Raw genomic sequence first — 288,358 nt, forward strand, 5'->3', positions numbered from 1 at the left:
TTACTATTGTATTGCAAAATGGTCAAGAAGGGCAAACTCCAAGTAGAAAATCTGTCAGGACATTTGAGAAACAGAACAGCTATGATAGTGATTATCATTGTCTTCTTTCTAAATTTCATTTGAATACTCACATTGCTTAGGCTATACTAGGCTCTGAGAATGGGAAGAAGTGAAAGAATTATTGTGTCTTGCCAGTTATGAAAAATGCTACAATGTACATAGTTATTGGAGATAGTGATTTCATTTCCATTGCATGTATATACTCAGGAGTAGAATTGCTAAAATACATAGCAGTTAATTTTTAATTTTTTGAGGAATCTCTATACTGTTTTCCATAATGACTGTACTAATTTACATCCCCACCAAAAGTGTGAAAATACTATTATTTGTGACAACGTGAATGAAATTGAAGGGCATTACACTAAATCAAATGTCACACAAACACACATACTACATGAATTCACTTATGAGCTGAATCAGAAGAAGTAAAATTAATAGGGGCTATAGTTGATGGGGAGATATTGACCAAAATATGTAAACCCTTAAGTATTAGATGAATAATAACATGGCGATAGTACTGTATTGTATTATAAATTCAATTTGCTAAGACAGTATATCTTAAGTGTTCACACATACATACACAAAGGTGAATAGGTGATGTGATGGATATGTCAACTAACCTGAATATGGTGATCATTATAAAATGCATACATATTTTGAATCATCATGCTTTATATCTTCAATATATATTATTTGTTGATTATGCCTTAATAAAGTAAATATTCTAGTGCTCTCCACTCACATGTTATGTTCTTGACTCTTCATTTTATCATTATCTCTAAGGAGGACATTTTTGAGACTTTCAGCCCTCTTTAGTAGAATTAGTACAATTTATTCATAAAATCTGCCAAGATACTTCTTTTTCTTTATTCATAATAGTTTTCTTTTAAATTCCAGGACTCTGTCCTTATTACTAACTTATGAGGTCATGGTTACTTTCTCTAGAGCCTATATCGCTTCGTTTCATTAAATGGTTCCTTCCTATTAGTGATAATCAAGATCAGATACAGTCAGTCCACTTTCTGCTTCTTCTAGAGTTTGAGACCTAAATGTTCATCAGGTCAAATTAGTATTTTCCAGATTATTTGCTATTTGTGTGACATTTTCCTATGTTTATAATAAACAACTTCTTTTATTAGCTGTTATTATCACTCACACATTTTTCTCATTCTTTCATTTAAACTATATTTAAATTAGTTGACATTTAGTCAACTAAAGTCAACTAATTTCCAGGCATTGAATTGAAGTTTCCTGCTCTCTCCCTTGGTATGAGAAGACACATTTTCCTCTCTTTTTGACAGTTTTAGTTAAGATGATTTATTTTTAGTCAAATATGTAAACAAACCTCAAATTTGGCACATTTTTCTTGACTAAAAATAACACATTTATTTTTCTTTGTTTGCTATTTTGTGGATGTGCCTAGAGGCATTGTGTACATTTTTATAAATGTTGAAAAGAGAATACACTATTGCCAACTATACCACACACATCTGGTAGGAGGGGTAGTTTTTGTTTTAATGTTGGCTCCATCTTGTTTAATTACAGATGAAAATACATTCACATTTCTTTATGATTATTTGCCTATTCTAATATTTTACTGAATGCCATGATGTTAAATTTGCTTAACCAATGCAGTTGCCTTTTTAATATCAATTCCTACATCTCTTTAATAGAATCAGTAGAATAAAATACTGCTACTCAAAGAACAATGTGCAAAAATACTCTTTATTACTGTTGTTTTATTTTATTTTTTGGTACCACGGACTGAGCCCAGGAGGGCTTAACCATGGAACAACATCCCCAGGCGTTTTTAGTTTTTTCAGTTTGAAGAAAGTTCTTGCTGAATTGGTGAGGCCAGCTTTCAACTTGCATTCTTCCTGCCTCAGCCTCCCCAGTTGCTGGGATTACAGGCATGTCCCACCCCGCCGGGTGTACAAACATATATAAAATATTGATTATATACATTTTTGGAATCCCTTCTATTACCATCTAGGATGCTGGGTTCGTTGTCTCCATTCAGCAAGAACGGAAGAACAGGACACAGAGATGGCAAGCATGAGGGAGATAAGTTTATTGTAAAAGCAATAGAGATACAGAGATAGATTCTCTGAAGAGAAGGAGCCCCAGAGTTAAGAATCCTGTAGGGGAGTTTTGGCCGATCTTTTTATGGTCTGTGGAATTTCCTCCTTTCCTTGACTGCTCCCCTATCCAAGCACTCCTCACTATTATTGATTGGCGACCCCTCTGTCCACGTGTCTGTTCTTGTTTTTCTACTGGATCCCCTGCTTAGAAGCACTGAGAACAGAAGCGTCTGTCTGATTGGTTTCCCCGCTTGTGTCCATAAGCACTTTCCTCAAGCAGGAAGTTACCCTCATCAGAAGACCCTGGTTTTTTGATCCCGATGAAATTACATAGACAAATTACCCAAAAATGAACTTTGAAGTAAGGAAAATATTTTTCTCAAGGTTGTTCCATGGGATTTACTTCTTCTGGGAAATAGCTCTCAAAATTGTCACTGAAAACATATATGATATACTGGGTTCAGAGAAAATATTTAAGAATGTTTGACAGAAAGAAAACTCTAAATATGATCAAAGTATAGTGGTAAAAGAACTTCTTATTCAAAATATCTTTTGGACACAGACTAGACTAACAGCGACATCGATTATCTTTTATTGCTCGACTTGTTCCATACACTGCTTCAATAGATCCCATTAAATGTTTTCCTGTTTGTGCTAAAATTATTTTGCAAGTCCTCTTTTAAATTCCTCATTTAAAATGTCTTATAGGATGTTAGTTATTCAAGCCTGGTGTAATGGAAAGTGATCCTACTATCCTCAGAAAAGCTTGCTTGCAGATACACAATTTGTAACTTTGGCATGAGCAGACATTAACTCTATTCTCTTCTCTTTTACTTGGAAATTTTCAATATTTCTGTCACATTACTAGAAAATAGCAAAATCTTAAGCTAAATGTTTCTTTGAAAACATTCACCAAAAACTGCAAGTAGATTAATTATTTTATTTTAGATCTCAAAAAGTGTTATTTAATAAACACTCTCTATAGAGAGATAGAAAAATAAATATATATATATATACAATTCAAACATATAAATTGTTTTTATAGAGAAGAAAACCAAGAATTTCAGTTTGGATAGTATTTTATCTTAAGAAATAAAAGAATATTCTCCTTGCTTTCATTTTTCCAAGGTCCCATTTTGTTTTGAAAATCTGTTATTTTATATTATTTTCATAAACTTTGAAGACAAAATAATAAACAAGTTCTATAATACAAGAAGGTCTGGAAGACTATGCTTGATAATCCATTACTTGGTTACTACCTTCATATATCACTACAAAGTCTATGAAGCTAACATCCAATAATTTTCAAAGTTTGTATTTGTAAATATTACCTCATAAGACTTAGTCACGTGTATTCTTTTTTTTTTTTATTGTAAACAAATGGGATACATGTTGTTTCTCTGTTTGTACATGGCGTAAAGGCATACCATTTGTGTAATCATAAATTTACATAGGGTAATGTTGTTTGATTCATTCTTTATTATATCAATAATATTCTCAGGGAAATGATTCAATAAATCTCAGAATTTTAGCATACTCTCTAAAAATATTATTTAAGAAAAATCTTAATAATGACTATTATTTCCACATAATGAAAAATTCTGTTCCATTTTTTTTTTCCTAGTTGTAAATGTCCATTTGGGACATATAGAAATATGAATCAAAATATAAGACCTATATAAATTTATCATGCACATATATTTTATTCATTTCAAAAGAACATCATCACAGGGTGAAATTAATAGTAAGTCAATTGCAACTGTTAGTTTCATAGACTTGCTTAAATTGCCAATAAACTCTATCATTTTATAAGCTCAAAAACATTCTGACTTTAATCCAACATTGAACTGTAAAATTTATATTACTTTTGATTTGTAAAGTCATTTTTTATGTTCATTCAATGTTGATATTAGGGTTGTTTTTGTCAGATTATTTTAGCCTACTCCTGGTGTTGATTCAAACATATACAGAAGACAAGCAGGTAAGAAGGGAAGGAAGTGGCTCATTGTAACAATGGCAACTACAAAAATTGTGTGTATTTCTGAAAATAGCAATTGATCCTTGGTTGTTGAATATGGAAAATGTTGGGGATATAAGACAAAATGAAGAAATATGTTCTTTATGTAGGAAATATGTTAGTCAGATTTCTGCTACTGTAACAAAATACCTGAAAGAATCAATTTACAAGGAGAAAGGATTTATTTTGGCTCATGGTTTCAGAGATTTGAGTTTTGCTCTGGGTCTCAGGTGGCACAGTACTGCACGGTGAGGAGAGCATGATTCTACAAACTTCTCACCTTATAAAGGCTGAGAAATAAAAAAGAAAGATAGGGAGTAGTTTCCATATCCCCTTTAGGGGCACAATTCCGATCACCTAATTACCTTCCACTAGGCCCTGCCACCAAAGGTTCCAACACCTCCCAGGAGTGTCACAAGTTTGCAACCAAGTCTTTGGCACATGAAACTTTGGGGGATATTTTATATCCAAACCGTAACAAAATAGCATTGGTTAATTATATAATGAGGCTATGTTCATTCAGTATTGTCTCAATTAAGTCAGAAGTCTTGATTTTTATGAGACATTATTAGACAATTTCCAAATTTGACATGTAAACAACTGAATAAATTTGAAAATATGGAAAAAATAACATCATGGGTAAATCAAAATTCATCTTCTTAATCAATACAACCTGAGGGCCAACGATGCTCTATTTCTTATTCAGATTGACTAAAAATTTCTGATTCTTTGTAAAATAATTATTTAATTTTATTGTTTATATTTAAAGTGCATATTATGCTGTGTTGATATATGTATACATACTGAAATGATAATTATAGTCAAGCAAATTAAGGTCTCTTTACACAGTTACTAGATAGAATATCTGTGTATGTGTGTGTGTGTGTGTGTTTGTGTTTGTGTGTATTCAAAGGAATTAAAATCTAAGTAAATTTCCAGAATGTGATATAGTACAATTAGCTATAGTCCTCCTACACATTAAATCTCCAGACTTACTCACATTACAGAACTGGGACTTTGTGCCTTTGACCAATATTTCCCCATTTCTCTCCACTTACCTGTCTACTTCTGTATTCTCTTTCTAGGTATTCAAACTCTTTTTTTCGATCTCATATATGATTGATGTTCTGCAGTATTGCATTTCTGCATCTGGCTTCTTCTATTTAGTGTTATAAATGGTGGAATCTCCTTTTTTGAATCCACCAATTCACTCTTTTTTTCCTTGGGGTGCTGGAGATTGAACCTAGCAACTTGTGCATGTTAAATAAGTGTTCTACCATTTAGCCACATCCCCAGTGCCCAGCATCTCCTTTTTAAAAACCTATAATGTCTTGGCAATTATGAACAATGTTCCAATGAACATGAGAATGCAGAGATCTCCATGAGGTGAGATTTCATTATCTCTGGATATCGCTATTGCTTACAAGGGTGTCTTTCAAAGGTCTCTGTGTTAAAGGCTTGGTTCCTAAGTTGGTGCTACAGGTAAGTGCTGAAACCTTTAGGTGATGGTCATTGGGGACATATCTCAAGGGGGATTTTGGAAATTCCTGCCTCTCTTTCTTTGATTTCTTATTCATGATACAAGAGATTTGCTTATTCACATGTTCCCACTATAATATGCTATCCTAACCAAAGGCTCAAAGTGAGGGGGCTACTTGATCTAGGATTAAAACTTTTAGAACCAAGAGTCAAATAACCTGTTTTTATTTGTAAATTAATTGCCTCAGGCATTTCACTGGATTCTCACAAATTTGACTAAATGAGGTATATACCCAGAAGAGAGATTGGTGAGTGTTATGGTAATTCTATTTTTATTTCTGTTAGAATCCTGTATACTGTTTGTCTTCATGACCCTACCAATTTATATTCCAACCAATAGTGTGCCAGAGTTCTCTTCACATGTTACCAATACTTTGCTTCTTGATAATAGTTATCTCAACAGGGATGAGGTGATGTACCATTTTTTAAAATTTTTATTTCCCTGAAAATTGAGGCTGAGCATATTTTCATACATTTGTAGACCGTTTTATATCTTCTTTAGAAAACTGTCTATTCAGACCCTTGGCTCACTTTGTAATCAGATTTTTTTCTTTTGCATTGAATGTGTGAATTTCTTATATGTTTTATATTAATTCCTCATTAGATATATAGCTTGCAAATATTTTCACCCAATTTATGGTCTATTTTCATTTTGTTGATTGTTTCCTTTGCTAGGCAGAGCTTTTTAATTTGATGTAGTTTTTTCTGTTTATTTTTGCCTGAGGATTTTTGTTTTTATTAGTTTATTATAGTTATACATAATATTGTGTTTCATTTTAACATGACTATACAGGCATGGGATATAACTTGCTCCACTGTGGTTCTCAGTGCTTCCTCTTTCCTTTCCCTCTTCCCTATCTCCACTACTCTTCCTTTATTCTACTTCTCTTCCTTTGATTCATTTATAGTTTTTAAAATTGGTGCTTTAGAGATATACATGAAGATGAAATCTACTATGGTATATGTACCATAGTAAATTTAATATATGTACATAGCATAATTTGGTCAATTTCATTCCACCATTTCTCTCTTTTCCTGTACCTCCTCCCTCTGCTTCTATCCCCTTCCTCTTCTCCACTTACGTTCCTTTTGTTTTCATGAGATTCCCCTTTCCCAATCCCTCCATTTTGTTTTAGCTTCCACATATGAGAGAAAACACTTAACCCTTGACCATGAGTCTGGTTTATTTTACTTAGCATGATGTTCTCCAGTTCCAGCTATCTAGCAAACTCCAGTGTGTATATATACTGCATTTTCTGTTGATGGGCACCTGTCTGGTTCCATAACTTGGCTATTGTAAATCGAACTGCTACAAACATTGGTATGCCTCTCTCATTGTAGTGTTCTGATTTCAATTTCTAAAGATAAATACCAAGGAGTGGAATAGCTGGGTCATATAATGCTTTCATTCCTAATTTTTTTGAGGAAGTGCCATATTGCTCTCCAAATTGGTCGTGCTAATTTGCAGTCTCATCAACAATGTATGAATATATCTTTTCCCCCATCATGATATAAACACTCTGTTTACAGTTTCATTTTTGTGCATGTGTGTTTTCAGTTATCCTGATACCATTTAATAAGAGATCATCTTTACCTACTGTGTCTTGATTACCTTGCCAAAAATTTATCAACTGTGGATGCTTTGATGTATTTCTGGGTTATTTTCTTATTAGTCTATGAATCTGTTTTATACCAACCAGTGCCATATACTCCTTGAGGTGTGATACTGTGACCTGCTCTTTGTACCGAATACTGAATATAAAATTTTAATAGTGTATCATATGTGTATATGCATGATTTATATTTGGCACATGGATTTGACCTCCAAAATTTGAGGATGTTACTTAGGAACAGAGATGAGTGTAGCCAGTAGGCATGAGTAGAGCAATAGAGCAAGCTTCCAAGTGAATCAGGCTAAAGTCAGACTCTAAGCCCACATACTGATGTATAGAAACACTGCTGATGGCCTCACCCAGTTTGTTTCTCTAACATGAGCTCTGGTCTTCCCCCTTATTGTGGAGATATTTGGCCTTTTTTCTGTATTCATCTCAAGTGACCATGATTCTTTTCTCTTAACACAATTTGCCAGTGCCAGTATCTCAAAAGTTAGGCACATGGCATCCAGATAAAGAAAAAGTGGTTTAGGTTTACCACTTTGCATAAATTACTTGAAATTTTCTTAAACAATATATTGCAAAACAGCTAAAACCCTTGGTACCTTTCTCTGAATTTATTTATATTTACCTAGTGGGTATAATCTATCTGTTGTGGATTGAACCATGAGAGTTCATTTACTTTGTTTTAAGAGTATTATCACCCCTGTCTAAAAATATAACTCAAGGAAGTCCTTTTCTTGGACTTTGTACATTCTGAGTTGGTTCATTTGAAGTCTTTTTGAAGAGAAAAGAATATATCATACAAAATATATAATTTTCTGCCACTGTTTAAAATCATGAATGTTTTTTACTCTAGAGGGAAATTCTAATTTCAAATTTAAAATCTGACTTTGTCACAATGACTCTAGCTCAATAACATCTACTGATTTCATTTATATTAAATATTCAGCACATAACATGAATATCTTCTGATGTCAATGGATACTGTAGATGTAAGACTCATTTTGCTGTCCTGTGTGCCAAATACCCTTGAACACACTGCCAGAATCATCATGGCAGATATGCGATAAAATGTGCTTCAATGTCTGAAAATTGCTGATAGAATTTTTCTGAACCTTCTGATGTTTTTGTTTTTTGCTTCACTTAACATAATAATGAGCATATATATCTTTCTGGTGTATTACCACCACTCATGTCCTAATAAATCACCTATTCTCAGTGGAATAAAATCATAGATTACTTCCTTCCTTATGAGCTGCTCTCAGAAAATGAAACCACTTTTCATCTGACTGTAGTGTGGAGGGACTTTATGCTGTTTAGTCTTGTGAGGAGGCTAGCTACTGAGGCTGCTAACCAAGGAATCAACTGGCTAACCATGTTCTTCAGCTATCTCCCTGAACATAGTTCTCTCAGAGGGAACATATTTCCCCCCCCCCCCCCCGAGGTTTAAAATGCTCTGCTAGTTCTGAATAGTTGTACTAAAATCACTATTATCTCCCGTTCTTTTGAGCATGGAAAACATATCCTGGAGGTCAGGCCCCCTGAAGTGTGACTTTCTGTAAGATAACCATGGAATCAAATGCAGTTACCAAAAAAAAAAAAATGCAGTTACAAGCTGTTTTAAACATATCCATTTAGATGATATTTGAACAACCCTTCATCTTATCCTAGACCAAAAGTAGTTGAATCCATAGTGAGGTTAAGCAGTCACTTAAAATTGCACGTAGTAACTGATATAGGAAAATACACATGATTCTCTTTAAATTAGGATCAAGGGTCTGTTTCAGATAACTGTATAATACCATTTTTATGCCACTACATTTAAATCATTTTATTAACATGCTTCTACATGGAACATCATAATATTAGTCCTCCTATCAAGAATTTTATGAATATTTGTGTACATAAATTTGCCTATACTCCAATGAGACACCATATAGTATCACATTATTTTTCTGTTGAATAAAACATTTTAAGGCATAGTTTAATTCATAGTTTTCATGTTAATATGTGAAGATATTACTCATATTTATGTGACAATGGAATATATATGAGAAAGGTGATCAAATCAGACCAGATTATACTTAAATTCTCTCAGGGAAGGGATTATGTGACCCTTCGCTGAGCAGTTGGTCTCCTAGATGCAGAGCTTAAGCACTTATTTCCCTGTTTTCTAGAGACTGGTTGGCTGACCTACCCAAGGTCATGTCCTTTGCTTAGGGGCTGCTGTATCCAGTGACTGGCCAGCACACATAGGATCAGGCTGCTTTGCCTATCTGAAGTCAAAGTCCTTCTCAGAGTCAACTCTCCAGTGAAGTTGATCTGCAGCACCACTCTATAATAAGAACTGAGTACAGGGCAAGTACATGATGGGTGCTCATTAAATATTTGCTTAGTTACATATATTGATGCAAATTTTACACGAAATGGCTTACAGGTCCTAAATTATTTTCATTTTTACTTTCTCTAAAATTCCACATCAATTTTACACAGTTAATACAATTTGATGTGACATAATTATTTTTAATAAACTTATTTCTGCTCTCTTTCCTTTTGACGGTTTAACTCAGGAAAGATTTATCCTCCAGTTATAATGAAGTGGAAAAGTTTGAGCACCACAGACACACTCAGAAATGAAACAATTATACCTGAAAATATGGCTAATTCTCACTTTATTTATCATTAATCTCAAGATCAAATCAGACTTAATTAAAAAGAAAAAAGATTACATGCAAATAATTCAAGGTTTTAAGTCAATATATTAAAATGCTCATTCACTTTCTGATAGTGATGTTTTAAAGTTTTTGAAATAATTATCAACTCAAATAATGACTTTACCTTTGTGAAATTAAAGCATGCTTATGGTATTTTTCACTGTTATTTTATTTTTTAATGAAACAATTTAAATTGGGATTGGAATATTTATTTTGTGGAATTACTGATGTTTCATAAAACTTCTTGTTCTGTGATATGATAAAATTTTCTAGAGTAAAAAAATTTTTAGTAAAAAATTTTACTAAAAGTAAAAGAGGAACCTCCAGGTACAACATCTGTTACCATGAATATAATAACATTCTCATTCAGCAGGAACAGATGCAGAAACTGCGAGGTCTTCTCTCTAGAGGAAACTACCTCAGGAAAAAAAGACCCTGAAGAATTTCTATGGGCTAACACTGAGCAGAAATGTTAACCTGTTCTACAGTTTTGTGCTTGTGTGGCAAAAGTTAGACTCATGTTTATCTTCTTGACATTTATAGTTATCTAAAGTAATATTTGTTTCATTAGACATTAAAATAACATGGAGAATTTTCTATCACTAATGTGCTTATGATTTTCTTGTCGTTTTTGTTATTGTTGCCATTACCCTGTCCAATAACATACTATTATGTGTCTTTTGGATACAGAGAATATCATGTTTACTATTGCAATAATATAAACATATTTACTATGTTTGCAATAATATGATACAAAAAGTTTACTAATTCAAACTTTGCATTTTAGGCTACATGGAACAATCACTGGACTCTCTCTATATTGTGGATTCCACATGGAACTTAAATTTAAAATCTTGTACCTTGGGGCAGAAATTTCTAATATTCTTGAAAATAAAATTATCCTTTCCTTCATGACCTTTTGTGGTTAGGTAAGAACAAGTGGCTTTTTGTAAAAAAAAGTTCTGAAGAGAAATAACATGTATCATTTCCTTAATGAAGCATTTATTTGTTGGTTGAAGACCCAGCAAATCTCATTTTCCTTCTGCACTGCCCAAGAATGTCACATTTTCCAGGCTGTTACCCTAGAGCTCTGAGAAGGAGCATGGAGGACACTTGTTCTGTGAAGACTTTCAGGTCCACAAAAGATTTGACATGTGACTAATTAATACATTTAGGTCACTAATATTCTCTGTTTGTGTGTTAACACTTCATATCTTAATTTCTACATGTAGTTAAAATATATTAGCCATATATGCATTCATATTTAATGAGAATATATTTTAATTGTATTTTTTAAAAATATTCATGACTCAATAGACTACTCAAATACATACTCCATACATGAGAATGTAATTTATTTGTGAAGACACCAAAATCATTGTAGTTGACTCTAAAATATGAAACTATGACTTAATATAACCTCTATTAATTGGTAGTTTTATCATTTGTTAGAAGTCAAACTTACATCATAAAAAATTTTAAAGTTTTCTTTCAACATTTTTCTTTGAATAGTATAGCTATATTCAGTTTCCTGTAAGTTATTTATATTATATTCCTCATTTTTCTGCTAATATCTTTCAAGTAATATTATTAATACTAGCAATTAGTACATTCCAGTACTGTCATTATTCCAATGTTCATTTTCATTATCTTCTGCTCCTGTAAGTTCTTTTGAGAAGTAACTAAACAGAAAATATTATTAGCTCTATACATAATCAAATTAAGCAGCTCTCATGACTTATTTTTCCCTATTTCTTTATTCTGTTTTTAAAATTTTCTTTGTCAGAATCAAGTGCATTTTTCTTTTACTTTTTATCTGTTCCTTTTTGTTTTTCTTTTGATACTGTGGATTGAATTCAGGGACACTTGACCACTGAGCCACATGCCCAGCCATGTTTTGTATTTTATTTGAGACAGGGTCTTGCTGAGTTGCTTAGCACATCACTTTTGCTGAGGTTAACTTTGTACTCCGGATCCTTCTTCTTCAGCCACTGGAGCCATTGGGATTACATACTTGGGCCACCTTACCTGGCTTCAAGTACAATTTATTCTTAGCAATTATGTTCCTCTTTCCTTATCCTTGGGGTTTTTTCCCTAATTCTCAACTTTTTAAAGTATGACATTCATTCTCATTTGTGTGTTGGAAATTCCAGATGCACTTTGCTTTTACAAATAAAGAACAAGTGAAAAACTCACTTGACCTGAAATTAGAATAAACTGTTTCCAGATAGGAAGGGGTACTCCCCTTGACCCCTGAAGTGCATGAGTATGGTTGTTGAAACAGAAATGAACGACATATATTAAAAAGAGAAAAAGCTGGCATAGTCACCATGTCGAGATCACGGATTCGTAAAAACTACAAACAGATGACTGCTTTTATGGTTTGAGAAGTTTTTATATAAAATATATTGGAAATAAATAAAACTAATATATGCTTAATATGAATTTCCTAATTACAAGAAAATAACATATACCTTCTAAAAAATCTATTATTTACTCTGAATATAATATCACAGGCCTATTTCAGGCACATATTATAACTTAACATTAAAAGTAGCTGACACTTATGATATAGAATTAACTCATTTCCTACTTACTTTCTCTATTAGAAATACACTTGATATATGTATGTAATAAACTGTGGTGTTGCTCAGATGAGATGATGGTGTAGGAGAGATAAGGAAATGTTGATCAAAGGATATTGAGTTACAGTTAGGTAAGAGCAAGAAATTCAGATGTGCTATCGCACAGCAGGTCAACTCTAGATAATCATAGTATATGGTACAGTTAAAAAAGCTAGCAAAAAGTATTTTGTAAGGTTTTATCATAACAAATTGTAAATGTTTGAGGAGATAAATTTTTAACCTGATTAAAACTTTATGCAATGTGTACATGTATCAAAATATAGCATTGGACCCCTCAAACACATATGCTTTTTATGTTTTTGTGTATCAGTTAAAAATAAAATAAAGGACTGGGTACAGTGGTGCATGCCTATAATCCCAGCAGCTCAGGAGGCTGAGGCAGGAGGATAGAGAGTTCAAAGTCAGCCTCTGCAAAAGTGAGGCACTAAGCAAATAAATTAATTAAAATAAAATAAAATAAAACAAAATAAAGGATTAAAGATGGCAGTTTAGAGGAAGCTCAGTGGCTCCAAATTCAAGCAGTGGCAGTACTACTTCTAAACAGATTTGACCCTGCTACCATAGTATCTGTATTTCTTTCTCAGTCTCCACTTCTGTCTCCATCTCCAACTCAATCTCCATCTCCAAACCTCCACTTCCCCCTCCACCTCCATCTCCATCTCCATCTTGCGGGCAGAAGGGAATTATTGCTTCAGTCCTGAAACAGGATTTCTTCTCCAAAGAAACCTCACTTTTTAAGCTTATGGCCTTCAATTTACTGGATGAGACCTATTCACACTTCCAGGTATAATCTTAATGTCAAATGATTGTAGCTGTTAACCATATTGATTAACCTCTACAATAACACACAGATTAATGTTAGAACAAAGAACTGGGTACTGTATTCAGGTCCAAGCATAAAACTAACTACCTCATTTTTCTCCTACACAAAATTCAAATCTTGTTCACCATCTGTAGGTCAAGTAACTTAATGTAAGAACCTGAGGCAATCAGTAGTTTAAGAATGCTTATAAAAAGAGAGGTTGGTACGGCTAAACTTCCTGAGGCTGGACCTGCAGCAGGTATGAAGGGGAATCTTAAAGACAACTGCAAACACAAACATAGTTTTTGCAAGCACAATATTCTGCTTGCTCGCTAATGTGACACTTCCTTACACTTTGCAAGTTGAACAAGCAGACACAGAAAGGATGTATGAGTGGACACAGTTGGACAGGAGTGGAAGATTTTCTTTTTTCTCTGCAAGAACTTGAAAAAAATGGTGGCTGTATTAGAGCTTATTGGTACTCCATCCAAAGCCCTTAACACTCACTATTCCTAATCATGCTAGTCAATTTCTAATGAAATGCCAGGTAATTAGCATCACTGAGAACAACCCTCAAATAATGACGGACAGAGGCATGTGTCAGGAACCTCTTGTCCTTGTGAGGCATTTTTTTGGTATATTCATCGAAGTCCCTTAGAGATCACCACTGGAATTAAATTCCAGCTGATCACAACAATAACCACCCATTATAACAATGTGTATTGTTTTCCTTTATTTTGTGTGTTGCTTCTCTAATCTCCTACTAATGTTTTCTGGGATAAACTGTGAACTAACCCACTTGGAGTTGGAATCCTTGACTCAAATTCTGTTTTGTGGATATGGAAAAGGAGGAATTTAAAATGACACACAACACACGCGCACACACACACCCATATTTTAAATATATAAATTTAATAATTTATTTAGTTAATATATATTTAAAATACATATGCTTAAAATGAAGACATTTTAAATTTAAAATGACATGTATATCTCTTCATTTTAAGTTCCTCTCTTTCCATCTCCATAAGATACATACATAATAAATATATATGTATGTATATTTGTATATTTTTATATATGTATATATATTATGTACTTTATAATGTACATATGATATATAATATATAATGGAACATGTTGTATATTTATTTCCATAAAATATATTATTTAAAAGATATTTATATATTTATTTTATTACATAAATTATCATCTTATAAAAACAAAAAAATGTTACATTAAAATTGTATTTCTGCATAACAGCATAATATAAATTTATTTAATCAGAGGATATTTTATGGTATATTTATTTATTCCATGACAAACTAGAGTTCTATGTTTTAAACTTTAAGAAATGCTGTCTTAGAAAAAAATGAATATGTTTAACCATTATCCTTAACTATTGTGATGATTGATTATTTTATCAAAAGATGGATGCATGTTTAGGATGCTTTCTGTTTACTTATATAGTTTTCAAATTTGTGAATAACTTTAGGTATTTTAAAATATATATATTTAGCATTCTTTTCATTTCTCTAAATTTCAAAATTGAACAGAATTTCTAGATTGATAGGTTTATTAATACTAATGCACCTCTAGTGCAAATCTTTCTAGGCAAGACACAACATGCAGAAGTCCTAAAAGTAAAATTAATAATATATTTTATTCACAAGCAAGAAAAACTTTTGCAGGGCAAAAATATTGTAAACAAGACCAAAGACAAATTGAAAACAAATACTAACAAGTCATATTTCAAAGTCATAATTTATTTTTGTAAAACTATCAAATCTGTGGGAGAAAAAGGTCAAAAGCAATCAAATATTAAACATATATATCAAATACAATTAAATAGGCAAAGGATATCACACAGTTTATAAGAAACACTTTTAAAATATGAAAAGATGTTCAACTTTATCACAACCACATACACATCCAAACTCTAAATACATTTAGATGACATTTATTTCTATGTGAAAAATCAAAACTTAACAAATTAATATATCAGAGCATGATCTTACATTCTTTGTGAGAATATAAACTGGAATGATCCCTTTGTAAGTTAATTTGGCAAACTATGTAAAAATCTTCTAGGATTTATCTTACAAGTTAGCTTGCTTGTGTGAAAAGGTATATGTATAGGAATATTCACTGAACCATCAATATAAGGCTTTGAAAGTTATGACAATCATATAATTGAAAACTTGTTGTCATGAAAATAGTGAGATTGGACTTTATGACTGTGAGTATTATATACATGAGACCTGCACCATTCTTTGTCACTGTTTGGGAGAACTAGGAGACTTGATGGGGTAGTAGGAAAAATTTTTATTCTATATTCATTGGATAATTTGAGATTTTTATTTTCATGTGTATACATTAGTTTGCATGAATAAGTCTATGTTTGCAATGTCATTCTCTCTGTTGATTAGCTTTCTGGAAGAAAAAAAAAAAAAAAACCTAGGGAAAAAAAAAAAGAAAGATATCCTTTCTTTGGATTCTTCTGTTTACTTTTTTAGTAGTTATATTTCCTGAACTCTACTTGTATGTAACAAATATACCAGTAATACTCAAGACAGAGTTAGAAAGGTGAAAAAAAATCACATGACTATTTCTTCCAATTAAAATTATGCATAGAATATGCATGTCTTTAACACCAGCTATGACTAGACACCAGGCCCTGTGAGATATGATTCAGAGATAACTGACAAGCAATCTTGCTCTGAAGATGTCAAGGTCAGTGTGAACCTCTGTGCAAGGAGAGGATCCCAGAGATTAAACAATTTCCATACCCTTTAATTCACTCTAAACTTCTTGAGGTTTTTCTAAATGAACAGACTTATCAGGTGATGAAAAAACAGTGATCTATGCAAAGTACAGACTAAAAAAGCATTAGTCTAACAGAAATCTTTATAAACAAATGACCTAGGTTTAGCCAATGTCCACATAGCACTGTACATCTCTTAGTTTGGGAGGTTGCTCCTTGTGCACAGCATCTTTAAGAACTACCTTTGAACTAGCATTAACAAAAAAGATTCCCAGAACTGATTCCTAGAATTTGTTTGCATTCCAACCAGACCAAAGTATTCTATAATAAAAATATAATACATTCTGAAGAGAAATGTAAAACCTTTAAATCCCACATAGACATCTCTTTGACTTCTTTGTTTCTCTGCAACATCCCCATTAAAACCCTGTGATGATTCTTATCTTGGACTCTATGGTACCTTCAATTTTTTTTTTTTTTTTTCAGTTCTGGGGATTGTTTTTAGGACCTTACATGTGCTAGTACTTACTACTGAGTCATATCTTCCCAGCCTGCTCTTTTCTTATCTTCTTTCATCCTCTCCTAGCACCAAAAAGTGCCTAAAGGGAGATTCACAGCACATAATGTTTAGCACACTAATTTCAAATTCTTTTTCTGACCAGGAATTGAATATGACTGATTCTGACTTAAAATCCAATGGCCTCAGATTTAGTTTCTCTGTGTGCACTCCTTTCTCCTCTGCTTGTATGGTTTGAGCATTATCAGTCTTATAATGCCATATTACAGGCAATTCAGATTCTCTGCATGGTTGTTTCTGGACTAGGTGCTTCAGGCTGAAGTTCTTAAACGCTCTTCTAATGTTTATCTCCTGGATGGTGCCTCCTGCCTTAGTGGAGTGCCTCCAACTAGAAATCTTTTCCCCAAAGCCAGAACTGAACACAGGGGGATATTTACTCTTAATTTCTATAATGTGTCTATAGATATTCTAATCTAGTATAGGTATTCAATATTTTATTGGTATTCTGAGAATGTCTAGTATTTATGCATGTTATTTTTCCCATCAAAAATCTTGCTTGTATATCAGCTGTATCTTGGTTATTTTAGGGTTTGTTTGTGCAAAATACATTTTAATTTGATCATCAATAAAGTTATAAAAACTATTTATATGAAACACTCATTGCCATTTATTCTGCAGTAGTGTCATTTTCATTTATAAAACAGAAATGCTAAGATACAATTTTCTCTGTTTCTTCTTGCTGCAGCTTTTTAATGCTTATATAATAGTTTGATGCTGTACAAGGATCTTTAAACTTGAGATTATTGACAGAAAAGTTATTGAATCTTTTCTATTGGTTACTTCCAGATTTTATAATTACAATTGTTTTGATCAGCCCTAAAAGGAATTACTAATTGCTAAGCTATATGTTCTGTTTGTATTAAAGTCAATTGAAGCAATATAAAATTTTAAAACACACTAGGATGCTTAAAATACCATTCAAAGTTATTACGGGTGCCCCTAACAAGGAAAGATGTTCAAAGCATTGAAATTAATGAAACGATTCAATGTGCTACATAAATAGGTAGAAATATCCCCTAGTCTACGGAAAATTGAGAAACTGATTTGGAGGAGTAAGCAAATGCAAGTTCAGATAGAAAATAACAGAGCAAATTCACTGTGTCAAACTGAATGGAATATTTCAGCTAACAACATTGTACTCTTCAAATCTATTCATAGCAGACAGAAGACAAGAGAAAATTGGCTCTCTAAAGTGACAGGGGAGAATTGTATCTTGTGGATAAAGGAAAGATTTGCTAAGCAGTTTATTTTTTGCCACTATCAGAACAGAGAGAGGACCAGATTCTTCAGACATATTTCTTTATATATGTCATTGCCCAGAATCATTAGTACCACATCCAATCAAAGTTGGCTACAATGACTCAGTCTGACCCTGAAATGTCATCTCAGAAAATACAGACAACTCAGGTGATACCCACTTACATCCATTAGGTATCTCCACTGTTTTCTTGATAAGATGTGAAAGTAGAAGCAGTATGTTTCATTCTAGTAAGCAAACTAGAAGGCTTAATAGACTGTTCTGATTCTTACAAATGCTGACCTATTTGAGCATTATCATCATAGAATGCTATAGGGTCAGGTAAAAGGGAGAGGGAGAAAATAAAGTTTACTTGACCATAAATTGGTATGATAAATTATTGATGTAAATGATAAAATATAATTCCTTGGGATCACTCTCAGATATTGTGTGTCTGTAGGCTATGGTGGGTCCTATGAATTTACCCTTTCAAAAGCTCCCTGCTTGTTTCAAAGCTGAACATCACACATACTAGAACCAGAGAGCCTTCCTCAATTTGTGTCTGACCTATGATAATGATGACTATCCCCAGATCCATTTCCTTCCTCCTATTTTTATCTGTAACATGGGGAACGAAATTTCTCAAGTTCAATTGCCTCTGTTTTCTGCGTATGATTCAGCAATCAGAGGTACTTTGGTTATGAAATTACTTCCATCCTTGCTTTCCTGACCCTGGGGAAGAGAGTGACTTTAGGTGTTGCTAATGTCCAAAATGTTTCACCATCCTTTGTTTGACTTTGTAGCTATTTCATCACAAATGTAACCAATGTTCTGTGTTAAAACATTTTGTGGTAGATCTAAAATTGCTTCTCTTTCCTAGATAGACCCTGACTGAAAAAAATGCACTGCTCTTTCTCATGAAACCAGCATATTCATAGATGCTAAATCAGGAAATTGGCAAAGATAAATCTTGGACTTTCGGATAAACAAAATCATGAGTACTTGGTTGTATACCAATTATAAAATTCTTTTCCTATGTTAAATAGACTTAAATCTAAGAATTTTTAATAATTTCAGGTAAGTAAATTTAATGATGTTATAAATTCAAAAAATAAGCTATTTTTTGTTAAATAATAAGGTTACTAGAAAAGGTTTCTGTTTCCTATCTGGGCCAACAGAAGTTTGAAAACATGTTACTTCAACAATTTAGGTATTTATGAACTTTAAGAAACAGTGTTATTAACCTTGGTCTAGCTAATTGAGATCAGATGATAAGATCCTCAAGTTAAGCAAGGTATGCTAGTAGAGAATAGAAACCAGTTTAAGGTCTAAAAATTCTAATATCCCCCCACAATTCTTTCCTATACACATTATTGTTGTTAGCATAGTGTTTATGGTTGGTCATATAGAACAAGTTGATTCTTAATATTTGTTGATAAGGATGATTACTCTTTAAACTTTTTGTTTTTCTAAGGATCAGCATCACCACAACACCAAAATACTTAAAATAACAAAACTCAATGTAGCTAGTTTGCAAAGCATTGATTTAAATCATTACTAAGTGGTTTCTCATGAGGAAGTAATTTCTGTGCCTATAATAATTTTGATGCTTGGTTATGAAGTGGGAGGTGAAGGAAGAATTTATGATGAATTCTTTGCTTATCAGACTCTAAACTATTCCAATTACATATTGGAATAAGGATTTGTTACTGAAAATGTTAAATTTATGCTTCAAAAGGAACAAATGGAATGAGACAAAGGAAGAATTACAATCTACTTTGAAGTGTTACAATTTGGAATCTGTAACTTATATAGAAAAGAATTCTTAATATTTTTTAATACCTATAAGATTTGATACCTAAAAATGATAAATTTATTTCATATGATAAATGTATGTCAGAAATGTTCTAAATGTTTTACATATTTTAGTTTAAGAATCAAAATAACTCTACATGCCAAGTAGAATTATTACTTCTATTTTACACATGAGAAATCTGAGACCTGAGAGATTCAATAATTGCCCAAGTTACACTGCTTATAAGTGGCAGAGAGAGGATCTGGACCCCAGCTGACTGCCTGCAGAACCCATACTCATGCTATTGTAGGTGTTCTCTCTTGTCCTACATACAATACCAGGATACCCATTGTACTTTATATGCAGAGGAAAAAAAAAGGTAGGCTACAAAAAGTTAACATAGTGTTGAGTATGAATAAAGTTTTGAAGAAGGTCTAAGAAGGAAGAACATTACTAGAAAATTAGAGGGAGAATCCTTAGAATCCTGAAGTGCTCAGATTTTTCCTTCTGATTGATCAAAGTGCTGAATACGATTTATGTATTTCTCCTGGCAGTGGATTTAATTCGTGACCAAGAACTTCACCTCATATTTCTGGACCTGTGATTGCTGAGTTGGGGAACAAAATGGTTCTTAAAAATTAAATTCAAATTGAGTTGTAGAAATCTGTTTCCATTCCCTTTAATGGTAAAGATCTGATGTGAGAAGCATAACTTTATGCCTACTGCGTAGGCAGACTGATCCATGACAGGAATATCTGCAGCCGACACTTTGGGAATTGAAGGTTCAGAGGGGCCTGAGGTGTGCTGGAAAAGGAGAGTGTGTTGGAGTGGGACTGCTAGCAAGTTCCATTCCTTAGGTATAACTGCTCCTGAGCCCTTTGCTCTTTCCATAGTCACCTGAACTTTACGATGGATTACCTTTTCTACTAAGCCAGGTTTGAGTTTACTGTTTTTGCTACTTTTGCCCAATCAATATCTATCAATATCTATAAATCGTACAATTATGCCTTAATACTGTACATGAATTTTTATTTTTTTCTATTGAGACTAGGGGAAAATGAAAGTCAAACACCTAAAAATTATTTGAGGAATTTATGACAAAAAGGCACATCATCAATATTTGTTCAAACTTTAGAAATTATTCATAAAAACACTGATGTGCCTGTAGAAATAATGACTAAGAACATGGAGAGATATTTAGATTAAATGGGCCAATAATCATCTTAACATGTGTCAAAAATTATTAATTTAGAATATTAATATTTAAATCTTTGTGAAGATATGGGAAAATGGTTCCTTCATGTAATAATATCAGAAATGTAAGATTATTTACCAAATTAAAACAAAGACATTACAAATGTAAAGTTTTGTAAGTAAATACCAAACAATATGATTTTGTTGGACAAACAATTCTAGGGCAAGAACATGATATTATGAAAGAGATAAAAAATGGCATAATAAAAACTCGTGACATATCACAAAATCAAATACAGCAGGATATGAAACTCTTAAAAAATTTTTGTGAGGTGGGTGGGGTACTGGGGATTTAACTCAGGGACACTCAATCTTTGAACCATATCTCCAGCTCTTTTTTGTATTTTATTTAGAGACAGTTGCTGAGCACCTCACTTTTGCTGAGACTGGCTTTGAATTCACTCCTCCTGCCTCAGTCTCCCAAGGCACTGGGTTTATAGGGGTGAACTATCATGCCCTGCTTGTTAGTATAACATTTTATAAAAAGTGATTAAATATATGTTTTACCAAAGGTAAATAACCAAATTTTAATACTTTTTTCATAATGCAATATGGTATTTGTGGTAGGCTTAAAATGCATGTCTTTTTTCTTCAAAGGGCAGGAATTAATATTTGAGTTATAAAATGCTATGATGGAAATAATAAATGAAAAAATATATAAAGTAAATTGGCATGAGATAGGACACAAAATAATCTTTTTCCTAGAGAGGATAAAAACTTCTTATGATTAGAAGCAATCCCCTTAAATTACTTATTTTTTCATTACCAAATAGAAATGATTTTTATTGGAACATAAGAGAAACGCTTCCCTAACGAGAAGGAATCATGAGTAGGAGTTCAAGTAGTTAGACATTTTATAATAACAAAAAAAAATTTCAGCTTAATGTTTGTTTTACTATCTAAAACGAATATGTGCAAATATTTTAAAAAGAATTGGCAAGGATTACCAATAATTAATTATGATTTCTCATGCTGCCTTAGGATAATTGAATTCATATAGGAGGTTTCAACTTACAAAATTTTCATGAAATTAAAACTTATGTCCATATTGGTCTTATTATGGCTTGCTTACATGGCTGGCTATTGCTGTTGGATGTATGTTAAGGACATTCATTGGGGCTATTGACCAGAGTGTCCACACATGACTTTTTTACAATACTTCGATTTCTCACAAAATGGTTTGGGTTGTAAGAGGGAATGTCCTAAGGATGTGCATTTTAAGTTACCCAGATACCTGTAATCTGGTTATGAAATAGAGCATCTTACTTTTGCCACATGTGATTGGCTAAAATCACAGGGTCAACCCAAATGCAAAGGAAGAGTCCTATTCAAGAGTATAATTATCTGGATAAGAAAGTTCATTGTTGGGGAAGGAGCATCTTTGGAAACTAGCTATCACAATTCACATATATATATTTAGCAATAGGACTTACTCTCTTCTTTCTAAGGATAAGTAACATGTACTTGTTTGAGAGAGGTTTAAATCTATTTAGCCTAATGATAAGTGAGGGCCTTTCATTAATTCCCTTTATTGATTCTTAAATTTAGACCGAGAGCTAGGTTACTAGGATTGAACTATGCCCTGCACCAAAAACTCATTCTTAACTTTGGACATGTCACTTGTTTTCGAAACTTTCCTTCCCCCGCGCACCCATCTTCAGAAAGCAGATTTTTCCCTGAACTTGTCTCCTCTCTGTAGCTACATTCCATTCTTCCTTCACCACAACTAATTTCTTCCCTCACCCATGTTTTGAATGCCAAAATTTTTGAAGTTGATTTTTGACTTTATGATGTCTTCTCTCACCTTAGTCCTTCCCTGCTATTTCCTCCTTCTGAAATATTATTTCTACTTAAGTCTGGTGATTGCCTACTTGACTGTACAATGACTTGTCTAACACAATTTCCTCAAAGAGTCTATGTTATGAGTTTCTTTCATATTACTCAGCAATTATTGCACTAGTAATAACCCATTGAAGAACCCTTTCTCCCCTTACGAGGTCTTTTAATGGGATCTGTGTGTGTGTGTGTGTGTGTGTGTGTGTGTGTGTGTGTGTGTGTGTTGCTGGGAGTTTAATCCAGTGTATTGTAAATGCTAGGCAAGCACTCTGTTACTTAGCTATATCCAGTCATATATTATATTATTTTATGACATATTTTTCTGCTTGTCTAGTCTAAATGTTTATGGATTGGATTTGTCATTAGATTGGCACCAAACATTGACTTAGGACCTAGGACTTACTTATTAAGTGTTCACTGAATAAGTGAACTAAAAGATGAATAAATTAAATGGCTATCAAAGGAAGTTATGCTCCATAATCACAGGAACAATGTTAATAATTCCAATTATAGAAAGATAATAATATTTATTGGATCTTTAAAATACTAATATTTTAGTGCCACTATAAACGATGTGAAAAGATTCTCATAAACATATTTTTTAAATTTGAAAGTAAGAATGCCAATCTTGTATGCCAATTTAACATCACTTACCTATTCATTTCACTCTTTCACACACACTTCCTTGAAAATTACATTTTGATTGTGATCAATTTAAAACATTTTTTTATGTCCAGAAATAAGAAAGGATAACAATAATGTGGAAAGCTTTTAAAACTTCAGAGTGAAGAACGTCATTGTAGTTTTGAGAGTTTCAATAATATTGGCTATTTAAAATTCCTTGATCATTACCCTATGTACATATATGATTACACGAATGATATGAATCTACATGGTGTATAACCATAGAAACGAAATGATGGACCCCATTTGTGTACAATGAATCAAAATGCAGTCTGTAAAAAATTTAAAAAAATAATTTAAAAATTCCTTGAGAAAATAAATGTAAGTTCTCTTGCTGTCCATAAAAAAAGAAATTTCAATGTGTACCTTCACATATTATTTTCTTTTTTTGAGAACTGAGGAAAGGCGAACACTTCTTTTCCTAATTTTGGATTATTGACCTTAGCAAATGTTTAGATACTTGTATTATAGATTAAGCAAATTAATTGAAAGGCAGTTGTAATTTGAATGTTTAGTGAAATGTATTTGTGCCCATAGAATGAGAAACTATTTACTTATGGTGTATTTTCATAATTATTTCAATAGTCAGCAAGTATCTACTAAGCATTTCTAAGTTAAGGACATTATGTGACATAGTGGGGACTAGAAACTTGTAAAAAATATCTCTGATATCGTGAAGCAAAATATATCTGGTGAAGCAGGCACACATATGGGGTTTATTGAAACAAAGAGTAAGTTCACCTCACACTGGAATGCCAAGGCTTTTGAAATTTTAAAGGTTAAAAAGAATTTAAATAATAAAGTACAATCAGGATTGAGAGTTGAAACATTTTAACACATAGAAAAGAATCAATAAAGGCTTCCAAACTCAAAACAATGTGCAGAGTTTAGTAGATTGAAAGGATTTTTATGTATCTAAGGCATAAAGTGTAAGGCATGCAATGGTGAGAGACTGGGCCATAGAAATTGAAGCAAACTAGCATACTCTCCTAAAACTTGGATTTCAACCTGTAGATTGTAGGAGGAGAGAGGACTTCTGGATTCTAAGCAATATCATAACAATATTACATTTTAGGTAGATAATTCTGCATAAAGTAATACCTACTGGAGACCCGGAAACACATTATAGAGAAACTTAAAGCATTGGTACCAAGAAAATCTTAAAAGAAAAAAAACCTAAAGCTGGCAACTTATAACATAGAATTACATACCCAACTAAAATGTCATCAGGAAGTTAGGAGAAATAAAGACAATTTTAGATAGCAGATAAGAAGAGTTTATATTTCATATTCCATCAAAAAATAATTTCTAAGGGGACATAGTTTGTCAATAAGAAATGTAAAGACAGACAATAGATGTTAGTAGCAAAAGTTTTAGTGAGCAAATAATATTGTTATATATAATTATGTAGTTAAACACCATTTCCATATAATTATGTTATTGGTCATCAGAAAAAATTTCTCATATTAAAAAATTCAAAGTAAATTTCCAATTTTTAAAAATATAGAAAAGTGTCTAAAGGGAAGTAAGGTATTCAATGAAGAGTTCAAATGTATTAAAGCTGTTCTCATCTTCAAGAAGAGAATAAATACTCTAAATAGTTGGAGTTAATTGCTTGAAAAATATATATTATATTTGATTATAAGAAGATAAGGACATTTTTATTTGTTTTCTTTAAAACTAACTCCACCCTGTTGCTCAGAATTAAGTTCAAAATGGAAAATCCTTCATTGTTTCCTCTACATTCTGTTGGAAAAAATCATAAACAAAACAAGACCAAAATTTATTGAGCAAAATTATGACATTTAAAGTAGTGCACAAAACTGGTGTTATTAGTAGGATGAGTACTCATGTCAGGTTTTTGTGATTATTATTGCTTTTTAATGTATAAATAACATTTAATGATATTTTTATTTCTAAAAAGTTAAATATTAAACTATTCTATGACCTTTCTGTTTTCCTTTATATGCCAACTTATTTTTTATATTTATTTATTTTTATTTATCTTTTAATTTTTTACAGACTGCATCTTGATTCATTGTACACAAATGGGATACATCATTTCATTTCTATGGTTGTACATGATGTAGATTCATACCATAGGTGTAATCATATATGTACATATGGTAAGGATATCTGTCTCATTCCACCATTTTTAAACTCCCTTCCCTCTCATTTCCTTCTATATAATCTAAAGTTCCCCCATTCTTCTCTGCCTCCCCCACCCCCATTATATATCATTCTCCACTTATCAGGGAAAACATTTGGCCTTTGGTTTTTTGGAATTGACGTATTTCACTTAGTATGTATTCTCCAATTCCATCCATTTATTTGCAAATGACATATTATTATTTTTCTTTATGGCTGACTAATATTCCATGGTGTATATATACCACAGTTTCTTTATCCATTCATCTGTTGAAGGGCATCTAGGTTGGTTCCACATTCTAGCTATTGTGAACTGAGATGCTATAAACATTGATGTGGCTTTTTTTTCCGCAGTGTGCTGATTTTAAGTCCTTTGGGTATAAACTGAGGAGTGGGATAACTGGGTCAAAGGGTGGGTTCATTCCAAGTTTTCTGAAGATTTTCCACACGGCTTTTCAGAGTGGCTGCACCAATTTGCAACTCCACCAGCAATGTAAAAGTGTGCCTTTTCCCCCACATCCACGCCAACATCTATTATTGTTTATGTTCTTGATAATACCATTCTAATTGGAGTAAGATGAAATCTTAGAGTTGTTTTAATTTGCATTTCTCTAATTACTAGAGATGTTGAACGCTTTTTCATATATTTATTAATTGCCTGTATGTCTTCTTCTGTAAAGTGTCTGTCCAGTTCCTTGACTCATTTATTGTTTGGGTTCTTTGTATTTTTAGTGTAAAGTTTTGTAAGTTCTTCACTAACTTTGGAGTTACATGCTCTATCTGAAGTGCATGTGGAAAAGATTTTCTCCTACTCTGTAGGCTCTTTCTTCAAATTCTTGATTGTATCCTTTGCTGAGAAAAAGCCTTTTAGTTTGAGTCCATCCCATTGATTCTTGCTTTGATTTCTTGTGCTTTAGGAGTCTTGTTGAGGAAGTCTGATCCTAAGCCAACGTGATGAAGATTTGGGCCCACTCTGTCTTCTATTAGGTGCAGGGTCTCTGGTGTAATTCCTATATCTTTGATCCATTTTGAGTTGAGTTTTGTGCAGGGTGAGAGATAGAGGTTTAATTTCATTTTACTGTATATGTATGCGTTTCCAGTTTTGCCAACACCATTTGTTGAAGAGGCTATCTTTTCTCCATTGTATATTTTTGATTCCTTTGTCTAGTATGAGGTGACTGTATTTATGTGGGTTTGTCTCTGTGTCCTCTATTCTATACCATTGGTCTACCTGTCTATTTTGGTGCCAATATCATACTGTTTTTGTTACTATTGCTCTGTAGTATAGTTTAATGTCTGGTATTGTGATTCCTCCTGTTTCACTTTTTCTACTCATGATTATTTTTGTTATTTGAGGTCTCTTGTTCTTCCAGATGAAGTTCATGATTTCTTTCTCTATTTCTACAAGGAATGTCATTGGTATTTTAATTGGAATTGCATTGAATCTGTATAGCACCTTTGGTAGGGTGGCCATTTTGACAATGTTAATTCTGCCTATTCAAGAACATGGGATATCTTTCCATCTTTGAAGGTTTTCTTCGATTTCTTTCTTTAATGTTCTGTAGTTTTCATTATAGAGGTCTTTCACCTCTTTTGTTAGATTACTTCCCATATATATATATTTGAGGCTACTGTGAATGGAGTGGTTTTTCTAATTTCTCTTTCAGGGGATTCATCACTTATGAATAGAAATGCATTAGAGTTACATGTATTGATTATATATCCTGCTACTTTGCTGAATTCATTCTTTAGTTCTAGAAGTTTTCTAGTGGAGTTTTTTTGGATCTTCTAAATATAGCCATCATGTCATCAGCAAATATTGACAGCTTGAGTTCCTCTTTTCCTATTTGTATACATTTAATTTCATTGGTCTGTCTAATTGCTCTGGCAAGTGTTGCAAGGATGAAGTTCAATAGAAGTGGTGAAAGAGGGCATCACTGTCTTGTTCCAGTTTTTAGAGAGAATGATTTCAGTTTTCCTCCATTAAGAATGATGTTGGTCCTAAGCCAACATGTTGAAGATCTGGACCTACTTTTCATCTTAGGATCAGGACTCCCATAGCACAAGAAATAAAAGCAAGAATCAATAACTGGGATAGATTCAAACTAAAAAGCTTTCTCTCAGCAAAAGAAACTATCAGCAATGTGAAGAAAGAGCCTACAGAGTGTGAGAAAATCTTTGCCAATCATACTTCAGATAGAGCACTAATCTCCAGAATCTATAAAGAACTCAAAAAACTCTATACCAAGAATACAAATAACCCAATTGATGAATGGGCTAAGGAAATGAATAGACACTTCACAGAAGATGTACAAGCAATCAACAAACATATGAAAAAAATGTTCCACATCTCTAGTAATAAGAGAAATGCAAATCAAAACCACCCTAAGCTTCCATCTCACCCCAATTAGAATGGCGATTATCAAGAATACAAGCAACAACAGGTGTTGAAGAGGATGTGGGGAAAAAGTACACTCATACATTGCTGATGGGGCTGCATATTAGTGCAGCCACTCTGGAAAGCAGTGTGGACATTCCTTCGAAAACTTGAAATGGAAGCACCATTTGACCCAGCTATCCCACTCCTTGGCCTATACCCAAAGGACTTAAAATCAGCATACTACAGAGATGCAGCCACATCAATGTTCATAGCTGTTCAATTCACAATAGCCAGACTGTGGAACCAACCTAGATGTCCTTCATTTGATAAATGGATAAAGAAACTGTGATATATATATATATACAATGTAATATTACTCCGCCATAAAGAATGATAAAATTATGGCATTTACAGGCAATTGGATGCAATTGGAGAATATCATGCTAAGTGAGATAAGCCAATCTCAAAAAAAACAAAGGTCAAATGATCTCTCTGATAAGCGGATGATGACACATAATGGGGGGTGGGAGGGGTTAGGGTTAGGATTAGAGTTAGGGTTATGGAGGGGGGCAAGAATGGAGGAAGGAAGGACTGTATAGAGGGAAAAGAGGGGTGGGAGGGGTGTGAGGGGTGGGGGGGAAGGGAAAAATAACAGAATGAATCAAACAATATTACCCTGTGTAAATTTATGATTACACAAATGGTATGCCTTTACTCCATGTACGAACAGAGAAACAACATGTATCCCATTTGTTTACAATAATAAAAAAAAATGGAAGAAAAAATTAAAAAATTAAAAAAAAAAAAAGAATGATGTTGGCCATGGGCTTAGCTTAGATAGCCTTTACAATGTTGAGGTATGATGCTATTATTCCTATTTTTTCTAGTGTTTTAAGCATAAAGGGGTGCTATATTTTATCAAACACATTCTCTTCTATTGAAATAATCATGTGATTCTTAACTTTAAGCCTATTGATGTGATGAATTACATTTATTGATTTCTGGATGTTGAACCAACCTTGCATCCCTGGGATAAACCCCACTTGATTGTGGTGCACTATCTTTTTAATATATTTTTGTATGCAACTTGCCAGTATTTTGTTAAGGATTTTTGCATCTATGTTCATCAGGGATATTGGTCTAAAGTTTTCTTTCCTTGATGTGTCTTTGTCTGGTTTTGGTATCAGAGTGATACCAGCTTCATGGAATGAATTTGGAAGGGTTCCCTCCTTTTCTATTTCCTGAAATACTTTGAGGAGTATTGGTATCATTATTTCTTTAAAGGTCTTGAAGAATTCAGCTGAGAATCCATCTGGTCCTGGGCTTTTCTTGGTTGGTAGGCTTTTGATGGCTTCTTCTATTTCAGTGCTTGAAATTGATCTGTTTAGATTGTGTATATCTTCCTGATTCAGTTTGGGAGGATCATATGTCTCTAAAAATCTGTCAGTGTCTTCAATATTTTCTATTTTGTTGGAGTATAGATTTTCAATGTAGCTTCTAATTATGTATTTCAATGGTGTCTGTCATGATCTTTCCTTTTTCATCATGAATTCTAGTAATTTGAGTTTTCTCTCTCCTTTTTGTTAGTGTGGCTAGCGGTTTATCAATTTTGTTTACTTTTTTCAAAGAACCAACTCTTTGTTTTGTCAATTTTTTGAATTGTTTCTCGTTTCAGTTTCATTGATTTCAGCTCCAATTTTAATTATTTCCTGTGTTCTACTATTTTTGGTGTTGATCTGTTCTTCTTTTTGAGGTGTAATGTTAGGTCATTTAGTTTTTGACTTTCTATTTTTTTAATGTATGCACTCATTGCAATGAACTTTCCTCTTAGTACTGCTTTCAGAGTGTCCCAGAGATTTTGATATGTTGTGTCATTGTTCTCATTTACCTCTAAGAATTTTTTTTAATTTCTTCCATGATGTCTTTTGTTTTCATTGCAATGTTCAGTAGCATATTATTTAGTCTCCAGGTGTATGAGTAGTTTTTGTTTGTTTTATATTGTTCATTTCTAATTGCATTCCATTATGGTCTGATCGGGTACAGAGTAGTATCTCTATTTTTTTGTATTTACTGATGGCTTCTTCGTGGCATAGCATATGGTCTATTTTGGAGAAGGATCCATGTGCTGCTGAGAAAGAAGTATATTCCCTCAATGATGGATGAAATACTCTGTAAATATCCATTAAGTCTTTATCATTGATTTTATTATTTAGTTCTGTAGTTTATTTGTTCAGATTTTTTTGAAGGATCTATCCATTGGTGAGAGTGGTGTGTTAAAGTCCCCCATTATTAATGTGTTTTGGTGTATTTGATTCTTAAAATTGAGAAGGGTTTGTTTGATATACATAGATGCTCCATTGTTTGGGACATAAATATTTAAAATTGTTATATCTTGCTGTTTTATGTTTCCCTTAAGCAGTATGAAATGTCCTTCTTTATGCCTTCAGACTAATTAGGTTTGAAGTCCACTTTATCTGATATGAGGGTGGAGACTCCTGATTTTTAACTGGGTCCATGTGCATGGTATGTTTTTCCCCATCCTTTCACCTTTAGTCTGTGTATGTCTTTTTCTATGACATTCGTCTCTTGAAGGCAGAATATTCTTGGGTCTTTCTTTTTTAATTCAATCTACCAGTCTATGTCTTTTGATTACTGAGTTTAGGCCATTGACATTCAGGGTTATTATTGTGATATGATTTGTATTCCTGGTCATTTTGGCTTATTTTTGTTTTTTAACTTGTCCTTTGATTGACTGTTCCTTTCCATGCTGACTTGTATTTTTGCTTTTCACTTCCTCCACACGAAATATTTTGTTGAGAATGTTCTGCAGTGCAGACTTTCTATTTGTAAATTCTTTTAACTGTTGTTTATAGTGGAAAGATTTTATTTCATTGTCAAATATGAAGGTTAGTTTAGCTGGGTATAGGATTCCTGGTTGGCATCCATGCTCTTTCAGAGCTTGAAATATATTGTTCTAGGCCCTTCTTGCTTTTAGAGTCTGGGCTGAGAAATCTGATATCCGTAATGGTTTCCCCTATATGTAATCTGACACTTTACTCTTGCAGCCTTTAAAATCCTATTTTTATTTTCTATGTGGGCTATTTTCATTATAATGTGCCTTGGTGTGGATCTGTTGTAATTTTTCAGGTTTGGGAAATTTTCTGATATTATGTCATTGAACAGGTTGTTCATGCCTTTGTATTTCTCTGTGCCTTCCTCAATCCCTTAATTTCGGTCTTTTCATGATATCCCATAATTCTTGGATGTTCCATTTGTGACTTCTTAACATCTTCTCAGTTTGTTCAACTTTATTTTCAAGATTAAATATTTTGTTTTCATTGTCTAAATTCTGTCTTCCATGAGGTCTACTCTGTTTGTGATGCTTTCCATTGAGTTTTTATTTGGTTTATTGCTTCTTTCAAGTATTTCTGTTTGTTTTTATTTTTCAGAATCTCTCTCTCTTTATTGAAACATTCTTTTTCTTCCTGCATTTGCTCTTTTAATTGTTTACTGGAATGGTCATGCATTGCCTGCATTTTCTCTCTTATCTCATCTTTTACTTCACAGATCATTTTAATTATGCAGATTCTAAACTCTTTCTGGCATTTCTCCTGCCATGCTGTCTATCTTAGTAACATCTTGGTTTGATAGGAACACTTTCTTCCCTTTTTTTTTTTTTGTATTGTTTTTATATATTCCCCTTTAGCAGTGAAGATCAGAGATTCTGAATTTCCCCCCACTACAGGCTTATTATGACCTTGCAGTCTTTCACTACCTCTCCTTTGAAGGGAAGATCAATATCAGTAGCACCCAATGCAAAGAAAATGTAGCCCTGAACCAGATAGCCCCTATAAAGTCTTTAACATTATTAAAAGAAACAGGATCAATTTGATTACTATTTACATTATTTCTAGTTGTGAGCAAGAAGATGGGGAAGGGTGTGGGATGTAAGTGAGTAAATAGAGGTACCTGTCAAAGGGCCTCCAGTCTCCTGTAGGTGTCTCAGGAAGGGAGCTGCCCTTCCAATGATGGTGGCCACACCCTTAGGAATAATTCAAAATGCCTGCACCAGCCTCCAAAAAGATGGGGAGCCCCAGTGAGGGTGTGCAGAGTCAGCACAGAGGCAGGTGCAGTGTCCTCAGCAGAAGGGGGGCAGGCAGGCAGGCTCAACTACTGACCTCCAACCTTGGTGAAGGGGCAGGCGGCTCAGTGATGGCATCTGACCTTGGTGTGGATTACTATTTTTTGATACCAGGGATTGAACACAGGGACATTTTGCCATTTAGCTCCATTTCCAGCCTTTTCTATTTTTTTTTTTTTTTTTAATTTTGAGGTTGTTTTCAAACTTGCAGTCCTGTTTCAGTTTCTTGAGTCACTAGAATTACAGGTTTGTGACACTGTGTTTGTTCCTACAAATTTTTTATAAAATTATGAACTTCTTTGTCTTTTCCAAAACTTAGAGAAATAGTTCATAAACCTGTTTTTAATTCACGAATGATTGAACTTGTCTGGTCCTGTCTGTGTCTCTGTCCAAATGCAGAACTGAAGAATAACAATCTACTCCTCCTGCTTAGCAGCATCTCCTGTTTTTTTTTTTTTAATATTTAAAAATTTTGATTCATTGTGCACAAATGGGGTACTACTTTTGTTTCTCTGGTTGTCCATGAGGTAGAGTCACACTGTTTGTGTAATCATACATGTACATAGGGTAATGTTTGTCTCATTCTCTTTCCTTCCCCCTGCCCCCTCCCCACCCCTCATTTTCCTCTACACAATCCTTTCTTCCTCCATTCTTGCTTTCTCCACCCCCATTATGTATCATCATCCACTTATCAGAGAAATCATTCAGCCTTTGTTTTTTTGGGATTGGCTTATTTTACTTAGAAATACAGCTTGTATTCATTTGGAATATAGCAAATTGGCCATTAATGGACTTTAAAGCAGATATTTTATTTATTTATTTTTAAATTTGGGACCTTTAATCTCTCAGCTGTCAAGTTTTAATAATTCTTTTTACGTTAAATGCACTCCAGTGTTTATTTCAGAGAGCCCTGATAGAAAAATCAAATTTGCTTTTATATTGATACACTGTTAGAAAGTTGTTCAAAGAAAAATAAAGCAAGCCATATTATGTAGTTGTGGCTTTACAACCTCACCATAGTAAACCAGAACTCTATTTTGTCACAGAACAGGTATTTTAACTGCACACTTCTACATATTGTCCTGATAACTCTGTGATGATGTATAAATAGGGGTATGTGTGAAGAGAGGATGGGGGCAATTAAAGAAGACTGGAAGCAAGACTTCTTTGGTGGAGGATACTAAAGAAGATGAGGAGACACTGTCCACAGAACCATATCTTCTCTCAGTTGACTCTAAAAATATTATTGTTTATAATACATACCTGAGAGAAAATGACCACCACTTCTGAGAACAAAATTAATTTTTATAAAGCTTCATATTTTGCTAAATAAGAAACTCAGAAACATAAATATATTTGAAAAAGAAATATATACCTACTACAGAGAGTACAAAATCTACAAGAACATATCTTATTTAATAAGCTTATGACTCCAACTGTGATGGAGAATATGTATGCTAATTTGTACCAATAAATACAAAAATGGTTTCTCTGCATTCATGAATTTGTCTATTCACACATTCTCATATAAATTAAGATATTATATTTTTGTCACAAGTGTATTTAAAATGTGCTTCTCCACAAACTCCCCAAGGAAATAGTCTCTGTTCTGTGTAACCATTCACATAGTTATTATAAATGGATTTTCGTTATTCCCATCTTCTTGAGGAACTCTTGCAGTTAATCAAAATTATTAGTCTTTTTTCTGTAATGTAAACACTTAAAAGGTAGTTTTTCATTTACCTGAGCATGCTCACGCAGTTTTTCTTTGTAAATTGTACTTCAGAGATAATGCTTCCTGCTCCACCCAAAGTCTGAGCCACAAAAAGAGACTAGTCTAATTGCATATTGTTATTTGCTTTGACTCGTCGAATGCTATCAAACAATTTTAACTACAGAGAAGAAAGACTAGATATGACTTGCTTGGATTTCAACATTATAAAAATGAAGTATTTCTGGCAGATATTTTCTTAAAGTGCCTCTCTGCAATACTTTTTTCTTCATTTACTTTTAAATTATAATGAGAATGTTTTGAAAGTCTTCAGCCCCTTCACTCTATGTCTTTAGATTAATATGCTCTGTCAGAAGGGAATGAGTCTTGCCTCTGTGCAAGTGACATGAGCACTCAAGTAGATCCTAATGGTGACTGGGTCCAATTTGGGGTTAGTTCAAGTTGCCTCTGGGTCCCTTTCCCTCCTTATAGTAACACTTCTCTCTGATTACCTTTTCTTGGTCAAAGTCAGATGTATTAGTACATATTATTGGTTTTTATGTGTTTAATGTTTTTATTTTTTGGAATGAAATCGTGCATATTTCTTTGCTTAATGCCTTTAAAATGTCAGCATAAAGTTAGGGATTTTGAAACAAGGGAGACAATGTCAATTTGTGTATAGAGAGGACCCCTGCTTTGCAAAGAGATTGGAAGCAGAATCTTTCCTTTATTTATTAGGTGTGTCACCTTTGCCAAGTGCCAGTTTTGAGGTTCACTGTTCTCATATAAAGTGAGGTCCATGAAAATATCTCAGAGACTTGTAATGGTAAAAGATAATACTTAGCACATAACAGGTGCTTAGTAAATCTTAGTTTCTCTGCTTCCACCTTATTTTTACCTCTTGTTAATTTTGTGAAATCAAAATAGTACTAATTTTCTTTAAACATACATCTAATAGATAAGGACCAAGGCCAGTCATGGGAATAGAGAACTCTCTCATATTAGAAACTTGAGTTTTGAGCCTTTTTCTTTGCAATTCCAACTTCCTCATATCCTTATGCTTATGCCTGCTTTCTACCTAAGGAAAAATTCTGCAAGATTCGTTTACTCACAGTTGGGAATGACTCATGAGATTGGATGCTCCCAGGAAAATTTACATTTTAACAAAACTTAAAATTTTATAGTGAATGCAAGTTCCTTAGTAGTAGAATCAGGGAAAGTAGTAATGGATAGAAGATAAGAATTATTTTCTTTTTCATGTGGACTCTCTCTGGGCATCACTAATTTTAAATCTCATAGACCTCTGATCCTTGCACCTTCCTCATGCTGGTTAAGATTGTGAATGTTCTACCCTGAAAGGGAAGGTGACAGTGATAATATGAATGCCCTTAGAAATTGAGAGGGCTTCATAAGAGGACTTTTGACTAGTTTGGGAATTAAGCATTATGAAGACACTGGTCACAGGAAGGCACTTTCAGTCACTGTCTCGCATCATTCATGTATCTTCAATGAAACTAAATGGTTCAAAATTCTCTGTGACTTTAACCTCTGATTCATTTCACTTCAACATATTCTATCCTGTATTCTAATTTGTCTTAAGAGTTCTTCATACATTTTTTCCTATCTTTAACATTTAAGTCTGCCATCTGCTTAATTTGTTTTACTGTGCAGGATTTAGCTGAAAGCACAGTGAAAGTAAAACACTTATGTTGAGTAGCTTTCATTTTGCAAGTCACAAAAAACAAGGTCTATAAAATAAGCACATAGTTGAACATTCTTAAAAACAAATGTTAAAAGAGGTGGAACAGAGGCCATGTGTATCTAAATGTGCTGAAGGCAGTATTTATGTTCATATTTGAGATAGGGAAAGAAAGAACTGATTTGACAGGGAAAAGAAATAATTCTATTCTTTTGAATATGGTCGTAGTATTTTTGTAATATGGTTATATAAACATGGCTAGTGCACAGTCCTTCATATGGAGACAGGGTTCTTCAAGGTGCAAATTAAAAAGCCCCTATATACCATGACTTACAATAAGGCACGAAGCTCTTCTACTAAGAACTGTATTCCTTCGTGTACTTGCATATTATTGCCTTTACTCTGTCTGAAAAAAATTGAGTCAATTCACTCATCCATCTCAATGTTTTTCTCACTTCTACTAAGAACGAATAGTATTTATGAGGAGTTCAGGTGCCTAGACTCCTATCAGGCTATCTGAATATGAATTCCAACTCTGCCTTTTAATTATTCTGTAACATTGAACAAATTATATAAATAATCTATGCTTTGCTGTTGTCATTTATAAAATAATAATGATTATAATTATTCCTGTTACATGATAAAATACATGTAAAACATTTAAAATAATCATGAAACACAGAAAGCACTCAGCATTTATGAGCCACTTGTACTGTTTGAGAAACCGTTACGAAGGCTTTTTTCTGTTTCTTTATATCATTATTCTTAGTTCTGATAAATTTTAATAATTTTTAAAGTACAAATTGTTTTGACCACTGTAGAAATGGAGATAAACAGAGAATTCATTTCTTTAGTTTTTTTTTTTTTTTTTTTTTTTTTTTTTTTTTTGATCTGGCACCAGGGTACCAGAGACAGTGTTACGTAGCTTTGGGAGAAATTATTCTGATGGTCTAGTTCTGAGTCCTAGGCTCAGGCTGAAGAGAAGAGTAGAATGAAGAAGGGATAGGAGTAGAGGATTGATCTCACAAAACACCTAGACCGAATCAGGTTACTATGCAAGGAAGACAGTTTATTCCTAAGGAGAGGTACTTCAACTTGAAAAACAAATGACCTTTGGTTTCACCCCATAATAATCCAGAAATATTATTTTTATTCTTATACATGCATTTTTTTAAGAGATACCAGTTTTATAAAACCAGACATATAGGACAACAGAATAGAACAGAAGACACAGAGGCAAACCCACACAGATACAGTCATCTGATCTGTGACAAAGATGCTATAAACATATGTTGGAGGAAAAAAACAGCCTTTTTAATAATGGTTATGAAAAACTGGATATCCATATGTAGAAGAATGAAGTGAATCCCTATCTGTCATCCTGCACAAAAAATTCAACTCAAAGAAGATGATAAACCTAGGAACTAGAAAAGAAACACTGCAAAAGAAGAAAACACAGGGTCAAACCTCCATCACAGAGGTGTAGTCAAAGACTTCCTCAGAGGAAACCTAAAGTTCAGGAAATAAAACCAAGAATCAATAGGTAGGACAGCATCAAACTAAAATGCTTCTGCACAACAAAGGAAACAATTAAGAGCATGAAGAAAGAAGTTTCAGAATGGAAGGAATTCTTGCCAGTTACTCTTCCAACAGATGATTAAGATCCACAATATATAAAAAACTCGAAAAAGTACACCAAAAATAATCCCAAATAATTTAATCAACAAATGGAAAATGAACTTAGCAGATATTTCTCAAAGAAAATATACAAATGACTAACAAGTATATGAAAAAATTTAATCTCTAGCAATCAGATAAATGCACACCAAAAATGTACTGAGATTTTTGTTTCACTTCAGTTAGAATGTCAACAATCAAGAATACAAGCAATAGTAAATGCTCATGAGTATTGGTGGGATTATAAACTAGCATAATCACTATGGAAATCAGTATAAAGATTCCTCATAAGACTAAGAATGGAATCACCATATGACCCAACTCTACCACTCCTCAGTATTTATACAAAAGAATGAAAGTCAGCATTCTATAGCAATACATAACTATCTACATTTTTATCGATCTAATTCACAATATTCAAGTTATAGAACTAGCTTAGGAATCCTTCAACACATGAATGGATAAAGAAAATGTGGAATATAGGCTCCAGGCGGCTGCTCAGAGGAGAAGGCGAGTGGTGAGTTGTTTGGACTTAAAGTGACAGCTCCTGAATACAGGGGGGCTGCCTGGAGGAGAAGCATGGTGGGTTGCTTGGTCTTGAGTGGCCGACCAGAGCTCTGGGCGGTTGCCCAGAGGACCCGTGCAGCGGGTCATGTGGATTCAGAGCCACTCAGAGCGACCACTCCTGAACACCCGGGGGGTTATCTGGAGAAGGAGGAGGAACGGGGCAGGTCACTTCGACTCGGAGTGATTGATTGCCCAGGGCTACAGGTGGTTGGTGGGAGGTGGAGGCACGCAGTGAGTTTTTTGGACTCCTAGTGACCGCACCGGAATACTGGGCGGCTGTCTGGAGGAAGAGGCATGTGGCGGGTCTCTGGGACTCAGAGCGATTGTACGGGGCCCCAAGTGGCTGCTCAGAGGAGGGGCCGCATAGCCAGGCGATTAGGTGCAGAGCAGGGTCCCAGGATCTAGGAGGCTTCTTGGTGGAAGAGCCGCACAGAGACAGGCTTAGGGCGGAGCGAAGGTTCCAGGCCTGCGGGCAGATTCTCTGAGGAGGGGCAGAATAAGGAGATTCATCTGCGAAGGGTGAGGCTCCCAGGCCCAGGAGGTAGGGCCAGGGCCCTGGGAACTTTGCAGAGGAAGGCAGCCCAGCCCAGGCGGTAGCTGTAAATTGAGGGGAACCTCTAGGAGGGAACTGACCAGCGAGACCTCCCCACCGGGTGAGTCTTCCCTGCCGGGTGAGGTTTCCCCACAAGGACGGTAAAACTAGAGACTCAGGCCCAAACAGGCCTTGCCTCAGCCCGCAGCCTAGGTCCCCTTTGGATGACCATTAGTCAACAAGTGGAGGCACCTCTGCCCACTAGCAGGGATTATACCCCACCTGAAGGCCACCACTCCTAGAGAGGCAGCTTCCTTGTGGAGCACCGCATTATCAACTTCCTCCAAGACTTCAGCCTACTGAAGGCTAAGGGGGGATATATATAGAAATCTTCAGGGACATTGTAAGTCAATAGAGGAAATCTGCAATATCTCAGCAGTCCACTGATACCTGAACAATATGAGAAAACAAGGAAAGAAAATGCTGCAAACAAATCTAGATGTTACATCAATAAAACCCAATGACAGAATGGCAGAAAAAATGACAGAAAAGGAGTTCAGAATGTACATAATTAAAATGATCAGAGAAGCAAATAATGAGATGAAAGACCAAATGCACTCACTGAATGATGAGAAGAAAGAGCAAATGCAAGCATTGAATGATCGCACCAATCGACAATTAAAAGAGCAAATGCAGGAAGCAAAAGATCATTTCAATAAAGAGTTAGAGATATTGAAAAAAAACCAAACAGAAATCCTTGACATGAAGGAAACAATAAACCAAATTAAGAACTCCGTAGAAAGCATATCCAATAGGATAGAACACCTGGAAGACAGAACCTCAGACATTGAAGACAAAATATTTAACCTTGAAAACAAAGTTGAACAAACAGAGAAGATGGTAAGAAATCATGAACAGAATCTACAAGAACTATGGGATATCATGAAAAGGCCAAATTTAAGAATTATTGGGATTCAGGAAGGCCTAGAGAAACAAGCCAAAGGAATGAGCAATTTATTCAATGAAATAATATCAGAAAATTTCCCAAATCTGAAGAATGAAATGGAAAATCAAGTTCAAGAGGCTTATAGGACTCCAAATATACAAAATTACAACAGACCCACACCAAGGCACATTATAATGAAAATACCTAACATACAAAATAAAGACAGAATTTCAAAGGCTGTGAGAGAAAAGAACCAAATTACATTCAGGGGGAAACCAATACGGATATCAGCAGATTTTTCAATCCAGACCCTGAAAGCTAGAAGGGCCTGGAACAACATTTTTCAAGCCCTGAAAGAAAATGGATGCCAACCAAGAATCTTATACCCAGCAAAACTTACCTTCAAATTTGACAATGAAATAAAATCCTTCCATGATAAACAAAAGCTAAAAGAATTTACAAAAAGAAAGCCAGCATTACAGAACATTCTCAGCAAAATATTCCATGAGGAAGAGATGAAAAACAAAGAAGCAAATCAGCAAAGGGAGGAATTATCGTAAAGGAATTGTCAAATAAAGGAGGATACAAGTAGTGTCAAACAAATAAATAAATAAAATTTAAAAAATGAACCAAATGACCGGGAAACCAAATCATATCTCTATAATAACCCTGAATGTTAATGGCCTGAATTCATCACTCAAAAGACATAGACTGGCAGATTGGATTAAAAAGAAAGATCCAACAATATGTTGCCTGCAAGAGACTCACCTCATAGAAAAAGATACCCATAGACTAAAGGTGAAAGGATGGGGAAAAACATACCATGCACATGGACTCAGCAAAAAAGCTGGAGTATCCATCCTCATTTCCGATAATGTGGACTTCAAGCCAAAGTTAGTCAGAAGGGATAAAGAAGGTCATTTCATACTGCTTAAGGGAAGCATAAATCAGCAAGATATAACAATCATAAACATCTATGCCCCAAACAGTGGCTCATCCATGTATGTCAAACAAATCCTGCTCAATTTCAGAAAACAAATAGACCATAACACAATAATACTAGGTGATTTTAACACACCTCTCTCACCACTGGACAGATCTTCCAGACAAAAATTGAGCAAAGAAACCATAGATCTCAATAACACAATCAATAATTTAGACTTAATGGACATTTATAGAATATACCATCCAACCAAGAGTGAATACACTTTCTTCTCAGCAGCACATGGATCCTTCTCTAAAATAGACCATATATTATGCCACAAAGCTAATGTTAGCAAACACAAGAAGATAGAGACACTACCATGTATTCCATCAGATCATAATGGATTGAAGTTAGAAATAAATGAAAGAGTAAAACACAGAAACTATTCCAACATCTGGAGATTAAACAATATGCTAATATATGATGAATGGATAACAGAAGATATTAGGAAGGAAATTAAAAAATTCTTAGAGGTAAATGAGAACAAAGAAACATCATATCAAAATCTCTGGGACACTATGAAAGCAGTACTTAGAGGGAAATTTATTTCAAGGAGCGCATGTAATAAAAGAAGTAAAACTCAACAAATAAACGACCTAACACTACAGCTCAAAGCCCTAGAAAAAGAACAGAACAGCACCAAAAGTAGTAGAAGACAGGAAATAGTTAAACTCAGAGCTGAAATCAATGAAATTGAAACAAAAGAAACAATACAAACAATTGACAAAATAAATAGTTGGTTCTTTGAAAAAATAAACAAAATTGATAAACCTTTAGCCACACTAACAAAGAGAAGACGAGAGAAAACCCAAATCACTAAAATTCGGAATGAATAAGGAAATATCACAACAGACAGGATTGAAATACAAAACATAATCAGAAGCTATTTTGAAAATCTATACTCCGACAAAATAGAAAATTTCAAAGACATCGACAGGTTTCTAGAGACATATGAATTGCCTAAACTGAACAAGGAGGACATAAACAATTTAAATAGACCAATTTCAAGTACTGAAATAGAAGAAGTCATCAAAAGCCTACCAACAAAGAATCCAGGACCAGATGGGTTCTCAGCCGAGTTCTACAAAACCTTTAAAGAAGAGCTCATTCCAATACTTCTCAAAGTATTCCATAAAATAGAAGAGGAGAGAACCCTCCCAAACTCATTTTATGAAGCCAATATCACACTGATACCTAAACCAGACAGAGACTCATCAAGGAAAGAAAATTTCAGACCAATATCCTTAATGAACATCGACGCAAAAATTCTCAACAAAATTTTAGCAAATCGCATACAAAAACATATTAAAAAGATAGTGCACCATGATCAAGTGGGTTTCATCCCAGGGATGCAAGGTTGGTTCAACATCAGGAAATCAATAAACATAATTCACCATATTAATAGACTTAAAGTCAAGAATCACATGATTATTTCAATAGATGCAGAAAAAGCATTTGATAAAATACAGCACCCCTTCATGCTCAAAACACTAGAAAAAATAGGGATAGTGGGAACATTCCTTAACATTGTAAAGGCCATTTATGCTAAGCCCATGGCTAATATCATTCTAAATGGTGAAAAACTGAAAGCATTCTCCCTAAAAACTGGAACAAGGCAGGGATGCCCTCTTTCACCACTTCTATTCAACATCGTTCTTGAGACTCTGGCCAGAGCAATTAGACAAAGCAAAGAAATTAAAGGGATACCAATTGGAAAAGAAGAACTCAAACTATCCCTGTTCGCTGATGACGTGATTATATATTTAGAGAAACCTGGAAATTCCACCAGAAAACTCTTAGAACTCATAAGTGAATTCAGTAAAGTAGCAGGTTACAAGATCAATGCCCATAAATTCAACGCATTTTTATACATAAGTGATGAATCTTCAGAAAGAGAAATTAGGAAAACTACCCCATTCACAATAGCCTCAAAAAAATAAAATACTTGGGAATCAATCTCACAAAAGAGTTGAAAGACCTCTACAATGAGAACTATACAACACTAAAGAAAGAAATTAAAGAACACCTTAGAAGATGGAAAGATCTTCCATGTTCTTGGATAGGAAGAATTAATATTGTCAAAATGGTCATACTACCTAAAGTGCTATACAAATTCAATGCAATTCCAATTAAAATCCCAATGACGTACCTTACAGAAATAGAGCAAGCAATTATGAAATTCATGTGGAAGAATAAGAAACCCAGAGTAGCTAAAGCAATCCTTAGCAGGAAGAGTGAAACAGGGGGTATTGCAATACCAGATCTTCAACTCTACTACAAAGCAATAGTAACAAAAACGGCATGGTATTGGTACCAAAATAGAAAGGTAGATCAATGGTACAGAATAGAGGACACGGACACAAACCCAAATAAATACAATTTTCTCATACTAGACAAAGGGGCCAAAAATATGCAATGGAGAAAAGATAGCCTCTTCAACAAATGGTGCTGGGAGAATTGGAAATCCATATGCAACAGAATGAAACTAAACCCATATCTCTCACCATGCACGAAACTAAACTCAAAATGGATTAAGGACCATGGAATCAGACCAGAGACCCTGCAGATTATAGAAGAAAAAGTAGGTCCAAATCTTCACCTTGTTGGTCTAGGATCAGACTTCCTTAACAGGACTCCCATAGCACAAGAAATAAAAGCTAGAATCAACCACTGGGATAGATTCAAACTAAAAAGCTTTCTCTCAGCAAAGGAAACTATCAGCAATGCGAAGAAAGAGCCTACAGAGTGGGAGAATATCTTTGCCAATCATACTTCAGATAGAGCACTAATCTCCAGAATCTATAAAGAACTCAAAAAACTCTACTCCAAGAATTCAAATAATCCAGTCGACAAATGGGCTAAGGAAATGAATAGACACTTCACAGAAGAAGATCTACAAGCAATCAACAAACATATGGAAAAATGTTCAACATCTCTAGTAATAAGAGAAATGCAAATCAAAACCACCCTAAGATTCCATCTCACCCCAATTAGAATGGCGATTATCAAGAATACGAGCAACAACAGGTGTTGGCGAGGATGTGGGGAGAAAGGTACACTCATACATTGCTGGTGGGGCTGCAAATTAGTGCAGCCACTCTGGAAAGCACTGTGGAGACTCCTTAGAAAACTTGGAATGGACCCTCCATTTGACCCAGCTATCCCACTCCTTGGCCTATACCCAAAGGACTTAAAATCAGCATACTACAGAGATACAGCCACATCAATGTTCATAGCTGCTCAATTCACAATAGCCAGACTGTGGAACCAACCTAGATGCCCTTCAATTGATGAGTGGATAAAGAAACTGTGGTATATATGTACAATGGAATATTACTCAGCCATAAAGAATGATAAAATTATGGCATTTGCAGGCAAATGGATGAAATTGGAGAATATCATGCTAAGTGAGATAAGCCAATCTCAAAAAGCCAAAGGACGAATGATATCGCTAATAAGTGGAGGATGACACATAATGGGGGGGAGGGAAGGGTTATTGTTAGGGTTAGAGTTAGGGTTAGGGAGGGGGGCAAGTATGGAGGAAGGAAGTACTGTATAGAGGGTAAAGAGGGGTGGGAGGGGTGGGGGGAAGGGAAAAAATAACAGAATGAATCAAACAACATTACTCTATGTAAATTTATGATTACACAAATGGTATGCCTTTACGCCATGTACAAACAGAGAAACAACATGTATCCCATTTGTTTACAATAAAAAAAAATGAAAAAAAAAAGAAAATGTGGAATATATACACAATAGAGTTATATTCAGCCATAAAGAAAAGTAAAATTCCTTATGACATTTGTAATGAAAGGGATGGAAGTGGAGAACAACAGATTATGAAAAATAAATCAGACCCAGAAAGTCAAGGATTATATATTTTCTCTCATATGTGAAAGTTAGAATAAAAAATGGGGGAAAAAAAGGAGTGAAGTGGAAATCATGAAAATAGAAAGGATACTAGTAGAGTAGAGGAAGGGGATCAGGCAAAGCAGGAAGGAAGGGTAAGGGGGAGTTCTGGGTAATGAAACTGATCAAATTATACTATGTTCATGTACAAATACGTCAAAATGAACCCATAAATGTGTGTAATTAAAATGCCCTGATGGAATTTTTTTAAAAGAATGAAAGGTATCAGGTTTCACATAACGCAACTACTTCCACATAATACTAAAAATTAATTTCTCCCAAAATTTTGATACTCCAAAGTTTGATTCAATATCCACATCCATTTCTAACATCAAGATCTTCAAATGCTTTAACTTTCCCTTGTTCAATTTGGATGTCGCTCTAAGCACCTGTGTAATCTGCAGCTCCTTCACATCTAAAATTAAATAGGTAGAATAAGATAAACACATAGAATAAATATTTTCATATGAAAAAGAAGAGAAGGGCAAATAGCACACAGTGGCCTTCGGGGTAGAGCATGTGTCACTCCTGCTGGGTAGGGCTAAGGGGCAGTTGAGTGGATTTCTTGGTCAACCTGGCTCCTGTCTACTCTCTGGCAGGTTTTCTCTGTCCCCTATTCTTCATGGCTGCATCAGAGACGATTGGTTGGGTTCTATTTCTGGAGCAGTATTGCTTTGGTGGACGATTTCCTTTTTGTCTGAACTCTGAGATGTGTGAATTGTTTGGTGCATTGAAAAGTTGCCAGTGTTGAAGTTTCTCTGACAAAACAGTGCCCTTAAAACCTCAGAGACTTTTGTTTGGCTGCTCTCTACTTCCTCCTTGCACTGGCAAGCAGTGCCCAAGTTTGATGCGTCTAATCTGAAATGTGAATTTCATTCTGGTAGTCTTTGTCTCTTAGCAACCCATTTTGGTACTTCTGCCTGGGGCAGTGAGGCCAGCAATCTGTCCCTTAAATCCTGGTTGCATTAGATTATGTTGCTCTTAACAATAGTGATACTATTTTCTTTTCGGAACAGGAAGTACACAAGGAGTATTTGGGTTTGGTCCTGTCTTTATTTATGATTTTGATATTTTGTTTAGCATGAGGTTTTGCATCAATTTTAATTTTTAAAAATATTGCATTAAAATATTATTTGTCCTGATTACCTAGGGTTTTAGTGATTGCTTACTTTTTGGACCTGCAATGAGGGCCTCAGTCATCTTATAGTAACCAGAGACCAGCAGAATGAAACTTCCTCTTCATCCCTGAAAAAGTTTGCTGATTTCTCTACCTCCTTGCCTTTACTGGCTTGCTTTATTTATTTATTTATTTATTTATTTATTTATTTATTTATTTATTTATTTATTTTTGACTTGTAATCATACAATTTGGCCTTTTCAGCCTGTAAGTCATGCTTATTTAAATTTCAGTCATCTTGACTTCTTGTCTGTCACCTTAACAAGGAAGTAAAGGTTGCACTCTGCTTTGAGTGGTCTGGACTGAAGCTAAGGTTTTTTTTTTTTTTTTTTTTTTCTATGACCTTAATATAGGTCACAGGAAATAAATTCCACATCCCAGCAGATATTTTCTGATTATTTTTAATCTATCCTAAAACTCCAGATATTTTATTTACACAGTCTGGTTCCCTTGATACTATAGGTGATAATAAATTCTTTTACAGAAGGAGGTTTATAAATTTCCCAATCAGAGATGAGGGATCACTTCTGTCCTACTGTTTATCTTAACCTAACTGAATTCATATTTGTGTTCCGTTCTTATGCAATATTCCACTTTCAGGTACCAAGTTTTATGTTAGTTGGAACTATTTTAGTTAAAGGTGTCAAAAAGTAAATGCAAACTAATTTAAGCAATAAAACTGAGTCATACAGCTCGGGAGGATGAGAGGTATTGCTTCGGGCATAGCCAGATTCTTTTTCAAACAATGCCTTAAAACCTCTTTCTCAGCATCTGATAATCTGATTCCTTCTACTTGACCACATTCCTAGGAAATTATTACTCTATGGCGGTAGTGTTTAACCTTGTAGTTTATATCATCCATTTATATCCTGATCCCTTTGAGCAGAAAGCTTGTCCTCCAGTGGTGACAGAATTATGGAGAGGTGCTGGCTCACCTGGCTTGAATCTGGTACCCTTTTCTCCTCGTTGCTGTGGCCAAGAGAACAGTGTGTGCGGCTTGCTGGGTTTTGACAGCATGCTCACCCACAAGGAGTGAGTGTGAGTTTTTCCTACCAAGAACACAAAGATGGAATAAGGATTACTACAAAGTATGGAAGGGGCTATTTATTTCTTAAAATATGGAATACAGAGAAAATCAAGGATGTTTCATTTTAATGTGACAAACATGTGCTCTGTCTGGGAAAGGCAGTAGGATTAGAGCTTAAAACTCTGGGGGTGGGGGACAGAGGGTGAGTGAGCAAATGAAGTAATAGGTGTGGATATTTACAACTCAGGGTGGACTGCCATGAAGATTCGCTCTGGTCTTCCCAAGAGGAAAAAGACATTAGCTTTCAGAACATCCTTTTTCCCACCTTGGTTGGCTCAGCTCAGAGATATGCTAGCGCTTCCTTTTTTAGGACAGCAATTTTCTCCCTGCCGTTAAGCAGTTCCAATAGAGTGTGTGAAATGTGAGCTATTTGTGTTGAGGAGAGTAGGGAGGATGGTGCATTAAAGCTGCTCATCTCCCATCCTGTGCAGCAATTAGGAGACAGGGTACACAGAGAAATGCGTTGTACAGATATATTTTAATAGACTTAATTGTCTTTTCCAATTTTTTATTGAACAAATACACTTGATCTTTGATATGTTCCTTAAAGCTCTTGATTACCTGAAAACTCGCTAATCGTGCTGTCCAAAACACTCTGCCTACAAATAATACAAATCTGTAATTTTGAATCATGAGGTAAAGAAAATTTTGGGCAAGTACTGAATAAAACTGTCTTAAATGAATATTCTTTAGCAGATTTCAGTTGAGTACTTCGAATTCTTTCAACATGTATGAGTACATTTAGTTCGGAAATGAAGCAAATGTTTAAGAAGTGATTATATAAGCAGGCCTTTTCTCCTCTTGTATGTGGGGGGAACAAGCTGTCTCACGGGCACATCAGGCATCTTACTCCCCTCAAGTTAGAGCTTTTTCTTCCCTAGGTTTCAGGAACACACCGCTGGCATGATTTAACTTGAACTGGCAGAACATTAATGGAAAATTAAATATTCTTAGGGGCCTTTTAACACTTAACAGTTACCTGGGGTCATAGAGTGATTGCAAGCTTAATAAATCATTGAGGCCAAACAACACCTTCTTTTCTCCTTTGTGTGGTTATGTATGATCGATTTGTGGACACATAGCAGGGATAGGTTGTTTCACCAACTTCTGGAAATGGAAGCAATTTTATGAGTTTATGTTTATGTGCATATTGGTCTCATGAGAGGGTTTATGCAATGTTACAGATTATTCTGGAATGAATCCAAGGAAGGATAAAAACGACTCATTTAGAGGAAACCCATTCTGAAAAGATGTTTATGTAACACATTAGGGAAGATGCCTGAGTCCCTATTTTTGAGGCATCAAATGAATACGAGAAACCCATACCTAAATTTCTCCATAAGATAATACTCCTCAGTCAGCTATAACACTTCTATTTTTACTTTCAGAGTGTTGTAAATTCTAAGAAATGGATATATTCTTACCTATAATTCCACTATTCCAAGAAAGAAGCAGAACTTTCAATAAAGAAACATATAATTGTGATAATTCTCCAGGCTCTTAAGTATACTTTGCACCACACTATGGAAGGATGTGACTGTTGAAAAGATTCCATGTCTCATCAGTCACAGAGTACACAGTGGTATTTCCCTTCATTTACAAGAGTAAGAACTGAGTAGGCTCACAGCCACATTCTTCCTACTTTCCAAAGGAGGCTGGCAGCTCAGATTAGCTTCCGCTCAAAAGGTTGCCCAGAGCTGACTACACTGGAATTTTAGAGTGTTATGCAATTTCTTCCCTGGATATCTAGCATATGGTATATGCTACTAGGTGTGAAATGATTGAAATTTTAATGAACAGTTTATACTTGAGTTTCCAAAGACCCCAGGCATTTAGAGATGGTTGGTCTGTGAAATACCCATGAATGAAAATGACCCCAGGTATCTGCACATTACTAACTTTACAGATGTGTGTATTATGCAGTCAAATAATGAAATGAAAGCTTCACAGAATGCTGATTGTATTTGACATGCATTTTCTCATAATTGCTGCTGAAATAAAGAAAGTGACATACAGAATTTGTCCACAGCTTCATTATAGATGTGGTTAGATATGGTATTTGGGAAGAAAATAATATGATATTATTGAAAATGAAAGTGGCTCCTGTAGACATTCCCTGAAATGTCACTGCCTCAAATCTTTTGAATAAAACACAGCTTTGGTCAAGGTTCACAATAGCAACTGATTCATTTCATGGCCAAGAAATCTGTAATCATGGTACCTTAATAAACAAGAAAATCTTAAAAAATTCACACTCTGAGAAATGCAATCAAGTATAATTTGTTCCCCCATTTTATCTTCTCTTTAAATAATTTCTAAATGCTAGATGCTTAACTTACATAGAATCAAGGATGAGTTCCATGAATAAAATGAAAAGAAGTGGTAAGCCCCAAAGTAATAGATTTAGTGCACAGGGTACTTTATATTAACATCTGCTAGTTTTCCCTAGTGATACAACTTCACAGATAACTAAAACATGCAATTAATCAAGCCATCCCAGTTCCTAACTTTGCTGTATAAACAAGCATTTATTATACTTTCTATACAAAGAAATGGTTCTGGGAGTTGGCCTAGTATTGCCACACATATCAATCTCTCATAACTGCTTCCAAAGAAGAAGGAAGCTCCAGGGTCTTAAAGAGTTGGAAAACAAAAATTCACTTTAAAGTTTCTGGCTCCAGAAATATAATTGAATATTAGATGAGTTGATGACTTTAATCAAGACTTAACCTAAGATGTGCGACAGTTTAAGCACAACTTGTTCAGATTATTTTCTGTGAGAAGGCACAGGGGATGGCAAACATATTACATAATTTCAAGACGTATTTGGTAGTACTATAGGCCAGCTTACTTCCCAAATTTACTCTCACTCAGTGTGATTGTGATGCCTTTTGCTTCTAATCATAATCATAATTTTCATCATTATAAATGATTTGGAAATATTCACAGGACAATCTCTAAATTATATAAAGTTGGATATGTATAATCAATAATTATTCACTTATTTCATCTTTTTTCCTTAAAAAACTATTTTCCTTTTCTCTTTCTCCCCTTTCCTTTACCATTTTCTCCCTTTCCTTTCTCTATCTTTTCTTTCTCTTTTTCTTTTATTTTTATTCTTTCTCTCATTAATCCTTGGTATATTATTGTATAACAATGTAGACATTCAGATTTTCCCAAGGAAAATTGACAATCATGACCTCTACTTTTGCTCCTGATACTTATTTGCCTTATTACTTTCCCTGCATTTCAATGTCCTAATCTACACTATGTACATGACAAACTGATAGCATAAACGGATACCACACGGGGCCTATATCAGAGCTCATAGTGGGTGTTCTTCCCAGCATGTCATATAAAGGGTGCCCCTCTTCCTTTCCCCCAGTTGAGGCTTCATAGCAATATTTAATGCTCCCCTTTCATTTAAAGGTCCTCCACTACAGGCTTTTATTTGTAACAGTCATTTTGGGCAATATTCCATGTCTCTACCTTTGTCTTATATCAACTTTTTCGCCTACCCTGTTCCTTTAAGGTTCTGGTCTATCTAAAAGGTGGAACCATTTGGACAAAACTGATATAACTCAACCACTACATGGAACATATCTTTGCATCTAGGAAAAAAATAATTTTTACTCTCACACTCAACTTCAGTGCATAATGTTTTACTTTAAAGACACAATTCTGATTAGAGAGGTTTTAGGTGACATAGCAGGTATATAAAATGTAATTTTCTTTTTGCTAATTAATATAAACTACATATATGCATTTTAAATTCTGGTCCATTGTATGATGCATGTGCAAAAATCGTGAAAAATTTTCTTCCTTAGACTTCTTTAAATAACCCGAATAGATCACACCTATTGATAATGGTGTCATGTGTTTTAAATAACATGTCAAGGCATTTTTCTGTGTGATGTGTAGTAGTCAATGTGATTTGTTTGTCAATTAGGAACTCATTAGATTTTTTCCAATGGTGTTGCAAGCTTTCTTTTCTCTCTCTGATTACAATGTGCTATTCCATATATAAGAACGTGGGTAGGAAAATTGACTCAGAAAGTCAGGTATGTTAGATGGTGTGTGGATATGAAAATACTTAAAGAAATACAAGGACCCATGGTTATTACCCTCATTAGTCTCCCAGTTATATGGGTTTTTGGAATTTGATGGTGGGTAAGAAAGGGTAGTCCAGCTTTAATAGAGAAGGAAAAAAAAAAGTGGAATTTTTCATCTATGCTGGAAGAGAAAGTCAAAGAACTATACAGTTCCTTAGCATTTTCTCTCCTCCACTCCGTATCTACCTGCTCTTTCCCATTACATCTCAAATGTGTGAGAGTGATACACAGATTTTCACTATTGCAAAGATAAGCTGAAAATATTTCAAAGTTTCATAACTTTTATCTTTTTCCTACTCAAACATAGTGTCAGAATGTATATCCTCAACTGATGTTCCAACATAAGCTATCTAGCATGATGTTAATGCTAGTCTCTAGAGTGGTGGTGAATAAGGTGGGTGAAATTGGACATAAATTTGTAAAATATTATAGGACTGTTGAAAACACATGAAAACAAATGTATAAATTTCTCTTAGACTGGTAAATACAAAATCCCTGGTCCCCCACTCTCCCAAAATAGAGGAAGTCAGCACCAGTAAGAAGTGGGTGGAGTGCTTCGAGACACATGGAGTTGGGGGTGTGGTAGAACTGTGCCTGATGCCTCAATCAGACATTTCCTTGTTTATGCAGGTTGGAGTGTTGTGGGATTTTTTTTTTTTTTTTTTGCATTTTTGGTGGAACTTAAAGCACCCTAACTATTAACAGTTTCTCAGCAGATCATTTTTACAGCATTATTGAGATATAATTGACATTAAGCTAACTACATGTATTCAAATGTATGATCTTATGAGTTTTGATATGTGTACATCTATGATTTTGCCTCCACAATCAAAATAATAAACAAACATCATCCTCCAAAAGACTTCTGGTGCCTTTTGGAATCCCTCCCTCCTTCATCACCCTCCCTTCCTATAGTGTTAGTGAATTTCAGCATCTTCCAAAGGTCTATATGTAAAGCTTGTCCTCAAGGTGGCAGCCTTGGGAGATGCTGTGGGCCTTAAAGAGGTGGGGCCTAGTGGGAGGCCCTAAGTCACTGAGGGTATGTCCTCAAAGGGGCTTATGGGACCCCACCCACACCTGTTTGCTTCCTGGATTCAGATACTACCGCAACTCATGCTAACCATGACACATGCTCTCAACCTTGCCATCTTGTGCCATTACCACTGGCCCAAGCCAATAGGGCTGCCTAATCTCAGACTTGAACCTCCAAACTATGAGCTAAATGTCTTTTCTCTTTATAAGTTAGCTGCATCAGATATTTTGTAGAAGTGATGCAAAGCCAATACATCCCCTGTCCAAGACTTTGTGCCATATAGACTAGCTTGCATTCTCCGGAATTTTATTCAAATAGAATAATATAGTATGTTTACTTACATTTAAGGGCACTACCACTGCCATATTTCAGTTATCTGCCTATACTTGAACCATGTTTTCATTAATATTGTTTGTTTTTTGGAGATATCTGAAATGACAGTCTAGCATCATCTATTTTACTCAACCCTCAACATTAAGACCTAGTGAATATGTGAATATGACCTTGCTTAATTTACTTAGGTAAATCTCATATGGATTTTCTCGAATATCAATACTCTTTACTCCCAAGTTGATGAAAGAAGAAAGTATTCAATAATTGATCTTTGAAGTTATCTCAATAGATAAGGTTTTATTGCATTGCTCAGCATTATATGATAATTTTTAAAATACTAACATAGAAAAACAATTTGATCTAGTGTATCTGACATTTAACCGATGTTCACCAGTTCATCAATAGCTGTATTAATTATTTACAGCCATTATCTGTTCTCATTAGTCAGCATCCATGACAATTCAATTATTTTTTTGCTATTATCCTTGTTTGTAGATACTGAAAATATGCAAGTTTCTTTTGTTATTTGTACTTCAAAAAAAATTTATCTTCCAAGTCCCTGAAACTGGTTTATTTCAGATGAGTACTTTTAGATAAATTAAAGTGATGATTTGAATAGAATCAACAAAACTAAATACATTCAACTTTTGTGTCTTAGGATAGCCATGGGATCATAAGTAGCATAAGCTTAAGAAGTACAATGTGGCAAGTTAACTGAAATGATAATATGGAAATAAGATAAGATTTACTTTTCCCAGTTTGTATGGAGTGTTCTAAATGGTTTACAGGTTATCCAACTAATGGATATCTTTTATCTATTAGTCACTTTATCCATTAGTCATTTATTGCTATTTCTTTATCTGTCTTTATATGTCAGTGGTAAGGACATATAATTTCATTTTTTTTCAAGACTGGAAAAATTCTATTTTTTAAATTACCTCTGATAATCGCTATAATTCCATATGTTATGAAATTCAATTTTGACTTCTCATTCTCCCTAGGAATATTTTCAATCTACAGAATAAATGTTTGTGCAGTGAATATTTATTCTATACTCTATGCATAGAGTACTATAATACTCTATGTATACTTCTAGTACATCAGTACTCATAATACTAGTTAGTAGAGTTTGTTTCCACCTCCTTCAATATATTCCTTGAAACGGCTGCTGATATTTTCATCTTCAGTGTTCAGGCAGCTGTCAGTTCCATAGTGACCTGATTTAAATCCTCATTGGATAGACAGTCAAATGGATGAGTGGATGGCTTCCATTCTTGGAGGCTTACTTTGAATTTGCAGAGTTTGATCTATGGTTTTTCTCCAGAGATCTATTCAGAACTTCTAAGATGAACATTATCACTGAATTTGTTGACTCTAATAGGTGTTGATGCTTAACTAGAATTCAATAATTTGAATTACAACATTTTGATGCCAAAAGTGATATACCTAAAAATGTATAATTTTCTACATTCATGAAAAGAAAGAGATACTATGTCCTGATGAGGCTTAGAATAGTTTAAAAGTTAATAACGCTCAAAAACAGCTCTTGGGGTTACAAAAACTTTGCATTCACTGTGCTCAAAGTTATCATTAACAAGGTTGATGAATCAACTGGTTCAGATGCTTTGGAAAAGTTTTTTTATTCCATATGTGGTGCATGGATCTTCTTGATTTTGCCACACAATGGGTTGCAGTTCGATTGAAGAGGATGAAAAAGGAATATTTTAAAATGCATAAAGAGCTAGCAGGAAATTACAAAGTTGTAATACCAATGTTACAGTAAACGCATTGAAAACTGTTACCAGTGATACAACCTTTCTTGCCAGATGGAAGTTGCTTTTACATGCTATATATTTATACATCTCTATGGAATATCATTGATCTGTTGAAACTTAGTACCCATATTTCCTATTCTTATTATGCTAATTATAACTATTTCTCCTTGATCATAACTGCTTCAATAGTTTACTCCTTAGGCCACTGAAACATAGTACGGATGTGTCCTGCAGGGGAACCAGCACATCACAGAGATATAACAGCTATTGTGGAGATACTACACAGTGGATGGGGTTCTAGCCCCCAAGATGCATTGCAGGAAACAGGTCCATACTGTTGGCAAGAGTGCTTGTTTTGTATAAAACACACCTGCATTGAACCCCAATTCTGCCATTTACTAGCAATGGGATTGTGGACAAATAACTTGTAGGACTTTTCTTTCTTTGTCTATGAGAAGAGATCAAATTCTCTACTGTATAGAGATTTTCCAGTAAAAGTTTAAAACAATTTTAAAGGCTAACTGCCTATCCAAGGTTCTGCATTAAATTGTGCTACCTGGGACAGCCTGTACTGACATTAGCCTTGACACGGACCCTCCAGATCCTTTTGGCAAATCTTCATGAGGCTGGCTGCTGAGCTCAGTTAGAATGCTGAAGTCATTCAGGTTCTAAAGAGAAGGTGGAAAATTACTCACAGCGCTACATAGGAACTCAAGTCCTGAAGATGTCTCCACAGTTCCAATTAAATCTCTTTCTGTCATATCAAAATTTAATTTCTAAAGCTAAACTTATCTTTTATTTTAAATTTGGTCTTTTCTCTCTTCGTTGTTTTTGCCAGCATTTCACTTATAAGAATCAACTTGCTTTCATACATAACAGATTTCTGAAAAAATACATTAGAAGGTCAAGCATATTTTTACCCAAAAAATTCTGAAGCAACTAGGGGGCAGTGCTGCCAAGTAATAGCTGGAAACCACCATTAGTCAGCTGAGGTGTGAAAATCAATTCAGATTCAAAAACACAGATGAGAGGCAGTGAAGGGAATGCATTAATCTGAGCATTGTGTGAAAGTCAAATTCATGATAGATGCAGATACCATATACCCATATTTAAAGAACTTTTTGGACCCCATGTCTTTATTATAAAATGTTTTTATTAGTGTATTAAAGTTATATATAATAGTGGTGGTCATTCTGACATAATCATACATGCATGAAATATAATTTTCTCTGCTTCAGTTCCCAGTACTTCCCCTTTCCCTTTCTTTGTCCCTCTCCCAAACCCGCTTCCTCTACTCTGCTCCCTTCAATTTATTTATATTTTTCTTAATTACTGCTTTATAGATTTACATAAAGGTGAAATTTACTGTGGTATATTCATAGTGTGAATAGTATAATTTATTCATTTTCATTCCATAGTTTCTCCCTTTTTCTCACCTGTCCTTTTGCCTTCTTAATCTCTTTCCTCATCTCCACTGATTTTCCTTCTATTTTCATGGGATCCCCAAATTTTTATTATTATTATTATTATTATTATTATTATTATTTTGCTCTACCTTTTGCATATGAGAGAAAATATTTGACTTTTGACTTTCTGAGTCTGGCTTTTTTCACTTAACATGATGTTCTCCAGTTCCATCCATTTACCAATAAATGCCATAATTTTTTTATTCTTATTTATGGTTGAGTAAAACTTCATTGTGTCAATATACTACATTTTCTTTATCCATTTATCTGTTGGCAGGCACCTGGACTTGTTCCATAAGTTGGCTAGTGCCAGCTATTCCTCTGACAGGTTATTAATATGTAAAGACTTCAAAAGGCTTAACAACAAAAAAACAAGCAAGCAAATCAATAAACCAATTAATAAATGGTCAAAAGAACTAAACAGAAACTTCTCAGAAGAAATACAAATAGTCAATATACAAAAAAATGCTCAACATTCCTAGCAATCAGGGAAATGAAAATCAAAACTACATTGAGACTTCCTCTCACTCCCTTTAGAATGATAATCATCAATAGAAATAATAATAAATGTAGGAGAAGATGTAAGGAAAAAGGTACATTGTTATTGGGAATGCAAACTAATGAAACTACTCTGGAAAGCAGTATGGAGATTTCTCAAAAGACTAGGAATGGAAACTTCATATAATCTAATTATCTTACTCCTTGGTATTTATCCAAAAGAACTAAAATCAGCATAATACAGTGATGCAGCCACATCAACGTTTATAGCAGAACAACTCAAAATAGCTAAACTTTGGAACCCAACTCATCTTTGATTACTTTTTATTTCCACATTACTGAAGTCCAGCTTTGTCTTGGTGGCTATTAATGGCTTTTCCATCAGTTTTTCCTACTTTGCTCCACAACTTCAGTTTTAGTTGGGTTCTTATCATCTCTTACCTAAACCAATCTTACTTGATAGTACTGCATCTAAAGGAGATTGTCTTTGCAAAAGTCAGCTTTCTTTCTTAAGAAGCTTTACAGCATGTGATGTACCACTGTGAGTGCCTGGCCATTAGCACTAAAAATACCTGGATTTGTAACTTGGTTTTATTACATACCGTGGAATTTAGGGTTAATTGATTAACCTATCTTAGTCTTAGATCTTTTCTGGATTTACTTCTTACATCTGACACCTTCCTATCCTAAATAATAAGTTAATGGATAATGGATTATCCATTTATTTAAAGATGGATCTTAATACTTTCAACTTTAAGATTATATTTTTTCTTGAAAAACAAAATTCCTTTCTCTTTATCTCACAAATTCCCTCAAATTCCTACATTTCTCTGTTCCTGTGGTTTTTTTGTTTGTTTGTTTGTTAGTTTTTGTTTGTTTCTTTGTTTTACTTCAGTGCTTGGGATTGAAACCAAGGACTTAAACATGCTAGGCAAGTGCTCTAAAACTGAGCTATATCCCTAGCCCTCTGCTCCATTTTTTGGAGACTTCTTGAAAACATTATTTGTACCCACTGTCTCTATTTTGTCACATCCCATCTCTCTACACAAGACTTCAACTAGGTCGACCCCCTACCTGTATATAAAAACAACTTCAATTCTCCTAATTTCTTTAATTTTATGATAGTAATACCATCCTCTCTCCTCCTCACTTCTGTCCTTCCCCAAAACTATCATGTCCATTCCCTGCTCTAGTTACTTTATCTGTCTCAATTTTAAGTATCTGTATACTGACACCTCCAGATTCCAAATTCCATGATAATAAACAAATTGTGTACTCATTACTTTCTATCATTTCAAATTTTGTATAACTAAATGGGAAACTTTATTTCTGCCATCTGAAACCTTAAATCTTTCCCATTGCAATGTGTGCTTCCACCATCCACTTAATTGCCCCAGAAAAATAAAAGTTATTCTCAGGTGATAGTGGTAGAGTGCTTATGCAGCATACATGAGGCCCTGGTTTTGATCCCCAGCACTACAAACTAAATAAAAAAAAATAAATAAATAAAGCTATTTTTACTTTCTTGTTTTCTGGTTTTGTTGTTGTTGTTGTTGTTTTTCATCCTTTGGTGCTTGTTTTTTTGCTAGGTATTGAAACCAGAGTTCACACACTTGAGGCAAATACTCTACCACTGAACTACATACCTAGTTTTTAATTCCTCTGTTTATATTTACTCTACATGTGATCTCTCCGATAGAATTCAAAACACATCCATACTTTTCCACTTGGATGCAGTAGGACAATATTCTCTATACAACTATTGTATCCCAAAGAAGATTGAAACAGTCTTCTAATTGGTTTTCCCTCACCAAGTCTTGCATCTTCTGTAGCACACAGAAATATTTGCCTTGAAGTCATCATCATAACATGTCAATTTCCTGCTGAGAACTATCTAGTGACCTTCTACTGAAATTCATATACAGTTCAAATTTATTGCTATTGATTAATAGACCCTGCTTATCTGTACACTATCTCTAGCTGCAAATTCACTTTGATCCACTCTCTTTGTCAGGCATCTTCCAATGCCATAGCCATTCTTTCAGTTTTTAGACCTATACTGTCCAATATGGCAGTCATTAATCATCAGTAACTATTGATCACTCAAAATATGATACCCATTTTTAAATATTTTGATATACTTTTTTCCTGTAAGTATAAAATACATAATATATTTCAATGACATCGTAAGTATTTATATAAAATAGCTTATCTTGAGTTGATTGCATGTATAAATGCTAATATCTTGACTAAATTAGATAAAATAAAGTGAAACATTAACATAATTTAGTTAGTTTATTTGTACTTTCAAATTGTGACTTCTCAAGATCGGTGCAGTGATATGCACCTGTAGTCCAAACTGTGAGGGAACCTGAGTTCAGAGTATCACTGGAGTCCAGGAGTTTGAGTCCAACTGGGCAAGATAGGGAGACCCCATGTCAAAGAAAAACAAACTAACCAACAACAAACAAGCAAACAAATAAGTGTGACTTCTAGAGGATTTGAAATTACATATGTGACTTGCACTGTGGTTCTAGTGGACAGCATATTTCCAGGACAGACTAGCTTACTGCCATCTCAGAAATGTTGTGATTTTTCTTTCTAGTTTTCTTCTCTTTATTTTTTTTCCCACCATATGGTCCCTTTACTCCTATCACATCTTGCATCTAAATTCAAATTATATCTGCGTAAAGTGCACATGATTGATCAGACAAGAAAAAAAAAATCTCCCAACACTCCAGTTCCACTCAATTTGTTCTTTATAATATTTATTTCATTTCATTCTTGGTCCTTAGAATTCTTTGAAATCAGCATTATTTTTGCTACATATAAGTTAATTGAAGAGTGAAATCTTACCTATTTTTAATTTCTATCATAGTGATTGGTAAATTATAGAAATTCAATTTACATTCATTGACTTATTCAGATAATGAATGATATACTGCTTGAGTGTCTGCAATATTATATAATTCCCATTTCATGTAAGTCTAACAGTTCCCTAAGATTGAAGAAAGCCGTTTCAGTTGTGGATGTGGTGGGCAGAGTATGAATGGATGCATGGGAATGACAAACTAAGGTATCTTGTTTGCCATTCATTTATGGGCTCCTGGAACTAGAGTCTCCAAATACCATACTTTTGCATACTGAATATCTTAAGCTGAAGTAAATTGATAAAACTGCAGAAAGAGGAAGCATTCTTTGACCTTCTGCCTTCCCATTCCCCTGAGGGAATCATGTCACAGGTATCCTGCTCTGTACCAGCAGAGAAAGAACATAATAGGAAGAGGTCAAAGAAGAATCAGAACAAACAAGTCTTGCTAAATTCCCTTTAGTTTGTTACTCTCAGGTAATTCCCTTTTCTTTCTAACCATATTTCTGCATGACTGCTCATAAAAATAGTTATACCTACATCTTTGGTTGATCATTTCTGAAGCCTCCTGTGTCTCACAAAAGTTACCTCAAATAAATTTGGATGTTTTCTCTTACTATTCTATCTTTTGTTACAGGCGCCTGAGCTATGAACCTTGCAATAGGTGAAGAATCTTTTCCTTCCTACATCATATTGATAATCATATGTAGTTTAATTTCCCTCTGCTGTAAGATTTGGGAAGGGGACTCCTTCATTTATGAATTCCCAGAGGTTTTTCATAATTTGGGGTAATTAGTCATTCAATAAAGTCATAGACTTTTTCATAAGCTATAAGGAGAAGATGCAGTAAATACTTAATTGAAGCTGATTCTGTTAGAGCACATATAGATTCATCTGTACTCAGTAGCTCCAGAAAGATTCCCATGGAAACCCGCAACAAGTGAGGCAAAAGGGAAAACAAAGAAAGACATTAACTCATTTCAGCTTCACCAAATGATATCTATTAGAATATTTTAATGTCTTATTCTTTATGAGGAATAGATAGATCTGTTCTAAGTTCAACCGAAGTTATGCTTCTTAGTCTTGAACAATTGTAAATGTATTTGTTATGAAGGCCCCTAATTTGCAAAATAGAGACTTACAAAAATGTAATAACATAGTGATGAATGCATAGACTCATCAGCTGGAGTCTCCATTTCCATTTGAAGAATTCTATTCTTTTCTGATTTGGAAATGTCAAATTAAAAGGGAGAAGTTGATATTTCTTAGGGTGATTTCGATAATAAGAATCCAGTTCCTCCCATCTATAGGAGAAACAAAGATGAGCCTTCCATATTACCCCACAAGAAAGGGTGTAGTTACCAAAGAGTGTAGTTATCTAATAGTCTCCAGCTGTTGGATTTTTCAGGGTCAGCTTCAGATTTCAAACTGAGGCAATATTCTTCCTGGCTGCCAGCCAACGATTGAAGAAGCTGGTTTTCCAATCTGGTTTTAGCCATTTGTGTTTGAGGCAGGGACTCCTCTTATGGGTAATATTTGCTCTGCAGAGTTTATTATTGGGCTAGAGGCTTTGTCAGATCTAGTTGTTACCTACAATTCCCTTCTCCTTTCACTAGTGTTACTTCCCAGGAAGAGGAATTGCAAGTGCAACTCAGACTCTGCTTCCTGGAGTACACAAAGTACAAAACCGTGTGTGATTTGAAGTGGAAATTCTTAGTCTCCATTCTGTAGCATTCATTTCATGTTGTTTCCTCAGTCATCTTGGAAAGGAACAATGAGAACCATCAAAATAGTTAACATTTCTTCCCATCCCTCCATTATTTCCATTGTTTCCTCATTCCTTCCTTTTTTATCCTTCTTTACTTCAATAAGCATATGCTTGGAACTTAGGCCAAGGATATGCAATTGTAAGCATGAGAGATGATAAATAGTCTGCCCTAATAACTGCCTACACCTGGTAAGAATGGATCTTCTATATTTCAGTTCACAGAGCCACAGATGGATCTGAATCTACTTCTGTTATTTTAAATGTTAATAATGATCATGTTCTTATTCACTTCATAATAATTAAATTTTTATAGGAATTAAAAAAGTAAAACAGTATTTAGGAATTTAGGAATTTAAAGTTCATTGCAGTTCAGATGTTTTAAAGTCCTGGGAAACAGGTTGCTCTTTATATGGATTTATCATCAATTCAATTTTTATTTGTTTGATAGCTTAAATTTATTTTCCTAAATACATATATGAGAAGCAAAATCACATTTTCTGTCTTTCTCTGTATATCCATATTCACTTATATGTATATATATATATAGGCATACATATATACACATACATAAACAATCCCTTCCCCACCAAGTCTTGCTATTCCAAGTCATAGGAATCTAAAGATCTGGTAAATTTCGATAATGCTTATAATTTGGGAATCATTATTAAAAGCCATATAGTGAAGATACCTATTACTATTCAGGTATAGCATGTTGTGATTACAAGTTTATTTTTCCTGTGTGGTTAAGAAAGTTCTTTAATATAAAAGCATGAATGCCTAAGCTGGCTGATAAAAATATTTTCCTTCACAGGCATGCATGCAAAAAGTCAAATAACAATATTGCACAAAAATTTCAGAAAGCCAATTATATTTTCTAGAAATACATTTGGTTTTTCAACTCTGAACTATAAGTATAATACAGGTTTACAGAACTAAAGCAGCTGCAGCAAAATGTCTCTTAAAGAAGGAAAATTGGGGAGAAAATAATGGTTGGATGTTTTAAGTGGTTGTTGATGTCCATAAGAGTTAAAATAGGTCAAGGAAACACACAAACATACACCACAAACAAACATAAACACACCGCTCACAAATACGCAAGGGATCAGGCTGCCTCTTTCATAAGAAATTTCAAGTATAGCTACTGGAGTTTTGTACTAAGAAGAAAAACTCAGGCTTTTTTTCTGGCAGCAATGACAGAGCAACTACATAAGCAAGCCTCTTCACAGCAACAGCAAAATATTTATTTGAGGATGATTGGACGTGGCACCTGACAAAGCTAACAACATTAAAATTAGGTGTGCTTTCCACAAAATAAAAAATAACACGTGTGTGTGTGTGTGTGTGTGTGTGTGTGTGTGTGTGTGTGTGTGTATTCTGAGAATACAGAAACATTCAATTTTTGGCACTTTCTCTTTTCATTAATAATTGAGTGCTGAGAGACAGACACTGCCAGCTGAGATGACTGAGGAACTTTGGGAGAACTGAACAAAAGGAGGAAACTCATGATTGCCTCTTTAATGTTTCGGAAATGACTCTGCTTATCTGAAAACCTTCTTAGACAAAGGATTCAAATTTCAATCAGTTAAAGATTTCAAGGTTTTGAAGTATTTTAATTTGCACAAACTACATTTTCTTATTTGTGGCAATACATATATGTCTTAAATATTGAACTATGCATTGAACTTTTGTTTTTTCCCCTAAGGCAGCCTGACTCCTTGTGTATTTGTGAGTGGTGTGTTTATGTTTGTTTGTGGGAAATGAACTTTTTCTAAATTCTCCCTTTGTGCCCCAAATCCTGTAGACTAATGAGGGGTTAAAGACACCACACACGTGAATATCATCAGCAAAATTACCTTCTAAGCAAAGAACAGCCTACTAAGTATTGCTAGCACAAAGATGGAAGGCACAATACATAAAACATGAGACTTATATCCATCTAATTAAACATTGTTTTATTAATACCATAAATTTAAAATACATAAGTTTACGAATATAAACATACAAATTTATACATATTTCACTCTACCTATTGGACTGAAGTTGGGGTTAATGCCCTCCACACCAGTCTCACAAAATCAGTATTCCTAACCTCTTATCTCTATGAAGATCTCTCTATAAATTCTTCTTTTATATTAAAGCAATATTTAGGGAGTAATTATCATGTCTTAGACAATAATCTAGGCAAAGAGGGGAGATATAATAGGGAAAGGATAGAAGTACATTCTAGTATTTTTTTCATATCTAAAGCCATAAATTAAAGCAATAAAGCCAGATGGAGAAATTAGAATGGAGATTGGAGAGGAAGCTCTGAGTTGTGACAAGAGCTTTTCTAGTGAATTTGAAAACTTATGTCCAATTTGGTGATTCCATATGCATTAACTTGGGGGGTGGGAATAAATCATACATTACTGAGGGAGGCCACCGTTTGTGAAGACATTGTGCTCACTCCAAAATAAATAAATAAATAAATAAATAATAACAAAAAGAAATATAAACCTTCTTGAAGAAGTCTAGCACCTGGTATTATTTCCAAGACAGAATATAATTTTAGTGTTAAATAAACTTTAGGGTCAGATTGGCTAAATTTAAATCCCTGATCTAAGGCATGTTAGATTTGTGAGCTTGAACAATTTATTGAATATCTTTGTCCTCTAGTTGGTTACTTCATTTATTCAAGTGGGGATAATAATATTTACTTAATGGAATTATGAATATTAAATAATTGAATACATGTGAAGTGTAATGCCTGAACAGTAAGCATCCAATGAATGTTAATGAAAAAGAAAATTCTGATTTCTTCAGTCTTCCTCTTTCAGTGGAATCTTAATATTAATAAAATATTTGTTTTATACCAGGGAAAGTTGATTTGAGTAGGGATCAGTATTTGGGAAGTGGACACAGACAAATGGTTTCTTATTTTCAAGTCCAAAATTAGTACTAAACAATCCAGCCTAATGCTGCCAAGAAGAACAAGTCAGATGAAGCTCAGAGGGGAAATGGAGTCACTGAATTTAAGTACCCAATTGGAAGCAGAAGAATGTCAATGGCTCAGGAAGCATTAGCCTTTTGCAGAGAAATGAGAAATTCTTAAAGAATTGAAGCATGACAGACTGTGCTGAAGGAACATTGAAAAGTAGACAAATCTTTTTTTTTCTTTTTTAAAGATAGAGTCTTAAAAAGAGCAGTAATATGAATAATAAATTTTATAGGTCATGCTCAGTATTTTTTAACTACTACTGAGAATTATCTCCTTTCTTGCAGATTTGAATGTCTTTATTGGAACTGGTTAGTCTTTCAGAAAACCTTAGGCTAGAAGAAGGAAGAGCTATGTTAATTGGTTATTTTGAGGCGAGCTCAAGAAAAATTATTAAGTCATTAATTAAATTTAATTTTAACCTGAGTTTAATTTCCACATTACGTGGCTCTTTTTTCTGTAAGCTAAACAGTCCCCTCTATTTTTGGAAGAAAGTAGTAAACAGTCCCTCCGTAGTTCAGTAGGAAGATGTTTCCATCAAGTCATCATGTTTTTCCAGGTAGAAAATTAGAAGATTATGGGCAAAGCTTAGCTTCTTGAGGTACAACAATATTAGGGGAAAATGAAGTTTCTTGCACATTTATTGTGTTTAAAATAATGATCAGATATGGCACAGGTTGGTGAGTCTGCATTGTTTACCAGTCTGTTAATTTCGTAGGTGCTATCATCATTCAAGGGCCAGAGCAGGACCCTTTAGCCCCATTATCTGTTGACATGCAAGCCTACTTCCCAAGCTACATAGCTTCATGACTCTACCCTTATCATTAACCAGTATAACCACCTCTCAAGTCATTGTTTGACATTTACAGTACACAGCACAGTAGAAGCAGCATGGGATTTGTAGCTCTAAAGGCCTCAGCTGGAACTCTGACACTTGCATGCTCTCTGAAGTTGAGCAATTAACCTCTTGGAATCTTAGTTTCTTCATCTCTAAAATATGAATAACACTTATCTTGTGGAGTTATTGAGAGGATCAAATAAGATTATGTTTCAAAGTGTCTGGTACATAACAGTTATTCAAAAGTTGATAGCTGCTCTTTGTAGCATATATTTATTCTTTAGTTTCTGTACTACAGGCAGAGATTACACCTAGGAAAAGAAAATCCGGGAAACATGTTCTGTAGGGTGAGAGAAGGATGGATGTAAAAGGGATTGGCAAAGTCAGGCAGACCCCTGACAACAGGATTCCAGAGGGGAATTGGAACTCTGGGAATGTATCCATAAGACTTAGTCATCCAACAAATAATTATTAAACTTGCACCTTGTAGAAGACAAATGAAGTACTTTTAAATAGTGGTAGCATCAATGTATTGTTGTCATGGTGAAATGAAAGGATTTGACTAATGAAGATTCTCTGGGAAGCAAATTGGAAATATTGTGAGTGGGGACCACAATACAACTGGTTTGAAATAGAGACTATGAAAAAAATGTAGTTATTGGAAAAGTCAACAACTTTTCCTTAAAGGAACAAGTATTAAATTATTTAAGTTTTGTGGTTTAAAAACCAAAATTGAAAATGTAATGTGATACTCATATAACCATTTTAAATGTAACCATTTAAAGCAATAAACTCTATCCTTAGTTCATGAGCTGTACAAAACCAAGTTGCATGCTGGATTTGCCCATGGGCTGTGGTTTTCCAACCTCTGATACAAAATGTGATAATTCATGTGTACTTCTGTGAAAGATGGAGAACCAGAAGACTCAAAGAAGAGAAATCAAGAACCTGAGACACCAAGGGTTTTCAGTTAGGGGAAATCATCCTTTCCTAGTACAAACTTAAGGGAGAAGATTGTGACCAATGACATCTGGCTAAGGAGATTTTATTGGCAACAATGCCAGTTTCCTGAACCTGGTGGTAGCCAAAGAAGATGACAAACAGAAGATTAAGTCAAAGAAGAGACCTCGAACGTGTGCTTACACAAGGAAGGTTTTGACTCAAAGACTAAAGGAAAAGAGATCGAACCTGGAATCATGCAACAGATCCTTTTAGGAATGAGTGTGACTTTGTGTGAAGACCCAAGGCTGGTGCTTCCCCCCTGGTGGTGATATCGCTCTTTACCGGTGACGAGTCCTGCTTCCTAGGTGTTGAAGTATAACGCCGGAGAAGCACGCCGAGGCAAATGTAGAGTGGAAAATGCAGCTTTATTAAAGAAAAGTAAAAGCAGACTTCTCCCGGGTGGAAGAAGGGGACCCAAAGGCGGAATCCGTGGGATGAGCAAATCCTGTCCTTTTTATGGGTTTTATTCTCCCATTCTCTCCCCTTATCTCTTTCCTTCCTGCCTACAGGTTAGGCCTGGTTTTGCAGGTGAGAAGCGGATGGGGCAGGGGGAGGGTCAAAGTGACTCAGGCAGGTAAGGGCCCAGGGGGCATTAATCAGCATCTTCTTGCCTGCAGTCTCTGACAAGGGCAGGTAAATTTGGTTATCAATGGGTTCTGCAGGTCCTTGACATTCCATTCTCCCACAGCAGTCTCCAACTTCCAGAGGCAGATGGTTTTATGGCCTCCATTTTCTCGATCTGACCCGATTCCCTATTTCTACACTAACTGCCTGTCCCCAATTCTGGCTTCAGTGGGCTATGATATGTTCCTTGAGATATCATATGAAGGAGTTCAACTGCATTAAAAAGGTAAGGGATTTGATGGACTGAAAAGAGATAAATGCAAATCAGATATATTCCTATCTTCAAAACTTCCTTTGTCAGTTTTTCCTTCATGTAAAAAGGCTGAAGATTAATAGCATAATGTTATTTCGTGCTTTTGCCCATACTTTTCATTTAGTGACAAAAAAAAAAAAAAAAATAATGGGAGATACATACTTTTTCTGGGCTTTTCTCTCCCAGTTTAGCTCAGGATTTTCTTACTTTTGTGTTATGACAGAGACAATCCCTTCCCTGGGATCCCTATAATACACAAATTATTTCTAACATTGCTACCATTCTTTTTATTCATGAAATCCATATTATTCTCCCATAGTTCTTTTCTTGCCACAGCCCCAAGTGGGATCTGATTATTGTGCAGGAACCTGTGGAAGCTGGTTCAGCCTATGATGTCATGAAGAGCAAAGTGCCTCAGACTTAGCATGTATATAACACTTCCTTTCACGTGCCACATGGCCTCTCATCCTCTGAGTATAGCATGCAAGTCCTCCAGTGAGCTCACCTGTCCTTGTAGCATCTTGCGTTCAGTCCTTGCCACATTGTCAAGTCCTTGGGACTTAATTAATATTTTTTTTCTACTACATCAACTGCTAGAAAGGTTATGCTTTCTCTTCTTGCCTGAGAAGTGGCTTTTATCTAGGAATTCCTTTTCTCCCGTGACAACGTATTATCAGGACAACTACTTCCTTCTTTCTTGGAAGAAATGTCATGTTCCTATTAGTCATGCATATCTCAATGTCTGGGAGACCTGAATTGGAAGTCAGAAGTAATGTTGAGATGATAGTAAGTTTTCACTACTTATGGTTTTGGGGAAATATGAACTATTCTTTTTGACTTGAAAATTAACTAAAGGATTAAAGAAACAAGAGGCATAATAGAAAATAACTTCAAACAAAACTTTTATTTTTGTCTCATTGAAGAATACTTGTATTCTTAAGATACATTAACTACTTTATAAAATCAAGAATGTAACTGGAAACTGACTCACCTTCATAACCACAGATACTAATATCTGAACAGTATTTGAAAAGTAACATTACAGAGGAAGAGTTCTAGATTTTAATGAGAAATTAAATATTGGATCATATCATAAAACTAGGCAGATTAAAAGGAATTGGTTAATCATTACTGGAATTTGGAATGACAAAAAAAAAAAATCTGTTTTGAAAAAAAGGTAGGATACAGTAGAACCCAAAGTTAACTTTAAGAAATGCCTACATAGAAAAATACTGACCTTTCTTAAGATGTAGTCTCCCTCACTTTATTCAAAGATGGGGTTTACAATAATGTCATTGTCTGACTTAGTTATTTGTTTTAGGAGAAATGTCTGAGCTTCAATTCTACACATATTTGGTTTGGAGAAATAGGGAATCATTTCATCTCTCCTGTTTTACACTTAATACATGTTGATTTAGAACAAGACGAATGATGAATAAGTGATGGATTCGTGAGTTTAGTTCATTGCCTTTTAAAAATATTGATGGACAAGTTTAGAATAGTGTGTTGGCCTCTCATAGGAGACATTTATTTTAAAAGAATTGCTTAGTAAAAGGGTGATTTTACCCTGTGTTCAATCGATGCTTCATGTACTTTTCTCACGTACAGAGTCCAAGAGGATAAGCAGTATAAATGGTTCCTTATTAGTAACCCATTGTAAAAGTAATAAACTTGTCTAATGTTGAAGAATGAGCTCAACACAGGCATTTAAAAACATGTAAAAGAAAGAGAAGACCTATGATTTAATCAGAGCTAGCTCTTTACTAATCAATTTGACCAGAAAAACCACACCAGATATCCCTATAAATATACAATGTGGTGTAATCAAAATATATCCATCATGCAATGATATATATGTATACATACATATGTATGTATATACAATATCCATAATACATACACATACATATACAGTATTGAAATATCCTTCAGTTAGCTCCAGTTGATCATAGGCACCTAAAACCCATTGTCACTGAAAGTATGCATTTTATTCCAGAGAACATGGTTGTCATTGATATAACCAAAATTCATTTTAACTTTGTTCAAAATGGGTAAAAAAATTGGACTGTAGGATTTTCACTTACTCACACTTAAGGGCAAATGTACTACTATTGAACCTTCAGGGAGAATAATAACTAGGAATTCACTTTTCTTTATAATATTAAAAATCAACATTAGATTTCAAGCTGCAGATTACCTTATTGAAGACCTTGTTAAACCAGGCTCTGTCTGGCATCCAGGTAGCTCAACCATAAGACAGGAAAGTACATTTGCTCACTGAGGTACCAGGAAGAGCGGCAGATTATAATATGATTGCCTATTGATGGCAGTGCTGGAAGCAAAAAAATTTGGCAACTACAGAAGGGTCTCAATTAAAGGATATTGCTCCAGTATCTGCTAATTCATTTGTTCAATTATTAGGAATCCAAGTAAGCACCTTCATATGAGCAATGAACTTTAGCCCATGCAATGCAATTGTAGTACAATTTAGTGAAGGTAGTGAGGTGCTCGGCACGTTTGGGGACTTTTGCTTCTTTCCTGTACACTTGTTGAAGTTTAGATAATGGTGATTATCAGATCCTAACTGATCAAGGGGATCTCAAACCTGAAGGTGTTGTGCATACTCCGAGACAATTGATATGATCCGTAGCTATATAGAGTGTACATAAAGTAATTCATTCTTAATAGGTTTGTATCTGCATCTAGTTAATTAGATTAATGTATCAAACTCATTTGCATAATTCTGGGCACAATGTATAAGTTTATTTGGCTTGAAAAGATCTAATTTGGCTTATTATATAGCCAAGTTCTCAACTGCTTCTATGCTTATACTTAGATTTATAGTTGGAATAAACAGTTTTGCCTATAGTGTTTAGTCATTTAGGTCTTTACAATAAGAGTAGTCACCTAGTAAGTTTGAAGGAAGTACCTTTTACTCCTATCTATCCCAAATTATTCAGTACTACAGAAATCTGAGCTCATTTATTTTTGACTTTTAATTTTCTCATTGAAAAATAAATCAAGTTAATTTTGACACCATGTGAATTTGAGTTTATTCAGTTTTAAGATACAGTCCAGAAATCTTTCTCATTTCTTATTTATAGTACCCATTCTGCAAGCTGTTCTCATTCCCATGTTCTCTACCAGCCATTAAAGACTCTGTTTCTAAGTGTTCTTTCCAAAATCTCTATTTCTACTAAATTATTAAACAATTCCCATAGAAACTTCTCTCCTTAAGTTAGGAGAGCCAACTATTAGGCACGGAGAGCCAGTATTAGGCATGGTAAAGCACAGAATTCTTTGTCCTTCTTTGCCAAATTGCTTATTAATATGTTTCGCTTAGTCTAATATTGAAATTCATCCAAAAGTGTGATATTCAGAAGGAGTTTTCCTGGGCCAAATTTGTAAAATGACCATTTTCTATTGTTTTAAAGCTATATTTATTAACCTAACAAAAGCTTAAAAACTCTGTTATATAAACACTTGTGTGTTTTTCAGCCATTAAAAGGTTATGTCTCTCTTGCTATTAAACATATAATGGAGAGATAAATTGTTAAAATCAATATTAACTTATGTATTTAAGAATTTTCTAAATTAAATGGAGAAAATATGTTTAAATAACGAATTAAATTTTACTTCATTTTCTTTGAAAATTCACTTTTTAAAAATTTAATTTGTTCTATTTAATTATACATGACAGTAGAATGCATTTATGCATTTTGATAAATCATACATAAATGGAGTATAATTTCTCATTTTTTGGATTGTACATATTGTAGGATCACATCAGTCATGCAGTCATGTATGTACATGAGGTAATAATGTCTGCTTCACTAGACTATCCTTCCTACCCCCACAACCCTTCCCCTCCCTTCACTCCCTCAACCTAATATAAAGTACTCTGTTCTTCCCTAGTGCCCCCACCCCTATTGTGAATTAGCATCTGCATATCAGAGAAAACATATGGCCTTTGGTGTTTGGGGTTTGGCTTATTTCACTTAGTATGATATTCTCCAACTCCATCCATTTACCAGCAAATGCCATAATTTCATTCTTCTTTAAAGCCAAGTAATATTCTATCACATTTTCTTTATCCATTCATCTGTTGAAGGGCACATAGTTTAGCTATTGTAAGTTGAGCTGCTATAAACATAGATGTGGCTGTATCACTGTAGTGTGTTGATTTTAACTCAAGTATAAACCAAGGAGGGGGATAGCTGGGTTAAATGGTGGATCCATTCCAAGTTTTCTGAGGAATCTCCATACTGCTTACCACAATGTTTGCACCATTTTGCATTCCCACAAGCAATGTATGAGTGTACCCTTTTCCCCACATCCTCACCAACATTTATTGTTGTTTGTATTCTTGATAATTGCCATTCTGATTGGAGTGAGATGAAATCTTAACAATTCACTTTCTATATTTAATGTGAATATAAATTAGTTTCTAAAAATTCCTGTGGAATTTTTCAACATGACTCAAGCATAATTAAAAACAGATAGTGGAATGATACATTAACAATAGTGAGCAAATAAAATAGAATTAAAAATAAAGTAACTGGAGATACTCTTTATAATTAAATATCCTGTTTCCTTTCAGCTAATATGAAAAGAAACTAATTCCTAAAAATTTTAACACACACACACACACACACACACACACACACACACACACAAATGTCTATATTATACTCTGGAAAATTGCATTTTTTTCCCAAGAAAGAGTTTCTTATTAAGGCACACATACACATATAATTTGGGAAAGGTAAAAGTGTAAAGATTGTTATAATCATTAGTATTCATAAAATTCTAGAAGTGGAATGGGTTTTATTAGTTACCTACTGCTGTGTAACAAATTACCCCCAAATTTACTGGTTTTAAACAAGAATATAAATTTATCATTTCTGTATGTCTACAATCCACCTATGGCTTATGTCAAGCTTTTGGGAGCCTGCAGTGAAGGGGTCAGCTATGACTGTAATCCTCTCACACCCTTACTGAGAAAGATCAGCTTCCAAGATCAGCTTCAGTCACCAGTGAGATTTTTGGCAGGACTCAGCTGTCATTGCCTATTGGATGAAGAGCTTCAATTCCTCAGAGGATTCCCTTGGTTTCTTTCTAGTGGACCTCTGTCTAGAACACCTCATAATATAGCAGCTGATTTTTTCAGAGTGAGCAACTTAAAGATTCTGAGAAAAAAAAAGTCCCATATTTGTGTATCTTAATCATAGATATGGTGTCATTTAACTTCTGTCTTATTCTACCAGTTGTAATAAAGTTACTAGGTCCAGTGTGTGTTCAAGGGCATGGGGTTTCACAAAAACCTCAAAGCCAGGAGGCAGGGATCATTGAGGGCCACTCCAGAAAGTGCTCACCACAGGGGATTTAGAAATAGGCTAACATAAACCCTATATTACAAGTGAAACAGACACAAAAACCAATTTTACCTGACATCTATGTTTATAAAAGACCATCAGTAGTGATGGTAGTTAAGTTCTATTGAGTTCTGTGTATACTTGCACTGATTGTTGAGTGCTTATACATGTTATTTCTTTTAATTTTCTCTGACATCATTTGCACAAATTACATTTTAATCTTAGTTACAAATATTGAAACAGAGAAATTTAATAATTTAATAGTCTTTTAGTGTCAGAATCAGAACTTAATTCCTGGCATCCTGAAGCCAGATTCTATACTTATCGAAACATTCTTACACTGAAACTATCACATAAACGAATTCTTAAGTTCCTGCAGAAAAGCTGTCAAGGACAACGCCATATTTTGCACTCATATTTTCTTTAACAAATCTCAATATGAAAAATCTAGTCCAGTATGCAGCTCAAGAAGTAACTTTCTAGTTCCCAAATGAGTGTGCATGTATTATTTTATAATTGCAAGATAAATATTACGCTTTCCTAACTTGGCATGATTTGCAGAATAAAGAATGTATTGCTTAGTAGAGTGCATAGTTTTATAAGACAATATTGCCATATGCATCAAGAACCTTAAAAATGTTTACACTTTTCAATCCTACAGATCCATTTCTGTAGAATGTACACAAATGCACAGGCTGATACATGCCAAAGACACTCATTACAGTGTTTTTGAAGGTAGTATACTGAAAGTGACATAAAAGTTCCAAATTTTAGTTAAGTATACTGAGATTATGTTATGAAAAAGTATTATTCAGTAATTTTAAAGGACGTTGTGAAAAAGTGATTAGAAAATTCCTGTAGATTAACTAAAAACAAAAGATCAGAAAAACTCAACTCAATATTTGAGGTGAAACAAACTCAATTATGCATGGAAATCTGACAGAAAAATAGAGCAAAGGAAATAAAACTGACTAGTAGAGGTTGTTTGTGAACTTCTTGAGCAAGTTATTTTCTATGTCCTTCACTGGGATTTACTATTTTAAAAAATAAAAATAAATACTTACACAATAATTTAAAACATGATATTTTCAAGAAAATTGACATTTCCCTCTTTGTTTGCTAAACTGCATCATTCTTGTTTAAATTCCATTCTTGGGATTTTGAAGATTTATTATTCTTAATTTGACTTAGATGTCCACCACTGTGACTAGAGAGAAATTATCCTTATAAGTGAATATTCCATCTTATGAGTTCTTATAGTATGGTGCCTAGCACAAAGAAAAATTTCTTGAAACAATGAAAAAATATGAATATAAATGGTAAGCATTTTCAGATATCTTCCTTTACATGATCTTGATATTCTATTTTATTAATATTGTTTATGTCTAATATAACAACTCAAATCCTTTGGGGCAAAATACTGGATCAAATAAGTTTAAATTTTAATGGAAATTTTTAAGGAACAAAGTATTAAGCCTGTAGTTCTCAACTCTGGATAATTATTTCAATACTTCTCTTAAATAGATTTGGGGATGACTGTCTACATAAAGAATTATGTTTTATTCATCATTTGCTTTCATCACAACAGATTCAGTACAATTCCTGGTACAAAATAAGTACTTAAAACGTAGCAAGATTGATTATTGGAATAAGTAAATGCTCCAAGAAAAGCAAAATTTAATTCACATATGTAAAAAATAACATTAAGTACTCATTTTTATATATGTGAGGAAGTATAAAATGGAGAAAATATTAAGTGCCAAGAGGAACTTTATTCTGCTCTCATGTTATAAATACCAAAAATAATTGATGAAACAATTTATATAGCAATTGTTTGAAGAATATATATTTTCATTAAATGTTAAGATTGAATTTTTATTACCTGTGTTCTGTTACAACTTGTGATCTCAACAATCTTATAAAATCATCGTGATTTAAAATCTCAGATGTGTTAATGAACTATAATTATTCACTAAACTTGTGGTCATTTTGGTATAAGAAACATTCTCCAAGTTTTAAAAAAAGCTTTGGTTGATTCTGTAATTTCACCATAAGAAAAGCATCATAAAGTAATGTTTGTACAACTAAAATTCTCTTGTCAGAGTCTTGCTAGGAATATATCAATGCAATTTATAAATGCTAGCAAATATTCATTCTTTTTAGACTTGGTAAAAGGCATAAAATTATTCCCTTTTGAAATGATAGAAAGGGATAAAATGTAAAAGTTAAGAAAATGTACAATTACATTTTTATCTACAAAAATCAGAGGCAAAGAGTGAAGGTAGCAGGTATTTACAGGGTTAGCACAGAAGATATGAATAAATGTTGCCCTCTAACTTTAACTTCTATTAGTATTTAAAATGAATTATAGAGAAAGCATTCCCAAGGTGAAGAGCCTCAAAGAATCCACAAAATTTATCAGTTCCCTTGATAGCGTCTCCCTAGTGTAAGGCCTGACTCTGTTGTAGGCAGGATATCTTGTTTTTAATGGCAGAGAAAGAACAGATTTTTCCAGTATGGAGGTACTGTTCTTAATTAAAATCAAAACATGAACAAGAAGTCCAAGTGAGTATTAAAATGAAGATTATAAGAGATACGTAGAAATTGATATACTGTTAGCACAAACAGTGAATTTTCTCCCCATAGGCAAGGAAAGTAAAAGTGTAATCAAAGCTTTGGAATGAGCATGGATCAAGGATGATTCAAATACTTAATTACATGAAGTAATGGCAGCCAAATGAATTCATTTTCTTAATAGCCATCACCAATCCTCTTGTGCCCTCTTATAAAACTGTCTTCATTGAGCATCATGTCACCCAGAGCTCATCCTTGTTACTAACTGACCTCACTCAAGCTCATTTCTTCATGTACTTTGAGGACTGTGGCCTCTGGCTTCCAAATTTTTCTCCACCATTAATTCCACTATCATCCTGGACAATTTAAAAATGTATGGGGAAAAATACATCCACACTTTAACCTTAGACCACTGTGACTTTCTGAACCTCATTGAATTTCTTACCTTCACCACTCCAGCAACACTAAATTGTTTCATTAACCAGTCATAATATCAAACTTCTGAAATCTAAACTCCTACAAAGCCCAATTTTTTTCAACCATGCACTCTATCCTTCCTGAATTTTAATTTTCTTTTCATGATCTAGATTTGTCCAACCACAAATAGACCTTTTTACTAGATATTCCCTACCCCCAATCCATGTGTCTTATTATAAATTTTTCTTTATCAATTTGAACATAATGGTCATTTATTACATGTTTCTTATTGACTTAACAGTTTATTTCTATTTCACATTCTGAATGGTCTTTTCCTTCTTTCACTCTCAAATATGTTCAGGTTTGGATGAGACAGTACACTGTTACCTAACTGTAAAACAAAATCATTTTCTTCCCAGTATCTTAAACACTATGACCTCATTTTTTACCTATTATAACTATTATAATATAAGTATCATAACAGCCTCATGACTTAGGCAATATTTCACCTGTGTCACTGAGGTTGCCTTGAGAAAATGGTCCCCATTGCTTATGGGAGACAATATAAATGCCTACTTTCAATCATACATGTTACCCCAATATTACTCACAAGTCCTTGAAAAATTCCTTAGCCTGAGTCCTCCCACGTTGCCTAAAACAACATTTAGACTTTGAAAATTCCTTCCAAACTCTCCACCCTATAAGATGCTCTTTTATCCTCAGACCATATTTATTTCCTGCTTCATTAAGGTAGTCAAACCAACAGGTTCCTCTATAGTGTCTTCTCTGATTTTACAAATGAGCAGCCATTGTTCATTTACTTTCTAACTCCCTTCTTTATCAAGGAACGTGTTGTGCCTTCTGTGCAAAGAAAGTTCCTGCCCATCGATCTGGTTCTATCTTTCCCACATTTCAAATGTCTTGCTCCATCAAAGCCACCTCTCTTTCCTGTAATGTCAACCTTTGTCTCCTTCCTGGATTTTTAATCCCAAGAGCATACAAACCACAGAGTCTTTTCAATATTAAAATGAAACAAAACCACTTTTTCCTGATTTATATTCCCTTCTGCTTGGTGATGTCTGCATTTTCTCAAGATAGGCTTTTAAAATGATCAATCAGCCCTGTGGTCACTTCAATGCCCCCATTTAAAGTTGAGTCCTTAGGTTCTTATCTCTGCATTCTGTAGAATGTAGAAATGCTCCTTTCCAGCATGACCTCTCTGATCTCCAAACTCTTTCATTTTTGACTTCCTTAAAACATTTTCTTCTCTTTTCCACCCACACATTTCTGGCTTCCATTTAGTACTTTCCGTGTTTTTTTTTTTTCTCTTCACCTCTTTCATATCCATGCTCATCAGGGCCCAGCCATGATCCTGTCCTTTTCCCCCTGTATTCATCGCCCTGCATACCTCATCAAAAGGTACGTTGATTGCCTGAATGCTCATTTTAATCACCTTCCTACAGGTTATGAACCGACATTAGAAGCAGTGTCTATTACTGAGAGTAATAGGGTGCATCAGCAACTCATATTTGACCTCAGTCCTTTCCAGAACACTTCTCTGCTACTCTGTGCTACTTGGTACTCATTTTGTCAAAGACTTTGGCTATTAATAGTTTAACCAAGACAGTGTAGTATTTATCTCTATTCTGTTCCAAATAAGAACACTTTATCCTCAAATTCTTTTAATTGTGATTTTTATGCCAGATCTAATTCATATGTACTTAAGTAAACTGCATATAGCAATACATAAATGTTCTTTGTGATCATAATCAACATCTGAGTCTTCTGGGGAATTATTTAAGCTTGATTGGAGATTAATATTTTAGTTACAAAACTGATAAAATTAGATGTTGCAGCAATACTTTCTCATAAGTATTCAGAAACAAGTCTTAGCATAAATAGATGTTCTCTATTTTTTGTAATAGTATGGGACATGTGGGAATTGCCCTCTTCACACATCACAGGGACTAAGGTGTCACTCTGGAACACTGAAGTACCAAATCCCCTCATCATTGACCAAAATACAGAAATACACAAATGTATAGAGAATTATTTTGACATAATGATAATAACCATATTAGAATGGGCTGGTATATCAATTTATTACAGAAATCTGACCTTTCTGTATGAAGAAGAAATGTCACAAGACAGTCTACATGTATTAATTGCACTGGTGTAATGGTTGGTGTTTATCTTCAGTACTTAGAGGTCTAGATATCCCACAATTCATATACCCCAGCTTAAGGGCTATAACTTTTGGAATTATTTTCTTCTAAAATATACAACAATCTTACATAATGACTTACTATTGATATTTGACTTTGATGTTCTGTGGATATAGAGCAAAAAATAAAATATTTATCAGAAACCTTCTCTTCACATGTCTTATTGTGTCCTTTATAAAAACAGTTTCACATAGAAAACATTCATTTTAATTTTGAGCACCTAATAAGCTTTGCTTTTTCAAGCCTTGAACTATTTTTCAAATTTTACCATAAAAAATACCTCTATTTATCTTACCCTTTAGGCACTTGAACATTGAAAATACATAAATCATCTGAGAACTAATAAAACAACTGCAGCCCAGCAGAAACTCCAGGAAATAAAAGCATTGTTTTGAAGACCATTGTACAAAATTTCTATTGGATGAAAAGTAGAAAGAAACAGAGACTGCTTTTAGCAAACCTGACTTATGTGTGAAGGAGCCACATTGCAATGATGTAGAAAGTTTGATTTGTCCTGAGGGAGAATAGGAATCAATATATTCCATAAGGATTTGGTGATCATGTCCTGACCAGGAATTAAAACGTAGCTAGTAGAAAGGACAGTGTCCTGAAGAAAGATAACACTAGCCTCTGATAAGAGGCCCTGGAAATCCTTTACTTTAATATCTTTATCAGGTGTATATATTTTTTTCCCTTAGAATTAGTTAAAAGGCCTTATTTGTAATGACTTAAATTTTCTTTTCTGTCTTAAAGTACTAAATGGAAAAGAAACCATCAAGACAGGAAGTTACAAATGCACAGATATAGGCAAAATTTATACCACCAAAATGTGTGTGTACTCTCTTTGTATACATATATACATGCACATATTTATTTATAAAGAAGGTATATATATTCTCAATTACTTGTGTATTATCTCAAATATTAGAGATCTAATGATCTTTATAGACTTTCATATTCCTTCCCTAACATGTCAGAAAATTCCCAATCCAGCTTTTATTCTCATTGCCTTTGTTTTCTAACTTCCTTTGATTGATTGTTCTTTTTCTCTTAATTTTATTTATTTATTTATCTATTTATTTATACTGGGGATGGAAGCTAGGAGCACTTAACCAGTGAGTCACATCCCCAGACCTTTATTTTTAATGTTTATTTTGAGACAGGGTGTCACTAAGTTGCTTAGGGCCTCATTTCTGAGGCTGGCTTTGAACTTGTGATTTTCCTGCCTCAGCCTCAAGAACCCCAGGATTACAGGTGTGCTCTACTACGCCTGTCTCTTCATTTATCTTTGCTTCAGATCTGGTCCAGAGACAACATACTTCTCTCTTCTGTGAGTACCATAGTTGACTCTGCATACCACCAATCTAAGTATTCTTTAATTAGGACTACAATAGGCATTTTAATATTTATTATATCAAAAAATGTAGAATCAAGGTGAAGGATTCATGCTTACTTTTAAAATAGCAAAGTGCCACACACATTACTTATCTATTTCAATTCTTATAAATTTTTAAAATAATTTCTTTAAAATCTGTTGCTTATCATTCACAATGACAGTTTTAACATTTTTGAATCAGTCTGGGCTGCTAGACCTGTTCCGAGGCTCCTTTTCTTGTCCCTGCTCTTTGCCCCATCTAATGGCCTTAGAACTCTAATTTCTTCTTATTTTTGTGGAGCAATTCGACTTGGTCTATACTTGCATACCCTAAATCCTTTGAAACACTCAACTGACCCAGAATTGTCTTTCTTTTCTATTTTAATGAAAGAATCCATGTATGTTAACAAGCAGTCTTTTTTGATTGCCACAAAAAAGGATTATGTTTACAATTTTTTTTAATAGAAAGAGTTATTTTAGTCAGTAACTTGCTGTCACTAAGACCTGACAAGAATAATTAGAAAAGGAAAAGTGTATTTTGGCACCATGGTTTCAGAAATTGCAGTCTATAGATGGCTAACTCTATTGCTATGGACCTGAGGTGAGGCAGACCATCAAGGCAGAAGAGTTTAGAGGAAAGTGCTCAGGACATCACACTAGGAAGCAGAGAGAGAGAGAGAGAGAGAGAGAGAGAGAGAGAGAGAGAGAGAGAGAGAGAGAGATCTCTTACTTCTTTCCAAGAGCAAATACTTACCAAGGCACACTCTAATAACCCACCTTCTCCAGCCATACCTTATCTGTGTACGGTTACCACCTATCAGGGGATTAATGCGCTGATTGGGTTCAGACTCTCATAACCCAATCATTTCACCTCTAAACACTGCTACATTTTCTCACACTTGAGCTTTGAGGGGACAGCTCATATCTAAACCATAACATTCAGCTTATTCCCATCAAACAATGCAAAATGCATTTAGTCCATTTCAGCGTCGCCATTGCCTCAGTAGTTCAAGGATTGCCCAAAAGTCTGCGTTAAAATCTTAGAACTCCTCTGAAACTCAAGGGAAACTTTCAGTATGAGCCCAGGTAAAAATCCAAAGCAAGTTACACATATATAATATGTAAAGGCACAGAGTAAACATTACTATTCCACAGGGAGAAGTAGGGACATGGAAAGAAGGGATAGGACCAAAGCAAGAACAAAATCCAGGTGGGAAAACAAGTTCTGCAGGTCCACAGCCAGCACCTGAGGCACATGGCATCTTGATGTTGTCTCGAAAGGGCTTGTTTTTGCTGGTTGCAGTGCATATGCCCTCAGTGTTGGCTTTTTTCTACTCAATTCCTGCAGCTTTCTTTCCTTGACAAGCATTCCATGGTACTGGCATTTCTTATTCTTGGGGATCTCCACTTCAGTTTCTATTTCCAGTTCACATTTCCATACTTTGTACCTTCAGGAGAAGCCTGCTGGGACTTTGATCCTGTTGCACTTTGCTTGGCCTCCTAGGCTTTCCTTTGAAATCTCAGTGGAAGACTCAAAGGTCCCCTTACTCTAGCACAATTAGCACTAAGTGATGATGCCAACCTCTGACCCAGATCAAGCAGCAGCCAAGCCTCCAGGGTCCATGATTGCAGCAGCTCTAGGTGCTTGGATGACTGAGCATGCTGAAACAATTTCCTAGGCCTCCAGTGTAAGCAGGATGTCTCATTGGTCTCTTTTTAAAGGAATTTTTACTTTTACTCCCTTGAACGTGAGATGGGTGTGGTCTTGGCAATTCCTGAGACGGCCCCAAGTCATCTTTTTTATAGTATCTGGGAAAAATCTCCAGCATTTCTTTAGTGGCTTTAGTGTCTTTAAACCTGCAACTTCCTTAGCTTCCTTAGCTCCAGTTTTGCTCCCACCTTTCAAGCCCAAGCTTTCAAAATTGTCTGCTATGCTTTCTTCTGCTGAATATCACAATAAACTTGGCTAAAAACCACCAGCAATATTCATGTCACCACTTGAATACTATACTGGATAGAAATTTCTTCCACCAGATTAAGAAGTCTATCACCTTTCAAGTCAACCTCACAAAAAGTCTCAGGACATATGTTACCACCTAGTGGTGTTGGATTTATTGTCTTCATTCAGCAAAGAATTGAAGAACAGGACACAGAGATAGAAAGCAAGAAGTAGGTTTATTGCAAAAATGACAGAAATACAGAGACAGATTTCTTTGAAGAGAAGGGACCCCAGAGCTGGGAATCCAGTGGGGGAGTTTTGACCTGTTCTTTTTATGGTCTCTGGAATGTCCTCCTTTCCTTACCTCCTCCTCTGTCCACTTGATCCATACTATTATTGATTGGTGTCCCCCTCTGTCCATGCATATGTTTTAGTTTTTTAAGGTATTATTTTTATTTTTTGCTTTTTTAATTTTTAAATTTTGATTAATTGTACACAAATGTGGTACAACTATAGTTTCTCTCATTGAACACAAAGTGGAGTTGCACCATTCACATACATGTACATAGGTAATGATGTTTGTCTCATTCTATTATTTTTCCTTCCCCTCACCCCCTCCCCACTCCTCATTTTCCCCTATACAATCCGTCCTTCCTCCATTTTTGCCTCTCTCCAACCCCCCCTCCATTATGATTCATCATCCACTTATCAGAGAAATCATTCAGCCTTGATGTTTTGGGATTAGCTTATCTAACTTAGCATGATATTCTCCAACTCCATCCATTTACCTGCAGATGCCATAATTTCATTCTTCTTTAGGGTTTAATAATTTTCCATTGTGCATATATACCACAGTTTCTTTATCCAGTCATCTATTGAAAGGCATCTAGGTTGGTTCCACAATCAAGCTATTGTGAATTGAGCTGCTATAAACATTGATGTAGCTGTGTCATTGTAGTATGCTGATTTTAAGACATTTTGGTATAGGCCAAGGAGTGGGATAGCTGGGTCAAATGGTGTTTCCATTCTAAATTTTCTAAGGAATCTTCATACTGCTTTCCAGAGTGGCTGCAACAGTTTGCAACCCCACCAGCAATGTATAAGTGTACCTTTTTCCTCACATTCTGGCAAACACCTATCATTGCTTGTATTCTTGATAATAGACATCCTAATGGGGTGAGATGAAATCTTAAGGTAGTTTTGATTTGCATTTCTCTTATTACTAGAGATGTTGAACATTCTTTTTCATATATCTGTTGATTGCTTGTAGATCTTCTTCTGTGAAGTGTCTTCTCATTTCCTTAGCCCATTTATTGATTGGGTTATTTGTATTCTTGGTGTAAAGTTTTTTGAGTTCTTTATCTATTCTGGAGATTGGTGCTGTATCTGAAGTGTGTGTGGAAAAGATTTTCTCCCACTCTGTAGACTCTCTCTTCATATTTTGACTGTTTTCTTTGCTGAGAAAAACCTTTTTAGTTTGATTCTCTCCCAATTATTGGTTCCCATTTTATTTCTTGTGCTTTAGGAGTCATGGTAAGGATGTCTGGTCCTACGCTGGCATGATGAAGATTTGGACCTACATTTTCTTCTATTAGGTGCAGGATCTCTGGTCTAATTCCTAGGTTCTTGATCCATTTTAAGTTGGGTTTCATACAGGGTGAGAGATAGGAGTTTAATTTCATTTTACTACATATGGATTTCCAGTTTTTCCAGCACGATTTGTTGAAGAGGCTATCATTTATCCATTGTGTTTTTGTCCCCTTTGTCTAGTTATGAGGTCACTGTATTTATGTGAGTTTGTCTCTGTGTCTTCCATTCCATATCATTGGTCTACCTGTCTATTTTGGTGCCAATACCATGCCATTTTTGTTACTACTGCTCTGTAGTATAGTTTAAGGTCTGGTATTGTGACACTCCCTGCTTTACTCTTCCTACTAAGGATTGCTTTAATTATTGTGGGTCTCTTATTCTTCCAAATGAATTTCATGATTGCTTGCTCTATTTCTGTAAGGTATGTCATTGGGATTTTAATTGGAATTGCATTGAATCTGTATAGAACTTTTGGTAGTATGGCCATTTTGACAATATTAGTTCTGCATATCCAAGAACATGGGAGATCTTTCCATCTTCTAAAGTTTTCCTCAATTTCTTTCTTTATTGTCCTGTAGCTCTCATTTTAGAGGTCTTTTACCTCTTTTGTTAGATTGATTCCCAAGTCTTTTTTTGAGGCTATTGTAAATGGGGTAGTTTTCCTAATTTCTCTTTCAGAGGACTCATTGTTTATGAATAAAAATGCATTAGATTTATGAGCATTGATTTTATATTCTGCCTCTTTACTGAAATCATTTATGAGTTCTAGAAGTTTTCTGGTGGAATTTTTCGGCTCCTCAAAATATAGAATCATGTCATTGGCAAATAGGGATAGTTTGAGTTCTTCTTTTACCATTTGTATCCTTTTAATTTCTTTGGTCTGTCTAATTGCTCTGGCTCGAGTTTCAAGGATGAAGTTGAATAGAAGTGGTGAAAGAGGGTATCCCTGCCTTGTTCCAGCTTTTAGGGGAAATACTTTCCATTTTTCTCCATTTAGAATCATGTTGGTCATGGGCTTAGCATAGAAAGCCTTTACAATGTTGAGGAATGTTCCTACTGTCCCTACTTTTTCTAGTGCTTTGTGCATGAAGAGGTGCTATTTTAAAAGTATTTTATCAAATACTTTTTCTGCATCTATTGAAATAATCGTGTGATTCCTAACTTTAAGTCTGTTAATATGGTGAATTACATTTATTGATTTCCAGATTGAAACAACCTAGCGTCCTTGGAATGAAACCCACTTGATCATGGTGCACTATCTTTTTAATATATTTTTGTATGTAATTTGCTAAAATTTTGTTAAGAATTTTTGCATCTATGTTCATTAGGGATTCGGTCTGAACTTTTCTTTCCTTGATCTTTGTCTGGTTTTGGTATCAAGGTGATATTCACTTCAAAGTATGAGTTTGGAAGGGTTCCCTCTTCTTCTACTTCATGGAATACTTTGAAGAGTATTGGAATGTGTTCTTCTTTAAATGTCTTGTAGAACTTGGCTGAGAATCCATCTGTTCCCAGACTTTACTTGGTTGGTAGGCTTTTGATGGATTCTTCTATTTCATTGCTTGAAATTAATCTATTTAAGTTGTGAATATCCTCCAGATTCAGTTTGGGTGGATCATGTCTCTAGAAACCTGTTGATGTCTTTGAGATTTTCTATTTTGTTGGAGTATAGATTTTCAAAATAGCTTCTAATTATGTTTTGTATTTCAATAGTGTCTCTTGTGGTATTTCCTTTTTCACGTGAATTTTAGTAATCGAGTTTTCTCTCTTCTTTAAGGAACAAGACTGTAGCTCTCTCTCCCCTGATTCTCCCTCTCCCCTCACACCATATTGTAAACTAGGTTGTTAACTTTCTTGTCAGTCATTGGTCCAACTGGCCCATGGGCTTTCAGTATTTATGATAATTCCCCTGGTATTTGCTCTCTTTTCTCTCTCTCTCATTTTCACTCTCACTCTCACTCACTCTCTCATTCTCTTGCTCTTTCTCTCTCTTTTGCCCTTAAAAGCAGACACTGTTTTTCTGCTAATAAAGTTCTTGCGTGAGTTCCCACATAAGGAGTAATTTCTGGGTGTTTTCATTGTTGCTGCGACTTGAATGGGTTTTTCTACCACCACTTAGGCAAGTGGAATCCCCCTGTCCAGTCCCTCAGACACTGGTCTCACTTCCATTTGCCTGGACACTTGGTTACACATCCACCACTGGCTTCAGCTTGGGAGATTTCCCCTAGGCCAACTTAAACACTGCTCTGTTGACCTGAGACACAATCATTGATCATCCTTGAGGCAGTTGAGGAGTGGGGGGTTCTATGACTTTTACAGTTACAGTCGGCCCCCTTAGTTGACCTTATCTGATGGGTGGATCTCTGATCTTTACGGTGGAGATTCTCTCTCAGGATTAAGTCTCCTTTCTCTCAAAATTCTGATGTCAGATCCTCAACTCTCTAAGTTTTTCCCTGATACACACTGACGGGGGTGATGATTCTCATCATTGTGCTGCCTTCTCATCTCCAGCCAGTTATTATGTTACCTCAGGACAGCTTAGACACTGATTTGGCTCTTTCTCAGTCTCTACCATGTGATCTTGTTCTTCTATTCCGGCAAACTCGCCCTTGGGACTTTTACTAGAAACTCTTAAATCCCTTCACCTGATCCCTGACCTAGAGCCATCAAAACTTATTTGTTTGTGTAATGATATTTGGGCACAGTATCCTTTGGATAATCAATCTACATGGCCAGTTAATGGCACTTTGGATACTAATGTTTTGAGGGATTTGCACAACTTCTGTGAATGAGCTGACAAGTGGAAAGAAATTCTTTACATTCAAACTTTCTCTTTCTTGGGAATTAAACTTGATTTTTGCTTTTCCTGCAAACCCGAACACCTCCTATCCTCCCCCTCCTAATCCCTCCTCCTTCTCTGACTTCAACCCAGCTAAGGAATCACCACCATACCAGTCTCCTGTTGCAGAGGACTTTCTGGCCTCTGCTCCTCCATCTTCTTTGCACTGCTTTGTTTCTGCTTCCATCCATCACATGGTCTTCCACACATATTCTAGCTCCCCTATGGAAAGTGACTGGTGCGGAGGGAGTGATCAGAGTCCATGTTCCATTCCTTTTTTGCTTTCTGATCTTTCCCAGATAGAGAAGCAGTAGGCTCCGTCACTTCCAATTCCTGGAACTATATCAAAGAATTTCAGTATCTCGCTCAGTCTTATGACTTTACCTGACATGGTATTTATATGATCATGTGCAACACCTTGACCCCTGAGGAGTGCAGGAGAATCTGGGAATAGGCACTCAGTTATCCAGATGAGTTTTACCAATTGACTCCAACCCATCCTGTCAGGGCTGAAGGAGTACCAGATAGGGAGCTCTGATGGGACTATAATGTGGGGATCTGGCATCACCCCAAACTTTCTTCACTCTCATAATTTGCTAAGACTCATTTGCAACTATCTTCCTCTGACATTTTATTTCTTAAAGAATTCTCCACCACATGTGAAGTTTGTCTATGAACCAATTCTACAACCCTAGTTCCCCCATTTTTCCAACTCACCAGGCCCATGACACGGGTTCCAGAGATAGACTGGCAAATTATTTCATTAATATGCCCACAGTAAGAAAATCTAAATACCTTATGGTTATAGTAGACACCTTCTCGGGATAGGTTGAAGCCATCCCCACCTCTAACAAAAGGGCATTAACTCTCTCTACCTTCATAAATCATTCCTTGCTTTAGAGTGCCTACCTCCTTTCAGTCAGATAAGGGACCTGAATTCATTTCCCAAGTTTCCCAATGAGTTACCAAAGCTCCTAGAGTTGCTTGACATTTCCATATTCCCTTTCACCCAGGATTATTGGGTAAAGTAGAACAAACTAACCAAACTCTTAAAAATGTTTTATCCAAACTTTCTTTAGAACTTCACCTTGATTGGGTTAAATTCCTGCCTCTTGCTTTCTTGCTCTTCTTCGTCTTCACTTGATCCCAAAGAAACCTACCAATACTTCCGCTTTTGAGCTATCGTCCCATCTTTCCCCCCTGGGGTAATACCCCTTCCCTCCCCTCTTCCTTCTCATATATTTATTTCTCTCCTAAACCACATTTGGGCATTCCTATGGGGTTACACTGATTTCTTCCTGTCTAGATCTTTATCCAGCCTCCTGGCTCAACCTCTTCACATAGGAAACTAATTTCTTATCTCTCCTCCCCAGGAGGTCACAGCCCCTCTATCTCCCAAAAGGGAGGAACCCCTTATGGTGATTCTGGTTATGCCAACATCTGTCAAAGTGCAAGGTGTACTAGTATGGCTACACATTTCTTGGGGTAAGCTCTCTTCTCAATCCACAAACTCCTTTCCAGTTTCTAACCCTCAGGCTTTTTCCAACCAACACTTGGTCACCCCAGTAGGACCTCTCTGCCTCAGACTGAAGACCATCAAGCCCTCTACCCTTCTTCCCATTCAGGAGACTGAGGATTAGAACACTGAGGCACCAAACAACTACGCTCAGCCATGAGGATTGGACTGCCGACTATATTCTTGCATTTCTTGCCATTCACCCTGTCTCCTATTTTTCTAACTATTAGATTTTTTCTTAATAGATCTGTCCAGTTTGTATTATAGGACTATCAGGACTTTATAAAGGATGAATTGAAGCCTGGCTATAAGTACACTTCCTAGGGGAACTATCGAGTCCCCTACCCCCACCTACTGCAATGACATCTGTTTCCCCTAAATCAGTTCTACACCCATGTTCAACAGGAAGCAGTCATTGAAGATGGATGTTCACCCTTATGTCCCAAAGGGATCTTCTTATAAAAACAAAAATGAGGGAATGTAAGGAATAAGGCTGCAGCTATTTCTCCCCTGATTCTGCCCCTCTCCACACACCATATTGTAAACTAGGTTGTTAACTTCCTTGTCAGTCACTGGGCCAATTAGCCCATGGGCTTTCAGTATTTAAAGGTAATTCCCCTGGTATTTGCTCTTTTTTATCTCTCTCACTTTCACTCTCATTCTCACTCACTCTCTCACTCTCTTGCTCTTTCCTCTTTTTCTCCCTTAAGAACAGACACTCTGTCTGCTAATAAAGTTTCTTGTGTGAGTTCCCACATCTGGAGTGATTTCTGGGTGCTTTCACATTCTCTTCATTAGAGTGGCTAAGGGTTTATCATTTTTGTTTATTTTTTTAAAGAACCAACCTTTTGTTTTGTCAATTTTTTGAATTGTTTCTTTTGTTTCAATTTTATTGATTTCAGATCTGATTTTAATTACTTCTTGTCTTCTGCAACTTTTGGTGTTCGTCTGTTCTTCATTTTCTAGGGCTTTGAGCTGTAATGTTAGGTCATTTATTTGTTGACTTTTCTTCTTTTATTGAATGTGCTCCATGCAATGAATTTTCCTCTTAGTACTGCCTTTGTAGTGTCCCAGAGATATTGACATGTTGTATAATCATTCTTATTTACCTCTAAGAATTTTTTTTATCTCTCCCCTGATATCTTCTGTTATCCATGCATCATTCGACAGCATACTATTTAGTCTCCAGGTATTGTAGTAATTTCTGTTTTTTATTTTATCATTGATTACTAATTTCATTCCATTATGATCTGATAAAATACAAAGTTGAAGTTGTATTTTTTTTTTTTTTTATTTGCTAAGAGTAGCTTTGTGGCATAACCTATGGTCTATTTGAGATAAGGATTCGTGTGCTGCTGGGAAGAAAGTGTGTTCACTCATTGATGGATGAAATATTCTATATATGTCTGTTAAGTCTAAATTATTGATCATGTTATTGAGTTCTATGATTTCTTTGTTCAACTTTTGTATGAAGGATCTGTTCAATCATGAGAGATGTATGTTAAAGTCATCTAGTATTATTGTGTTGTGGTCTATTTGGTTCCTGGAATTGAGGATTTGTTTGATGTACATGGATGCACCATTGTTTGGGGCATAAATATTTATGATTGTTATGTCTTGCTGATTTATGCTTCCCTTAAGGAGTATGAAATGTCCTTCTTTGTCCCTTCTGACTAACTTTGGCTTGAAGTTTGCTTTATCTGATATGAGAATGGAAACCCCCACTTTTTTACTGAGTTCATATGTGTGGTATGTTTTTTCCCATTCACCTTTATTCTGTGGGTGTCTTTTGCTATGAGATCAGTCTCTTGAAGGCAGCATACTTTTGGGTCTTTCTTTTAATCCAATCTGCCAGTCTATGTCTTTTGATTGATGAGTTTAGGTCATTAACATTCAGGGTTATTACTGAGATGTGCCTTGTATTATTGGTCATTTTGACTTATTTTTGGTTTTCAACTTTACTCGGTTTTTTTCTTTGATTGATTATTTCTTTAGGGTAGTTCCTCCCTTTGCTAAATTACATTGTTGTTTTCATTTCTTCCTCATGGGATATTTGCTGAGAATGTTCTGTAGTGCAAGCTTTCTATTTGTAAATTCTTTTAGTTTTTCTTTATTATGGAAGGATTTTATTTCATAATCAAATCTGAAGGTAAGTTTTGCTGGGTATAAGATTCTTGGTTGGCAGTCATGTTTTTTGAGAGCTTGAAATATATTGTTCCAGGCCCTACTAGCTTTTAGGGTCTGGGCTAAGAAATCTGCTGATATCCATATTGTTTTCTCCCTGCATGTAATCTTATGCTTTTCTCTCACAGTCTTTAAAATTCTATCTTTATTTTGTATGTTTGGTATTTTTATTATAATGTGCCTTGGTGTGGATCTGTTGTAATTTTCTACATTTGGTATCCTGTAGGCCTCTTGTTTTTTAATTTTCCTTTCATTTTTCATATTCGGGAACCTTTCTGATATTATTTCATTGAAAAGCTTATTCATACCTTTGGTTTGTATCTCTGTGCCTTCCTCAATCCAAATAATTCTTAAATTTGGTCTTTTCATAATATGCCATAACTTTTGTAGGTTCCATTCATGATTTGTTACCATCTTCTCTGTTTGTCAACTTTGTTTTCAAGATTAAATATTTTGTCTTCATTGTGTGAGGTTCTGTCTTCCAAGTGATCTATCTTGTTGGTTATGCTTTCTATTGAGTTTTTAATTTGCTTTATTGTTTCCTTCTTTTCAAGTAGGAATAGTAGTTGGTATAATAGGAATAATTGTAATAATACTACTAATTAAAAAATTCTACAATAAAACTATACTGTACTATTCAAACCTCCTAGTCTTCAGTAGCCTGATGCCTGGGAGAAACATGATAATGTCGTGTCCCAAGAAGGGTGCTGCCCAACTAGGGATGGTGTTTGTTTGTTGTTTTTTTCAGAATCTCTCTTTATTGAAATGGTCTTTTGTTTCCTGCCTTTGCTCTTTTAACTGTTGATTGATGCAATCATTCATTGCTTACATTTGCTCTCTTATCTCATCATTTGCTTCTTAGATCATTTTAATAATGTACATTCTGAACTCCTTTTCTGACATTTCTTCTGCCATGCTGTCATTGGATTGTACTTATGTAGCATCTAGGTTTGTTTCAGACACTTTCTTCCCTTTTTTCTCATGTTGTTCATTATCTTCCCCTCTAGCAGTGCAAATCCAAGGTATTGCAGTTTTCCCCCTATAGACTTACAGTGTCCCTGCTTGTTTCCAGTAACTTACCTTGAAGTGATAGATCAATATTAGCAGCACACCATACAAAAAAATATGCATCCTTAACTCAAATAGTCCCTATTAAGATGTTAAACATATTGTCTTAATAAACATAGATTATGATTCCAATTATTATCTATTAGCCAATAGGTTTACAATAAGTACCACAATTTCTAATGACAAAGAGGACAGGGAGGCATATAGGATATAATATTAATGAGATAAGAAGTGAGTCTATAGAAGTACTATATCATAGGAGTAGTGAAAGTGGAATTAAAATAAATACGTTGTTAGCATGAGAGAAAAGAGAAAGAGTCTCCAAGGAAACAGATAGATAAGAGGAAAATAGGGTGAGAAAAATACTAATAAAAGAAAAGAAAAGTAGAAATAATAGTAGATATAATAGGAATAATCATAATAATACTACTAATAAAAAATTTACAATCAAACTATAATGTACAGTTCAAACCTCCTAGTCTTCAGTAGCCTGATGCCTGGGAAGAACTTGATAATGTGGTGTCCCAAGAAGGGTGCTGCCCCACTAGGGATGGTGGCCTCGAGGTCAGGAATAATCCCAATAGATGGTCAGCTGCAGCACAGGTGCAAGACCTTGGACTGGGGTGTGGGCATTGGAGACCATGGGCTGGGGCCTGGCCTGCAGGAGTTGGCAGCTAGGTCTCCTCAGTACTGGAGCTGATGGGCACTGGTAGGACTGGTGGCTGGGCCGGGCTATGTTTTAATTTTGTTATTGGGTTTCCCACTTAAGAGCATGAGTATGGATGAGTCTGCCTGTTGGGTCCCCTGTTTGTGTCCATCAGCAGTTTTGTCAAGCAGGAAGTTGACCTCAAGAGAAGACCCCCTCCCTGCTCCTTTGTTCTGGTCCTGCCTCCAATCTCCTCACTTGCCATCTTCCCTGCCTACCTAAGCTTTTCTACATCTCCTGCACATAGATAAAATGTAGACAATTTCTTAGAGAAAACAACATGAATGACTTCTATTCCAAGACTCAAGAGGTTTCCTCCTCTGAAACCTCATGAGCCCTGTCTTTACTGTGTACGCATTTTGGTCTTCTGAATTATCAACAGAATTTCCCATTAAGTTCTGCTTACAAAAATCTAAAGTGTTTTCAGCTAGCACTGCTAAATATCTAAAAATTCCTCCCACATACTTTGAAAAGCTTCAAAAGCTTCTGAACCACATGATTATGTTAGTCACATCTTGATATGAATTTCTGTTTTAGTCAGGTTTTTGTTGCTGTGACCAAAAGAATTGACAAGAACAATTAGAATAGGAAAAGTTTAATTGAGGTCCTGTTTCAGAGTTTTCATTCCATATGTGGCTGACTATTGCTGTAGGCCTAAGGCAAGGCAGAACATCATGGCAGAAGAGTGTGGTGGAAGAAAGTGGCTCAGGACATCACACCAGGAAGGAGAGAGAGGAAGAGAGAGAGAACTCTCCTTTCATCAAGGACAAATATTAACCCCAAAGGCATACCATATTGACCCACCTCTTCCTGCCACATCCTGTCTGCCTAGAGTTACCACCCCATTAATCCCTATCAGGAGATTAATGCACTGATTGGGTTAGCAATCTCATGACCTAATCATGTCACCTCTAAATGCTCTTTCATTAGTTTTTTGTATCATCTCATATCTGAACCATAATGAGAATTTTGTATCCCAATATCTTAAACTAATTTCATCCATAACATCTTGAAATAAAAGCAGTAGTATTTTTATTTAATGGGTAATCAAGAAATAGTTCAGAGATTTAAACATATGCTCGAAATCTCACAGCTAGTAAGTGCCTAGACTAGAACCCTAAAGGTAGACTCCAAACATTCAATTTCTCTAATGTTAAAATAATTCTCAAGCCATGCTTTATTCATCAGAAATTCTGCAGAATTAGGCCCAGAAGAATGCATGAACATAGAATTAAATCATATAATTTAAAAGAATAGATTGAAATTGAGTAAATATAATTTAGTAGCTTTGAGAGACTGACAGCATATAACGTAGTTTGTTTTCTGAATATTTCAATATGATAGTGACATGGTTTATGAAATGGCAGAGATGAAGTAAATGTGCATTTGGGGTTGGGTTCCTCCACAGTAGATAAAGAAATCTCAAGTCCTTTAACATCAATTTAATCTAGCTAATCACTGGAAAAACTGGCATCTAGTCTCATAATCACTATATAATACTGCCTCATATAATTTTAAATGAAGCACATGGCTCTGAAAAACACTGAAGAACACTTAAAGATACACTAGGGAAAATTATTAGTGATTTGATTAATTGCTAAAAACATGGAGTGAAGTTTAATGGTAGTGTGTGTATGAATGTGTGTGAAGGTGCAGTTGCTGATTTCAAAACACCTCCCTGCAAAAGACAGGATTATTGAACAAGTCTTCTGTCTCCAGTGTAACACATAATGGGGGAGTCACAACATTTTTGGAGTCAGATGATCTAGGCTTGAGTCCAGTTTCTTCTTCTGCTGGCTTGGACACTGAAGGTTCCATGTCAGAGAGTGCTCCATGTCTTAGGCTTTTTAACAATAAGGATGCAAATGATAATAGTACCTGTATCCTTAGTTAAAAGAATAAGCAAAATGATAATCTTCAAATGCTTAGCACTGTGTTTTGTATTTACTTTGTCTTTGATAAAAATTGAATCATAAATATATACTATTTTATAACTTATTCATTGCATGCAGTATACAACATATTTTCCTAGTAATGACTTTTACCAAATAATGTGAAATTATATTTGAAAAATTGATTTTGAGGCATCAATAAAGACATGACATAATGAAAGATGTGGTAATCTTAATTTTTTGTCCCAAGTTTTTATTGTCATTAGGAGACTGCAGGGATAATGACAATATTTTAATACTATAAAGGTATAATTGATATGCCATAAACTACAAATATCAGAAAAACATAGTTAAATAAAATTTGACATATGCATACATTCATGGAACTTCACAAATAAATGTAATGAACATAACTATCACCCTTAAAAGTTTAAAAGTTTAACTTTCTTATTACCCTTTGTTATCCCTTCCTTCCTTCGCCCTCTTGGATCTTGCACATTGATTCAGCAGGAAATCACTGATCTGATTTCTGTCGCTGTTCTCTTGTAATATGAAGTGTACCCCCCCCCCCAAAAAAAAAAAAACAACTCCTATTAGTGCAGGAATATTTAGAGTTTTAAAAAGTAGAATGAAGCTATAACCTGAATAGTTCATCTTAATTTGAGTGGACTGACTAGTGATTGTAGGTTGGTTGGGTATGTGGCTGGAGGAGAAAAATCAATTGAAGTATGCTCTGGATGTTGCTTCTCTGAAGCCCTTTCTCTGTCGCCTCTCTTTCTGCTTTCATGCTGCCATGAAGGAAACATCTTTCCTCTGCTGGATCTTTCTTCCATGATGTGCTGCCTCAATTTTTGTTCAGAGACATGGAGTCAGTTGTTTATGGATTGAAACCTCTGAAACCAGGAGCCTAAAATAAAGCTTTCCCCCTCTAAATTGTTCATGTCAGATATTTTGGTACAGCAATGCAGAAGATGACCAAAATAGAAATTGGTAGTGAGTAGTGAGATCATTTTTGTGTCTAATCTGACCTTGGGGTTCAGAAGCTTTTGGATCTCATTTGTAGGAGGAATTTTGAAAAGTTTAGAAAGGCAAGTTGGAAAATAGTTATAATGTTGTAAGCGGTATTTAATGGAAGATTCTGGTGATTCTGGTGGGAGCCAATAGGTCATGAAGTTTCAGAGGGAAATGAGGAATCTATTTAGAATCAGATGAGAGGTCATTCATGTTATATTTTGGCAAAAAACTTGGCTCAATGTTGCCCATATTTGTTGGAGTTGAATTTAAAAGGGACCTGACAGAGGAAATTTTAAGGCTGCACAGCATTTGGTTAGTGGCATGAATATTGTTGGCAATTTTAGCTAGGTTTATTGTGAGAATAAGGATCAGAAAAAATAGCTAAAGAATTTTAAAAGAATTTGGCCAGAAATGCACATGTAAAGCTGGGGCTGAGGGAGTTGGGCTTTTTAAAGAAATAATAGCTTCTAAAGGGAGGTTAAGTACTTTGTAGAGAAACAATAGGAAAGACGGCTTGAAGGCATCTCAGGAATTTACAAGACCACACCCACTGCAGGATCCAAAATTTCTTTGTGAAGAGATCATGGAAGCACCCTGCTTGCAGGAGTTGGGGGTGCAGTGGGGAAGGGGCTGTAAATTTATTTCACCAGTTGAGCCACTCAGGAACTCAGGCAACTGTAATCATGAGTTCAGGATGCCCAGAAATTGTGTGAACTGGTAGAAGACCTTAGTAGCAGCCCATGGTGCTGGTTCTGCAGGATGCACTCTGCTATAGTTTATGGGTCACAGAGGCTTCCACTAAGATTTCAAAGGAAGAACTGGGAGGCCTGGCAAAGTGTAGCAGGGTGAGAGTTCCTGAAGGCTACCTCTGTACCTCTGAGAGGTTGATATGTGAAGCTATGAAAGGGAACCAAAAGCTGGAAAGGAGATGCCAGGAATTAAGAGATAACAGAAACTGGACAGTTTGCTGAGGAAAGTTTCTGGCTCCAGAAAAAATCAGGCTAAAAGAAAAACCCTGATCACTGCAACTTGCAAGGTCATAGGGGTCAAGAATCCCAAGCCCTTTGGAGAGTACATTATGTGTTTATACATCCTAAATTCTGGATGCAGAGTTAAGGACAGGGTTACATGACCTGCTTCCCTGGTTAGGGTTTAGATTCTTTGTTTCTTTCTTTTCTTTTTCTTTTTTTGTTTCTACCCCTTTTTTCAATGACCTTATTTCTCACTTTCAAAATGGAGATGATTACCCTGTGCTACTGTATATTGTACACATGTAACTTGCTTTTGATTTTTGTAGGGAATCCACAGATAAATTTCCCTTGAGTTTCATGAGATATTGGACTTGAGAAATGCTAAGACTATCAAGACACTGGGACTTTTAGCAATGCAAATTGTATTTTGCAATGTGAGATGGACATGAACTTTTGGAAACCTGGGGAAGAATGTTATGTTTTGAGACAGGGTTTCACTCAAAACTTCTCAATGCAGGAATATCCAGAGTTAGAAAGATTAGTATATGAGAGCTGTAACCTAGTCAGTCCATCTTGGTTTGAATGGATCTACTTAATGGTGATTGTAAATAGTTGGAGCATGATGAGAGTAGGTAGGTCATTGGGGGTATGCCCTGGCAGAGTGCATCTACCTGGTGGCCTCTTCCTCACCCTTTCTCTGACTCTGCCATGAGTTGAGCAGCTTTCCTCATGATATGTAGCTTTATCTTCGGCCCTGATGTCATAAGTTGTCTGTGTATGAACTGAGACCTCTGAAACTGCAAACTCCAAATAAACTTTATTTCCTCTAAGTTGTTCTTGTGAAGTATTTGAATCACAGTGATGCAATTCAAATACTTAATATAAATTATGTTTTATTTTCTAAATATTCTAAATGGAATAATTCAAAATGTAGTCTATTTTGTTCAAGCTTTTTTCTTCATATAGTATATTTTGATTGCTATTCATTCATGCCACTGCATGTGTAAATAGTTTTAACTTTTTGTGGATGAGTAACATTGCATCACCTACATATACCATGATGTTTGTTTTCCTTCTCCTGTTCATAAACATTTGGATTGTTTATAGTTTTTCACTATTATTAACAAGCTTCCTGCTATAAGCCTTGTTTACAAGTTGTTCTTGTATAAACATATACTTTCAATTTCTGAATAAATGTCTAGGAAGAGATCACCTGTACCATATTTCAAAAGTAATTTGCCACATTATTTCTTAAATAGTAATACATACAAGTTCTGGTTTTATCCTATTACTTTCCAACACTTATATTTATCAGACTTTTATTTAGTCATTGTAGTCACTAGTGTGTAGTGGTATCTGATTGTGGTTTTACCTTGTCTTTTCATAATTATTAATGGCATTGTATATCTTTTCATGTATTTATTTCCTATATTCTGTAACATACTTTGGTAAAATGTCAAATCATGTCCATTTTTTAAAAAATGTGTGTTTTTACTATTAATGTTGTTTCATTATATGCCAGAAACATGTTCTTATCATATGTATGTCATACAGTTGGTGTCTTATATTTTCCTTTTATCGACATTAACTATTAAAGAGTGGAAATTTATAATTTTGATGATTTCCTATATTCTGTTTGATCTTTTTGGTTCATGCAACTTATTGCCTAGTCATTCCTATTACTGTAGTATGGACCAATGTGACATCTGTGAAAGCATACAAGAGTTCATGAAGAAAGAACATAAATGTATAATTTAGCCCATTTAAAATAAGTATAAAATGTTTTTAATCTTCCTTTCTTATAGGAATAAATAAGAATATTTTTATTTGACCCATAGCCATGTGTCATAATCCTGACATGTTGTTAATTTGCTCTGGTAAGGTATTTAATGCAGCACAGTGACTGCAAGTGGATTACTAATAGTTCAGGAGAATGTGAAGATTCAAGGTTTGCATGTGCCTCATACCTCAGGAACCAACTTTTGCATACTCTAAAATTCAACTTCTTCCAGACCTCTTCTACTCTAAATATTGTGCCCTGGACGGATCGTCAGCTTTTTGTGTCCTATCAATGTAAAAGTTGATCCTCTTCGCATACTTCATGATCCTCTTGCTTTCACCTTTGCCGTTAATTGGTGATTAATTCCTCTTAGACCTTATCTTTTTCCATATTATTAATGGGTCCCAGCAAAATCCATTCAGTTTTCTAATCTTCACATTATAATTTAGTCTGCTTTCCCCAAATATCTGATACATAGCACCATCGTACTCCTAACCTCCCATCCCAATTCACCACTAACCAGAGTATTAACCAATGCACTATTTAACTTACCAGGAGCTAGCAGTGCTCCACATATTCCCAGTGATAGGACCCTTACTACCCATTGGCCAATGGGTAATAGAGCTCTAATATCCAATTTTAGAGTCTGCTTCTCTGACTCACTTCTTGCACCAACTACCTTAAATGGAGCCTCTGGGAAACAAGCACTGAGACAGACATTTGCATGCAAGAGGTTTATTGGGTGCTGTTTTTGGAAATAGCATCTGTGGAATTAAAGGAAGGAATACATGACAGAGGAAAACATTTAACAATTACACAACAACAATAAAGCTTTACCTAGTCCTATGGGGAAAGCTATAACTCAAATTTTCCTCTGAGTTGTTCCAAGTTGATGTAAGGAACAAAAATGTATTAACTGATTTAAAATAATAAGAATACTACTATATGTTAAAATGGAACATATGTTCATGAGCAAAGACTACATTAAGCAAACAAAAAGTTTAATGAGGAGTGAGGCTGATATATATATATATATTGAATTCCTTGTTCAATAGAGAGATGGCTTCTATGCTTCTGGAAATTTCAGCTATAAACTCATGAGAAAACAGTATATGAGAAAGAAAACATAACATTTTGTCATTATCATGAGAATGTTCTGGATTTGGGAAGTACCCGGTCATTCATGGACTGTGAGTTTTGGACTGCTGCATTAAAATAGGCCTTGATTTGCCGTTCACAAAAACAGAGTCTTGTTAGTCTATGCAATTTGGTCCTTGAAGCAGTTGGGTTTATGGACTTGTCAGTTACCAGGAATGTTTCCCAATAGTTTGTTTCTCTTCTCTATTTAGGCACAGGTAGAATAGTATGTCTCTGTTTCTTTTGATATTAATTCTAATGTATAATTTGCCCTGACAAAAAAAATTGAGTGTGAATAATGCATGATAGTTTCTGGAGATTCTTAGGAGATTGTATCTAATTTTCTGCATTCGATTTCTCCTGCTTGAATCCCTGAGTGTTGACAGTGAGCAATTCTGATGGACATTGGTGGACGGTGTAGTGTGAACAAGAAGTATGCATATTATAATAAGTTTCAGAGATGGTCTGATGTTTGTTATGGTACAATAATCCATACTATATTTATATATACTTATAAATATATACAGCTCATACATATACATACATACCTATATGTGGTGTATGTGTGTCTTCACACACAAGCGTGTATGCCTTCTTATTTCTCTCTGTCTCCCCACAGGTGTACCTAAACACTTTTCCAAAAATTTAGATTAGGTAGAAGTAGAACCCACGTGAAATGTGACTCTGAATGTGGTATTGTACACTTCACCTTATGCAGCACTTAGTTAAGTAGTGCTTCTATTCCCATAAAGGTTTTTATATCTTAGAAATAACTTAATTCCAAAGATTCAGGAGGTTGAGAAGAGGTATTGTTAAAATAGTAAATATACTTTTTAATCTACATGTATGTAGTATTGTTTAATACCTTCAACATCTAACTTCACTTCTAACACTAGGTCATTAGTAACTATCCAGGGAAGAGAGTTGTGTGATTTTGTAACATATTAATAATTTAAATAGGCACATTTATGTGTGGTTGTGTTAGAATAAATAAAGAGGCAAATGCTAGGGATTTTAGAAATTAAAAGAATAAACAGGAAAGTGAAATTTGGGGTTTTCAAGATGGCAGACTAGAGGGTGGCTGCATTTCATGTTGCTCCAGGACTCAGGATTTAAGAAGAGGAGATATTGAGAGACTTGGGACCAACTCAAAGCTGCCAGGTGACTCTCTCCCATTGGGGAGACATACTGGATGTGTCGGTAGTCCCAGAACGCAGGGAACTTAGTGAAGTAGAGTTGCCCAACGAGACACTCCTCCCCCCGCTGGAGCAGTGAACATGGACAACTGGGAGCATAGTAGAGGAGGCCGCTCAGCACAATACTAGGACACCAAGCAACCACTGGGGCTCCGGGCGGCTGCCCAGAGGAGGAGGTGTGTGGCGAGCTGTTTGGACCCAGAGCAACCACTCCTGAATACTGGGGGGCTGCTCGGAGGAGGAGAAGCGCGGCAGGTCACTTGGACTCGGAGTGACTGCACCAGGGCTACGGGCAGTTGTCAGGAGGAGGAGGTGTGCAGTGAGTTGCTTGGACTCCTAGCGACTGCACCAGAACACCGGGTGGCTGCCCAGAGGAAGAGGCGTGCAGCGGGTTGCTGGGACTAGGAGTGATTGTACGGCCTCCAGGTGGCTGCTCAGAGGAGGGGCCACATAGCCAGGGGATTAGGTGCAGAGCAGGGTCCCAGGACCTAGGAGGCTTCTTGGTGGCAGAGCCCCACAGAGATAAGCTGAGGGACGGAGCAAAGGTTCCAGGACTGCAGGCAGCGTCTCTGCAGCGGGGCAGCCTAAGGTGACTCCTCTGCAAAGGGTGAGGCTCCCAGGCCCAGGAGGTAGGTCTGGGCACCTGGGAACATTGCAGAGGAAGGCAGCACAGCCCAGGCTGTAGTTGTGGATTGAGGGGAACCTCTAGGAGGGGAACTGACCGAGACCTCCCTACCGGGTGAGTCTTCCCTACCGGGTAAGGTTTTCCCACAAGAACTGTAAAACCAGAGACACAGGCCTTGCCTCAGCCCCCAGCCTAGTTCCCCTTTGGATGACCATTGGTCAACAAGTGGAGGCACCTCTGCCCACTAGCAGGGAATATACCCCACCTGAAGGCCACAACCCCTAGAGAGGCAGCTTCCTTGTGAAGCACCGCATTATCAACTTCCTCCAAGACTGCAGTCTACTGAAGGCTAAGAGGGGATATACTAGAAATCTTCAGGGACATTATAAGTCAATAGAGGAAATCTGCAATATCTCAGTGGTCCACTGATACCTGAACAATATGAGAAAACAAGGGAAGAAAATATCCCAAACAAATCTAGATATTACATCAATAAAATCCAATGACAGCATGGCAGAAGAAATGAATGAAAGGGAGTTCAGAATGCACATAATTAAAATTATCAGGGAAGCAAACGATGAGATGAAAGAGCAAATGCAAGCATTGAATGATGAGATGAAAGAGCAAATGCAAGCATTGAAAGATTGCAGCAATTGACAGTTAAAAGAGCAAATACAGGAAGCAAAAGATCATTTCAATAAAGAGTTATTGAAAAAAAACCAAACAGAAATTCTTGAAATGAAGGAAACAATAAACCAAATTAAGAACTCCATAGAAAGTATAACCAATAGGCTAGAACACCTGGAAGACAGAACCTCAGATATTGAAGAAAAATTATTTAACCTTGAAAACAAAGTTGAACAAACAGAGAAGATGGTAAGAAATCATGATCAGAATCTCCAAGAACTATGGGATATCATGAAAAGGCCAAATTTAAGAATTATTGGGATTGAGGAAGGCTTAGAGAAACAAACCAAAGGAATGAACAATTTATTCAATGAAATAATATCAGAAAATTTCCCAAATCTGAAGAATGAAATGTAAAATCAAGTTCAAGAGGCTTATAGGACTCCAAATACACAAAATTACAACAGACCCACACCAAGGCACATTATAATGAAAATACCTAACATACAAAATAAAGACAGAATTTTAAAGGCTGTGAGAGAAAAGAATCAAATTACATTCAGGGGGAAACCAATACGGATATCAGCAGATTTTTCAATCCAGACCCTAAAAGCTAGAAGGGCCTGGAACAACATTTTTCAAGCCCTGAAAGAAAATGGATGCCAACCAAGAATCTTATACCCAGCAAAACTTACTTTCAGATTTGACGATGAAATAAGATCCTTCCATGATAAACAAAAGCTAAAGGAATTTACAAAAAGAAAGCCAGCATTACAGAACATTCTCAGCAAAATATTCCATGAGGAAGAGATGAAAAACAAAGAAGCAAATCAGCACAAGGAGGAATTATCCTAAAGGAATTGTCAAATAAAGGAGGAACCAAGTCGTGTCAAAAATAAATAAATAAATAAAATTTAAAAATGAGCCAAACAACCGGGAAACCAAATCATATCTCAATAATAACCCTGAATAGTAATGGCCTTAACTCATCAATCAAAAGACATAAACTGGCAGACTGGATTAAAAAGAAAGATCCAACAATATGTTGCCTGCAAGAGACTCACCTCATAGAAAAAGATACCCATAGACAAAAGGTGAAAGGATGGGGAAAAACATACCATGCACATGGACTCAGCAAAAAAGCTGGGGTATCCATCCACATTTTAGATAATGTGGACTTCAAGCCAAAGTTAGTCAGAGGGGACAAAGAAGGTCATTTCATACTGCTTAAGGGAAGCATAAATCAGCAATAACAATTATAAACATTTATGCCCATACAGTGGCTCATCCATGTATGTCAAACAAATCCTTCTCAATTTCAGAAACCAAATAGACCATAACAAAATAATACTAGGTGATTTTAACACACCTCTCTCACCACTGGACAGATCTTCCAAACAGAAATTGAACAAAGAAACCATAGAGCATAACACAATCAACAATTTAGTCTTAATGGACATTTATAGAATATACCATCCAACCAAGAGCGAATACACTTTCTTCTCAGCAGCACATGGATCCTTCTCTAAAATAGACCATATATTATGCCACAAAGCTAATGTTAGCAAATACAAGTAGATAGAGACACTACCTTGTATTCTATCAGATCATAATGGATTGAAATTAGAAATAAATGAAAGAGTAAAAAACAGAAACTACTCCAACACCTGGAGATTAAACAATATGCTATTATATGATGAATGGATAACAGAAGATATTAGGAAGATATTAGGAAATTAAAAAATTCTTTGATGTAAATGAGAACAAAGAAACATCATATCAAAATCTCTGGGACACTACGAAAGCAGAATTTAGAGGAAAATTATTTCATGGAGCACATTCAATAAAATAAGTAAAACTCAACAAATAAACGACCTAACACTGCAGCTCAAAGCCCTAGAAAAAGAAGAACAGACCAACACCAAAAGTAGTAGAAGACAGGAAATAGTTAAACTCAGAGCTGAAATCAATGAAATTGAAACAAAAGAAACAATACTAAAAACTGACAAAATAAATAGTTGGTTCTTTGAAAAAATAAACAAAATTGATAAACCTTTAGCGACACTAACAAAGAGAAGACAAGAGAAAACCCAAATCACTAAAATTCGGAATGAACAAGGAAATATCACAACAGACACGATTGAAATACAAAACATAATCAGAAGCTATTTTGAAAATCTATATTCCAACAAAATAGAAAATTTCAAAGACATCGACAGGTTTCTAGAGACATATGAATTGCCTAAACTGAATGAGGAGGACATACACAATTTAAATAGACCAATTTCAAGTAATGAAATAGAAAAAGTCATCAAAAGCCTACCAACAAAGAAAAGTCCAGGACCAGATGGGTTCTCAGCCGAGTTCTACAAAACGTTTAAAGAAGAGCTCATTCCAATACTTCTCAAAGTATTCCATGAAATAGAAGAGGAGGGAACCCACCCGAACTCATTCTATGAAGCCAATATCACCCTGATACCTAAACCAGACAGAGACTCATCAAGGAAAGAAAATTTCAGACCAATATCCTTAATGAACATTGATGCAAAAATTCTCAACAAAATTTTAGCAAATCGCATACAAAAACATATTAAAAAGATAGTGCACCATGATCAAGTGAGTTTCATCCCAGGGATGCAAGGTTGGAACAAACATATGAAAAAATGTTCAACATCTCTATTAATAAGAGAAATGCAAATCAAAACTACCCTAAGATTCTATCTCACCCCAATTAGAATGCCCATTATCAAGAATACAAGCAACAACAGGTTTTGGGGAGGATGTGGGGAGAAAGGTATGCTCATACATTGCGGTGGGGCTGCAAATTAGTGCAGCCACTCTGGAAAGCAGTGTGGAGAGTCCTTAGAAAACTTGGAATGGAACCAGGATTTGACCCAGCTATCCCACTCCTCAGCCTATACCCAAATGATTTAAAATCAGCACACTATAGAGATACAACCACATCAATGTTCATAGCTGCTCAATTCACAATAGATTGTGGAACCAACCTAGATGCCCTTCAGTTGATGAATGGATAAAGAAAGTGTGGTATATATGTATATATACAATGGGATATTACTCAGCCATGAAGAATAATAAAATTATGGCATTTGTAGGCAAATTGATGAAATTGGAGAATATCATGCTAAGTGAGATAAGCCAATCTCAAAAAATGGAAGGACTAATGTTCTCGCTGATAAGTGGATGATGACACATAATGGGGGGTGGGAGGGGGTAGCGTTAGGGTTAGAGTTAGGTTTAGGGAGGAGGTCAAGAATGAGGAAGGAAGGACTGTATAGAAGGAAAAGAGGGGTGGGGGGGTGGGGGGAAGGGAAAAAATAACAGAATGAATCAAACAACATTACCCTATGTAAATTTATGATTACACAAATGGTATGCCTTTATTCCATGTACAAACAGAGAAACAACATGTATCCCATTTGTTTACAATTAAAAAAAAAGAATAAACAATTCAGAAGTCCAATTTATGAAAAAAAATATGGTCAATTGCGAAATCTTTTAATGACTTAGAAATATAAATCAATGTAGTGATGACTAAATTAAAGAAAGACATGATTATTTCTGAGTTTTCAAAGATCAAGAGTAGTAATGTAGGAACCAGGTATTACAAAGTTTGATATGCTATGCTAGAATCTATGGTCTTCATAAAGAATTGTGAAATTGTGTTAGCTAAAATTATCCTATCAGAGATGTCAAGTCCATGTAAGAGAAGGCAAAGCATTAGTTGAGCAGTGAAATATTAGCTGAGCAATTGAAAAGTAGTTTAGATAAAGATGTTTTGAACCTGAATTTCCAAATCTTCACATGAGAAGGATAAGGTAAATGTGCATGACTTTTGACTTTTGACTTAAGGAGCCTCAGAGGATCACCTGATGAACGTGGTATACAGTCCATTAACTATGAGGGGTTGGTATCTGACACATGCTGAAAAGTTTGAAATTGAGAGTCAGTACTTGTCAAGCAACCCTGAAAAGAAAGCTGTTGGTGAATGCTTTCACTTTCAGAATAAGACTATGCAAGAGTGATGCCTATAGAACACAAGGATGATGTCTTTCCAGGAAGGCAGCTGCATGAGGTCAGCTTCTGTTCCAGAGGAACATACAAAGAACAAGGGAACTTCAGAACCCAGAGAGCAGAGAGACAAAGGAAGAGGGCCCCGAGGAGGCATGATTTATTCCAGAAAACTATGGGTGAGAGAAACCCAGGAGCAGGAGGACACATCACCTAAGAAATATTCCCCTTCTTGTACCAGACTGAAGAGAACTAGGACTTGAAGTCTTCCACATCCAGAACTGCCCCAATAAGTGGGGTAAATAAACCATTGTAGATGTCAATAAGCTGATGGAAAATCTTCATTTAAAAAAAAAAAAAAAACCAATATAATTACTCAATTTATTTCAAGATAGGAATGATCAACATTTTTTAAACTTTTAACTAGATAATTGACAAAGGTTTCAGACCTACTTTTATGAACTCCCTCCAAGAACATTTTTTTAGTGTACTTTAAAATTGTTGCCTGAGTAAATAAATAGTTGTTGCAGGTATAAAATTTTGTAATTCAATAGAACTTTGTGCTAAAATATTTTAGTTATAATCATTTTTGATAAGTTCTAAAAGTTTAAGAGAATTCCATTTTGGACTGATTTTTCTGTTCTTTAAGAAAATTTCAGTTTAAATTTTTCTATTTTCCATTCTAAAATAACAAGTTTTTAGGACAGTACTCTGTGTGATATATTTTCAAACCTTTTATCACTTGAATTCCTTCTTTGATATCCTATAATTGGTATCATTCAGTTATAAGGAGTAATGGAGAGACACCTAACAGAAAATTGTAAGAGAATGCAATGAATGGAAATCAGCCCATAATATAAAGAACCTTTATCTTTTTCTACATCATTAGATGCTACATTCTAAAATTTGCACAATATTCCAGAATAAAAGCAATTCATAACCTGTACACAGAACCAAGGAACATTTTGTTCTTTTAGAATACGGCCCTTATCAAAAATACTATTTGCATGTTCTACCCCATTTAGTTTCTCTGTGGACATTTTGAATTAACAGAGGGAATTAGTGAAGCTGTGAGAGCATTCATACTGTTTTTTGCCTTCGTTGGCACTAATAAATCCTGTTGTGTGCAAATGAGCTTAAAAATCTCTATGCAATTAGCTTTTCATTTTACCTTGAATGTTTTAGTGCAGATTGTTAGCTAATCAAGCTGGAGAATTAAAGTAGTGTACACAAAATTGTTTATGAGTAATATTATGAACAAGAAGGGTAGATAGCACTATACCTCTTTTACCACTATAATAAAATAAGCAGTGATATCAGCATTGCATCCATTTAGGTGTAATTGTACAAATTACTAACTAATCAGATGAGAGATATGTACTTGAAAGAACAATGTTCTTCCTATATGCTATTGCCTTTGTGTATTCAACTGTATGTGTAAAGGATTTTTAGACAAACACAAGGAACCTATGAATAAGTTTGGATTAAAAAAACATGTGTTAAAAAAGTAGTGTTTAGGCAATTTCATTGTTGTATGAAAATCATGGCGTGCACATACATAAACCTAAATGTTATAGTCTACTACACATCTAGTAGTAGACTGTTGGTCCCCGGCTGCAAATCCGTAGATATGTTACTGCGTTGAATGCTGCAGGCCATTATAATACAGTTTTAACAACCCTAAGCATTTGTGTGTGTTTAGAAAAGGTACAGAAAAATACAGTAATAAAGAAAAAATGGTATTATTCTGTTGTCCACTTATCATGAATGGAACTTACAGCACTTAAAATTGCTCTGAGTGCCAGTGAATGAGTGGTAAGTGAATGTAAAGGCCTGGAATACTGCTGCCCATGGCTGCAGGTTCCATAAACACTGTATAGTTAAGTTTCACACATTTTATTTGAAATGTTCTTTCTTCATGATGAACTTACCTTAGCTAGTGATAACATTTCATTTTATACTGCTGTAGACTTTGTAAAGTGTATACTTACGTTTCACCAAATTTATTTAAAAATGTTCATTTTTCATTAAATTAATGAACCTTAGCTTTTATAACTTTTTACCTTATAAACTTTTATTTTTTTTTTATCAGTCTTACACTTTGTAATGATATGTTTATTTAGTTGGAGGTACAAATACACTGCAGAGATGTATAAATATTTTTTCTTATTCTATAAGCATGTTTCTTTTGAAAATATTATTTTAACTTCTTAGCTGTTTTTGTTAAAAATGAAGATATAAACACACATTGACTGAGGCTTACCCAAGTTTCAAGACTGCCAGGATCCCTGTATTACAAGTTCAGATCGTGTCCCACTTGAAAGTCCTTGGGAGCAGTAACATGCACAGAAGTGTCACACTGCTCTATTCTACTGGAATGCCTCTAAAGGACCTGCCTCAGGTCTTCTCAAAGAACTCCCAGTGTCACTTTTCAGAAATATATCCATGGTGGTTTGCTCAGTTTGTTTCTTGTTTTTTTTTTTTTTTTTTAATTCTTTTTTTAATTAATTTTTTAAAAAATTTGATACATTGTGCATAAATGGCATACAACTTTTGTTTTTCTGGTTGTACACAAAGTAGTCACATGATTTGTGTAATCATACATGACAATAAGGGTGATGATGTTTGTCTCATTCCTTTCCTTCCCCCCACCCCCTCCCTACCTCCTCCCCGCCCCTCCTGTCCTCTATATAATCCATCTTTCCTCAGTTCTTTCCTCCCCCCATTATGTATCATCATCCATTTATCAGAGAAATGATTCAGCCTTTGATTTTTGGGATTGGCTTATTTCATTTAGTGTGATATACTTCAACCCCATCTATTTACCTACAAATGCCATAATTTTATTCTTGTTTAAGGTTGAATAATATTCCAGTTTCTTCTTATCATCCTAGATTTATTATACTCATATAATGAATTCCCTGGGAGCATTCCTTAGTATTAATGAAAACCTTTCAGTGTTGGGGTCCACATTTTTTTCTCACACTTCCCCATTTTTTTCCATACATATTTCCATTTTTGTTCATTATTTATTTATTTATTATTACTTTTTTTAATGTAAACAAATGGGATACATGTTGTTTCTCTGTTTGTACATGGAGTAAAGGCATACCATTTGTGTAATCGTAAATAGGGTAATGTTGTTCGATTCATTCTGTTATTTTTTCCCTTCCCCCCCCACCCCTCCCACCCCTCACACCCCTCTTTTCTCTCTATACAGTTCTTCCTTCCTCCATTCTTGCCCCTCTCCCTAGCCCTAACCCTAACCCTAACACAAACCCCTCCCACCCCCCATTATGTATCATCATCCGCTTATCAGCAAGATCATTCGTCCTTTGGTTTTTTGAGATTGGTTCATCTTACTTAGCATGATATTCTCCAATTTTATCCATTTGCCTGTAAATGCCATAATTTTATCATTCTTTTTGGCTGAGTAATATTCCATTGTGTGTGTGTATATATATATGTGTGTATATATATATATATGTATATATATATGTATATGTATATATATATGTATATATACATGTATATATATATATATATATATATATATATATATATATATCACACTTTCTTTATCCATTCATCAATTGAAGGACATCTAGGTTAGTTCCACAATCTGGCTATTGTGAATTCAGCAGCAATGAACATTAATGTGGCTATATCTCTGTAGTATGCTGATTTGAAGTCTTTTGGGTATAGGCCAAGGAGTGGCATAGCTGGGTCAAATGGTGGTTCCATTCCAAGCTTTCTGAGGAATCTCCATTCTGCTTTCCAGAGTGGCTTAACTAATTTGTAACCCAACAAGCAATGTATGAGTGTACCTTTTTCCCCACATCCTCTCCAACACCTATTGTTGCTTGTATTCTTGATAATGGCCATTCTAATTGGGGTGAGATGGAATCTTAGGGTAGTTTTGATTTGCATTTCTCTTATTACTAGAGATGTTGAACATTTTTTCATATATCTGTTGATTGCTTGTACATCTTCTTCTGTGAAGTGTCTGTTCATTTCCTTAGCCCATTTGTTGATTGGATTATTTGAATTCTTGGTGTAGTTTTTTGAGTTCTTTATATATTCTGGAGATTAGTGCTCTATCTGAAGTATGAGTGGCAAAGATTTTCTCCCACTCTGTAGGCTCTTCCTTTGCTTTGCTGATAGTTTCCTTTGCTGAGAGAAAGCTTTTTAGTTTGAATCTATCCCAGTTGTTGATTCTTGCTTTTATTTCTTGTGCTATGAGAGTCCTGTTAAGGAAGTCTGATCCTAAGCCAAAAAGGTGAAGATTTGGACCTCCTTTTTCTTCTTTAAGATGAAGGGTCTCTGGTCTGATTCTGAGGTCCTTGATCCATTTTGAGTTGAGTTTTGTACAGGGTGAGAGATAGGGTTTTAGTTTCATTCTGCTGCATATGGATTTCCAGTTTTCCCAGCACCATTTGTTGAAGAGGCTATCTCTTCTCCATTGCATATTTTTGGCACCTTTGTCTAGTATGAGAAAATTGTATTTATTTGGGTTTGTGTCTGTGTCCTCTATTCTGTACCATTGATCTACCTGTCTATTTTGGTACCAATACTATGCCGTTTTTGTTACTATTGCTTTGTAGTAGAGTTGAAGATCTGGTATTGCGATACCTCCTGCTTCGCTTTTTCTGCTAAGGATTGCTTTAGCTATTCTGGGTTTCTTATTCTTCCAGATGAATTTCATAATTGCTTGCTCTATTTCTGTAAGGTACATCATTGGGATTTTAATTGGAATTGCATTGAATCTGTATAGCACTTTTGGTAGTATGGCCATATTGACAATATTAATTCTGCCTATGCAAGAACATGGGAGATCTTTCCATCTTCTAAGGTTTTCTTTAATTTCTTTCTTTAGTGTTCTGTAGTTCTCATTGTAGAGGTCTTTCACCTCTTTTGTGAGATTGATTCCCAAGCATTTTATTTTTTTCGAGGCTATTGTGAATGGGGTAGTTTTCCTAACTTCTCCATCTGAAGATTCATCATTTATGTATAAAAATGCATTGCATTTATGAGCATTGATCTTGTAACCTGCTACTTTACTGAATTCACTTATGAGTTCTAAAAGTTTTCCGGTAGAATTTTCTGGTTCCTCTAAATATAAAATCATGTCATCAGCAAACAGGGATAGTTTGAGTTCTTCTTTTCCTATTTGGATCTCTTTAATTTCTTTGGTTTGTCTAATTGCTCTGGCTAGAGTTTCAAGGACGATGTTGAATAGAAGCAGTGAAAGAGCGCATCCCTGCCTTGTTCCAGTTTTTAGGGGCAATGCTTTCAGTTTTTCACCATTTAGAATGATATTGGCCATGTGCTTAGCGTAGATGGCCTTTACAATGTTAAGGAATGTTGGGGTCCACATTTTAAAACTTTAAAAAAATTTATTTTTATTTATTCTAATTAGTTATACATGACTGTAGAATGCATTTATGCATTTTGATAAATCATACATAAATGGAGCATAATTTCTCATTTTTCTGATTGTACCTATTGTACGATCATATCCATCAGGCAGTCATATATGTACGTGAGGTAATAATATCTGTTCACTCTACTATCCTACATTTTAAAACTTTTTAAGGAGATTATTGAAGTATAAAAAGACTTCTCTTAAACTCTTCCACTGTGAATTTTCTTGAGCATTCTTCCTTTTCTTTTTGCACAATTTCTTTATTTCTGCCTATTCTTCAGCTATGCATTTCTGTTCCAGTTCCAATGACTCTTTATCAGTCTATTCTCCAGGAAATGCACTAAAAGCAATTCCATGTCATCCTTATGTACACCCAGGTTATAATTTGCCATCTCAAATACATTCTTGTTGATTTTTGCCACTATTCTAGCCGTGGAAAATCCTTTAAAGTCATGAATGAATCTTTTAATCACCTTCCAGATACACTTAATGCTGTCCACACTGACTTCATGCAAAACCCAGGCCAGGTTTTAATTCAGCATATGTGTTGTATTCCTTCCAGTAGCACATTGTTGTCTTCTCAGTGTCTTTCCTAGTTGTGCCAATGATCTGGACAAAGGTGTTCCTCAGGTAGTAGATCTTAAAAGGTGCTAAAACTTCTTGATGCATTGGTTGGCCCAGAGGTGGTGTTTGGAGGGAGAAATACCAATTTGATGTCGAGGTTAATATCACAATGAATAGAGGATATTCAGGCACAGTATTAGCAATAAGCAAGGTCTTAAAAGGTATGTTATTCTCCATATAGCTCTTCTCTATTTCAATGACATAGCAGTTTAAGAGGGCATCTTTCAGGAAGAGCTGAGCCATATGTGACTTTTAATTGATCCTGCAGCACTCTGGCAGTGTGTGCATGTGGTTAAGGTTGAAGAGCCTGGCGTAACTGCTGTGTCACATCACAAGAGGTTTCAATTTGTGCCCTGCAACACTGTTCACAAATGCATCCTTTAAAGCCTGTCACTAACTTAGCCTCCTTATGAATGGAATTCCTTTCAAGCATCAATTTCTAGAATAGGAAAATATCTACATTGAATATTTGCTGTGGCAAGTAATTTTCATTTACAGTCAGCTTATCTAGAGTTTCCAAAAATTCTTCAGCAGCCCTCACATCATTGCAACTTGTTGATGGTACGGATGATTTCATGTTATGTAATGGATTTTGAATCATCAATTATGTAAACTACTAATAAATGAAACATTTCAGTCATACACAACTTTTCTTTCAACATTGCAAATAAACTTCTCGCTTCATCATGATCGTCACGGTGCTGAGAGAAGTGTACAGTGTCTTGTCCTCAGTCTGGGTTTTTAGAAATTTTTCCATGTGATTTCAATGAGGCAGGTCCTGTAAGAGCTTCTGTCACTTTGTTCTGTTCATCAAGATGGTAGCCATGATGGAATGGTATGTCTGACTGGTGAGCAAGGACTGTCACTGATTTTCTACTTTTGTAGTCCTTAATCACTTTTCATTTCGTTTCCAGGATAAACACTTGATATGGCCTCTTACAGGCAACATTATCAGTGGAATTTGTGTATTTTGGGTCCATAAAGAACAAAACAACATGATATTTATTAACTCAAGCAAAAATAAAATGATATAATTAAGAAATATGCTGAATAGGAAATGTATGAGGATTCTGCTGGACAAACACCATAGGTGTACAGTAAATATTTTGTTTTTATAACTAGGAGTATACCTAAAAATAAGAAAAATCTACATTAGAGTACATGTAAAAATCAGTAAGTTTATTACCATTGTCAATATTATATATAGAATTGTATAGCATACATTTTACAACTGGTTGTACAGAAAATTGGTTTACATTAGCATCACCAAAAATACATGAATAGTGTGTAACTCTATGATATTACAATGGGTATGACAAAATCTTATGTGATCATCATTGTATATGTGCTCTGTCTTTGACTAAAATCTTCTTTGGTTTTATATAATTGTGTAGAAAGTGCATTTACCTTTTTCTTCAATGATAGGATTTAGGTATTTCATTAAAAATGCAAAACTGGGCAAACTTATTATACTTTATCAAAGAAAAGAGAAGAAATGTCTCAGCTCTGTTTATTAAGCCAGATACAGTTATCAGCTCAAAATTTCTGACATACTCTGCACAGCAGGAGTTCGGTGAAAGTCTGGCAGAAAGTCACGAGAATTTTTCAAGAAATAAAGTGGAAAATTTATGAGCATAAGAGGAAATGACAAGTTTTTGCCTTTCTATATGTTTTATTTTATCTCAGATTTTATGAACCTTGGTGGATTCAACAATGCATAAACTCTTTTATTCAATGAAACTTTCTATTACAGAAAAGCTTTAAGCAAAATAATAAGAGGCACAAATTGGGATTTCCGCTTCTTAGAATAACACATATTTTTTGTTATTTCTCAATCACCTTTCCTCTGGTCCCCATGTATGTTACAAGGAACTAAAAGTATCTTATGTATAGTGTGTATGTGTGTAGTGTTAGGACATATATGCATGTCTTTTTACATATGTGCATGTATCTAGAGCTAGCAATGCTACTACACTGTAAGAAATGGCACAAAATCTAGCTATTGACTTGTTTTTGTTCTTTACATTTGTTTTTGTTTGTTTGTTCATTTGTTTTGGAGGGGGTCCAGAAGGGAGAGAGAGTGGGAGTGGTGGTATGGTGTAGCAAAGCAAGGCTGGCTGGGGACAGGAGGCACAAAACAAGAGAGCATGGCAATGTGCAGGTGACTTGGGGAGGCAACTCCTCAAAGGAACATGGGGAAGATTGGCAAAGGCCAAGGAGAAAGGTCAGGCAGAGTTCTCAGCCTCAAACTTCTCCCAGGGAGCACAGCTGCATTTGTCTTGAGACTACCCCAATTTGCAGTGTCAGGTGGCATCCAAGCAGTTAGAATTGGTAGACATATTCTAAGATTTTCGAACTATGAGAGTGAAAAGGTGTTCTCATTTTAAAAAAGCAATCCTAAGCCTGATGTGTGTAGTGATGAAATTAACAAGTTCTTTTGACCTTTAGTTTGAGGGGGAAGCAGTAGCTACCTGTAGTGAGCTTGTTACAAAGGTGAACTCCCAACCTCACACTGGGAGAGTCTGATTTCTTAGACTTTCCATTTTTTTTTTTTTTTTTTTTTTTATTGTTTGTGCTATTTAGTTACACAGGACAGTAGAATGCATTTTTATTCATTGTATACACATGGAGTACAACTTTTCATTTCTCTGGTTGCACATGATGTAGTCACACCATTTGTGTAATCATACATGTACATAGGGTAATGATGTTTGTTTCATTCCACCATACTCCCTTCCCGCGTCCCTGCCCCTCCCTTTATTTCCCTCTACACAATCCAACATTCCTCCATTTTTCCCTTAACCCCCACCTCCTGTTATGTGTCAGCATCCACTTTACATTTGTTTTATAGGAACAAATAGTTAACTGACCCTGCTGCTTTCTTTGGGGACATTAATGTATTCCATACCTCTTATTTACTGCCAACCTTATTGCATCATTTCTTCTCATGCTTTTTATGTAGCTTATATGTTATGTGTGTTATATGTTGTATGCTTATATGTGTATCTCTGCCTGTATCTTTTCTCTAAAAATCCTTTGATTTTTTTTTCCACACCTGGTGGAATTATGCTTATTCTAAAAATCATACCTGATAAAGAAATTATATTTCTTTGATGCAGTCTTCTTGTACTGAGTCTTTTTCTATATCTGTGGACTAATTACTCTAAAATTAGCTTTTCTATCTTCAACCTAGGCAGAACTGTGTGGCAACAAGCATAGGTGAGCTACTATATGTTAAGAAGAATGAATTACACTGTGACAATGTATTTATGAATTCCCCTGGTCATTCCAACGTTCACAACATTAAAATTGTTTAAAACCCAATACTCAACCTAGATGCCCTTCAACAGATGAATGGATAAAGAAACTGTATATATTCACAATATTATTATTATTATTATTATTATTATTCAGCCATGAAGAAGAATAAAATTATGACATTTGCAGGTAAATGGATGGAATTGGAGAATATCATGCTAATGAAAAAGGCCAATTCCAAAAAACCAAAGGCCAAATGTTTTCCCTGACAAGTGGATGATGATACATAATGGGGATGGAGGTGAGTGGGAGTAAAAGAAGAATGAAGGAACTTTGGATTACATAGAGGGAAATGAGAGGGGGGAGTGAGTGAGGGTAGGAAAGATGGTGGAATGAGACAGACATCATTACCCTATGTACATGTATGATTACACAAGTGGTATGAATCTACATGGTGCACAACCGTAGAAACAAAAATTATACTCCATTTGTGTACAATGAATCAAAATGCAGTCTGTAAAAATAAAAGAAAAAAGAAAAAAAGAAAACGGAAACCAAAAATAAATATATAAATAAATAAAACCCGATGCCAAAATCAAACTGCAATTCTCCATTTCGTGGTATCTCCACTGAGTAGGAGACATACAAGAGTAAAAAGAATACTCAAATTTAAGGTGAAAACTAGGTTTTAGGTTTGAGTTCCATCAGACATAATGTTGGTCATGTAAAGTTGATATTTGTTAAATCATTTGAGTGTCAAATAATAATCACGTCCATGAATTAGGAAGAATAGCAAAATCAATTTGTAACTTGTACACCTTAATGTAATATACATATCTTTGTCATAATTGTAATTAGAAATATTAATTATGATACTGCCTCTAAGCTAACATCCCAGTCTGTGTATTTTGTTATTTTAACTGATCTCTGTTCACTGTGACTTAGTGATAAACACAATTTTGCACATACATAGGAGGGCTCAAGTTAATTAAATTAATAAAATAATATAAATATACATAAAATAATATAGAGATTCAGGTATTCATATGTCTATTTTACAATCAGCTTTCCTGACGTAACTTTCAGTTTCCACTGACATTTCTAATTCTTAATACCAGGCATTCAAACAGAATCACAGATTTTTAAAGTTGGAAAAGTTCCCCATGGACTCAGAAACAGCATATAAAACTGAGTTATGCATTACTTCTTGAGTTCTTGGGCATAAGTCCAGTGAATAAAAATATTGAATAATCTTACAGCATTTAAGCAGCCCTGGTTCTCATCAAGACTGACAAGGAATAGATCAAACGAGAATGTCTTCAACAATAATGCCATCAGGTATAACATTAAATTGTGGCTTTATGTTTTTAATATGTCTTGTGTAATTACTATCATGTTTAATGTCTATGAAATTTTTGCTGATATAATTTGGTAAAAGTGATGAAAGAGCATTGGAGACATAGACGTCTCATTGGGATAGAATCAAACTGGATAATTTAGTTAGCTTGATTAACCCAAAGAAATAAAATCTAGAAATCATAATCAAAATCTAGATTTGATTGGCATCAGGGCTTGATTCAAGAGGTACCTTTTTGTCATTAATAATTTCTATTTTGTGCTCATTGACACCTTATTGCTCACAGAGACCTGCCACATTTGAAATGTAAAGTTTTAAGTTTCAGTGACTTTTGAGACATTTTTCTGTTAGGAAGAAAATACATTTAAATTCATATGCATACTAAAGTATATTCATTTTATTTCTACAATATTTGTTGTATTATTAAACATGTTACAGATTAATATATTTTGTATATCTTAATTCAGTTCTTATTGCATGAACATGAAAACTATAATAATGAAGAGACTGGAACAAATTACCCAGACAAAAATCACATCAATTTTAAATTTTACCCACCTTCTATTTAATCTATATATATAGTTTTTCTTCAATTATTTCTTTCTTATGTATCATATAAGTGGAGGATAATGACCCTATTCTCTTTTATGATCCTTCATTTATCACTGTTATTTTCCCTAATGCTAATGATTAAAAAAAAGATTTTTCTAAGACAAGAACAATCTTTTTATTGTTAAAATAAAATATTGGTTACAATATTAATTGGGTGAAAACCCCAGCTTATTATTATAGGGAAAAGAATCAATGGTGCTTTGCAAAGTGTAATTCTGTCCTAATTTCATACACTGTGTTGTTAAAATTATTTTCCTGCCAATTCATTTTTCTTGGGTGCTGCAGAAGCAGAATGTGAACATGATCCTGTCAATTAACAAGCATCTCAGGTACTGTTGCAAATTCCTGATGATTTATAAAAATATCTACTATAGCCAAGTATTGTAGTGCTTTCCTGTAATCCCAGAGGTTTGGGAAATTGAAGCAGGGGGGTCTCAAGTTCAAGGCCAGCCTTAGCAACTTAGTGAGGCCTTACGCACCTTAGTGAACCCTATCTCTAAATAAAATATAAAAAAGGACAGGGATGTAACCCAGTGGTTAAAACACCCTGGGTTCAAGTCTTGATAACAGGAAAAAAAAGGGGGAGTCTAGTGGAAGTTTAGCTTTTCCTATTTTCTACTTACACCAGAATCTTGGAGGAATCACCACTAGCAATATGGTTTATTGAACTAGATTGAAGAAAATATTCTTAGGACCCTTCCAATGGCCAAGAAACTTGTAATTGACATGTTGTAGACCTGAACATCTGAAAAATCTAAATTATCTCCCAAGTGAATGGTAAATTAAAAATAATGTCTAGACTGGTATGTTGGAAAACATATAGTATTTTTTCTTGACTAATGTTAGTACAAGAGGATGAGAACAATACCTAAGTGTTTCTTAGGAAGGCTGTATTTCTAAAAACAATCTGCTTAATGTTGAAGCAGTTATTAACAGTGAATTGTTTAATATCCTCAAGAGAACTGAATAATAGTCTAAAAAGCACAAGAGTAAAATATACTGAGATTAAAATATGTATATCACATACAGCTGTAAAATGTACTGACATTAAAATATGTATATCACATACAGCTGAAGAGATAAGAGCAAATGTGTATTAGTGATTAATAAACACCAGATGTGATTCCAAACAAAAATCAAATCAGTAATTAAGGCTATCTCCAAGAATGTAATTGAGAGTAATGCAATAATGAAAACAATGTAAGAAATGATGAACTATGTATGGTACAATATGAAAATATGTATTTTAGAAGGATATGTGCACTTAAGGAAGAAATCAAGCAAATTATGGCAGAAATAATAATCAATTACATCATTGATATTCAAAGAAAGAAAAGACTAAAGAAAATATTATAGACAAGAGAGCATAAACAATTTTCAAACATCTGAGTATTAAAAAAATATATACTTGTGTGACATTAAAGTGTAAGAGAGAAAGTATTTGGAATATATAATGTGAGTTCTTGATGCCCCATGAGTTAAACTTGGAAGACACTGTAAGAGTAAAGACCAATTATTATGAACATGTAGTTTTACACACATACATATGTACACACAGCATAGTTACTTTGTGTATATGCATGAAAGAAATATGAAGTCATATATTAGTTTTCTTATGATGGTGGATGTGACAAGTGTGGTGATGCAGACCTATACTCTTAGCAACTTGGGAAACTGAGGTCAGAGGATGGCAAGTCTTTGGCCACACAGCTTAGTAAGAACCCATCTCAAAATAAAAACTCAAAAGGGTTGGGGATGTAGCTCAATGGTGGACTGCCCCTGGGTTCAATCCTTAACTGGAAAAAATATATATATTCACAACTTTTGCATTTCTCCAGATTTTCTGCAATAAAAATGTAGTGATTTTATAGTTTGGGCAGAACCACAAACAGTTTTTTAAAAATGATACACTGTTACATGGTTCATACTTAAAAATGAAGAATTTATATCAACAGAGTTATAATGGATGCAAAGTAATTTGTTTTAAAGGTCAATTTACTTACTCTTACTTCTATTCAATTAGAGCTTATTGAAATTTAGGTTAGCTTTACCATGTAAAGGGTCTGTCTGAGGAATGCGTATTCTTCCTAGCAGTTTTCACCAAAAGATTTCTTTCTCAATATGCCAAGCCTGGGACAATCATAAATTATACGTACATGAACTTTCCTAAATATTTTTTTCTCCACCTTCACGTTTGTAATTTTCTTCTCTTGTATTTTTTACACTTTCATTCCAAACTAATTTTTTTTTTCAATAATCTATTCGGAAGGAAAAAAAAGAGATATGCTGAGAAAGAAGTTTTTTGCCCCAAATACATATTTTTATGCAGTTCAGGCATCTGAAAACTGAAGGTATCCATTAAGTGAAGCTTCAGGCAGGTGCCAGTCAAGATATTCTCATTCTTGATCATTGTGAGTGGTTCACAGGGCAATAGACAGAACTCCACTGAAAACAAAGGCTTCGCTGAAATACATGTGTAGCCTTGAAGCACTCAGGGCACATTGTGAATACATTCTTTACATTTTTTCATTTCTATTTCAAAAATACCACAGTCACACCATTACTCTTGGGACAGAAAGACCAAAGGCACAATACAGAATTGTTGATTAACTGGAAGCCCATGGGGACCCAGGATAGGTGCCATAGACACTTCAGGCAGCTAAATAAAGAGCAATATCACCAGTAGCATTTCTTTAGGACTGTCTCCAGTCTTCAAATACTCTTGAACTTGATTATCAAAGTCACTTTCCATCAGAAATCTTGTCAAGGCATCTTGGCTACACCTGGATTACCTGTGAATTTTGATGAACAACAAAGTAAAATGAAACAAGTGAGACAAGAAAAAAGCTATTGAATTGCCCACTTCACACTTTTGACATTTTTTAAATCATTGTTTCCAGAAACCACTCTTAAATAAAGCATTATAAGAAACATTTGTCTTAAATTTCTGGTTTGTTATCCTCTTTTCTCATTTTTTTATGAGCATTTATTCAGGTATAAAGCTTCTTTTATTTCTCTCATTTTTGTTATATGTAATGATATCACTTTTTTCAGATTCAGAGAGCTTAACTCCTAGCTGAGAAGATACACTCTGAATCTCATCTTGCTCCATATCTCCTAAAGGCCCAGCAGAGTGTCTGCAACAAGGAACACAGAGAGATGAAACAGTTGCTGACTGACTGATGGATTATGAATTGGAGGAATATCAGTATATTACAAAAGATTTTGTTATTACTGGCAAATACCAATGTAAAAGAGTTAAGATTATTTAAAATGAATAAACATCCTTTTTTTGGATAGACTTATAGACTATAATTTACTCTGTTAGTTTATTTATTCCTAAGCAACCACAGCAACAACACATCACCATAAAGCAGTTCAAGTAGCATCAATATTTGCCAACTTATGTGCAAACACTTTTATTAAAGTGTCTTTACCTAAGTTTTGTCTAAAACTTGTCAAAGGATGATGTATTCCTTTGTTCTAAAAATTTTCTGCTCTTTTCAAATTTGTATTCAAATGCCATCAGCATGAGTTAAAAGTTGGAAAGAAGCAGAGAGGCTAGAGGTGATATTTAGAACACAGAAGTACACTATTTTCAATGTAAGTATTTTGTCAAATCTAAGAGGAAGTAGGAAGCAGGACCATGAAATTTTTCTAACGTATTGTAAAAAGAGATTGATGACCCAGTAATGGGAGAATATCACATATCTGGTGTTCCTTTTTGCTTCCTCCTCCATGAATGGCAGGACTGCTTTATTCATTGACATCAATAAATATTTATTTGATGTCCATAAGTTACCTGACATGTAGATTTAAATTTGGATTCAGATAGCTTGAATGTACCTAATCCCCTAATAATTTTTAAAATAATTTCAAGAAAAGTTGATTCTCCCAATTTTATAATTACCTCGTTGTTAGCCAACATGTGCATTTTTAATTCCATATTTCAGTTGTTTGGTCTGGTATAATGAAGCTTAGACTGGATGGAGAGGAAAATAGACAAAGATTCAGGAAAACGTATATCTAACACGCACCTAGCTAACAAGATAAATAATAAGAGTCCCTCTCATATTAGCACCTCTTTATAACTCTTTATTAGCAACTAAAATAAGAGTTCTTTGTTTAAAAAAAAAAAAAAAAAAAAAAAACAGGTACCATGGGTAAAATACAACTCTCCCAGAAAGTGGGAAAATTCAAGGGCATCCACACATAGTGGGTGATCCCTGAAAACGCACATTCTTGTTTAGATCAAGTTAGAATTTGCTCTTGACTCAACCATTGTACAAGACAATAGAATTGTTAAATTTGCAGCTGGATTGTTTTAATTGTTTCTTCTATCACTCATTATTGAATGACACTTAACTCTCATAAGCGTAATTTGAACAAAAAAATTCTGTCTTTGCTTTGTATTCAGCTGAGCTCGGCTGCCTGATAATGAGTAAATAAACAGTTTAGCACTTTAATCAGTGTTGTTATACACCTGAAAACTGCTATGTAAACATCTCTATGCTCTGTTACATATGTCACTTTCATTTTCTATAGGAACTGTTTAATTAGATTGGCATATGAGAAAGAATCTGTAGACCATTTTCTTTGATATGCCATGAGCTAGTCATTAGCATTACTTCTCTCTGACAGTGGAAGACTGTACATAAGATAAGAATGAATAAAAAAAACATTGAGAAAGCAAAATCAAAAGAATAACAGAACCCTGATACAGTTCTGAGTACAATGGGAAAAGGTTGCAGTGATTGTGCCAAAGTAAAACATAGGAAGCAGGTTTTCATTTGCAGGCGATTCATTAGATGGCAGAAACTTTTTCTTTAAGAAATCCTATTAGCAGGATTGAACCTCACAGCTGAATGTAGGCAGCTTTATTTTCAGCATATTATACTAAGTGAGAATTATGTCATTTAAAAAATTATTATTAATTCAGGGAAGATTAGTGACAGTGATGAAACTACGAGTAAAAGTCTACTAACTGGAATTAATTAGTAATTAAGAATGATAGATTGAAAATATAATGGTAAAAATACAATTACCATGTATCAACAGTGGCTAACTGCAACACATTCAAACGTTAAATTCTGTTGTGCTTACAATTTCTCCTTTTGCCATGATTATATTTACTTTAAAAACTAGTACACATTATGTTTTAATACTGTTTTTCTTAATTTCATAATTCAGAAACGCATTCATTCACAAAGTATGGATTAGGGAAAGAGTGATATCCTCCAAGTCTTCCAAGGACAAATAAAATGAAAATAACAGTTTCATCATTCAATGAAATAAAATATAAAGCTCAGAAAATGAATAGATAATTCAACTTTTTCATTTGAAAAGTGCATTGGAATTTCATTCATTAAATTATTACTGCAAGGATTTATTCAAAGAGTACCCTTCTGAAAAATTGGATGACTGTTGGTTGCACATACACATCTTTTCTACAGGGTAATTTACATTGATTAAAATTGGGTACATTTTATGCTTTATGCTGCTGAATTTTTATGGTTTTGAAGCCAAAGTCCAATTTCCTTGGAAATATCATTTTAGAGAAAACGCTGGTTAAGCAGAGATTCTAATTACCACTTGCTCCTTACTTCTTTCCAGAAAAACAACAATAACCAAATAGCACAAATTCCATTTAGTAGAACAGGTCACATCAACAATAGCCATTTGAATGAGTCAGAAAACTTTCATACCCATGAGGTATGATGACTTACCATGTAGGGGAGCCACCACCACATGGGGAACTTTGGGAAGGTGAAATGCACCTGCAAATTCAGTTGTTACACCTTACGAGATATATGTTTGAAAATGGATGATGCCCTTAACTACAATCACTGAGATCATTCCTTAAAAGTAAGTTAATTAATCTTGAGTATATTGTTTGACTCAATTTCTTACACACCTATATCTTTCGTTAGTAGAGCTTAGCTTCACTCTCAATATATTTTCTTTATTTCCTCATGTTAATGTTGAATTATAGGATTGTGAATTCTGACATTATAGATTGAATCTTCAAATACTCTTCTGTTTTATTTTGTTTTCGCTGATTTTGAGGAAATATTTTAGACTTTGGATGGAAAAAAAGCTAAGTTGAATTGTACCTCTTTGAATAATGTTGGAATTATAGCTTACAACCTTACTGAGCTTCAGTTTCCTCAAATTTTACTGGAATAATAGCGCCACTCTTATACTGATGTTACACCCTTTAGGCGATAACAAATCCTTTTTTTCTTATCTTCAGAAAACTGTAGGTTCACCATAACCAATCTGCCACTGGATGATTTCAAGTGAGAAATATTTTTAAGTCTCTTGTATAGCAAACCTTCAGTAAATAGTATCTATTAAAAAGAGATCTCTCACTATTGCATATATTTAAGAAAAAAATGATAAATTCTCAAAATATTTTCCAATTTAGACATTCCAAGCAGTCTTTCATGTGTATGAGTCTGTGAATCCGACAATAACCCAAAGTCCAGTGGCCCAGTGGGGGTACATGAGAACTTGGGGAGTGAGCAAGCCTCCCCCAACACCTGCTCCTAGTCTCTGCACACTCAGACCTGAACTCTGTGGTTAGGTCAGAAAAGCAGGGCAGGGAGGAGCCTGGTGAGGCTTGTCATTTGTCCCCATCCACACCACACTTGCTCAGAACATACTCAAGGCAGCAAACACTATAATATTTGCTGGGAGAATAGATGTAAAGCAAAAGAGGAGGACTGCTGGCTGCCCATAACTCACAGACAAGAGTGACTTTTTTTAAAAGTAAAAGAGGTAATAAAACTCTTAAGAAAAATTTTAAATATATTTGAAGTATCACTTATAAATAGTCAAAGTCATGAGGATTGAAGTTACCTGTGATAATAATTTTCTGTTGTTGTTTCTAGATGCTAATTTGTTATTGAAATTCTCATTTAAATTGTTCTCATAATCTCGAACTTATAGTTTTCATTAAACTAGGGTGGAGGATCAAGCATTTTCCTCCTGACTTTCCCTCTCTGAATATTTCTTACAAAGTCCTAAGCACAGCAGACCATCACCACATGATTACAAATTCACCTCAGTTGTGCCATTTAATCTTCATTGCCATAGCAATTCTTTGATTATTGACAACATGATGGAGTTATATTTTTTGTACTTCCAGAGCCCACTACTGTCCTAAATATCTTTAAATTTCAAACTATGTGTATTTGTCTTGGACTATGGAGAAAGAAAATGATCCAAGACAGATCTAAGACTCCGAGTCTGCCACCAGCCTGTTAGTCACCGAGCTTGTCCATTCACGGCTGACTTGACTTTCAGAACCTTGCACATTTAGACTTGGCTTGGGTCCACTTTTGTACCATTGAATCTGCTAATACAGCAGCTCTCACCCCTGTCACCTCTCCATGTGTTTCATTTCCACTTGAATCTAAAATAAAAGTAAAACATTTTTTCAGTGCCTTTATCCTACTTCTGACAAAGAGTGAGGGTTCAGTAGATATTTATTAATAGACCATCGTCTTCCTTACTGAATGCTCTTTTCTTCTTCTCAATGGTGATTTTATACATTTCTACTGACACATTCATATACCTTTCAATTCCTTCATTATGTTCTTCTAAAATATTCTTTCTCTATATAGATAGGCAATAATTGTCAGTAAAAGAGGTTAAATTAGAAATTGAACTTAAAAGGGGGTACAATAATAAATGAAAATTTACGTGACTTTTCTCTTGGGAATTTTATTCACTTAAATTTCTTTTGGAGCTGTTGGTGGAGAAATACAGACTATTAGCAACCACCATAGTAATGTATATGTGAACTGTGAATGATTCTAGAAATCAGATATAAGGGAATTCAGTTTTTTTCCAGGAATCCAATTTCATTGAGGAAAAATAATTGTTAAAAACTGTTTGGGAATAGACTATTATGTCTTACATGAATAAATATCAATAGAAACATAAGCAATCAGCATTAAAGGATTTCAATGATTTCATCTGAGATGAAAAGTAATCACTTTCTGGTTGTGGGTTAAAAAGGAAATGGAAGAAAGAATAAAAGAAAAAATCCTATGTGGGTAGTACAATATGGAATTATGAGTCAAAATAAAAGGTGGTATAAATTATACTAGTGTTTAATGTGAAATGATATGTACTATTTTTACATAAATATCTATTTATTATCCCATTAAGCCTACTTCATTTTGAATGTACTTTACTCAGTTCGTTGTGTGGATAGATTTTATGTTGGAGGTTCATGTTGTAATCAATGGCATCTAGAGAGACAATAGATCCCAAAAGAAGACTTGGAGCCAAGGCAATCTTAAATGTGTAAGCTCCTTGGAAATTAACAAAACTCTTACTCAACCTTGAACTTGTACCAGGCATATTCAGTTGTATTTAAATAGAAAGACAGAACCCATTTAACATCTGGTTTCTACCCACCTGAGGCCAAACTGGGAGATTATATGCAAAAAGAACATCTCTAGCTAGATTCACTGCTGAGAATTTTAATTTTCACTTTTTTTCTCTATGTCATAAATATATACACCCAGAAATTTAAAACAGAAGAATTATTGTACCAACTTTTCACTATTATGTTAGTCATTAGGTACCAATTTTATGAATTATAACTTATTCAATTACTGCAAACCCAAATTAATCATCAGTTTCTTTCCATGACTAACTGTGGTATGTAAAATTATTGGCCTTTTTCTAATAGTTGTTTACTAAATATTTGATTTCCCCAATACAGTATTCATTTTATTATACTAGTTGCCAATTTCCACATTAAAAAAAAAAAAATGTAGTCTAAAACAATAGACACAGTCTCAATAGGTTGGAACATAGCTGGGTGTCTCTGCTTCAGATCTCCCATGATGTTGCATGTTAGATAGGGCTGCAGTCTCATCTGAAGATTCAACTAGAGAAGATACTATTCCAAAATCAATCATGTGGTTGTTTTAAGGAATTACTTCCTAAGGACCAAAGACCTCAAATCCTCACCGGCAGTTTCTTAAGATTCAGGTCTTTCATTTGACAAGTTCTAATTGGAAGCTGGCTTCTTTCAAAATAACCAAGTGAGAGGCAGACTGAGGACACCCATAGCCAAAGCCACACTGTTTTTGTAACTTCATGTCAGAAGTGACACTCTTGTGCTTTTGTGGTACTCTATTCCTCATAAGTCAGTCAACTAAATTCAGCCTGCTCTGTGTGTATGTGGTACTGAGAATTGAACCCAGGGATGCTCTACTACCAAGTTATTCTCAGCCCTTTTAATTTTTATTCTGAAGCATGTTTTCACTAATTGTTCAGGAACTTGTGATCCTTGTGCTTCAGCTTCCTCAGTCACTGTGATTACAGGTGTGTGTCATTGGACTGAAATTATATAAATCTTATGTAAGGCAGTAAATACTTTATCTACAAAATGAAAAACTAAAACTCTTAATTTGATCCCTGACATCTTCTTAGTCTAATTTCTGTTTATGTAAACATGGATGCCTTTGGCATGTGAAGCACAGTACCTATATATATATATATTTTTTGGGGGGGGGTGCTGGGGATCGTACCCAGGGCCTTATGCTTACAAGGCAAGCACTCTACTGACTGAGTTATCTCCCCAGCCCCCACAGTACCTATATTTATGTCTCAATTTGATCCAAAGACAATCTACCTTTCTATGAATGAACAAGATTCCACTCTAGGATGGCCACTTTTTTTGGATAAATATAGTTATTCCCAAATCACAGAAGCCAGTGTAGGGTTGGAGTACCAACCACATCGGTTATAAAAGTTTTGAATATAGTGTATTTTTATTCTTTACAATTGTAAATACAGAGTATCAAATAGAACAGGTATAACATCTTCTGAAGGAAGTCTTATCTAGTACTGCACTGTGATTAAAGTATATTTCTAGAGAACTTTGACGTACTTTTATTATCATGCTCACTAACTCACATTTTAATTGTTTATTCTCCTGTTTTTCTCCTGTACTCTACTGAGTATTTTCTAAATGCTTGGTAATATTGCCAAGTTCACAAAAATTTGGTGAAGTAAATCAATCAATCAACAAATCTTCTGTAGACATATTTTACTCTTAAATATTTGCTCTTTTCCCTAGTGCAGCATATGTTTTCACAATTGTATCTTTTTTGGAGAATGAAACACTTCATCCTTATATAATTGTCTTAGTCCATTTTTGCAAATAAAACAGAAAGTCTGAGGCTGGGTACTGTATAATGAACATAGATGTATTGGAAACTGAACAGTCTTCCATTGAAGGGTCAACATCAGGTAAGAGCATTCTTGTTATGTCATCACATGTAAGAAGGTGACAAGGTGAGAGATGAAAATAAAAAGAGGGGTGGAGGAAGGAAACCAATAATGAGATAACAAACCCACTTTTATAATAAGGGTACTAATCCAGTCATGATGGTGGATCCCTCATGATCTAATCACCTCCTAAATGTTCCACCTCATAATAACATTGCAGTGACAATTAAATTTCAGCACAAGTTCTAGAGAAGTCAGATATCCACACCACGACACGGCAGCAATATCTTTCTTTATTGCTATTAGGTTTGCTTGTTTGGTTTTGTCTGGAATTAATGTAGCTATGCCAGATTTCTTTAAGCTTGTGTTTTTATGGAGTATCTGTTCTACCACTGTACTTTGATTTATCTGAGTTTCAATATTAAAAGTGGGCCTCTAGTGCTGAGCATAAAGTTTGGCCCAATCTGAAAACTTCTTTTAACTAGTTTATTCAGACCACTGTTACTTAAAGAAACTGTTGATATAACTGAATTAAAGTCAGTCATCTTTCTAAATGTTTACTATTCATGAATTTGCTCCTTGTTTCTTTTTCTTTTTTTGTCTTATCTAGCATTAAGTATGCATTTTATAATTCAATTTCATATCCTCTTTTTCATTCAAGTTTTTTGCTTTTGTAAAGTCTTGAGTAAGCTTCTCTCACAGTTTTGATATTTATTAAGACAGGATCTTCCTATGATGCCTTGAACTCCCAGGTTCAAGTGACTCTCCTGACTCAGTCTTCCCCAAATCTTAAACTAATAGTCATGTGTCACTGTGCCTGACACAATGTACCTGTTTGAATAATCCAGGTTCATCTTGAATTAGTGCTGTAACAGTTCACATGCATTTCAAATGCCTTGTAACTGAATCATTGTAATTCCTCACTGCAGTCCTTTATGATATTTTTTTAATTTATTTTATGTTATAAACATGCAATATATTGCTAGTGTTATTTTTGAACACTTAGTTATTTTAGAACAGTTAATAATAAGAAAAATAAAATATATTACCTTCCTTTATTTCTTCTATCAAGCTCTGCCTTTCTTTACATAGATCCAAGATTCTGATGTATGTAATTCCTTTCTTTGGAGTCAGGCTCACCATGCTTTGGTTATTACTTGAGTCCACTGCATCTTGGGTTGTCATCTATTACTTGCATGAGTCTGGTGAGACAGAACACCTACAAAAATTAAGTGAAGTAACTTCATTACTTATAGCTGAGTAGCAAAGAGCATTAAAATCCTAGGATGGGCCAGTCCCCTGAGTCACAGGGAAGGCATCTGGGCAGACTGAGTATTGTCTGCATTTGCCCCACTGTTAGAGCATCTGAGTGGACCCAAAAGCAGCAAGCTTGGGCTTTATTCCCAGGGATGACAGAGTACTCTGAGCATTGCAGGAGATACTATTTCCAGAAGGCACTGGAACAGGGCCCTGGCTATTCTAGTTAGTTTCTACTTTTCTTTGGGTACTGCATTCATAGCAAAATCTATAGTTTTCTTAAGAATTTCAAGCAAGAAAGTTGTGGAGGATTGAGTTGGTGTAGAGTCACCTGGAGAACTGTCCTGCAGTTCTGCTTGAAAATTTCCTACTAACATTTGTTATAAATCAAGTCTGTTGGCAGAGAATTTCCTTAGATTTCAGTGTGGTGGGCTGAAAAATGCTCTTGCCAAAGACATCCAGATCCTCATTCCCTGAACCTGTGAATATGTTACACCAGAAAATATTTCAGCAGATATGATTCAGTTTTTTTTTTTTTTTTTTTCTTTTGGTACCAGGGATTTTGAATCTAGGGGTGCTTAACCATTGAGCCACATCCCCAGTCCTTTTAATATTTTATTTAGATACAGAGTCTTGCTGAGTTGCTCAGTACCTAGCTAATCTGCTGAGGCTGGCTTTGAACTTATGATCCTCCTGCCTCTGGAGTTGCTAGGATTATAGGCATACACCATTTAAGATCCTTAAGGTGGGAAGATTATCTTGGGTTATCCAGATGAATCTCACATTCTCACAGTACTTGTTCAAAAGGGAGATAAGAAGTCAGAGAGGAGAAAAGATGAACCAGAATGAGATGGTATTTGGAAGCCTGAAAAAGCAAAGGAACGGATTTTTCTCCTAAAACCTCCAGAAGGCACACAGCTTTATGGACACCCTGTTTGAGATTTCTATACTCCAGAACTATGAGAGAAAAGATTTGGGTTTCAAGTCACTAAATTTGTGGTAATTTGTTGTTATAGCAGAAATAGGAAGCTAATAAATTGGGAAACTATCTTTTCTTCAAATGGATATTTTCACTGAATGTAGAATCTTGGGTTCACAGGATTTTTTTTTTTTTTAATGTTAAAGATTCTACTCCACTCTTGTTTGTGTAGTTTTCAAGAAATCACTATAATTTTTATTTATATTTCTGAGTAGATGTGAGGTTTATTTTCCTTTCTATATGCTCTTTATTCTTCATCTCTGCATTTGACGGGCAAAGGTGTTCTTTTTGTTCTTATTGTTTGTTTAGTTTTTGTTTCATTGATATGTCTCCTGCTAGGTGTTCTCTGGACTTCCTGAATTTGTGGTTTGATTTCTCTCATTAATTTTGGAAATTTCTCAAGCCATTATTACTCCAAGTATTTCCTCTGTTTCAGTCTCTCTACTGTGATTGGTATTCCAGTATGTAACTACATCATTTGATTTTATTTCACAGTTATTGGATATCCTATACTTTTTCATTCTTTTTTCTTTTTGTGCTTCGATTTTGCAGTTTTCATGGCTATATATTCTTTCCTTTACTGCATTGAATTTACTTTTGAGCACCTTAAAGAAACTCTTCATTTCTTTCACTGTGTTTTTGATATAAAGTTTTTGTTTGATACTTTAGAACATTTTATTTTTCTTTCTACAGATATATTCTCAACATGTATTGCATGTTTTGTATCTCTTCAGTTAGAACCTTTAGCTTATTGAACATAGTTTCTTCAAATTCTTTGTCTAATTCCAACTCCTACTTTATTTCTGAATCTGATTCTGATGACTGTTTATCTATGTAGACTATTTTGGCATTCCTTGTAGTTTTTCCTCTATATCAAATGCTCACAGAGTCATAGATATTAAGGTAAGAAGGGCTTCAGGTAAAAACATATGTTAAACTCACCTAGAGTTGGAGCGGGCAATGTTTGAAGTTTCTTATAGCTATGGATACTAGAGGCTTCAAATTCAGCTAATCACTTTGTTTTTATCTCTCATCTTAGCTCTGGAGTTTTCTATTGTGCTCTCTCTTAAGGTCTTCTGAGTTACAATCCATTGTCATTATCACTGGGTGCCTAACATTATGAAGGAAGGCCGTGGACATTGTATTCTCTAGTTTTTGGATTATGTCTTTGTGGCATGCATAGTGGGCCTGTGGCTCAAGGGTATGTTATCACAAGCGTCTCTGTCCCTCACAAGTGGTCTAGTTCTTCCCCTAGGAGCCGGAGTTTTCCCTGTGCTCTTTTTTGTTTTAATTATTTTTTATTTTTTACAGACTGCATTTTGATTCATTACAAATGGAATACAACTTTTTGTTTCTGTGGTTGTACATCATGTAGATTCACACCATCCATGTAATCACATGTGAACATAGGGGAATGATGTTCCCTGTGGTTTTTAATCACTTCATTGCCTACTCCAGTGTTCTCAGTTTTTGACCTAAATCCTTCACTTTTCAATGTTGCTTCAGAGACGATAAACTTGGGTAAGATGATGGGGTGAAGGCAGAGGAGGAAATACAAGCAAAAGTAACTTGGTCAAATTGGAAGCATGTTAGAAGGTCAGTAAAAATTTTATGGGCACTATGAAGAAAGGGTCAAAATGTTGATTGTCAGAAGGAAAGGGAAATTGCCAAAAGAACTCCCAATGTGGGAAGAGTAATTGGTCTCATCAAGGTTAAAACCAGAGGGAAATTTTATTGGGCATTTGTTTTAAATTATGAGATTATGATATATAAAGTATAATCTTTAAAAAAAAACACTCAAAATATTACCTCCACTATAAATGATTGTTATGCCTAATGAATACAACCTGAAGAATTTACCTTACCATTTATGTGCAGAACAGTAGACATATATGTTTTAAAACAATAAGCCTATTTTTATTTGAAATATTAGCTTTTACTTGAATTGACTCTGTTAGAGGTGAAAGGATGGATGTATAAAGTATAACATTAAAAAATAAGGCTGGACTTCAGATAACTTTTGTAATTCCTCCACCAAACATCCTCAAACTGACAGTATCAAAAATTAAAATGAAATAAAAATGTTAACCAGTATTTTAATTTTGCATATTTTGGAGAGTTTAAATAATATAAATACAAGTGTTTCTCCTCCAAAAGTCTCATGTCAATTCATATGCAATTATTGACTTTTAAATGAAATTGATATTTTCTTTCAACTGATCAGTTTTTATTTTGTTTTGGCTTGGTAGCATGTATGAGGTTGAATGAGATAAGATGGGGTTACCAGCATTTTAATCCTAGTTTGTGATCCCAAATTCTTGACAATAAATATTATCATGTTTGCTGTCTTCGTATCATGTGCCACTCTGTTGTCATCCTCCACATCATTCCTGTAGCTCTGTTTATTGACGATTGAACACAACTTTTGACCTACACCAGTGTTGTGCCACAGCACACAATAGCAATTTCCATCAGGTTAGAAGTATGTCACAGACAAGGAAGACGGCCCCTCTGCATGGTTCTTCCTTTAACTCCAGCTTCTCTACCTGTTGTGATACGGGCCAAATAAGAACATTTCCCATCATGCAGCAGTTAATCCAAATCCCAAGATCAAATTTGTCTAAAGGACTAGGACTAGTTAATGGACATTGCATGAATCTTAACCTTTTAGCAAAATTTTATTTTTCCCAAGGTCTGGATAGGTATGTGCAAATTCTCAATATTTTCCCTATTTTACTTTGAATTTTACTACATTAGAAAGTTCTTTGGGCTGGGGATAGAGCTCATAAGAAGAGCATGTGAGAGTTTGGGTTTGTTCCCTAGAACTACACACGTGCACACACACACACACACAGATGTTCTTCATATTTTTTGCATAATTTGGGTTGTGCATTAAAAATAAATTTTTAATATATTTTATTCCCTTTGGTTTCTAGATACTGAATGTGGGGAATAGGAGTAAAAAGTTGGATCTTACACATCTTTATTCAGAATTTCCAGAAAATATTTCTGAATTGTTGAAATAATAGAGTCTTATGAAGTCACTCTCTTGCATGAGCTTCTTTTTCATCAACCAAACCAGTGCCTAAACAAAAAATCAAGGTGACACTCAAACGGGTAGGGTCATTAGTTTCTCCCTGAAATTCATGTTTGTCTAAGATGACGAGTACCTGCTTTAAAAAACAAAAATGGACAAAAGATCAATAGAAACAAATTAGATCTGAGAAGAAAATAAGTATATCTAAATTCCTTTAAAATGCTTTTGATAATATCTATTAAAATTGATAATTGTAAGATAGTGATATTTAGGTATTACTCAATTAAAAATAATCTTGACCTTTCTTGGTTTGAGAAAAATATATTTTGTTTTAAATATTATAATAGCTTATAATATTTCCAACTTTCAAATGGTACCTTAAAATGAGTTATATATTCAAACATAATTAACTTTTAATCAAAATCTAGAACTATGCTAAAATACTTTTGGAGAACAGTAATTACAAAAAATAGATTGAGGCTATCATTTAAATCTGAATTTATTATTAAAAAAAAGTAAGAAACAAAGATTCATTTATTAGACTGAAATGTATTTCTTATGATTAGCTAAAATGAACATTTTGAATGTGCTTCTGTGTACTTATTTTAAGTTTAAATTTTTATATTTTCAGTACTTTTCATTAATCACTTAAGAAGAGCATCTCAGAACCCTAGAGGTTAAATTTACTTTTGTGTGCCACAGGAATATAAAACATGATAGAACCTCTTGGAAGAATACTATCTCTTCTCTTTTTATTGGTTCAATATAATATAAAGGTGTTAAAATTACAAGATAGTATTTAAAAATGCAGTCATAAATTTTATAAATATATCCTATAATGCTTGTGAACCATGCTTGGTATTCTCAAGAGAGAGATATTCTATGTGAATAGATATCTCAAAAAACTATCTTGTAGGCAGTGTTCCATTGATATAAGAATAAAATGATATTTAATGGAATATTGTTTTTTTCTAAGAAACTAAATACCTCATATTTATTAAATTTCATTGCTAATGTTATGAAAATTGTACACTGAAGCAGGATGCCAAGGAAATAACAGTTTAAAACAATGTAGTGTATAAAGATTAGTAGTTGTTCTCTATTTTCTTGAAACTGGAAAATAAACATGAAGAGGCTAATACTCTTTTATATAGAATGGGGTTTGAAATTCTATGATAACATTTGCTTGAATAAGAATTTAGAAATCACTGAATTACTATAAAGAAGGACATCAATTTACTTTTAAAATATGATTCAATAAACAAGTATTCTGCATGTATGCTAGGTCAAGCAAATGCTAAATTCTGGGAAAATCAAACTGAATGATGCCTATTTTTCAAGACCAATCTATCCTCTATTTCTTATTCTTCAGTAGTTCATAGATTAGTGAAACAAACACACCTGAACTTACATAATATACTGAATGTAATTGGACACAAAGGGAGCCCAAGGAATGCAATGAAAGACACACAACTTCAAATTAAGAAATTTTGGAGCCTGTAAATTATCCCCATGCAGAAGATGTGTAAATTGTAATGAGGAGGGGATTCAAGATGGCAGACTAGAGGGTGGCTGGGTTTTGTGTTGCTCCAGGACTCAGGACTCAAGAAGAGGAGATATAGAGAGACTTGGGACCAACTCAAAGCAGCCGGGTGAGTGTCTCCCATTGAGGAGGTGTCCCAGACGGGGCGGTAGCCCCAAAAGCAGGGAACTTTGTGAAGTAGAGCTGCCGGCGAGACGCCCCTCCCCCCACTGGAGCAGTGAACGCGGACAACTGGGAGCATTGGAGAGGTGGCTGCTCACCACAGCACCTGGACTCGGTGCAACCCACCCGGGCTCTGGGAGGCTGCCCAAAGGAGGAGGTGCTTGGTGAGCTGCTTGGACTGAAAGCGACCACCCCTGAACACAGGGGGCTTCCCAGAGGAGAAGGAGAAATACGGGCTCGGCACGTCACTTGGACTTGGAGCAGCTGCGCCAGGGCTCTGGGCGGCTATCCGGTGGAACAGCATGGTGAGTGGTTTGGACCCAGAGCATCCGCTCCTGAACACAGGGGGGTTGTCTGGAGAAGGAGGAGGAGCGCGGCGGGGTGCTTGGGCTCGAAGTGACTGCATCAGGGCTACGGGTGGCAGTCAGGATGAGAAGGTGCACAGTGAGTTCCTGGGACTCGTGACGCACCAGATCTCTGGGTGACTGCCTGGTGGAGAAGGAGGTGCGTGGTGGGTCACTTGGACTTAGAGCGACCGCACGGAACACCAGGTGGCTGCTGGAGGAAAAGGCGTGTGGCGGGTCACTGGGACTCGAAGCGATTGTAAGGGGCTCCAGGTGGCTGCTCAGAGGAGGGGCCGCGTAGCCAGGCGAAAAGTGCACAGCAGGGTCCCAGGGCCTAGGCGGCTTCTTGGTGGAAGAGCCCCACAGACAAACTGAGGGGCGGAGCGAAGGCTCCAGGACTGCAGGCAGCTTCTCTGAGGAGGGGGAGCCTAAGGAGATTCATCTGCGAAGGGCAAGGCTTCCAGGCCCAGGAGGTAGGTCCTGGTCCCTGGGAACATTGCAGAAGAAGGCTGCCCAGCCCAGGTGGTAGTTATGAATAGAACGGAACCTCTGGGAGGGAAACCGACCAGCGAGACCTCCCCACTGGGTGAGTCCTCCCTGCCGGGTGAGGTTCTCCCAAAAGGACTGTAAAATCAGAGACACAGACCCAAACTGGCCTTGCATCAGCCCACATCCTACTTCCCCTTTGGATGACCATTCATCAGCAAGTGAAGGTACCTCTGCCCACTAGCAGGGAATATACCCCACCCGAAGGCCACCTCCCCTAGGGAGTCAGCTTCCTTGTGGAGCACCGCATTATCAACTTCCTCCAAGACTTCAGGCTACTGAAGGCTAAGAGGGGATATACTAGAAATCTTCAGGGATATTATAAGACAATAGAGGAAATCTGCAATATCACATTGGTCAACTGATACCTGAACAATATGAGAAAACAAGGAAAGAAAATGCTGCAAACAAATCTAGATGTTACATCAATGAAACCCAACGACATCATGGCAGAAGAAATGACAGAAAGGGAGTTCAGAATGTACATAATTAAAATGATCAGGGAAGCAAATGACGAGATGCAAGAGCAAATGTAGGCACTGAATGATCGCACCAATCGACAGTTAAAAGAGCAAATACAGAAAGCAAAAGATCATTTCAATAAAGAGTTAGAGATATTGAAAAAAAACCAAACAGAAATCCTTGACATGAAGGAAACAATAAACCAAATTAAGAACTCCATAGAAATCATAACCAATAGAATAGAACACCTGGAAGACAGAACATCAGACATTGAAGATAAAATATTTAACCTTGAAAACAAAGTTGAACAAACAGAGAAGATGGTAAGAAATCATGAACAGAATCTCCAAGAACTATGGGATATCATGAAAAGGCCAAATTTAAGAATTATTGGGATTGAGGAAGGTTTAGAGAAACAGACCAAAGGAATGAACAATCTATTCATTGAAATACTATCAGAAAATTTCCCAAATCTGAAGAATGAAATGGAAGATCAAGTACAGAGGCTTATAGGACTCCAAATATACAAAATTACAACAGACCCACACCAAGGCACATTATAATGAAAATACCTAACATACAAAATAAAGACAGAATTTTAAAGGTCGCAAGAAGAGGAATCAAATTACATTCAGGGGGAAACCAATATGGATATCAGCAGATTTTTCAATCCAGACCCTAAAGGCTAGAAGGGCCTGGAACAACATTTTTCAAGCCCTGAAAGAAAATGGATGCCAACCAAGAATCTTATACCCAGCAAAACTTACCTTCAAATTTGATGATGAAATAAAATCCTTCCATGATAAACAAAAGCTAAAAGAATTTACAAAAAGAAAGCCAGCATTACAGAACATTCTCAGCAAAATATTCCACGAGGAAGAGATGAAAAACAAAGAAACAAATCAGCAATGGGAGGAACTATGCTAAAGGAATTGTCAAATAAAGGAAGAACCAAGTAGTCTCAAAATAAATAAATAAATAAATAAAATGAACCAAATGACCGGGAATACTAATCATATCTCAATAATAACCCTGAATATTAATGGCCTGAACTCATCAATCAAAAGACATAGACTGGCATATTGGATCAAAAAGAAAGATCCAACAATATGTTGCCTGCAAGAGACTCACCTCGTAGAAAGAGATACCATAGACTAAAGGTGAAAGGATGGGGAAAAACATACCATGCACATGGACTCAGCAAAAAAGCTGGGGTATCCATCCTCATTTCAGATAATGTGGACTTCAAGTCAAAATTAGTCAGAAGGGATAAAGAAGGACATTACATACTGCTTAAGGGAACCATAAATCAGCAAGACATAACAATCATAAACATCTATGCCCCAAACAGTGGCTCATCCATGTATGTCAAACAAATCCTTCTCAATTTCAGAAACCAAATAGACCATAACACAATAATACTAGGTGATTTTAACACACCTCTCTCACCACTGGACAGATCTTCCAGACAAAAATTGAACAAAGTAACCATAGATCTCAATAACACAATCAATAATTTAGACTTAACGGACATTTATAGAATATACCATCCAACTAAGAGCGAATACACTTTCTTCTCAGCAGCACATGGATCCTTCTCTAAAATAGACCATATATTATGCCACAAAGCTAATGTAAGCAAATACAAGAAGATAGAGACACTACCTTGTATTCTATCAGATCATAATGGATTGAAGTTAGAAATAAATGAAAGAGTTAAAAACAGAAGCTACTCCAACACCTGGAGATTAAACAATATGCTTTTACATGATGAATGGATAACAGAAGATATTAGGAAGGAAATTAAAAAATTCTTAGAGGTAAATGAGAACAAAGAAACATCATATCAAAATCTTTGGGACAGTATGAAAGCAGTACTTAGAGGAAAATTTATTTCATGGAGCGCATTCAATAAAAGAAGTAAAAATCAACAAATAAACAACCTAACACTACAGCTCAAAGCCCTAGAAAAAGAAGAACAGACCAACACCAAAAGTAGTAGAAGACAGGAAATAGTTAAACTCAGAGCTGAAATCAATGAAATTGAAACAAAAGAAACAATACAAAAAATTGACAAAATAAATAGTTGGTTCTTTGAAAAAATAAACAAAATTGATAAACCCTTAGCCACTCTAACAAAGAGAAGATGAGAGAAAACCCAAATCACTAAAATTCGGAATGAACAAGGAAATATCACAACAGACACGATTGAAATACAAAACACAATTAGAAGCTATTTTGAAAATCTATATTCCAACAAAATAGAAAATTTCGAAGACATCAACAGGTTTCTAGAGACATATGAAATGCCTAAATTGAACGAGGAGGACATACCCAATTTAAATAGAACAATTTCAAGTAATGAAGTAGAAGAGGTCATCAAAAGCCTACCAACAAAGAAAAGTCCAGGACCAGATGGGTTCTCAGCCGAGTTCTACAAAATCTTTAAAGAAGAGCTCATTCCAATACTTCTCAAAGTATTCCATGAAATAGAAGAGGAGGGTACCCTCCCAAACTCATTCTATGAAACCAATATTACCCTGATACCCAAGCCAGACAGAGACAAATCGAGGAAAGAAAATTTCAGACTGATATCATTAATGAACATTGACGCAAAAATTCTCAATAAAATTTCAGCAAATCGCATACAAAAATATATTAAAAAGATAGTGCACCACGATCAAGTGGGTTTTATCCCAGGGATGCAAGGTTGGTTCAACATCAGGAAATCAATAAATGTAATTCACCATATCAATAGACTTAAAGTCAAGAATCACATGATTATTTCAATAGATGCAAAAAAAGCATTTGATAAAATACAACACCCCTTCATGCTCAAAACACTAGAAAAAATAGGGATAGTGGGAACATTCCTTAACATTGTAAAGGCCATCTATGCTAAGCCCATGGCTAATATCATTCTAAACGGTGAAAAACTGAAAGCATTCCCCCTAAAAACTGGAACAAGACAGGGATGCCCTCTTTCACCACTCCTATTCAATATCGTTCTTGAGACTCTAGCCAGAGCAATTAGACAGACCAAGGAAATTAAAGGAATACGAAGAGGAAAAGAAGAACTCAAACTATCCCTATTTGTGGATGATATGATTATATACTTAGAGGAACCAGGAAATTCCACCAGAAAACTGTTAGAACTCATAAGTGATTTCAGTAAAGTAGCAGGTTACAAGATCAATGCTCATAAATCCAATGCATTTTTATACATAAGTGATGAATCCTCAGAAAGAGAAATTATGAAAACTACCCCATTCACCATAGCATCGAAAAAAATAAAATACTTGGGAATCAATCTCACAAAAGAGGTGAAAGACCTCTACAATGAGAACTACAGAACACTAAAGAAAGATATTAAAGAAAACCTTAGAAGATGGAAAGATCTCCTATGTTCTTGGATAGGCAGAATTAATATTGTCAAAATGGCCATACTGCCAAAAGTGCTATACAGATTCAATGCAATTCCAATTAAAATCCCAATGACGTACCTTACAGAAATAGAGCAAGCAATCATGAAATTCATCTGGAAGAATAAGAAACCCAGAATAGCTAAAGCAATCCTTCGCAGGAAAAATGAAGCAGGGGGTATCGCAATACCCGAACTTCAACTTTATTACAAAGCAATAGTAACAAAGACGGCATGGTACTGGTACCAAAATAGACAGGTAGATCAATGGTACAGAATAGAGGACTCGGACACAAACCCAAATAAATACAACTTTCTAATTCTAGACAAAGGCGCCAAAAATATGCAATGGAGAAAAGATAGCCTCTTCAACAAATGGTGCTGGGAGAATTGGAAATCCATATGCAACAGAATGAAACTAAATCCATATCTCTCACCCTGCACAAAACTCAACTCAAAATGGATTAAGGACCTTGGAATCAGACCAGAGACTCTGCAGATTATAGAAGAAAAAGTAGGTCCCGATCTTCAACATGTCGGCCTAGGACCAGACTTCCTCAACAGGACTCCCATAGCACAAGAAATAAAAGCAAGAATCAATAACTGGGATAGATTCAAACTAAAAAGCTTTCTCTCAGCAAAGGAAACTATCAGTAATGTGAAGAAAGAGCCTACAGAGTGGGAGAATGTCTTTGCCAATCATACTTCAGATAGAGCACTAATCTCCAGAATCTATAAAGAACTCAAAAAACTCTACACCAACAATACAAATAATCCAATTGACAAATGGGCTAAGGAAATGAACAGACACTTCACAGAAGAAGATGTACAAGCAATCAACAAACATGAAAAAATGTTCAACATCTCTAGTAATAAGAGAAATGCAAATCAAAACTACCCTAAGATTCCATCTCACCCCAATTAGAATGGTGATTATCAAAAATACAAGCAACAGGTGTTGGCGAGGATGTGGGGAGAAAGGTACACTCATACATTTCTGGTGGGGCTGCAAATTAGTGCAGCCACTCTGGAAAGCAGTGTGGAGATTCCTTAGAAAACTTGGAATGGAACCACCATTTGACCCAGCTATCCCACTCCTTGGTCTATACCCAAAGGACTTAAAATCAGCATACTACAGAGATACAGCCACATCAATGTTCATAGCTGCTCAATTCACAATAGCCAGATTGTGGAACCAACCTAGATGTCCTTCAATTGATGAGTGGATAAAGAAACTGTGGTATATATATACAATGGAATATTACTCTGCCATAAAGAATAAAATTATGGCATTTACAGGCAAATGGATGAAATTGGAGACCATCATGCTAAGTGAGATAAGCCAATCTCAAAAAATTAAAGGACGAATGATCTCACTGATAAGTGGATGATGACACATAAGGGGGAGGGTGGGGGGAGTTAGTGTTAGGGTTAGGGTTAGAGTTACGGAGGGGGACAAGAATGGAGGAAGAAAGGACTGTTTAGAGGGAAAAGAAGGGTGGGGTGGGGAAGGGAAAAAATAATAGAATGAATCAAACAACATTATCATATGTAAATTTATGATTATACAAATGGTATGCCTTTAACCCATGTACAAACAGACAAACAACATGTATCCCATTTGTTTACAATAAATAAAAAAAGAAAAAAAAATTGTAATGAGACCCATAATACAGCATAATAGACTTTTTAAAGACCCACATAATTAGGATAAGTCATTCCAAGAAATTTTGTTCTCCAAACTCAAGATTATTTGAATAAGTGTGAAGGAAAGCTAGGGTAACAGTCTCAGAAATTGGGGATCAATAAATATGCAGCTTATGGATAAGAGGCAGTTAATGCCATCTTTCGTGGTTTTGTCTATATAAATCAGAAGGATTGGTGGTTGTGTCACATTGATTAAATTATGGACTAAACTTAAAAGGTCACAGCTTAAGAGATAAACTTCAATTATTTAACATCAGAATACTTATGGAGAAACTATTTTATGCATAATTTTGCTCATTTCCAAATTTAAAGGTTAAAAAATAAACCATAGTAATCATATTCCATTAGCTCCCCAAATAATGATGATGTTATTATGTGACATATAGTAATCTTATATTATTATAGATAACATTTATATAACATGTACTAATATGTATAATCATTTTAAAAATATATATGTATAGTGTAGGCACTAATGTTGCCTATTTTATAGCACAGAGAGTAAGTGGCCAAATGGCACATAACTAGTGAGTGGCAAAGTCATACTTCCAGAACTACAGTTCTGGTATGACAGTCCATCCATTTGGTAGATAAATGAATTAACAAGTGGCATAAAATAGAATACTACAAACTGTGCATAAGGTAAATTCAACATATTAGAGTGGTTCAAACAATGGAGTAGCTAATTTGGTTTGCAGAGATTCCCTGATACATTTGGAGATTCACATTGTTGCTTAATGTTAAGAAGAACATAGTCATAGACTAAGGGGGAGATAATGAGTTAACACTTTGAGTCAAGACTGAGTCGGTCCAAAATTACACAAATAGCAAAAGTATCACAGTATATTATAACAGAACTGGTTACTGGTGTCCTATATGGGTAGTTGCAGAACATGAAACTGTTAAAGAGTATGGAGCATGTGGGAAATTTAAGACCAATGAAACAGAAGACACCAAGACAAATGCATATAAATACACTTATCTCAAACTTGACAATGGTGCCAAAAACAGACACTGGGGAAAAGATAACCTCTTCAGTGAATAGTGCTGGGAAACTGGAAATATATTTGTAATATAATGAAATTTAACCCCTATCTTTCATCCTGCACAAAATTAAAGGCAAATTGGATCAAAGACCTCGTCATTAAACCATAAAACCTGTACCTCTAGAAGAAAATGTAGACCCAATACTCCAACAAATCAACTCACCAACTGACTTCCTCAACAAGACTCCTAAAGTATAAGAAGCAAAATTTTAAAAATTGACAAAGGGAATGGCATCAAATTAAAAAGCTTCTTCATAGCAAAGGAAACAATCAAGAGCATGAAGAGACAGCCTACAGAATGGGAGAAAATCTTTGCCACCTGCTCCTCAGATAGGGCATTAATATCCAGGATATACAATGACCTCAAAAAACTTAACAATTAAAGAAAAAAACCAACCAACAAACCAACAACAACAACCAAACCCCTCCCCCAAATCTAATCAGTAAATGGGCAAAGGAAAAACAGACACTTCTCAAAAGAGAAAATATGAATGGTCAACAAAATATGAAAAAATGTTCAACATCTCTAGCAATTAGAGAAATGCATAAAACTAAACTGGAATTTCAACTCACTCCAGGCACAATGGAAATTATCAAGAATACAAGTAATTGGATCCAAGATGGCAGACTAGAGGGAGACTGGGTTCCTTGTGACTCCATAACTCTGGTTTCAAGCAGAGGATATCTGTTTCTTGGTGAGGCAGTTTTTGCTGCTTATCGATCCCCTGCTGTTTACCCCATTTGTCTGCTGTGATCACCTGCAGTCTGCCAGCATATCGACACCTTTTTTGAGTGTAGATTGTTCACTGTCAGGCGCCTATCATCCACCACTTGCCTGCCTCTCGCCTGTCCATCGCCTGCCTTACACCTATCTCCCAAAGCACGAGGTTCACCTCCTGATCATCCAACAACAGTCAGCAAACTGATTGCCGACCACCAGTGGAGCACCAGTTGCCTGCTGTTGCCTGGAAGTTCACTGTCACAGTACCTGCAGGTTTGATTACACGTGGCTGCTGCCATTTTGAGACAACAGCCAGGCCCCAAAGGACCCCTGGACTGACTGACTGAGCCCCATCTCCAGGATCCCTCAGCCCGACCAATCACTCCCTGCCTCTGGGGCCCTCACATTGACTGACTACTCCCTGTCTCCAGGACCCCCAGACCAACTGACTGCACCCTATCACCGGGACCCCAGACTGACTGATTGCACCTGGCCTCAGGATTCCGCAACCACACCAAACACACCGGACCTCCAGGAGCCCTGCCTGACCAATTGCACCCCGCCTCCAGGATCTCCAGCTGACCACATCCACATCCTGAGCTGCAGCCAACACATTTGGAAGCCAGAGTAGCCATCTTGGATAATCCTGGAAGCCATAGCTCCAATCTTTAGATGGGGAAAATCCCATCCTGAGACGTCTGGTGAAGACTTGAAGATCATTGTCAGGTACCTCTCATGCATCAGGCTACTGAACAGAGGGAGGTTTCATTACTATATGACTGTTATACTGTAGATTTTCTTTTTTTCTCCTTATTGAAAAATTTTAAGTTTTTATTTCTTTACTTTTATTGCTCTCTTTTCCTTTTGTTTACCTGTTCCCTCAGAGTCTCTTTCTCCCATTTTGCATGCTAACATCCAATTTCTTTTGATTACACTCTCACACTTTCTATTATCTATAACTTCTGTATATTCTTATATTCTTTTCTTATCCCATTAATAGCCACATTCTACATCCCTCTGCATCCTCTTTGTCCTCCACTAGAAACTGCAGACCTTATTGTAAATCTGTTTGTTTTACTGAATATAATATTTGAACTCATTCTGTTTATTATGACAATATTGTTATTGTCCTCATCGGGGCTATTTGGTCAAGGATTGCATAGTGTCTGAATTGGGCAATGATAATATTGATCTCCCCTTAAAGAAAAGGTTTTGGAAACCTATAGGGCCACTATAAGCCTATAGGGGAAATCTGCAATACCCCAGATCTGCACTGCTAGAGGGGAAGATACATGAACAACATGAAACAACAAGGGAAGAAACTGATCCAAACAAATCTAGATTCTATATTAATAGAATCCAATGACAGTATGTTAGAAGAAATGTCAGAAAAGGACTTCAGATTATACATGATTACAATGGAATATTACTCAGCTATAAAGAATAATAAAATTATGGCATTTGCAGGCCATAATTGGAGAATATCATGCTAAGTGAGATAAGCCAATCTCAAAAATCAAAGAACGAATGATCTCACTGATAAGCAGATGATGACACATAATGGGGGGTTGGATGGGTCAAGAATGGAGGAAGGAAGGACTGTATAGAGGGAAAAGAGGGGTGGGAGGGGTGGGGGGAAGGAAAAATAACAGAATGAATCAAACATCATTACCCTATGTAAATGTATGATTACACAAATGGTATGCTGTTACTCCATGTACAAACAGAAACAACATGTATCCCATTTGTTTACAATAAAAATAAATAAAAATAAAAAATAAATAAATAAATAAAGGAATACAAGTAACAATAAATGCTGGTGAGGCTTTGTTAAAAGGCACACTCATACATTATTTGTGTGCCTGCAAATTGGTAAAACCACTCTGGAGAGCAGTATGGATATTCCTCAGACAGCTAGGAATGGAACTACCATTTGACCCAGTTATCCCACTTGTTGGGATAGATCCAAAGGATTTAAAATCAGCATACTATAGTGATGCAACCACATCAATATTTATAGCAACATAATTCACAATAGCAAAACTTAGGAGACAACCTAGGTGCCCTTCAACAGATGAAAGGATAAAGAAAATGTGCTTTATATACAAAATGGATTATTATTCAACTATAAAGAAGAATGGCTTTATGCTAAGTGATTTAAGCCAATCCCAAGAAAACAAAAGTTGAAAGGTTTTCTCTTATATGTAGAAGCTAACCAACAATAAGGGCATGGGTATTTAAAAAAAGAACAGAAGTTCAGTGGAGAAGACAAAGGGGATTGAAGGGAAGGAAAGGGGTGGGAAAAGGAAAGATAGTGGTAATGAATTTGAAATAACTGTCCTATGTACATATATGAATACTCCGTGTGAATCTCACCATCATGTGCATCCATAAGAGATTAATTTAAAAAATAACTATGTGTAAATGGAAGAAATATCAGTAGAGGGAGGGAAGCAGGAACAAGGGGAGGGAAGCAAACTGAATTAGAACAAGATATAGTCCATGCTTTTATTATTATGTCAAAATAGATTCTGCTGTCATGTATAACTAAAAAGAGCCAGTAAAAACAACAAAAAAGGTAAAAAGTCATTCTGAGTAACTTTAATAAATGAAGATGATGTATACACAAATAAGAGTGTCAATATAGGGAGATTATTACAGAAAGAACAAAATAAAAATTCTGTAATTGAAAAGCATAATAATAAAAATGAAAAAAATGTGATATGTTTTCAATAGTAGACTTTGGCAGCAGAAGGAAGAATAATCAGATTTTAACAAAGAAAACTGAGATTATTCAGTCTAATAAAAAGGAAGAAAAATAGAATGAAGAAAACTGAAAAGAGACTGAAGGGAAAAGTAGGATTACATCGAGTGGAACAATATTCTCATTATGGAAGTTCCAAAAGAAGAGACTGAGAAAAATTTAGAAGAAAAGTATTTGAATATTGACTAATACATCCCAAATTTTTTAAAATTAATTTTTATTGTAAACAAATGGGATGCATGTTGTTTCTGTTTGTACATGGAGTAACAGCATACCATTTGCATATTCATACATTTACATAGAGTAAATTAATTAATTAATTTAATTAATTAATTTTTTCCTTCCCCCCCAACCTTCCCACCTCTCTTTTCCCTCTATACAGTCCCTCCTTCCTCCATTCTTGCTCCCCCCACCCCCCATAATGTGTCATCATCCGCTTATCAGTGAGAGCATTCGACTTTTGGATTTTTGAGATTGGCTTAACTCACTTAAAATGATATTCTCCAATTTCATCCATTTGCCTAAATGCCATAATTTTATTATTCTTAATGGCTGAGTAATATTCCATTGTATATATATATATATATATATATATATATATATATATATATATATATACCACAGGTTCTTTATCCATTCATTAATTGTAGGGCATCTAGGTTGGTTCCACAGTCTGGCTATTGTGAATTGAGCAGCTATGAACATCGATGTGGCTGTATCTCTGTAGTATGCTGATTTTAAGTCCTTTGGGTATAGGTGGAGTAGTGGGGTAGTGGTAGCGGGGTCAAATGCTAGGTCCATTCCAAGTTTTCTAAAGAATCTCCACACTGCTTTCCAGAGTGGCTGCACTAATTTGCAGCCCCACCATTAATGTATGAGTGTACCTTTCTCCCCACATCCTCGCCAACACCTATTGTTGCTTGTGTTCTTGATAACTGCCATTCTAATTGGGGTGAGATGGAATATTAGGGTAGTTTTGATTTGCATTTCTCTTATTACTAGAGATGTTGAACATTTTTTATATGTTTATTGATTCCTTGTACATCTTCTTCTGTGAAGTGTCTGTTCATTTCCTTAGCCCATTTGTTGACTGGATATTTGAATACTTGGTGTAGTTTTTTGAGTTCTTTATATATTCTGGAAATTAGTGTTCTATCTGAAGTATGAGTGGCAAAGATATTCTTCCACTCTGTAGGCTCTCTCTTCACATTGCTGATAGTTTTCTTTGCTGAGAGAAAGCTATTTAGTTTGAATCTATCCCAGTTATTGATTCTTCTTTTATTTCTTGTGCTATGGGAGTCCTGTTAAGGAAGTCTGATCCTAAGCCAACAAGTTGAAGGTTTGGGCCTACTTTTTCTTCTATAAGATGCAGGGTCTCTGGTCTGATTCCAAGGTCATTGATCCATTTTGAGTTGAGTTTTGTGCAGGGTGAGAGATAGGGGTTTAGTTTCATTCTGGTGCATATGGATTTCCAGTTTTCCCAGCACCATTTGTTGAAGAGGCTATCTTTTCTCCATTGCATATTTTTGGCACCTTTGTCTAGTATGAGAAAATTGTATTTATTTGGGTTTGTGTCCGTGTCCTCTATTCTGTACCATTGATCTACCTGTCTATTTTGGTATCAATACCATGCCGTTTTTGTTACTATTGCTTTGTAATAGAGTTGAAGATCTGGTATTGCGATACCCCCTGTTTCATTCTTCCTGCGAAGGACTGCTTTGGCTATTCTGGGTTTCTTATTCTTCCAGATGAATTTCATGATTGCTTGCTCTATTTCTGTAGGGCACGTCATTGGGATTTTAATTGGAATTGCAATTGAATCTGTATAGCACTTTTGGTAGTATGGTCATTTTGACAATATTAATCCTGCCTATCCAAGTACATGGGAGATCTTTCCATCTTCTAAGGGATTCCTTAATTTCTTTCTTCAATGTTTTGTAGTTTTCATTGTAGAGATCTTTTACCTCTTTGGTTAGATTGATTCCCACGTATTTTATTTTATTTTTTTGAGGCTATTGCAATTGGTGTTGTTTTCCTCATTTCCCTTTCAGCTGTTTTGTCGCTTGCATATAAAAATGCTTTAGATTTGTGCGTGTTGATCTTATATCCTGCTATTTTGCTGAATTCATTGATGAGGTCTAGAACTTTTCTGGAGGAGTTTTTTGGATCCTCTAAATATAGAATCATGTCATCAGCAAATAGTGACAGCTTAAGTTCCTCTTTTCCTATCCATATCCCTTTAATTTCTTTAGTCTGCCTAATTGCTCTGGCTGGAGTTTCAAGTACAATGTTGAATAGAAGTGGTGAAGGAGGACATCCCTGTCTTGTTCCCATTTTTGAAGGGAATGGTTTCAGTTTTTCTCCATTAAGAATGATGTTGGCCATGGGCTTAGCATAAATAGCCTTTACAATGTTCAGGTATGTTCCTACTATGCCTGTTTTTTCTATTGTTTGAGCATGAACGGGTGTTGTATTTTGTTGAATGTTTTTTCCAGGTCAATTGAAATAACCATATGATTCTTATCCTTAAGTCTATTGACATGATGAATTACATTTATGAATTTACAAATGTTGAACCATCCTTGCATTCCAGGGATGAACCCCACTTGATTGTGGTGTACAATTTTCTTAATATGTTTTTGGATATGCTTTGCCAATATTTTGTTAAGGATCTCAGCATCTATGTTCATCAAGGATATTGGTCTAAAATGTTCTTTCCTTGATGTGTCTTTTCCAAGTTTGAGTATGAGGGTGATATTAGCTTCATAAAATGAGTTCGGTAGGGTACCCTCCTTTTCTACTTCCTGGAATACTTTGAAAATATTGGAATGAGTTCTTCTTTGAAGGTCTTGTAGAACTGGGCTGAGAATCTCACTGGTCCTGGGCTTTTCTTGGATGGTAGAGTTTTAATGGCTTCTTCTATTTTATTGCTTGATATTGATCTGTTTAAATTGTCCATGTCCTCCTGGTTCAGTTTGGGAGGAGCATGTGTCTCTAGAAAATTGTCAATGTCTTCGGTAGTTTTATTTTGTTGGAATACAGATTTTCAAAGTAGCTTCTCATTTTGTTCTGTATCTCAGTGGTGTCTGTCGTGATATTTCCTCTTGCATCATGTATTTTAGTAATTTGAGTCTTCTTTCTCCTCTTTGTGTGGTGAAGGGTTTGTCTATTTTTTTTACTTTGTCAAAGAACCAACTTTTTGTTTTCTCAATTTTTTGAATTGTTTCTTTTCTTTCAATTTCATTGATTTCTGCTCTGATTTTAATTATTTCCTGCTTTCTACTACTTTTGATGTTATTCTTTTCTTCTTTTTCTAAGGCTTTGGGCTGTAATGTTAGGTCATTTAGTTGTTGACTTTTCATTATTTTCTGGAATGCACTCCATGCCATGAATTTTCCTCTTTGTACAGCTTTCATAGTGTCCCAGAGATTTTGATATGTTGTATCGTCGTTCTCATTGACCTCTATGAATTTTTTAATCTCCTCCCTGATGTTTTCTGTTATCCATGTTTCATTCAATAGCATATTATTTAGTCTCCAGGTGTTGGAGTAATTTCTCTTTTTTATTTTGTCATTGATTTCTACTCTCAGTCCATTATGATCTGATAGAACATCAGGCAGTATCTCTATTTTTTGCATTTCCTAAGGGCTGCTTTGTGGCATAACATATGGTCTATTTTTGAGATGGTTCCATGTGCTGCTGAGAAGAAAGTGAATCTGCTCATTGATGGATGGAATATTCTATATTTGTCTATTAAGTCTAGGTAATTGATTGGGTTATTGAGTTCCATGGTTTCTTTGGTTGGATTTTGTTTGGAAGATCTATTTAGTGGTGTCAGCAGTGCATTAAAGTCACCCAGAATTATTGTGTGTGTGGGTCTATGTGATTCCTGAAACTGAGAAGGATTTTTTGATATACAGGGATGCACCATTATTTGGGGCATAAATATTACTACCTTATGTCTTCCTGATTTATGGTTTCCTTAAGCAGTATGAAAATGTCCTTTTTTTATCCCTGACGAACTTTGGCTTAAAGTCCACTATATCTGATATAAGGATGGAACCCCCGCTTTTTTACTGAGTCCATGCGCATGGTAGGCTTTTTCCCATCCTTTCACCTTTAGTCTGTGGATGTCTTTTTCTATGAGATGAGCTTCTTGCAGGCAGCATATTGTTGGTTCTTTCTTTTCCAGCCGTTCTGCCAGTCTATGTCTTTCGATTGATGAGTTTAGGCCATTAATGTTCAGGGTTATTATTGAGATATGATTTGTATTCCCAGTCATTTGGCTCAGTTTTGATTTTTAAGTTGGCTTGGTTTCTCCTTTGAGTGGTTTTGCTCTAAGGTAGTTCCTCCCTTTGCTGACCTACATTGCTGTTTTTCATTTTCTCCTCATGGACTATTTTGTTGAGAACATTCTGTAGCACAGGCTTTCTATTGGTAAATTCTTTTAACTTTTGTTTATCATGGAAGGATTTTATTTCATCTTCAAATCTGAAGTTTAGTTTTGCTGGGTATAGGATTCTTGTTTGGCAGCCATATTCTTTCAAAGCTTGAAGTATGTTGGTCCAGGCCCTTCTAGCTTTTAGAGTCTGGGTTGAAAAGTCAGCTGTTATCCATATTGGTCTCCTCCTATGTAATCTGATGCTTTTCTCTCGCAGCCTTCAAAATCCTATCTTTATTTTGAATGTTTGGCATTTTCATTATAATGTGCCTTGGTGTGGATCTGGTGTGATTTTGTGCATTTGGCGTTCTGGTAGCCTCTTGTATTTGATTTTCCATTTCATTTTTCAGGTTTGGAAAATTTTCTGATATTATTTCATTGAATAGGTTGTTCATTCCTTTGGTTTGTATCTCTGTGCCTTTTTCAATCCCAATAATTCTTAAATTCGGTCCTTTCATGATGCCCCATAGTTCTTGAAGATTCTGTTCAGGATTTCTTACCATCTTCTCTGTTTGGGCAACTTTATTTTCAAGATTCAGTATTTTGTCTTCATTGAGGTTCTGTCTTCCAAGTGGTCTAGTCTTTTGGTGATGCTTTCCATTGAGTTTTTTATTTGGTTTATTGTCTCCTTTATTTCAAGGATTTCCATTTTTTTTTTTTTTGAAAATCTCTATCTCTTGTTGAAATGATCTTTTGCTTCCTGCACTTGCTCTTTCAGCTTATTGATATTATGATTCATTGCCTGCATTTGCTCTTTTATCTCATCCTTTGCTTCATGAATCATTTTAATCAAGTATAATCTGAAGTCCTTTTCTGACATTTCTTCTAACATACTGTCATTGGATTCTATTAATATAGAATCTAGATTTGTTTGGATCAGTTTCTTCCCTTGTTTTTTCATGTCGTTCATATATCTTCCCCTCTAGCAGTGCAGATCTGGGGTATTGTAGATTCCCCCCACAGGCTTATAGTGGCCCTATAGGTTTCCAAAACCTTTTCTTTAAGGGGAGATCAATATTATCATTGCCCAAATCAAATCAGACACTATGCAATCTTATCGTTATTGTTATCGGGACAATAACAAAATTGTCATAGTAAACAAAATGAGTTCAAATATTATCTTCAGTATAACAAACAGGTTTGCAATAAGGTCTGCAGTTTCTAATGGAGGACAAAGAGGATGCAGAGGGATATAGAATGTGGCTATTAATGGAATAAGAAAAGAATATACAGAAATTCTAGTAAATAGAAAGTGTGAGAGTGTAATCAAAAGAAATTGGATGCTAGCATGCAAAAAAGGGAGAAAGAGACTCTGAGGGAACAGGTAAACAAAAGGAAAAGAGAGCAAGAAAAGTAAAGAAATAAAAAGTAAAATTTTTTCAAAAGGAGAAAAAAGAAAATCTGTATAACAGTCATATACTAATGAAACCTCCCAGTGTTCAGTAGCCTGATGCATGAGAAGTACCTGACAATATGCTTCAAGGCTCCAGCAGGCGGTGCAGGATGGGATTTGCCCCACTCAAAGATTGGAGCTATGGCTTCCAGGATTATCCAAGATGGCCACTCTGGCTTCAAAATGTGTTGGCAAATGGGGAGCTGCAGCTCAGGGATGGACGTGGTCAGCAGGAGGTCCTGTAGGCCGGATGAGGATGGTCAGGCAGGGTTCCTGGAGGTCCAGTGTGTTTGGTGTGGTTGTGGGATCCTGGAGGTCGGGTGCAATCAGTCAGTCTGGGGTCCTGGTGATAGGGTGCAGTCATTTGATCTGGGGGTCCTGGCAGCAAGGAGCAGACATTTGATGTGAGGGCCCCAGAGGCAGGGAGTGATCAGTTGGGCTGAGGCATCCTGGAGATGGGGCTTAGTCAGTCTGGCCAGGGGTCCCACGGGGCCTGACTGTTGTCTCAAAATGGCGGCATCCACATGTAATCAAACCTGCAGGTACTGTAACAGTGAACTTCCAGTCGACAGCAGGCAGCTGGTGCTCCACTGGTGGTTGGCGATCAGTTTGCTGACTGTTGTTGGAAGATCGGGAGGTGAACCTCGTGCTTTGGGTGATGGATAGGTGTAAGGCAGGCGATGGACAGGTGAGAGGCAGGCATATAGCGGAAGATAGATGCCTGACAGTAAGCAATCTGCACTCAAAAAAGGCATCGATATGCTGGCAGACTGCAGGTGATCACAGCAGACAAATGGTATAAACAGCAGGGGATCGATAAGCAGTAAAAACTGCCTCCCCGAGAAACAGATAACCTCTGCTTGAAACCAATGTTACAGAGCGACAAGGAATGCAGCCTCCCTCTAGTCCGCCATCTTGGATCTCCTTCTAATACATCTCAAATTTTATAAGAAAAAATAACACTTAAGGAATCTGTGTAGCAAAGAAGTTCAATGACCTTCAAGAAGTATGAAGAAGTAAGTCACATCAAAATACAATATATTGAAAGTATTGAAAGAGAATTTTTTAAACAGTAAGAGAAATCCCTCTGTCATGTACAAAGGATCCTCAAGATGACTAATAGTTGACTTTCCATCAGACTCCATCGGAGGACAGAAGACAGTAGGATGACATACCTAAAGTACTCAGAGAGAAATACTGAGAATAAAGAATTTTATATATTTTGAAAATTAAAAAGGATACAAACCATTTGCCAGAAACAAAAGCTGCCAGAAGATCTGCTTTGAAGGAAGAAATAAAGGAGTTTCTTCTGTTTAAAATTAAAAAGGCATTAGAAAACAACTCAAATTTATACAAAACAAAAAACTGAAGTTCTCTTGTAAAGGTAATGGCAAGGATACATTTAAAATACAATATTACTTTACTTTTAGTTTGTAACAACATACTTTATTTCCTACATGATTTAAAACACAAATGAAAAATAATTATAAGTCTGTTATTAGGTACATAATGCATAGAGATGTTATTTGTAGCAACAAGGATGCAGGGGGTGAAGTACTGCCATGGGACCAAATATTCTGTATACTGTGAAAGCTATGTTGGTACTAATTTAGGCTATATTGCTACACATTTGAGATATTAATTGTAATCTCCAAGATAATCACTAATAAAATCTACATAAATTATGCACATAATGAAATAAGAAGGGAATAAGAAGAGTATACTACAAAAATCAACAAGATGCAAAAAAGGCCATAATGAAGGATATTAAAGATAAAATGTATGTAACATGAAGGAAAAAAGTAGCAAAATGAAAGAAGGAAGCCCTTGCTACTCAGTAATTAATTTTCATGAAAAATAGAATAAATTAGTTAATAAATTAAGAGAGTAATTAGTTAATAACTAATTACTAATAACCAATAACTAATTACTAATTACTAATAACTAATAATAAATTAGTTAATAAATTAAGAGAGTAATTAAGAGAGATAGTAATTAAGAGAGATCTAATACGGATATATAACATGAAATAGACTTTAAGTTAAAATAAGACAAAGATGACTAATATAATGGATCAAGATCTATTCACATATAAGGTAATTATGAATCATAATCGTATACATAGCATATAATAGAGCTCCCAAATATGACATAAACATTAAAATATGACAGAAATCTGTTAAGATTTGAATATTAAAAGTACATATTTATGCGATAATAGTATTTGGACCATCCAATAATCCACTTTCCTTAATGCACCTAAGATTTAGACTGAAGATCAACAAGAATATGGACCTGAATAGCCCTTTCAGTCAATTGAACCTAACATATAAAATATTTCACTCATTGAAAGCAACATACAAATTCTTCTTAAGTGTAGTGGAAGATTCTCCATGACATGACAGAGGTATTAAAATTTTAAAAAGACTGAAAACATTCAATTAATTTCCCAATCACACTGGAAAAGAAAGTAGAAATCAATAAGAAAAGAAAAAATAAATTATTTTACAAATAAATGAAAGATAAACAACACACCAATCAATGGTCAAAGAAGAAATCAAGGGAAATTAGAAGATTTTCTTTGAAAAATAAATAGGAACACAGCATTCCAAACCCTATGGGAGGCAGTTGAAGTAGTGCTACCAGAGAAGTTTATGGCAGCAATTGTCTATATTGTAAATGAAAGATCTTAAATTAACAATTTACTTTATATCTTAAGTAAATAGAAAGTTTAGAGCAAGCAAAAAAAAAAATAGCAGAAAGAATGAAGTAAGTATTTGATGAATATAAGTAAAGTAGAGAAAAGAAAATTGATAAATTCAATGAAACAACACATTGGGTTTTTGAATTTAATAAGTTGGCTAAACCTTTAGGAATACTGTCAAAGAGGAGAAGGCACAAATAAGATTATAAATATGTGGAAATATTGCTGTAAATCTTACCAAAAAATAAAAGGCTTATAAGAGAGTGCTATGAACAAGCATATGTCAGTATATTAGAATTTGTGTGAAACAAATTTCTAAAAATAAAAAAAAAATTCTGCAACTGATTCAAAAAAGAACCTGATAGAAGTAATGATATTAAAACAATAATTTAATAACTTTAAAACAATGCCCAGTCTTCACTAGTAAATTCTTTATAAAACTCAAAGAATACCGAACACCGGTCCTCAAATTGCTCCAAAACACATATTGAAGAGTCAGGAATACTTCCTAACTCATTTTCTGAGACTAGCTTTACACAGATACCAAACCCAGGTAAAGATATCAGGAGAAAATTGCAGACCATTATCCCTTGTAAATACAGTTGCCAAAATCCTCAATACTAGCAAATTGTATTCACAGCATATTAAAAGCACTGTAATACACTATGACCAGCTGGGATTTAATTGAAGAATGAAAGAATAATTTAACATTAGAAAAATCAATCAGTGTAGTACACTGCATTAATATAAAGGAAAAAAATAACCTTACAATGTCACGTCAGTGGATGCAGAAACAGTATTTTATAGCTTCAACACCCTTTCAAGATAAAGACTCAGAAAACTAGTAATAAAAATACCAATCAAAACCTTAGTGGCATTCTTCATATCTACTAGAATGGCTTTAATAAAGAAAAATAAAAGGTAAAGTGTAGGTGAAGATGTGGAAAAAATGGAACTACTATACAGTGCTGGTGGAAATACAAAATGATTCAGCTCCTATGGGAAAAAGTTGAGATTTCCTCAAAAATCTAAACATAAAATTGCTGTGTGACCCAGAAATTCTCCCCATAGGAGTGTACCCAAAGTAATTTAAATCATTCAGACAAGTAAATGTGTGCATATGCATATTATCACAATCCATAACAGCCAAAAGGTATGAATGACTCAGATGCTTCCAATAAGGATTTTATATGTAAATCATGGTATATACATACAATGGTATATTATTAATTTATTAAAAAGAATAAAGTATTCATATATTTGGTCATGTGAGTGAACCTCTATAAAATTATCTTATGTAAAAGAAGACAGTCACAATGTTCAATATTGTATATAACTTGAGTATATTGAGTAAAAACAATGAATAGAAAAAAAGAAATTTAAATCACCAAATAGCATAAACATTAATTACTTTATTTTATTTAATTTCATGGCGATGGGATTTGATCCAAGGGCCTCATGCATAGTAGGTAAACAACTAAATACTAATCCATTAGTATTAATAGGTAATCCACATAGCAGAGATTATTAGTATTAATAGATAATTCCATAAAGCAGAGATTGGGAGTTCCTAGGACCTAAGAGGAGTCGGGAGCCAGTAAAAACTGCTTACTTAGGAAGGAGCTGTTTTTTGGAGTGACAGAAATACTTTCAGATGGAGACAGTGCTTGTATAACATTATGGATATCCTAAATGTCACTGACTTGTTCAATTTAAATTGTTGATTTTATATTATGTGAACTATTTAAAAATGTAGAGAAAGGATCAAAGATCTCATAAGGTTATGAGAACTTTAAGCTCAATCTTCCTAAATCACTTTAATATTATAATAGAAGTTTTCATATGAAGCAAAATATGAATGTGATTCTTAAATATTTACCACTTCTCACCATATATCCAGAAGTAGAATAAGACTTCATTTACCACTGACCCATGGGATTTCTAAGTTGTGGAACTGAGAAGTTTTATGAGTAATACAAAGATTTTTTGGAGAGTATATATGTCAATAATTGAAAACGTGAATTTGCATTGGCAAATACAGCACAGTGTGTTCTTTTCACATGAAGAAGGTTGTTGAGATGGAGTTTGAGAAGATGGATACATTTGGAAACTCTGCCATCCACATAGATATATAGAATGGGAATCAGTTTCATTATTATTAATGTGACCAACCACTATCAAAACCTCCCTAGTTTATAGGAATGGATCTGGATATCCAGTGGAATAATTATGTTGTACTCTGAAGCATCTTGTACAGCAAAATACTTATATTGGATTAGGGTACATTGATGTCTGTACTTTTGTGCTCATAGTTTATTATGGCTTAAAAACCATTCTATTAGCAGCAGGTATTACTTTGTTTTCCATTAAAACACACAAATGGAGGTTTATTTAATTCTTTTCAATGTGAATCCAGTGAGAATCTTTGAATAGGAAAGGTATCATATTATAGTAGCCCCCTCCTAATTTCAGAATTGGAATTGTTGGAGAATGAGTTGATAATAAAATAACTGAATCAGTGTGAGGTAAACTCACTACTCCAGAGGATTGCAAAGCAGTGGAAATGGTGCTAAATGATCTGTCAGGCAACTCATTTAAATGAAGTCTCAAGGAGAGGAAAGGCATTTAGTATAAAATAGATTTTGAAAGGTCAGAGAATAAAAGAGCTTGACAAAATTTTTACTAAAGAGAAAATTAGGAGAAACAGTACCAGTTAGAAATGAAATCTGTATATAGTAACCTGATTATCCAGGAACTGATTATTCAATTTTATCATAGTTATTCTGTTTACTTTTCTCTTTGCTACTCCAGGATTGTCTAATTCACTGTTGACTAGCATTTGAATTCCAATTTGTGAAAGCATAGGTAGATAATAAATAAAAAATGGAGTGGATGCCTGTGGAAATTTCCATGGCATTCACATCCTGGCCAAAAGCAAGGGGCATGAACCCTCAAAGAAAGGAAGTCATTGTTCCATTGACTATGAAATGAATAATGGTTGTGTAGGTGAGTGCTCTCATCCTAACTCAATTTTTGTTAATTCACAATTGTGGGTTCCTTGATTAAATAAAGAACAGGGCTGTGGGCTTCTTCATCAACAACCGTATTAAAAGAACCTCTGTTTTTATTAAAGTAACTGAATCTTATGACATATTAATTCACAAACAGGCAGAATAATGATTACACGAAATCTTGTAAGCTTAATGCACATAAAACATACTTCAGGCAGATAGTCTAATTTCAGAATCCCTTAAACATTGGGTCATGACAGGTAATGAAATACAAGGAAAAGATACATAGAAATGTACTTAGACATAGCATATAGAATCTCTTGGAAGGGCACTAACTCATGGATTCTTCTGAGTCCATATAACATTCAGGCAAAGTTGGAGGTATCTATGGAATATAGTTCGATAACCCACAAATAGTTCCATGCCTATCGGCAAGCTTTATTTTTGTAACCAACAAAGTTTACTGAGAAGCTTTAGACAGTAACAATCAAACACTTTTAGGTTGTGGGATGTTAATTGTCATAATATAAGAGTTATCTGATTCTAGGTTACAAACAGCCAGTTCAGTTTCACAAACTTATGTATCTCATTGTTTATGTTGAAATAATTTAAAGAAAATGATGGGAAATATCAGTTCTTAACTATCAACAACTGTTTCAGAACCTTCCTTTCATAGAATTCTCTTTTATTGTGGGCCTCTGTTTTCACTGAATGGAAAGGAATATGGTAAACAATGTGTAAATGACGATCAGATTAATAAGGATAAAGACCCCTAATTGTATTTTGTAATCCAACGTTGGTTTATTAATGGATATTTATATTGATAGAATTAAATTTCTACTTCCCATTTTTTGGAAAATAAAAAAATATACAAAGGAATCGAATAAAGTGATTTAAATAATTAAAATCCTGTATATGTGTGTATGTGTGTGTGTGTGTGTGTGTGTGTATACATACATATACATACTTTTTTTTTTTTTTTTTGTGGTGCTGGGGATTGAATCCAGGGCCTTATGCTTGCGAGTAAAGCACTCTAACCACTGAGCAATATCCCCAGCCGTAGATATATTTTTTAAATTATTTATTCATTAAATGTAGCAAAGTAGAATAAGACATACAAATAAAGCAATTGGACACAATGGCAAAGACAATGAGACAATTAAGGTAACTTGAATAAAAAGAACGAATGGCAAAGAAGAAATTTAAATCAGTAAATAGAATATGTATTTATTTATTTATTTATCTTTTATTTTTGTGGTGATGGGATTTGATCCAAGGGCCTCATGCATAGTAGGGAAAAAGCTCTACCTCTTAACTACATCCACAGCTAAATACTTAATTTTAATTATCAAATTGAAACATATTAAGTGAACAGAGGTGGTATTTGTTAAAATATACTTCAGTTACACCGTCACCTGAGTGCCAGGATTCGTGCCTATTTATAGAGGAAGGTAAAGCTAAGATTAAAGTTTTAATAGAAATATTCATAAGGACATTCATTAACTTTCACCTAAAACAATCTCTCTTTAGCCTAAAGACATTTATTAACTTATTTCAGAAGGGGTAAAATGTATCTACATAAAAACAGGCATAAGATCAGGCAAAGCACACACAATGATCATAGCATATGTGATAAATTGACAAAATTCAAATTGTTAGATCAAAATAGCATCAAACAAAAAATGTAAGACAAAATAAGGATATACACATCATTTAAAAACAAGTTAAACTGTAAGACTTTGTAATGTATGATTTTCTTGCGGAATGGGCCAATGGTTCACAATCCTGTGCTGTGTAGTTGCTAAAATGGAATTGGATTTTTAAGCGGTGCGTTGCATATAAAGAATATGATGTAAAATTAAAAAGTCTTCTTTTATTTCCTGATATACAGAATGTTCATGAATGAGGCCCATTTAATTCATTCTATGTAAATTCCCCTCATCTGAAAAGGCATTCCATAAGAAGACAACTACCATAAGCCACAATAATATGATACACATTAAAGTTACATAACAATGCCAAAGATAGCATGCCTTATATAGAATAATGTGCTATAGTGAGTTCTAATATCACGAACTATTGTCATTCAAAATTTTAGAGATAATTTCATGTTTGAAAATTTTTATCAATCTAGAATTCTTGAGTATTTTAAAGACAGTATATTAGTTATAATTGATAGGCAAGTCTCGATGTACGAAAACTTTTTAACTCTCAATGGCTTCTTATAAACTTATTTCAAATTCATGCTGTGGGCTCCAAACCGGTCATCTAAGTTGCCACTACCTGGAAACATTTAGAACCCTAGCACATTAGAGGCACCCAGTGTCCTACCTGAAACACAATCTCCCTGGTCATGATCACTGTACAAGAGACAGATGGAAGCTTTCTCTACTTCTCCCGAAAATGACACATGTCATCATCAACCCAGAGCATTGGAACAAACAAATAATGTTCCCATGTCCCCCTGCTGGTGTTAAGAATTGAAGGGGCTTCCTGATCATTTTAGGTAGGTCATATGACTAGAAATTTCTCAATGTCTTCAGTTTTTTCTATTTTATTTGAGTATAAATTTTCAAAATAGTTTATAATTTTCCTCCATATTTCAGTTGTGTATGTTCTGATATTTTCTTTTAAATCATGTATTTTAGTAATTTGGGTTTTCTCTCTTTTTCTCTTCATTAGTGTGACTAGGGGGTTTATTCATTTTATTGATTTTTTTCAAGGAACCAACTTTTTGTTTTGTCAATTTTTCCAATTGTTTCTTTTGTTTCAAATTCATCATTTTCAGTTGATTTTAATTATTTCCTGTCTTCCACTGTTTTTGGTGTTGATTTGTTCTTTTCCTAGGGATTTGAGATGTAATGTTAGGCCATTTATTTGTTGACTTTTTATTCTTTTAATAAATGAGCTTGATATAATGAACTTTCCTCTTAGTACTGCCTTCATACTGTCCCAGAGATTTTGGTATGCTATACCGCTATTCTTGTTTACCTCTGAATACTTTTTTCATTTCATTCTTGATTTCTTCTATCATCCATGTGTCATTCAATAGTGTATTATTTAGTCTCCATGTGTCAGAATAGCTTCTTTTTTAAAATTTTATTGTCAATTTCTAATTTCAGTCCATTATGATCTGATAGATGCAGGATATTATCTCAATTTTTTTTTTGTATTACTAAGAGTCGCTTTGTGGCATAAGATATGATCTATTTTAGAGAGGGATCCATGTGCTGCTGAGAAAAAAATGTATTCACTCATTGATGGATGAAATATTCTATATGTCTGTTACTTCTAAATTATTGATTGTATTTAGTTCTATAATTTCCTTATTTAGTTTTTGTTTAGAAGATCTGTTCAATAGTAAGAGCGTGTGTTAAAATCACCCAGTATTATTGTGTTGTGGTCTATTTGATTCTTGAAATTAAGAAGGTTTTTTCTGATGTACATAGATACTCCATTGTTTGGAGCATAAATATTTACATTCATTATGTCTTGCTGATGTATAATTTCCTTCAGTAGAATGAAATGACCTTCCTTGTCCCTTCTAATTAACTTTGGCTTGAAGTCGACTTTATCTGATATGAGGATGGAAACCCCTGCTTGTTTATGCAATCCATGTTGAGTGATATGTTTTTTTCCCATCATTTCACCTTCAGTCTGTGGATGTCTTTGCCTATGAAGTGAGTCTCTGGGAGACAACGTGTTGTTGGGTCCTGTTTTTAATCCAATCTCCAAGTCTAGGTTTTAAATTGCTGAGTTTAGGCCATTAACATTCAAGGTTATTATTGAGATAGGATTTGTATTCTGAGTCAATTTGGTTTAATTCTGGCTTTTAAATTGATTTGATTTTTCCTTTGATTGACTATTTCTTTAGTGTAGTTCCTCCCTTTACAGGTTCTCACTTTTATTTTTTCCACTTCATCCCATGGACTATTTTATTGAGAATGTTTTGTAGTGCAGTCTTCCTAATTGTGAATTCTTTTAACTTTCATTTATCATGGAAGGTTTTAATTTCATCTTCAAATCTGAAACTTAATTTTGCTGGATGTAAAATTAGTGTTCATCATACAATTTCTTTCAGAACTTGAAATATGTTAAGAAAAGCCCAGGATCAGATGGATACTCAGCCAAGTTCTGCAAGATGCTCAAAGAAGAATGAACACAAATACTCCTCAAATTATTCCATTAAATAAAAAATGAGGGGCCCTTCCAAACTCATTCTAGGAGGCTAATATCACTCTGATACCAAAACCAGAAAAGGACACATCAAGAAAAGAAAACTTCAGAACAATATCCCTGAACATAGATGCAAACATTCTCAATAAAATTCTGGCAAATTGCATACAAAAACATATTAAAAAGAGTGCACTAGGATCAAGTGGGGTTCATTCCAGGGATGCAAGGTTGTTTCAACACATGGAAAACAATGAACATAATTCATCATACTAATAGACATAAAAACAAGAATCATATGATCATCTCAATAGATTCAGAAAAAGTTTTTGACAAAATTCAGCACCCTTTCATGTTCAAATGCAAGAAAAACTAGGGATAGTAGGAACATACCTCAGCATTGTAAAGGCCATTCATGCTAAACCCAAGGCCAATGAATTCTAAACAGAGAATAATTGAATGGAACCACCATTTGACCCAGGTATCCCACTCCTTGGCCTATACCAAAGGACTTAAAATCAGCATACAGAGATACAGCCACATCAATGTTCATAGCTGCTCAACTCACAATAGCCAGATTGTGGAACCAACCTAGATGCCCTTCAATTGATGAATGGATAAAGAAACTGTGGTACGTATATATACAATGGAATATTACTCAGCTATAAAAAAAAAATAGTAAATTATGGTATTTCCAGGCAAATGGATGAAATTGGAGAATATCATGCTAAGTGAGATAAGCCAATCTTAAGGACAAATGATCTCAATGATAAGTCGATGATGACACAGAATGGGGGGTTGGAGGGGTCAAGAATGGTGGAAGGAGGGACTGTATAGAGGGAAAAGAGGGGAGGGAGGTGTGGGGGAAGAAAAATATAACAGAATGAATCAAACACCATTACCCTATGTAGATGTATGATACACAAATTGTATGCTGTTACTCCATGTACAAACAGAAACAACATGTATCCCATTTGTTTACAATAAAAATAAAATAAAATACTTGGCAATCAATCTAACAAAAGAGGCGAAAGACCTGTACAATGCAAACTGCAGAACACTAACGAAAGAAATTGAAGAAGACCTTAGAAGATGGAAAGGTCTGCCATGCTCCCATAAAGGCAGAATTAATATTATCAAACAGTCATACTACCAAAAGTGTTATACAAATTTAGTGCAATTCCTGTTAAAATTCAAATGACATTTTTCATAGAACTAGAAAAAGCAATCATGAAATTCATTGGGAAAAATAAGAGACCCAGAATATTCAGAACAATCCTTAGCAAGAAAATTGAAGCAGGAGGCATCACAATACCAGATACTACAGAGCTAGAGTAATAAAAACAGCACGGTATTGGCACCAAAACAGACACATAGACCAAAGGTATAGAATAGAAAACTCAGAGACACAAACTCACATAAATGCAGTTATCTCATACTAGACAAAAGTGCCAAAAATGTTGACTGGAGAAAAGCCTATTCAATGAATGGTGCTGGGAAAAATGGAAAGCCACATGTAACAAAATGAAATTAATCTCTCACTTTGCACAAAACTCCACTCAAAGTGGATTAAAGACAGTCACTAGAATGGAGATCCTTCAACTGCTAGAAGAAAAAGTAGGCCCAAATCTTCACCATGTCAGCCTAGGATCTGACTTCCATAGCAAGACCCCTAGGACTGAGGAAATGGCTCAGGTGGTAGAGTGCTTGCCTCACAAGCACCAGGTTCAATTTCCAGCACCACAAAATAAATAAGTAAATTAATAAATAAATAACCCCTAAAGCCCAAGAAGTTAAATCAAGAATCAATAAATGGGATAGATTCAAACTAAAAAGCTTCTTCCCAGAAAAGGAAACAATAATGTGAAGAAAGTCTACCGATTGGGAGAAAATCTTTACCACATGCACCTCAAATTAAGCATTAATCTCTAGAATATATAGAGAACTCAAAAAACTTAACACCAAAAGTAAATAAATAACACCAAAAGTAAATAAATAAATAAATAAATAATAACCCAATCAATAAATGGGTTAAGGAACAGAACAAGCATTTCATAGAAGAAGATATAAAATTGATCAACAAATATTTGAAAAAAAGTCCAAAATCTCTAGCAATTTGAGAAATGCAAATCAAAACTAAGATTTCATCTCACTCTAATCAGAATGGCAATTATCAAGAATACAAGCAACAATAAATATTGGCGAGGATGTGGGGGAAAAGGTACACTGGTACATTGCTGGTGGGACTGAAAAGTGGTGCAAGCATTATGGAAAGCAGTGTAGAAACTCTTGGAATGGAACCCCCATTTGACCCAGCTATCCCACTCCTCAAGTTTATACCCATAGGGCTTAAAATCAGCATACTACAGTGACACAGCCACATCAATGTTTATAGCAACTCAATTCACAATAATTATGGAACCAACCTAGGTGCCCTTCAACAGGTGAATGGATAAAGAAAATGTGATATATGTGTGTGTGTGTGTGTGTGTGTGTGTGTGTGTGTTAGAATGTTAATCAGCTTTAAAGAAGAAGGATTTTATGGCATCTGCTGGTAAATGGATGAAGTTAGAGAACATCATGCTAAGCAAAATAAGCCAAATCTAAAACACCAAAGGCCAAATGTTTTCTCTGATATGTGAATGCAAATCCACAATAAGTGGGTGGGGACAGGGAATAATAGAGTTACTTTACAACAGGTAAAGGGGAGTGAAGGGGGGGAAGGGATATGGGAGTAGGAAGATAGTAGAGTGAAATAGACATTATTATCTAATATGACTCCATGACCAATGTGATCCTACAATATGTATAAACAGAAAAAATGAGAGATTACACTCCATTTATGTATAATCTATCAAAACTCATGCATGCATTCTACTGTCATGTACAACTAATTAGAACAAATAAAGAATTTAAAAAAAGAAAAGAAATGAAGGGAATGGATGTACTAAGAAAATGAAAATGACTGTGGATTGTTTTTAGCTTTTGTGCTTTAATTGGTATAATCTTGAACTAGTCATACACTTTCCTTAAACATCAAGTTTTCACTTATAAAAAATGAATAGAATGTGGATGATATATATCCAGATCTGAAATTTATTGGTGACAATATGCTAATAAATAGACAATCTGAAAACAAAAGAGAATGAATGTGTTCAATTAAAACTCTATTTATAAAAACAGATATTAGGGTCATTAACCACAGTGGGGAATCTTTTAGCTACCTACTCTATGTTGGATAGATATCACTGTTTATCTTTTCTCTCATATTTAATAAATATTCAGAAAGAATTTAGCATGTTAGACTGAAGATTTCCCCAAAACCAAAATGAGATGAGAGAACATTCTCAAGTTTTAGAGACTTGTACTCCTTTTGTATTTTCTGCACACAACTTCTAATGACATTACTTTCAGTTTCAGAGTGATTTGGAAATACTGGTTTTCTCATAGCACTGGCGAAAACATACATGATATAAATTCACAAATCAAAAGAACAAAAAACTATGGCAGAGAAGCTGATTTTATATGAAACTAGAAAATATAAGTTGTGTGCTGAGATAGTGTATTTGTAGGGTGAAACATACAATTCTAAGAAAAGTAAGAAAACAGTACAAGGATCCCAGAAATTTGGATTGATGGGTGGAAAGGTAGAATAGGATGTTCATCTTAAGAGTAAAGCCCTACTGGTGGAAGAGAAGAGTGTATTTCCTTGTATTGATAAAGATCAAATAAGTAGATCAAAACATAAATCAAATCACATAAAAATTCAGCTAAATGAGACTCATAGAAAATAAGTAAAAAACCTAAAAATCACACAAAGTGGAAATTTGACAAAATTTCAAAATGAATGAGAAGGAAAACATATAATCAAATTTTGTGTGATGCAGCTAAAATGGTGCTTACAGTGAAATCTTCATCTTAGATACTTATTTTACAAAACAAGGAAGGATTAACACAGTGCTTTAAACTTACACCTTTTTAGGTTAAGAAGAAGATAAATCCAACCCACTCCACAGACCAGTAATTATCATAGGTAAAACTACAAATATTTGAAACAAAGTATTAGCAAATAGAATCCAATAATATATTAAATATAATACATCATGCAGATGTGGTAAGTTTAAGTTTCACAAATGTAGCACATCATAGAGAGAGAGAGAGAGAGAAAGAGAGAGAAAGAAAGAAAGAAAAAAGAGGAAAGAAAGAGAGAAAGAAAGTGGGAGGAATGATTTTTAGGCAATCTAAATAGAGAAAAAAATCATTATACATTTTTCAAGACACAATTGCCATAACTAGGCCTGGCATCTAAGAAAATGAGTTAACTTTTTTGCTTTGATATTAAGATAAGGTGACAGACATTGGTGACTAACCTTCAACTAATAGAATATATGAAGATGCAATAGTTAAAATTTTAAGAAAAATATATTGATATCTGCTCTAAAAATCATACTCAAAGTCCTATTGGATGGTCTAGAAATTGTAACAAAGCAAAGGGAAATAATATCATTACTATGCAACAGAAAGAAAGAATTAAAACTAGAGTACTTGCAGATGAAATGTTTCCATAGAAAATCCTAAGGATCCCAGTAGTAATTGTCTACTAATAGAACTAATGAATAAAAGCATCGCGGTATAAGAACACAGGATCCAAGGATAATAAATTACAATTATGTTTTCCTATTCTAGCAAAAAGAAATTGGTAAAGAAAGTTAAAAATAACCTCAATAATTTCATCTGAGCAAAATGGTAGACTAGGAAAGCACCAATCTTCCTTGCTCCACAAAAACAGATTTAATAATAATACATGGATCAATTCCTTTAATCAGAAACCGAGAAACCAATTAAGACATTTCTGCACTTCAAGAAAGTAGGGAACTGGTTTTGTTAACTCCAGTATAATTTGTAACACTAATTCACAAAAGACTTTCTACATTGCATAGTGGAGAGCAATTAGGAGGGAACAGAATTCCTGGCTTCTCCTTTGGTAAGCAAAGAGAAGACTAGAAAATAGCATCTAACATTCATAATGTTGCTTTGGTAAGCAAAGAGAAGACTAGAAAATAGCATCTAACATTCATAATTTTGGGGGATAATCTTAGAGACTGTTTTCTGACTTGCCTGAATCTTTAAAAAAAGAAAAAGGTGAAAAAAAAAAAAGCACTGAAAAAAAAAGGGTGCTAGTTTGGGATGCTACTGGTAGAAGAGGCAATTAACTAAACTAACCAGTACACATCAACATGACTCCTCTTTTCAAGCAAACATGGAATAAAAGTGGAAAAAAGAAAAAAAAAAATTGACTTCAGTCTTCTTCCTGGAAAGGAAAGGATTTGGGAATGTGTCTGACATTCTGACTTCTTCGGGGAATTCCCACTGAACTGATTTCTGTCTCTTGTTTCAGAGCTCTGATGGTCCTTGGAATGGTCTACATGCTTGGGAAATGCTAGAATGGAGAAAAAAAAAAGAGTTCTAAACAATGTTCTGCTTATTCAAAGGATCCATAGCATAACAGTCAGAGATTGATAGAAGTCAGTATCTTGTCCTTTGTGGAGTTATGAAGCAGGTGCAGAAGATGGAAGGGAAGCTAATAGTTCAGCATTGGTCCAATTTCTGACTTTTCAGAGAGTTACTCAAAGTACCATTTTCTGTCTCACTCAGCTAGAACCTGTCATACTCCATATGCCTGGGGTCCACTGAGAACAACAACAAAAACAAACAAACAAACAAACAAAAAAGACTCAGAAGTGCTGGCTGATTTGACAGCTTCAAAGAACTTGCAATAATGCATATAGACAAAAAAAGGGAGAAAGATATCAGTTTCTGAAAAAAAGAAATTGGCAAATCCCTTTTAATAGGAATTTAAAACCACAAATACAATGAAGATTCATCTGTAATGAATATTTGAGAGGTCCCTGGAATCTCCAACTACATAGTCCCCGAAGACTACTCTTTTCAAATGTACAGATCCCAATTCAAAGTAATAAGCTTCATAAAGAAACAGAGAAACATAATTCAACAAAAGAAACAAAATAAATCTGCAGAAATCTATCCTAAAGAAACAGGGGTATAGGTATTCTCTGACAAATAGTTTAAAATAAACTTTGCATTGGTGTTCAGTAAGCTAAGGAATATAGTGTATGAATTAAACAAGAATATCAATGAATATATAAAAAATGTTACATATGATAAACAGAAATTTTGCAATTGAAGAAAAAATACTTAATTGAAAAATTTGCTAAGAGATTCAAGGGAAAATTTGATCAAAGAGAAGAAAGAGTTAGTGAACTTAAAAAAGATAGGTCATTTGAAATTATCCAGTCAGGGAAACAAAAAGAAAAATGAGTTACAGAAGATTTTTATAAAGTTTAAGACCTTTGTGGCACATTAAAAAAACAAGCAATATACAAATTAAAATAGTTCCAAAAAGAGAACATATATAAAGAGGGACAAAAAGAATATTTGAAGAAATAATAGTCAAAGTCTATCCAAATCAGGAGAAGGAAATAGACATTAGGTTTAAGAAGCCTAGCAAACGTGCACTAGAGGGAAATTATGAGACTATTATTAATAATTTTATACTAAAATTTGTGTAATAAAGAAGAAATGAATAAATTCTTAGAAACATACAGCATACCAAACCTAAGTGTGTTTGTCAGATTTTTGTCCCTATGACCAAAATAACCAAAATAAGCAACTCATGAAGAGGAAAGGTTTATTTTGGTTCATGGTTTTAGAAGTTTCAGTTCATGATCAACTGACTCCATTACTCTGGGCTTGAGGTGTGGCAGAATATCATGGATCATGGTGGAAGGGAAGAGTGGGGTGGGGAAAAACTGTTTAGTTCAGAGGGGTTAGGAAGTGGGGCAGAGGGAGAGAGAGAGAGAGCGAGCGACACAGACAAACAAACAGACAGACAAGATCAAGATATATTTCTCAAGGGAAGGTCCAAAGTGACCAACTTCCTCCAACCATGCCCCACCTGCTTATAGTTTCTACCACCTCCCAGTAGTACATTCAAATTATTAATCATTCAAATTAATTAATCCACTAATGAGTTTAGATCCTTCACAATTGAAACATTTCCTAAAAGCCCCATCTCTGGACATTACTGTAAAGGGAACCCAGCTTTCAATACAAGAGTTTTTTGGAGACTTTCCAGATCCAAACTATAACAATGAGTCATAAAGAAAAAGAACTTCCAAACCGAAAATAGGAAGATGGAATCAGTAATAAAAAGAATCTCTCCATTACAAAAACTCCAGGACCAGATGAGTTGACTAGCAAATTTTACCATACATGTAAAAAAGAATTAGTACTATTCAGTAATAATCTCCTCCAAAATTTGAAATGGAGAGGACACTTTCAAACTCATTTTATAAGGCCAGTGTTACCCTAATATGAAAACCAAATAAACTGTAAGAAAATTACAGGAGGCAAATAAATAATCCTTGATGAACATTGATGCAGAAATCCTCAGAAAACAAACTAAAACCAAACCAAAACAAAACAGTAGCAAAACTAATTTAAAAGTCTATTTAAGAATCATATCCTGGGTTTTATTCTCAGTACCATAATAAAAGAAAAAAATAATGCACCATGACTAAGTAGAATTTATCCCTGGATGTAAGGATATTTGACATGGAAAATAAGTCAATGAGATACAACACAATAACAGAAGGAAGAATAAGGATCTCATGATTTTCTAATTAATGTCAGAAAAGTATCCAACAGAATTCAATACCATTAATGATAAAATCACTCAATAAACTAGGAATAGAAAACATAGTAAAGACCTCAGCTAATATATTTAACAGAGAAAAACTGAACATTTTTACGGTATGATCAGGGACAGGGCAAAGATGATTACTTTCATCTGTCTTGTATTCTGTTACATTATTGGTGGGGCAAAGCCCAGCATATGTAGGGGTTATTTGTTTTACTAGGATTTTAAAAGAAACTGTGGAGAGCATTATGTTTCTCAATTAAATCAACTATCTGGAGTACTTAGGGACATGTAATTCTATTAAATTCCTGCTCCAAGAGTCAGCATTACTTTTTAAAAAAAGTCAGATGAGTATGTTGATTACAATTAGCAATATCGATAAATTCAAAGTGCATATGTTGTGTTCTGTTAAGACTTTATTGTGAGGCCTTAGTACATGTAGAAAGGTGGAATTTGATTTTATATTTTGAATATCTGTAAGGAAAAAGGTTCACAGAGTTTCTTTTTTTCCCCCTCTAATACTGAGGTAGAAAATTTAAGGTAATAACTCAACAGTATATAATATATGTGAAAGTGACCATATGGGGAAATATATGCAAACCATATATTTTATGAGTTTTATATTCAAAATATAAAAGGAATACTTACAAATTAAAAGCAATGACGACAACAAAAAAACTCACAAAATTTAGTTTCAAAATGAGAAAAGGCCTTGGCATGTCTATAAATAGGATATAATAGTGGTCAATGGGTACATAATAATGTGCTTATAATAACTTTTCAGGGAACTGCAATTCAAAACCACAGTGAGTTATCATTTCACACATGTTGGTATGACCGTTAGTTAAAAACAAACAAACAAACAAACAAAAACAGGTAAAAACCCAGAAAAAAAAAAAAAAAAAACAAGTGTTGACAAAGATTTGGAGAAATTTGAACACTTGTATGTTGATAGGAATATAAATTGGAATATTATGGAAAATAGTATAAAAGTTCAAGAATAAATTAAACTACCATGTAATACAGCAAATCCACTTAATATAAAAGAATTGAAGTTGTGATTCAAAGAAATACTCATATTCCCATGCTTGCTGCAGCACTATATCTACAATAGCGAAAATGTAAAACAAACCTAAATGTCTACCAATGGAATGGATAAGTGGATACAGAAAATTTTCTGTTACAAGTCTGGTGGGGTAGTACATGCCTGCAATCCCAGTAGCTGGGAACCGAGGCAGGAGGATTGTGAGTTCAAAGCCAGCCTCAGCAATTGCAAGGTGATAAGAAACTCAGTAAGACCCTTTATTAAAAATAAAATAAAACACAAAATAGGACTGGGGATATGGCACAGTGGTCAAGTGCCCCTGAGTTCAATCCCCATTACCTGTCCCTGCAAAAGAAAAGAATGAAAAAGAAAATGTGTTACATACATTTTATTTATTCATAAAAAGAAGAAAATCTGATCTTCTCTCTTGCTTTTCTCTCCCCCTGACTTGCTTTTTTTCTCCTCCTCACTTTCCACTCTTTCTCTAGTGGGCGCCCTTTCTCTTTCCTTTCTCTTTTCCTCTCATTTTCTCTCTTACCCTGCAGGGAGACACTCTGTTTGCTTAATACCTGTCATTTTCTCTCTTACCCTGCAGGAAGACACTTTGTTTGCTTATGTGAAAAAAAAAAAAAAAGAAGAAGAAGAAAATCTTATTTCTTGAAATATGTGTGAACATTGAAGACATTAGGCTAAATGGAATAAGTGAGTTGCAGATGATTAAATATTGCAGGATTCTACTTCTTTGAGATTCTAAACAAATCAAACCCATGGAAGCAGAAAGTAGAAGATGCATTTATTGTCAAATTAGTTTATATATTCAAAAAAAGTTGGAAAATTATACTACTAAATAGAAAGATTTCAATATTCACTGCTGTATTAGTCAGCTTTCCCACATGGTGATGAAATACCTGAGAAAAACAATTTAAAGAATGGGAGGTTTGTTCTGGCTCATGATTTCAGGTGGTTCAGCCTATTACTGGCTGGTTCTGTTGCTTTGGGGCTAAAGGGGAAGTAGAACATCATGCTGATGAGAGCTTGTGACTGAGGAAGTCACTCACCACAAAGCAGCCAGGAAATGGAAAGAGAGAAATAGCCTGGAGACAAGAATCACCACTTTAAGGACATGTTCCCAGTGACTCACCTCCACCAATCAGGCCCCACCTTCCAAGGTTTCCATCACCTCTCAATTGAGTCACAGGCTCACAAGCCTTCCATACATGGCCTTTGACAGATATTTTAGATATTATCATTACAACTGTAAGTGTTCATTGCAATGAGTGGATAAATTATTGCATGAATGGATATGTTGAAGCAGCAACTCCTTCCTAAGATGTTTCTTTTTAACTGTTTGTAATTGCAACTGGCTAGTTTCTATAATCATAGCTGCTTAGCAGCTATGGCAGGAACCACAGCTGCTTGAAGAAAAAAGAAAAATCAAGGTTACTTGCATGAGAAAGTATTGAAACCCTGGAGTCTGTACTGTATAAAAGATACTGAGAACAAAGGACTGGACTAAGCTTTCAATGATGACTCTCATGAGCCTGCACTGGTGCTGAGTAAATCTTGCTCTTCTATATCTCCAAGGGCTGCCTATTTCTTTCCAGCACCATAATTTTCTGTATTTTTGCATATTTTCCAAACAATGTGAATATTAGATCTCAAAGTGATAGCCATAAAATTCCTACCTGTGGTGTTCAGTTGTATGGAGCATAGAAATGGGAGTGGGTCATTGTGCTACCATGTACCTTTATTATATTTTTGATACATTGAAAATATTTTTAATAATTAAATTGTAATACTCAGTTGTATAATTCAAGAAATGTGACTTGCTTCTCTACAACTCTATTGATTGTAGAGAAAAATGGACCTAAATATTTCTCTATTTCCAGAAATTAAGCCATTATTCTAAATTATGAAGATACTTGTTCAAGTTTAAGCAGAAAACATTATTTGCAAATTTCTTTATTTCAGAAGTTTGAGTTGAATAGATTAAGAAATGTGTACTCTAATTTCAGTTGGAGGAAAATAAATCCTGGAGATGACATCTCAGTCAACTAGAAGTAACTGTGTAAGAAAGTGAGGCTTTCGGGGACAAAAGACAGTCAGGGTAGGTAATAAATAATTGGGTCTCCTAGAGAAGATTGGAAAGGAAAGAAAAGAAATGCTGATAGCTCCAAAGCCCTGCCCCCTCCTTCTCAAACCTGTTGCCAAGGTGACCCACCTCCAGGGAATTGTTCATCCCTGCAGGGAGATGTAGGAGTTGTTAATTAATGTCTCCTGAGCTGCTCCCTTCCCGCCCAGGATCACTTCCCCATTTGGCCCACCTTATGGTTGCTAGTCACATGTGCAGGATAGAGGAAAAGAAGCCATGAAAACAAATGAAATCTAGAATGTATAAAAGGAGCAAAACACCCCACTTCTTTGGATACCCAGCTCTGGGTCCTCTTCTCTGTGGAGTACTCTATCTCTGTTCTATCCTTTAAATAATACTTGCTTTCTGAGGTGTTCAATCTTCCCATCTAAGAAATGGAACTCAGCCCTGATAGATTCTCTTCACCAACATCAAAAGGTTATACAATTCCCACTTGTTAAGAGAAAAAGAACTGAGCTAGAAATAGCATCTCTGATAGAAAAAGTAAATATACAAGGAGCATGCTGAATTAATTGATTTCAGAATTAATTGACATGATCAACTTAGGAAAAACAAAGAAGCAACAACTGTACTCTGTCGACATGTCTAAACCAGAAATTAATAATTCAGGACCAAAAGAACTTCTTTCTGGATATTAACTTGCAGTGAAAATATCTTCTGTCTAAACCACAGTATATCAGAGTAATAAGTATTCTCTGGTTTTGTTCTTGTTTTGTTTATTTTTTTTTCAGTTATTCCTCTTAAAGATAGTTTGTGGCTAAATAATTTTGTGGAAATGCTAAGGTTTTCCTGCCCAATAGTTCCATGTGGTTATTTACTTTTAAATAAATTGAAAGAAAAGAAAGAAATTCAGCTCTCACTTTCTTGGCCCGCATTTCAAGAGCTGAAGAGCCACACGTGGACCAGACCTATTGCACTGGACAGCATGGATAGAATATTTCTATCGGTCCCAAAATTTTATAGGAATTTTAATTATTCTGAAGAGTCATCCCAACTCTAGATTAAAATAGCTTTCAGGATAATTAGGACAGGTTGAAATTATAGACATCTGGAATATCACCTCAAAGCCCTTTGCCCCCAGCAAATACCTTCATATATTCCTTTATTGAGTGGTCAATATCATTTTACATGAGACCTTCTTTACTATTCCTCGGCTTTGGTGTATGTTAAAATAACATGTGAAGACTGAAAACAACCAACCCTAGTTTACCTAATGAGAATAGTTTAGTATAATATTCAGTTATTAGTATTCTTAAAAATTTCCCAATTGATTTTGATGTGCAGTCAGGATTGAAAGCTATTATTAGAGATGCATGTAAGCCATAAACCAGACCTACTATCAGAGGGAGGGAACAGGGTCAATCTATTTGTTTAATAAACTCCCCAGATAATTATGATGCACATTAAATCTTTCAAATCATCGCTTTTCTACTTTCCTTTCTTTCTGAAAATAAAAAGAAGTGTGTATTTACTTTCTCTTCAGCATTTAAACCTGACTTTGAGAGAGCAATGTCCTTAATACTTGCCCATGAAAATCTCATTTAGCTGCTTTCTTCTACTTATTTCTTATTTATTTATTTATTTATTTATTTATTTTAATAACAGAGATTGAACCCAGAGGAGTTTTTAACCACTGAGCCAAATCCTCAGGATTCCTTTCCTCCTATTTATTTATTTATTTATTGTGGCAGGGTCTTCCTAAATTGCTGAAGCTGTGTTTGAATTTATGATCCTTTGTCTCCACCTCCCTAGTTGCTGAGATGAGATTACAGGCATGTGCCAAGGTGCGTGGGTGACTGGCAACCTATCTCCTCTTCTACCTACTTCCATTATCCATTTTTTAAAAACTCCAATCAAGTATGTTAATATTCTTTTCTTTTGTTCTTCCTATTTATATTATTGGACACTTAATAATACACACACACACACACACACACATACACACATATATATATATATAAAACAAATACATATCTGATATATTTGATGACTCTTTTGATATGATAACACCAAAACACCAAGTAATAGGGGAATTTTATGGAAGAAAGTTTATATTAAATAAAATTTCATCACTTACAAAAAAAAAAAATTAGTCAATGATTGGCCAGTGCTTTCATGAATCTATCAATTAAAACACAAAACATGACTAGAAAATTGTGTCACATTACATTTTTATCTTTTAATCTTGTAGACTTTTCTATTTTTTGTACAGATTTTTTCTTATTATTTTATTTATTTATTTATTTATTTATTTTTATTGTAAACAAATGGGATACATGTTGTTTCTCTGTTTGTACATGGAGTAAGGCACACCATTTGTGTAATCATAAATTTACATAGAGTAATGTTGTTTGATTCATTCTGTTATTTTTCCCTTCCCCCCACCCCTCCCACCCCTCTTTTCCCTCTATACAGTCCTTCCTTCCTCCATTCTTGCCCCCCTCCCACCTCCCATTATGTGTCATCATCCGCTTATCAGTGAGATCATTCGTCCTTTGGTTTTTTGAGATTGGCTTTTCTCACTTAGCGTGATATTCTCCAATTTCATCAATTTGCCTGCAAATGCCATAATTTTATCATTCTTCGTGGCTGAGTAATATTCCATTGTATATATATATACCACAGTTTCTTTATCCATTCATCAATTGAAGGGCATCTAGGTTCGTTCCACAATCTGGCTATTGTGAATTGAGTAACTATGAACATTGATGTGGCTGTATCTCTGTAGTATGCTGATTTTAAGTTCTTTGGGTATAGGCCGAGGAGTGGAATAGCTGGGTCAAATGGTGGTTCCATTCCAAGCTTTCTGAGGAATCTCCACACTGCTTTCCAGAGTGGCTGCACTAATTTGCAACCCCACCAGCAATGTATGAGTGCACCTTTTTCCCCACATCCTCTCCAACACCTATTGTTGCTTGTGTTCTTAATAACCCCTATCTCTCACTCTGCACAAAACTCAACTCAAAATGGATCAAGGACTTCAGAATCAGACCAGAGACCCTTCATCTTATAGAAGAAAAAGTTGGTCCAAATCTTCAACATGTCGGCTTAGGATCAGACTTCCTTAACAAGACTCCCATAGCATAGGAATTAAAAGCAAGAATCAATAACTGGGATAGATTCAAACTAAAAAGCTTTCTCTCAGCAAAGGAAGCTATCAGCAACATGAAGAGAGCCTACAGAGTGGGAGAAAATCTTTGCCACTCATACTTCAGATAAAGCACTAATTTCCAGAATCTATAAAGAACTCAAAAAACTCCATACCAAGAATACAAATAACCCAATCAACAAGTGGGCTAAGGAAATGAACAGATATTTCACAGAAGAAGATCTACAAGCAATCAACAGATATATGAAAAAATGTTCAACATCTCTAGTAATAAGAGAAATGCAAATCAAAACTACCCTAAGTTTCCATCTTATTATTTTTTAATTGTTATCTTTTACTTATCTATCTTCCCTTAAGGGACCAATATTTGGCTTGATATAAAGAGATGAATAATATTTTATGTTCATTAAATATGCAAATAAATATATGCAAAGCACATATATGGATTATTTTTAAATAAAAATGTTCTATACGTATTCCTTGAATGAGTATTTTTATAATTTATAAGCATATTGAGATATCTGTGCAATGCCATCAAAATTCATATTGAGGTTTTATTTACAGTGCAGCAATGCCAGGAGGTGGAGTAACCCCAAAGCTTGTGTGTGGAAAATGCAAGGTTTAGAGGTCAAATGATCAGATAATGATATTTAAATCTCACTTAGCTGCTTCTTCTACTTATTCCTTTTTATTTATTTATTTATTTTAATAACAATGGATTAATTTCCAGATAGGAATTAACTGGCTGGTAACGGAAAACAGGCAGGATGTGGCTAGAGGAGATAGGACACTAAAATTGTTCCTTTGGGATTATATTTTGTCCCTGATGAGAAGGGTTCTCTGTGTTTCCTGTTGCAATGTTTTGAGCCGTTCTCCTTTGCCATGCCATCCTGCTATCATGTTCTGTCTTACCTTGGCTCCAGAGCTATGTAGCCAGCCATATATGGCATGAGACCCCTGAAACTGTGAGCCCCAAATAAATTTGTCCTCCCTTTAAATTGTTCTTTGCAGGTCTTTAGGTTACGGGGGGGGGGGGGGGGGGAAACTGGGTAAAACATGAAACTTAATGGAATGTGTTCCAGTCATGGGGTCAGGACTTAAGGGAATAATGGATGTCTTTCCTTCCTACAAGAGTTCTTGAAGAACTATATTAATTACCATGAAAGAGGTTTGTAAAGTGAAGTTATCATTCTTATTTTGCCACTTCCACATATACCCACTTGCTCTTCCACTTTTCTCCATGAGGTCCTTAAATATTAGTACCATATACTAGACTTTCTAGTCTCCAGCATTGTGACCAAAAATTAACCTTTTTACCTGATACATTAGCCAGTCTGAAGTACTGTGTTACAGCAATAGAAAAATGGCCTGAGGCATCTCTTTAAGTAAAATGTTACAGATTGAATTTATTCCTTTCATTGTGGCAACATCCATTCCAAGGCACAAATTTCTATTATTTTCTAACTGGTAAGCATTCAGATGATTGTGATTATTCTCTAGCAGAAAAAGTGATTTTTTTCCTAATAGAGAAGCTGTAATATTAGTGTCTATAATACATGATTTCACTATAATTTTTACATACTGGTATCTTTTTGCTATGGTATATATTACCATATCTGATAATGATGAGAGAGATGTTTGTGTTTTTTTATTATAATATATAATACTTTGGTTTTACAAAAGAGCTGAAAAATAGGTTTATGTTAGGGACAACAATATATAGGTATGCTATTTTTCACATTAATGATACATAGGGAATCACCAAACATTGGTGTTTTTTAATAATGAATGAGAAATAAGTTTTTGAAAATACCTTAATTTTGGTCTATCTCCAAAGTACAACAGACACATTCAAATTATATTTATATTCTTTTCTCATTTTTTACATTTTATCTCAATAAGAATGATTAAGAACATTTATATTAATTACGGAATTTATAACTTTGTCATATATAAGTTCAACTTATATTTTCTTTTGACATTCTATATATTTTTCCAAGTAGATTTTATTTTCATACAGTCAGCTTTATCATTTTTTACATAAAAAGGGTCTTTGGTCCAATTTTATTTAAATAATGCATCTGATACTTAAGATTACACATTTGGTCTCAAATATTTATTCTATTTTAATATAAAATTTATTTTTAATCAGATTCGTTAATTAGAATAATAAACATATATTGAATTATAAAGAGAAACAATTACATTTAAAATTTGAATTTACTTGGAAAATTTTTACATACAGTGAATGTAGAGTTGGCTTTATTATCTTCCTAGACAGCTAATTATTGTGCCAAAAAGTCATTAAATTAACAATCTCTCTCCAAACTGAAAGCAATGGTTTTATTGCTGTATACTAGATTTTCACTAAAACTGAAAAGTAGTTTTGCACACTGTTCTTCATCATGTATTTTCTCTTTCTAAGGCAATGTTTTATTTCACTAAGGAAACTTTATAATGTACTTTATTAACTGGTTGGTAACTTCTTCCCATTTTATTTTTGTTATTATTATAAAATATTATTGACTATTATGATAATTTATGTACCCATATGAAATTCAATATGACTTTATGATCCTGATGAGGAAATTCCACTAAAATTTCATCAAATTTGAATCTTAACTTTGAGAATGTTGCAATCCAGAAATATGTCATGCACTTAAATTACTCTAGATCTAACTTCAAATCATTCAGTAGGATTTTGTAGTTGTTCTTATTTGTCTTTACTTTGCTTATTAAATTGTTTCTTATGTATTTCTCAGTATCACACTGAATATAACATAATTTTTCCCAATTATATTGTTAAATATTATTGAAATAGATTATAATTTTTAACATTTATTTTATATTAAGCTGTCTCAATAAATCTCTGGTTTCTGATCAATTTTTCTTTGTTACAATAGTGTGTTTGGTTGTTCTGATAAATAAATTAATCAATGTTAATGTATTTATTCAATTATTTTCAAGAGTCACAGATATATTTCCTTTTTCCCTTATGAATTTATTAGTATTATATAATTGTAATAAAATACAGTAAAGTTTGTTCTTGACTTTTAATAGGAATGGCCTTATTATTTCTCAATTTAAAATAATTTCTGCACTTGAATTTTCTAGTAAATTAATTAGCTTCTATTACTTTTCGCCTAAACATTTTTTTATCATTTTAAGCTACTTTTGGCCTAAAAATGTCATAGCTCTTCTTAAACTTAATAAGTGAATGAATTATAATGGACCATCATTATATTTCTGTAATATTCTCTATTTTTATCATTTTTAGGAATACCTAGAATTGATTTTCTAATACTTTTAAGAATGTTTTCATATTGATCAATAAAATTTGTCTAATGCTTTCTGCTTATATTATCTTCACCAGAAACAAGTTTTGCTAAATTTGTAAAATAAATTGATTAGTCATCATTTCTTTCAACTGGATTGTTAAGACGTATTTTGCCCAAAAGTATGTTTAAATGTTAGACTGTGTATTACCTTATAATCTTCAAAAATTTTATCTATTCAAATTTTTCCTTATGACTGTAGAATTTTTGTAATATAATCCTATTGTTATCTTACATTTATAAATCCATACTGAGTTTTCTTCTTTAGTCCCAATCTTATTCGATCTTTTCCTATATCATTTTAAAAAATTCTTGATTACAAGGAATTGACTTCTTTTTTAAATATTCTGAAAAAACACTTTAAATTCCTACACCATTAAAATTATACAGACTTTGATATGTTAATTTTATCATTTTCTTCCACATTTTTCATTGATTTTTTATTATCTAATTTTTATTGTGAATAATATGACCTTCTTTCCATATTTCTTTACTTAAATTTTGATGGCATTTTGAAAATAAATTTAACTTTGCATTCATAAATATTACTTTTCTTTAAAATGCTCTTTTCCTTGCTTTCTGATGGATCTTAAATTTTAATTGGATTTTATCTTTGAAGCATAGGTATTTAGCAATTCATTTCAAAATTCTCTAACATAAATTTTATTTTTTTATCTTTGTTAGTTTTTTTACTTTCTTTTAACAAAAGTTGATGATGTTTTGTTAATAGACATTTGACATATATTCATACAAACATATTTTATTTTATCTTTTTTAGATTAGTTTTGTTTTAATAATCTATAGTAAAATCTTATAACAGTAGAATATTCTAATTCACATAGTGTTCCTTGTTGATAATGGTAAGTCATTTTACTTTTCTCCCAGATTTGAATACATCTACCTTCAAATATTTTTCATACTATCAGATAGATGATTCACTTTAATAAAAGCAGACTGATTTATATTACTCTCTAACTTTAAAAAAATCCTTTGATATCTAAACTTTGTTTATTGTTTCTATAGTAATATTAGCACTTCCAGATCTTTTCAGTCTTTGTTTGAACTTAATATCACTTCCACAGATAAAATGAGTTTTTCACCTCTTTGCCTTTAACCATGTGTGTAATTTTGCATGAAATACCCAGATATCAGTTCACTATCTGTTTAACTAAAATTCTGCCAGTATTCTTCTCCAAAAAAATTGCCATCTTGATGCTTCTCTCAAAGCTGCTTGTGTTGAAGTGAATGAGTTCTAAGAATTCTTTACTTTTTAATGTATCTTTTTGAAGTTGGTGTTTCCACTGAAATGACAACCTAAGGAAAATATTGTAGACATATAATAATTACATTTTGCCACATTATTTTGATGCCTGTATTTGCCCATTTCCTATTAGTTTTTTTCTGATAATTTTAGCATGTATGACACTAAGTGGTTTCTAAAAGGATAAAAATAAAATCTTTCCATTCCTGGAATAATACTTTTGTTTTCAAAAAGGCAAATCTACACTTTTTCAGATAATTCATTTAAAAATATTTATGTAGGATAAAACCTAGTTGGATTAATATGGTGAAACTTTTTCTAAATATCATGGAAATAAATAAAGGTGATCTCAAACTAATAATGAAAAATTAAAGGTAAAACAAATACGTGAAGGTAAATTTATTCCACATGAGAGTCACATAATATAATTTCATGTTCAATTGGGCATGGCTTCCCAGGTCTTTAAAGAGATTACTTTAGTATTTGAACTGACTCATTATATAGTCTTCCTTTTAAATTTAAATATGTTTACACACACAAACACACACACACACACACACACACACACACACACACTCTGCAACATAACTATCAGTATCTCTGACTAATATGCTCTATAAATTCCCCCTTTTTATACTTTCAATCATGTGTGATTTCTTTAATAAAAAGTGTGATGAAAAATAAGTAATAATATCTTTACATTTTATAAGTAGGAGCAGAATCTCTTTATATTTTTGTTCAATGTCCATAAATGCTACCTATTGGTGAGTTTGCAAACATATTCAAGACAGAAATATAAACAATTTTGTCCAAGTAGCAGATTAGTGATCAGGATATGTTATTTACTTCCTTCCAGATGCAGAGGATGAGGTATGGAGTTTTATTTTGTTTTGCTTTCCATTTGGAGAATTAATGGAAATCGGCATGCACAGGAAGATAAACATAATTCCCTTTACTCTTCAAAATTATGACAGCTCAGTTTCTTAGTCATATTTAATCAGATGAACATATATTCAGTTATCAAGCAGCAATTATATTTTAGTAAATGTTTAAAGGTAACATTTTATGTTGGAGGTAAAAAAATGTGTAATTTAAAACATGAATCTGTCATAGGGCTTGAAGACCAATAAGCCAGAGATCTGAAAGACACACAAAGAACTGCTGTTCTAAATGTAAACCTCCAATAGAAAGGAATTACCTTATATATTTGCTATAAAGACCAGGAAGTGAAAGGCTATGCTAACTTACAATTGTGGCTTTATTTGAAATTTCAATAATATAGTATAGACAGTATTTTAGTAACTGAGGGAGAAATCAGTTATCCCAAAGGAGGAAACAGAGTCACATATAAAGAACTCAGCTTCAGCTAACATATAGGACTACACACACATACACACACTTAAATATACATGCATTTATAGGTCTAGTCTATACATATATAAATGTGCATATGTGTGTAAATGTGTGTATATGTAAATAAGTCACAACGTATTACTGCAAGATTCTGGGCTTCTTAAATATTTACTTGTACATAATTCATTTGTCAAATTTTGAGTTTTGTATATATTAGGACATACTTTTGAGTAGGGGTTTTCAATCTTGGTAATATTGACAGTTTGATCTGCTTAAGCATTTGCACTGGATCTGGGGATGCCCTTATTGCTGGCAGCATCCCTGGGCACTTCTCAGCAGATTCCATTGGTAGCCAACACTCTAGGTGTCACAACTAAACATTTGTCTAGATATTTCCAGATTCCATGAAGGGAGGGCAAAATTGCTCCCAGTTGAGAACCAATGCCAGAGAATAATATTCAATAAAGGAATCATGCACAAACTGTCCTGGCATATGCAAATCGTATGTAAGCATGTGATAAAATTTCAGTTTTGCATATTGCCTTGTTCTTAAAATATATTACTTGTTCTATGTACAAAGTCAAATTTGAGAAATTTAAAAAGGTATGATGCAAAATCTATGTACAAGGATAAAGTCAAAATATCATCATATATTTCTACTTTGAAAATTTTGTTTAAATCTAAGGAAAGACTAATGATTGTTCAGTTATTAGGCATCTATAAATAAGTATGTAAACCATTTAGCAATAAACTCCATCCCCCAGGAGAATTTTAAAGAGTAGAATTATCTTCATCTTACAAATAATTCCTTCTACACAAAGGGATGTTAATTCAGAACATGAACTTAAAATGTTTTAAAATCAATGCTTGTCTAATTTTGAAAACCTACTGGAATAATGCAATGGTTGAATACTTCATGCATTAAATCCTTCTAAAACATTGTACTGCTTTGTAAGAAGTTTCAAGGACACAGTGAAGGAGAATTAAATTATCAAGTAACATTATCGCTTATTCTTATATTTACATTTATCTTCAAAGAGGGTCATTTATTTTGGGAGGCAAAGAGAACTATACATCAAACTAATGCACACACCTTTTAAAATGTGCCCTTCATGCTATAACTGTACACTGTCAAGCTCAGTTTGCAGTGGTTTTATCTGCTGGAGAGGAAGTTTTAAGTATGTAGGCTCCATAGTTTAATCTGCTTTGGACATATTTTCTGTTTTACATTTATGTAGGAGTGGCAAAACAAAAAATCATCTGTTAAAAAGAATAACCTCCATAATAATCATTTCCAAAATCTGCTGAACTGATCCTCGTATGCCTACCCAGATGGTGAAGTGGTGAAATGGAACCAAGAACACCTCAAGGCAGCTCTTATTGTTGTTAATCTCTGGAGAATTTCAACATGGAAGCACACCTGCCTAAATCTGCATCACCTTGCAAGTCAAAAAGATGTTTTCAGCATAACTTTACAAAAAGTAAGATAGCAATACATTGTGTATCTGCTTTTCTCTTCAGACAATACTATGGATTTTTACAGAATGTAGAAGTACAAGGGTCCAACATGGTTTTGCTTGAACAAAACATTATCTACAACATTTATTGCAATTTTGTCCTGCATGTCTAACTTTACAAATCTCTATAAATTCTATTCTGATGCATTGAATACAGAGTATGAGCAAATAAGTGTCATGCCAGAAGAAGGGAACTTTCTATTATAATCAAGAACATAAACCCCGTTTCCACTTGTTAAGAAGTGGGTATCAAGACCTCAAGAACTTTTTTTTTTTTTTTTTTTTTTTTTTTTTTTTTTTATTGTAAACAAATGGGATACATGTTGTTTCTCTGTTTGTACATGGCGTAAAGGCATACCATTGGTGTAATCATAAATTTACATAGAGCAATGTTGTTTGATTCATTCTGTTATTTTTTTCCCTTCCCCCCACCCCTCCCACCCCTCTTTACCCTCTATACAGTAGTTTCCTTCCTCTATACTTGCCCCCCTCCCTAACCCTAACTCTAACCCTTCCCTCCCCCCCATTATGTGTCAACCTCCACTTATTAGCGATATCATTCGTCCTTTGGCTTTTTGAGATTGGCTTATCTCACTTAGCATGATATTCTCCAATTTCATCCATTTGCCTGCAAATGTCATAATTTTATCATTCTTTATGGCTGAGTAATATTCCATAGTATATATATACCACAGTTTCTTTATCCACTCATCAATTGAAGGGCATCTAGGTTGGTTCCACAGTCTAGCTATTGTGAATTGAGCAGCTATGAACATTGATGTGGCTGTATTTCTGTAGTATGCAGATTTTAAGTCCTTTGGGTATAGGCCAAGGAGTGGGATAGCTGGGTCAAATGGTGGTTCCATTCCAAGTTTTCTAAGGAATCTCCACACTGCTTTCCATAGCGGCTGCACTAATTTGCAGCCCCACCAGCAGTGTATGAGTGTACCTTTCTCCCCACATCCTCGCCAACACCTGTTGTTGCTCGTATTCTTGATAATCGCCATTCTAATTGGGGGTGAGATGGAACCTTAGGGTGGTTTTGATTTGCATTTCTCTTATTACTAGAGATGTTGAACATTTTTCCATATGTTTGTTGATTGCTTGTAGATCTTCTTCTGTGAAGTGTCTATTCATTTCCTTAGCCCATTTGTTGACTGGACTGTTTGAATTCTTGGAGTAGAGTTTTTTTGAGTTCTTTATAGATTCTGGAGATTAGTGCTCTATCTGAAGTATGATTGGCAAAGATATTCTCCCACTCTGTAGGCTCTTTCTTCGCATTGCTGATAGTTTCCTTTGCTGAGAGAAAGCTTTTTAGTTTGAATCTATCCCAGTGGTTGATTCTAGCTTTTATTTCTTGTGCTATGGGAGTCCTGTTAAGGAAGTCTGGTCCTAGACCAACAAGATGAAGATTTGGACCTACTTTTTCTTCTATAATCTGCAGGGTCTCTGGTCTGATTCCGAGGTCCTTAATCCATTTTGAGTTTAGTTTCGTGCATGGTGAGAGATATGGGTTTAGTTTCATTCTGTTGCATATGGATTTCCAATTCTCCCAGCACCATTTGTTGAAGAGGCTATCTTTTCTCCATTGCATATTTTTGGCCCCTTTGTCTAGTATGAGAAAATTGTATTTATTTGGGTTTGTGTCCGTGTCCTCTATTCTGTACCATTGATGCTTCAAAACAAGGTGATGAGTATCATTTTCATAACATAATGACATTTAGAAGTTACTCCCCAGATAATTTTCTGGCCAAGGCTGTTGCATAGCTCTAAGCACAACAAATTAAAATATGGGAAAGATACCAAAAGGATGTGGTCTATCATACAAAAATAGTCACTAGGAATTTGTATTTTAAAAGGATGACTTTTAAAAGCATTATCTTAAAAGTCAGTCATAAGAAGCTGGTTTGGATTGACTGTCACTATTATCATGTAAAATGCCCTGCAAAACTTACAAGGAGAATGTGTATATGTTTCTTCTCTCTCTCTCTGTAACTATATCAAATTATATCAGTATTTTGACCAAATCTTAATGGTTATGCTTGATATAAGCATAAATACATAATTATTTCACAAATATTAATCATTACCAATACTTGGATTTTTCCAAAAAATAAAAAAAATGTAAATTTTCATATCATTAAATAAATACATTTCTTAGAAATAAAAAAAGAAATGGTTATATTAATGAAATAAGGGATTTGGCATAGTATTTTATTGCTTCAATTAAATATTGCATTTATATAGTGTAATATTTTTTAAAATTCACATTATCAAACTATATGACTAAATAAAGCAATCAAAACACCATTTCCCACAAGAACCAGTCTCAGTTGTCTAACACAATTTGGCACTCACACCCTAATTTCAATACAACTAATTTTGTTGCCATACATTTCCTAAAGGACACTGTGAATTTAAACATGTAAGTTACAATTCTTCTAAACCCTTCAAGTGTTATCTTCCTTCAAATATCTTTAAATACCAAAACACTTTTGTTATTCTGATAGATGCTTTATTGAAATTTTTTGAATAAAGAACACTTATACAGTCTTATTTGATGTCTTCTTTTCATTCCCTTCTCATGTATTACTTCTCCATTTTCCAGAAGTTCAAAACTGGCTTGTCACCAAAAAAAAAAAAAAAAAAAAAGCCTTATTGAAAAAAGTAACAAATGTGTCAACACAGGCTCCTTTTCAGTGGAAATGAAGGGGAAATTCCATTTCTTAGAATACTATTTTCGATGCTGATGGAATATTTGGTTTGTGACAATATAGGTTTAATTTAGAAACAAAATACAAGCTTTGTTTGTTTAATTAGAGAAATATAAAATGGTGTTCATTTATTCAGTAAACATTTATTCCATCTGAATAAACAATTTAAAATACATAAAGCAAGCAAGACTGCAAAAGTCAATGTTTATCCTTAATATCAGTTTAAAAAAAATTGTTCAAAGATAAATCATGCCTGGGTCCATTTTCTGTTGCTATTACAAAATACCTTAGGCTTTTTGTTTGTTTGTTTGTTTGTTTTTAAGACGTTTATGTACATCACAGTTTGGGAGGCTGAAAGTCCACAACCGGGACTTTCATCAATTTGATCTCTGGTGAGGGTCCCCTTGGCTATATCACAGCATTGTGAATGGATCATGGCTTGTGAATGTGTGTGTGTGTGTGTGTGTGTGTGTGTGTGTGTGTGTGTGTGTGTGTAAGAGAAAGAGAGAGAGAGAGAGCGCGCGAGAGAGAGCGCTACCACATGGTGAGGCAGAAAGCCAGGCAGATTCAGGGACCAGGCTTGCTATTTGGAACTAACCAGTGTTCTAAAAGAACTACTTTAGTCACTTCTGATGGTGGTCCTCCCTACCCTCATGATTTAATGATATCCCATAAACCTTTTCTCTTTATGTTTCTATCACCTTAACATTGCCACACCGTGGACTAAGGTTTTAATATATGAACCTCTTGGAGACAAACTAAAATCATAGATAATAGTATATGGAATTAATGGATGTTATTTAATCCTTACTTATCCACTTCCCACATGTATGACAATGGGCCTATAATTAAGCTCCAGATTCTTCCCACTCCATAAATTTGAGCTTATAATACCACAGAATTACATTGTCAATAGAGTTATCTGTGAATAAGAAAATGTCTGAATCTGCCTTGTCTAAGACAATAGCCACTGGGCACATTCGGTTATTCAGCATCTTAGGTGTGATTCATGTATTTAAGGGCTGAATTTTTGATCATAGTAAATTTCAATTTAAATAGTTATATGTGATTAGTGACTACAATATTATTCAGTACAGCCTAAAAATAATAACACACATTATGTTTTTGAAAATAGCATCTTACTTTTCCTCATAAAAATGAGAAAAGTTCAAAATACTGATTAAGGTATAATGATAATGTCTTTCTTATATGAGTATGGTGAAAGAAAGATCATAATAGAAAGAAAGTTGGTGATATTTATCAAAAGCGTTAAAATGTTCACAAATTTTTATTTTGCAATTTCATTTCAAAATATAACCTAAGATAATGATCTAATTTTCACATTAAGGTTTTTTGTTCAAGCAATTTTATTTTAGGAGAAGATTGATCAGTCCCAATAAAGATGTATTTAATCATTATGTATGCAAATTGTGTGACAGTATGATTGATAAATAATAATTAAAATAGGCTAAGAATGTAACTTACTGGCAGGATGTTTGCCTAGTATGCATAAGGCTCTGGTTTCAATCCCTGCTACTACTACTGATACTACTACTGCTACTATTACTACTACTAATAATGATATAACAACAGCAACAGTAGTAAGTACCTATTAAGATGACAGGCATGCTGGTTTATAACTGTAATGTGAGGTACTCAAGAGGCTGAGGCAGGAGGATTCCAAGTCCCAGGCCAGCTTAGGCAACTAAACAAGACTCTATCCCAAAATAAAAATTTTAGAAAAGGTCTGGAAAATATCTTTGTTCAGTAGTAGATAAATTGCCTAGCATGTGCAAGGCCCTGAGTACAATATCCAATCCTACTAAAAAAAAAAAAAAAAAAAAAAAAAAAAAAAAAAAAAAAAAAGAAGAAAGAAAGAAAGAAAAGGTGGCACAGATTGGTATGAATTGGGTTATAGTGAGAAGCAAGAACAAGGATAACAGATGGTATACTGGGAACCAGAAGAAAGGTTTTCCATTTCTCACACTACAGTGGTTGTGATTTAGGGATAATCCAATGTCTGCTCTGGGGTCTTAGTTTCTCATTTGCAAAATGAAAAATAAATATTCTATAAAAGATGGTTCAGTCCCATAAATCTATGTATCTTGCTGATTTTCATTGAAAGACTCAGAAACTAGCCAAAAAAAAAAAAAATCTTGTTCCTTGCCATAGCTGTATTTAATAGGTCTGGGATCTTTAGAGAAGAATTATTATCTATCCTGAGGTAAAGATGCTTTTAAGTGGAATAATTTGTCAAACACTCTTTGAGGGCACACTGTTGAGGATGATCAAAGACGGGAATAACATTGAACTCATCTTGCAGTCACATATAAAGGAGACTCTTCCAAGTGGAATGTGTAAATTTAGAGTTCCAAGGCCCATACAACAGTTGTAGAATGAGTGGAGCAACAGATAAAATGCAGTATTAACTATGGAGAACAACTTACAAGGTTAATAATAGAGATAAAGTCTAAGATGATGCATTTAGATTTTGTCTATCTGAATTATGGTGATGAACTCTAGGGGAATAACCCAGATCATTTGTAAGATGATAGTGAGATGAACTTAAAGGGCAAATGATTTCCAATTCCAATCCATATATGGCATACATATAATATCACCAACCACAAGACTTGCTCTTAGGGGACCAAGATTTTGAGATGATTAATGAACTATAAGAAGGAAGAGGGAAAATTGGAGAAAACAACACATTGTAATTTTTAATCTCATAGATTCATTAGTGCCATCAGAGAGCTAAAGGAAATAAAACTCAGAAGCTTTAGTACAAGGTCAGATTAAAAAAGAAAAGAGTTTTGACATGCATCATGCATATTCACCAGATCAAAAACTCTTATTATTTCTGAGGTTACCAAATTTCTTATCCTGACAATCAAGTTGTTAAGACATCTGGTTATGTAAACACATTTAAACAAACAGGAACCACCCAGGCATTAATTAATTAAGGTAATTACAGTGAAAGAATGCAAACCAAGCTCTATTTTCATTCCACCATAAAAATAATCTGTGTCCTGTACCTCTCGCTCCTGTCACACTACCCTTATTTTTGCATTCTAAACAGATCTTGAAGTGGGGTTTGTGGGATGTTCTGCCTCTCCTATCCATTGTTCTTGTCAAAAGAAATTTGGATTTTGTCCTCTCTATTTTTTAACTGAATTATATTTGATCTCTAAAGAATTCTGATTTCATCTCATTATTGAATAACAAGTAGATCATATTTTCCCATTTTGGTAACTATAATAATTTTTTTTGGAAAATAATTGAAAGAAAAAATGTCATATATAAAGTCAAAATTTTCAAGAAAATAATATTAGGAAAAAGCCTTTATCTTGATCTTATTCCATACTCTTAAAAACAAAAGAAAACTCTGGTTCGTGGATTTACTTTTTATCTATGAATATACATGGAAGAAAAGAACTCTGAACTAAATGATTAATCTCAAGTAATGAGAGCTTATCTATAAATATATTTCAAATATACAGAATGCAGGCATGCCCTGATTTCCAAATAGAAGCTAAGTACTTTATCGAACTTTTTTCAATCTCATGATTTGAACTACATCTGAAGGTTATTCTAAAATCTTTTTTTTTTTTCTTTTATCTTTATGTTTTTTGGTACTGGGGACTGAACCCAGGGACAGGTAACCAGTGAGTCACATCCCTAACCCCAACCGCCTTTTTGATATATTTTATTTAGAGATAAGATCTTTCTAAGTTGCTTAGGGCCTCACTAAAATGCTGAGGCTGGCTTTGAACTTGCAATTCTCCTGCCTCAGCCTCTCCAGCCACTAGAATTACAGGCATGCACCACTGTGCCAATTGAAAGCTTTTCTCTTCAAAAAGCATATAAAACTTCTTATTGGTTTTATTTTCCTGTCTTTTTCAAATTATCGTTTCAATTGTAGAAATTTTGTGACAGAGTGTGATAATTTGATTAATGAATGGTGTATAAGATTAAAGCAGGGTAGTTAGTATTTGCATCTTTAATCATCTCAAATAATATTGGGGACAAGTCATACATCAAGTATTTTAAAAAAAACATGGAAATAGAGTCCTTCATATCTAGCAGCAGAGAATCTGAAAGAAGTTCACTCCTCTGTATATTCAACATCACTAACCACTCTCAGTGACTCCCATGGGAATTTACCAGTCAACAAGAATTTTCAAAACCATGAGAAACTACCTTTCTTCATTGTTGTATATGCTTCTCTGAAACACTCTGTTGGGAGCAGATTTAGTCACCACAGCCTTGTGCTGCATTCTTAACTACTGACATGAAAGAGAAAGGTACTCTCCTGAGTCATTTCATCCCTCTGGATTACCTCCACTTTTAGTCTCTGTTACATATGGTGAAATAACAGGTGTTGAATCAGTAATTTAATGGAGCTACAGATTTTTCCTGTTTTTATTTTAATTGAGTTGGAAAGAACATGAAGTTTGAACAAGGTGATGAATCAGACAATGGTAAACCTATAGCTGAAAAGGGAACTATATATTCAGAGCTTACTGTTAAAAATCATAGCATTGAGTAATTCAATTCAACTGTGTGTATGTGCCTGTCCATGAAGCAGAGGAAGAGACATGAATATGATGTCAGCTCATTTATAGTAAATTAATACTGTATAATAAACTCAAATTCGGAATTTTACATAAGGTAAAGAAAAACAATCAAGCAAGCAGCAGCAACAAAAACCTTTATTCCCCCTTCATTTACATTTACTATACTTTCCTTAGATTCCAAGTCACTATTTTAGTTGTATTAATATTGCTCATTATTTTGTCTTCTCTCTCTCTCTCTCTCTCTCTCTCTCTCTCTCTCTCTCTCTCTCTCACTTTCTTCTTCTCTGTATTATACCTCACAGGAAATTCCTCACCCTAATCTCTCTTTAAGAAGTTATCTTTTAAATTTTCTTTTCTCTTTTGTCTCATTCAAAAGGCTGGATTTTATGGATGCTGTCTCTCAGTAATAAGTGGGGTAAGTCCCTAGCTCCCTAAGCCCTGACGTCCTCACACTGAGGTGATGATAGTTCAAAATGTGAAGTCAGCAGGTGTCTGCCATAACCATCATGAAAATAACGTTAATATAAATGCAGGTCCCTAAAGGAAGTAAAATGATTAGTTTTATTGATAGGTATTTATTGTAAGTGGTACATAAATCTGTGGTTACAGGGGTTTGGCAAGATTCCTTATTTTAAAATTCAATCATATATTTTATGACTTCTAGGCACAATTTATCTTGCCTTTGTCTTTCATTGCTAAAGTCATAGCAATCACAATAATAATAACTTACTGGCTTATGAGTAAAAGAATATCTTTAAAATTTCAAAAAACATTAGATATTAAGTCTATGCATTTAATATCTATCTCTCAGAACAAATTGTAAATTGGTACCGGATCTTATTCACTGCTCTTTCTCCATGGCCTGAGCTTGGTACTTGGTTCCTATTAGTTGATAAACAACTTTGAGAGACTGTTTTATCTTTAAACCATCTTCTCCAGAATGCTGAAACTCTCCCTAGTTCCCTATGATCTTAGTTTGTACTTAGGACACTCTTTCATTTCTCAAAGTTGAGTTATTTTTAACTAAGCTTTACAGAAAATATGGGGTAATAGTAGGGACTAACTGTGAGGTAAAGGGGAACAATAAAATGAACTAGATAGCTTATGATTACTGATTAATATTGATTCTTTCACAGAATCAATCTTTCTCTTTTTCTCTCCTTCCCCTATTCCTTACTTCCTTCTTGTTCTGGATATTGAACCAAGGGCTTTGCACATGCTAGGCAAGCACTCTACCACTGAGCTTCATCCCAGAATAGTATTTTTCTTTTTCTGATTAAGCCAATGGACCTGTTCCCTAGGCCAATTCACCCACTCTACCTTCATCCCATGCAAGTCAGTTGATAGTGTCTCCATTTCCCGATTGCCCTCCTGAAATTCTGTACGTTCTCCACAATGAGAATACTATTAATTTAATAAGTAAAGTTATATTCCTCTTCCTTTTTATAATTTGCAGTGTGCTTTCCATCTGTATACTCAAAAATCCAAGCACAGGGAAGAACTGCCTTCAAATATTAATTCAAATCTTCTATGAAATGAAAGAAGTAACTCCTGGAAATTTGACAGAAGTTCTCTTACCCCTACTACACAGATTTGAGTATCAATTGGAGCCAACTCATACCTAATAATTTAGAAAGGGGGAGTATGATGGATGCCAACTTCTTGAATTCCCATTAAATTCAGCAAAAATTGACTGAGCACTTACCATATACCAGATGGTGTTCTATAATGAATAAGACGTTATGAAGTAAAACACAATTTATAAATCAGGGTAAATATGTCTAAATGTAGCTAAAATATAATGTAATGATTGCCATATTTTCACAGTGAAAAAAGTGCCAGGAGAGCACAGAGGAAGGAGTTATTATTTTGCTTTGGAATTTCAAGGGATCTAACACAGAGAATGTGCCACTTAATATGGGCCTTGAAATGAAAGAACAAAAATTTGAGAAAGGAAATCCAGTAAATGTGGAAAATCAAACACACGTATTTACCTTTTTAATCCAACAAAAAAGATGGTAAAATCATAAGAATAAAAATATGTATTCTTTCCCTTCTCTCCTCACAATATAAGAAGGAGGGATAATTTCAGATAGGGGTTATCCATGTGGTTTTGTACAATGAGAAGAATCTGAAGGAAACAGAAGACAATAAAGTTAAGTTCCAAGGGGCTGCATAGGAGGATGACAATCAGAATATGACTGTTCAACACCATGAGATGACTAAAAATCAGAAATTATCATTCTAGATACGTTTTTACTAAGATTTAACACATATTTAAGAAATGTTATGAGTTTAGAAAAATTAAGAAATTTAGTGAAGTCAAAAATGATCATATTCAAATTCTGTTGTTAATAATTGCCAGCATATGTAAACTCCTTTGGACCTTAGAAAAACACAGGGAAGAAAAAATTAAATATGTTACTAACAAAGTGTAGTCTACACCGTTGAACTCTAAGAATATTTTATCATGAAATGCTATCATGTCACCTAAAATATGAACATTATTTGATTTAAGAAATGATATACTATCATGTTGTTAATTGTTTATTTAAAATAAAAATCAGTGATTACTTTCATTAATTGTAAGAAGTTTACAACAAAATTCAAGATGACATAGTCAATTGCTAAGATACACAGATGTCTTAAGGTTTTAAAACAACAAACATCTACATCCTCTTCATTTACATGTTAGCATCTACAGGTTGCTTGAAACTGCTCTACAGATTTCCTTTTATCAAAGCTCAAGCTGAAAAAATAGTCCTATTTGGAATATGTCATCCTGTTTATAGAGGGAAAAAATAAAGGAAACTTTAGAAATATAGCGCTTCTTAAAGTTTCTGTTCTTACATAATACATACATCATGATTTCTCAGATATCACTTATCAACTACCTCACAAATCTGTGACTGTTATTAAGGGATGGAATATATTTTTCATACAAGAGACACTAATATGGGAGGGCCCTTAACCAGGAAGAGCCCAACTATAGTGAGTTACCTGGGATGTTACCTGGAATTGTAATAAAGGCTGCTACACTATTCATTAAATAAAGTCAAACCAACAAGAACCCCACAAAATATGTTTTGAAATAATAGGATATGGGGCTGAAGTTGTGGCTCAGTTGTACAGAGCTTGCCTAGCACATGAGTCACTGAGATCAGTCCTTGGCACCATGTAAAAATAAGTAAATAAAATATATCTATTAAAATATTAGTGTATGGGACTTAACATTATTAAAATGGTTTTCAAACCAAAGAGATTACATCACACTTAGTATGCAAAATGATACACTCTTACTGAAATAAGAACAAAATAGCCAAGTTTAGATTACAAAAACTTAAGGCAAATCTTTGTATTTCAGACATTAAAGCCATTTTAGTCACAACACTTAATTTAGGCCTTGCTGTTTAACATTCAGTTAACTCTTTCCATTTGATACTCTTACCAGCAATAGATTTGCCTTTTGATTTTACTTTGGGAAAAGAATGAACAAGGAATTAATTTATCCATCAGTCTCAGGAACAAACAAATCAACCAAATTGTAGGGTGAAGATGTTTTCCACTATAGTTTAAGTTTTCTGCCAATTGAGAATCATTCAATGGTCAAAAAAACTCTTTCTTTATGGTCCAAATGGCATGGATAGGCATTCTCATTACATAGCTCAAGTTTTGAGTGCATTTAGGACAAATGAGGTATATTTGGTGAATTTCAAATTAAACATGAATACTACACTTCAATTTTTGCAATTCAGCAGTACATCAAAATGACAGATGAGATAAATCATAACAAGGCAGTTGAGCAGTTAATTTCAACTAAAATGAGCCTATATTTAAGATGAATAGTTGACTTTGTGTTAGAGCAGATGACTGAAGGATAGACAACAATATGATTTTTGAGTGAATTAAGGTACACATGCATTAATTGGGGTGCAAAGATATCATGAAACAGGCAGTGCATATTTAAAATATTATTGTATCCCAGATCATTTTGCAATTGGATGAAAAAACTAATGGTAATAACATTTGTGCTTAAAATTAGCTGAAAACTTAGTAAGTACCAGAGTACTAAATATCTTTACATACCTCATTAGATTTAAGATTAAAAGTCTCTCTATAAAGTACTATGATTTGTATATATTTTAGAAGATATGAAAATTGGCTTAGAGGGGTGAAATATTTTCCTGAAGCAAAATTCCAATAAATTTTGATGCAATTTAATTAGATAGAAAAATTTTTTTCTGTTTATATTTGTGAGACCATTGCAGTCCCATGAGCCCTGAGATTAAGTCAAATCATACAACCTGTTAAATTCTGTAGGAAAGGCTTTTTATTTATTCCTGAAAACTGTGGGCAATGTCCATTTATTTCTCTCAATATTTCTAATTGTGATGATGGTGGCAGTGAATCACAAAAGATGCACATAGTGTATATTGGAAATTTTCTAGAAATGAAGAGTAGTTGAAAATGAATCTACATACACACAGAACAGAGAAAGTACTACCCAGCTCTGTGAACAGGAGGGGACTTCAGTAAGATTTGATGCTTATCTTCCTCATACAAATCTGATTACAAACTGGGCTGTGAGCAGGAAAGGAGAAATAACTGAATGTTTATTTCCAAAAAAATTTCTCCAGTTTTCTCAGTCCTCCACCAAGAGATGTAAGTAACCTGGTTCTTATATACAAGAGAAACAACAACAACAACAACAACAAAAAGAAAACCAAAATTACTTGCATTTCTTTGTTAAATCTTGAGGCCTCATGATTTTGTTGGCCTGTATGCAGATGGGCAATTCTCTACACTGTAATTAATATTAAAGCAAATTTTATAATGCAGCACTTGCAATAAGCATACAAATTCTATTCAGGTTTCAAGTCATTTTTCCTTTAAGGTAGAAACTCATTAGCAAAACAGAATAATAGTAGAGAAATCTTCACCTAGGAACTTAGAAAATCTAACATAGTCCTTTTCCTTTATGTATGAAAGAAGTCTCAAGAATCCACAGATATGATAGGAAAGTAGCATGAAAAAACACAATTTTGGAATAGGATGGATTTTGGGAAATAAAAAAGATTTTGATGAATGAGGACTCACAGATGAAGACATCTCTCAGAACATAGGACACCATTGCACAGTAGAAAAAGTATAAGAGAAAGAGTACCATCTCCAGATATCTGACTATAGTAGTTACAGGCAGGGATAATTAATGAGAACAAAAATCATCAGGAAAACAATGAACACTAAGAGAGAAGAGGGAGAAATAAAGTTCAGGGATAGAAGAAGGTCACTCATGCTTAAAGATACAAATCTAGATTGAAGAGTCCTCTGAGTGCCATATAAAATATATTTTTAAAATTCACAGAGAGCTAATGTAAAATTCTGAAATACACAGATGTTTTTGTCAGTTTTTGCAATGTTCTGATCAAAATATCTGACAAGAGCAACAAAGTGGAGGCAATGTTTATGTGGGACTCTGAGTTTCAGTCCATAGAAGGCCAACTCCATTGCTGTGGGCTCAAGATAAGGCAGCGCAACTTGGGGGAAGGGCAGTGGAAAGGAGCTACTCAGCTCATGGTGGGGTGACAAAGGAGGGGGGTGGTGGAGAGAGAGAGAGGAAGAGAGGAAGGGGCTTCAAAAAAGATGCATTCTTCTAGGGCACACTCTCAGTGACCCACTTCCTTTAGGTACCCCCCACCTGCCTACAGTTGGACTAATTAGATAATATCTCTCACAATCTAATCATTTCACCGCTGAACATGCCTGCATCAGCATAGGAGCTTTTGCCCCCAAAAGCTTTTCATATGCAAAACAGCAACAGGTTAACAAGGAGAAACTAAAATTATTTACATTGGAGGTGACAGATAAAACCCTGGTGACTTAGAAAGAGCTTTGGACTGAGTATTGAAATTGGATCCTCAAATAACTGAACATATTTACCCCTAAGACCCACATTCGAAAGCAAATGCCTGAAGGACCATATTAGTAAAGTGAAAGCTTGTAATACAATTTAGTGTGGGAATGTTCTAGAGTAATTACTGTGCAGCTGACTTAGTGTGTGAGAAGCCCAATGTAGGACAGCAAGTATTGAAAAGAAAGCTTTTAAGAATAGAAGTTTCTGTGTTCTGAAACAGCTAGACCTAAATTCATGTATACTGTGTAATTTTAGGCAAAATGAACCCATGGTTCAAAAAATCATGATCTTAACTTTCATCTGAGGGAGGAAAATTTTATCTGGGAATATCCACAGGGAATTTTTCTTGGGATATTATAAATATTCTATGCTTAAAGCAGTAAGGTTTTATAGGTATATTTGTCAAAACTGCACAGTTAATATTTGTTACATTCAATATGTGTCCATCTGAACTCATCCAAAGGTAAATAGATTGAGACTTGGCTGGGGAGTGTGTGGTAACACAGAAAAAGTAAAAATAGCACATAATTAGCAGATGTTGAATCTGGGTGACTGGTATATTGTACAATTCACTTTATGTATTTTTAAATTTTATGTAATAAACCATTTGTATAAATATAAATATTGATCTACATTAGTTCTTAAGATCTTGGTTACCTCTTGAATTATGACAGAAAAATTGATTATTGGTGTATTCTGAGCAAGGCTGATTTTTTCTTTTATTATACAAGTGTGTTTACTTTGTGAAGATTTATAAAACTGCACATGAAAAGAAACAGAAGTTTTCTTGTGCCGTAAAAATTAAAGAGTAAAAATATGGAAAAGCCTTTGGTGGTTTTGTGACTAAGTTATGCATTTCGGCTTCAAATATGAAGCAAAAAATATGTTTTTATTTTTATCAACTAATGGAGTAAAAAAGAATAATCATACCTTCTTTTTTGCTAGAATCATTTTCTAGAGGAGTCATATCAGTCCAGTAGAAAGATGTTTGCAAAAGATTCTGCAGTAAACAATTCAATAATCACAAGAAAGAATGTTATTCATTCTTTTTATTGATTATAATTTACATAAAGTGCCTGTGTAGGTATTATGTATAAATTATATGAGTTCCAAAATTGTAAATATTCGTGTAATGCACATTCCTATTAAGGTGAAGAACATTTTCATTGCCTTAGGTAGTTCTCACTGGTGACCCTGCTCAGTCCACTCCTGATCTGTTGCGATATTTTTAGCTAGTTTATTTATTATTGCTAGATAGTGTCTGAATATACCACAATCATTTAATCATTCACATGTTGAGCACTAGGTCATTTTCACTTTTCAGTGACAACGCAAAACATTTCTCTAATGATTTGTGGCACAGCTGTTTTTCTTCATTGATGAATATTTTTATTCCTCTCAAGTAAACATTAAGGGTTAGCATTCTGTGTCTTACTGTAATAGGCGTTCTATTTTAAAATAAACCAACGGCAAATTTCTCAGGTCTCTATGCTATTTTACTCACATACCCCAATTAGTTTTAGTTGTTTCACGTCCTTACCAACATTTGGTGTTGTCAGATTTTTTAAAGTCATTCTTGCCTGTAAGATAATTTATGTTATAGTGTGGTCTTTATATTAATTTTCTTGATAACAGCTTTGGTCATGTTTTCGTGTTCTTATTGATCATTTGTATGTCTTTGTGAAATGTCTGGACAAGTGTTTTGCACTTAATTTTGTATGGATGCCTGTCTTTCTATTATTTGAGGTGCCAGAAAAGGAAAGACATAGAGACAAAGAGATTTAAATATCAAGAATGTGTATATTTCTTTCTTCTTTTCATTTCTTTCTTTCTTTGTTTTTTTTTTGTTTGTTTGTTTTGTTTTGTTTTGTTTTTGTTTGTTTGTTTTAGGTACTAGGGATTGAACCCAGGGGTTACTTTACCACTTAGCCACATCCCCAGCCCTTTTTTATTTTTGAGATAAGAGTCTCACTAAGTTGCTGAGACTGGCTTTAAACTTGCATTTGTCCTGCCTCAGCCTCTCCAGTTACTGAGATTATAGGCATGTGCCATCACTCCCAGATAGAATATCTACATTTTGGGTGGGTAAGAGATTTTTGTTAGCTCTATGTGTTGCAAATGTATCCTCCTGTTTTGGCCTTTATATTTACTTTCCTAATTACTATTTTTTTTACTTTTCCTATTTTTTTTTTTAACCATAAGTTTGTAATTTTCATGTAGTTGAATGTACCTGCTCACTAAGCATTACTGTGCTTAGTGCTTCAATTTGTTGCTGAATTCAATTGGCTAATATGTCAAACATTTTTACATGTATGCTTATAGGTGTTTTAGTCACTTCATGAGGTGATTGGGGATGTTGTATCAGGTTTATAAAATAATTGGAATCTTTAGCATAAGTTAATTATAATAATAAAACTACTGTTTTATATAAACGTTTAGATTCTGGGGTAAAGTCTCCTTTGTTATTCTTGATATTAACTTGTATTTCTCTGTTTTTACTTTGAATGTTCTTATTAAGAAAGAGTATGACGAGACTATTTGAGTATATGTTTGAGTGTATTCTTACTCAAGTATATTACTTGAGTATATTACTATTTCTTAACTATATTTATCAATTCTTCACGATTTTCAAAGTTATTTTTTATTTCTTGGTATTCTCTGTTCTTTGTTCATTTACTATTTTATATTTTTTTATTTCATTTTTACATTTTTTGTCCTTTACTGATGTTAGTTTTAATTTGCCATTTGTTTTTCTCACATTTTCATGTAGCCTTGTTATTTATTTTATACCTTTCTCTTTTCCTAATATGCATTAAAAATTTCTCTTATACACTTTTACAGTTGTAGTCTGTTGATAAACTATTACATAAATATAAAATTACTTTTATTTCTTTTTATTTGTTGTTTCATTTTGAAACTTGACACCAATACAAGCATACTGGGTTACTTAATATATATTTAATGTGGTATATAGATTTCTATCCCTTTTAAACATATGTTGTGTATTGATGTTTAAAATTATTTTCTTGTAAACAACATACAATGGATCCTTGCTTTCCTTTCCAGTCTGACAATCTCTGTATGTTAATTTTATAGCAATTATTGATATGTTTAAGATTAAGTCAAATATATTAGCATTTGCTTTCTCATTTTTTATTATTCCAACATTTTTGTATAAACATTTAAATGTTTTTAGTAGTGCATTAGAGTTATACATAATAGTGGGCTTCATTTCAATGTCTTTGTACATGCATGGAATATAATTTGCTCTGTTTCAGTCCTTAATATTGCCTTTTCCCTCCCTCACCCTTACGCTACTCTAAGGTCTTCCTTCTATCTGTTTATTGCTTTTTCTGTTGGTGATTTATAGATACCCATGAAGGTGGACTTCACTGTGGCACATTCATACATGAACATAGTACTTTTAGTTTCTTCCTTCTATTATGTGTTTTTAGTCACAAGTACTTTTCTGTTCAATTTTTTTCTCAATGTTTTATTATACATCTTTGTCATTAATTTTGTGAGTTATGTTAGAGATTATAATACCTATATTTGACTTATTCCTGTCTACATTGAAAAACAATTACTTCATACTATGAAAACTCTATATTAATACGCTTTCCCTACTCTCCTGGGCTTTTTGTTGTTGTTGTTTAATGCTAATTTAAAACTGTATGTGGTATCAATTCCACAGCATACCTATCACTTTTAGTTTAAACAATCAATATCTGTTATGAAGATTTTTGTAGGTTTAATTTTAATATTATTATATATTTACATCTTTAAATTTCTATAACCCTTCTTAAATATTTAGCTTTTTTATATGTTTCCATCATTTCATTTTGAAAACTTATCTTATGGTTCTAATATATTGAATAAAAATCCTTACCCTTTGTGTTCATCAGGAAAAGCCTTTCTTTTGCTTCAATTTGTGTAGGACACTTTTTGCTGGACCCAGAAAATTTTTTCATTGCCAATATTCTTGCATCTGCTTCAGAATGTGTTTTTGTTTTCCTCTGACCTCTGTTGTTCCTAATGAAAGGTATTTTTCTGTGATCGTTTTCAGAAATTTCCTTTTCATCCTTAAATTTTATTTTCTTCATGATACATCCAAGTGGAAGTTCACTGAGTTTCTTGTTTCTGGTAGTGCTTTCAATTTGGAAATTCTTTAACATCATTCATTGCTTATTTTTTTCTTTCTTATTCTTTAGGAATTTTGATCACACCCTTGTTAAACAACTTGATTTTGTCTTACAGCTCAATGTGTGTTCCAACCTTATAATTCAGCTTTGATAATTTCTTTTGTCTTTTCTTCAAGTTTATCAATACTTATCTGTTGCAGACATGGCAAATCTTTATCTCTGATTCTATATTTTTCAGGTATAGCTTTTCCATTTTAATCTTTTTCATATTTTTCTATATTGAGTAACCTTATATGCACACATGTAACTTCTATCTATTCCGGAAAGGTAATTAACCCTTATTTATAAGCCTGAGAACAACAATATCAGGACCATTTCTTTTCTGCACCAACTTAAGGTTTTCTGTGCCAACTTAAGGTTTTCTGTCTTGACCATTGGTTATATTTCACTCTGTTTTAATTTCTCATATTTAAAAAGTGTTAGGCCAATCATCACGTTATAGTACAAATGAATTATTCTAAATACTTATAATATCTAAATATATGCCCTTTCTTTTAAGAAGCTTCTAATATTAATAGGATTAACTGAATAAATTTCATCTGTAATGGCATGGTGGATATGCATTATTATTATTATTATTATTAATTATTTTGCTACAGTTAGATTTAGTTCACTGTTGTTCTCAAATTATTTGAGAATAGAACCAAACCCTTCCTTTCATGAGGGTTTGAAATCTGATAATCAGAGATATTCTACAAGTTGTTTAAAGTTTAAAGTTCAGTGGCAGTTTTATGAACAGGATGTGGTGTCACCTTGCTTTAGAATCTGGTTATCAACTTTTCTAGGCAGTTTGCGCTCTTGCCCTGCCCCAACATTGTCTCCTTATCTCTATCTCCATCTCTTTTTTCTTTGCTCTGTGTCCTTTCCCCAATCTTAGAGGGTGGTGACTATTTATTTTACCAATGTTCAAATGCCTCTAAGTACTGCCTTCTCAGCAATGTTTGACTCTCAGCTTTAGCAGGTCTCTCACATTTCTCCATAGAAGTTATATGTAGAAAAATGTATGTAGAAAGTTCTTGATAAGTTCTTGTCAAAAATTTTAGCTCAAATCTTGATACAGGAAATACAGAGGAAAAGATAGAGGTATACAACCACTATAATAGAAAATAGACAATTAGAAAACACTGTGCAAATAAAGAAATATATGATTGAGATTTATACCTATTTAAATTTGTAATGCTAAGTGGAAGAAGAAAATAAATGATGCAACTCTTTAGAGAGAGGTATTGAAAAAAAAACTCAAATATAATGTAAATGAGCAGAAAATCTTTTTAGAGGAAATGCAATAGTATCGACAACTTTTTATCACAACATCTAATCTTATGGAGGTAAACAAGAGAGAAAACTCACTAAAGTCATCACTCAGGAAGAGACACTGGGGATGCAAAGGTGTGGGAAAGGGAATGAACTCATTCTGCCAAAGGTGGGAAAGGACTCATTTTTATTATGTAAGTATGTCTTTATATTGCTTGATTTATACACAGTGCATCCTGGAGGCCCTCTAGGGCTTTTTATTACTGATTGCAAAAACACAATATAAGATAGGTGAGAGAGTATTGGCTATGGGGCCAAATGAAAAGTTTGTCATTTTTTTTTCATTCTTTTAATAACAAATGGGTCTTCAAACATAAATGGAAGATTGCATTCACAGTCCTGCCCAGTGATAAGATTGAAAATAAAAGCACCAGTGAAATCAGATCAGAGAAGTAGGTGATGCTTGTTCTGGCATTCAACGGGCATTGCATCCCTAAGTTCAGAGTTAATAAAATTGTACTCTAAGTCTTTTAGGAAAGGCCCTCGGCTAGAAGACCAGTAAAAGAAACGGGATATGATTGAAATAACAAGATGACTTGTATCAGTAATTTTATCTCTGATTTATTTTGGCCTTTTTTCAAAAGACAACAAGAATTCAGTGCGGTGAAATAATGCAAATACATGCCTACATGTGACTAGAATGTCCTTCAGATAGGTGTTCTCTCTGCAATCACTAGCTATGACTTAATGGCAAGAAATATAAGTTCTGCTTGAATTGTCTATGGTAGAGATGTCATGAATTTAGTTAGAATATGCATATCTATGGATTGAGATAAATGTAGATGGTTGAATTCTGATAGAATGGCTAGCATTGATGGCCTTACATGCAAAAAAATAATTTCAGGAAAAAGGACAAAGAGACATACTTTCATTAGGGAAGAATAAGACATTCAGAATATAAGGAGAATCACAGATTAGTATATTTAAAAAAATGTGAATTAAACTTTCATCTCTTCACATGAATATGATTCACAAAATAAGAATGGTAGTAGGGTAAAGCTCATATTTGGGGCTTACTTTTGTCATTCTTTATTATCTTATACTGACAAGAAACAACAGAAACAGCTGAAGGGGGTCAGTGCTAGTGAGTGACCCATGACAATTGAATAGTGAAATTGAGCATGTTTTCCTACTGTCCACTTACTTGAAGTAAAGTGCTTTTAAAATTTTCCCTGATTCTATGAGTAATAGGGAAGATAAATAGGATGTGTTTTAAAAAGAGTATTAACACGATTAACACCTTTTATCAGAAACTTTTCAGTTATAGGGCATAAAGTTTAGGATAAGGATAAACTATGAAAAGAAGATTTTATATTAACTTGTGGTAATGAAAACTTGTAAAGAATAAGTGAAATTCTGGAGTGAAAGTATTTGCAATTATTTTTATTTAGACTACAGTTGCATGCTTCTTAAACATAAGTAACTGGTGCACAAAAACATCATGAGATAATGTAGAAGAATAAGAGATGTTTTAGTTTTTGTACTTAGTCTGCACAACTTAATGACTTCAGTGACCTCATGACACAGAGTGTGCATTGGGGAAAACATACTGCTTTGTTAACAGTTCATGTTTTGGTATTCTCTCTGTATAAATAAAAAATCTTTTTAGTGCAATGTTAATGTTGATTAAAATTTAAATACCTTAAAGTTAGGACATACAAATTTCAGGTTCTTATAGTTAATTCTGTCTTCTGGGACACATTTTGCAAACTTTTAAAAATATAAACAAACTCCAATTATTTTTCCTATATTGAAGGACAATTTAGACGTTAAAATTGATCTTAAAAATCCTATAAGGGGTTCATGTAATGCATATAATTTTTTCTTCTCCTGATGATAAGGTGTGAGACTGTCATAGAAGGATTTACTGCTCACAGCAACAGGATCCAGGCTGTGTGCAAGCCCCTGATGACTCCTGATATTTTCCTGAAAATAACTGTCCTCATCAAAGGTGAAGACTTGATGTGCCTACTGAAATTCAAATTAACTAACAGATTATCTTTCATAGAAGTTCATGAGGAAATGCAGGGTAGTGGAGGCTTTGCTGGAGAGAGTAGAAGGAAGGATAAGGAAATGAGAATAGAAATAAGGAATTGGAAGTGGAAGACAGCAACTCAGAGAGTAGTGACTGATTTCATTAAAGATAAAGTACAAGCATTTGTTGCTATTTAATGCTTGATTTTACAGGTCCAGAAAGATTATTCCATTTCTTATGTAGTGTTATTCATAATCTAACCCACTTGTGGCTAGTGAAATTACTTTCACAAGCTTTTCCAAATACAAAGTAGAATAGACAATGTAAATCTTCGATACATCATAAATATGAATCTTCTTCAATAAAAATTTGTATTTATTGATCTATCATTTCTACCAGCAATTTAAATAAAATCAATTTTCAGTTATTGCTGGTACAAAATGTTACCAAACATATTCCCTGAATACTCTGAAGCAATGTTCTCCTGAGCTCATTCTAAAAATCTACTGGAAAGAAAATTTCAGACGACCAAAAAATGACTAAATAACATTAATACAAGAACTGGTGCTGAACATTAAAGGTATGGTAGAGAATCATTGAATACATAAAAAAGGGTTATTAAAAGGTCAGAAAACACTATTATGGATGAGATGTGTGATTTAAAAATATACAGTGTCATTATTGTCATACATATATATATACATAAAAATTAAGAGAGGGCATAAGTGTAATACATTGCAAAACTTAACTCTTTGCAATAATAAGTGGTGTTAGCAATAGTGTATTTTTCCCAAGAGTATTATACTATAAATTGTGATTAAAAATGAATAACCAGGTATATTTTAAAATCAATTATTTTTTGTGTTAATCAACATTCTTGGGAACTTTCTTGTGGAATTATGTGTGGAAGAAAAAAGGTAAGTATTATAAACCAGGTTAAGTAAACAATGTAGTTTTGAATTTGAAATCCGATTTGTTTACTGAAAACTTCCATTACAAATATTAGTAACAGGGACAATGAACATTTAAAATGGCCAAATTGTGGTTTCCAAATATAATTTCCAGTAGCAGCTTTCTGCAAAACATATTGACCTCAGGTCTGGGAAAGAAAATGTTTAACATATGGAAGGAATGTCTTGAAATTCTAAGCTGTTAGAATTCATTAAGCTGTTAAAGTCAACTAGGATCAGATGAGAAAGAGAAAGCAACAAATTTCAGAGATCCTGCCTACCAGTGATATGCCATCTTGAATCTATTGAGATTCATACAAACTGTAATAGTTACAGAGTAAAGCTGACAATACATACTTAAGTCCTTGAGCTCAGAAGTATGAATTTGTTCTTTTCATGGGCAAGAGAGGAGTAATTCTGTGTACTGAACATTAGGAAAATCAAATAATAGAACTGAGCATTTTTCACACTTTTGTCATATAAAATAAACTCTATAGAATAGATGAAAACCAGCATGTAATAAAGGTATTCTATCACCACCATTTTATACCAACCTCTGACAATGAGTTGGCAGGCTTTGAGCACTACTTACTGGTCTCAAAAAACTAAGAAAACATATACTACAAATACTTCTTAATGAATAAACACATAAGCACTTAAAGTCTTGCAAGAGATCCAACCCAAGTTCTGTCAGGCTTCCATATCTAGCTGCCAAATACATAGAACAGAGAAAAATATGTAACTAACCCAAGAACATGCAATCACCAAAGCCCAAATCTGGCCCATTGCCAAAAACTAAACTAAACAGCTGGATTCACGTTTTTCTTCTTGAGTTGGTGATTTTATTTGTTTTTGTTAATAATATTTAGTTTACCACAGCCTAATTATAGTCCTTAATGTTCAGTAGGTTAAGTTCCCATTTCTATTTTTCTTCAGAATTATCTCAATTCATCCTCACTCTTATACATTATGAATTTTGAATTGTTTAGTCAAGTTTTTAGAAGACAAAGAATTTTGATTGGAATTTCTTTGAATTTTTGTTTAAGTCATAATTCTTCATTTCATAAATTCATGAAGTTTACTCTGTTTAATTGGCAACTTCATCAGGTCAGTTAAAAACTGCAAAAATATTTGTTATCTTCATGCTTTTTTTTTCATTTGGTTAGATTTAAATTTTCCTACTTTGGTGGAATTCAAATTAAATAATATTAAATTTAATTTACTACTTTCTTGTTTCTTTTTCTCGCAATTCTATAACTTTCAAACACTAACATGTATCAATAATCTGGAAAAATTAATTTGTATTAATTCTGACAATTCTGATAATTTTTCTTCATTCTCTTTAATTTTTAGCTTATCTTCTTTTCTAATCTTCCTGCTTCCTCCTTTTTTCCTTTCTTCCTCCTTTTCTTTTTTCTTCCTTTCCTCCCTTTTCTTAATTTCTCCTATTAAATTTTTAATGTGGCAAATTGTATGAGTTGATTGTATTTGTATGGGAGAGTAGTAGAAGTCTTACTGAAAATTCGTGGGGGTTATATGTCACCATAAAACAGATAATCGATTAGAAATTTTATAAATTCTTTATTGATTTCCATTTCCCTAAATGACTCCTTGATCAAACAAAATCTCTCTTATCTTCCTCCTATGTGTGGTAACTCACTCTTGTTTATTCTTTTATTAGAATCTTTCCTGGTTGGTTAGATTTCGTTAATTTAAAAATATTTCTAATTCAGTTGGCTTATATTTTCTTTAAGAGAAAATGGCCTGTAATTTTTTTTCTTTATTTGCAATTACTTCTTTTAGTATCAAGAGACCACAACCCTAAGAAATTAATTGATTTGGTGATAAGTTGTGATAAACAATGAATGATCTACCCTTTATCAATTTTTGGAAAATATCTTATTTCAGAGTCATTAGCCTTTTCTTGATATTTGGGACATCAACTTGTCATTGAAATGATCTGAGTCTTTGATTTACATGTTTTTCTTTTCTGTAGCTAGACTTACCTCCTCAGAGTCACTACTCTTACCTATCTCTGTGTATTCCAAAGGAAAGGGTACAAGTGGGGAACTGAATTCAGGTCATGCCCTTCTATTCCTTAGCATGCCTTCCCATGCCATTGGGTGCTCATATGCAAGCAGGTTAAAATGCCCACCTTTGCCTGCAAAGTAATGGCCTGTTCTCCACCTTTGCCCCAAACAACTGCTCCATGCCAACTCCTCACATCTGTGCATGTTTTTGAATGTCTACAGCTCAATCATGGAATAATGGGTACAAAGATAAAGCTCATTTAGCCATTTGGCTTAGCCCAGTGTTTATGCTCTGGAGTATTGGGAATCCTGGATGACTGAGGTTTGTTCTAGAAGGAGGCATCATCATGGTCTCCATGTGATACCAACTTGGTTGGTTCTTATGTTTTTGATCAGAAGAATAAGTTAAAGCCAAAACTAAGAAAGGAACAAGATTCTTATTTTATTATGCTTTAGCCCAAGGGAGGTATCACAAGGAGGTGGAAATCCCAGGCCTACTCAAAGTTCAAAGACATACAACTTTCAGTCATCTACAATGAGGGAGGTGGCCCAGTATCTTGGTGTCATCACACATTGAGGTGAAGTTCTAGTTCTGCCTGTGCTCTTCTACACTATGCCTCTCCATGTGATGATGCCTGTCTCATTATCATCTTCAGTCTCCACCACAGGATCTGTGCTTTACTAGGCTAATAAAGTTAACTGCACTTTATGTTAGTTTGCCCCTTATCCTCTGGGAATTTTTTAAAGAAAGCAGACTATTGTCCTGTCTTAGTGGGTTGAAGTCAGTGATATTGTCTTAAATGGCTCTGGCTTTTTGGTATTTCTGCTTAACACATAGTCTCAGAAGCCTGGGCTGACTTCTCAACCTCCTCTCCTGGTGTGTTACCTTAATTTTATAGCTATAAGACAGTTTCATGTTTAACATACAATTTCCTGCCATGTCTTTTGACACCATGTGATTGAGAGCCAGTTTGCCTGTCTCTTTCCCATTTGAAAGATTTATCTTCCTTAATCTTAGGGGGTCCTGTTTTCCATGGAGGGATGTCCCTGACTGTGTAACAAGTAGTCATGCCCCTTGCACACCTCCCTCATTTTCTGCCTTGTGGGGAGGGTTGCAATATGAGAAGGGAAATAACTAGGATCTCAAATTGCAGAGTCTGCAATATGCCACTGCTTGCTAGGTTATAATCATGGACTTAGGAAGAAGAGAAGACCCAATAAAATTATTTGAGGAAAAATGAGAAAAGTAACTGGAAGTACTGCTGTATACAAATCAAGGGCGCTTTTAGGTAGTGGAAAAACACATTAAAAGCTGCAAGTAGATCTGGAAATAAATAGCAAATAAGACTATGCTTTTCCTTTAATAGCATGAATTGTATAAGTGCCTTAAACCAACATTACTATGGCACATTGCAAAATACTTCACTGCTCTTATTGTTATAATTAGAGTACATTTCAGCCACGGCAAATATTCTAAACCTCTTCTGTTTAGTCATATCTCAATTCAACTATATAAATCAATGAGTCCTCTCCATGAGCCTTGGAATAGTGAATTTTCTATTCATTGAAGAAAATGTCAATATTTTCATTTTAGTTCATGTACTTTACCATGAATTCTTCTATTGCTGTTACTTGCCTAACACCAGACTTGGCCCTTTTTTTCCTCAGTAAACATTTATTGAATTAGTGCCACTGAATAAGGGAGTTTGTCTATTGTCAAGTTGATTGCTGTACCATTGCCAAAGCAGTCATTTTTCCCCTTTAACCCTGAAAAAATGTCTGGGTTGATGTATTATCCTTCAGGCTTAGGCATTGGTGAGCCAATTTATTGCAAATAGAAGCCTCTAGAAAGTCAAATTCTCTGCTGCCTGAAGAAACAAGCATATTGAGATAATTGAAAACAATTTCAAAAACAACTACTTGAAGTAAATCCTACCACTTCAGTGGCTGCAAATTGAGAAAGAAATCTACTTTTACTTATGGTACAAAGGAAGCAAGTGGAATATATGAATGGGGCAATTTTCTTTCTTGTCACTATATTTCTAACAAGAAAATACAACAGTATTAACTCCCCCTTTCAATCATTTTTATCAACAATTGCCATTATTTCTCCAAAACCATGCACAGAATGGTTAATTTCCACAATCCATGATAATATTCTTATTGTATCCAACTTAAGTTATATGATGCATTATTTTTTCCCTTCTTTTTCCCCATTAGCACAGAATAACATAGCCCATGGTGGTAAAAATAGAGTAAAAGATAGATTCCAAACTTCTTTTACTTTGGTACTCTCTTTTCAGATTAAATCACTCTTAACTAAAATAATAGTCCTCTATAAATTTACTGTAGTGAGCTTTGTAAGGTAGAAAGAACAAACTCTAAAGAACCGTGAAGATTTTATACTTTCTGTCCCTGCGCAGAGCCACTTGTCTTTGGAATTTCAGTAGTCATTTTAGTTCCACCTGCAGAAAACACTTCTGCAGTAGGCAATGGCTGTGAACTGCAGTGGGCTTGAACACCTCCTGGGGGCACAGATGAGGCCATGAGCTTGGTTTCAGTTATCACTGAACAATTGACTATACATCCAAAGAGTTGCAACCCTGAATCTGAAACTTCTTCAGTACATTGAAATATTGTCAACTCTGAACTTTACAGTTATGATTTTTCATCCTAATGCCTTCTTTGCTTTAGAAATTCATATGTTCCCTTCTCATTTTACTTCACAAAGTCAGCAAACAAAAAATCAATATTATGATTTGTTCAGTGCTCTCAATTACTTTTAAACAGGAAAGTTGGTTTATGTTATAATATATAATAATTTTAATAATAATATATCATAATTTTTCAGTGTAACAAGAACTCTATATGAGAATTCTTTAAAATTAATAGAAATATATTTACTCTTCATACCTACACTTCTTTTAATTTGTGGAGACTAGGTTTCTTGAAAATAATCTTATTCTAAATAATAAAACAGTACCTAGCCTGAAAATTTTATTATGTTTATAAAGATTTGTACTTTAATACAAGGTAAATATATCATTTATGTGCAGAATTAACAATATTAGAATTTGTAGCAGATTTATTCACTGGTAAGTGAATTTCTCTGGAGAAGCATTGTCCCTGGTAACAGACATGGTAAGTAGATGAACTTGCAGTGTTTGTGATACTATCATAAAAGGATTGCCTGAGAGGCTGAAAAATCACCTGAGCTCTATTTTGAGGATACTCAATCAAATCTTTTCAAATATATCATCCTACAATTGTCTTATTTCAAAAAAATCCATAATGCAGCAGATAGTTAATAACGCTAGGTAAGAGAGGAATTGACATCAGAATTCCATGGTCCTGAAAAGAATATTCCATGGGAGAGCAGAAGGGTGCTGAGAGATTAAAACAGCCAGCATTGCAGAACAAAAAACTTCACTAAAGCAAAACCTTTTTCTGCCTGAGTGATACTACTACCAGCATATACTCACGGTATGAAATCCCAGATAAATTATGGTATAAAGTAATTGGATTTCAGTAATGAGCCACACTACTTTGATAGCAAAATGTGCTTAGCAAGGTATATTTTGTCTGTTTTATTTCATTTGAGTTCAACAATTATTGATTAGTGTCTACCATATGTTAGACATTTTGTGCTTTCAGGTACAACAAGGACATAGTGGCAAGTTTGTGGATATCTCTAATACATACACGTGGAAATGCATGCGTGGTAGTTGCAAACATGAATCTGGAGTCCAGGATTTATACAAAGGATTTAATGATGAATTTATAGTGGTTGGTACGAAGTTAGCAGCTGAAGCTTCAGATTGAATAATTGTATGGAGGTCAGGTATGCAGAGCAAAATGACCAAGCTTGGAGATTTTTATATGGCTTCATTTAAGAATACCTGTAATCTTTTCTCTAGCCCCATAAATCTGGAAAATAAAATCACACACTTCACTCAGTTATAAGAGTTAACTAGAACAGTGATTTTCTAGGAGGTGTAAATTTGTGCATGGATAAGGATATGCTTCATCTCCATGTAGCAGGATGTCTGTGTGCAACACAGAGAGAATCTTGGTGTTCCATTTTATACCCCAAATTATGTGGCTAAAATTTTCACATTTAAAAATTACTACAGAGTAGAAATTATAGAAATTTATTTTATTTTGTGGTGACTGTAAATAATAGAATTGTATCACAAAATTGAAAATTACTAAGAAGGTAGATTTTAAGTTTTCCAACCAAAAAATATATTTGAGGTAATGCATAGGCTAATTAGCTTGATTATAGTCATTTCACAATGTGTCTATATATTTCAAAACATCATATAATACACTATATATATATACACACACACACACACACACACGTGTATATATATGCCTTTTGTGAATTTAAAAAGTATATTAAAAGATGAAAAAAGACTAAAGAACAGATGAAAGCTAAAAAATGTTCAAAATCAATATAAAGGCATTAAAAGAATGATGGAATGCAAACATAAGAGATGGTGGTGAGGTAATAAATGCTTACAATTTTTCTTTGGGGCAAACTCTACCAAGGGATTAGGGAATGAATTGCTTTTTACAAGATAGCCTAATTAGAAGAATTAAAAAAAATATATATATATATATACACACATATATATATACACACACACACACACACATATATATATATACACACACACACACATATATATATATATATTCTTGTGGATTTAGCTGAACAGTAGGTGATTAATAAGATAAATGAGCCTCCCATACAATTAATAAAAATTTTGTGGTGGTAGTTTATTCAATAATATGAAAATATATTTGTAACAAATTTCTTAACAACAGCAAAAACATCAGGTTATAATTGCTTCACGTACTGAAGCAATAGAGTGATTGAATGCATAATATTCAGAATCACATGCCAAATTCATAGCTTAGCTCCACTTCTTAGTAATAATGGGTCATTAGGTAAATTATTTCATCTCTTTGATTCTGATTCCTCACTTTGTAAATGGAATTAAAATGGTACCTACCTCACTGGGGGACTGTTAGTATTAAATGTTCTCATAAAATTTAATATGTTAGCAATTGTTGTTATTTTGTAAAATAAATTGTAAATAGATGAAGGGATAAAAATCAAATATGAGAAATGATTATTAATGATTGGTTACAATTATGATGGATTTCAAGCTTTTGTTTTTAATCTTTTAAAAACCATTCAGAGAAAAATTGTTGCAAAATTTAGAGGAAATCAAAGATAACCAGTAGTTTCAATAAAGATGTCAGGTTTTTCTTTATGATTTCAATTTTTCAATAAATTTATGAAGATAAAAATAAAATTCCTAAGAGTTAAAACCTGAAGTAGAGGTTTAGAAGTGGCAATGATGAGTATATTCTATTGAGACAGAAGTAGTATGACTTGCTAAGCACTTTGAAAGAATATAATCATGATAAAAATAGTTGTTGTAAGATTGCAAGTTTTCATTTTTTTATTCAAAAACGATCTACATGCAAATTATTTGCTCTCAGACTTGGTGCATATCAGAAGTACTTGTGTGGATTTTTCAATATGCATATATATCTGGAATTCCTTACACTCAATTTTGATTCTGTAGATATTGACTTCTCCATGAATAAGGGAAGAAAGAAAAAAATTCATGTATAATACTAATGCCCACCAAACCTTGAGAACATCTGTTTCACATAATAGTTCATGAAAATACATGAAGTGAAAAATATATGTACTTTAAAAATTTATTATAGTTAGAATTACCCTTATTTTATATACCAAAGCATACTCTACAAACAGTAAAAGAAGGAAAAAAAAAACAATTAATAAAAGAACAGAACAAATCTAATCAAAGGAAAAGATTTCTTTAAAATAGGTTAAATGAAGGAGCACAGAGAGGTGGTGACACTCAATGACACTCAATGACGCTGTAAGCATATGAAGACTCTCTTCTATAGGAATGGAGGGTAAACTCCCCAAGACACCAGAAGTTGTCATGGATACTACAATGATAACTTGATGTAAGTTAATAAGACAAAATCATGGACTAGAATTCCAGGAAAAAATATTTACTTCTTTCAGGTATAACTTGGAATAATCTTCGAGAAATTAAACTTTTGCTTCTCTCTCTCTTTTTTTTTTTTTTTCTTGCATCCTATCTATAATGGATGAGTAAGTCTGAGTAAGTCAGGAAAAGATTATATTTCAGTACAGCAGAGTGTTTGAACACCAGGTCATGATGAGGCCTGTGAATTACTAAGAACTGTGCTTAGAATGGAGATCTTTTATGGACAGGCTTCTCTGAAAACAAGCAGAACACAAATTGTCAACATCTACTGGTCCAGTTTCTCTTTTTTTTAAAGCATAGAAGGCAACAAAAAAGCTATAGAGTTGACGAAAATATTTTAGAATAGAGAAATATATATCATACTGAAGATTCAGATGAAGCATTACAGTTTCAAAAATGATTTGCCACAGTAATCTGAACAAAGGTTTAAGACCCTGCTCAGCATTCTAAGTTGGACAACAAGGAGAAGGGGGAAATAGACTGGCATAATTAGAAAGTTAATGATATTTCCATGAAAGGAGATGGGAAAAGCAGTGAAGAACTTTCAGAAATGTGAAGTGAAAATTCAATGTCTAAATCAAAGATCTCTAAATAATGAAATTAAAATGAGTGGAACTCAGATTTTAGAATATCTTTATTGGTTGTTAATTATAGAGATGATAAACAGGAAGAAAGTATAAACACTGGAAGGCTGTGAATTACTTTAGTTTTCGGATTAAAGGAATCATAAGAATTAAAAACAAAAACTTCTACATAATCTATGAAAAATGGTGGAATGAGACAGACAACATTATCCTATGTACATATATGATTACACGAATGATATGAATCTACATCGTGTACAATCATAGAAATGAAATGATGCACCCCATTTGTGTACAATGAATCAAAATGCAGTCTGTAAAAATTAAAAAATAAAAAAAATTATAATTAAAGAAAAAAAAAAACATTTCATAAATATAACTGAATAAAACTTTCCTGTGCTTAGAAAAAGTTTTTAAAATGGCGGTAATTTAAAGACTCAAATGTAATGCCCAGAGATAATCTCATGGCTATGCATAGTGAGTTACATTGCCAATAGTCATGCAATTGTATAAAGAGGAAAGCTTCACTTGACTACTTTTAATGGATGAAATACAATGGTTATTGGGTGACTGGAGTCAATAGGCTTATTTTCAACCATACTCTGGTATTGATGAACTTTATGACACTGGGAAGTTCACTTTCTTCTGATGTTCAATTTCCTCTCAGGTAAAAATGAACTAATGACACCTGCCACCCAAATGAGATAAAGACAATGAAATGCTTTTGCCTAGTGGCTGGCATGATCATATGAGAGATGGATCCATGGAGATTGTTACTATTTTTACACTATGACCATTCTAGCCAAATGCTCTATTTTAAAGATGAAGAGAAAAATATATCTGCAGAAAAAAAGTTGCTATCAAACATTTCCTATACAATATTTATGTTCATATTGATGGACATAAAAATGAAAATATTGAGGAGGAAATTTTCCAGGAGAAAACTATAGAATATGAGAAAAACAAGTAAAGAAAAGTAACCACTGACTTTGGCTATGCTGTAGGAAAAGACTGCTGGGGAGAGAGAATTTCTTTAGAGTTTGGAGATCAAATCCAAATTAGAAATGTTTATTCAGTGAATATAAGGAAATGAAGGTGGGTAACAGTTACATAATATGGTTTCAAGAAGTTCGACCATAAAAGTACATGAATAATAGGTAAAAGGGGGTGCAGAGTCAAGGAAAAATTAAACAAAAATGTATCAAACTAACATATGTGAATGAAACAGAAAGATATTCTCTAATATTGCAAAACCATTTGAGGATAAATTCTCATTAAAAAAATGAGAACTCAAATGGGAAAACAACTAGCATTTCTTCCTGTACTTTGTAACTAAAATGAAAACCCTAGTTATTTATGTGTTTTCAGGTGATTTGGGAGATCAAACAGTTTCTTTGAAATGTTTCTCTTTTGAGATCCTGGAAGTACATTTTTTTCATGTCAGATACTTTACATGCTTTTCAAGCTGTGATTGATATGTGTATAAACCTTTACAGAAGTAAGCAGTGTTTGTCTAACCCAGAACTTACTAAACAGTTACTGCTAAACAATTTATACATCTAAATTACTACACGGGGAGGGTTACCATACATTATGTCCTTCCATTTTCCCTTTTTCCTTCCCATTTTTCCATCAATAGTCTGCAAGAAAACAGCTACAGAGAGCAACAAATTTTGCATTTTTATCATGAGCAAAATAAGAATTGCTTTCTGCATCTTTTAATCTTTACTGAAAAAGATACTTTTTTTTTTTTTTTCTAACTTGAGGAAGATAATATCCCAGTTGTAGGAAATATCTGTTTTCAAGATCTTTTTTTATCATCTTCATTCTAGGATCCATGAATTTCTATTAACAAATGATCAAATATTATATACTGTATGATAACAATTATTTTAAGTGGGAGAAGATCCAAAGCAAAAATCATAAGAAGAAAATACAAGATTATGAGGGGTTACCTCTAGAGGTAGCACAGGGATTATTCTTCTTTTTTGTGTGTGCTTTTTTCCTCTGTTTCATGTTTTTCTAAGTTCATACCATTCATAATGTGAAATGTTATTTTCTAGGCAGGATTATCAAGTTGACAAATGAAAAGGATTACAATGTTATATAAGATATGATGTCTTCAGGAGTCATTTGTAAAATTTACCATGGCTCTATATTTTATAGGTCTGATTATCTTCTCCCCCTCTTTTGTTGTTTCTGGTTTTTTTTTTTTTTTTTTTTTTTTTTTTTTTGGTTTATTTAGTAAATCCTGAAATCTCTAAAGATATACTTTTGGTTTAAGCTATATTCCTTGGAAGAGTAAAGAATTTTGCTGGGTTGGAATTTTCTTTGTAGGTTCTTTTTCCATAGGCCAGGGATCAGAGAACCTCAAATCAAAGAACTTAGCATTTAATATGGAATTTGATTGATTCTCCTGAGATTTGAAGAAAAAGAAATTACCTCTGTCTGACTGATATTTTTTTTGAGGAGGATTGTTTTTGTTCCCCCCTCATAGAAACCAATAAAAAGGGAAATATGTATGCTAGCCAAGTATTAGTTGTTTCTCTTTGACTACATTTTTAAAACCTACACATATTTAACTATAGTTTCAAGATTTTTCTCCAATCAAGATTTATAAAGTATAATTCAATGATTTCTATATTATTGTTTTCCAGATTATTATCTGAGTCCTTAGGGAAATTATTTGAATAACTACTCAACAAGGGTTTAATTTTGTTTGTCTGTTTGCACTGCTGGGGATTGAAGCCAGAACCTTGCAGATGCTAGGCAAGTCATTTAACACTAAGATACTCCCCCAGCCTGACAACCCCAATGTGAACATGTCCTGGAATAACCATCCATAAACTTGATGCATGTAGGATCTATAAGCGGGGATGACTGGTAGTTTTAATGAGATGGCTTTCTAACTGTGATCCCTTGTAACCCACTCTCTGGGACTCTTCTGTTTTTGTATTTACTTTTACATGGAGGGTAGAAATGGTCAGGGCAGTTTTACATTAGCTTATTCTGATGTGTCCTGAGGAGAATTTAGATCATTGCCATTTTGTTATTTTCTGACGTTTTTGTCAGCTTTCAGACTTATAATTGAAGGACCCCTTTCTATTGCATTCCATCTGTAGGTACTTAGGCCTTCAAAATCACAGCACATATAAGTAGAGCCCCATTTTATATAGTATCAAGATTTCTTTTCCTTAGTAGTAGATTCTTCAGTCTTCTCTAAAGAGGATTGTTGCAGCGCTTTTCAAAGACCTGTAATCTTGATGATAATGCTTGTTTTAGATTTAATCTATACCGATCTACTTTTGTTGCTAGAAATACAGGAATCACCCCATTCTCCTTGAATGATGATTTCCCTTCTTTTTGCAAACTTGCTTTGTCTATCTTCCAAATGCCCTTGAGATTTTAATAATTGAAAGGTGTCAAGGAAAACCAGGGGTTGTGTTATGTTTTGAATGAAGTGTCCACTTTATCACTGTCCTGAACCTGATCACAGTGTTTTTTTGAGCAAATTTTCTGTCCTTACTTACCCTCGCCCAGACTCCAAATTCAATACATAAACATATTCTTCTTCTTCAGAACTCAGAAAGTTTTTAAGAATTTAATAAGTAGCTTTTGGGCTCTGTGCTCACAAAAATGGTTGCTCTAATGATTGCTACTTCGGCAGCTCTTCTTCACATCTTGGCTTCCATCCCAAACTGAGTAGCATCCTAAGTAGAATTTCAATATTGATGACTCTGTCCATCGGAAATATAGAAAGTAATTTTCTCCAAGGATTCATCCTTATGATGAAAAGCACTCATCAGATGTCTCCAAAGGGGTACTGACTGTGAAGAGAGGAACTCCCTTCCACACTTGCCCGCCAGGGTAGCCGTGGCATGTCTTTTCTCTAGAGTAATAAAGTTCTTTTTAGCTGACTGGAATATAAGTTTTAAGTATCTTTCTCCTCTATATAGTTTTGAGAAAATGATTTTCAGTTAGCACATTACATATTTCACATAAAAAACACATAAGAGAAAATTCTTTTGGGGAAATCTTGGGCCTGAAGCACAGAAAGGAAGGAATACTCTTGGTATTCTATTTTAATTGTCACCCTTCCCGTTCTGCTCACAGCTAGATTTTAGTACCATTAATATTTCAAGGGTAGAGTCATTTTTATTCCTATACCTCATGACCATTACTACAAAGTTACTAAATTTGACTAGGTGACCCACAAAAGAAATATTGGAAGGCCTCTTTGAATTAAAACATGTGGAATAGTTATTACTCAACAAGGAAGATGATTTCCAAATTTAGACATAGGAAAAATAAATTTGTTCATGTTTTATGATTTGTCTACAATCATATATATATATATGTGTATATATATATATACACATATATATATATCATGATCAAGAGTTAAAATTACCATTGTGATTTTTGTGATGACAGTGTGTTTCAATCAGATAATCATCAGTATGATTCAAATACACCTATGATAATTTCACTGTGTTCTACAAAGGATAAAATAAAATCAACTTGAAGTCTGGCAAAGAGGCATTAGTGTTCTGCTTGTGATTGAAATAACATCTCCCAATGGCAAAATGTTTTTGAACTGGTACTGAACTTTAAAATTATTCTTTTTATTAGTATTATAAACATTTTCAAGGTTTTTTCTTGTATATTACAGTAGACTTTCAGTTCCAAAAGTATTAATAAATATCTGCTGTTGAGTGAATTTCAGGTTCCTTGTATTGCCTAACTGACAAGGACATTAGGTTTTTGTTTATTCTGATTACCAGGAAAAAACAGAGACTCCAGTAACCCTGCAAATGTCAGCAAGAGTGGCATTGAGGTTAAGAGGAGAGTTGGTCCTCATGTGTCTGAACTGTGGCATGGAGGTCCTCCTTTATCCTTTTGTGATATGGATGGTTACCTAGTACTACTTCACTTCCTTACCAGAAGACAAATAGAGGTCTAGGCACCAGTCTGAAGGAGGATCATCAATATTTTAATGCCCTGGAGTATATAAACTGAGAAAGCAAACCTGTGAGGGGCCCTTCTTTGAAGTTTATCAGAAAGTCTGATTACTCAGCCCATATTCTCCAGAGAAGTTTCAGTTTGTATAGAAGAGCAGGGCAGAAGAATTCTCAAGGGAAACCCTGCTGGGTAACAGAACATGAGAGGAGTGGAGGACCCCCGGGATTAATGGCTACTCTGCGGCACACCAGTATTATTCACATTTCACTGAACTTCAGTGTATCCTATTGTGCTAAAGCAGAGGAAGGGACAACCTCCTCCTGCGAAGGTTAGGCAAAGTTATGGACTGAAGGCTGTCTGTGACGTTTCTCCAGGGTGTGCATTCTCAGTGGAGGCCATACCACCCCCTTTGGAAAGTGAATAATATCTCTGTTTTGTGTGGGTCCAGCACAGATATTTTTAAAACAAACAAATAAATAAATATGCAGTGTATCGGGTGGTATTAAAATTTCATGGGAAGGATCAAAATATAATGTCTAACAAAATTTCTTATGATGATGATATAAACAAGAAAAGAAGTTTAAGAAGCTCTGTTCTATAGTCTAGCATTATTTTAAGAACTCTGTTTTGTGATTAATATGGTGCATCCTGCTGAAAGTTTTGGTGCCCTATATTTCATTTTGGTTAATTCTGAGGTTCTGGTTCATCCAAACATATGCAAAAATATTCAACCTTATCAGAAAACTTGTAAGGAATATCCTAGAAAGAAAATATCCATATATGTTTGATATGTATTTGATGTATGCTGTTTACAGTTATGTAAATAGAGTTATGTAAGACAATATCACTGATCTTTATCTTATATAATATTCTCAATTCCTTTGTCATAAAGCTTTGCTTTCTAGGCATACCATTTTGACCTGACTTATGTAACTTAGATATTTACATGCCTCTGACCATCTCCCACCTAGAAACCAGGATGGGATGAGAGACAGGAGTGGAATTAAAGTGCCTTTTGTACATATCTTGCCAATATAAAAAGCTGAATGTTAAGTACTTTCCCCTGCTGATTTAAAATATCTTCTCATTAAAAAAAACTGTATCAAGGTCTTAGGAATTCAAGAAGCGCATTTCTATTTTAGTCATTGTTTTCAGGGAGACCATCTAGATGAAACCAGGCATGTCTAGGCAAATAAAAAAGTAAAAGCAATACCACTTAAAAGGTGTTATAATAGAGATATATACAATGGACAGTTACAGCACAAAGAAGGGAGAAGTAAAAGACTTTCCAGAGAAAGTGACAATTGCATTGAGTCTCAAACATTGAGTAGAAAATTTCTTGGTGAACAAGGGATAAAGGGCAAGCCTATTAAAGGCAAAAATAAAGACCAGGAAACAAAAGCTAAACGCTTATTTAACCACAACTTTGATAATTCTGTAAGGCAACCTATTTGTTAATTAATTAACTTAACTAGCCCAAAATGTATACACACTGTAAAACATATTGTACATAAATGAGTACAGTTGTACCTGTCAATTTTTTTTTAAATAATTGTTTTGTTCCCGGAACTGCAAGGAGTTTATAATAGTGGAATCAGATTTCTTAAAGTCTGACGTGGTGGTTGGGAACTGAGAAGGAGAGAAAGGCGGTATGTTAAAAACCTTAGACTGCTTTGTGAGAAAGTGTGTGTATGTGTGTGTGTGTGTGTGTGTGTGTGTGTGTGTGTGTATTCATTTCCCCTGTTGGACATATGGAAATTATAAGTTTTTAGTAGAGAAAGGGTCTCAACACATTCCCTTTAGGAACTTAGTGCCCTGATAGCATCATGAAGAATAAACTGAATGACCAAATAGAGGTGGGGGGGAGCAGGGACACAAAGGAAAGTTGCACAATCCCACTTTTGTGCCTGGGGTGAGGTGTGGAGCCCCCCCTGTGGATGGCCGCGCTAGGTAATGTTGGAATTATTTCCAGCCTACTTTTGCTGTTTCCAATAAAGGGACTAGGAAAAGTTTCAGAGGGAAAAACACATTGAATGAGATAATGCAACTCCACAAAACCATGGGTTTATGTAATGAAAGCACACAGAGTTAAAGCTGAGATAATGGTGGATGACGTTTGCATAACACTTCACATATATTAATTAATTTTTTTTTATAATAATAAGTAAAATTTCTCAAAATTAGGTATTTATGTGATCCTTTGCTCCATTCCTGGTTGTAAATTCTGTTTATGTGTCAAGATGTTTATAGTTTGATGTTAGCAAAAATCTTCATGAAAATGAACTTTTTTTTTTTTTTTTTTTTTTTTTTTTTTTTACTGGTACAGTTCCAAACATTTTATTGATTAATGTAAATGGTCTTTTTAAATTTAAATTTATTTTTTATTTGTTTTAATTAGTTGTACATGGCAGTAGAATGAACTTTGATACATCATATATAATGAAGTATGATTTCTTATTCTTCTAGTTATACATGATGTACAATCCCACCAGTTTATAGGTATATATGTGCACAGGGTAATAATGTCTGATTCATCCTACTATCCTTCCTATCCCCATACCTCCTTCCCTCCCTTCAATCTCCTCTGCTGATCTAAAGTAATTCTATTCTTCCCTAGCACCCCGCAACCCTATTGTGAATTAGTATCTGCATATCAGAGAAAACACTCAGCCTTTGGTTTGGGGGTTTGACTTATTTCTCTTAGCATGATATTCTCCAGTTCTGTTCATTTACCAGCAAATGACATAAGTTCATTCTTCTTTAAGGTTGAGTAATATTCATATATATATATATATCTATAATATATATATATATATATCTCCACATTTTCTGTATCCATTCATCTGTTGAAGGGCACCTAAGTTGGTTCCATAGTTCAGGTATTGTGAATTGAGCTGCTATAAACATTGGTGTGGTTGCATCACTGTAGCATGCTGTTTGTTTCTGTATAGATCCCACTATAGTGCTTCAGAATGCTGAGCTAGGACAGGTACCCAGACCTCTTGGAGCACATACCAGAAACTTTAAAAGCTCCTCCTGCTACATTTTCCTCACACTACTGTATAATCAACATCCACTTTTTCAAGTCATCAAGTATCTACTCATTTCTTGTTGGAGTAGTTTTCCTAATGCTTAAGGATGTCTATCTGCCCCCTTCAGGAGGTCATTTGATCTCTTCCTAATTATTCATGAGAATAGTAAAATAGAACGAAAGTAAAACAAATGACAACCACAAATTTAATTTTTGGCAGACACTAAGAAAGTCATACAATGTGAAGTATTCTGTGTCACCACACTTGGAATCCAGTGCAGGGTTTGACATGGCCAACTTTCTTATGTTCTCTGAGCCATAGATTCCTCATGCATAAATAGATGTACTATGCCCTCCCCTGCATACCTTACAAGATTCAGGCAGCACGTGATGCATTTCTATAATAATACTTAGAAAAGAAAATATATAAGTATTAAAGTGTTGAAAATTTGTGCTACTATACCAAGTAAGTTTTTTATATTCCATCTCAATCAGTTATCTATATATACTTCATTTTCTAAGTTTATCATATAGGTCTGTATAGACTTCATTTCTAGGTCTACCAGAATCATACACTTCATTTTCTTGTTTAAAATATCTGAAGTATGACAAGGCTCTCTTTCACAAAACTGGAATCCAGGAATCTAGATAATCAGCTATGTTTACTTCATTTTACAGAATTTTGTCTTTATGATAAAATCCAGTTTTTCATTTTATGATGTTATGACCATATCTGTAACTTTTGATGCTATTCATACTCGTGATTTCATTTGCATGTCCCTTTAATATTCTCCTGGTTTGCTACACTTATTGTGTTATGCTATCTAAATTACCAGCTACATTTTCAAAGTGTTGTGAGAATGTAGTTAGAGGCAATGACACACAGTATCACTCATAGAAAGAAATCAAAATATTTTCAGAGACACAATTGAAGAATCTCCTTCTAAGGGAATTGTAGTGCTTTCATGTCCAAGTCGGGCCCATACAATGTAGATGTCATGCAAAATCAGATTGCCTAAATATTTGGAAATGATGCTCAGTATATAATGCTCTTTGACAATGTCTAACCATTTCTATTCATTAAAAGTCCCTTTTACCTTTGCCCTTGTTTGCATGTTCCAAGCAGGGCTTAAAACTCCACATTTTGTTTCAAAGTTTTTTTCATTACATTTTTCGTATTGGTTTTGGAATTTGAGTTTAATTAGGACCGATACCCAATTAATAAGATATCTAATACAAGCAGATTAATAACATTTAATATTTTACATTTTTCAATTTAATAAAATTATTTTAACTGATACATAAAAATATAAACATTATATGCATTTATGGGTAATATGATATTTTGATATGTGTATGTAATTTGTAACATTTAAATCAGATTAAATGTATCTCCTTAAACATGTATCATTTCTTTGAGGTAGAAACATACAAAATCTTTTCTTTTAGTATTTTGAAATAAACAGTACATAACTGTTATCTATAATCAAACCATGTAATGCAGCACATCAGAACTTCTTACCCTTATCAAAATGTAATTGAGTATCCATGGATGAACATTTCTCCCCTCTATCCCTCCACCTCTCCCTAGCCTCAGGAAGCACTATTTTACTCATAACTTCTATGAGATAAGCACTTTTTGATTCCATATATGAGTGAGGTTATGTGGTACATATTTGTGGCTGATTTATCATTTTATATAATAATCTTGACAAAATAATCTGCAGTCCTATCCATGTTATCACAAATGACAGGACCCCATTCCTTTTCATGGCTGCATAGAGTTCCACTGTACATATATATCACATTTTCTTTATCCATTCATCAGCAAATGGATACTTAGGTTTTTCCCATCTCTTGGCTATTATGAATAGTACTGTAATAAATGTGGAAGTCTATATATTTCTTTATCATGCTAATTTCTTTTCATGTAGATAAATACCCTATAGTGTAATTACTGAATCATATGTTAATTCTATTTTAATTGTTTTTTAAAAAATCTCCATACTATTTTCTGTAATGGCTGTTCTACATAACATTCCCACCAGCAACATGCAAGTGTTTCTTTTCCCTATGTCTTTGCCATAACCTGTTATCTTTTCCTTTTTGATATCAGTTTTCTTTACTGGAATGAAATGGTGTCTCATTGTGGTTTGATTTGAATTCCCTTGATGATTAGTGACGTTGAGAATATTTTCATGTAGTACCTGTTGATCATTTTGAAAAATGTCTATTTAGGTCTATTGCCCATTTTGAACCTGATAATTTGTTTTTATGTTACAGAGTTTCTTAGAACTTTTTATACATTCTGAAGGTTTCACTGCACTCTAGAACTGGATTATGAAATATGGAAGGTAATTAAACAGAGGAAACCTCTTTTGAACATTCAGAATCCTTCAAATCTCTGGCAAGAAAGAATGTCTTCTATTTAACAATTTCAGGCATGTCCTATTTTCTCAGACATCTTCATCATTATTTGCCACCAACATGTGGCACATTATTGTGACACTGAACTGAACATGTTCTATATGTTGCTAGTACACCTTAAATCATACATGAAATCATTATTTATTTTTCATCATCGTAATCTCCTTTCTACAATGATTAGTGTCACCCAGGCATTCAAGTCAGATTTACAGAAGTAATTCTAGATTCTTATTGTCCTATAACTCTATGATACACTCTAAGCAACATTGATTCTACATCGTATGTATCTCCCAAGTTGTTCTCCTCTGGAGACCTGTGTTGGATGACCTGTGTCTTAGTTTGAAACTTTATTACTTTTTATTTACATGACTACTTCCAACTATGTTCATAGCTCTTTTTAGGTTTTTTAAATATTTTTTTTTAATTTTTTACAGACTGCATTTTGATTCTTTGTACAAAAATGGGGTACATCATTTCATTTCTATGGTTGTGCATGATGTAGATTCACACCATTTGCATAATCATATAAGTACATAGGGTAATGATATCTGTCTCATTCCACCATTTTTCATACCCCACCTCCCTCTCATTTCCTTCTACATAATCTAAAGTTCCTCCATTCTTCTCTCACCTCTCACCACCCCCAGCCCCCATTATATATCATCATCCACTTATCAGGGAAAACATTTGGCCTTTGGTTTTTCAGGATTGGCTTATTTCACTTAGCATGCTATTCTCCAATTCCATCAATTTATCTGCAAGTGCCATAATATTATTCTTCTTTATGGCTGAATAATATTCCATTGTGTATATGTATCACAATTTCTTTATCCATTCATCTGTTGAAGGGTATCTAGGCTGGTTCCACAATCTAGCTATTGTGAACTGAGCTGCTATAAACATTGATGTGGCTGCATTACTGTAGTATGCTAATTTTAATTCCTTTTGGTATAACCGAGGAGTGGGATAACTGGGTCAAAATGTGAGTCAATTTCAAGTTTTCTGAGGATTCTCCACACTGCTTTCCAGAGTAGCTGCACAAATTTGTAACTCCACTAGCAATGTAAAAGTGTGCCTTTTTCCCCACAACCACACCAACATCTGTTATTATTTGTGTTCTTGATAATAGCCATTTTAATTGAAATAAGATGAAATCTTAGAGTTGAAATTTGCATTTCTCTAATTACTAGAGATATTGAACACTTTTTCATATATTTATTAATCACCTGTATGTCTTCTTCTGTAAAGTGTCTGGTCCAGTTCCTTGGTCCATTTATTGATTGGGTTCTTTGTATTTTTTGTGTAAAGTTTTGTAAGTTCTTTATGAATTTTGGAGATAAGTGCTCTATCTGAAGTGTGTGTGGAAAAGATTTTATCCCACTCTGTAGACTCTCTTTTCACTTTATTGATTGTATTCTTTGCTGAGAAAAAGCTTTTTACCTTGTCAACATTTTTGTTTTTCTATCATTACATTTTATTTTGGGGGTGTTTAGATTTATGGAAAAATTAAGCAGAAGTACAGAGATTCCATTTACCTCCACTACTCTCTGCCCGCCTCTTGTTATATGCTGTTTTAGTATGATTTATGATTCATTTGACATAATTGATGAGCCCATATTGACACATTATCAAAGTCCAAAGTATAGACTTCACTCTTCCTGTCAAACTCTTTTTGGGTTGTAAGGAAAGTGTGTGTAATGCCAGCTCTCCACCACTACAATATCACAGAGAATATTTTCGCTAAAAACACTCTGAGCTTCATCGAGTCATCTTTCTCCCCACATATATCCACAAACTCCTGGCAACCTCTTATCATTTTTCCTTTTTCAGAATGGCACAGATATATTAAATAATTTGTAGGATTTTCAGTTTGGCTTCTTTCACTTAACAATATGCATTTAAAGTACCTCCATGCCTTTTTATGGCTTGATAACTGATTTATTTCTATTGTTGAACAATAAATATCTCCATGCATATAGGTGCCCCAGTTTGCTTATCACTCATAAAGAACATCTTGGGGTTTTCAAATTCTGACACTTATAAAGTCACTATTAATGTTTGCGCATAGATACTATGAGGACATAGTTATCAACTCAGTTGGATCAATATCTAGAAGCATGATTGTTAAATTGTATGATAAGTATATATTTACTTTTTAGTAAAAATGTAACCTATCTTTCAAAGTGGCTTTTCCATTTTGTACCTCATTCAGATAGTAATGAGAATTACCATAGCTCCGCATCCTCACTAGCACTTGGTGATTTCAGTGTTCTGAATGTTAGACATTTTAATAAGGTACAGTGATTTCTCATTGTTTTAACATGCAAGTACCTAATGACAAAGTTGAGGATCTTTTCAAATGGTCATGGACTGAATATCTTCTTTATCAGATGTCTAAAAGTCTAAGACCTTTTCTCTTATTCTTTGCATGTGTGTTTGTGTGTGTGTGTGTGTGTGTGTGTGTGTGTGTGTGTGTATGTGACAGAGAGAGAGAGAGAGAGGTGTACTGGGATAAGAGCATAGGGCCACATGCATGCTAAGCAAGTGCTTTACTATGGCATTACAGCCCCAGACCACCCAGCTTTTAATTTATTGTTTTCTTAAGTTTAAACAGTTCTTTATGTATTTTAGATATAAACCTTGTATCACCTATATATTTTTCAAATGATTTTTCCAAGTGTGTGGTTGGTATTTTTATTTTTCTTAAGTTTGTCTTTCATGTATTAGAAGTGTTTAATTTTAATGAAGTATTATTTATCAGTTGCTTCTGTTATGTATTATATTTTGGTATTGCATGTACCTAAGACTTTATTTCCAAACAGATGTTTTGTTCTAAAATTTTTATAGTTTTGCATTTTATATTTGTTCTATGATCTTTTATTATTATTATTTTTAAATTTACCTTTTAATTTTTACAGACTGCATTTTGATTCCTTGTATATAAATGGGGTACATCATTTTGTTTCTATGGTTGTACATGATGTAGATTCATACCATTCGTGTAATCATACATGTACATAGGGTAATGATGTCTGTCTCATTCCACCACTTTTCATACCCCTCTCCCTCTCATTTCCTTCTACATAATCTAAAATTCCCCCATTCTTCTCTGATAATTTTTAAATGAATTGCTGTGAAAGGCATAAGATCTGTTTCTAGATTTTTTAAAATGTGAATATCCAATTGTTCCAGCACCATTTATTGAAAATACTTTCTCCATGAATTTCCTTTGTTTGTCAAAAACTGATTGACAGTATTTGTGGAGATGTATTTCTGGGCATCAAGTCTGTTTCACTGTATGTCTATTCTTTCACCATGCTGCAGATTACCTGAGACCAGTTTTACAGTAAATCCTCATGTCAGTGTCAGTTCATTGTTCCTTAATATTCTGTTTATTATTTTGAATCTTTTCCCTGCCTAAAACCTTCAGGTTCTCTTTATTAATATATATAAAGTAACCTGCCAAGATCTTGATTGGCACCGTAATGAATCTGTAAAAGAATTTGGGAAGAGCTGACATTTTAGAAATATTTTTGTCTTCCCAACCATTAACATGGTATGCTTCTCTGTGTATAACTTCCTTGATGTCTCTCTTACCTTTCTTCCTTCACACAAACACCAGAATTCGCTTCTGAATATTGAAATGCGATGGTGATATTTTCAATTTATCTTAGTTATCCCTTGTCACTCCAACAAAGTCCAGTCTCCTCTTTCATTCTCTGAAACTTGTTGATTGCTTTAGAAATACTCTCTGTCTTTTTAATTTGCAGTTTGGTGTTCAACAGTACTGAAGTATTTAATTTCCCTCTTAAATTACCTTAAAACATTTATTTCTTTTTACTATGATGTATTAAAGAAGTTGGAAACATAGGTATTTTCCTTTGAAAATTAAAAGAAAATCATCAAGACATGTCCAATGACAACTAATTGAAAGTTTAGTGAGACTTCTATGAAATGTTTGCTTCCTAGTAATAGAAGATTCACCACAGGAGCTGGTTATGAGGTCTGTCCTGCAATATTTTTGCTGTACCATGACAGAAATCATAAAACAATAGTGAATATGCTAATCCAACATGCTAACCTTATGGAGTTAATCAAAACCAACTGCACAACTGCTTATATTTCTCAAAGGCAAATGAGAAATCACCTTATGATGTATACTTCTGTTAGTTATGCTTCCTAACTTTTGAGAACAAAAAAACTCCTAAATGATGCATATGCTATTTTGTTTCTCCATTTGTAGGTGTCTATATCTCTACTTAGAATGCTATTTTCTTTTTCTTTCCTGGGAATTCTCATCCATATTTTAGAATTCAATTTGGTGGTCATCAACTTTATGAAATTCTCTCTGATTCTCTGCAAGGCTGAAGGAATGAATCCTTTCTTACTGTCTTGTTTCTTCTGTAATTCTTTGTTACATGAAAATTTACCTTACTAGATTTCTTAATGGGTGGAGATTGAGTTTTTTAATTTTTGAATGATGCTTCCATAATATTACATACTGAAAATAATTATTATTTTTTTTCTCAAAGCATATGATTTTATTTAATGGTTTTACTTAGATTTTCAACCTTAGGGCAAAATTAACTAGACAAATTTATACTCATCACTTTCTGACAATGAATATGTGAACTTTGATCTGTTTCTACTTCTTAGAACTTAATGCACTCTATCTTATGTATACTTTAGACATCCATATATTTTATAATGTTTCATTATTGAACTAATGACTCTACTTCTTAATATAGGAATACATGAGTTTAAATAAAATAATAAAATTGCCTTCAGCAATTTTTCTTTTATTCAAAATATTATGTACATAAACTAATGGAATCTTATTGAAACAAAATTAAATCCAAATAATTTTATTGAATTTATAAAAATCATCTTATAAGTTAATTCGATTACTTTTGGGGTTCAACTATTTTTCATAAAATAAAAACTTTTGTTGTGGAAAACTTAAAAATATAAACAAAGGAAAAATCATTTGTATTTTCATCATAAGAACCAATATTATATGTTTCTTACATTTTTCATGCATATTCATTTTTGGACTAGATTATCCTGCATATAGTTGATAGACTGGATCTTAACTTTGCAACCTATATAAGAATATCATTACATATTTTTACATATTTTATTTTGAGGAAATTTTAGACTTCATTAAAAGTTGAAAAACTAGAGAAAATTCTCATATATACTCTAACAGTAGAGAGAATTCCCATATACATTCCTGGGGTTAGTATGTAATTAGTGAAATAATTAATGCTAATGATGAAATATTAGCAAATTCCAGTAATTAAACCACAACCTTTACTTAGATTTTAAGATTTCGATTAGTGTTTTCCCCCAGTATTCTTTTTCTCTTCCAAAGTTCAATCCATGGTCCTATCTGATGTTTAGATTTAAGGAACAAGTTTATTGGTAATGCCCCATTGTTCTCCTCTTCATGATCCTATGTATGTGGTAAGGAACATTAATGAGAGCCTTTCTTTCTTGAATATTTCTTTCATATTCAAGAAATTCCTATGGTGGAAAGAACATTAATTTCTTATTTTACAATTGAGAATTTCATGCCAAAAAAATATCACATAGATTGCCAAAAATACTTCAGTCAGCTATTTATGGAGCCAGTATGCAAGGCAAAGTGGCCTACTCCCTAAACCTGTGTTCTTTATCACTGACTAATAAGTAGGTATTATTATCGTAACAAGTTCCTTAATGCTACAAACACAGTCATTCACAATGCTGCTGATAAATATTTTTCTATCAATGATTATTTTGTTAAAACGACTCTAACCGCAGAATTTCTAAGTCAGTTTCTTCAATTTTATCTTGTTCCATGTCAAATAAGCAGGGGAAAACATCATCCCCCAACGTGCTTATTTGAACTTCACATATCTCAAATTCAGCAGGATAGCAATAAATTCAAGACCAAGAATCACTCACTAGTCTGACCTCGTTTCTTTGAAGATGTATTTATATTCTTTCCCTAAACAATTCCTTGACCATCCTTTAGTTCATTTTCTCTACATACACCTAATAGAATCATGGGCAAAACTGTTGACAATAGGTTTGTGCAGGACTCAGTTCCTTGGTGATTTTGTAAGTCCTTTCATGCTGATGGAGTTTCATTATCATCTTAATGAGCTATTATAAAATATCATATTAAATAACATTTAAATCATAAAATATCTCAAAATATGTACCCCTTACCACTAGTTCTATTAGTATAATAACAATCATCATTATTACCATTACTATTACCTGCTCCATAAGGGAGCATAATGGCAAAACATCCTGACATGCAGCATCTATATTCCTAACAATGTCATTTTATTGTGAAAAATTCACTGCTTGAAGGGATTGTTTTGCCTAAGATTAAACTCTAGGTTTTCATGGTTCACAGTCTGATGATTTTCGCTAAAGCACACATGTATCTCTGATTCATGGAAATCATGAAAGAGGATAGGATAAGCAAAATTGATCTCAGTAAGTTTTTTTTTTTTTAGTAGACTTTATGACATTTGGCAGAGGCAGATATAATTTTGAATACTTCAAATGCTATGAAATATATATCATTTATTATTTTTAACAAATACTATTGATTTGCCCTTTCTTCTACTTTGGAAACTCACCAGCAAATAGTATTCTCATTTTAATAGAAAACTTCTTTAAAAATGGTTTGCATTCCACACCCTTACTGTCACTTCACTCTAGCACAACTTTAATACCTGACACTCTATCAAAATGGGCAGCAGGACCTTCCTAGTAGACTGGACCTATTGTATTATTTCTATTTTTCAAGTTTGGAATCCCTCATACTTCCAAAAATATGTCTCTCATCTTGAGTGTGGGACTTCTTTCTACTTGAATTTTCTCACAATGTCCCCTTAATTACATCTTCTCTGAATTAGGAACATAATTTAGTTTTTCATTTACATTATTATGAAAACCTTCAAATGCAAACAAATGTAAAGAGAAGAATATAACATGCCTTCTCATCTTCATCACATATATCTCAAGAATTATCAAATTATTCACACTCGATTCATCCCTTTCACCCTCTCATTGTTTGCTGTTTATTGAGTTATTTTGAAACAAATCTAAGACATGCAACATCATTCTCTGCATTTCAGTATATTTAAAATACATAGAAATTTCAATTTCTTTAAGGTATATGCATATTTTCATATATAACCACAGTGCCATTATCATTATAAACAGTATCTGTCTAGATTTTAATCAAATTTCCCTTGTTATTTAAACAATGTCTTTTTATTATGGTTTAAAGAAGAATCCAAATAATGTTTACTCACTGAATTTGGTTATCATGTTTCTTAAACTTTTTTTCAATCCAATACAATCTTTCTTTTTTTTAATTTTAAAAACTTACATTGAAAAATCATGGCCAGTCATCTTATAGAATGCCCTCCCCCTTAAATTGTTGGTTTTCCGTATTGTGGTCTTGTTAATATACCAATGTGGAACAAAGATCTAAAGGTGTGGCTATAATTTATTTGTGTGTGAGGTGACTGGAGCAAGAGTATGTCTTTGCTATTGCTCTAAAATGAACATTTTTTTCACATACGCATTGGTATCTGATTTTTCCAAATTAGTGATGGTAAAAAATGATCAGCACATTCCTGTTGTTTAACCTGCCCCTACTATGGTAAAATTCCCTTAACACCTTACCTCTAATTTAGAATCTGAGACAATGACTTGGGTTCTGGTAGTTTATTTGGGGAGATAATCAAAGGCAACAAGAGAAGTAAAAGAGAAGAGAAAGTGAAAGAGGAAGGAGAAAAATCCAATAAGGGACATTATTAGAGCTTCTGCTGTGAACTACATATTCCAGAATTCCTGAAAAATAGAAAAGATACCCAGAATTGTTTGTTGAAAGATGGGTTAATGAGGCATTTTTTTTTTTTTTTTTTCCCATGAGTTTCTGGTACTCCTTGGTAAAGGATTTCTTCTGGTGATTTAATCTCTCCCAGCCACCATTTTCACCTAATGCCCACCACCTTATGTCCCCATTCACTCATTTACTCATACATTTACATCCAGAAAGTTTTTAGATTGTTTTTGTAAAGAGTCTATTTTGCAATAAAACTAAGATATGGATTGATACTTAAGGCAGGAGGCTGGCAACTGAGATAAGACTTCTGACCACATTTTTTTAAAATTTATTTTTATTGTAAACAAATGGGATACATGTTGTTTCTGTTTGTACATGGAGTAACAGCATACCATTTGCATAATCATACATTTACTTAGGGTAATGATGTTTGATTCATTCCGTTATTTTTCCTTCCCCCCCACACCTCCCACCTCTCTTTTCCCTCTATACCGTCCCTCCTTCCTCCATTCTTGCCCCCCTCTCACCCTCCATTATGTGTCATCATCCGCTTATCAGTGAGATCATTCTTCTTTTGGATTTCTGAGATTGGCCTATGTCACTTAACATGATATTCTCCAATTTCATCCACTTGCCTGCAAATGCCATAGTTTTATTAATTTTTATAGCTGAGTAATATTCCATTGTATATATATACCACAGTTTCTTTATCCATTCATCAATTGAAGGGCATCTAGGTTGGTTCCACAGTATGGCTATTGTGAATTGAGCAGCTATGAACATTGATGTGGCTGTATCTCTGTAGTATGCTGATTTTAAGTCCTTTGGGTATAGGCCGAGGAGTGGGATAGCTGGGTCAAATGGTAGGTCCATTCCAAGTTTTCTAAGGAATCTCCACACTGCTTTCCAGAGTGGCTGCACTAATTTGCAGCCCCACCAGCAATGTATGAGTGTACGTTTTTCCCCACATCCTCTCCAACACCCATTGTTGCTTGTGTTCTTGATAATCGCCATTCTAATTGGGGTGAGGTGGAATCTTAGTGTAGTTTTGATTTGCATTTCTCTTATTACTAAAGATGGTGAACATTTTTTTCATGTTTGTTGATTGCTTATAGATCTTCTTCTGTGAAGTGTCTGTTCATTTCCTTAGCACATTTGTTGATTGGGTTATTTGTATTCTTGGTGTAGAGTTTTTTGAGTTCTTTATATATTCTGGAGATGAGTGCTCTATCTGAAGTATGATTGGCAAAGATATTCTCCCACTCTGTAGGCTCTCTCTTCGCATTGCTGATAGTTTCCTTTGCTGAGAGAAAGCTATATTTAGTTTGAATCTATCTCAGTTATTGATTCTTGCTTTTATTTCTTGTGCTATAGAAGTCCTGTTCTGACCACATTTTTAACATTAAAACTAATAAATGGAATCCATGATTTCTTTCTAAATAAGTTTGTCCTCAAAAATTGTTCTCTGATGGATAGTAGAGTCATTTCAATATCTTTATTAAAAAACATTTTGCTGTACATGTTAATCTTGCATATATGATTTTCACATATTTGGGGAGTATTTTTTGGCTTGATTTCTAGGTGTAGGATTACTGGATCAATGGATGAATGCTTATTTATTTCTTACCTATTTTGCCATATCTCTTTGACATCTTTCATTCTGCATTCAGACTGCAATGAACAATCTTTCCTCCAAGATCACACTAACAGAGAATGCTGTCAAAATTCTGTCCAACCTAATAAGTGAAAAATGATATGGCATTTCTCTTATTAACTTCTCACATTTGTATATACAATTTTGTGTCTGTGATGTTTCATCACATTGTTGGCTATTTTTCCATTGAGTTCTTAGTGCTTGTCTTTTCATTTATCAGATGATTTCTATCAGTGACATTGGTTGTCACTTGTCATTTACTTAAGGTATTTCTTCTCTATCATACAAAATTTTAAACATCATCTTATTACATTTTTATGTAGCTCTAATTTATTTTGTATTTTGTTTTTGGATTTTTAAGTTGTTCTTTGAAGTTGTTATGAATTGAATCATTTCCCTCCCTGAAAATAAGATCCATTGTGGTGGTAAGCATAATCAAATTAAAATGAGGTCCTTCCCATGGGCTTTAATCCCCCCGTAACTGGTGTTCTTTTAGAATGGGATCATTTGGACACAAAGACACAACGAAGAAGAAGAATGTGAATGGACACAGGGGAAGATAGCTATCTATTTGTCAAGAAGTCAGGTCTGCATTGGACCTTTTCTGCACAGTCCTCAGAAGGGAACAAGCCTGTAAGCACCTAGTTTTCTTACTTTCAGCTTTCAAAAATGTAAGAATTTAAATTTCTATTGTTAAAGCTCATTTGGTTAGTGGTGCTGGCACGCACATGAGTACTATAAGTCTTTTGCATATTACTTAACTATCTTTCAAGATACATTTTACTAATTTTTATCAGAACTATTAAGATGACATCTTATAATAATGAACTTCTTAATATTCAAACTGCCTTTATTTTTGTGGAACAAACCTGAGTCATGATGTGTTATTTTCCTTTTTTTTTTTCTTTCTTTTCTTCTTGTCCTTGGCATTGAACCCAGGGCCAGAATCATACTAGACAAGTCCTTTACCACAGAGCAACATAATTTTTATAAATTTGGAAAGTAAAACTTTATTTGCCTGTGACATTTTTGTGTAAGCTTTACAATGTTTTGATGTCAATGTTGAATTTTTCTTAAATTGTTGCTAAATTCAAGAATTTTAGAATATTTCATTCATATACTCAAATATATGACAAAGTCTAAATTAATTTCTTTCTGTGATTATGAAATTATTTTAGGAGTGATAAATAGATATAGGTCTATGCTCAATTTGCAAATGGTTATATATTTTTTCTATCCTATTTTGACAGCCAGAGAATACAATGAGAGGAACAGGGAGGGTGGATAGGAAAGAACATATCTGTACTGACTTCAAGACCCAGTAAAAATAAACTCTGGAATGTAGATTCAGAATCATTAGGTCTCTGGTTTTGATGTTTTAGTCAAAGTACAAAGTCATTTGCAAGTTTGCCAAAGTACTGTTACTGTCCCTCTCAAGTTCCATATCAGAGTTAATCATTCTGTTCAGGAGTTTAGCATCCAAATAACACATGCACAGTCTCACATCTTTCAGATGTATCACATGAGACTATATTCAAACCCAATGACAGGGTCGATGATGCTCCATGAAGGTTAAACCTGTTGTTACAAACATACTACAAATTTAGATCTTCCGTGGACCTGAACATTTTGTAGTTTTTCCTCAATCAAAACTGTAAAATTATCCTATTGCCATCATCATCAACATCATTATTATCCTTATCTCCACCCTTAAGTTAAAAATAGAAATCATCTATCACTTGGAGTTTTCATGTCCACTAGCTCATAAAGGATATGAAAATTTCAACCATTTTGTCTTAAAAATATCTCTAATAGTCACAGAACATAAAGTGTTCCATAAAATACTCCATTGCATTGCCATGTAAGGCAGAATTCCTAAGTTATTCCTAGAATAAGGAAGAAATAATTAATAAACAACAGTTTGTACATTCATAAATAAAATTTTAAAAGGCTGAGGGACTGACTGATTTTGAAGTAGTGATAACCCCATCTTATGCTACTTAGTAAAAATTTCTCTTCCGAGTCTTGTTCTGTTCACTACTGTACTAATTAACCAGCAAGAGTCTCAGATGAAACTTTTATATCAGCGAGGTATCAGATATTCATCATAATATGCAGCTTGACTTCTGTTGACAGATGGAGAGCTTGTGACCCTTTGAACCATTAACTTGAAAACTTTAAAGTGATATCAACCTGTGGTAGCAGTAGCCAAGAATTTAAAGTTCCTACTTTTTTATTCACCTCAGATTTAGTGTCATTTTAAAAACTCCATTCAAAAGATTGTCTTCAGTCCTTTTTCCAGTTGTAACATATGATGGACCTGATTTTGGGGGGCATATGGCTTTTGTTTTTTAAGTGTTTAGCTTTTTAGTGATAGTAGGGGAAAAAGATGTTTATTTGGTTGCATATACGGTAAAACCTCAAAAATATTTAATAGGCAGTCATAATTATTAATATTTATTGTCGTGAAGTTGATGCTTATATTTCATTGCAAAAAATAGATAAAATATTTGCTTATAAATTCTCTGTCTTAGGAGATATAAAATTGTGTTCATTTGGTTCATTTCCACTGTTGAGTCCAATGAGAAGATTTGTGAGCTTGCCGCTATAGTCACACATTATAAATTCCTTGCAATTTCTATGCTATTGTGTTGACTTAATCTGTGATTTAAATGATTAAACCACAGAGCACTTTCTGCTTTTCCTCTCTCCCATGTTTGTCTCCAGCTGCTCCTTGTTGAAGGTTTTGTTCTCTTTTCAACAGGAAGGAATTTCCACCCACATCAGCTTGAAGTGTTTTATTAATGTCAACGAAAGATGTGGAACAGAAAGTTTCAATACCACTTGCAGATGTAGAATTAACAATATCAAGCCTTTTGGTGGTTGTTGTGTAGGCCAAGGAAAGTGGATTGGAGATGTTAACTAATATGCATTCTGAGTCTCACACTTTTAGATAAATTTTCTCATTTAATTCTCACAACAAACTTTCCCATGCTCTGTAGTGCTTTTATACATTGTCCACATGTGGGAAAAATTAGAGCCATAAGATTTTAGTACTTTGTGAACTACTAATCCATAAGTAATTCCCAATCTGGATGCAATTTTAATCTGCCTATCTATGGAATAGATAACCTTTTTCAATAACCTTACCATGTTACATGTAGTATATAAATACTGTTTTTTGTAATCGGCATTTAAACTCATGATTCCAAATATGAAACAGTGCTCAGCTTGCATTGTGTATGCTGTAAAGTTTAGATGGTGGTTCTTTTTAACCTTGTCAGCTATATTATGGCCCATGACTTGGACATGACTTATAAGATATAAGCTTATATCTGAAACTTCCTTGAGTTGAGGAAGCAAAGGTAACTTGGAGTGTATTGCCCTGGTAGCAACTCTGTCACCCAGTACCCAAAGTTCTTAATGGTCACCAGAGTAGCAGTGGTGATGAGGCTCTATAGTTCTGGGCTTTGTTTCTCCAATTTCCAGTTCTCAGTGTTCGGTTCTTTAAGTTGGTTCTCTAGACACTTTTCCTCCAATATTGAGGGCTACTCAAACCATTGTCTATGAATTCCTGTTTTGCTTATGTTAACCACAGTTAATTTTACAACTAATACACTGGACTAATACAAAAGAAAACAAACTGGATTTCCAGTGGTCATGTTAAGTAACTAGTCAGTCATGATTCAGGGAGCAGGGAAAGGTTAATGAAGGGTGACTAAAAGACACAGAGAGCCTTATCTGACAGATAAGTGGCTGGAAGATGGGGACTTGCCATATCAAACCTTCCCCAGACATAATTGTATGCCCTGAAGAAAAACTACTGCTTCAAAATCATGCCTGGACCCTCCATTAACACAGAAACTATGTTACAACCTCCAATCACCCTGGCAAGCAAAGCACCAAAGATCCCCCCAAAAAAGTTTGCTGAGGGCTATTAAAAGGGTAAGAAACTGATTAAGGGAGGAAAGAATTGAGATTAAAAACCTGGGGACTCAGTTTTCTTCAGATCTCCAACTCTGTGAGCAGTACATCCTCACGCTGAGGCAGAGGTGGTCCGCACCGTTCTTATGCTGTACATTGCCCTAGCCTCTCGTTGTCTCTGGGCCCACCGTCTTGATTCCCACAAGCTTTCTTTTAAAGAGTAATTTGCCTACAGCCCTGCTTGGCATAAGTCAACAGAATATGTTACATTTATCAGCAAACGACCTGTTATCCACAGGAGAAATGGAAGGCCCAAAATGCAGAAAAAAAGAACACACGTTACCAGATTACTGGTCAGCATTGGCCAAAGTGACCTAGAGTTGTCATGTGCATTGGAAACTTGAAGGTCTGATATCATCCTGCTGTCAGTCAAAAGTGAAAGGTAGACCTGGGCAGGACTTGATGGAAACATCCCTAGGACCCTCAATAAATTGGAGACAGGAAGGGTGCACCATTCTTCTCCTGTGTCAGAGAGGAGACAGTGTCCCCTATTCCCTCCCTATCCCTTCTAATAATCTCACACTTGCTAATTTGAGGGACCTGTCTGAAACCATTCTGGCATGATGAGGAGAACTAGAATAAGAAGGCACTGCCATGGCTGCCTCAGCTCCACACAGCAGGCCTTTGCCCTGTAACAGAGCCAATCCCAGATAAAAATGCATAATACACAAGTAACATTATTCATTCAAATCCTAATGATTATAACATAATGTAGTGTTAAAAGCAGGAAAAAAAACATGAAGTGTAGTAATTTAGGTATTTGCATGGGATCATTTTTTAAGTATATTTATGTCTACAAATTTATCTTTTATAATTTACATTTAAATACATTATGAATACATTTACTCATAGTTATTAATACAACTCAATACAACTCTGTCCTGAGATTTAGCTCTAGTCCTTACTTGTAATTTTAATAGTAAAGTCTTAATTTATTTTCTTTTTAAGATTACTCTCTCATACTTCAGAAGTATAAAGAGATGATTTTTTCTTGACTAATAGGTTTTATTATTGTTTTGAAATATTAGAATATAAAAACCATTCCTAATTTTTCTGTATCCTCATTCCTTCTTTTCTAACCACATTTTGATAAAATATTTAAAAAATTTTAAGATGGCCATTAAAGTAGGATGCAACAGACCTGACACCCTTATTTAACATGCAAATTGCTAGAAAAATTATATAACTGGTTATGTGTAGTGCTCCTGGGCATGAGTTCAAATCTGTATTTGTTAATATCCTACTGTATGCTACAAATTGTGCTGATGTGAGAGATTTTTTAGCTTAGAATATACAATAAGGAAGCACATAGATGATACTTCAATCACTAACTTTTGAAATCTTTGTAACAACAAAATGGTACTATTATTTTTTTTCTATTGTACAGTTAATAAAATGCAAGCAGTAAAGTTTGCATACCTTTTTCAACTCCGTAGGGGTAGTAAGTATCAAAGCCAGCATTCAAACACCAGTACCTGGTCTCACATTTTTATCTGCCAGCTGTGTACTCTGCTGTCTCCCAGATCTTTGGATATTTTCTAAAGGAGAACCCACATTATTTGACCACAAATTCCATATTTATTAGACTTTTTTTTACTTCCAAAATAACATATTTCATATTTCATCTTCCAAAATGTCATCTTTAATACTGATATGAAAGGTGGCTTGTTTCCTTTCTTTGCTTTTTCTTTTCTTTTTTTTCTGGTACTAGGGATTGAACATAGGGCCTCATACATGTTGTGCAAATAGCCTCCCACTGGCACATGTCCCCAGCCTGTCTTAAAATTTTATTTGGAGATAAGGTCTTACTAGATTGCCCAGTCTAGAGGGTCCTTTTGCCTCAGCTTCTTGAGCAGCTGGATTTTTGAGCATGTGCCACCATATTTCGTGAGGAAAAAGTGACTTATTTCAATGAATTACAATTAAGCAAATGTATTAGGTCTTCAAAGTAGCTATTGCTTTGTTGTTGTTTACTTATTTTTACAGTCCTAAGGATTAAGCCCAGGACTGTGTGCATGCTAGGCAAACATTCCATTATTGAACTTCATCCCTAGGGTGCTACTGCTTTTGCTTAAGATATACATAAATCTCTGTTAGGCATAAAGTCTTTGTTCTGTGGACTGGACTACATTTTGGCAAATAAGTAAACATTTTTCAAAAGTAATTCTTGTGTTGAGGTGGACATAAAAATATATAATAATATTGCAGGCAAATAATGTTTAAAGTGAAACGATTCTGCATTTTAGTGTGTTTTAATGTGATCTGGAAGGTGTTTTAAAGGTGGAGTAATCAGATATTTTGATATGTCACAGCATTCCAGACATTGGTGGACACTGTGCCAGGTTTTTGACACAGAAGTGGAAGAATTTTATTTGGATATGATCAGTTATGATATATTTAGTGATACTATATTATGAATGAAATGAAAATGGATCTTCTTTGAATGTCAACCATATATTTTAAATTTTTTTCTACATTCCTGATACCACAGATGTGGAATATGTGACACAGAAAAAAAAAAAAATTAGGCCCGTTTTTGGTAGACTAGAACACTGGAAAGAACAGATGCTATATCAAAAGAGATAAGCAAGTAAAATAAAGGTTTTTATTTATTTTTGCTTTTTTAGCTTAGAATATACAATAAGGAACCAGGCACAGTGGCACACACCTGGAATCCCAGTGGATCGGGAGGCTGAGACTGAAAAGGTGAATTACAAGTTCAAAGCCAGCCTCAGGACCTTAGCAAGACCCTCTCATAACCAACAATAAAAAGGGATGGAACATGGCTTTTAGTGGTTCAGTGCCCCTGGGTTCTATCTTTGTGTTATGAAAAATTTTACAAATATACACAATGAGGACATCAAATGTAGAATTATACCATTTTTGCTAATGATTCCATGCTCAAAGATTTGATTGAATTTTATATTGGGAAATTCATGGTTTTGGGAAAAACATTTAGTTTTGCATTGCTAATTTGTAAAATAAAAATGTTACTTCTATATATTATAAGCAAACAGCATATAAAAACCTGACTGTAAGTCAGTGAAAAAACTACAAAGTCATCTATTCAAATATTACAATTAAAAAAATATCCCTGCTAAGTATTAATGTCTGCTTATACATAAAATAGTTAAACACTGGGATAAGGTTATATTTTCTGTGTCTTCCCAGCTGATGCAGTAAATATTTTATTTATTTATAACTTTTTTTGTTTAGCACAAGTGGTTGAACTGAAAAATTGACTAATTTACATCAGTAGAAGCCAGGGGCTAGTACTGGGGAAGTGACTCAGTGTTAGAGCATCTGAAAGACCCCAAGTTAGATCCCTGTTACAGAAAAGAAAAGAAAAAAAGGGGGGGGGGCTTACTTGAAATAATCAGGTATATTTGATCATAAGTTCAAAAATAAACTTATTTTTATATAATTTAAAAATCACTACCAAAATGAAAACTCAGTGACAACAGAAGCCTAATACATCAAAATCATTTTGCTTAAATTATAAAAACAAAAACCTAACAAAGCTCTATGGGGAGTTTGTTTTCTTATTAAATTCTCATTTTATTTCCTATCTCTGTTTCTCAGACTATCTGGCAAATCTCAGGCAATGAAGTAATCCTGAACTTGCTTACTTATGGTCATACATCTCAGTATCTTTCTCGGAAACAAGGGTGTGAAAAGGAGATAACTCATTTGTTACAGCATGAATTCAGGTTTCCCAAGTCATGTAACAGTTTGCTAACTTAGTTGGAATTTATAGACTGGTACGTTGAAGGTAGTTATTCCTACTATGTAGAATGGCTTTTATGTAGTACCCTACAGAATATGTTTAATAACCCATGGTTTAGTGTTTTGAATAATTTCAACACAGGAATTATTTCAGAGTGGTGAACTTCATGGGCAAGACAGAGCTCTGCTTCCTTACAGTTGTGTTCAGAACTGGTTTTGCATCTACCCAGCTATTCTTTGGAATATGTTCAAATTAAGAAGACTGATAAGATGCCTTAGTGGAATCACCAGAAAATTAGTTATATACTGAAGGTATTGGTGAGAGCATTTAGCATTTATAGATACTATTTTGTATAATTCAAGAAATTTTAACAGCTATCAGAATAAATCTTCCAAAATCTGTCCAAATATATGTTTCTCTCCTAATTATTTAATCATTATTCAAATGAGGCATTCTTAAAATACACCTTAAAGTGATGACTTTAACTTTTGTATTTTGATAGATAACTAAAGGCAAAAGAAAAAGAATAAATGAAAACACCTGTTCACTTCACATAGTGACAGTATTTTGAAATCTCCTGAAGCTCTTAAAACAAAGCAAACTCACTTTCTTGAATTCTTTTCTTCAAAATCCAGTGTTGTTTTCTTTGGGCACTCATTCCTACTACATTTTACTATATACAAAGTATTTTTATCAATATAGTATGTGTAATTTGAAATTTTCATTTTGATTCAAAATATCTTTAAAAAACATTTATTGAGCAGGTAGTAGTCTAAGCCACTGTAAAAGGGCAAGAGCATACTTCTCTGATTTTTTGTTTGTTTGTTTGTCTGTTTGTTTTTGGTGGGGGCAATTTTAGTGCTTTCATGTTGTGCTCTGCCACATCTCATCCAGATCCAAATGACCCTTCCATTATTTCCTCCTCAACATTTATATTCTCAGGTATTAGCTAGCTGATAAGTATTTATCATTCCTTCAAATGTTAATCAGTTCATGCTTTGCTTTACTTATGTCTAAAAATTTGGAAGACAAATCAAGAAATGTATGATTATTGGATAAGATAAGTATATAGATCAATGAAGACAGATACTGTATATTTGGCAAGCAAATCCCTGTTTCAAGCATTTTATACATTTTAAAAGAAGTTGTTTAATAAAATGAATGGGATTATTAACTATGTTATATAGGGCAAGATGGAGAAATGGGTCTTTATCTCCTCTAATATTCTCAATGTTTCCACACATATTTGTATACTATGATAGAAAGACTAAACCTAAGTGCAGGCCATATAGCCCATCTCGTACAGTGCCTGCCTCGCATGCTGGAGGCCCTGGCTCGAGTCCCTGGCACTGTGAGATTGTGGAAATAACAAACAAACGAAAGACTAAACCTAGTTTCTAGTTTTCCAGTTTTATCATTTAAACAAAAGAAAAAAGTATAACAAAATAGAAAATCCTTGATACCTCCCCTGTGGACCTAAAAACTGCCTTAGCATAATTCCCAAACAACATTACTGGAAGCTATTTAAATCACTTTAATATTAGGTACAACAGTTTGGACAGGACAGCAAACATCATTGATTTTCAAAAGGTTTTCATAATAAATTATTAAATATTGTGCTGAAATATTGACTGCTATAAAAATCAAGCTAAATTGACATGACACTTTCTATCTAGGAGTTCAAAATTACAAAGAGGAAACACTGATGTCAAATGACATAAGGTCAAAGGGACAAAGGTATGAATGAAAACTTAATTTTGTTTCTACATTGTTTCTATGCTCAAGAAAAAAAAAGAATATGTGGTATGACATTCAACCTGAGAGATATACCATTAGTTCATAGAGGATAGAGAAAGACTGAACTATATTTTGATTAGTCAATGATTGTCAACTGAGGTACAAATGTGATGAGCTTTCTGACTCCATGAGAATGTTATAGGTCAGACTCTAAGGGAAATGACTAAACAGACTCCATTTTGCTCTGAGACTCCATGTTATGTAGGAAATAAGTTTCTCCCATGGGAACACCCCGCCTCTGTGCCCATCATCAGTTACTTGGTGTGACATGTTTAATAATATACAATGGCAACTCCTATGTAGTAAGAATTGCTCTCTTTTGATTCCTATTGCTCCTAAACAATGCACCATGTAAACAGTAATTGTGTGGATGTCAGTAACCATTCTTTAGTTTGTACCTAGGTAAGGGTCATTTTGACCCACTTCCCCCTCTGTTGATGATCTCATGATGTTAATGTGTAATTTTGAATCATAGCAACAGACACTTATGATTAATGTGATTTTTGGTATAAGAACCCCTACAACCCTGTGGTCAGGGCTGTTCTCCCAGTAGCCATTTTTTGGGGCATTGTGTGAGACAGTCGGCCGGCCGGCTTAATAAAGACTCTCAAATTTGGACTTCTCAGTGGTGATCAGTCTGTTCTTAAGTTGCACCCCATAACATAAGGTGGTAACTCAGGAAAACATTCTGCGTATAAAGCTTAAAGAATGAGGATCTAATGGAAAAATACTGAGGAATCTCTCTGAGGAACTGGGAAAATTTGGGGTTGTCATATTGGAGTTGTGTTTGGACTTGTATCTTCCCAATTTAGGCTCCAGGACAGACATTTTCTAGGGTGCTAGATGGAATTCTGGTTGTCATATTCAATACCATTTTGCTCTAAAACATTACATACATAGGTCTAGAAATACTAAAGGACTGTAAGAAGAATAAAGCTGAATAAGGTGTTTGTTAGTTATACACAATCAGAAATATTACTGGACATTGGGCTACCTCAGTGCCTTTCAAAGTATATCCCGGCAATACTGTTCTTATGGCATGTGTAAAAAAAATTCCATTTTCTAAATTAGTTCTAGAAATGCTGTGTATGTATGCCCTAAATAGCTACAAAGTACATTAATATTTGTAAGGGTCTAAAATGTACTGCATTAGAAAAGCCTTAACTCTGCTGAACTAAACATTTTCAAAATGCAATTAACTATTGAAACCAGGAAATCACTTAATGCTTACTAATATTGTTGAGTTCTGAGAATACACTTTGTGAGTGCCTGGTATGGTTGTTACTGATCTTGGGGCCCATGAATAGATTCAAAGAAACTATCAACTCCTTAACTTGTACCCCAAAACCTAAGTGAATTCAAGGCTTTCTTGTGAAGAGAAGTTTTATTCATTTCTTGATGGTTATGACTCTAAATGTTGAAACCCATTGATTTGAAAAGATTCGTAAGAAGTAAAAATACATAAATGTTTAAAAAATTGCCACTTATCTAATAATAGCTTAGTACCTATTAATTATTCTTATAAATATTGTTATGCAAAAATTTATCTCATTTTGAATTATTTTACAGCATAGTCTATTTCCTGCAGATAAACAAAATACCTTAACCTACAGACATATCTTATTAGATTAGACATGTTTGAAGAGTCCTATAATGTCAGTTTGGTATTCACAAAAGCATGTTTCCTAAGGAAGCAATTATTTTGACAAAAAACTTGATTTCTAACTTGTACATAACAATGCATGTCATATTCCAAAATAATAATAAAATGAATAATTGGGCATTTTTCTATATAATATTACTATGTTCACAAAATAAATCCGAAAACAAAAACAAAGAAAAAATATAGAAAAGAGAGAGAGAAATAATTGAAAAATAAAATATACTGCCAGTCAATGGAACAAATAGAGGCCAGAAATAGACTCACTCAGATCTGATCAACTAATCTTTGAATCTTTGCTGTAGGTGCAGAGGTAATTCAGTGAAGAAAGGATAGTGCTTTCAACAGAGTGCTGGAACTAAAAAAGAGAGAGAGAGATGCTTTTAAGAAATAAGATGAGTCACAGACAGGGATAAAATATTTTCAAAATATTAAAATCCAAAGAACTCCTGAAATTTGACAAGAGAAACAAATAGCTGAAATAATAAGTAAGTCACAGAGTTATACAAATATCTCACTACAGAAGATATATGCATTATAAAGATACATATAAAAGGTGCTCAATAACATATTTCATTAGATAATTACAAATTAAACAATGAACAGACACTTGTTAGAAGGGCTAAAATCCAGAACTTTGACAATTATAAACTAGTGAGCAATAGGGACTCTCATTCATTGCTGACAGAAATGCAAATTGGTGTAGGTAGGCATTTGAGAGGAAGTTGGTGTTTTCTCATGAAACTAAATATGCTCCTATCATAAGTACAGTAATTGTGCTCCTGGTATTTAACCAAAGGAGTTCAAATCTTATACCTTCACAAACACTTGCACACTAACATTTAGGGCAACTTTATTCATTATTATTGAATCTTAGAAATAAATATGTCCTTCTGTAGGTGAATGAAAAAAGGAAATGTGAAACATTCATATGATGGAATTGCTATTCAGTAATATAAAGAGGTGCTACTCAGTCATGAAAAGTTATTAAGAAACTTAAAATGTATATTATTAATTGAACAAGCCAATCTGAAAAGGCTATATACCATATGATTCCTACTCCATGATATTCTGGGAAAGGCCAAATTATAGATAAAATAACAAATTCAGTGGTTGATAGGGGCTTGGTGGAAAAGAGAAATGAATATATGAAGCACAACTTTTGGAACAGTGCAACATACCATAACAATGTAATTATCTAAGGACATGGTATGTTGCAACAGTGATACCATAACAATGACTACATATCATTATATATTTGTCACAAGCAATAGAACGTGCAAAACAAAGAGTAAATGTTTATGTGCACTGTGAACTTTATTTAAAAATATTGTTATCAATGCTGACTCTTCAATTATATCAAGCTAATGCAAAATATTAATAAAGGAAGTTATATGTTTGTGGTGGGTCAGGAGGTATATGGGGCTTCTTTGTACTTGATGCTGAAATTTTTCTATGAACCTAAAAATAACTGTTCTGGAAAACTAAAATACACTAATAAAATAAATTAAAAATATCATGCAAGTGAAAAATATAACCATATAATTGCCTCGTAGACAAGACATTGAGTATGAGAAACTATCTCTAGGAGAGAAAAATGCTTTAAAAATTAATGTGATGTTTATTTTGTCTTTTTATTCTCTCTTACTAGTTTTAAATAATAGTTATTATTGTTAACATAAACATTCTTAAGTTTTAATTCTTATTATTACTATTTTTGAGCTGTGGTCTTGCTATGTTGCCTAGGATGCTCTTGAACCGTGACTTCAAGCAATCCTCCAGAGTAGCTGCCACTACAGGTGTGAGCCACCACATCTGACTTTTTACTGTATATTCAAGCACATTTTTTTTTAACTGTAGAAGGTTTCTTAACCTTGGTTATTTATAAGTATTATTGCATAGAACACAAATTGAAGTTTTTATTTGCTTCTAGCCAATGAAATCCACATGAGTAGAAAAAACTCATTCTCTGCCACAAAATAATTTACTGATGTAAGTTATGATTAATATACTAAAGAACTGATGTAATTTCAAAAGTTGGTAAATACTACTTACTTCATAGATTGGTTTATTTGTATATATTACCAGGAGCAAGTTAGGGGGTGAAGAAGAACTGTTGAATAGAGGACTTAGGATAAGTCAAGAATGCTGAACTGGAAATTGTGCCATCCTCTTTGATTTGGACCGGGGACAACTGATCCTTGTTCCTCTGTATTGATATCACCAAAATGAGGCAATGAAATTTTGCTTCTTGGTGTCAATGAGATGCATCCAGACAGATATGGTCTATGGTACATTTCAAATGACAATGTTGATTTGAGTTAAAAATCTATAAAATGTCTAACTTTGTGGGTTAACATAGGCTCTTTTTCAGCTCACTTTAAGGTGCTTTTCTAAGTTTACACTAGATGAATAGACTCATGCATGAAGAATAAGAAAGTGTTCTGAGATATTTAAGGAAAAAAAAAAGCCAAAATATAAGTATTTGTGAAAAATCTTTCTCAAGCAGACATTATTATTCTCTGCAGTGTAAAACTGCAGTAGTATTTTGCAGGTACTCAGCAAGTATATACAGGTGTATACATACATACAAACACAAGCATACACTATTGCAGGCAAAGTATAGACAGCCAAACTAAGTAATATAGAGAGTTACCTGAGGACATTTTCTGTGGTTATTTTTTCTTAATAAAGCTTCTAGGTTGAGACATCACTGCTTTTCAGCATGTATTTATGATAACCTCTTTATGCCAGTCAGCTTAATATTCGAACTTTCAATTTATTTCCTGTCTCTGCAACCCAGATAGCAACCTCCAAAGCAGAATTTTGCTGAAATTCTCTAAAAGTGTATGTGATGTGAATATCTCTTTTGTCTCAGATGACAGCAATATCCTTTGAGAATCTGAATGTGTAGTGAAAAGCCAGCTTCCTTGTCTCTCCTTAGTTCTTATAAAATAATAGTCTTATTCTGGCTCCTTTCCAGATTCTCCTATTCTGTCCTTTTTAGTTCAATTTTTGAAGAGTTTGAGTACATAAAAATGATTGCAAAATCTACTACTTATTTCAAATTTTATCTTGCTTAAGCCAATTCTGGATACAGTTTGCTCGATCATGAACCTCTCAATTTGAAAAGCTTTGATATTTTCAATTGCTACACCTGAAGAAGTCAATGGAAATTAAATTCACAAATGCTTAAGTAAGAATAGATTGTTTCAAAACAATTTTCACATCAGGCTTTTATACAGTTTGGAAATCAACCCTGGGATTTATTTTATTTCTGTTCAACATGATCCCAGAGCACTTCAGGTCCCAAATATTAGCAGAAATTCATGGGACTTCAAGTAGAACAGAAGGGAGAGGGAAAGACATCAACTCAGGATAAAATCTCAGTGGTGATGTATGTAATTACTTCCAGAAGAGTTAACTTTCTACCTCATATAGCTCTATTGTCACAATTTCTCTGAATTTAGAGAACTGATTTGACCTCATATTTGGGGAAATGAATAAATTACTAACATAATTATTTTATAATTTAAATCTATTACTAAAATCATCCATTCCATAAAATTATGTTGCCAAATCCATTACTTATTCTTTGACTCATTTATTATATTCTTGTAAAAAATTAACTATTTGCCAGGTGTGGTGGTGTACACTTGTAATCCCAGCAGCTCCACAGGCAGAGGCAGGAGGATCAAGGTGTTTAAAGTCAGTATCAGCAACTTAGTGTGGTCTTAAGCAATTTAGTGATACCCTGTCCCTAATAAAACATATTTGAAAAGGACTGGGGTTGTGGCTTAATATTTAAGTACCCCTGGGTTCAATCCCCTGTACCCCCCCCCAAAAAATACTAGCTAAGGGCACTGAAAAATCATAACTTAGGATATTGATTCTTAAATGATTAATCTCCAAATAGTTGGAATGTTATTGATTTACTACATTGATATGCACAATTTCTCAGAAATCACATAACAAATGGGAGATGGTTATTTTTCAATATTTTTCAATTTATGCCTTTTAAAAACTGCAAAATATCTTGTTCACTTTTCTACCTTCCATCAGAAATGCTGATTATTCCATTTTCAAACCCCTCCCATTTTACTTTCACAATCCCACCTACCATAATATTTGAATTCAAGACAATTTTATAAAATTTATTCTGAATCATTCTTCAGTTCCAATCAAATAGAGTGCAATCTCTATATACAGTGGGTCTCTACAACAGTGGGTCATTTCTTTGAAAGATAATTTTGTTAAAAGATGATCCTTTCTCTATTGTATTATTTTCTCCATTGTCAAAATGACTGTATTTATGTTTGTCTGTTTCTGAGCTCTCTGCTCTGTTCCATTGATCCATCTGTTGATATTTTCACCAATACAGTACCCTTACTCAGTGTTGTACAACAAAGTCTTGAAGTCGGGTGCTTTCAATCCTATAACTTTGTTTTTTCCTTTCAATATTAAGTTAGCAGTTCTTGTTCCACACAGAATTTAGTACAAATTTGTTGTAGTTTGTTGGTATTTACAAGACAACTTGGTGGATCATTGTGAGTTCTTAAACATGCTAAGTTAATCAAGTCAAGAACACAGATTAAACTTTATTTGTGGTAACTGAAAATAGTCAAAGCTGAGTCCCTACTTTTAACTAGTTTGGAAGTAATCACAGGATCCACTGAACAAAAGACTATTGAGTACTTATACTATGCCAAGCACTGTATATGAGATTTCTGTAACTATCATATTTCTAAAAGAATATTTCAGAGCCAGGCACAGTGGAGCCCACCTGTAATATCAATAACTCAGGATACTCAGGCAGGAGATTCGTAAGTTCATGACCAGATTAGAAACTTAGCAAGACTCTCAGAAACATAGAAAGGTCAAGTTTTAAAATAAAATACTATGAAGAACCAGGAATGTAGCTGAGTGTTAAAGTGCACCTGAGTTGAATCCTTAGTGACAAAAATGAATAAATAAATAAGTAAATACAAAGAAACAAAAATATTTCAGATTGCAACCATATTCTTGTCTGAGCTATAAAGAAAGTTGACTTAAAATCATAGAAGAGTGTCATTTAAGGGAAGTAAAAAAGTTGCAGGAAATTTGATAGCATATTAACTTAATTTATGTCCTATCTGTGAAAAATAATGGTTGCAAAGGTATTATGAAATTATCAGTTATGTTAGACTGAAGGTCAGCGTAAGAATTTACAAACAACATAAAATCATGCAATCTGTACCATTGCAATGATTCCTGTATATATTAAAGCACATGTATTTCAGTTGTATGTGTTGATAATATCAAGGAGCAGAGGTTAGAGGAGAAGAATGAGGAACTTATGAAACAGCTAAGAGTCAGGATGTTAGCATTTAGATGTCGATTTGTTACTCTACAGGCACTTGGAACAGCAGAGGAAGGTTGATAGGCACAAAACCAATTTGATGAGAAACTTTTGACAAAACTGTATTTTTGTGCAAATAGTGCAAAAATTTGTTGTTTAGATTATAATTTATTTTATTTCCTTTCTCTTCCCAACCATTTTCAAGGGAATGGGAATATCTGATCTACACAGGTATATTGTTAAAATAATTTATGGTAATTGTCTAGATTTTTTAGTTCCCTTCATCTTCTGCATGGTAGTTCAGACAAAATTTGAAAAAAAAACTTATTCACCTGAAGGTCCACATATTTTAATATTTAGAATATCCATATATTTAACAAATGATAAATTCCATTTTTGTACATTTTAGAAGAAGGAGTATGATTAGATGTGGTAAATGAATTTATGACTAGAAAGAAACCCAAGGGGAAATGATGAATAGGGGAATAGGGGAAAGATAATGTTCTGTATTCTCATTTATTTTTGTTTTAATTTGGGTGTTGGTTATATTGGTGTATTCAATTTGTGAAAAATATTTTGACAGTATTATTGATTCATACATTTCCTTTTATAGTATTTTATACCTTAATAATTTGTTCAAATCCAAAAATTTTTATAAAAATAATTTTTCTTTTTTCTCTCTACTATTATTAAAATTATTTAATATTAGATATAATTAAAATTTTGTGCCTCTGTGATTTCTATCTCTGTGATTAAAATTATAATTTCACATCTATTAATTAAGATCACAATTTTACAAAATTAATACACTTTTACACAGGATGAAATAAACACATGTAAAAATATTTATATTTCAATATATAAAATTGCATTTAATTTTGCAAAAATAGTCTCATAAAGTTAACATGATTATGAGTATTTACATAGTTTGCATATTATAAATATTGTTTTATTTTTGGCACTGGAAGGCTTTGCGCATGATAGGCAAATTTTCCTCCACTGAGCTATACCTGTAGATCAAATATTATATTTTGAAGATTCCCTTTAAAATTCATGGTCTTTACTTACTTTAATACTCTATTAACTATATATAATTTTATTGAGAATTTTGACAAACAACAAATTAATTCATGAGAACAATGATATATCCATGGTTAGCAAATTTTCTGTAAAGAAACACAGAGTAATTATTGTATCATGTGTATACTAGGTATATCCTTTTTTAACTGTGCAATAGGTCACTATGGAGCAGTCAGGGACATTATTTATGCAAATGAATAAGTGGCTATGTGCCAATAAAATTTGATTGACTCAAATTAACAGCAAAGTAGCTTTTATCCTTTGGCTCTGGTTTTCTCTCCCTGAATATAGTAAATATCCCCATCTAGGCAATGAGCTGAATATTCTAGAACTTTTGGAAAAAGTCATTACAGTGATTAATTATAATAATTTGTTGCCCAGACAAATTGTGTAATGATTTTTCTTAATCTAGCACAATTATTTAGAAAATTGTATACTCTACTGTCGAGATTTGCCATTCTTAAGGAAAATTAAAAAAAAAGAAATACCCCTAAATTCTGTTTACAAAACCCAAACCACCTATCCTAAAAGAAAAAAAAAAAAAAAAAAAAATTAGATACATAAATCCCACAGAGGCAAGAATTTAAGTAAACAGTAAACTATAAATTTTAGATGGTCTTCTGTTGCTTAATCATGTGGTTTTAATAAAAATAATACAACAAAATGTTTGTAATTGAAGAGAAATGATAAGTTCTGGGAAGTTAAGTGTCTCATTCACAGCGTTGTTAATTAATTAAATAATCAACTTATTTGTTTCCACTTAAATAATAATTCTATCCTCACTCATTCACTCTAAGATTTCTATCTAGTTGTAAGAGTGAGAAGTAATAAAAAGGTCAATACAGTTGACTTTACAGTAGTGAGAGCATAAACGATTCAAACCAAGTGTGACTACTTCCTAAAATTTGTGGGTAAAACAGAGATGAGTTCTAGTGAAAAATGTAGTCACAAAGCCTTGTCAATCAACCAGGCAAAGTGAAAATGTTCCATTTAGAAACACTAAGAATAGCTTTCCTGTTTGAAAAATAATGCAATTTAGACTATGAAATTGATAACTGAAAATTGTAACTGTTTAATTACTAATGTATGTCTTTCAAAGAAATGCCTGTCCATTTGTTTGCTGTTTATTTTTTTTTAATTTATTTTTATTGTACACAAATGGGATACATACTCTTTCTCTGTTTGTACATGAAGTAAAGGCATACCATTTGTGTAGTCATACTTTTACATAGGATAATAGCGTTTGATTCATTTTGTTATTTTTTCCTTCCGCTCCACCCCTCCCACCCTTCTTTTCCCTCTACACAGTCCCTCCTTCCTCCATTCTTACCTCCCTCCCAACCCCCACTATGTGTCATCATCCACTTCTCAGGGAGACCATTCGTCCTTTGGTTTTTTGAGATTGGCTTATATCACTTAGCATGATATTCTCCAATTTCATTCATTTGCCTGTAAATGCCATAATTTTATCATTCTTTATGGCTGAGTAATATTCCATTGTATATATATACCACAGTTTCTTTATCCATTCATCTATTGAAGAGCATCTAGGTTGTTTCCACAATCTAGCTGTTGTGAATTGAGCAGCTATGAACATTGATGTGGCTGTATCTCTGTAGTATGCTGATGTTAAGTCCTTTGGGTATAGGCCAAGGAGTGGGATAGCTGGGTCAAATGGTGGTTCCATTCCAAGTTTTCTAAGGAATCTCCACACTGCTTTCCAGAGTGGCTGCACTAATTTGCAACCCCACCAGCAATGTATGAATGTACCTTTTTCCCACATCCTCGCCAACACCTGTTGTTGCTTGTATTCTTGATAATCGCCATATTTTTGTGCCAGTTGTCTTTCTTCTTTTCATGTATGCTTCAGTTCTCATTCTATAAGAAAATATTAACTACTGGGTAATTTATAAGTAACATAAATTTATTTTCTCACAATTCTGTACACTGGAAACCCAAGATCAAGTCTCTGGAATGTTCATTTGTCTGGTAAGGGCTGTTCCCTGCTTCCAACATGGCATCTTGAGGCTACATCTGCATGAGGGAATTAAATGGTCAAAGATGGAAAGAAAAGAGAAGACTAAACTCTGTGTTAGGCTTCTTTCAAAAGGAACTCAAGGCTCTCATGGAAGGAGAAGTGCTTATCACCTCATCATTTACTAACCTAATACTATCACATTGGTAACACCTGGAATTTGGGAAGAATACATTTAACCCATACCAATGTAGAAAACTCTTTGTATCATATGTATTCCAATCAATTGTCAAATTTATACATCACCAAATTTATACATATATTTTCCCCAAAGCCTTTGTGCAATTTTTGTCTACTATTCTTGGGTGCTTCTAATATATAAGCACGTGAATTTTTAAAAGGGTTAACCTATGTATATATTCACACACATAGACATGCATTGACAACAAACACACATATGTATTTGGATGTGTGGATAAGAAACAACACATATTGAAATATATTAAGCTTAAACCACTACTAAGAAAATAGAAAACTGAAAATGAATGTTACTACAACAGTTAAGAAAAATGTATAAAACCAGTTTCCCAATCCCAAGACTTTCCAAAACTAATGTATATTTCTTAATTTTATATTAAAGAATTGGAGTAATATTTAAATAATGATCTATCAGTACTTGTGCATCTACATTCCAATTTACTTTTTAAGAAAGTTAAGAATTTCACTTTCTTTTTTTCAGTGTTCACTTTTGATAACTCAATCTACAAAAAGTATTCTCTGCTTTGAATTTTATCCTGTATATTTAACATGTGTGTTATTAGAATTTTTCTTAATGGAATGTATATACTCATATATATATACATATATGTATATGTATATACTCATATTTATATGAATGAACTATATATGTTACATGAAATATGCTTAACATATACATGTATACCATATATGCATATGATATATTCTTGGTTGCAAAAAGATTCCATTTTCACATAAAATGGTTTCCATAATCAACTATTCACTATATGCTTCAAAAATGTTTTAGGGTCGGGGATATAGTTCAGTTGGCAGAGTGCTTGCCTCCCAAGCACAAGGCCCTGGGTTCAATCCCCAGCATGGCAAAAAAAAAAAAAAAAAAAAAAATGTTTTGATAGTGTACATCCCAGTAGATTGCAAACACTTGGGATCTGAGGCAAAGAAGGTGTTTCTCTCCCTTATGTATTCTTCTTCTGTCACTTTTCTTTATAATCTTCTGCTCTCTCTTGTTTTCCCAGAATGAAAAGACCACTCCATTGCTCCTTTTCTCTTATGCTTTCTTTTCTTTCTCTGGAGTATTAACAGATCCTGAGAATATAGATTACTTCCTCCAAGGACACTTAAAAAATTGATGCAATTAGAAATACTTAAGTGTAAGATCAAACTAAAATTCCTCTCCAAAGTCATTTTGTTTTTGACATTGTGAAGTTTGGATTCTTTTTGACATCTTGAGTCTGGAATTCCCGGTTTTACAAAATCAACTCTGATAGTATCATGGGTTTTTTTTTTTTTTTTTTTTTTCATGATTACTAGAGATCAAAAATAAACATTTGATAACTATGGAGCTAATCTGCTAAGTATGGTCAAGGAAATACTTTGAAATGTCTCTTCATTTATATAAATCAATTATTAATTTGTAATACTGTGGAATTCATGTTAGACAGTCTTAGTTTTGTCTCAGAAGATATTTTATATAGGCCATGTAGCAGAAAAGTGAATATTTTAATGAGTTTCTATAAATAATTTGCTTATAATTTGAATGTATTTGAAATTTCAAATTTGTTAACTCCTAATGGATGGAAAGTTGATTGATGATGATCAAAAAATAGTTTGTGCTATTCACTGTTCTAACTTATTTTACCATAAGGAATGAGGCTGTACAACTTATCAAGGCAAATCAGGGGATCAACACTGAAACACTTTAGGATTATAAAAATTCAGATGTGAGTGATCAATGCATTGACTCACAAGCCATGTTTTTCAAATTGGGATTTTGGGGAGCTTTGTTTAGTTGGGTTTGGAAATGAGGAAAGTCCCTATGACATAAGATTTTGTTGCAATCCTCTCACAGCCACAGCATTCCAGGTTTATTGGGATTCTACACTGTCTTTTTAGACTGCATTTATCACAGAAATGTCTCTGCATATTTTAAAAATTAGTTATTTAAATAATAATAATCTGCTAATATTAGTAATGTGGTTATTAGTTCATCAGAAATTATTAATTGTTGAATGAAAGAATGAATGAATGAAAAAATGTTTGAGACCTCTTTCTTTTGTACAGTCTATATTTCAAAAAGTAAATTCATGATTATTTTTCTGTAGCTGACATTTCCTGCTATCTTTAATCATGGCAGAAAATATAAAAAATATAAAAATGTTTTTAAAATATTATAGAACTATCCATTAAGCTGCTTCATCTACTGAATTTATCTTGTAATATGCTCTCTTACTGCATAATAATTCCACAGAAATTGTTTTACCAAGTTTTCTTAACAGTTTCACATTTTTAAAATCCCACAGGTCAATTTTTATAGATATTTTAAAAGCCAGTTAATATAATTTAACAATTGTTTGTTTTGACAGATGAGTAAAAATAAAGCATCCAAACTGATAGCTAGCACAGGCACAGAAAATCAGTGTCAGTACGAATGGAGCATTTTTTCCGTCAGATGGAAGTACAGCAACTCATTTTATAATCACTTGGCATTTTGTGTATGTTTAACTATGCTCATATAAGTATTCTTTCATGAAAGTATAAAATGGAAGATTGGACCTTTATCCCACTAATCATTAAGTAATCTCTATACATGCTTTTGTGAAGATTTATCATATGTCAGTTAACTGACTAGTTATGAGTTTTAAAATGATATATTTCTAAATAAACAAATAATTTTCTAATAAATTTACATATATATCATAGTACTTGAGAGTTCCAAACTACTTGATACGAGGTTTCCTGTCTATACTTGTCTCATATTTTGGGACAATTGGGCAAATGTGCTGATATTCCCCTTTGGGTGTATTTTGTTTGTCTTTCCTAATTGTCAGCATTTTCTGCAGCAGCAATCTTAAACTTTTGAAGATTGTATAAAGTCATAAAAATGTTTTGGATTGTATGAGTTAAATTGTATTCTAAAAATCATTGAAAGATGAAACTGTTTAGGTATAAGAACTTTAAGATCAGAAATAGAGGAATAAAGAGACAGAGGATATAGTTATGCTAGAGTTTAATTTTATTCTCTTCCTGGAAGCCTCAAACTTACTCTCAATATTGATGGGTGGCAGAGAAGGGGGCCACTGTAAACTGCCAAGCAGAAAATTATGGGGTTGATTTGCTATCTTAAGAAGACTCTCAAAGTTAATTTGAAACTATATGAAATGGAGCAATCAGATATCAAATCTAATCTAAATTCTAGTATCATTCTTAACACACATTGCAATATAAGAAATCTTAATTCTTTCTGGGGATAATAGTTATGGCACTCAGCAAAGGACATTACCATCACCTTCTGTCATGACCAGCTACCATCACTATATTATGACACTATCAGATGATATGATCAAAACAGATTCAAATATTCTATGTGGCAAAAATGTTAAAAGTTCTTTGACACACAGATAGGTGAGACCTATCTCCTAAAAGGATGCCTGTGTGGCATTCTGTCAATGGCAGGTCCTGCACAGGTATTTCCTAAAATCTTACAAATAGGTATTTAGGTGCATGTAGAGTGTTAGGTGAACCACTCTGAAATGTTAGTGGAAATAAATACTCAATAAATACATAAGTGATATACTTATTTTTTAGTAACTCAGATATTCTATACTGTAAAATATAGAGTAATACACAAATTGGCCTTTAAAAGGTTTTGTAGAATAAAAATCACTTAAAAAGATAGACTAATGTAAAGATCAAAGCAATACCTTTGAAAAGAAAATATCAGATGTATTCAATATTAGCCATTATGGGAATATACAGTAAAAGGTTATTATGGAAAGCAAAGTTATGTGAATTGACTATCTATACATAATAATTTGAGGATGAATTTCTTTCATAATGTGCCATGTAGAAAATAAACCATTTTCTGATATATATGAGAAAATAGTAAGGGAATCTAGTTATGTATTTCATTGGCATAAACCCCTCCCCCCTGCCACCAATGCATCATTTTGGAACATTCCTGAGATAAATAAACTTTCTTCTTTTTAAATATTGTCTTCTATATAGATATAAAATATATAACACTTATAATATGTACACAATAAACAAAATATAAGGAATGGTCTAAATATTTTCTTCCTCTAAAAATGGGAACTATAATTATAGTACAATTATAAAACACTTGGCAATCCTTATCGCATAGAGTTACCTGAAGTCAAAATAGAAAAATGTGCTAATAGAGTACTTGAGCAACATTTTAATAAATCCTCATAGAATTTCTCTAATTAATGTTTCTTTATTAACATCCAGTCCTTTGGAGTAACATCTAATTCCACCCCCCCCCTCCTGTGTGTGTGTGAGAGAGAGAGAGAGAGAGAGAGAGAGAGAGAGAGAGAGAGAGAGAGAGAGAGAGAGAGGGAGAGAGAGAGATTGAGACTGAGAATGTGTGTTTGTGTGCTTTTTTTTGTGGCAAAATTTCCTAAGTTCAATTTTCAGCAGCTCCATGGCATATTGAAAAGACAACTGATTTAGAATTATGTTTGTGAAGGAATTGCTATATTTTGAAGTGCACAGTTAATTCCTGTGTTAACTCCTACAGACCCATACTGAGAAAAATGACTAAGACAAAATCCTGGCCTCAAGAACAAAACAGTCCAGACCACATGTCCAGGGTAGGGCCACCTGATCTGACTGGAAAGAGGCAGGAGAAGAACACGAAAAGAGCTCGCGGATGGAGCACAGTGGAGAAGACTGGTAGGAGGAAAGGGTGGAAATCCTCAGTATCCCTGGGCAGGAGAGAAATGGATGCACTGTGGTGATACAGGGACCCTTCCATCAACTCAATAGTAACTTTCATTTCTCCCAGTTTGTGCGAAAGTCATTTAGCTCTTGAATGAGTTTTTGTACTATAAATCGAGAATTTTATAGCATACATGCTGCCCTCCATCTGGTTGTCTTGGAGAGAGGGATCAAGTAGAACAATATGATTAAGGATCTTTTCATAACTTAGTCTTGTGAGGATCTGATTTATAATAATTGTATGATCTGTTTTAATTTTGGTTAAGTAGATATACATTTAGAGAAATTTTATTAAATTAAAGTTAACATACTTAAAACTCACTGAACTCTTAATTTATTCTGGTTACTTGTTTTGGTATTAACTGTTTGATCTTCACAATCACTCTATGAAAAGGTTAGATCTGCCCTAGAGAATATTTAGCAAGCATGAAATTTTCATTTATTAATCAGGCCCCACAACCTCCAAGCAGAAATCCAGTTTTGTGCTTTCACAGTATTATTACCTATTATTTGGCATACAACTTATCTGGTGTCGGGGGTAGAAGCATACCTATTAGGGTTCTTGTCTTCTGGAAGCACAATCAGGGTCTTAGGAACTCCTAAAGGAGAATATGGTGATTATAGTGGGGTTTGATTGGTATCATAGATGTTGAAGAAGAATGTCTGGCCTAAAACAGATATCTGAAAACATCTGTTTAGGATGTGACATAGGGGCTAAAACATGACAGAATCAGGTAGAAATTACAAAGGACATGTCAGTCAGAATGCCTGAGGGCAATATAACAGACCATTCATCCCTATTTATCTGGGAAAGTCCCATGTTTCCCTGATGTTATGGCACTATTATTAATAATACCCACTTTAACTCTCAGAAGTGTCCTGGTTTGGACGATAAATTATATGACCATTCTACCTAAGGGCAGGGACAGAGAGTTGTGAGCAAACATAGCATATTTGGGGAAATGCAAGCAATTTATCTTGGTTAGAATTCAGGATGTGGGATGGGAATTGTGAAAGATGAGAGAGTCTGGAAATGAAGCTGAAAGGGCCTTACTCCTCAGGCTAGAGGGCCTTACGTTTTATTTTAAAGGTAATGGAATGTCACTGAAAATTTTTAAGTAAGGACTATAGTATGGTTCAATTATATTTTTGAAAGATTTCTTTCACATTATTAAGGAGAACGTATCCCTAGGGTGAAAATTAGATGAGGGAGAGAAAAACTGTCATGTGACACGTATTTATCGAGTCCCTACTATGTGCTGGCATCATTGTAGATTATTAGGATACAACAGTGAACAATTCTGCAAGGAAGGTCCCTGTCCTCATGGTGCATTCATTCTTGATAACAATAAATATCATATGTGAGAAAGCACAGAGCAGGGTAAGAGGGAGGAGTGATTTTGCAAAATTTTAAGTAGGATGAACAGGGAGAGGTTTCAATTTCATCTTTGAGAATAATAAGGAAGTTAGCCATTCAGATATCTAAAGGACAACCTAGCTGAAGGGAATGCAAAGTCCTTGAGGTGACAATGTGGCTGTGGCTGGGAATCCCAAAGAACAGGGAGGTTGTTGATGTAGTTGTAAGAGGAAGAGCAAGTGGTAAGAGAGGATGCCAGAGAGGGATTGATGGCCTGAGGCCATGAGGGCATTTCAAGCTGTTTTAAGGAATTTGTGTTTTAATCCAGTGTCACCGGGAACCACTGCAAAATTTTAAGGACAAGAACGAAATGACTTTTATAGTTACCACTCCAGTTACTCTTTTGAAAACAAACTAACCATAGAGGGAAAGGATAATAAGCCATGAAAGATCAGTTAGGACACTGTTACAGTAATCCAGATAAGAGAGATGTTTTGTGAGTGAAGGTAAATCTAGCAAATTGAGATATTAAAAAAAATTATTCTAGAATAAGTCAAGATGATATTCTATAATAAGCCAAAAGAAATTGAAAGAAAGACACTTTTTAAGTTACAAGGCCATATTTTAAAATAGATGTAAAGTGATAGTGAAGTTCTATGAGTTAAATGCTCATGTAAAAATGTTTCTTGTAGTTGGAAGTGGTGGTGCACACCTGTGATCCTAGTGACTATGGAGTCTGAGGCAGGAGGATCACAAGTTCAAGGCCAGACTAAAGGCCCCAAGTTCAAGGCAACTAGCAAGACTGCTTAAAAAAAAAAAAAAAAAAAAAAAGGAAAAAAAGATCGGGAATGTAACTCAGTGGTAAAACTTCCAGGGTTCAATCCCTAGTACCACAAATGTTAATTATAAACATATACTACAGGAAATACAAGAAGAAACTGGCAGAATATATTGAAAATAGATTTTTTACTACACTTAGACACGTCAAGTGCACAAAAATCATTAAATGTATAGAAGAAAAAGCATTTCTCAAATCCAAAGACAATGAAATTACTTTTAAAAACATTTATTAAAAAACACCATAAATAAAGTCAAAATTGAGGTGACTGAGCGAATTTACTTGCAGCATAGATCAGAGATAAAAGAAAAATCTCTGCAAAACCAAAAGAAGTTTTATAGTTTGATGGCAAAAATGATGCAAATGTCTGATAGAAAAATGTGGAAAAGTCCTATCCAAAAAATTCACAGAAGCAGATATAAAAGTGACCTTTAAACATATAAAACTATGTTTTATGATTATAAGAAAATCAAAATTTAAACCACACTGAGTTATTACTTATTATTTATGATCCTGGTAAAAATTAACTGATATTTACACACTATATACAATTGTTATTACTTAGATGGTTTTCAGATCAGGGCCTGATTTTAGATTCCGGGCTTGCTGATGGAAGGGGAAACACCAGAAGGAAAACAGGACAATGATATCTCGAAAATGGTTAATATTAATTACTGTATAATTGAAATTTGTTAAGAGAATAAATTGTTCAGTGTATCACAAAACACAAATGTTTATGTCAAGTGATGGATATGCTAATTACCTTGATTGTGGTAATCACTGTATAATGCATATGTATATTGAAACATGTTGAAAAAATCATGGTTGTACACCTTAAATATACACAACTTCTTTCTGTCTATTATGCCTCAATAAGGCTTGGGGGAAGAAAGGAATTTGGAGTAAGTGCTCCCCCATGAGTTTATTTGAGCATGGTGAAGGCTCCATGGCAGCAATCCTGTTCTTATACTGGCAGCAGTTGTGGTGAATAACTTTATGCAAGGTAGGTTTATTTCAGACTTACAGAGTGACCTGTCAGGCACAGATGCTGCTGGTCCTTCTCCAATGTCATGGGCGCCCATGTGCACTTTGACCCAGAAGAACTGGAGATAACGCTCTTGGGGTATCCAGACACTGTGGGAGATAGGAGCTAAAAGATTAATTAGCTTTCCAAGCAGTCAATTTTGCCAAACATACATGTCCCAGCAGAGTCTGGCCTGTTTGCCATAGCAGTGAAATGGAAATGCTCTTTTACTTTGGATTTTCATTCCCCACTAAATGACTCTTCCAGTTCTTTCAATTTAGTTTCCTGACATCACCTCTCTAATACACCACTGAGCCAACATCATTACCCGCATCCAAGTTTTAGGAGAACCCCCCAGAAAAATTCTTTAGCATATTCACTTCTTAATCTATCTTTTACATTTTTCCCTTTTGAACAATTCTCTTCTTGGCTATAACATAAAGCAATTCTTTAAATACTTTGTCCATTACCCTTAAAACCATGGACATTTCAAATATAAATGAAAGGAATTTGGTTCTACTTGCTCATGTCAAATAAATATATTTCTTGCTTTTTTTTTTTTTTAATTTTTTTATTGTAAACAAATGGGATACATGTTGTTTCTCTGTTTGTACATGGCGTAAAGGCATACAATTTGTGTAATCATAAATTTACATAGAGCAATGTTGTTTGATTCATTCTGTTATTTTTTCCCTTCCCCCCACCCCTCCCACCCCTCTTTACCCTCTATACAGTAGTTCCTTCCTCCATACTTGCCCCCCTCCCTAACCCTAACTCTAACCCTTCCCTCCCCCCCATTATGTGTCATCCTCCACTTATCAGCGATATCATTCGTCCTTTGGCTTTTTGAGATCGGCCTATCTCACTTAGCATGATATTCTCCAATTTCATCCATTTGCCTGCAAATGTCATAATTTTATCATTCTTTATGGCTGAGTAATATTCCATTGTATATATATACCACAGTTTCTTTATCCACTCATCAATTGAAGGGCATCTAGGTTGGTTCCACAGTCTGGCTATTGTGAATTGAGCAGCTATGAACATTGATGTGGCTGTATCTCTGTAGTATGCAGATTTTAAGTCCTTTGGGTATAGGCCAAGGAGTGGGATAGCTGGGTCAAATGGAGGGTCCATTCCAAGTTTTCTAAGGAATCTCCACACTGCTTTCCAGAGTGGCTGCACTAATTTGCAGCCCCACCAGCAGTGTATGAGTGTACCTTTCTCCCCACATCCTCGCCAACACCTGTTGTTGCTCGTATTCTTGATAATCGCCATTCTAATTGGGGTGAGATGGAATCTTAGGGTGGTTTTGATTTGCATTTCTCTTATTACTAGAGATGTTGAACATTTTTCCATATGTTTGTTGATTGCTTGTAGATCTTCTTCTGTGAAGTGTCTATTCATTTCCTTAGCCCATTTGTTGACTGGATTATTTGAATTCTTGGAGTAGAGTTTTTTGAGTTCTTTATAGATTCTGGAGATTAGTGCTCTATCTGAAGTATGATTGGCAAAGATATTCTCCCATTCTGTAGGCTCTTTCTTCGCATTGCTGATAGTTTCCTTTGCTGAGAGAAAGCTTTTTAGTTTGAATCTATCCCAGTGGTTGATTCTAGCTTTTATTTCTTGTGCTATGGGAGTCCTGTTAAGGAAGTCTGGTCCTAGACCAACAAGGTGAAGATTTGGACCTACTTTTTCTTCTATAATCTGCAGGGTCTCTGGTCTGATTCCGAGGTCCTTAATCCATTTTGAGTTTAGTTTCGTGCATGGTGAGAGATATGGGTTTAGTTTTATTCTGTTGCATATGGATTTCCAATTCTCCCAGCACCATTTGTTGAAGAGGCTATCTTTTCTCCATTGCATATTTTTGGCCCCTTTGTGTAGTATGAGAAAATTGTATTTATTTGGGTTTGTGTCCGTGTCCTCTATTCTGTACCATTGATCTACCTGTCTATTTTGGTACCAATACCATGCCGTTTTTGTTACTATTGCTTTGTCGTAGAGTTGAAGATCTGGTATAGCAATACCCCCTGTTTCACTCTTCCTGCTAAGGATTGCTTTAGCTATTCTGGGTTTCTTATTCTTCCAGATGAATTTCATAATTGCTTGCTCTATTTCTGTAAGGTACGTCATTGGGATTTTAATTGGAATTGCATTGAATTTGTATAGCACTTTAGGCAGTATGGCCATTTTGACAATATTAATTCTTCCTATCCAAGAACATGGAAGATCTTTCCATCTTCTAAGGTGTTCTTTAATTTCTTTCTTTCGTGTTGTATAGTTCTCATTGTAGAGGTCTTTCACCTCTTTTGTGAGATTGATTCCCAAGTATTTTATTTTTTTCGAGGCTATTGTGAATGGGGTAGTTTTCCTAATTTCTCTTTCTGAAGATTCATCACTTATGTATAAAAATGCGTTGGATTTATGGGCATTGATCTTGTAACCTGCTACTTTACTGAAATCACTTATGAGTTCTAAGAGTTTTCTGGTGGAATTTCCAGGTTCCTCTAAATATATAATCATGTCATCAGCGAACAGGGATAGTTTGAGTTCTTCTTGTCCAATTCGTATCCCTTTAATTTCTTTGGTTTGTCTAATTGCTCTGGCCAGAGTCTCAAGAACGATGTTGAATAGAAGTGGTGAAAGAGGGCATCCCTGCCTTGTTCCAGTTTTTAGGGGGAATGCTTTCAGTTTTTCACCATTTAGAATGATATTAGCCATGGGCTTAGCATAAATGGCCTTTACAATGTTAAGGAATGTTCCCACTATCCCTATTTTTTCTAGTGTTTTGAGCATGAAGGGGTGCTGTATTTTATCAAATGCTTTTTCTGCATCTATTGAAATAATCATGTGATTCTTGACTTTAAGTCTATTAATATGGTGAATTACGTTTATTGATTTCCTGATGTTGAACCAACCTTGCATCCCTGGGATGAAACCCACTTGATCATGGTGCACTATCTTTTTAATATGTTTTTGTATGCGATTTGCTAAAATTTTGTTGAGAATTTTTGCGTCGATGTTCATTAAGGATATTGGTCTGAAATTTTCTTTCCTTGATGAGTCTCTGTCTGGTTTAGGTATCAGTGTGATATTGGCTTCATAGAATGAGTTTGGGAGGGTTCCCTCCTCTTCTATTTTATGGAATACTTTGAGAAGTATTGGAATGAGCTCTTCCTTAAAGGTTTTGTAGAACTCGGCTGAGAACCCATCTGGTCCCGGACTTTTCTTTGTTGGTAGGCTTTTGATGACTTCTTCTATTTCAGTACTTGAAATTGGTCTATTTAAATTGTTTATGTCCTCCTAATTCAGTTTAGGCAATTCATATGTCTCTAGAAACCTGTTGATGTCTTCGAAATTTTCTATTTTGTTGGAGTATAAATTTTCAAAATAGCTTCTAATTATGTTTTGTATTTCAATCCTGTCTGTTGTGATATTTCCTTCTTCATTCCGAATTTTAGTGATTTGGGTTTTCTCTCGTCTTCTCTTTGTTAGTGTGGCTAAAGGTTTATCAATTTTGTTTATTTTTTCGAAGAACCAACTATTTATTTTGTCAATTTTTTGTATTGTTTCTTTTGTTTCAATTTCATTGATTTCAGCTCTGAGTTTAACTATTTCCTGTCTTCTACTACTTTTGGTGCTGTTCTGTTCTTCTTTTTCTAGGGCTTTGAGCTGTAGTGTTAGGTTGTTTATTTGTTGAGTTTTACTTCTTTTATTAAATGCGCTCCATGAAATAAATTTCCCTCTAAGTACTGCTTTCATAGTGTCCCAGAGATTTTGATATGATGTTTCTTTGTTCTCATTTACCTCTAAGAATTTTTTAATTTCCTTCCTAATATCTTCTGCTATCCATTCATCATATAATAGCATATTGTTTAACCTCCAGATGTTGGAATAGTTTCTGTGTTTTACTCTTTCATTTATTTCTAACTTCAATCCATTATGATCTGATAGAATACATGCTAGTGTCTCTATCTTCTTGTATTTGCTAACATTAGCTTTGTGGCATAATATATGGTCTATTTTAGAGAAGGATCCATGTGCTGCTGAGAAGAAAGTGTATTCACTCTTGGTTGGATGGTATATTCTATAAATGTCCGTTAAGTCTAAATTATTGATTGTGTTATTGAGATCTATGGTTTCTTTGTTCAATTTTTGTCTGGAAGATCTGTCTAGTGGTGAGAGCGGCGTGTTAAAATCACCTAGTATTATTGTGTTGTGGTCTATTTGGTTTATGATATTGAGAAGGATTTGTTTGACATACATAGATGAGCCACTGTTTGGGGCATAGATGTTTATGATTGTTATATCTTGCTGATTTATGCTTCCCTTAAGCAGTATGAAATGACCTTCTTTATCCCTTCTGACTAACTTTGGCTTGAAGTCCACATTATCGGAAATGAGGATGGATACTCCAGCTTTTTTGCTGAGTCCATGTGCATGGTATGTTTTTCCCCATCCTTTCACCTTTAATCTATGGGTATCTTTTTCTATGAGGTGAGTCTCTTGCAGGCAACATATTGTTGGATCTTTCTTTTTAATCCAGTCTGCCAGTCTATGTCTTTTGATTGATGAATTCAGGCCATTAACATTCAGGGTTATTATAGAGAAATGATTTGGTTTCCCGGTCATTTGGTTCATTTTTAAAATTTTGTTTATTTATTTGTTTGACACAACTTGTTTCCTCCTTTATTTGACAATTCCTTTAGGATAATTCCTCCCTTTGCTGATTTGCTTCTTTGTTTTTCATCTCTTTTTCATGGAATATTTTGTTGAGAATGTTCTGTAATGCTGGCTTTCTTTTTGTAAATTCTTTTAGCTTTTGTTTATCATGGAAGGATTTTATTTCATCGTCAAATTTGAAGGTAAGTTTTGCTGGGTATAAGATTTTTGGTTGGCATCCATTTTCTTTCAGGGCTTGAAAAATGTTGTTCCAGGCCCTTCTAGCTTTTAGGGTCTGGATTGAAAAATCTGCTGATATGCGTATTGGTTTCCCCCTGAATATAAGTTGGTTCTTTTCTCTCACAGTCTTTAAAATTCTGTCTTTATTTTGTATGTTAGGTATTTTCATTATAATGTGCCTTGGTGTGTGTCTGTTGTAATTTTGTGTATTTGGAGTCCTATAAGCCTCTTGAACTTGATTTTCCATTTCATTCTTCAGATTTGGGAAATTTTCTGATATTATTTCATTTGAATAAATTGTTCATTCCTTTGGCTTGTTTCTCTAGACCTTCCTCAATCCCAATAATTCTTAAATTTGGCCTTTTCATGATATCCCATAGTTCTTGTAGATTCTGTTCATGATTTCTTACCATCTTCTCTGTTTGTTCAACTTTGTTTTCAAGGTTAAATATTTTGTCTTCAATGTCTGAGGTTCTGTCTTCCAGGTGTTCTATCCTATTGGATATGCTTTCTATGGAGTTCTTAATTTGGTTTATTGTTTCCTTCATGTCAAGGATTTCTGTTTGGTTTTTTTTCAATATCTCTAACTCTTTATTGAAATGATCTTTTGCTTCCTGTATTTGCTCTTTTAACTGTCGATTGGTGCGATCATTCAGTGCTTGCATTTGCTCTTTCATCTCATCGTTTGCTTCTCTGATCATTTTAATTATGTACATTCTGAACTCCTTTTCTGTCATTTCTTCTGCCATGCTGTCATTGGGTTTTATTGATGTAACATCTAGATTTGTTTGCAGCATTTTCTTTCCTTGTTTTCTCATATTGTTCAGGTATCAGTGGACTGCTGAGATATTGCAGATTTCCTCTATTGACTTACAATGTCCCTGAAGATTTCTCTGTATATCCCCCCTTAGCCTTCAGTAGGCTGAAGTCTTGGAGGAAGTTGATAATGCGGTGCTCCACAAGGAAGCTGCCTCTCTAGGAGTGGTGGCCTTCAGGTGGGGTATATTCCCTGCTAGTGGGCAGAGGTGCCTCCACTTGTTGACCAATGGTCATCCAAAGGGGACCTAGGCTGTGGGCTGAGACAAGGCCTGTTTGGGCCTGTGTCTCTGGTTTTACCGTCCTTGTGGGGAAACCTCACCAGGCAGGGAAGACTCACCCAGTGGGGAGGTCTCGCTGGTCAGTTTCCTCCTAGAGGTTCCCCTCAATTTACAGCTACTGCCTGGGCTGGGCTGCCTTCCTCTGCAAAGTTTCCAGGGGCCCGGCCCTACCTCCTGGGCCTGGGAGCCTCACCCTTCGTAGATGAATCTCCTTAGCCTGCCCCTCCTCAGAGAATTTGCCCGCAGGCCTGGAACCTTCGCTCCGCCCTAAGCCTGTCTCTGTGCGGCTCTTCCACCCAGAAGCCTCCAAGATCCTGGGACCCTGCTCTGCACCTAATCGCCTGGTTGTGTGGCCCCTCCTCTGAGCCGCCAGCTGTGGCCCCGAACAATCGCTCTGAGTCCCAGAGACCCGCCACAGGCCTCTTCCTCCAGACAGCCGCCCAGTATTCCGGTGCGGTCACTAGGAGTCCAAGAAACTCACTTCGTGCCTCCTCCTCCCACCAACCACCCGTAGCCCGGGGCAATCAATCACTCCGAGTCGAAGTGACCCTCCCCGTTCCTCCTCCTTCTCCAGATAACCCCCCGGGTGTTCAGGAGCAGTCCCTCTGAGTGGCTCTGAATCCACGTGACCCGCTGCACGGGTCCTCTGGCCAATCGCCCGGAGCTCAGGTGCGGCCACTCAAGACCAAGCATCCCACCACGCTTCTCCTCCAGGCAGCCCCCCTGTGTTCAGGAGCTGTCACTTTAAGACCAAACAACTCACCACTCGCCTTCTCCTCTGAGCAGCCGCCTGGAGCGCTAATGCAGTCACTGCAAGTCCAAATGACCCGCCGCGCTCCTCCTCTTCCTCCTCCTAGTCCTCAGGGCAGGCCCCGGTGTTCAGAAGCGTCGTTCTGATTCCAAACAGCTCGCCGCGCAGCTTCTCCTCTGGCAACCGCCTGTAGCTCTGGTGCAGTCTCTCCGAATCCAAGTGGCCACGCTCCTCTCCTCCTCCTCAGGGCAGGCCCCGGTGTTCTGAGTCCACACAGCTCTCCTCGCCACTCCTCCCCTGGGCAGCCGCCGGAGCCCCAGTGGTTGCTCCGAGTCCCAGCGCTGTGCCGAGCGGCCTCCTTTACGGCGCTCCCAGCTGTCCGAGTTCACTGCTCCAGCGGGGGGTGGGGCGTCTCGCCGGCAGTTCTACTTCACAAAGTTTCCTGCGTTCCGGGACCCCCGTCCCATCCGGGATGCCCCCCCAGGGGGTGAGAGTCACCCGGCTGCTTTGAGTTGGTCCCAAGCGTCTCAACATCTCCTCTTTTGAATCCTGAGTCCTGGAGCAACATGAAATGCAGCCACCCTCTAGGCCGCCATCTTGAAACCCTCCTATTTCTTGCTTTTAGTACATAATTTAGTGTATTATCTTCCATTCTAATCTCTTCTTATATAACTTAAAATGACTTTTAATATTTACACATTTTGTTTCCAAACTCTCATTATCAAAATATCCATTGACTTCACTGTAACCAGGATAATGTTGAGCTGTTTATTACCTATTTCTTCTCACTTACCCTCTTATCTTTGTAAGATCTTTGTATCTCAAGGCCAAAATCTTAAAAAGTATTTTCTCAGACTACCAGCAGGTGTCTGGTTTGATCTTATTAAATCCCCTGACTTAAGAATTGGAAGACAGCAACTGAGCAGAAATGAAGGTACTGCTGCCCCAGTGCCAGGTTTGTGCATTTTGGCAGAAAGCAGACAGGAAGTTGTGCCACTGCTTCCCATGTGTCCTTCTCCAAGTCAGCTATTTAGATGCTTTAGGCAGTTGTCTTTTGGGTTCTCTCATTCCTATGTTGCTGGAAAGCCTTTAGCCCTTTATCCTGATGTTCGCTTTCCAAACCTTTTCAATACTTTTGCAGTTCTCCAATTTCCTGTATTGGATCCTTTCTATTTTAAATATCTATAATGCATTTTTCTTTTCGCAAAAATTCCTGATTTGTACTAAAGATATTTTCTTAAAGAATTAGAGACTTGGATGATCTTATCTTTTTTGTCCATATTGATGAAATCACCTTACTTATACAAGATTTGAATTCATCACTCAGTTTCAATAATCTTTTATCCCATTCTACAGGTTCTATCGTAGCTCAGGTGTTGGCAAACTATTGCCTGTGATCTCAAATGGCAATGCCCATTCCTGTTCATATTGTCTGTGGCTACCTTTGGATTGCAATGATAGAACTGTGTAATTGCAACTATGCAACTGGCTCTCAAACTGAAAATACCTGTCACAGGACCTTATCAACATAGGTATACTGACTTCTGTTCTAGAGCAATTAATTTTGTTAGCATATTGTACAACCCTATGTAGTGTATGAGAAGAGTTTATTTTCATTGTATCACACACACCTTTCTATATATCTAGATATCTATCTAGCTATGGTGTTGGTAATTCCTTCCATTTTGAGCATAAAATATTTCATTTTGCTATCCATTATTTTTTGATGGACATTTTGATAATTTCCATATCTTGACTATTGCAAACAATGCTTCAATATACAGAAATGCTAATGTCTCTTTCAGATCCAGTTTCAGTTCTTTTGGCTAAACATTCAAAGTAGATCAAATAATATTTTTCTTTGAGGAACACCCATACTATTTTCTATAGCAGTTGCACCATTTTTTCATTCGCATCAATAATGTGCAAGTGTTCTATTTTCCCTTCATACTTACAAACACTTTTTAAAAATAATGTTCTGACAAGTGTGAGTTTATATCTTGTTCTGATTTCGATTTGCCTTTACTTGATGACACATGAGGTTGAACATTTTTTAAGAACATGTACTGGCATTTGTATATCTCCTTTGGAAAAAAGCTTATTGAAATTCTTAGCCTGCTTTTAACTGAGTTATTAGTTTTTTCCTATAGAGTTGTAGGAAACCTACATTTTGTAGATTACACATCCCATTATCAGATGTATAGTTAAAAAATATTTCTCCATTGCAAAGGTTGAGTATTTACTCTATGACTTGTTCCCCTTTCTATGCAGAAGCTTAAAATTTAATATATTCTCACATTTGATGTGATGTTTTGCCTGCATTTTTGGTTTTATAAAAAATATTGCAAAGCTGTGAATCTTTTTCTACATGTTTTCTCCTAGGTAGATCAGAGTTTCAGGTCTTATGTCTTCATTTTTCATCCATTTCATGTTGATTTTTGCGCACTATAAGACAAGAGTTTGATATATTTTTGTATGCGATTTGCTAAAATTTTGTTGAGAATTTTTACGTCGATGTTCATTAAGGATATTGGTCTGAAATTTTCTTTCCTCGATGTATCTCTGTCTGGTTTAGGTATCAGGGTGATATTGGCTTCATAGAATGAGTTTGGGAGGGTTCCCTTCTCTTCTATTTTATGGAATACTTTGGGAAGTATTGGAATGAGCTCTTCTTTAAAGGTTTTGTAGAACTCGGCTGAGAACCCATCTGGTCCCGGACTTTTCTTTGTTGGTAGTCTTTTGATGACCTCTTCTATTTCATTGCTTGAAATTGATTTATTTAAGTTGTGTATATCTTCCTCGTTCAGTTTAGGCAATTCACATGTCTCTAGAAACTTGTTGATGTCTTCGAGATTTTCTGTTTTGTTGGAGTATAGATTTTCAAAATAGCTTCTAATTATGTTTTGTATTTCACTCGTGTCTATAGTGCATCACGATCAAGTGGGTTTTATTCCAGGGATGCAAGTTTGGTTCAACATCCAGAAATCAATAAATGTCATTCACCATATCAACAGACTAAAAGTTAAGAATCACATGATTATTTCAATAGATGCAGAAAAAGCATTCGATAAAATACAGCATCCCTTCATGCTCAAAACACTAGAAAAAATTGGGGTAGTAGGATCATTCCTTAACATTGTAAAGGCCATCTATGCTAAGCCCATGGCCAATATCATTCTAAATGGTGAAAAACTGAAAGCATTCCCCCTAAAAACTGGAACAAGGCAGGGATGCCCTCTTTCACCACTTCTATTCAACATCGTTCTTGAGACTATAGCCAGAGCAATTAGACAAACCAAAGAAATTAAAGGGATACGAATTGGAAAAGAGGAACTCAAACTATCCCTGTTCGCTGATGACATGATTATATATTTAGAGGAACCTGGAAATTCCACCAGAAAACTCTTAGAACTCATAAGTGAATTCAGTAAAGTAGCAGGTTACAAGATCAATGTTCATAAATCCAATGCATTTTTATACATAAGTGATGAATCTTCAGAAAGAGAAATTAGGAAAACTACCCCATTCACAATAGCATCAAAAAAAATAAAATACTTGGGAATCAATCTCACAAAAGAGGTGAAAGACCTCTACAATGAGAACTACAGAACACTAAAGAAAGAAATTAAAGAAAACCTTAGAAGATGGAAAGATCTTCCATGTTCATGGATAGGAAGAATTAATATTGTCAAAATGGCCATACTACCAAAAGTGCTATATAGATTCAATGCAATTCCAATTAAAATCCCAATGATGTACCTTACAGAAATAGAGCAAGCAATTATGAAATTCATCTGGAAGAATAAGAAACCCAGAATAGCTAAAGCAATCCTCAGTAGAAGGAGCGAAGCAGGTGGTATCGCAATACCAGATCTTCAACTCTATTACAAAGCAATAATAACAAAAACGGCAAGGTATTGGTACCAAAATAGAAAGGTAGATCAATGGTACAGAATAGAGGACACGGACACAAACCCAAATAAATACAATTTTCTCATACTAGACAAAGGGGCTAAAAATATGCAATGGAGAAAAGATAGCCTCTTCAACAAATGGTGCTGGGAAAACTGGAAAACCATATGCAACAGAATGAAATTAAACCCTTATCTCTCACCCTGCACAAAACTCAACTCACAATGGATCAAGGAACTTGGAATCAGACCAGAGACCCTGCATCTTATAGAAGAAAAAGTAGGCCCAAACCTTCAACTTGTTGGCTTAGGAGCAGACTTCCTTAACAGGACTCCCATAGCCCAAGAAATAAAAGTAAGAATCAACAACTGGGGTAGATTCAAACTAAAAAGCTTTCTCTCAGCAAAGGAAACAATCAGTAATGTGAGGAGAGAGCCTACAGAGTGGGAGAATATCTTTGCCAATCATACTTCAGATAGAGCACTAATCTCCCGAATCTATAAAGAACTCAAAAAACTCTACACCAAGAATACAAATAATCCAATCAACAAATGGGCTAAGGAAATGAACAGACACTTCACAGAAGAAGATGTACAAGCAATCAACAGATACATGAAAAAATGTTCAACATCTCTAGTAATAAGAGAAATGCAAATCAAAACTACCCTAAGATTTCATCTCACCCCAATTAGAATGGCGATTATCAAGAACACAAGCAACAATAGGTGTTGGTGAGGATGTGGGGAAAAAGGTACACTCATACATTGCTGGTGGGGTTGCAAACTAGTGCAGCCACTCTGGAAAGCAGTATGGAGATTCCTCAGAAAGCTTGGAATGGACCCACCATTTGACCCAGCTATCCCACTCCTTGGCCTATACCCAAAGGACTTAAAATCAGCATACTACAGAGATACAGCCACATCAATGTTCATAGCTGCTCAATTCACTATAGCCAGATTGTGGAACCAACCCAGATGTCCTTCAGTTGATGAATGGATAAAGAAACTGTGGCATATATATACAATGGAATATTACTCCGCCATGAGGAATGACAAAATGATGGCATTCGCAGGCAAATGGATGAAATTGGAGGGTATCATGCTAAGTGAGATAAGCCAATCTCAAAAAACTAAAGGACGAATGATCTCACTGATAAGCGGATGAGGACATACGGGGGTGGGGGGTAGGAGGGGTTAGTGTTAGGGTTAGGGTTAGGTTTAGGGTTAGGGATAAGGAGGGTGGTAAGAATGAGGAAGAAAGGAATGTATAGAGGGAAAAGAGGGGTGGGAGGGGAGGGGGGAAGGGGAAAAAAATAACAAAATGAATCAAACAACATTGCCCTATGTAAGTTTATGATTTTTAATTAAAATTAAAAATTAAAAAAAAAAAAAGACAAGAGTTTGGTTTCACTCTTTTGCATGTGACCATCAAGATTTTCCAACACCCTTTGTTGAAGGCAATATTCTCTACTTATTTTGTATTTTTAGTGCTCTTCAAAAGACTAATTGATAATATGTGTGTGGTTATTTGATATCTTCCATTGCTCTATGTATCTTGAGAAAGAATAAGCTGGAAGCATCGCATTTCTAAATTTGAAAATGTATCACAAATCTATAGTAATTCAAACAGTAAGGTAATGGTATAAAGACAGATATACAGACCAATGGAACAGAGTAGCTGCCCTGAAATAAATATAACACTCAGTGGGGTTGGCTAGTAATATCAAAACCATGCTGTCTTAAAAGCCACAGATATTTGAAATAGTATATATGAGGAATGGATAATTTTGTGCCAGATATTAGAAAAATTTGAAAGTATACTCTGAGGAAAAAACTAGCTAACCTATGTAATGATGACACTAGCATTTGCTGAGTACCACAGAATTGCTGTGCCTTGTGCTTGAGCACAGTCCAAGTGTCAGGATACATCACCCTCACATCACCATGACACGATTTTTATTTAACCAAGCAAATGAGAAGAGAGAATAATTGTTCCCTCAGGTCACATGGCTGGTAAGCAGCTGGCACGAAACCCAAGTCAGACTCTTCTGTGTGACTATTGTTAGTTGTTGTAATACTTACCATGATAAAGAACCAAAATGTTCTTATGCGACAGCTTTTTGTTCTAGTACATGATATTTTATATCATTTCACACTGAATCAGAAAATACAAGTTCAATTATGCATCACTATCAGTCAAGCTGCAGGCATCACTTAAGTTCTTTGTGCAGTTCTAGTGGCTCAAACCCACACGATCATAACATTTCTAAGATGAAGACTGTGTGATCCCAGGAAGCAGCTGCAGAAAAGTGTGCATTTTCCCCTCTGTTGTGGCCATGACTTGAAGTTTTCTCTGATGAGGTTCCACTCATTTGTACCAGGCTGATTGTGCATTGTCTAATTAGAAAAGTGACATCAGTCTGGGGAAAATGAGTCAAAGGCTCTGTGTCACTCCTCCCATTCTAGTTAACTGGGGTGGATAGAATATAAGTTTTCAACGCAAATAATAATTCAGTAAATGTTTTCTTAAGAGACCAATTTGTGCACGTGACACTTGAAATCATGTAAAATGAAATTCAGCAAATGAGGTAATAGTGTGGTTTTCTTAAGATCTCTGCTAGAAAGCACTCCTTTAATGGGATTTAGATTTTCCCCTTGGTGCATATTGTTTCACAATGAAGTATATTGGATTATCTGGAGTTAGGGTGAATCATAAGTTTAGCATACTCATTTTAATATTCAAGGTTTTCTAATCTGATAAACTTTTTAGTGTTCGAGGACATTAGTGATACACGTACAAGATGGTTAAATTAACTCCAGCATAGTAACATTCAAGACTGTTACTCTGCATTAGATACATACAGGCATACCACTTTCAAGAAATGTTTCTCTGTATAGCAAATGATTTTTTTGTCAACTAGATGAATGAGGAAATTATACAGCTAAATCTACATCTTTGAAAACCAGAGCTATAGGGGATCACTTTCATATATCTAATAAATAAATTAAATATTTTTAATGAAATATACTCCAGTCAAAGAGAAATGGTATTCTCTGAAAGTATCTTGGTCATTTTTGCAGAAGTTTCTACAGACATTTGTGATTTTTTTCAATAAATACAAAATTTTAGCAGATAATTTAAATTTTAAAACTTGTTTGTTGAAAATGTTAAATGCTTTTTCTGCATTTACTGTGATGATTAAACTTTTTTTTATTTATGTTGAAAAAAAACCTTGTTTTTATTCCCTAATAGCCTTACTTTTCAGAGAAATTTATTCTGTACTCAAGAAAATCATAGAAATTCTTTCTGTGTAGAAAGATTATCAATTTTCCAAAATTATAATCATAAACTCTAACTTTATTTAAAAGTTTAAACATGGATGTTAATGACTTGAAACTCCTACATTACTCTACTGACTAATATATAATTCTTTGCACTCATTTTCAGAAGATGCACACTTAATTTTCTCTTATTAGAATCATGCACAGCATAAGAAGAATGTCAAAATTCCAAAAGATAAATTTCACTGAATTGGACAGACATTCATCTTAATTATTCTTGACACCTTCTGCATTATGTTATGAGTGTCTCAAGAGAAAAGAGAGAACTCATCTCCTTTAAGAGCAGTTTATTGAGAGTGACATGCTATTGTCATTATCTGAAAACCCTAAAAGCCTACTTGAAAAATCTAGGAAAATAATGAAAAGCATAATCTAAATGAAAATCAATTGTGCAAAGTGAAAAACCACATCAAACTAAAAATTATTCATAAATGCATGTGAAACATAAAATTATATTCAACAAAATTTTCTTAAATACTTGTGAAATACATGTTACAAATTATCAAACTTAAAATTAGGTAAAGTATTCAAAAATTGCATTTCCAAATAAGGTAAATGTATATACACTATGATTAAGACCTGACATTCATTTATCTTAGCATAGGAAAATGTTCAACTGCCTCATATGATTTTATCATTATTCATCAGTCTAAAATGACTTTAGCTATTAGAATTACACATGATTAAGCAGAATTACAGTCACAATTGTTCATTCTAGAATCCCTGTCAATGGGAATACAGAGGAAATCATGATTAAAAAAAGACAACTGTGAATATCCCAGGGTTAACATTTTCCTAAGTAACCAGGACAGGTTAAGTTTGCGAATCACCAGATGTGTAAGGTCAACTGGAAAAAAAATAAAAATGGTGGTATGAACAGTGAAAGTAACTTTTGGAAATTTCAACAGTGATCTGAAGCAATAGGGGTGGGGGGAGGTTTACAAAAAATACAAATAAGTTTTTTCATCCAGATTAGCCAAAAGTTACAAAAGAGAAGCTGGAACAAAGATCAGCTGCATATTAATACTATATACAAGATTATATAAATTGAGGAACACGTAAAATGGAAACTACATGAGGATACAGAGAAAAGGTGTTCTGAGGAACAAATTTGAGGTTCTTCTGATTTCTGTGCAAGAAACTTAGGGACTGTTTTCTAAGTCCTCTTCATTCTTCTACTTAACTCTATTCTGTGTGATTTTTCTAGTCCAGGTTATATTATTTGGTACTGGGATCTTATGAGAGTCTCTGTCTTGGGTACTTACTGTTTTCTTGATGCTGCATGCTCTAACCAGTATTACTCATCCCTAGATGTTCTCCATTTTATTAAAGGCTGCTTTTGAAGCCTGTGATATCTGTTGCTCATCATATTAATGCCAACCACCATATGCATAATATTTTGTTTGATCTTAGGGCTCCTTATTCTTGATTCAATCTCTTTGTAAGTTCAACTGCACATGATTTAGACAAAAAATGTCACCTTCTTCAACACACATGCTGATCAAATTTTAAGTACCTCTTCCTATTTTTTCCCTTTCTTTTGATCTGGAATTGCTTTTTTTCCATCAAACCACATTGGAATTCCATGGTTCTTCCTGAACTAATCTAATGCTCCTCACCTCTTACTTTGTCCTCACTTCTTTCAGAAATATGATTTCAATCTTGACTACTTCCCCACATCAAAGACTCACTTATATAAGATTATACCAACCAACGATTGGTAGATTGGTAGTAGATTTGGTTTACAAGGAAAGATTTTAGTTCATTCTTCATTATGAAGATCAAAGAATTATAGAATTATTAAATTCTAGAGATGGAAGAAAACTTCAGAAACACTCAGCAACAATCCAGATATGGAAGTGAAACCCAACATTGAAATCATTTGAATTCTTCTAATTAGTGGAAAAATGTCCTTTCCTATTGATACTTTTTGATTGTTTTTATTTATTAATAAGTAAGGAATCATCTTGAAATTGCCTTTGAAGGAAAACCCAGGCAATGAACTAAAATCTTTCCTTGTAAACCAAATCTACTACCAATCTACCAATCGTTGGTTGGTATAATCTTATATAAGTGAGTCTTTGATGTGGGGATGTAGTCAAGTGTTAGAATGTTTAACTAGCATGTGCAAGACCCTCGTTTGATTCTCAGTACTGAAAAAAAAATAGCCTTTGACTTTCTATCTTTAAAATGTTAAAAATGTTAAAAATATTAAAAATGTTAAAAATATCTCAAATATTATTGTAAAAATTCATAAGAAAATAGAAATGATTTTTCTAGCACACTCCTTTGCACACAGTGAATGGGAAATATTTTTTCATTTTCTACTTTTTAAAAAAATCCTTTACTTTCTCAACCATGTACACTTACTTGTCTACAGTCTAAGGTGGTGTCTTAACTTTTATTTCTCTCTCCAACTAAGAATTATATATTGGGTACACAATAAATGTTTTTTCCCATGGATTTAACCCCTCACCTATTTATTTATTTATTTTTAATTCTGTTACTGGAAGTGTGTTCACAGAGGACATAGAGAACCTATGTTCTTTGAAGAGAGATGCACTGAATACTTACACCAAAAAGCATACCTAAAAACAGAAATCATGTCACCTGTGAAATGATGTAAGAATACCAACCTTGCATTTGAAAATATTTGCAAAGAATTTCAAAGACTGTTATTTGATGTACTTGGTATCATTTTTCATTGAAGCTAATCCAAGAGAAAATTAACTTTTCAAAGTTGGAAAGCTTCCTGAGTCTGATATTGTTAAGCATTTGAGAAATTTATAAAACTTCATCTTATAAGCATTTTCGTAAAATCTGTAAAAGAAATAAATTCTCACTTGTTTCTATTTGATCATAGTGATCTTATTTAACTAGAATAACATCCTGTGAGGTTTAATGTGAGCATTGTTGCATGGTGGTAACATAGAGGTGCTACTAATTGATGCTGGTAACATCATCATTCAGAATTACTCTAATTTTGTACAGAGCATCCTTCAGTATTGTTCTGTTACTGTGAATGTATTAAAAGTGAATTTGAAAATGGAATGAATTATTTGACACTTAATATTCATATAGTCTCTGATTCTGTAGACTTGCATCACAAAATTAATAAAGTAGTCCCACAAGAATAATTTGTAAGAAAAATAAAGATATTAATTGGTTTGTTAAAATACTTGCAAATAGATGTAACTCTGTGCTGGGGAAAAGCATTAATGCATCATAAATATTAATGGAAAGTGAGATGAAAATGCACTGAAATGTTTTCATGTATTACTTATTTACTTGGGAATGAACCCAGAGTACTTTTCCACTGAGCTATATTACCAGTCCTTTTTAAATTTTTATTTTGAGACAGGGTCTCACTAAGTTGCTGAGGGTCTCACTAAGATTCTGAGACTGGCCTTGACCTTCTTATCTTCCTGCCTCAGCCTCCAGAGTTGCTGAGATTATTTAAATGTGGACACTAAATGTAATGAAAATCCCAGCTTTCAAGTCAAAGGCCAAGGCAAAACAAACAGAGTCAAATATTTTGTCAATATGTAGAATATTATTTTTAAATAATCAGTTTTGTTTATTTAATTTTTTTCTATGCTGGGGATCAAACAAATTCAGGGTCTCAATGAAAGCAAGGCAAACACTACCACTGAGCTACTTCTAGTCCCTGAAAGATAGTTTTTGATTTTTATGTTTTTTTATTTTTATATCATTTATAATCTTCATTAGTCACGTCTTTGTACTTTCAAAATTTTGAAGTTACAAAACAGTATACAACACTTTTAGATATAAGGTATCTTTTGTTGCCTTGTTCCAGAAATTTTGTGATGTGAGGCCAAATAAACTTTTCCCTAATGTCAGAAACATATGAAATATCTTTTTTTATTGTAAACAAATGGGATACATGTTGTTTCTCTGTTTGTACATGGCGTAAAGGCATACCATTTGTGTAATCATAAATTTACATAGAACAATGTTGTTTGATTCATTCTGTTATTTTTTCCCTTCCCCCACCTCTCCCACCCCTCTTTTCCCTCTATACAGTACTTCCTTCCTCCATACTTGCCCCCCTCCCTAACCCTAACTCTAACCCTAACACTAACCCTTCCCTCCCCCTCATTATGTGTCATCCTCCACTTATTAGCGATATCATTCGTCCTTTGGCTTTTTGAGATTGGCTTATCTCACTTAGCATGATATTCTCCAATTTCATCCATTTGCCTGCAAATGCCATAATTTTATCATTCTTTATGGCTGAGTAATATTCCATTGTATATATATACCACAGTTTCTTTATCCACTCATCAATTGAAGGGCATCTAGGTTGGTTCCACAGTCTGGCTATTGTGAATTGAGCAGCTGTGAACATTGATGTGGCTGTATCTCTGTAGTATGCTGATTTTAAGTCCTTTGGGTATAGGCCAAGGAGTGGGATAGCTGGGTCAAATGGAGGGTCCATTCCAAGTTTTCTAAGGAATCTCCACACTGCTTTCCAGAGTGGCTGCACTAATTTGCAGCCCCACCAGCAATGTATGAGTGTACCTTTCTCCCCACATCCTCGCCAACACCTGTTGTTGCTCGTATTCTTGATAATTGCCATTCTAATTGGGGTGAGATGAAATCTTAGGGTGGTTTTGATTTGCATTTCTCTTATTACTAGAGATGTTGAACATTTTTCCATATGTTTGTTGATTGCTTGTAGATCTTCTTCTGTGAAGTGTCTATTCATTTCCTTAGCCCATTTGTCTACTGGATTATTTGAATTCTTGGAGTAGAGTTTTTTGAGTTCTTTATAGATTCTGGAGATTAGTGCTCTTTAAAAGTCATGAAGATCATGGCCATTGTTATACAAACTCCAAAACTGATGATCAGGATATCTGAATAAAAGTGATCAAACATAATTTTCTTCTTTAGAGATTATTTTTCCCTCCCTACCTGTTGTCAAACCACATCTATTCAATTAATGATTATGGATACTTATGGATACCCAACCATTGAATGTCTTTTGTAAGTTTTTTCCAGAGATTCTTAATATTGTATTTAACTCTAGGTGCCTTTAGTTACACAGTTGTAGGATAATTGTAAATAAAGATGTACCCTCTTTAAGAAAAAAAGAACACAACTTCACTAAGAAACTAGAGAAGAGATCCAACCCTCACAATTACATCAAAAAGCATTTTTCTCTTCCTCAGACTACATGCCTTGCTGTAAACTTTATACCCACTGTTTCTTCCTGGAAAGAACACTTGTTCTCTGTTACTATGCGGACACTTTTCACTATTGATAGTACTTAAGTCTCTGCTTCTAGCTCTAATGTTCACATCTCTAGGCTTTACAAACCTTGTTCGTTAAGGTTTTTCTCCTAGGGCTCATTTATGAAATTGTTAATCATTTTATTACTCCTCTTTGGTTTCTTTCCAAATTCTCTTTATCGTGACTCAGTCAGTGATATATAAATGAAAACCACTATGCTAATAAGTGTTTGACCACTGCTGGAGTTAAGAAGAATATTTCATTTGATATTTATATAGATATTACTTAGCTGAAGTCTTCCTTGTTAAGGTTTAGGGATAGTGGATAATTTAAATCCTTGAGGTTTAACCCTAGATATCAAAATCAGTGTGTTTTATCAGAACTGAAACAGATTATGTAGGAAACACTGCATGAAAGAGTAGCAACATAAGATAGTAAGTAACAGAGAAAGCAAATGCCAACCCCATGTGCCAAAATAGAAGTTGAAGTGTCCCCTGTTCATTGTTACTGGCTAGTTGCTATTTGTATACCATCAGGGCAGATTGAATTCAAAATATATTAATGGCATATATAATTTTTGTTTTAAATTTAGAATATTTGACCATATTTTTAGTCTTTAAAACATATTTAATATATATTTATTTGCAATTGTTCCAAATAAAACTGCACAGTAAAATTGTGAACTGTGTAAGGAAAACCCCAATTCCCAAAACCTCTTCCCAAAAGTCATTTATATTGAGATTTTACTCAAGAAAGGGTGTGATTTTACCATTGAGATAGATGAAATGGTACTATGTCTCTTCCCTATCATATGAAAACATCATGAGATTATTAATTTTGCCCATCTTGTTCACTGCTGCATCCCTTGTACTTTGAATGCTTGGGCAGGTCAATAAACAGTTGCTGAATGAATAAATGAATCAAACTCATGCACCTAACTATTTTATTTTCCAGTGTTGATGAGTGGCAATGCTATTAATTTCCTCATCCTTGACATTTCTGTCTCTTATGCTTTGTTCTTGTCATCTGAGCTTCCCTAAATCTAGAAGTGCCAACTTTCTAATTTGAGCCCAAATCTCACTTTCTTACATGCTTTGACTAATTTGTGCCCTTTTAACAATTCATCTGATTTATTGAAATTGGTTAAGATGTCTCCTTTGCTAACTCCAGAAAATTTTCCATAATACTGACAAAGTAGTCAGAGTTTTAAATACAGGTACCATTTTGTAACACTTCCACTATATTTAAAATTAAGAAAAGTCCTTTGGTTATTACATGGGTTCCCAGATATGTCTCTGAATTGTTCCCAGTTCTTCCCTCTGTTCCTATTTCACTACCCTACATGCAATAATGACATGAAATACTTCACAGTAATTACATAGCATTATATTTTTATATGTGCTGTTTTTTTCACTCTAAAATTGCAATACTTGTTCCTCTTGCTTTATCCTAACTGATCATAATAACTTCAATGAATAGCTAATCAATTTGTCTTTTCATCAGTTTCAGTTACCCCTTGATCACACATTTCTACTTACAAATTTTTCTTCATGTGGTTTCAAAGAACCTGGTTATTCTTACATATTCTCACACTCTAAGAGTACCTTTTTTGTGTAACTTTTTATAATTCTTATTATTTTATTACTTTGTCTACAAAAGTATTTAATATTGATGGGTCTCAGAGCCCTGATGTACACCTTAATTTCATTGAATTTTATACATCTATCATGGCATATTGAATCTAAATATGGCTTGAATTTCCTTTGTTTCCCTATTTTGAAGAGTAACTCAATTATATTTGCTACTGATTCCTGCCTCTTCCTCAGCTCTAGCCAACTTAATATCTCTTTCTGGAAAGCTCTTGAGCACCTTAAAAATATTTAAATATGTGCTCAGTTAATATGCATTTTCCCTCAACATTTCAATCTTGTAGAAACACAGCAACATCCTTTCTGTTGATCAATAAAAAAAAGAAAAAATCTGACACCCCCTCATCTTCACCCCCTTCTATTGCTGGCTGGATCCATGACTGGACTCATGGCCACCACCCCTCGCAAATAATCAGTGCATCACTCTTTCACTGACAGTTTTAATAAACCCCATATCTAGTCATTCTTTAAAAATGCAAATCTTATTTTGTCCCTCCACTTCTTAAATCTTTTCTATGTAAGCATTTCCATTTTCTCGAATTAAAAGAAAAGTGTGATCATGGCTTACATGACTTAACTTTAACACTTCCCTACTCATATACTTCTTGTTTTGATTCTCCCTCCTCTTTACACATTGAACTCCTTCCAATTCCTTCACTATAGTCACAATGCCATTAACTTGTGCTCACTACTAGTACTAGATTGGAGGATTTATTTATGAATGAATTTCTTAACTGAATTGTAAGTTTCTTAAAGACAGGACATAGGAAACATGGACTCTGGAATTTACTAAATCTATGGTAAATATTTGTTCAAAAACTGAAAGATCAAATAAAAAGGTGGTGTACTATTATGGCTAGAATTTTGAAGCCCTGATTTGAATACAATTTAAAATTCTTTATTATGAAAAGATATCTCATTAAACAAAAAAGGAATATTTCCTTTTTTATCATTATTTGTAATCTGCTGCATTTATCCTCATTATTTTATTATAGTATCTTCTAAATGCCTATTACAGCATTAAGCAATACATAAATACTACTTATTATTACTCAGATAAACCTATTAAGGTAGATATTTTTACTGGCCCCATTAAAAAAATTGTGAAACTAATGCAGAACAAGGTTAAGTATATTCCATTTATATTAAATCTAGATTTAATCTTAAAGCTAAAGCATGATTACTTTACTACAGAGCTCTCCATAAAAATCTCTGAAATACTTTTATAAACACAGGCGTTTCCTTTTATAGTTTTTTTAATCAACTTAAATTATCTCCTTTTCCATTCTTTGCCTATGACGGTGAATAGTTCAAGATATTTTTGCCTATTTCTTTATCTTTTTCTTTCTTCCTTCCCTCCTTCCCACCTTCCTTTCTCTTATTAATCATATGTTTATTTAATACTTAATTTAGGTACTTTGCTATGCACTGAGATTAAAAAAATAAAAAAAATATTTTCTAAGACAACTTGCATTTCTACTGCCGCTTCTCAAGTTCCACATAGACCATTCATAATTCTTAAGAGTTTTAATTAGAACTTTATTTTTAAGACTATGCTTAAGAGCTGTCCATTACTTTCTATTGAACTTAGAATAAAACATAGGTGATTTGTATTTCCTCAAATAACTCTTGTGAATTTATTTATTTACACCTATTCTCATTTTTTTTTTTTTTTATACTTAAACCATGTTTACGCTTTTCCACTATGTTCTATTCTTATGAGTTTTTCCTACTCTAAGCTCCTTCCTTTCTGGGCTTTCAGACTTCTATCCCCTCTGCCTGAAATATCTGCCTGAAATGCTGACATGATTTGGTGCTTCTCATTTGAGTCTCAACTTAAATGTCTCTCTCAGTGTAGTCCTTTCTGACTATCTAAACTAAGTGAGGTTCTCATCCCCATATATTCTCTCCTAGCATTCTGCTGGTTTATGTTTATAAATGCAACTATGTATTTATTCATCCATTCACATGTTTATTAACTGTCTCCAAGACTAGACTTCAAACTACATTAGCTCAGGGCCCTGCCTGATTTGGTAATCATATTGTAAATTTATTTACCATTAACTCTGGTCAATACATATGCATTGGTTAAATGAATGAACATGATCTTGCAGTTTCTATGTAGAAGTGAAAGTGATACCCTGTGACTCTTCCTGCTTCGATGGAATGAATATAATTCAAGCTGTGCAAAGAAACTGCATAGGTCCCTTTTTCCTACTCATTTGTTAACAAACCAGCACAGATTCTTGAGTCCTTTTATGAGTTGGGAGGGTCATGGTTTTGCTCTTTATCACATACTAAGAGCAAAAGTTTTGTATTCTTTGGAACGTCAGATGATGAACAGATGGGTCGAGCAGCATCCAGACTGATTCAGATGTTCCATGGAATTTCAGAGCACTACCAGTAATGCACTGGAGTGAGCAGAGTTAACTTCTCAAGATAAATTCATGTATTGAGACAACTACCACATTTAAACAGGAATAAACTCAAATAACAATAACAAAAGTGCTATAATGGATACTTCATTATGAGCTCAAAGATGTTACTCTAAACAGAGGAAACTTCTGTTTGCTTTGTGCCATACTGGCCAGTAATTAAAAATTCATCCTTCATAAAATACTTGGTGCAAGTAATTCTCATTAAGATAAGACAATGTTACATGTTGGAAACATGCATATTGCTTTACAAAAACATAATATTGTAAAATAGTTTCAGAGAGAGTTGTAATATGTTAGAACACCATACTATTTTGAGTTAAAATAGTGCCCTTTTGAGATTATAAACTACTGGAGTACTATTTCTTGACCTCAGTTTGCTCATTGGGTTCTTTAGTTAGCTTTCTCATTGCTGTAACCAAAAGACCTGACAAGAACAATATAGACGAGAAATAGTTCATTTTATCTCATGATTTCAGAGGTTCTGTCCATGGTCAGCTGACTTCATAACTCTGAACCCAAAGTAAGGCAGAACATCATGGCAAAGGAGTGTGGTGGAGGAAACTGCTCTGGGCCTGGCAACCAGCAAGGGGAGAGAGAGGGCTGGGGAGAACTCACAGGGACAAAATATAAACCTCAAAGAAATACATTCTGCGATCTACTTCTTTCAAACCCAACTTACCTGCCTACCATTACCACTAGTTAATTCATGCCACAGGATTAATCCTCCTATTGCATTACAACTATCATAAAATAATTATTTCAACTGTGAACATTCTTTCACTGTCTCACAGATGAGATTTTTGGGGACACCTCATATTTAAATTGAAACATTCTCTCCCTGGTCCCCAAAAAATCTTGCCCATCTCACAAAGCAAAATATATTTAGTGCATTTTCATGAATTCCCATAGTCTTAACAATTCTAGTGTTAAACAAAAGTTAAAGTCCAAAATCTCATCTGAGACTCAAGAAACTGATGGATGTTTTCCTCTGTTAAGACCAAACACAAATCACATATGACATATATACAATGCTACAGAATAAACATTTCCATTCTACTAGGGATAAATTGTGGCACAGGAAAAAAGAATGGGACCAAAGCAAGACTTAAATCTAGCTGGGCAAACAAAATTCTGTAGCTTCATGCCTAGAATCTGCAACACATGGCAACATGATGTTCTTTCCAAAGTGTTTGTGTAATTCTGCCACTATGTTAGTTGCATCTCATACGGCCTCTTTCTGGACTTATCTCTATTCAATTCCTTTTGCTTACCTCAGCAGATATTCCATGTTACTGGTGTCTCTTATTCTTAGGTTTCTCCACTTAAGTTTCAGCTTCCTTCTCATGTCTTCACACATCACCCACTCAGGTGCTGCCTGCAGGGTATTTAACTCCACTGCAATTTGCTTGGTCTCCCAAACCTTCCTTTGATATTTCAACCAATGCCTCCACGACCTCCTAACTTCAGCATCTTGCATTCCTGCAGAACCAGAACCATGTGGTTGATGCCAAGGTCTGTTGTCATCTTGAGCAGTAGCCAAACCTCCTGAAATCCTGGCTGTAGCAACTTCTGAATGCCTTGGTGACTGAGCACTGTTTAACAACTTCCTAGCCCCCCTGTGCAAACAGGGAGCACTCATGGTCTCATCTCAAAGGAATTCTACTTTTATGTCTTTGAATCAAGATGAATGAGGTCTTACCAGTTCCTGAGATACCCTCAAGTCATCTCTCCTATTGTTTCTTGGTAAAGTACTTAGTTTTTTTATGGTGTCTCTAATCTCTTCAACAGCTATACTTTCTTAGCCAGGTTTACTTACAATTTTATGGCCAACTTGCAAGTTTTACATATCTTTTTGCTCTGCTTTCTGCTCCCGATTATCACAGTAAACTTAGTTAAAAGCCATAAACAATATTCATGCCACTTTCTGGATCTTGTGCTGCCAGATTAATTAGTCCATCACCTTTTGATTCAGCCTCACAGAGTGTCAGGTATAGACAAAATGTGGACAACTTCTTGCCAGAATGTAACCCAAATGATGTCTAGTCCAATTTCCAATTCCTATGAATCCTAATGAGCCCACCTTTACTCTCTGCCATCCTATTGACATTATGGTTTTATGGGCTTCCACCAAAATTTCTCAGTGATACTCCACCTACAATATTCTAAAACTTTTCCAGTTAACATCTCTATAATTTTCAAAATTACTTCCACAAATTCCAAAAGATTCTGAAACACAAGGTCAGGTTAGTCACAGCCATGGCTCCCCTTCTTGGTAACAATGTCTGCTTTAATTAACTTTTACTCTGACCAAAAGACCTGACAAGAGCAATTTCAGAGGAGGAAAAGTTAAGTTTTACTCACTTTTTGGAGGTTTGGCCCATGGTCGACTGACTCCATACCTCTGGGCCTGTGGCGAGGGAGAACTTCATGGCAGAAGGGCATGACAGAGAAAAGCAGCTCATGACACAACAACCAGAAGGCAGAAAGAATTCTGCTCACAAAAACAAAATGTAAACCCCTTTATGACCCCAGTCACCTACTTTCTTCAGCCACAACCTACCTGCCTATAGTTACTTCCCAGTTAATTTGTATCAATGGATTTATTCATTGATTATGTTAAACTTTCATAATCTTTTAACCTCTGAACATTCTTGTGAGTTTTGGGGGGACACCTCATATCTAAACCATAACACTAGTATTCTATTTGACCCTCTTTCTCATAGATTTCTGTACACTCTATCAGCATCAAATCAGTATCTAATAAACTTTAAGTTAATGTTCAGCTACTTTTTGTTTATTATTATCTATCTTTGTACAACACAACTAAAGATCTCTGTCATCTCTTCACTCTGTTTTGCTGCTCTGCTGCCCTGCTGTCCATTGACTAGAAAGGCTCATGCCATGGTAAACAGGTCTGGAAACACTATCATCTTTTGGGACATTTCCCTTTTTGTATATTTCACAGAATTTCACAGAAATTCTTTCCCCCTATAATAGTTTCTTCCTCCCTCTTTGTAACTAATTGTGACATGATTAGTAGTTCAAAAAACACATGCACATGTTTTTTTAATCTTCCCATTCGGGAAGTCAGAAATCCAACATGGGTCAGCAGGCTACACTTATTTTGGAGGCTTTGTAAGATAATCTGTTTCCTTGACTTTTAAAGCTCAGGGTAGCCATTCAAGTTCCTCAGCATTTTGATCCTTTTTTTCCTGCAGTGTTAGGAATTTAATTCTGAAACGTTCTACCACTTAACTGTATCCCTGGCACTTTTAAAGTTATATCCTGAGATAGGATCTCCTTGTGTTGCTGAGCCTGGCCTCTAACTTGTGATTCTTCTGTCTCAGGCTCCCCATTTTCTGGGATTACAGTTGTTCACCACTGTGCTTGGATTCTTGATACCTCTTGTCCTCTCCAAAGTCTGTAATGTTGCATCTTCAGATGTCTATCTTCTTTGTTTCTAAGTGTTCTCCTTATCTGACTCTATGACCTCCTAACTTGCTTCTTACAAGGATACTAGTGATTATATTTGGCCAACCAGAATATTATCCCCATTTCAATATCTTTAATTTAATCACACCCACCAAGTCTTTTGTCATGTAAGCTAACATGTTCACAGGTAGCAGAAAATAGGATATAGGATGATGTCTGTTCATCCTGCTTCATGCCCCTTTTGTTCTTTTTCCAGATATCGTAACTGGTAAAGGATACATTCGGTCACACAGCATTAATTAAAGGCTAATCTAACCCAGCAACATCCTTGTTTTCTGTTATGCTGACACATTCAGTCAGGTTACTTCTCCCATCAACTCACACTGCTCATTTCTCTTTGCCAGCCAGAATGTACTCAGTACTCCATGTCCACACAGTGCACTTCTGAGTCCTTATAACCCAGTATTACAAAAGACATTCCACTACTATCCATAAAGCTCACCCTGGATAATAGGTCTGCCTGTTAACATCACTTTTCTTAATACCTTGTTGTGTACATAGCTTGTGGATGATAATCATTAAGAGAGACTCACAATTGGAGCTGAAATTTACTGATGCTCTTGATAGTAGTCACTGTTACTTATTCTAGTTCCAAGCATACTGGCTATAATCTCCTACACAGTCTATATATCTATCTGAAAGGGTAATTGGATGAAGACTTTTAGTAAAGAAATTTGCATACAAAAGAAGAAAAGATGATAAGGATCTTAAATCAGTACTAGAATATATGCTATACATAGAATGTATGCTATATATAATATAATTTTCTGACCCAAGCTCATATGCCTTACATTGTTTCGACAGTAGCAGTTTGTCTTCCTTTTTTTTTTTTTTTTTTTTTTCACTAAAAACCCAAAGAAAATCTTATCCTGGTATCACTGTGTCTTCTTAATGCTCTTGTACTGGTTAATTTTTTTTTTTTTTTTTCTCTTTCTTTTGTGTGTCTCATCATTCCTATCACAGGATGGGTAAAATGGGTGAAAAGTAGCGTTTTTACCTGTAGCAGAGATTTTTACCCATGCATATTCTACTTCAGATTTTAAATAATGAAACCCCCATTAAGTGTTTTTCAGGTAAGTTATATATATATCTCCATGATGCTTTATAAAATGTCCTCTTTAAATGTGTTCTTTCTCTCCTGGTTCTACAAATTCCTTCCCTTCAGCATTCAGCCACATGTGAGATTCTTTTATTGAGCTACATATAAGCTGGAGTCTGGAGTTTCAGGAGTAGGTGAAAAGAGACACAGCTGCTATTCAAGGGGGTTATAGATTTATGGAAGATATAAAGCAAAAACAAATAATTACACATATTGATATTTTCATAAAAAATGAAAAATGTTATAAAGGAAAGGTAGTATTGTTATGTAAATATAAAACAGAGGCACTTGGCACAGTCTAATAACTATGGAAGGCTCCCTGAGGAACAGATGTGAGGCCTGAGTTGTAATTGACTAAGAAAATGGGAGGGGTAGGAAAGCATTTCAGATGGCCAAAACTACTTATATGAAGCCTCAAAGTGTGATGTGGGGAAGGCTAATATGACTTTAGTTGCTGGATTACTCAGAAACCCTAATGTCAAATGAAAATGAATTGAAAGCATTTGTCATGATCTCTGTGTCCTATATTTTATGACAAAAAGGCACACTCATTCATGCATGTTAGTAGCAGCAAATATTGGGCCCTCTATTAAAGCTCTGAGAATGAGCTATGAAAATATGTAAAATATTGCTTAGAAAAAAACTTAATATTTATACCAACAGCAATAATGTTTGGGATCACAGCCAAGGTCTAGTGTTCTGGAGATTGCGCAGCTACACCGTATCAGGTGTCTTCATTTACAGTTAAAATGAATGGATAAATATTCAATGCCTGGTCATGAAGGAAGATATTGATTTTTTAGAACCAATGCCCAGTTACAGCTATAATTTTCTAAGGAAAAAATAACTTCTTCAAAAATTAACAGGATCTATACACCAGATTTTCTCATAGCAACCTGACTTAGAGATTTAGAACTTGCTATCTGTGATTGTTTTTAATTGCAGATCTGCTTTCTCTGTACCTAGTTTCTTTCAGTAAAGCAGATTTTCAAAACTACCCAGGTCTGTTATCAACCTTCCTTCTAAAATGAAGCAGGATTTTAAATATGATTCAAAAGAGTTTATGAATATAGCAATGGAAAAATTTGGACCTACATGGTTTGTAATGAGCAAGTTATGAAACGAAGCAGGAGGTTTCATAGATGATACAGATTCAGCACAGCTGACAGCAACCGTAATTTGGGGAAGAGCCAGCTGCTATTTCTTGAGTTTTATTCACTAAATGAACTCAGTCTTTTGTTGCTTAACTGAACTCAAGATAAGAATGCATAATCTAATGCAGACTATGAATTTGTGACAGGAAACACATCACAGTGCCTAAATTATAATTCAAATTATAAACTAGCCAATCCTCATGGAGTCATTTTGTCTACATGGTGAGTCATCTAATTTACAACTTAGGAAAGCAATGACAATTCATCTTCTAATTTTATTTGTGATGCTTAACAATGTTATAGAGCATGTAAGTGTTTTCTCCCAGTGCTAAATTTAAAATCAATATAAATCAGATGTGTTTGAATTACAAAGCTTTTGCAATAGGAAAAATAGTACAGCTTTTATTTCCAGTGTTCATATTGTAACAAATATTTCTTTATATAAATAAGTTGAATTGTGAAAATTGAATTATTTTTAGTTTTAATTTTATCTAATATATCAATGTGTAACAGATAACTTGTATCTTCAAATAGAATAACAATGTAAAAAAAAAATACTCAAGCAGGAGTCTGATGTGGTTTTCAGTAGAGAGATTAGATTCTTTCCCCATTACCCAATAGGTGGGGTCGGCCATTCAGCATGTGTTTATTCTACTAGGTAAATTTGACCTGACCAACTAACTCTAACAGAGTAATAAAAATCTTCCCAAAACATCAACAGGTCATATCATTCCCCGGCTTTCGAAATGCATATCACATTTCTTTTTCATTGCTTCCAACTCTTATTTCAAATGGTTCCCAAGTAACTCTGGCCCTATCTCATGTCACAAACCCACCTTGTTCATTATATTTCCTTCTCTAACAGGCATTATTCAGCTCTTTGTAAATTCCAAGCTCTTTTCAACCCCAAGACTTTGCACAAATCAGTCTGCTTGTAGAACACTGTTCTCCTACCATACCATATCCAGTTCCATTTTATCCTTCATTTCCAAGTTGAAATATCACCTTGCTAGAGAGGCCTTCCCTCATCACTCAGTGTTAAGTAATCATCTTCCCTGAAAGATGTACAGATAGTTATCTCTATTATCTACCATAACTCATTGATCTTTTTCTTCATAGGAAAGTGTAGTACATTTACTCTATTTACTCTAGTCCTTTTTTTACTATAACAGAACACCAGAAACAGGCTACTTTATAAACAAAACAGGTTTATTCTGGCTCATGGTTCTGGAGGGTCAAGGTTTATGAGTCTTTTCTGGTTACAATCGTCTTGCTGGCAGTGTCATGAGGTGGCA

The sequence above is a fragment of the Sciurus vulgaris genome (assembly GCF_902686455.1).
Source record: "Sciurus vulgaris genome assembly, chromosome: 7".
Taxonomy (NCBI): Eukaryota; Metazoa; Chordata; class Mammalia; order Rodentia; family Sciuridae; genus Sciurus; species Sciurus vulgaris.